The sequence below is a fragment of the Schistocerca piceifrons genome, chromosome 6, assembly GCF_021461385.2.
Source record: "Schistocerca piceifrons isolate TAMUIC-IGC-003096 chromosome 6, iqSchPice1.1, whole genome shotgun sequence".
NCBI lineage: Eukaryota > Metazoa > Arthropoda > Insecta > Orthoptera > Acrididae > Schistocerca > Schistocerca piceifrons.
In genome coordinates this window covers 379,876,698-380,165,055 of record NC_060143.1, presented here as the reverse complement: position 1 = coordinate 380,165,055, position 288,358 = coordinate 379,876,698, and the positions used below count along the sequence as shown (strand labels likewise).

The 288,358-nt window shown below is 42.6% G+C and overlaps 1 protein-coding gene across 1 annotated transcript; it reads left to right on the top strand.

Annotated features, from left to right (window-relative positions):
- The first annotated feature begins 81,425 nt into the window (after positions 1-81,425).
- Positions 81,426-286,504, top strand: LOC124802447 (ATP-binding cassette subfamily G member 4). The gene is made up of 11 exons (XM_047263231.1): positions 81,426-81,674; positions 179,665-179,782; positions 215,266-215,455; positions 228,117-228,290; positions 239,151-239,361; positions 253,581-253,712; positions 263,981-264,096; positions 268,731-268,899; positions 271,394-271,494; positions 273,782-273,937; positions 284,463-286,504. Exons 1-11 carry the CDS (start codon positions 81,470-81,472, stop codon positions 284,805-284,807), a joined length of 1,917 nt encoding a protein of 638 aa, XP_047119187.1. The 5' UTR covers positions 81,426-81,469; the 3' UTR covers positions 284,808-286,504.
- Positions 286,505-288,358: the final 1,854 nt, after the last annotated feature.

The window sequence follows — 288,358 nt, the reverse complement described above, 5'->3', positions numbered from 1 at the left end:
AGCGTCAGTACAAATGCAAGCTTTCGCTTGTTCATCACGTTGTAGTGGTTATAAGGGTTAAGGCGTATCTTGCAGCTTTGTAGTAGGCCCGCGTCCTGTCTTGTCTGAAGATTTTACTTTTCACCTACACGCTTCTAAAACTTCCTAGGACTATCTTATTAGACGTATGCTATGTAATATTCTTAATATTCTATTTTATGTAAATATAAAAGTTCTCTCTCTCTCTCTCTCTCTCTCTCTCTCTCTCTCTCTTTAGCCGGCCGAAGTGGCCGTGCGGTTAAAGGCGCTGCAGTCTGGAACCGCAAGACCGCTACGGTCGCAGTTTCGAATCCTGCCTCGGGCATGGATGTTAGTGATGTCCTTAGGTTAGTTAGGTTTAACTAGTTCTAAGTTCTAGGGGACTAATGACCTCAGCAGTTGAGTCCCATAGTGCTCAGAGCCATTTGAACCATTTTTTTCTCTCTCTCTTTCTCTCTCCCAGGAATGAACTGCCATTGTCAATAACTTAAAAATTAAACAAGAAACACGCAAGTGCGAATAAACATTCAAAACATGTTGATTATCCGGTAAAACTAACTACCACTCAGATTAAAAAACATAAAAAATGACTCATTTGTAAAACAATTAAAACGTAACTTGGTGTCAGCCATCTATAACGCAAAAAATTTACGAGCTAGTTTATTTAGGACATTTCTTTGCCAAACAAAAAAGTTTCCAATAAAAATTCATCTTTAACCACCAATATGATATAGCATTTAGCTACACTGGGTTCTAAAAACTGTGTTTATTTCTATACATAGCTTAACAATGTACGTTATAAGAAACAATCAGATATGGATACCACAGGGCAGTGCACTGTAAGTACCTAAAACATGAAAAACTTTCGGGTTCGTAAATGTTTCGTCACCGATTACTAAATTTCCGATACTTGCGCCAGCAGCACAAGCACTGCATCTAGTTAAACTTGGTCCAAAACATAATGTTCTTGTAACACCTCCAGTTGATGATACGCCTGTAGTGATTTGAAAACATGTTCATGATCGAATAAATCGTAAAAAAGATACTGGTTGCATATTTATTACCAGATAAACGCCAATTGAAATGACAGTCGAAGTTCGTCGTCCACAATGGATATACTGAAAATAGTACATCATTTTCAGTAAGTTTCGAGGTTAATACTTGCCAACAGTTTAATTTTTCCCTTGTCCACAGCCCAGTGCACATGAATCCAGGTCTTTACATATTTCTATACGTCGTAAGTTCGAGGTTCACGTATCCTGCAGCAAAGAAAAGCACACCCTCCAGTTCTCCCTACTTGTGGTTATTGTTTTGAACGTCTTCTTTGTCACTCGTGTTATGAACTGAACGATCTTCGACAGAGCGCCTGACGTCAAAATGACGTCACGTTTGCGCGAAGTGCTATCAAAATAGGTTACCCAAACAAGTGCAGTGATGACTGAAGAAATTGCATGGCACTGTCGATGCTTTCAGGTCAGTCGAGCATGTACTATCAACCTTGACAACGCACTGACTCAAGATAAGCCAACTGAAGCTTCCTCACTCTCAGGTGCAGTACACGGTCGATTCATAGCAGTCTTCCCACAAACACATCAAATAACTGTCCGTCCCCGGTAGCTGAGTGGTCAGTTCGGCGCTAGCGGCCGTGCGGCGCGGAGGTCCGTTACTTCCGCCTGTGCGGCGTGTGCGAGTATTTGTTTACTTGTGGACTTAGTCTACGCGCGGGCTACTAACAACGATCATGGCGATCAGGTACAGGAAAACTACATTAAGATTCAATTTCTGCAAAGACTACGAACGACCAAAGGCTTTAGCAGTGGAACGATTCATTCGAGAGGAAATAAAGATACCGCCAAACGATATTGTCGGAATTCACCTGTCCATCATTAGTCCCACGGTGTATGTTAAGATGGTAAATGACGCGGCGTGTGATAGAATTCTACAGACGACAAAAGCAGGTCTCCGATTTTGCCATAGTGACGGGAATGTCGGCACGCTAACTGTAGAACATGCTGGTCTGAGTGTACGGACAATACGTGTTTTTGAGCTGCCATTTGAGCTCCCGGCTGATGAAGTTATGGAGGCTTTTAAGCCATACGGCACGGTACATGGTCACACGGCAGAACGCTGGACACAATTCGCCACGTACCCCGTTCTTAACGGAGTGCGACAGATCACTATTGATATTCCGAAGCATGTACCGTCCTATCTGACAATTGGTGGTTGTCGGGCGGTGGTGATTTACGATGGTCAACCACGTACATGTTCTGGCTGTGGCCAGGAGGGACACCTCGGGTCGAACTGTATGCAACGGCAGATTACGCAACTGCCTTCAGATGTGCGGGAGCCGTCGCCGGCGATGACAGTACTACCGATCACCTATGCCAAAGCCCTCACTGCGTCCACTGATGACCTAGGACCCGGTGGAAGATCAAGATGGCACTCTCCGAAACCTTGTAGCAGACGTCGGGATGACAGAGGATGCTGCTCCATCGAGCATACAATCTATGGCGACAACATCAGATGAGACCGAACTCCCACCAAGCACACCGATAGTACACGAAGCAGTTCCAGGCACTACGGATGCTGTTCCGTCTGGAACGCACTCTGTGACGACAACATCAGTTTCGACCGAACTCCCGCCAAGTACAACGATGGGAGTCGAAACACTTCCAGTTCCTACGGATACTTTTCTGTCGGACAGCCGTGATTCCCTACAATCTGAGGACACGGAAGGAAGATCATGCGAACAACGTTCCCCAAAAAGGAGGAAACGGAGGCGTCGCACGACATCTCCTCGGGATGACTCCCATTGCCCCGACGACGATGTGCCTGTGGACCAAGATGACACAACAGCCTCTACGAAACAGGATGAGGCAATGGGAACTGTTCGATCAGACCCGCAGCGGTCTGTCAAATTGACGGTACCGGGACGTGGTGATGCTGAAGAGGAATCACAGCCAGTTGGCTCTCCAGACGCAGATGCTGTGGCTATGGACACGAATGTATCACTGCCTGCAAAGATGTGGTATGACGATATTGAGGAGGCCCCGGACGTCAAACAGAGGCAGCCGGCACTCACGAAGACGCCCTAATAATTGCTGAAAGTGAAGAGAGAGGGGCGAGAGAACGTCTTCTAACTCAGCCCCCAGCGCCGATGCAGGGAGATGTTGTTGCACCTCGACAGAGTGGGATTCAACGCCATGCGAACCGTACTGCGACATTAAATATAAATGACGTGCGTTCACCGGCCAAAATACACCTACTGAAGGAAACGATTTGGGCATCTGATATGGATTTTGCTTTGCTGCAGGAAGTCCACATAGCTGCACTCCCATACATCGCAGGCTACCAATCCTATTCGTCACATGGGGATCACAACGGGAGTGGGGTGGCAGTATACGTGCGAGATTACTTCCCGGTGGAGAACGTGTGTTATCTTCCGTCGGCCAGGGGAATGGCTTTCACGACGTTTGGGACACGCATCATCAATCTTTATGCACCCTCGGGAAATAATCGGCGGTGGGAAATGGCGTGATTTTATGCAGAAGACATTGCCCCACTATTCCATGGACGTTATGAATGTGTAATAATTGGTGGAGATTTCAACTGTGTTCCCAGCCAGAAAGATCAGTGGCCGCAAGCAAACATCAGCCAGGAGTTGCGAATCGTTGTCAACGACCTTGTACTTAGTGACACGTGAGAATTACGACATGGAGATGCACCGGGATACACCTATATGACAAGTCATTCGGCGAGCAGATTAGACCGCATTTATATCTCACGGGCTCATTCAAATGATGTCCAGGACGCGGAACGCTGGCCATTGGCATTTTCCGATCACAGCGCTTACATCTGTACGGTGCTTCTTCCCCGTAGAGAGGTGTGGAACAGTAAGGCCCCGTGGAAACTAAACATTCAATATCTACATGATCCTGAATGCCGTCTACGGATCCTTGAGACATGGACGATGTGCGAACGAAGGATTGGAAGGTATGCGATGATGCTTGATTGGTGGCTGACTTGTGCTAAACCGGCGCTTCGCCGTACGTTCATCTCATATAGCAGGGAGATGGCAGAATGGCGCCGTCGTACGACCGACTTTTATTTTGCACTGCGCGACCTGGATGATAGTCCGCCGGGACAGGACATATGGATCGAACGCAAAAGGATAAAAGCTTAACTAGTGGCTTTAGCTCAGAAACATCTTAAGGGAACCATGGTGCGCGCCAGATGTCACGATACGATAAGGCACGAGATTCCTTCCATGCACCACGTCGTGAATGAACGAAAGCACCGACGACGCGTTTTGGTACGGGAATTAATTACCTGCGAACACCGAAGACTGACGCGTCAAGCGGACATTATCTCTGCATTCGTCGACCCTTACCAACACATCTATCGGGAAGGAGCAGCCCCTGTCGATGACCACGACCGTATAGCCAAGTACGTCTCCCGTACACTGACGGTGAAAGCCGCGGAAACCGTACTGGAAGCCATTAGCTGTGAGGAGGTACATGATGCAATCACACAAGGTGCGTTGAATCGGTCCCCAGGCATTGATGGGCTTCCTGCTGAATTTTATCGAGAATTTCACAACGAAATGGCATCGCGATGGACGGAAATGTACAACGAGATGTTAAATTCCGATGTGCCTATTCCACCGGCTTTTATGGAAGGCCTCTTGGTGCCAGTACATAAACCGAAGTCAGGAATTACGGTCACACATTATCGCCCCATCACCCTGCTTAATGCCGACTATAACATCTTTGCACGGGTGCTAGCGTCCCGATGTCGTATGTTAATTCGTAGCGTTCTCTCTCCAGAACAGACGACATCGGGTGAATCGCTGAATGTGCAAACAGCTACTGGCGAATGCCCTGATGTGATAGCGCTGGCGGAGGAGTGCCGGCTTAAAGCGGCGATGGTAGCGGTTGATTCTGACAGTGTTTTTGATAAGGTGCGCCACAACTATCTGTACGCTGTACTGGAACAAATGGGATTTCCAGACCGTTTTACTGGTCTCATTAGAATGATTTATGGGGGCGCACAATCCTTGGTACAGGTTAATGGACGTATAACGGGGCACATCCAAATTCGACGATCCATTCACCAGGGCTACCCTCTTTCGATGCTGCTGTTCGCGATAGCGTTGGAGCCATTAATTGGGAGGCTAACAAATTCTCTTTCTGGAATGGAACTACGGCGCTACACCTTCAAGTGTCGTGCCTATGCGGACGACCTCCTGCTGCTCGTTCGTTCTGAGGAAGAGGTGAAGACGATCCTTGAACAGTTGTTGGACCAAAGCGTGACGGCGGGTAGTACAGTGAACATGAACAAATCGGCAGCAATTCCGGTTGGAAGGGGCCTTACGCCGGAAGAAATCAGTCGGTTTCCTTATGTGCAACGATTCCGCTATCTCGGCATAGACTTTATCTCATCTGTAAAACATACTGCGGCATTTAACTACCGACGTATTTTACAGACAACAAGTACCATGGTCCGACAACATCTCCTACGGCGCCTTGATCCTTTGCAGCGAGTCGAGTATCTGAACACTTATGTGGTTTCTCGAATGGTGCACATTTCGCAGATCCTACCCCTACCACTCACGCTCGGGCGTCGACTTGTGATGATTGGGTCGCCCCTCAAGGTGCGATACGCAACGCTCATGCTCCCTACGGACAAGGGGGGACTCGGACTTACAAATGTTCACTGCCGAGCGACGGCGCTCCTTCTAGCCACGATGTACAAGCAATGGCGTAGCGGGCGTGATTCCCTTACATCCCGCCTACTGGATCTCCTGGTTCCAGAGTCCCTCACACCTCCGGTGGCGTTGGGCAACATTACGCCACATTTTGCGCATTGTATTAACATTTATCGTGGAACTTAGTTATATCAGAGACGAGCTTCCGCTCACGAGACCGCCATGCGCGAAGTATTTTTATCTTTGGCTGCTACGAGGGATAAGTCGTAATGTCATCGAACTCAAACACCACAGGTTGCATTGGCCGAAGATTCGGAGACATGTGCACCAAAAATTCCTTGCTACCTTCGTTCGGGCACTGTGGTTCTCTTTCGCCTGTGGCAAGTTCAACACCAACCAACGGCTCCATCCAATTGGACTAGTGGACACTCCACTATGCCCGAAATGTCGCAAAGTGGATGACGACCATCACCGCTTAACTTGTATCGCGGTGGAGGACGTATGGCTCCTAGGAAGACAGATGGTGGCTTGCTACCTCCGTGTGACCCCGCAACGTATTACACCTGCTTCTTTCTTACATCCGGAGAGTGGCAACTTTCCGGCGACTAAATCACAGTCGATCATCTGGGTCAAAGGTTGGACGAGCGCGTACCTCTATGGGGATGCTGCCAAGTCGCGACTTGACTTTTGGTATTTCTTGCAGCAAGCCCACAATGAGGTTCATAGATGGTCACATTATCGGAAAACCTTTGCCAACTATCTTCAGGCAGTCTTCCTCAACCCCCCACGCAGTTGGGATGTGCCAGGTGCAGTCGGTGTGCACATTTGACAGCTGATAATGAACCTCACGCTCCTCTGACCACTTAATATGTAATGCACATACTATACCATGAAATGGTCTACATGTTCCTTTTAACTGAGTGATCTTTATTGAAAATAAATAAATAAATAAAAAAGTGGTCAGCGCGACAGAATGTCAATCTTATGGGCTCGGGTTCGATTCCCGGCTGGGTCGGAAATTTTCTCCGCACAGGGACTTGGTGTTGTGTTGTCCTAATCATCATCATTTCATCCTCACGACGCGTAAGTCGCCGAAGTGGCGTCAACTCGAAAGACGAATGGTCTACCCGACGGGAGGCCCTAGTCACACGACATTTACATTTTATTCATCAAATAACTTACTAAGTGATGTTTTCTGCATGGTCCTAACTGTACAGCAAATTAGACCACACCCATCAGTATAGACTAATCGTCTGACGTCCATCAATCACATTTCAACACCTGACCTAATGCCCTGAGGAAAAGAAACAGTGCTTGTGCCACGTATACTTGGAGGTACTAACCAACCTAAAAATAGACTACTCGTAATAGCTACAATTTTAGTCTACAAATATAAAAACTGATGTAATGTTGTTCAGTAACTTCCTTCAATCATCAGTAGAAATATGTACACTTATAACCCGAACAACCTGTATTTCACTAGCAAACGTACGACTAAGTTTCCTTTCATTTACGTCTATGGTCACAAACTTTTTGTTAACAAAATGGTTCAAATGGCTCTGAGCACTATGGGACTTAACTTCTAAGGTCATCAGTCGCCTAGAACTTAGAACTAATTAAACCTAACTAACCTAAAGACATCACACACATCCATGCCCGAGGCAGGTTTCGAACCTGCGACCGTAGCAGTCGCTCGGCTCCAGACTGTAGCGCCTAGAACCGCACGGCCACTCCGGCCGGCTTTTTGTTAACAGATTACCGGTTTCGCTCTATAGTGACAATCATACCTGTTTTATAAAAACAAAGTCCTAATGTACTGCAGCCATAGTGGCTTCGCCAAATGTTAAATGCAAAATCAGCACCAGCATCGTCAAATATATATAAATAAAATCATGTGCACGAGTCATGTTGTCAGTAGCACTACTGTTCAAAACAAGCTGACGTACAGTAGCCACAAGATGTTTGTGTTGTAAGTTCATCATATGTCGCTAATGTTGGCATACACTAGTTTTAAATGATTAATTGAACAGTGTAAAATAAAGGGGGATACAGTAGTTGAAGTCTGTAATGAGCTTATAACGTATAAAAGGCAATACAGTAATAAAAAGCGATGAAATAGAACACGACAATAGTCAGATTGTTGAGAAGAGGAAGAGCTAAGAGGCAGTAGTTGGCATATGCTCAAGTGCCAATATTTTAGATAACGACATAAGTAATAAACACCTTTGATTGTGCACGGGATAATATTAAAAAAAACTATAAAACAGATCTCTGAAGAAGCCACAATGAAAGAAAACATAGTCGGCGCCCTCTGTTAGCGCTTAACGATGCCACTATGGCAGCAGTACATTAGGACTTTGTTTTTATAAAACAGGTATGCCTCTTCATACTTAAAGTGCACAGACGCATACATATGTCAGTAGTACTTTTCATTATGGTCTATTTATTGTTTTTAAGCTGTAGATATTCTGCGAGTGTATTTACGTTTTTTTCCCATTTTTTGCTGCAGATGTGATGATGGTCATTATAGATCGAAACCGGTAATCTGTTAACAAAACGTTTGTGACCATAGTCGTAAATTAAAGGAAACTTATTCTATATACGGGTCACTGTTTTATTCGCAACAATGTCGCAGCTTGTGAAACATACGACTTGTAATAGCTGTAGTTACTAGTCAGCAAATAGTGATGTAATGTTGTTCGGTACACCGTACTCAGTCACCTATTGAAATATCTCCACTTATACCCGCTGCACCCTGTACGCAACTCATACCTTACACTGATTAAAGCCGGCCGAAGTGGCCGTGCGGTTAAAGGCGCTGCAGTCTGGAACCGCAAGACCGCTACGGTCGCAGGTTCGAATCCTGCCTCGGGCATGGATGTTTGTGATGTACTTAGGTTAGTTAGGTTTAACTAGTTCTAAGTTCTAGGGGACTAATGACCTCAGCAGTTGAGTCCCATAGTGCTCAGAGCCATTTGAACCATTTGAACACTGATTAAAGTCATGTGTACTCCGATCAACTCACTATTGTTTATTCAAATGACGATAATTACGACAGTGATCGTGTACATCAAGCCATCTTTATTCATCTCCTTTCTATGTGTAAATGGAAATTGATGCATGTATGGAGATTATTCGCTTATAATCTGAAGCCATGAACAGTACTAACAGACAGTGAGGGTCAGTGACTGGCACACCCTTCGAAGCTTGGCACACTGACTGAAGGCGGAGACGCTCCTGGCCGCTCATAAATCAGCAACGCTGGAAATGTATTGACCTGCAAGTGCCGAGTTGAGAGAAACAGTGATCGACTGCTGAGACATTTGAAAAACGAAGAACGGCATGTGGTCCCGGGGAATACACTAAACGAGATAACCTGTGGAGACACGTCTTCCACGTAATGTATGTCTTACAGTACGTCCCTTCTGGCAGAGTGCTTTCCATACAGGCAGAGAAAAATTTTCCATTCCAAGGTTACAGCTTGGGTGTTCTGAAAGAGACAGCTAAGAAATGGAAGTACTGACCACTTAACAAAATTTTTTGAGGAGACTGCAGACTGATAGTTAAAGACACAACGCTCTCACATAGGCTCCCCTCCTTGTGATTCTCTTAGAACGAAAAACTGCAAGACAATTTTAGGCATTCACAGTGAGAGAAAGGAAAAGCCACCAGAGAGACAATTCGGACGTTGTGATTCATAATGGAAGCGTCCGCCCGCTGTAGCTGAGTAGTCAGCGCGACAGAATATGAATCCTAAGGGCCCGGGTTCGATTCCCGGCTGGGTCGGAGATTTTCTCCGCTCAGGAAGTGGTTGTTGTGTTGTCCTAGCCATCATCATTTCATCCCCATCGACGCACAAGTCGCCGAAGTGGCGTCAAATCGAAAGACTTGCACCCGGCGAACGGTCCACCCGACGGGGGGCCCTAGCCAAAAAAAAAAAAAAAAAAAAATAACAAGGGAGCCAGACTAAAGAAAAATATAGACACTTCCATATAATTTGTCGACTTGGAAAAGCTTTCGACACAAGTGGTGCAAGATGTTCGAAATTCTGAGAAAAATAAGGATAAGCTACAGAAAGAGACGGGTAATATACCTTATGTACTGGAGCGCAGAGTGAATAATAAGAGTAGAAGAGCAAGAGGCCAGCCGGAGTGGCCGAGCGCTTCTAGGCGCTACAGTCTGGAACCGCGCGACCACTACGGTCGCAGGTTGGAATCCAGCCTCGGGCATGGATGTGTGTGGTGTCCTTAGGTTAGTTAGGTTTAAGTAGTTCTAGGGGACTGATGACCACAGCAGTTAAGTCCCATAGTGCTTGGAGCCATTTGAACCATTTTTTTGAAGAGCAAGAGCGAAGTGCTCGGATTAAAAAGGGTATAACACTGGGATGCAGTCTTCCGCCCATACTGTTCGGTCTGTACATCGAAGAAGCAATGATGGAAATAAAACAAAGATACCAGAGTGGAATTAAAATTCAAGGTCATTCGCTGATGACGTTGCTATCCTCAGTGAAAGTGAAGAACAGTTACATGATCTGCTGAATGAAACGAACAGTCTGATGAGTACAGAACATGTATTTCGAGTAAATCGAAGAAAGGCGAAAGTAATGAGTAGTAGCAGAAATAGGAAAAGCGAGAAACTTATCAGGATTGATAGTCACGAAGTAGATGAGGTTAAAGCATTCTACTATCTAGGTATCAAAATAACCAATGACGGGTGGAGCAAAGAGGACATCAAAAGCAGAATAGCACTGGCAACAAGGGCATTAATGGCTAAGAGAATTCTACTAGTTTCAAACACAGGCCTTAATTTGAGGAAGAAATTTCGGAGAAATACGTCTGGAGCAGATTATTGTATGGTAATGAAACATGAACTGTGAGAAAAACGGAACAGAAGAGAATTGAAGCATTTGAGATGTGGTACTAGGTGATACAGACAAATGTTAAAAATTGGGGAGACTGATACGGTAAGGAATGAGTAGGTTCTGTGCAGAATCGGAGAGAAACGGAATATGTGTAAAACACTGACAAGAAGAAGGGACAGGATGATAGGACACCTGTCAAGACGTCAGGGAATAACTTTGATCGTACTAGAGGGAGCTGTAAAGGATAAAAGCTGTAGAGGAAGACCGAGATTGGAATACATCCAGAAAATAGTTGAGGATTTAGGCTTCAAGTGCTGCTCTGAGATGAAGATGCTGGGAAAGGAGAAGGATTTATGGCGGGCCGCATCAAACCAGTCTCTGGGAGAATTTGACTGATCTGTGCGAATGCAATATTCGATGGGCATAGTGCTCGCCTATCTTTGCTTAGTGAATGTGTGGCCTGCCGAGAGAGGGCATTGGCAGTGGAAGCGGTTTAAGCAGCTCTGCCGGTATGCAAAATGAAGTCTGGGCTTGCAGCGAGCATAACCAGTTTTCCCTGTGCCTGCTGCTTAGTCACAACACCGGAACACTACTTGGGCGTTGACCGTGTACGAGGTCACGTGTCGGCCTTGGAGTCACGTTTGTGTTGATATTCAAGCTGAGCTCGTTACGTGGAATGGTTTCTGAGCAGGAAGACGGCCCAGTTTTGTTAGAGTTGGTCTGCGTCTGTTATAAATGTGGTACGGGCTCCTCTGAGGAAAACTGCTTGCTGAACAATTTGTGAACTTTACATTTTCTGTGTTGTAAGAGTTGGTTAGTGCTGCAGATTTAAAATGGTTCGCTACAAGGGACATCCATAGCCGCTGTCAACGGAATAATAGTCAAGCAAGCTTGTATATCGAAATGATAAGTTCGCGAAGGAAGAAACTGCAATTGGGCTATTCTGATAGTGCCAATATTTTCAGTACCAAGTTAAAAGTGTTGCCAGATATTCTCCGGGTGCTTGATTGACTCAGGAGTTTCGTGTACTAGCTAGATGTATATGCTTGCCTGGATATTTTTCGATTTCAAAGTGTTTAAGATGTGCTGAACTGGTCACTGTTGCCTGACTTTATAACTACTCTTGTTTTGAGGGTCTCGCTGGCTGTTCATGGAACTCGCAGTAAATTTGATGTTACCAGAGCGAATAATCACGTGAAAGGCTATTGGATGGGAACGATGTATCTGACGCAAGGTTTTGGATTGTGTGTAACTAGGGAAAAGCGATTTATGGCCACTGGCTTCTGCACGTTCTTGGAGTTGAAAAAAGGAAATAACTGCTATTCATCCTTACTTACCTGTGGCATTTTACGTGCACCTTCTTGCACCTTAGAGCTTTGCCAAGGTATCTGGTATCTCTGGTACGTTTCTTTTTAAAAATCACGGGTAACTGAGTTTACTGTATTTATTTCTTGTACAACATAACATACACACTAATTCACCTTCTCTGATAACGTTGGTAATTGTGTATTTAGCTGAAGTTGTCTTTTAAAGTATTTTTTTCTTAAATGTCATTCCTTGCATAATTGTTATCGGAATTCCAGTGCCTTATTTTTCAGCCGATAGCCATCAGCTTAATAGTCCTTTTTTTTTAAATTTTCATGAGCATTTTTATTTTTTTTAACTACTGATCTTTCTTTGATAAAAAATATTTGTGCGTTAAAGAAATTATCAGTGAAAATTGATGGCAAATAAAATTATCCCTGGCGGTTTACACTCCAACTCTCCCTTCTCCCGCTTCATTAAGAACATAATAAATTAAATCATTGGCCTAACGGAGTTAGTGCTCATTGGTGGGAGTTCTTTTCCTGTAGGAAACTCTGAGCAAAGCGAGCTCAGGATAGGTGCGTTCTAATGACTTGAGTGGCATTATGGCATTCATTCCCGTAGCATTCCTTCTCGGAGCAGTCTCCTGACAGATTTTTTCCGATAGCAGTTTTTCCCTCACGCGGCGGGCTTCAACTCTGGTAGCACATGGCTCCCGGATGGCTGACTTAGAACCAGAGAGAAGGAGCTTCTCTGTAGAGCAGACTGCGGCAAGACATCCATCCGCATTACCCAATCTGCACGTCCTCATGCCCATGATAGTGAGAATATCTAGCAGCATCTGCTGGTTAGGGGGAACGGAGTTAAATAATTGCTGACGTCAGGTTACCTTCCATTCGGACAGTGAATGCATTCAGCGGCTGTATGTGACTTACAAATTACTTAGTGCAGCAATCAGTCGTCCTTTTTAGATTTTATTATGCAAATCGAGATTTCGGCTAGTAGCTCTAGCCATTCTCAATGCGCTATTTTCAATGCATGTAAGTCCCTGTTGTTCGGGCGTGTCACAGTTCTTTGGTGTGTAGATTGTATGCGTCTGGCAATATACCATCTAACTTTCGGGAAAGTACCATCCACACAATTCCGAAGAGCGAAAGAGCTGACAACGTGAGATTTATGACACAATCAGCTTAACAATTTATGCATCCAAGTTGCTGACAAGAATAATGTACAAAAGAATGGAAAAGAAAATTGAGGATGTACTCGATGACGATCAGTTTGGCTTTAGGAAAGGTAAAGGCATCAAAGAGGCAATTCTGACGTTGCAGTTGATAATGGAAGCAAGACAAGAAAAATCAAGACACGTTTATAGGATTTGTCGACCTGGAAAATGCGTCCGACGACGTAAAATGATGTAATATATTTGAACTTCTGAGAAAAATGTGGGTAAGCTACAGGAAGAGAAGGGTAATATCCAATGTGTACAAGACCCAAGAGGGATAATAAGACTGGACGACCAAGAACGAAGTGTTCGGATTAAAAAGGGTGTAAGACAGGGATGTAGTCTTTCCCCCCTACTTTGCAATCTGTACATGGAAGAAGCAATGATGTAAATAAAGGAAAGGTTGAAGAGTGGAATTAAAATTCCAGGTGAAAGGATACGACTCGCTGATGAAATTGCTATCCTGAGTGAAAGTGAAAAAGAATTACGTGATCTTCTGAATGGAATAAACAGGTCAATGACTACAGAATATTGACTGAGAGTAAATCGAAAAAACGGAAGTAATGAGAAGTAACAGAAATGAGAACAGCGAGAAACTTAACGTCAGGATTGATGGTCACGAAATAGATGAAGTTAAGGAATTCTACTACCTGGATAGCAAAATAACCGATTATTAACGGAGCAAGGGGCACATCAAAGCAGACTAGCATTGGCGAAAAGAGCTTCTCGACCAACAGAAGTCTACTAGTATCAAACATAGGCTTAATTTGAGGAAGAAATTAGTGATAGCGTTTGCAGCACAGCATTGTGCTGTAGTGGAACATGGACTGTGGAGAAAGCGTAACAGAAGATACTAAAAACGTTTGAAATGCGGTGTTGCAGTCGAATGTTGAAAATTACGTGGACTGATAAGGTATGAAATGACGAGACTCTCTGCAGAATCGGAGAGGAAAGGGAAATGTGGCAAATACTGACAAGAAAATGGGGCTGGATTATAGGACATCTGTTAAGACATAAGGGAATGGCTTCCATTGTACTAGAGGGAGCTGTAGGTGGCAAAAACTGTAGAGGAAGACCGAGAGGGACACACATCCATGAATTAATTGAGTACGACAGCTGCAAGTGCTACTTCAAGATGAAGATGTTGGCACAGGTGACGAATTCGTGGCGGGCCGCATCAAACCAGTCAGAAGACTAGTGAATAACAAAAAAAGAAGCCTGTAATATTGATTATAAAATTTGTCACTAATTACGTTTTCTGGTTAGAAGCATTAATGCGGTGAAGGTTACACGTTCCTCACATAATCCACCCACTAACTTTCGTTGTGCTTTGTGCCGAACACCATTAATGATAAAAGTGAGTCCATAAAATGCTTCATCAATCGCTTCGAAACAGATAAGGAATTAATTGACAGCACGACACAGCAGTAACTACATAAGTGATACTACAGTGCTGTACATAGTATTACTACTTTTACTATTATTATTATTTCTGTAACTATTACGATTAGTGGCTGTAGATAGACACAAAGCATTAACAGCCTGAATTCTTTCAATTTCTGCCAGTTCAGAAGTAGCGCAGCAATAAAGTGATTTACGAACAGTAGCTATAGTGCACACATTTTAACTTGGTTGATTTTAAATGGGGTTGCAGTGCGCGCTCAAGCAAGTGTAGAAATGGAGAAGAGTAATGCAGGGGAAGGTGTTTGGTAACAAGTGTCTACCCTCACTGTGGATAGTTAGCTTTCTTATTCCGAGAAAAGTTGTGGGTAGCACCGCGTTGCACCACGTGTTCCTTCATCATTTATTATAGCATCACCTCCACCACCACCACCACCCACCCTCACCCACCGCACACGCACACACACACACACACACACACACACACACACACACACACACACACACACACCTAAATTAAATATTATTCATCTTTCATTATTTTAAAAGTAAAAAGTGTTCTAAGGAAAGTCTTTCATTCTACAGTTTAGTTACGTGCTAAAATTGGTAATTTTGTGGGGGAGGGTGCAGAGGCGGTAACAGACAGCAGGATGGAGAGAGAGGAAGACGGAGAAGTATTAGATATCTGATTCCACTCAGGGATAATGGTCTAAGAAAGGTTGGGGACCACGGCTCTAGGACTCTTCCGTCCGGCAACACTCAGTATCATCTGCCTACGTTCGTTGAGGAATTCAAAATGTACCTGTGCAGAGAAAGCCCATGACGAGAGTCGAGTGCGCCTACAGGTAGGCAACCACTTGTCACCTTTGATTTCTGGTATGTGTATTAACAGACAGCCAGTCCCCTCTCATGGTCTTTGATTCTGCAGGTACATTTTTTATGCGCTCAACAATCGTGGGCTGGTGGCACTGACAGTATTTCAGAACTGGGGAGGTCTTACAGAGACCTCTTGCTGTTTTATTGACGTGTATGACAATGTCGCACCCCCTCCATAATCTAGCCACTGGAGGGCGCAAAAGGCACAAGCACCCACTGCTGTTTCAGATCGAGTTTCAATTTCGAATGGTTTACAAAGGTCTCTTTAAGTTCAACACTATACACCAGAGCAAAAATTGCGGTCAAGCTGGTTTCCGAAGGTGTGCGATCACCTTCAGTGGGGTTTCGGCCCCACGATCCTTTTAGAGAGAACTTGGGGCGTCAGCAGCCTCAAAGATTGTCAGGAACGTCATCCTCTGTCTCATCACAATGTGAAGTGTCGTTTTCGCCCGCAAAATGTTTGGGAATCAAAGCCTCAAGGGACACATTTCACCCCACCTCATGAGGCCTTCTCGTGTCGGTTCTGAGCAGCGGTGTGAGTAAAATGGTTTCCTTGGCCAAACATAAGAAAACCGTGTGACTTCAATTCTGGGCGTGGCGGTCCTAACATCCATCGCGGGGGCGTCAAAAGAGGTGGTGAAATGTGGGTGTGCGATGACCTTCCCATCGTGACACACGTCCACAGTGGCGTTGCAATCTGTACATGGAAGAAGCAATGATGTAAATAAAGGAAAGGTTGAAGAGTGGAATTGGGGTGATTGGGGTGAAATCTGGAGCCAATGCGACATTATTAGCCCACCTCACAGGAATTTCTTAGTTCCGGCTTTTTTTTTTCCATGTGTCGACAACTTGGTGTCTGAAGCATCGCCCACGCAGAGGATGACGTCACAGAGCGCCGCGCTTCTGCACCATTAGAGACGAAGGTCATAGTCACCTTTGAGCTGAATTTCCAATTTGATACGTCGCAATGGGAAACAGTAACGAGGTTTCAAAAAAAAATGATTCTTTAATTACGTTTCGCTGTGTAGTTTGATTCATGGGGCTAGATATTGCATACCAGAGGGTATTGGATTTAATTCAGTGCATATTCGGACTTACTTTCATATGTGATCCGTGTTATAAACCTAGCACGAACCCTACAATCTGCGCTACCATCCTACTGCCCAGCTTACATTCCTGTCCATAAACAGAAGGTAACTAATAATTCCGGCAGAAGGCGCGGACCGTGACGTCAAGGGGTACCCCCACCTGTCGCTCATATTGTTATGTGGAACAGGCCGTGCGACCTGCCAGTCGAGAAGAGAGAAGGTAAGCCAGCGGCGGGGCAGCGCGCATAGCGCTGACATGACGTGCGACCGGGCACCGCCACTGGGACCTTCCCGAAGGTCACCCCAGTGGTTTAGCGCTCGTAACGCGAGCGCGGAAAACTCCGACTACAGATCGATCATGGATAAACACAACTTGTAAGGAACACCACTATCGTATTCTTTACGCATTGGTGGTTCTCTGGAACGTTCGGAGAGTGAGCGAGCCTTTTCCAGCAGAAGGCATTTCTTGCTGTATCGTTCAGAAATTCCCGAGTTCTAGTACTCACACGTCTTTATACGAGGCGAAGAAATCGTTGTTCAGATTTCGCGTAGACGGATCTAACGCAGCTGAGCCGCAGCAAAAATTATTTTTTGTCAATATAAATATAAATGTAAACGTTCGTTTGTACAAAATTATATGTCTTCGAAATTCTTTACAGGTTGGTCTAAAATTTTAACACAACGTTATATCAAAAATTTTTTGCATCACCTCGGTTCTGAGAGTTCCGGAATCTGTACAGAAATCTGGAATAGAGATAAACATAAACATCATTTCCGTTCTTTTTCTTGCTCATGGAAATCACACAATGTGTGCTGTACCATCATACAGCGAAATTTTCAGAGGAGGTGCTCCAGATTGCTGTACACACAGGTAGGGGAGCGAGGGGCTTGTTGTAACGGGGGTAAATAGTAACAGGCTCTTTTCACTAGGATCTTAAACTTAATTAGCGTATTTCTTTGTCTCGATTTGACCTATAAACCGTGCCGCTTCATGTTGCCATAGCCAGTGTCCCGCCGGCGGGCGCAGTGAGCGGAAGTGTGCACGCGCTTCACTTTTGCCAGGTAATATAAAATTGTACTGTCGTAACATTTTGGTTTGCATTATTATTGTGGTGTCACTGCCAGACACCACACTTGCTAGGTGGTAGCCTTTAAATCGGCCGCGGTCCGTTAGTATACGTCGGACCCGCGTGTCGCCACTATCAGAGACTGCAGACCGAGCGCCGCCACACGGCAGGTCTAGAGAGACTTCCTAGCACTCGCCGCAGTTGTACAACTGACTTTGCTAGCGATGGTTCACTGACAAATTACGCTCTCATTTGCCGAGACGATAGTTAGCATAGCCTTCAGCTACGTTATTTGCTACGACCTAGCAAGGCGCCATTATCAGTTACTATTGATACTGTAAAACATGTACCGTCAAGAGCGATGTTCACCAATTATGGATTAAAGTTAAGCATTCCAGAAGATACGTACGTTTTTTACTAGTCTCATTTCCGTGTCCTGTTCCAGACCTAACGCCAGCCTGCGTGAGCTTAAACGCTTGCCTTTCGGCTTCTTCATAGTGGCTTGGCTGTCTTGCCAAGCCACAACAATTGTTATCGACTTTCTATATCTTATTTACATTCAAATTTATCTATCTCTGATAACGTGTAACAGTTTTTCAGATTGCTAAATTGTTTAAATAGTTATCTTGACAAATGTTAAAAATCATACCATGGGGTTAGTTGTAACAAAATCCCGGGGCTTCTTGTAACGTGTTACAACATTCCCCACGTTGTGATGTAGATACCTACTTTTTTTTTCCTTTCTTCTAGAATGAGGGTCTGTAAAAGAAAGTCAAAGCGGGCAATGCAAAGCCAAGAAGTGTACGAGTTAGCGGCAGCTGAAGTTGTAGAAAAAAAAATGCCGTATTCGGAAAGGTAGTCAGACTTTCGGATTATGTCACGTCTCCCTTTATAGATGCATAAAGAAAAAGAAGAATAATGAATGTTTAAGAGTTGGTTATGTTAAGCCTAGACAAGTATTTACTGCAGAACACCCGGCCGCGGTGGTCTAGCGGTTCTAGGCGCGCAGTCCGGAACCGCGCGACTGCTACGGTCGCAGGTTCGAATCCTGCCTCGGGCATGGATGTGTGTGATGTCCTTAGGTTAGTTAGGTTTAAGTAGTTCTAAGTTCTAGGGGACTGATGACCACAGTAGTTAAGTCCCATAGTGCTCAGAGCCATTTGAAACATTTTGAACTGCAGAAGAAGAGGGTAAGATGGCTTCCTACCAACTCAAGTGCCCCGAAATATATTTTGGACTACTTCCTATAGAAGTAAGGAAACCAGTTTACCAATACGGTGTGCAGCTTAATCCTAAAAACATTCCTCCTTCTTGGCAGCAAAGCAACATGGCTGGTTCCAAAATTTTATGCGCAGAAAACCACAGTTATCTTTAAGGACATCAGAAGCGACGTCTTTAAGTAGAGCGACGTCGTTCAATAAGACTAACGTTAATTCATTCTTTGCAATATATCAACGACTTCTCCAAAAGTATCAAATGGCTCTGAGCACTATGGGACTTAACTTCTGAAGTCATCAGTACCCTAGAACTTAGAACTAATTAAACCTAACTAACCTAAGGACATCACACACATCCATGCCCGAGGCAGGATTCGAACCTGCGACCGTAGCGGTCGAGCGGCTCCAGACCGTAGCGCCTAGAACCGTTCGGCCACTCCGGCACGCCCAAAAATATCAGTTTAATGCTTCTCGAAAATGGAACATTGATGAAACAGGGGTCACAACGGTTCAAAAATCTAAGAAAATAGTAGCTGCTCGTGGCCAAAAGCAAATTGGAGCTATCACATCGGCTGAGAGGGGAACTCTTGTAACACTAGCTTGTGCCTCTAACGCTGCGGGTAATTTTATACCACCGATGTTCGTTTTTCCCAGGGTCAAATATTCTGAAATGTTTATTCGTGGTGGACCTTCACATTGCATTGGAGCTGGTAATAATAATGAGCGTATGACATTGGTGGCCGGGAGACCCCTCGCAGTGCAGTTCGGCCGCCGCTCCACAAGTTCTTTAACGCCACTATGGCGACTTGCGACTGAATGAGGATGAAATGAAATGTGGCTGCACGTAAAGCATTATTCAACATGGTGGCGTTGCTATCAAGGTTCCTCGGACACATAATCCTTAGATAGAGGTTATCAACTGCAGTAGTAGCCCTTGGGCGGCCTAAACGAGGCATGTCATCGACAGTTCCTGTCTCTCTGTATCTACTCCGTGTCCGAACAACATCGCTTTGGTTCACTCCGAGACACCAGGACACTTCCCTTGTTGAGAACCGTTCCTGCCACAAAGTAACAATGTGGACGCGATGGAACCGCGGTATTGACCGTCTAGGCATGGTTCAACTACAGACGACACGAGCCTTGTACCTCCTTCCTGGTGAAATGACTGTAACTGATCGGCTGTCGGACCCCCTCCGTGATTACACGGAGGGGGTCCGACAGCCGATCAGTTACAGTATACGTCTTTGATCGGATTTTGTGACATCTCTGAACAGTTAAAGGGACTGTGTCTGTTACACAGTATCCACAGTCAAAGTCTATTTTCAGGAGTTCTAGGATGCAGGGTGATGGAAAACAAGGAAGTTATATTTATGGCTTACCAGCTTATGTTTAAAATACTGTTACACAACCTGACTATGCAACAACAATAGATAGGGATCAGATTCAGAGAAAGGGGGAAAGAGGTGACGGACAGAGCACGTGGTAGTAAATGGAGATGGAAAGCGAAAAGGAGCAAATGGACAGAGAGAGGTGGAGGAAAATGGACACAAAAAAGGGGGAGAAGATGATGGGTAGAGGGGGGAAAGAGGGGCCAAGGGTAGATGGAGAGAGAAATATGGGAGGAGATGATCGACAGAGAGAGGAAGAGGCAGAGGGCAGGAGAGAGGGGTCAGGAGGAGATGGAGAGAGATGGAGGAAGAGGAGATGAACAGGTAAAGAGGGGTAGGAGGTGATGGACAGGGAGAGGGAGAAGAAGAGCAAGTGGACAAAGAGAAATGGAGAAGGAGAGAGACAGAGACAGGGGCGGGTAGAGGTTAGGATGTATATCCAATACCTACATATTTGAAATGTGTCATTTGTGTTTTCTTTCCTTTCCATTTATCCACAATGAGTCACAGTTACGTGTGCAGGGTAACAGCTAGTATGATGAATAAAAATATGAGTTTAGAAGTTCTCCATCGAATGATGGAACAAGGTAAGGGTTTGGACGGATTATCCGGAAAGGGTACACGCAATTACAAAAACAACTCAGTGTCGTCATGCTTAGCCGGTAGCATTGGTTAAAGAGCTATGTTGATACATGAACAAGGGCGATCTATGAGCATCGTTGGGTCTACACATTGTTAGCAAGCGTGCTGCTTAGAAAGTCAGTAAAGGAAGTAAATGGTATGAATTTTTTATTCTTTCAAAGCCAGGTTTTCATTTAAATTAAAGCACTAATGGTTTTAATATTCGTAAGGAACATAGATACGCTTTTGCTTGAACAATAAGGTCGTAATTTGAATTTAACGAGTTCTGTCTGTTTAACAGTCCTTTCCTATGTCTCATCAATCCAAAGATAACTATTTTAGGTGAGAACAAGCAGAAATATAGGAAGAGGGAGATTACAAACTTGCTACTTTTCCTCCATCTGAACATTAACTTTTCACTGTTAATCTTACTTTCTTTAATGAGTCTTTCAACTGATCTGATGCTTTGTAATGTTTCCACGCGGTGTGGTTCAACAGCCATAAAGTATTTTATAAAATGCATTTGAACCATCAGCTGTTTATTGTCCCATTATTCATTTGCCTGTTTCAGTTATTAACCAACATCTAGGTTGTCTATCAACATCAGCATAAAAAAGTTTATGAAAGTACAAAGCGTACAAAAATAAAACTCAAACAATATATGGGTGCAAAATACCAATTGTATACTTACTGGGTACAACAGGTTGGCTAAAAACATTTCCTATTCTTTTGAAGCTGACCCATATCGAAATTATCCACAGCTGTGTAATCAATTTGTCTTATAATACTGACAGTCATAGCCTGCCGGGGTGACCGAGTGGTTCTAGGCGCTACAGTCTGGAACCGCGTGACCGCTACGGTCGCAGGTTCGAATCCTGCCTCGGACATGGATGTGTGTGATGTCCTTAGGTTAGTTAGGTTTAAGTAGTTCTAAGTTCTAGGGTACTGATGACCTCAGAAGTTAAGTCCCATAGTGCTCAGAGCCGTTTGAACCATTTGACTTTCATATTTTATGTCAAACATACAGACATCACAGGAGAAACAAGACGAACAGTTACTATAAAAATCCCTCAGCAGTCAAATTATGTCAAAGATAGTGCATTTCTATAACACAAGGCAACATAACATCCTCTAGCGTCAATGGCAATGTGAAAGAACAGAACATCTTTACCGACATCTTTGACAGAAATCAAACAAAAACAGAGAAACGTTAATACTGGAAGTTACTGTACAAACAGTAGCAAGATAAAAGTGGAACCATATATCAGTGTTGTTCACAACAACAAATGTGTACAACTGATTCACAGTTCACAATAAATTACATAATAAGATCAATAATACCAATATAAAGTGCAACATCGAATTTCAGTGGTACTTCACTTGCAGCAACGCCCTTTATGTAATAATACACATCAGACAGGGTGTAAATTCACACATCTAGTCTCTTTTTTTTAACTAAAGGTCATTTTCCAAAAGAAGCTGTATCTAGTGCCTTAAATTAAAACAAACAATGGTATAAAATTGTGAATGTCCTCACAAGGTGATCAGTTATATAGTCCCAGGTAGCATAATACTAAAGTTGATGTGTAATTATCTACTGACAATCCTAAAATCATCTATATCTCAAATTGTAGGTGCTACGCTTAAAAGTCCAAGGACAATCATTAGATGATTAAATAGAGATTACCATGGAGGCATGGAAAGCCAAAGACTTGAAGAGTTCTTAGGAGGTTAGTATTCGATATACAATAAATAATTATTATATTAACAATATGTTATGGTCAAAAACAATGTGTTGCTCGATGTGGTACGAAAACAGTGCTAAAAATCGCATAGGCATCAGGTTACACATCATCATTATTAACTGTGATGGATATGCAGAACACTAAAGACTATGTACATACTACTGTCATCCATTTCTAAGGTGCCAGTGTAGAAACAGCATAACTCATAAAACACATTACTGAAAAATTGTGGACATTAAAACAATCCATGTCTAAAAATGATCTAATCATGATCTTTAAAAATAAGTGGACACCAAATAGTGAGAAATATGTATGAGTAGTAATGGGAACGGCATACACAGTAAAAACCTTCTTATGTTTAAGTATCTGATAACAGTCTATGTATAACTTCTGTGCACAGTTATGATAGTGACCTATATTCTTAACTATAATGGCATAATGTTTGATACAGTCGTTAGATTTCTTAATCTGCAGTGATTTTTATAATTATCTGAGAAACAGACTATACACACATAAACATTAACAGATCTAGAAATTCCCTAATTCTGTAGTACAAGGCATAAAATATAATAAAAGATAAATATAACAAATATTTTAAATAAAACAATTAACATAAAAGTGTTCTTTTTTTACATAGTCATGTTAGTTGCAGGTATGTAATACTACACTGAGACTATAACAAAGAAAACATAGTATAAAATGTATACATTCATAAATGCAGCTTTCCAGAATGCTTCAAGTAGCACAAATCAAACAGTTCTGTGGTAGAAGAGGATCTAGGACTGGAAGTGTAACTAAACTGGTGACACATTATATAAAAACTCTAGTATTGGTGGGAGGGAGGGGGAGGAGGGCTAAAGGGTTAGAAAGTTCAGAACCAAGTAAGGATTTTCAGAATCTCACTGAAATTTTCTAGGAAGGCTGTGTTTTTCAAATATTTTGGTTCATTTGAAACTCGATCTGTAAACTGTTGCAAACTGCAAAAAATCTCAATTTCTTTTGGCATATTCTTATTTAAATCTTTATTAGTTTCATGTAATGACTTCAAATTATCGTCAATGCTACTTAAGGTATGTTTCAAAGACTTGAGGTGTTTACCTAATGCTGAAGCATTAGATCGTTGGGTGTGTTCTTGAAAGCTCTGTCTTAATTTCCCACCAGTTTGGCCTATATACAATTTATCACACTATTGTATACACCAGTTTGATCATGTATTGACTTATTCACAAAACTCTTTTGAAGCATTGTCTTCATTTCATTTTCAGTTTGGAACGCTATTTCTACATTACTATTTTTAAATATCTTACTTCTTTTTCAGCGATCACACCTACATATGGAAACTTCATATATTTAGTCTTCTTACTATTTTTGCTTTTAGTAAGAGTTATTATTTGGTTGTTCTCATTTTTCATTTTTACCCTTTCCTTTTTCTGTACAATCCTATCATCTATCTCCTCTTGATACCGATTACTCTGGCTATATATTTGAGTCTACTTACTTCATTATTAAACTTCATTATTAATATTATCAGGCGACAGTGGCATTTTTAGTAGTCTATCAATCATGCAGCGAAAAAAATGCATACTTATACCTTGTGGAATGGCATGAAGATTTATGGATAATAACATTAATGGTTGTTGGTTTTCTATAAACGCTGAAGCTAAGGTTGTTGTTCATTCTAGAGATTTCTACATAAAGAAATGTAAATCTGTATGAGCGCTGTTGAATAGGTTATAAATTTCTTGTACATCATTATCGTTACCATTTACTAGCAATATGGTCTCGTCTACATACCTCCTATACTAAATTATTTTTCCTGCTAATTCTGATCTGCTATTTAATACTGTACTTTCAGTGTGATCCACGACAATATTGGCCAGAATTCTGGCTAGGCAACATCCCATGGAAAGGCACTATGGTTGTTTGAAAAAATCATTATTGAATGTGAAATAACTGTGTGAGAATCTAAAATTTAAACGATCATTATGTCAATAATTTCAGGTATACTCAATCATCTACTTAAGTTCAGATTCTTTGTAGTTATTTCAACAGTTTCTTCTACAGGGATGTTCATATAAAGTTTCGTTAACTCGAATGAGACTAGTCTCTCTCCATCAGGAACATTGAATTCTCTGACTGAAGCCAAAAAGTCGGCTGTATTTTTTAACATGTATTTGCTCAAGAAGAAATAATTTTATAACATAGCGTGCTTCAGTTTCTGATTTAGGACATACCCTGGACTGTCAGTATAATTAACGGCTGGCTGAATCGGAATATTCTCTTTATGAATCTTGGGTTGTGCTCTTATTCTGGAGTTCATTACTGTAATAGTTTCTTTCCCAGTTAGAGAATAAGAAACCGCAATTTTTTACGAAAGCCCTTACTTGGTCCTGAAATCTAGTTGTCGATTTGATGCTGTCCACCACCTTCTCCTGTCTTGCATCCGGTAGGGAGTAACGAGTCCTTTTAGCGTACTTATTTGCAAAGCGTTTACTTTTAGGAATGGATGTGGCAGATATAGATGTTTTGCGTCAAGATTGGGGAGAAAATTTTTCTGGGCTTCTTAAGAGGTCCGGAATTATTTTAGAACTGGCTATGTTCAAGAAAGACTGCTTCCTGAATGTGATTTTTAACTCAGTGCTTCATAACATTTTAAGAAACCATCGCAGTCTTATTAAAATATATACAAGCGATTCACGACAACGAGATACCATTGATTGCGAAGAAGTCTTCAGATATCGATTCTCCAATTTGGTGTAGTTAGTCACTTACTTACATGTTCCATAGACCCATTGAATGAATTTTTTCATTGAAATGATGTGGAACGACTCGTTTATAGGTTATCCACAGAAGATTAGTTGCAGTGCGTATCCAACTACAAATTTGTAATTGGATTACTTCCCTAAAATTAAGAGTAGCGGGGCTACTATTTTTCAGTCCTAATAATGCAGCTGAACTCAAGGCTAAATCTATTTTTCTTCCTTTTTCAAGCTATCAGTTTTAAATAAATATTTTTCTGTGGACTAGAACGATTTGTTCATAAGAAATGATTTTTGATTATATTTAAATTTGCTTTTCGGACGATTATGTTTTATGGGAAATGGCCATAAATTTTTGTTGACTCATATTTAACTTTTTTCCGATCCATTTACATATTTAAAATGACTGATAAAGGTAATTTTTTTCTAGTGTAGTAGGTATGGAGATCGTTGTTCTTCAAGTTGTGGTGAATTGTTCATGACGAATTTCATTGGGATTTGTTTATAGTGTGTAACGGGTATAAACGCAGATATTTTTATGTGTGGTGCCTTAATATGTACACTCATTAGTGTGTTGGTTGTGTTATCTCCGTGTTGTACAGTCTTTCTGCAAACACGTCACAAATTTTACGACCTGATGTTTTCCGCACAGCCATAACTGCACCGCTAAGTGGACTACTCCTGTCAGAAAAGACCAACTGTTTTGTGTCCATGGGTCCTCAGATCAACTACTAACCTACTGCCCAGGGGAAAATAAACAATAAAGGCTTGCTCTTGCCATATATACTTCGAGGTACTAACCAACCTAAAAGCATATAACTTATAATAGCTATAACTGTTAGTTTACAATTAAGGTGAATACTGCTGTTACACCCTGTATATTTTGAAGGCGTAATTAAAACACTTAACTTGTTGAAGAGGTATCTACACTATAATTGCAGGTGAAACCACATATAGCTGCTCGTTTTTCTGCAGTCAGTATTTTCCTCTTAACTGATGAGTTACCCCAGAGAATTATTGCGTGCGACAGTACTGACTGGAAGTACCCAAAATGTTTTACAAGGTTTTAGTGCTGAACTATTAGTGACGCTGATGGCATTGGAGCAGGCAAGTTGTCATCAAATAAAAACGTTTCTCTCCTGCTCCGATACCATTACTGCCATATTTGGTTTGCAGCAAATGTATCCAGCAGAGAAAATTATTCAATGAATGCAGGATAAAGTGCTTTACCTTCAGCTTAAAGAGAAGCAGGTATTATTCAAGCAGGTATCATTCTGTTGGGTACCAGACAAGTAGTAATTCGGGAAAGTGAGCTAGCAAATGTAGTACCCAAGGAGGCCAGTAGGGAACTTTAAGTGACTGCATCAGCCTCCTCCAGGTTGTTATCTACTTGATGAGCTAAAAATGATATGCAACTGTGGGAGAAAGAGTGGTATGAAGGACATATCACATATCGGCAGTCCGACGTGATGAAGTCACCCTCACCCTCCTCTCAATAAGCCACTGTCCTTTAATGCATTACATCCTATTCCAGCGATAAGACCCCACAGTATCCTTTGCCTAATGCGAACGACTCAGCATAGGACACGTTTTAATAGTGCCTTCTATATTCGGATGAGAGGTTAGCAGCTACAGTAAATGGCGACCTGCACTCTGTTTCATCTGTGAGATGAATGTCACAAAAGTTTTAAAATTTTGTGCATTGTCTGGGCTCCATCCGAAGGTGTTAGGTTGGAGATATCAGTACGTTGCAGAGTGGCTACGTCATCTGGTTTTATCTAGAATGACGTAGTCTGTTACTCACCACTTAATTGCATCAGTCTCGGTTTCGAGCTAAACTTTTAAGACCTGCCACAGTAACTATTTGCACTCTATTTAATTTCTTTATCTTAAGATCATTTTTAAAATTTAACCCCTTTTAACTACACTCTGAAAGCAAACCACTGTCTTGTAGCTTTACTTAAATTCCTGATAGAAAATTTGGAGTAAGTCTTAAGCTGATTCAGGGTCCTTTTTCAGTATATATCGGATACAAACAAAGACATAGACGAATAAATCTATTTATAAGCATGCTGCTATTGTTTTTTCGTGTAACTGTGGAGTACTTATGGCCTGACGCGATTAATAGTAATTGGACACTTTGACCTCCAATAACTCATGTACTATTCAAGTTACATGCCTGCAATTCATTCCATTTTAGGTTTACACTAATAGCTTTCTAGAAACACATAGATCGACAAAATCGGATGAACCATTTAGATTTGGAAAATTCGTTACTGTATGTTACTTGTATAATTTACAGTCAGATGCTCAACTTAAAACTAATAAAGATATTGAAAATCTCATTACAACATCAGAATCATAATGCAAATAATGGTAATGTTTCTTTTTAAGGTATCATGATTCCTCTGGCTATTATTAATTTCTACATGAGCTGTGAAATGTCTGCTATCATGGTTTCACATAGTCCACCATCTTTGGCCCTCGAGGCATGCACATCTCCATCATCAACACAAAGCACAGTCCTCGACACTGCAACAACATGGAATTCCCAGTCATGCGGTCGGCCTAGACCACGTGCTGGTGCTACCCCTCTTGCTACGGCCAATGACCAGCACCACGCAATCAGCCTGCCAAGGGGCCCGCGTAGCCATGCCAACTCTGAACTTAGAATATTTTCAGGGTGGCATAACTCGCCTGTTACCTCACAGATGCACAACTGTATATACTTACCCATGCAAGCCCACGTTTTTGAACGTAGCGTAAAGGAATAGTGTGTTCCTTTACAATTTAAATAAACAAGCTATTTGAGAATTTAGTCCATGAGAAACATAAATCAAAAAATAATTTTTACTGCAAGAAACATATGTGGAGCATTTGTGGAAACATGGTTTAAGCCAACAGCATGTAGCGATCTCACCCAAGCAATCTGCTAGAGCATAATGAAACGACAGATCTGTGTCCACATGGTTCCAAAACTTAGTCCTCTTGTCCTTTCCAACAGACCATGCCCTCCTTGCCTAAATGTCAAGTTAAGCCTGTTATTGGCCCTTGCAAGGCATCTACATCTACATAGAAGGCAAGCCACCACATGGCGTGTGGCGAAGGGTACCCTGTACCACTACTTGTCATTTTCTTTCCTGTTCCACTTACAAATAGAGCGAGGGAAAAACGACTTTCTGTATGCCTCCATATGGGCCCCAATTTCTCGTATCTTGTCTCCATGGTCCTTATGCACAATGTATGTGGGCAGCAGTAGAATCGTTTGGCAGTCAGCTTCAAATGCCGGTTCTCTAAATTTTCTCAGTAGTAAATCCCAAAAAGGACGTAGCCTTCCATCCAGGGATTCCCATTTGGGTTCCCAAAGTATCTCAGTAACACTTACAAGTTGTTCGAACCTACCGATAACAAACCTAGCAGTGCGCCTTTGAATTGCTTTGATGTCTTCCTTGCCATATGTCTGACCTTTGTATCTCCAAAGTGAGTGTACTAATGTGTGCAATCTCAGCTTATCACTTATAAGTTGTTCGAACCTACCGGTAACAAACCTAGCAGTGAGCCTTTGAATTGCTTTGATGTCTTCCTTGCCATATGTCTGACCTTTGTATCAGCAAAGTGAGTGTACTAACGTGTGCAAACTCAGCTTATCACTTAGCGCACAAATGGACAAAACATCTGAACTGTCTTCTCAAGTCCAGGGTGTCAAACAGACATTCTAAATAAATACGACACTGGCCCTGTAAGGCAGCTAATAGCAGGTGCAGATCATAACAAAAATCAATAGAAATGCTGCTGTCACGTAACTAGAATGCGTGAATTAATAGAAGTCAAATAGAAATGAAAGTTTGGGGTATATTCTAGAAAGAAAACACAGCTATTCTCTTTTTTATTCTACATATAATTTGTCAACTGTTGTTTTCAGGAGTGAAGTGATAAACAATCTTCATGTTCAATTACTTTTGGCGCTCAATAACAAAATATTTAATTCTTGGGCATATTGAAATGACGATTATTAAAATCTTATCTCTAGATATTAAAATGTTTTATCACGGGAAAGAATGATTATTAAAGATCATCAGCTCATTTAAATCTACATTGTCATAGCTTGTCAATGCACTGAGTTGGTGGAGAATAAATTTACTTTTTGAATCAATGAAAAAAACTCTCATGTACTGAGTGTGAGAGTAGGTTAGTATACAAACTTTTGATACTCAATGGTCAAAGCGTACGAAAGTTGGAGTGAGCAAAATATAGACTCAACATTAACTGTGGCCTAATGAACGATGGTACTTTACCAAGTGGCATCTGAAACGACGTTGTCTCCGTGCTGGATCTGAAACGGCAGTTCACTACTTTGGCCTTCACTAAATTCACTCAGTCACAACTTTCTTTTCATACGTTCCATAGTAGGTTAATCTTTCCCTAGTCAAAATAATGACTATTGCCCACTCACCATGGGTTGGAGCGACGTACGCGGTTTCTTTGCCCACAAAAATTCCTGCAGGAATAATTAACTACCGCTTTGCTATCTGTCGCCACAATACGTGAAGCATATTGTCCTCACTTCGCAGAAAGCAAAGCTCTTAACGCCTTTGCTTATTTCCACACACTTGTGCGGTCCGCCATGTGACGTGAGAGAGAGAGAGAGAGAGAGAGAGAGAGAGAGAGACAGAGCCTTAAGGTCTCAAAATGCTTTTATATAATGGGGATCTCCCCACTGTGTCGCATCTGCATCACCAAGTATGGCTTCAGCCGATCACCGAGTCACTAGATGTGAATACACTTTTATTTTTCTTGCTGGGTCGCAGCCGAGCCCTGTTAATAGCGTGGAGCCACTTACCCTCGGTCTCGGCCTTATTTACGTTAAAAGGAATAACGTATTGTTCTGACCTTATTCCTTTCTGCACTGAAGCTCGCCATCCTCTTGCTAAATGGGAATTTTACGATGTCATTAACTACCTGCTCAGTTCGTCTCCAAAACGTGTTTCACTTTAAGTTGTTTGTTCATGCCAGCCCATATATGGGTAGATATTGTTTTGTTAGTTTTCGGTACATGAGCGGAACTGCAACTGCCTTTTGTTGATATAATATAATTATTACTTTTTGAGGATCTCAAACTGTATCGTACTGTAGTTATGGATCAAGCTCATTTAAGATCAGTAAAATCCGGACGCCTTACATCCTTCAATTCAACCTGGTGGGGATCTCAAACACTCGAGCAGTTCTCATGAATAGGTCGCACCAGCGTCATATACGCGGTCGCCTTTACAAGCGAACAACCCTTTCCTAAAATTCTCCCAATAAACGGAAGTCGACCATTTGCCTTCACTACGACAGTGCTCATATGTTTGTTCCACCTCAAATCACTTTCCAACGATATGCCCAGGTATTTAAACGACTTGATTGTGTCAAGCAAGACACTAGTAATACTGTACCCTAACATTACAGGTTTTATCTTTCCACTCATCATCAATAACTTACATTTTTCTACATCTAGGACTAGCTGCCATTCATCACACCAACTGGAAATTTTATCTAAGTCGTCTATGTGTCTCCCTACGGTGACACTACTTTGACACCTTACTATACGGACGGCATCATCAGCAAACAACCACAGACTGCTGCCCATCATATACACCAAATCATTTATGTATATATAGAACAACAGCGGTCGTATCACACTACCCTGGGGCACTCCTGACGATACCCTTGTCTCTGATGATCTCTCGCTGTCACGAACAACATACTGTGTTCTATTATTCAAGAAGTCTTCGAGTCAGTCACATATCTGTGAACTTATTCCATATGATCATACCTTCGTTAAAAGGCCGCGGTGGGGCACCGTGTCAAATGCTCTCCGAAAAACTAGAAATATGGAATCTGCATGCTGCCCTTCATCCAACGTTTGCAGTATATCGTGTGAGAAAAGGACAAGCAGAGCTTCGCACGAGCGATGCTTTCTAAAAACATACTGATTCGTGGATATAAGCTTCTCAGTCTCAAGAAAGTTTATTAAATTCTATCTGGGAATATGTTCAAGGATTCTGCAGCAAACAGAAGTTAGGGATATTCGTCTGTAATCTTGAGAGTCGGTTCTTTTACCCTCCATATATACAGGAGTCCTCTGCACTTTATTCCAATTGCTTGGGACGTTGTGCTGGGCGAGAGATTCACGTAAAATGAAAGCTAGGTAAAGAGCCAATGCCATAGAGTACTCTTCATAAAATCGAACTCGGATTCCATTCCAAGACGGTGATTTATTTGCTTTCAAATCCCTCAGTTGTTTTTCTATGTCAGGTATGCTTATTACTTTACCGTTCACATGAAAGTCTGTAGGATGGTCAAATGATGGTACGTTTGTACGCTCCTCCGGTGTGAACGATTTCTTGATGTTGAAATATAAAACCTCAGCTTTCGTTTTGCAGTCTTCAACTGCCACACCACAACAAGGGACTGAACGTAAGCCTTATAACAGCTTAGCGATTTTACGTAAGACCAGACTTTTCTGTGCGAGATCTTTTGCTAAGGTGTAACGGTGGTAGTTTTAGGCTTCGCCACATACGCACGAATCTCTACTAACCTTTGTTTGCCGTCATATATGCATTCCATTTAGAATCGAGAGTGCAACAGCGTCTGCTTCCTCAGCATCCACCGAATTTCGTTATAATACCATGATGGGTCTTTTCCATCTCTTATCCATTTACTAGGCGCATAACTCTACAGACCACGACTTACAATCTGCTTAAACTGTGCCCATAATTCGTCTACCTCGATCTTACTGGAACTAAGTGATGTCAATTCACTATCTAAGTGAGATTCTAATAGCTGCTTGTTTGATCTGTCTAGTTGAAACACTCTCCTAGCCTTATTGACTGATTTATTAACTTTTGTAGTCACAGTTTGTATAATGACATCGTGATCGCTAATCCACCTTTCTATACTGACATTGTCAATAAGGTCCGACCTACTTGTAGTTGCAACGTCTAAGATACTGTATTGAATGTGGGTTCTCGAGCTAGCTCCTCAAGACAATTTTCAGAAAACGCGTTCAAAAGTCTTTCGCTTGGCTGTCTGTCTGTAACCTCCGCAATGAATCCATAGACGTCCCAGTCTACACACGGCTGGTTGAAGTCGCCTCCAACTAGTACTGCATGATTTGGGTATTTATACGCTATTGACCATGAAAAATTGCAAGTAGTCTTCTAATTTGAGTAATTGATGAAAAGGAACTCTATGCTTGCGTTAAGTCTTGGTTATGAAAATTTCGTTCATTATCTGGATTAGAACTGGGTCCCTTCAACAGAGTGCCACCAAAGAACTAAAATGCATTATCGCCTTTGGCTATGGAGTTAGGTGGGAGGAGGTGAAAATACAAATAATTACACTTTTATAGTTGTAATAAAATCGTAGGTTAGTTGTAGTTGAGACGAATTTCACCTTTCTGCAAGCTTAAGGACGCTACATCTCGGGGAGGCGACGCCAATGCGGCAGCGTGGAGCTGGTGGAAATGTTAGACCACAGACGAAACCTTTCGCTGTTTAGGACGTATTAGTGGATTCGATTCATTGGTTGACGCATTTTTTATTAAGATTACCGGTGCTCTCGATTACAAGGATAGCCCATGAACTTAATACATAACACATCTTCCGAAAGTTGTCGGTGAGAAAGGCTTGTTTTGTCCCTAAGAAATTCCTTTCCTAACACTGAAAACGTCTTCCCTATTCGGGCCCCTATGTAAGAGTGTGAGATTGCTTTTCAAATTACGACCAACAGTGATGGCAGCGTAGACCTTGGATCAAATGCAAATGGCATTGCCTGCCCTGCTCCTGGATAGCTTCCGACAAAAAATGATACAGGCAGAGACGAAGAACTAAGAAGTCATTTGTAGCAGCTTCCTCCTCCCCTCCCCTCCGCACCGCTCCCCTCCCCGCCCCACCATTCCCCTTTCCCTCCCATCCCTACTCCCTCTCTCTCTCTCTCTCTCTCTCTCTCTCTCTCTCTCTCTCTCTCTCTCTCTGTCAGATGATTATGTGTTATGTAAGAACGTTAGTTCCCTTAGACTATCCGAATTCACTCTGACGAACAGTGGCGAGTCTTTAAACCCGACCGCAAATGCAGGACATTTCCTAAAACGCAATCACACTACGTCAACCTCAAAAGACCCATTGTCTAAAAAGTTCAGTGTCTGCAGTGATCAAGTTCTGTTTACATAGTAGCAGGGAGGGATGTCCTCTGCGGCATCAGGCCAAGTTCTCTCAGCAGTAGCCACTTTCTCGTTCCCTCACACTCCGCTGAAAGGGCTGAGATAATTAGGAGTCATGCTGCATAGGCAATGAAGTTAATTGAAATTCTTCTTGGATTCTGTGGCGACCATGGAAAACGATTGAAGGTCGACGAAACCATGAGTTGGTGACGATGCGTTGGACGCACACATCGTGCCTGAGATCGAGGAGGTCGGAAGGGGTGCAGGATAAAGCAGGATGGGCTGCGAATTGTGACAGATCCGACGGCAGAGCACAGTGCTGGTACAGACACAAGAATTTCGAAGCAGGCCTTTCCGTAGACAATCCTGAACATCGGGCTCCACCGCAGACGATTACTACGTCATCCCATGCCGATTCAATCGCACCATCAATTAAAATCGCGGTTGTCACGCGATCATCAAGAGTGGGCCGTGGCTCAATGGAAACGTATCACCACATCACCACCCAAGGTTGACGGTAGTGTCCATGTACGCCATCAACACAGGCCAACGATACCTCCAAATACGCACAGCGTCACGGACACAGGCTGGTGGGGTCACATTTTTTCTGTGGGGGACACTGGCCTGGGCTCCCTTACCACTTTCTCCATCACATGACTTTTTCTGTGTTCTCACTTATCCCCTCAGCGTAGCAACGGCAACCCTGCGTCTACAATTATTTCCTGGATGTATTCCAAATCTGTTACCTCTTCAAATGTGTGTGAATGTGTGTGAAATCTTATGGGATTTAACTGCTAAGGTCATCAGTCCCTAAGCTTACACACTACCTTACCTAAATTGTCCTAAGGACGAACACACACACCCATGCCCGAGGGAGGTCTCGAACCGCCGCCGGGACCAGCCGCACAGTCTATGACTGCAGTGCCTAAGACCGCTCGGCTAATCCCACGCGGCGTTTCCTCTTCAGTTTTTACCATCCACTGCTCCCTCTAGTACCATGGAAGTTATTCCCGTCGGCCGAGGTGGCCGAGCGGTTCTTGGCGCTACAGTCTGGAACCGCGCGACCACTACGGTCGCAGGTTCGAATCTTGCCTCGGGCATGGATGTGTGTGATGTCCTTAGGTTAGTTAGGTTTAAGTAGTTCTAAGTTCTAGGGGACTGATGACCTCAGAAGCTGAGCCCCATAGTGCTCAGAGCTATTTGAACCATTTGAAGTTATTCCCTGCGGTTGTAACAGATGTTCTGTCGCCCCGTCCCTTCTCCTTGTCAGTCTTTTCCATATATTCATTTCCTCACCCATTCTGCAGTGAAACTCCACAATCCGTATCTTATCAGGACATCTGATTTTCAACATTCTTCTGTAGCATTACATTTCAAATGCTTCCGTTCCATTCTGTTCCGGTTTTCCCACAGTTTTTCTTTACCATACATTCTTGGGCCGCAATCGCACATTCTCGGAAACCGCTTCCTCAAATTAAATTCAATGTTTAATACTAGTAGACCTCTCTTGGCCATGAATGCCGTTTCTTCTTTTTATGTCCTCCTTGCTCCGTCCATCACTGGTTATTTTGCTACGTAGGTAACAGAAATCCTTAACTTCGTCTACTTTGCAATCCCCTAACCTGACAAGTTTCTCGCTGTTCTCGAGTCTGATACCACTCATTACTTTCGTCTTTCTTCGATTAGCTCTCAGTCCACATTCTGTACTCATTAGCATGTCTATTGCATTCAACAGATCCGGCAATTCTTTTTACTTCCCACAGTGGACAGCAAAGTCATCAACGAAACGTATCATTGTTATCCTTCTACCCTGAATTTTAATCCCGTTCCTGAAACTTCCCTTTATTTATTTCATTGATCGATGTAGAGATTGAATAGTAGGGACGAAAGATTATATCCCTATCTTTTTTTATTTTATTTTTTTTTTTTTTTTTTTTTGGTCATCAGTTTACTGACTGGTTTGCTGCGGCCCGCCACAAATTCCTTTCCTGTGCTAACCTCGTCATCTCAGAGTAGCACTTGCAACCTACGTCCTCAATTATTTGCTTGACGTATTCTAATCTCTGTCTTCCTCTACAGTTTTTGCCCTCTACGGCTCCCTCTAGTACCATGGAAGTCATTCCGTCATGTCTTAGCAGATGTCCTATCATCCTGTGTTTTCTCCTTATCAGTGTTTTCCACATATTCCTTTCCTCTCCGATTCTGCGTAGAACCTCCTCATTCCTTACCTTATCAGTCCACCTAATTTTCAACATTCGTCTATAGCACCACATCTCAAATGCTTCGATTCTCTTCTGTTCCGGTTTTCCCACAGTCCATGTTTCACTACCATACAATGCTGTACTCCAGACGTACAACCTCAGAAATTTCTTCCTCAAATTAAGGCCGGTATTTGATATTAGTAGACTTCTCTTGGCCAGAAATGCCCTTTTTGCCATAGCGAATCTGCTTTTGATGTCCTCCTTGCTCCGTCCGTCATTGGTTATTTTACTGCCTAGGTAGCAGAATTCCTTAACTTCATTGACTTCGTGACCATCAATCCTGATGTTAAGTTTCTCGCTGTTCTCATTTCTACTACTTCTCATTACCATCGTCTTTCTCCGATTTACTCTCAAACCATACTGTCTACTCATTAGACTGTTCATTCCGTTTAGCAGATCATTTAATTCTTCTTCACTTTCACTCAGGATAGCAATGTCATCAGCGAATCGTATCATTGATATCCTTTCACCTTGTATTTTAATTCCACTCCTGAACCTTTCTTTTATTTCCATCATTGCTTCCTCGATGTACAGATTGAAGAGTAGGGGCGAAAGGCTACTGCCTTGTCTTACACCCTTCTTAATACGAGCACTTCGTTCTTGATCTTCCACTCTTATTATTCCCTCTTGGTTTTTGTACATCTTGTATATGACCCGTCTCTCCCTATAGCTTAGCCCTACTTTTTTCAGAATCTCGAACAGCTTACACCATTTTATATTGTCGAACGCTTTTTCCAGGTCGATAAATCCTATGAAAGTGTCTTGATTTTTCTTTAGCCTTGCTTCCATTATTAGCCGTAACGTCAGAATTGCCTCTCTCATCCCTTTACTTTTCCTAAAGCCAAACTGATCGTCAGCTAGCGCATTCTCAATTTTCTTTTCCATTCTTCTGTATATTATTCTTGCAAGCAGCTTCGATGCATGAGCTGTTAAGCTTATTGTGCGATAATTCTCGCACTTGTCAGCTCTTTCCGTCTTCGGAATTGTGTGGATGATGCTTTTCCGAAAGTCAGATGTCATATCGCCAGACTCATATATTCTACACACCAACGTGAATAGTCGTTTTGTTGCCACTTCACCAAATGATTTTAGAAATTCTGATGGAATGTTATCTATCCCTTCTGCCTTATTTGACCGTAAGTCCTCCAAAGCTCTTTTAAATTCCGATTCTAATACTGGATCCCCTATCTCTTCTAAATCGACTCCTGTTTCTTCTTCTATCACATCAGACAAATCTTCACCCTCATAGAGGCTTTCAATGTATTCTTTCCACCTACCTGCTCTCTCCTCTGCATTTAACAGTGGAATTCCCGTTGCACTCTTAATGTTGCCACCGTTGCTTTTAATGTCACCAAAGGTTGTTTTGACTTTCCTGTATGCTGAGACTGTCCTTCCGACAATCATGTCTTTTTCGATGTCTTCACATTTTTCCTGCAGCCATTTCGTCTTAGCTTCCCTGCACTTCCTATTTATTTCATTCCTCAGCGACTTGTATTTCTGTATTCCTGATTTTCCCGGAACATGTTTGTACTTCCTCCTTTCATCAATCAACTGAAGTATTTCTTCTGTTATCCATGGTTTCTTCGCAGCTACCTTCTTTGTACCTATGTTTTCCTTCCCAACTTCTGTGATGGCCCTTTCTAGAGATGTCCATTCCTCTTCAACTGTACTGCCTACTGCGCTATTTCTTATTGCTTCATCTATAGCGTTAGAGAACTTCAAACGTATCTCGTCATTCCTTAGTACTTCCGTATCCCACTTCTTTGCGTATTGATTCTTCCTGACTAATGTCTTGAACTTCAGCCTACTCTTCATCACTACTATATTGTGATCTGAGTCTATATCTGCTCCTGGGTACGCCTTACAATCCAGTATCTGATTTCGGAATCTTTGTCTGACCATGATGTAATCTAATTGAAATCTTCCCGTATCTCCCGGCGTTTTCCAAGTATACCTCCTCCTCTTGTGATTCTTGAACAGGGTATTCGCTATTACCAGCTGAAACTTGTTACAGAACTCAATTAGTCTTTCTCCTCTTTCATTCCTTGTCCCAAGCCCATATTCTCCTGTAACCTTTTCTTGTACTCCTTCCCCTACAACTGCATTCCAGTCGCCCTGACTATTAGATTTTCGTCCCCCTTTACATACTGCATTACCCTTTCAATATCCTCATACACTTTCTCTATCTTTTCATCTTTAGCTTGGACGTCGGCATGTATACCTGAACTATCGTTGTCGGTGTTGGTCTGCTATCGATTCTGATTAGAACAACCCGGTCACTGAACTGTTCACAGTAACACACCCTCTGCCCTACCTTCCTATTCGTAACGAATCCTACACCTGTTATACCATTTTCTGCTGCTGTTGATATTACCCGATACTCATCTGACCAGAAATCCTTGTCTTCCTTCCACTTCACTTCACTGACCCCTACTATATCTAGATTGAGCCTTTGCATTTCCCTTTTCAGATTTTCTAGTTTCCCTACCACGTTCAAGCTTCTGGCATTCCACGCCCCGACTCGTAGAACGTTATCCTTTCGTTGATTACTCAATCTTTTTCTCATGGTAACCTCCCCCTTGGCAGTCCCCTCCCGGAGATCCGAATGGGGGACTATTCCGGAATCTTTTGCCAATGGAGAGATCATCATGACACTTCTTCAATTACAGGCCACATGTCCTGTGGATACACGTTACGTGTCCTTAATGCAGTGGTTTCCATTGCCTTCTGCATCCTCATGTTGTTGATCATTGCTGATTCTTCCGCCTTTAGGGGCAATTTCCCACCCCTATGACAAGAGAGTGCTCTGAACCTCTATCCGCTCCTCCGCCCTCTTTGACAAGGCCGTTGGCAGAATGAGGCTGACTTCTTATGCCGGAAGTCTTCGGCCGCCAATGCTGATTACTTATCAAAATTTAGGCAGTGGCGGGGATCGAACCCGGGACCGAAGACGTTTTGATTATGAATCAAAGACGCTACCCCTATACCACGGATACCTACTTACACCCTTTTTAATCGGAGCACGTTGTTCTTGTTATTCAAGTCTTATTGTTTCCTCTTGGTTCTTGTACATAATACACGTCTTTGCTTATAGCTGACCTCTATTTGTCTCAGAATTTTGAACGTCATGCACCATTTGTCTGACGGTTTATCCATATCGACGAATTCTATGAATGTGTCTTGATTTTTCTTGAGTCTTGCTTCCATTATCAAACTGATAGTCATCTAACAGATCTTCAATTTTCTTTTCTATTCTTCTCTATATTATTCTTATCAGCAACTTGGATACATAATCTGTTAAGCAGACTACTCGATAGTTCTCGCAGTTTTCGGTTCTTGTAATTTTCGGAACTGCATGTACGGCTTTTTTCGAAACTCTGATAGTATGTCGCACGACTCATACATTCTACATAATCAACGTGAATAGTGGTTTTGTAGCCACTTCCGCCAATTGGTTTTAGAAATTCCGATAGAATGCTATCCATCCCTTCTGCCTCATTTGATGTTACGTCGTCCAAAGCTCATTTAAATTCTGATTCTAATGCTGCACCCCTCATCTCTTCCCGTCAACACGATAACGTGAACGTCATTGTCGATCAATAGCATCGCTCCATGCCAAATGTCTTCGCCGATGGCGATGGGATTTTCCAGCAGGCTGTCACTAGGCCAGAATTACGCTACAGTTTTTTGAAGAAGATGACAGTGGGCTCAGGTTCATGTCTCACCCACCAAATTTGCTCGATCTGAACGCGACTGAACGTATCGTGGAACTCCGCGCTCACAAATCATCGGTCGGCAAATCGTGAAAATGGCACGACCTGTATAGACATCTGGTGAGCAACTTACCTCCGAAAACCTACTAACCTCCGGAAACCTACAAAAGTGTTGTTGCATCCATGAAACGCAAAATCGCTGCTGTGTTGCGTTCCATATATGATGCACACTCTATTAAACAGGTGGTCATGATGTTTTGGCTGATGAGCGTATCTGCCACCAGTTCAAAAAATGGCGCGTTTATCAGCGTTGTGGAGCAAGTGAGTACTCAAAACATCTGGATTGACTGTAATTCCAGATAATGGACCTCTCTATGTAGAACTTTAAAAAACAGTTTAACTAATCTCCCAGAAAATGAGCTGAACACGTATTGTTGGATTTCACAAAAAGCTTTCAATGGAACTGCTTTATATTTACCATTTAAACGAGCATTAATTTTAATTAATGCTGTACACGTCTACTTTAGACTTTAATTACAGTCCTCATTAATAAGTGGAACGAGTTAAATATCCACTTGTCGGTGGATAGTATTATACTGATGTGCAGAATGAAATTTACAACCAAAAAAAAACATCTTCACATCAGTCTCTTACGACTTTTCAGTTTATCTATGTGCTTTGCTTCAGATGGTCGAAACGTCGATAAGTGATTGTTGGGACACAGTCGAAGTATTAGGTCTACAACTTCGCTTGGGCGGTTTTTCCAGAATTTCGAGCCGTTATTATGGGAAACTGACAAAAGATTTACGATTCAAATTACTTGCAATCACTGGGTACTACGAACCCCGCGGCGGAAGAAGTGAGCGTCTTTTGAGGAGATCCTAGAGTCGATTGAAGTTTGCACTTATTCAAATGACCGAAGGTGCTTATCAGTGGGGCCGCGTGCCATTGATCGAAAAATGTAGCAGTCAGAGGGAACAATGTCTGGAGAATACGCCTGTTTGGTAGGGTTTCCTATTTCAATGTTATCAAGTATGTTTTGATGGGTTTCGCTACAGAAGGTCGACTATTCTTATGCTGTAAAATCACCTTTTCATGTCTATCGCTGCACTGCTCTCTTTTGTTTTTTAGTGCCTGGCTCAACGCATCAACTGCTTTCGATAACGATCTTCGGTAATTTTATCTGTCGGATCCCGTAGCTTCGAAGCCATTCTCTCTTCCACCACTATGCCGGTCTCCAACGCAAAAATAACCGTTCATGAAGCGTTCAGACCATTCTCTGTACGTTCTTCCACTATTAGGTGCTTCATCATAGATCTTAACCAGCATTTTATGAGCCTCAAAGCTCAAAATTTCTTCACTTTAAAACAGAAAGTTAAAACTTCACGCAAATGACGAGTCGCCATATTTTCTTTCGAAAATAATGATGCAGTCGCAAATCCACAAATATTTTGATAGCTTGTTTTTTCTTTTATAAATGCCTAAGCTCTGAGACGTCTGTCATTTATTGCAAAACGGGGAGCAAAGTTTTAGACCTAATAACTACGTGTCATCTATTGCCTCTTCAGGTTTCAACTACTTTCCGGAATTTATTTGTTAACAAGTGCTTTAATTTTGATTGAGTCTGTAGTTACTCTGGGAAGATACGTGTACATGAATCGTAGGAAATGCCATTAATTCAGTTGACACACAATAAAAATTCACTGGCGATTTTCATGTAGCGCATTAGTCCTGATATCCTTAAGAATATGAAAAAGAAGTATATTCATATAGGAAGGAGCAATAACAGTTCTTGTTTGTAACTACTTAAATTTCGTCCTTGGAAATATTAAGATTTTTCTATGTCTTTCCTTTTTGGCCAGTTAGGAATCACGGACTAGTTTCATTTCCTTCTCATCTGCCATATTCTTTCATATTTTCAATATGACCCCCTTTGTTTCTCCATAACACTTCACACCTGTTTCCTTACAGCTTCTAACAAACAACTCTAATAATTTCGCCACTTTGTTTCCGGAAAAATGTCTTTCTAATTCTTTGTGGTCTTTTATGCGGAGTCTTTTATGACGTGGAGTCGCCATGCATGGTGCTCGGGATATACCCGATGGGCATAACTATTAAGTATCATGCGGCAATAAATTGGTTTAAATCAAGAAGACTAAACACATTCAGAGACCCTGTGAGCTCCCTTTGGTTGGTACATTCAGAAAACATAAGAGAATGTCTACAGAAAGTCATCCTGTTTGAAATGCCTGCTATTACACGAACTCTATCAATTTAGATTAAATGAGCATTTAAATGAACTCTAATGATCAAATTTCCTGTCTGCAACTCTGCCTTGTAAATAAATGTATGTGCAATGAGCATACATCGCTTAGTCTGCTGTCTTAACCTGAAACTATTTCGTACGACGAAGATCAGCTACGAAGATGTCAACGCAACTTTTTTTCAGAAACCTAAAAGACTATGCAAAGAAGCTACATCTAAATGTGGTTTTGAATAAATAAATGTAGAATGTTAAAGCAACTCCTATAGATACGCGCGTCTGCAAAGACAAATGGTCGTAGCAGAACATCTTCTATAGCTTAATTGCAAAGTGCACGAACGAGTGGCATATTACGAAGAAATTTTAATAAATTCGGAAAGACTCCGTTCACGTTAACGATTATTTTAATTCGAGACAACGCATAGTGAAAGGTAGAATGAAACCATTCATACATGAACCACGTGTCATTATCTGGTATCACCTTTTTTTTCTTTCTTGGGGGTAAGGGGCATGAGGATGGGGATATGGGAATCATTTGTCTTCTGACTAATCTCATGCGGCCCTCTACGAATTCCTCTTCTGTGCCAACCTCTTCATTTCAGAGTACCACTTGCAACCTATGTCCTCAATTATCTGCTGGATGTGTTCCAGATTCTCTCCTCCTCTACAGCTTTTATCCCCTACAGCTCCCTGCAGTACCATGGGAATTATTGTCTGATGTCTTAACAGATGTCTTACCATCCTGTCCCTTCTCCTTGTCAATGTTTTCCACATGCTCCTTTCCTCTCCGATTCTGGGCAGAACCACCTCTTTCCATACCTTATCACTACACCTAATTTACAAGATTCTTCTGTAGCACCACACCTAAAATGCTTCGATTCTCTTCTATTACGGATTTCCCACATTCCACGTTTCACAACCAAACAATGCTGTGCTCCAAACGTACATTCTCACAAATTTCATCCTTAAATTAAAGCCCGCGTTTGATACAAGCAGGCTTCTTTTGGCCAGGAAAGCCCATCTTCCCAGTGCTAGTCTGTTTTTTATACCCTCCTCGTTAAGTTTCTCGCTGTTCTCATTTCTGCTACTTCTATTACTTTCGTCTTTCTTCGATTTACTCTCAGTCCATATTCTGTACTCATTAGACTGTTGAATCCATTCAGTAGATCATGTAATTCTTCTTCACTTTCACTAAGGATAGCAATGTCATCTGCTAATCGTATCACTGATATCTTTCACCTTGAATTTTAATTCCGCTCCTGATCCTTTCTTTTATTTCCATTATTGCTTCTTCGATGAACAGACAGAACAGTAGCGACGAAAGACTACATCCTTGTCTTACACCCGTTTTAATCCGAGCACTTCGTTCTTAGTCGTCTACTCCTATTATTCCCTCTTGGCCTTTGTATATATCGTATATTATCCGTACCTCCCTATAGCTTACCCATATTTTTCACAGAATTCCGAACATATTGCATCATTTTACATTGTGGACCTGCACTATGTGTTCAAAAGTATCCGGACACACACAAAAAATACGTTTTTCACATTAAGTGCATTGTGCTGCCACCTAATGACAGGTACTCCACATCAGCTACCTCAGTAGTCATCAGAAATCGTGAGAGGGCAGAATAGGGCGCTCCGCGGAACTCACGGACTTCGAACGTGCTCAGGCGATTGACTGTCACTTGTGTCAAACGTCTGTATGCTTGATTTCCACAGTTATAAACATCCCTACGTCCACTGTTTCCGTTGTGATAGTGAAGTGGAAACGTGAAAGGACGCGTACACCACAAAAGTGTACACGCCGACCTCGTCTGTTGACTGACAGAGACCGCCGGCCGGAGTGGCCGAGCGGTTAAAGGCGCTACAGTCTGGAACCGCACAACCGCTACGGTCGCAGGTTCGAATCCTGCCTCGGGCATGGATATGTGTGATGTCCTTAGGTTAGTTACGTTTAAGTAGTTCTAAGTTCTAGGGGACTGATGACCACAGCAGTTAAGTCCCATAGTGCTCAGAGCCATTTGAACCATTTTGAACTGACAGAGACCGCCGACAGTTGAAGAGGGTCGTAATGTGTAATAGGCAGACATCTAACCAGACCATCACACAGAATTCGAAACTGCATCAGGATAAACTACATGTACTATGACAATTAGGCGGGAGGGGAGAAAACTTGGATTTCATGGTCGAGCAGCTGCTCATAAGCCACACATCACGCCGGTAAATGACCAACGACGCCTCGCTTGGTGTAAGCAGCGTAAACATTTGGGATGTTTTGGAACACCGAATTCGTGCCAGGCCTCAAAAACCGATACCCCTCCTCAGAGCAGCACTCCTTGAAGAATGGGCTGCCATTCCCAAGAAACCTTCCAGCACCTGATTGAACGTATGCCTGGGAGAGTGGAAGCTGTCATCAAGGCTAAGGGTGGGTCAACACCGTACAGAATTCGAGCATTACCGATGGAGGGCGCCACGACCTTGTAAGTCGTATTTTTCCCGGTGTCCGGATACTTTTGATCACAGAGTATATTCTTCTAGGTCGACAAATCCTATGAACTTGTCTTGATTTTTCTTCACAACGCCATAATTGCCTCTCTGGTGCCTTTACTTTTCCTTTTCGTCACCTGACATACTCTGTTTTCTTTTCCATTCTTCTACATATTACTCCTGCCAGCAACTTGGATGGATGAACTGGTAAGCTGATTGTGGGAAAAAGCTAGCACTTGTAAACTCTTCCAGTGTCTGGAATTATGTGGATAATATTTTTCCGAAGTCAGACGGTATTTCGCCAGAGTCATACATTCTACACATCAATGCAAGTAGTTGTTTTGTTGCCATTTCCATCAATGATTTTAGATATTCTGATGGAATGTTATCTATCCATTCTGACTTATTTGATTTTAAATCCTCTAAAGTGCTCTTAAATTCTGATCCTAATACTGGATCCTCAATTTTTCTAAATCTACTGCTTTCCCTTCTTCTATCACTTCAGATGAATTTTACCCCACATAAAAGCCTTCAGTGTACTTTTTCCACCTATCCGCTCTCTCCTCTGCGTTTAACAGTGGAAATTCTCGTTGCAATCTTATTGTTACCACCCTTGCTTTTAATTTTGACTTTTCTGTATGCTGAATCAGTTCTTCCGATAATCATTCCCTTTTCGATTCCTTTTTTTCATGTTGCCATTTCGTCTTGGCTTCACTGCACATCCTATTTGTTTCATTCATCAGCGACTTATATTTCTGTATTCCTGGCCGACAGCTGTGGCAGAGCCACGGTCGCAGGTTTGAATTCTGCCTCGGGCATGAATGTTTGTGATGTCCTTAGGTTAGTTAGGTTCAAGTAGTTCTAAGTCTAGGGGACTGATGACCTTAGATGTTAAGTCCCATAGTGCTTAGAGCCATTTGAACCATTTTTTTGTATTCCTGAATTTCCCCGAACATTTTGGCACTCCCTTCTTTCATCCATCAACTGAAGTATTTCTTCTGTCACCCATGGTTTCTTCGCAGTTACCTTCTTTGTACCTATCATTTTCTTTCCAACTTCTGTTATCACCCTTTTTAGAGATATCGATTTCTCTTCAAATATACTACTTACTGAGCTACTCCTAATGGCAGTATCTGTAGCCTTAGAACTTCATACTTATCTCATCATTCCTTAGTACTTTCGTATCCCACTACTATGCGCATTGATTCATCTTGATTAGTCTCTTATACTTCAGCCTACTCTTCATCACCACTACATTGTAATCTCAGTCTATATCTGCTCCTGGGTACGCCTTTCAATCCAGTATCTGATTTCGGAATCTCTGCCGTACCATGATTTAATAGTCTTGTATCTCACGGCCTTCCCCAAGTATACCATGGACAGATTATTCACTATTACTAGATGAAATTTATTACAGAACTCCATTAGTTTTTCTTCTCTCATTTCTAGCACGAAGCTCATATTCTCCCGTAACCGTTTCTTCTACTCCTTCCCCTACAACCGCATTCCACTCCCCCACAATTAGTTTTCCATCTCGCTCAACTTACTGAATTACTCCTTCATTATCATATACTTTCTGTACCTCTTCATCTTCAGTTTGCTACATCGACATGTATCCCTGAACTATTGTTGTCGGTGTTGGTTTGGGGTCGAATCTGATGAAGACAATACTATCACTGAACTGTTCACGGTAACATAATCTCCGCCCTACCTTCCTATATGTAACGTATCCTACTCCCGTTTTACCGTTTTCTGCTGCTGTTGATGTTATCCTATACTCATCTGGCCATTTCATTTCACTGATCCCTACTATACCTAGACTGAGCATTCGCATTTCCTTTCTCAGTTTTTCTAACTTCTCTACCAAGTTCAAGCTTCAGACATTCCAATCTCCGACTCGTAGAATGTAATCTTTTCGTTGGTTATTCGATCTTTTTCTCATGGTCACCTCCTGCTTGACAGTCCCTTCCAGGAGATCCGAATGGAAGCTATTTTGGAATATTTTGCCAATGGAGAGATCATCATGACACTTTTTCAGTTACAGGCCACATGTCCCGGGGATACACATTATGTGTCTTTCATGCAGAGGTCTGCATTGTACTGTGCATTGTCATGTCATCATTGCTGATTCTTTCGTCTTTAGGGACAGTTTCCCATCCCTCTTTGAAAAGGTCATTGGCAAAATGAGGGTGACTTCTTATGCCGGAAGTCTTCGGCTGCCGATGCTGATTTTTATTCAGAATTTAAGAGGTGACGGAGGACGAACCGGGGATTGAGGACATTTGATAACTGATCAAAGACCCTACCTTCCCTTTATTCCCCTCTCTGCTCATTTTGTTCGTTATTGGTGGTTGCACTTGGTCTCTGTGAACGGCATAAGGCAGCCCTTCAAGTTTGTTTTTTTTTTTTAACTGAGGGCAGCCAGTCCTCTGACCGAACACGCTGAGCTACCGTGCTGTCTTCCCTAGATCATAGGTGCACCTTGCTACCACACCATAAAGAATTTGCACAAGAATTGCTGAAGATACTACAAAAAGGTCAGGAAAAGTTATTTAGTGGCCTACGATGCTACTCGGAAACTGATTTATGACCCACGTGCATCAAGAGTTTGTCACACAACGACGCATGTTAAATCCTTTCATTCGTAATGGCTCGTTACAAACCTGAAATCTTTGCTCTAAATTAACGTCCTAAATTGCAGGGTGCTGGGTTTTACTTCAGCGTGACTAATAACTCATAACAAGAGTAAGCAGAAAGCAATATCAAGGCGAATTTGCACATCAATCTCTTTCCACTAAGAAAGCGTCAGCACAGAGCTGCACACACAGAGGACCGAACAGTAACAACAAGCAAGTCTCTCTCTTTGGTCTTCCGCTGTCCTGTTTGAAGATGCAGAGCTCTCATTGGCCAAGAACCTTCTTGTCTAAGAACATGACCCAGTCTTCTCCTCATGACTGTCCAAAGACTGACCTCACTTCGGACATAGATTACTTCGCATAGAATACGTTATGCAATTGCAAGTTAGCAGACTCGGAAAAAAGTAAAAGCTGAAAGTTATAATTTCTGATGAGCAACTTTCACCCTCTTAGGGGAGGAAATACAGACCTTGAGAAAGCTTAGAACTGAAGAGTAAATACATGGCAAATATAGTGGACAACTGAAAAAAGGCCCGCAGAGTATACTCCTTACTTCCCAACATGAGGACACGATTGAGAATAAAATATGTCAATCCCAGCCGGAGCATGGTTCATTTCCTAACCAGACACTGGCCGTACACCAAGTATTTTCTGCGTGTAAACGTCGTTCAGTAGGCTGATTCTGCCTGGGGGTGAGAGGGAGTCCAGAACATACACTTCTATACTGTCACCGTTGGTCACAGGAAAGACAACCAGCACTCATACGACGACGTAACACAATCAGTTAGATACCACATCGATCTCAACGACCGTGCAGACAAGATATCCAGAGCGCTGCATAAAGATGTTTGCAGCGACAAGGGTAGAACCAGCTAGGAGTATATGCGACGAATGACTCCACAGACAATACCAGCGAGACCGACAACAGTAGTAGTGGTAGCGGATCAGACGATAGTGGCTATACGTAGGATCACGTCACCTGAGAGCGAGGGGCTCAGTGTGTTGCTAATACCCACGCCTTCGGATGGTGAGTAGTAATGGATCGGGAAGTGGCTGCCCAGTAGCGAGAGACTCAATGTCTCTCTGAGGTACTCTCTCCTGGAGAGATTTAGTGGCGGAATTTCATAAATGTAAGCGCATTGCTATTTTTCTGTTTTCCTATTTTCTTAATGCATTAACTATTAATTTCCAGCACTTCCATCTCCTAATTACCTTTAATTTTACCAGTATTTAAAGCCGCAATATTGTTAAAACTTCGTTGAAATAACAAGAAACCAAAAAAGCTCCATATTATGTACCCTTAAAATTTAATATTGTGAAACCACGACCTGTCTTACTAATTAGGTGCCAGGTCACTTGTAAATGGCAGCAACTTTCTTTTTAAATCTTAATTTTTTTTGTAACTTATCGAATCCGGCTTGTAAGCCTGCAGTCGTTTTTGTTTATAAATTTACAACAAATACGTTTCTTCTTGTTACTGCTAATTTTTCTATGTTTTAATATATTCTCTTACTATTTCTTAATTTCCAGATATCTTTGTATCTTACTGAGGAAAAATATTTGTCATAATTCTTATCTCCAGTACTTTTAAAAGGATTCTGATTTTACATACTTATTTTTACATGTGCCGAAATGCACTTTTTGCTGCGCATATTCTTCCTGATTTCATATGCTGTTTCTGTTTTGTATATTATCTCAGTTCTGAACTCATTTTTGTTTATTTATCTTTCCTCTACCTTCCACACCACCGTTGGCTGGTACCAAAAGTATTTGTGAATTTCTTGTGTTAGTAGAAAAGTATTTTTCTTCGCCCTCACTCTTAAACACGCTGCACTGGCTATTTAATTACACTTACATTAATGGCCTTAAATGGCAATTCATTATAACCTGTGAAATTATCAGTACAACAAGTTATCGCGTAACCGGATTTTCCAGAACCTAAAACGAGGGACTTTGTTCCAGATGAAGACAAGTAAAAAGTATTGAGCTGACCAGACTAGATGTTCATCACCATCATCTCCTTCCAAGAATAAGATGTAATCACCTGTTCTGGTCTCTATCATCCATTCTTCCATCTCTTATGAGGCCTACCTAGTTATCTCTTTCCATTCGGCTGATAATTCATTACCTATCCTTCTATCAACACTTCCTTCTGTCTCATTCTGTTCTCTTTTATCTTGTCGTTAACTGAAAACATTTTTATCTAATCGTATTGTTTCATTCCTTAGTTTATCCATTTTATTACAGCCTCTTACATATCTCATGAACTTCATCTCTGCTGCTTGCATACATAATTTTTCTTTTTTTGTCACTGTTCCTAATTCGGAACCATATACAAGAATAGGCGTAGCCATAATGTTCCAGAATTCCATTTTCTTCCCGAAGTTCTTCCAATTGTTCTGCATTTAGCTTGATATTTATTAACTTTCTTCTCAATGTCTATGTCATATTTAAAACTAGTACCGCATCCTAGGTAAGTGAAGGGGGAAACTTGTCCTAAAATTTTCTCATTTATTATTATTTTCGATCTGACTGGATTCTTACCTTTTAAAGCCATTATCTTTGTCCTATTTGCAGATATGGTTAAGTTATCATGTACTGCGTTTTGGCTCAATCTATATACTGCTCTTTCTAACTTATCTAAACTGTCTTCTGCTTCCTGTGCAGTTATCTGGTCATCACCGTATACCAGAGTATTTATTGGCACACTAGATCCTACTCTAATTCCTAAATGTGTTTCATCTTTCCACATCATAACTGGATCATCATTACATAAATTAAATAAATTGTGTATTGGACTGCCCCTTTGTCAAACACCTTAATGTATTAAAATTTCATCTGACTTTGCGAACATGAACTTATAACTGTTTTGTGTTTACATCTAGGCTCTTTCTGCCATTTATATTACTTACTTTTTACTTAACATGTGGTAAGGGCCTCATCGACCATACGCCTGCTCTATGAGCCTCTTCCACGACTGCCTTTCCAGTGCGCTGTTTGCCCAGTTGCTGCTGCTGTTCATCCTCATTGTGTCCTCCCGAATGTTATCCCGCCATCTGATTCTGGGTCTCCCTCTTCTTCTCGTTCCTTCTATTGTTCTGCTGAACACCATTCTAGGTAGTCTATTCTCTGTCATTCTTGCTATATGGCCTGCCCAATTCAACCTTCTCCTCTTGAGCACTTCGACGATGTTACAATGTTTGTACAGCCCTCTTAATTCTTCATTTCTTCTTATTCTCCATTCCATGTTATTTTCGTTGTATACAGGTCCAAAAATTTTCCTTACTACTTTCCTTTCGAATTTTAACAGTTTTCTTCATCTTTTTTTCTAAATATCAGTGTTTCACATCCATATAACATCACAGGTATAATGGTCGATTGATATAAGCGGATTTTGAAGTTACTGCTAAGTGATCTTTTTCTTAGAATTTTGATGAAACTAAAAAGTGTCTCGTTTGCTGTTGATAAACGGGCATCTATTTCTATATCTGTTCTGCTGTTAATACTAAAAATACTTCCTAGGTACTTGAAGTGGTCAACAGTCTTGACATTGAATCCATCTACAGTCAGAGGTGCATCTTTTCTGATTTTCTTACTTATGGGCAGGTATTCTGTCTTTTCTTCATTAACATGCAATCCTGTTTTCTCAGCAATTTTGTAGTAATTTTGCATCATTCTGATTAATTCTCTTTTGGAACTACTTATTAGTGCTACATCATCTGCATAGGCAAGTCTTGTAATGTTCACATCCTGTAGCTGGATCCCTTGTGGACTGGATTTAGAAAATTCTCTATCAATTTTCTATAGGACAAGGTTAAATAAAACGGGCGAATGGCATCCCCTTGTCTCAGTCCAGTGTACACCTTAAAATCTTCAGTTTCTCCTACCGGTGCCTTTATGCGAAATAAAGTTTCATCGATACACAGTTTAACTAATCTGATTAATTTTGGTGGTATTTTAAATTCTTTCATTATATTTAGGAGTGTCTGTGGGTGTATGCTATCATAGGCCTTTTTAAAATCTACGAATAATATGTGGATATCTACATTGAATTCCCACGCCTTCTCAGTTACTTTTCTTAGGGTGAATAAGTGATCTAATGTGGATCTGTTTCTGCGAAAACCGCATTGGTAGTCCCCAATCAGTTCTTCTGTTATTGGTATCAGCCTGTTTAATAGGCATCTTGATAAGATTTTGTACGTGACATCCACTAAGGCAATTCCTCTGTGGTTATCACAAACTAGTGGATCATTCTTCTTAAATATGGGACACACAATTGCAGTTTTCCAATCTGCAGGAATGGTTTCCGTCTCCCAAATTGTTTCTGTTAACGCCTGTATTTCTAATTCCAGTTGTGGGCCTCCATTCTTTAATAACTCAGCGAATATCTTGTCCTCACCACAAGCCTTGTTATTCTTAAATTTCTTTATTGCTTGCTGTATTTCATTTACTGATGGGGTAGTAACTGTATCAGCTGTATCAATTGTACCAGGTTCTTCCAATTTAAAGTAAGAGTGTGGGTCATTGCAGTTGAGAAGTTGTGAAAAGTATGTCTTCCATCTGTTTTGTATGTCACTTTTCTTGCTCAATATTTTCCCATACTGATCTTTTACAAACTGTTCCCTTTTATTGAATTTACCAAAGAATTTTTTTATATTTTGATACATCTGCCTTGTCCTGTGATGTTGGAAATCATCCTTTGCTTCTCTGATCATATTGTTATAGTATTCCCTTTTTTCTTGGCTTAGGGTTCTTTGCGTTTCTTGTAGTTTATAGTATCTTTCCTTCAATCTCATATTGTCCCTTTCTTTAATCCATGCAGTCCTCACATTTCTTCTTTCCAGCACTTTTTCTTGACACTTTGTGTTAAACCAAATTTTATTAGGTCGTTTTCTTTCACCTATGATTTTGGAAGCTGCTTCTTGAATACAACCCTTCAGGTGTCTCCATCTGCTTTCGACATCCTGTATTTCTGCGTTGGTCAGTCTCGGTTTTGTTAGGTTGCTTTTAATTTCTTTTGTAAAATTTTGTTTTATATCTACTTTCGCCAGGTTTCCTATGTTATATCTTGTAATTTCTTCTGTCTTTCTATTTACTTTCCTTTTGGGTTTCACTTTCAGTTTTGATATTATTAACATGTGGTCTGTGTCACAATCCGCTCCCCTAAAGGTTCTGACATCTTTAATGCTGTTTTGGAATCGTTTCTGGATAGCTACATGATCTATTTGATTGACTACCTTTCCATCCGGTGATGTCCATATTCCTAAATGAATGCGTGTATGTTGAAATTTTGTGCTGCTTATCGTGAGACCATTTGTCATTGCAAAGTTTATAAGTCGAACCCCATTCTCTGAACTTTCCTTGTGTAAGCTAAAAGTTCCGATGGTTGGCTTGTAGATTTCTTCCTTTCCTACTTTGGCGTTAAAATCTCCTAACACTATTTTCATATTGTGCCAACTTAATAAGTTGTAGGTTTGTTCCAGTTGACTGTAGAATTCTTCTTTCGTGTTGTCATCTTTATCTTCTGTGGGTGCGTGTGCATTTAGAAATGTCATGTCTAACCACTGCGTCTGAATAGTGATGTATGATATACGGTTATTAATATGTTTGAACTACCTTACTGAGTCATCTATTGATTTATGAATGTAGAAACTGGTTCCAAATTGATGGCGCTGTCCGCAGTCTCCATACATTATTGTCCCGTCTGCTATTTTCAGTGAACCTGTTCCCTGCCATCTTACTTCTTGTAGAGCTACCAGTTGCACTCTATATTTTCTTAATTCGTTTGCTAGTATTTGGGCAGTTCCAGGACGATACAGGCTTCTAATATTCCATGATCCAAACGAGAAATCCTTGTAGCTTTGCCAGTTTTTGTTCCAGGAAATCCTGCCCTGTTTCCGAGGCTGGTATTGAGTATCCTGACCGTTTCTTCTTTTTTTTTTTACATGAGTAGGTTGGTAGCCCTCTGCACAACCCCCAACCTGGAAGACCAGGAGTCTTGCTTTTGGGGTACTCTGTCCCTAGGAGGGTTGCCTTCACCGCAGCTGAGCGAGCCTCTCCTGCCCATGCTACTTCTGGTCCACCCCGGGTATTTTATTTCCCCGGTACCCTCTATATCTAAAGAGCATTCCTCTATCCTCCACCTGGGGAGGGGCCCGATGGGGGACTAGCAAACCCCACATTTATATTATATTTTGGAAAACTTTTTATTTTCAATATTTTCCGCAGAAGGGTCTTTTTATCTTATCAAAGGCTTTCTCAAACTTAATAAATGCTAAATGCGTTCCTAAGCCAAATTACCAACTATTTTCACTAATTTGTCCTATTATAAACATGTTGTCATTACACAAATACTCCTTTCTGATGTCTGATTGTTCTTCTGAGATTGGCGTATCAGTTGTAGTTTGCTGCCTTTGATTAAGAATTTTCGCACACTTATTGTTAATTTTCCCATGACTTTTGTATCCTGCGTTATTCCTCTATAATATCCTGTGTCTTTCCTACTGGCTTTCTTTTAATTATAGAAATAACTTTAATTGTGTTCCATTCTTCATGTATATAATAGTTCTGCTAACACATATTTAAAAAATGTAGGGTGCAAAATTCTAAAATGGTTCTATCACATTCGATTAATTCAGCAGTATTGACATCTAGACCAGTAGCTTTTCTATTGTTTGTCACATTTAAGGCTGCTTTTAATTGTCCACTTGATCTACAGAGTTATTACTAGTTTTTAACTTTCTTTGCTATCTTCATCATACCAGAAATCTTTGTAACTGCGTATCCATTGATTTTCTGATATTATATTAACATTTGCAGTGTCTTATTCCATTTTAAATCACACGCTTCTTAAGTTTGAACGCTATATTCTGCCTTCTGTGAATGTCATAGTCGACATTAATAATGAACGTTTCCCAGGATTCACTATGATATTTTTTGTTATCTTTTTCGTTTTATTTATTTTTTTTTTATATGTTTCCCAGGCTTTCTTTATTCAAGTTTGTAGGTAGGTGTTATGAGCATTTTGTTTTCCTTTAACATTGTTAGGTATGTCTGCACTCCATATTTTCAGGCCCTTTTATGTTTTGTTACTTTACTTTCCCTAGCACCTCATTAGCTATTTTCTAAATTGTTTTTATTCTTCCTCATTCATCTTCAGTATTGTATTTAGTTTTACCCTTATGCAGTTCCTTTGTGAGTCTTTGTTTTGAATATAAGTTTCTTATGCTGTCTTCCTATAGAAGATGCACTTTATATTCCAAGTTTACTTTAGGTTTTCTCTGCATTTGTTTTTTCCTCCATCTTGCTCATTTTTTAATCTTCGATGTAAATAAGAAGTGATGAGAGCTTAGATCATTACCTCTAAACAGATGAGTATCTCGAATTTGAGAGCTTATTTTTCTATTAGCCATAACATAGTCCATTCTTGAGTGTGAACCTCTCGCGTTTCAGGTGTATTTATTTACGTCTTTCTTTCTGAAGAATGTATTTGTAATTTTTTGCTGGTTAAATTTAGAAATGTCTTCCAACGTCTTGCCATTTTCATTTAAAGCTATTTCAGAAAATATGCCTACCATATCTACTAATGGTGCCGTTCCAGTTGTTTGCATGTAAGTCTCCTAATTTTAACAAATAATCAGTTTCATTATATTTATTTACTTGTTTTTGCAGCTCTCCATAAAATATTTCAGAACCTCCGTGTTTTCCTCTTCAAGTGCAATGCTCTTATGACACACAAATATCCTCTATCAATTCTGAATCCAGCAAATACTATCCTTTCACTCTGTATTGATAAAAATCTGTCTTTCTTTTGCACTTTTCATGTATAAGAATGCCTATTCCACTCACTGCTCGTTTCGTTTGTTAGGCTCTATCGTAAATTAATGTGTAATTATTTTAATCTGCTGTTCCTCTCAGTATCTTCTTTCTTTCTGCTATTACATCGAAGTTTATACTTCTTTGTTTCAAGTTTTCTATAAGCTCTAATTCCATTTTATCAAAACCTTCTCTTACATTCCAGGTACCCACACACAATACATATTTAACACCAACTCGTTTTTCTTTACCATATTTTGTCGTCCCCTCTGAAAACTAACCGGCTTATTCCTTCGAGTCTTATGAGCTATGGTTTCTTTTATGTGAGTGGGTAATCAGCTCATCGCACAACTGCTACCACTGGGCTCTGGGTTGAAATCGGTATACCTCCTCCTAGGTAGAATGCCGACCAGAGCTTAAGAGATCTACCTCCCTTTTTCTTCTCTGTTAATTAAATCCCAGCAGAGGGGTTTTCTGCTTCTGCCCTTTGAATCATTGTAGTGAGCACTTGGTACCACGTTGCCTCGTCGATCATTGAAGTCTTCGTCTTAACTCTGACAAGGAACCCTCACTGGATGTTAAAAACGTTTATTCGTCCCATTTGAAACAGAATTATTATTAATACATTTATGAAATAATATATACAGTAACAGACACTTACATTTGATTAGCACGACGCACTTTGGCAGTATGCTCCCAATATCAGGTACATTTTCAATTACTTTTACATTGCAATTAACGCGAAATAACTGTAACCTGATTATCGCATCATGCTAATAAATATTAGTAACAAGTGATTGTAGCAGTATGCTGTGTATTATTTCATAAAAATCTCACAATAGAGTCGTAGCCCTCAAATAATGTCCATATAATGTGGATAAGTTTATGTATTAACATATCTTTACTGGGCATACATACTGTCAACTACAAAGTTTCAGTCAAATGCGCATGTAACTTTCTCAGCGGATGAACCAGTTTAGATTGACTAGTGATTACCAGTAGTAAGTGTTTCTGAGTCAATGACTATAACAGAACTTGCTAGGACTAATGTTTCCCATGAGACTCCTACTAAAGGACTAGCTGGGGCTAGTCATTGTAAGTAGGGTACCTGTGGCCGCATGTAACAAAACTGACAATGGCAACTAATATGAGAGTCCTATCTTCCGGGCAAGATAATATACACTTTGCTAATATCTTGTTCAGAATAAGAAATGGCGAATTTCAAGCACAAACTGTAAAATAAATGTTTATAACGTCTTAGTTTAGGTACCAAACGTCATGGAACTAACTGTAAAAGTATATCCAGATATTCGCAACTAACGGCTATGGTGTCATCTTCAACTGAAAAGTCAGTAAAGTAAATATCTTAATTTAGCCAAGCTGAGTTCCCATCACAAATTTTTTACTCTGTTGACACGGTCTTTCACGAAGGGAATCCAGCACTTTGCCCTACTGAAATTCTAAATTCATTGATGTCGCTTGGAACTCCACTGTATAAATTGATACTAAAGTAGGTGAACAAATTAGTTCATTATGAAATTTAACCACAAACTGACTTTGCAAGAGAACAAAACACCGAATAACACATCTCAAAAACATTTTGATCAAATGCACAATACTAACTGACTATGGGACTGACAAACTCTTTTGATACCGAGAATACCAATGATACTCACAGAATTACTAGTTCACGCAGTTCTCATTCCCCACTAAACTCGCCTTTGAAGTGACGATTAACAAAGCACAGGGCCAGAAAATGAACTTTGCTGAAACTGAACTAAGCGTGCAGTGTTTTTCATGTAGTTCTGGTCATACGTGACATCAATAAATAATATGTTCATTTCTGCACCTAATCCTGTAGAGGTTCTCAGTTTAGAACGCAAAGAAAAATTTCAAATACTTAGAAAAATGTACTGTCCCACTGTTCAGACAAAAATAAGTGTTAAAACGCTTTTTCTGGAGGCTAAATACCATAACATTTGTTCGTTTATCTATAAAAAAATGATCACTACTATAATTTGGTGTTAATATTCAGTTGTCTAACGTTTTTCTTCGATTTTTTTGATAATTCTGTACCGTGGCTCAAAAACAAAATGAGACAAGTCACTCAGCTGTAAATACTCAGTCCTAGATGTGCGAAGCCGGGGCTACGCGTAAAAGTCTTATTCTGGATACTGTCTGTATTAGTGTTAATTTTTGTTATGACTGTGTTCATCGTATAATCCAAAAACATGTACTCTATCTTTAATGTAGACACATGGATGCATTAGGGGATATGGCGCTAAATTATTACGTTGTATGGTGCTTTGAAGCTGGCGTCGTCATGTTAGACTCCCCAAAACATTTGCAGACCACTGTTTACAGTTGCTTCTTGTTCTTAATTTCTATTGTGTTCGTGAAACAGTTGTCTTCAACTGTACATGTTACAGCGCTTCGTGAATAACAAAGTGCCAGGAAGCTATTTTCAGACGTTTCTCTGGTTTGAGGTGTATATTTGATCCGTTTTTCCATGTTAACGTACCTTGATTATTGTTATTCATTTCGAGCGTGTGATGTTCGGGCTATATCCTAGCACCGAAAATGCTGAGAATATATCTCGCTATGGCGGGTCGATCTGCAGTCGTTCCTTCCTCACAGCGTTCACGCAGATAGCTTTCGGAGTTGGACTGATAGGAACTCTAAAGTCAAATGACAGAAATAAAATCCTACAATAAAAGTAAACAGCGTAAATAGAATTCACTTACAAAAAAGAAATTGACGCTTGAACGAGTTCTGTAACGAATGAAATGTGATTCCTTTACACTTTATACCATAATCAGAACGATTAGTACACCCCGTAAATGATGCACGCTGTCATTTTTGATCAAAATACTTCGACCAGAAGCTAATATTTGGGACGCCATACATGGCGGGGTCAGCTTGACGTTTGTGACGTCATGCCAACTGCCCTTATTTTACATCCATGCCAGTGAAGCACATTAATTACGTCTGTAGGATTTTGTTAAATCGAGGGATCACTTTGTTAAAACAAGAGACCGTGGGTAGCTGTGGTTGTGTGTAACATCTGGAGTGAAACGGTGCGCGCTAATTTCGCAAATTTCACTCCGCTTGCGCGGGAATTTGAAGTCAGGACCTAATGAGAGACTGAGACTATCTTCAAAGACATGCAAGAGGAGACTTATAAGTGTTTTCCGGAAAGCAGTCAATTTAGAGCCTGCTGAAACGCGATTCAGTGTGATGCATCATTAAGTTAATCGCGGTCTGTTCTGTTATTAAAGGAGAGCAACAGTGGTAACTTGGATTGCGGATCTGGCACTTCTGGGAGAAGAAAAAAATTAGTATAAGAACTATGAGAAAAATAACTAGGTGGTATAACTAAATTTAAATGTATCCGACTATTGGTTTTATTTAAGGTTTATGATTTTTCTAATAATTTATAGTTTCCTCTATTGGTTGATTTTGGTTATTATTATTTTATATTTTATGTATTTATAATTCTTGCTTTTTACCTTCAGAACTTTGTTATAGAAGAAAGGAAGACATATTTGATGAACGATTACGAGTACGGTAGGAGCAGACAAAATTTACATGCAAAATTATAACGACCATTCGCTAGTTTTGTTTGTGACGAAGACTGAATAAACGAAAACGGACCTCAGCACATTGTGTACAGATGCACAGTCTTTCACCTGCATTTCAGACTTCTATCACAATACTTCCTGCTGCCTGAGAAACGTGAGGCGTCATCAAAAGAACTAAACTATTGTCCTTACAGAGTATAAAGCCAAAACCTAAATTTCAGTGCCTATTAATCACAATGCAGCAAGAAGAAATTCGTTATTGTTGTCAACCGCTATTTTTTATAGTTCAGCATAAGCTGAAGAGATGATTGCAGCATCAGAGAGCTGACTGCAAAGCCAAAGATTACTGCAGCGTCTCAGAGGTGGCTACGAACAGCAGATGTGAAAATAAGGGGAGATGGTGCTACAGGCCACAGACATATCATTATTCTGTACACTGTTTTGAATCCGGCGCTGCCATGTTTGATGCCCCGAGACAATCGTATACATGGAGGTTGTTTACGATTCCTTTTTATTCGTAATTTCTATCATGCCCACAAGGCAGTAATTTTAAATGGTAAATATTGCAGTGCTTACTCTAATAAAATAGTGTCGGAAAGGCATTTTCAAACGCTTTTCTGGTTTTAAGTGCGTATTTGATACGGTAATGCGACGCATTTGCCCTCGTGAATGTAGCTTTCCTTTTGTTTATGTGTTTCTGATAACCAAGAAGAGAAGTATGTGACGTGAAAATAATTCTTTCGTAATCCAGTTAAATTCTCTTTTACTGTATTTGTGTCGACAGCTAATTAAGCTGGAACTCCGAAAACAATGCTTCTTTGCTTGCTAGTACTTATTCTTACTCATTACATTTTCAACTTTCAAATCATATGCGCGTGTATCATGACCACATCCATATTAGCACAAAAAGAAAAAAAAAAAGAAAAAAAAATACGAATGTTATCTCTGTTGGCACATCAATGCATGCAATTAGGAAAAATTAAGCAAGGGATGCTATCACGACTTGTCGATGCCAACAAAGTGAAACATTCTTGATATATCGAAAGAACAGAAGTGCTTGGAGGTATATCAAAATACAGAACTGAGACCTTGTTTTATTACACTATCAGTGCATCGACGTCACTGTAGTTTTCACATCTTCTCACTCTGGAATCTTGCCTACGAAATGACATTCAGTGTGTGGTCAATAATAGCAAAAAACGATAAATTCATTTTTGAAATCTTGTTTCAGCAATTTGCAATTCAATAAATATTACCACCAGGCAATTCTGATGATGTTAATGAACATTTAAACTAGTACCTCCTATATTAGTTAGTTCAAAAGATTGCATTATGAACAAAGAATTGTCTCAGTAGTTTAGGCCTTGTAATATGGATGGTTTGCTTCATTAAGTATGTAACTTGTACATTCTTCTTAAACAGGTGTTTCACATATACTTTAATAATGATTTTATTACTAGCATGTAGTTTCATACTTGTTTTTCATACTAAATTTTTGTATCTTTTTAACAGTGCCTGTTTTCTTCATTTTGCAGTATATTTTTTTGTGAGGACCTGCCTGTGTCAGTTTTACAGGAATAACCTGCTTCATTTTATTTTTGAATTTCATTTTGAGGTTTTCAGACTGCATAAGCCAGCACCAAGCTTTGTGATAAACCAATAATGTGTGTTCAAATGTGTGTGAAATCTTATGGGACTTAACTGCTAAGGTCATCAGTCCCTAAGCTTACACACTACTTAACCTAAATTATCCTAAGGACAATCACACACACCCATGCCCGAGGGAGGACTCGAACCTCCGCCGGGATCAGCCGCACAGTCCATGACTGCAGCGCCTTAGACCGCTCGGCTATTCCCGCTCGGCAAACCAATAATAATATTAATAATAGGATACCGTAAAACTACTATTTCTATTTACTCATTCATCCATCATACAGGAGGTCAGATTTGATACAACGTACTTGTGAGATACAGTCATGAACATAAGTGTGTGTAAAAAGAAAATTTATGTTTGTGTGGGGTGTGCACGAGAATACCTATGAAGGTACATCAGAATTTAAAATTGAGTTCAAAGTGACATCTTGTAGAGGAATGGAATTACCTATTATATGGCAGGTTTTTTTTTTAACGATCAAGGCGCTCTAAAATCTGTGCTAAAGTTTAATACTTGAGAACAATTATCAAGATCCTCTCGGTGCTGAGGTCCATTTTCTGCTAATAACTTCTTCTTTTGTGTTCCACGTCATAATGTTGGAGATTCAACAACACTTGCCAATCATTTACACTACAAACGAATTTCGAACTGTTACATTGTTCAATAAAACAGCAAAAACGGTTATAAAAATGCACCACGTTGTGCATCCAAAGTAGACTGGAAAACGAATTTTTCTCGTTAAGTTGAGCAGAAACACTCATGTTTTATTGTTACCGAGATTATGCGCTAAGTGAAATGAAAGCGTCAGAAATGTCGGAGAATGAAGATGAACATTACCGTCATGGGCAGGATTAAAATACAAGAAAAAGAAGTGTTGGGGCGCATTTACGATTTTTCAAGAAGATTTCGGTCCATGAGTCACGTTACAGGTGACGATTCTAAGTGCTTAAGTTTGAGATGTTTTCAGAATGTTTCTTCTATAGTAAAGAGTAGATTACTGACGGCATTCCATCAAATGGCTTTCTATGATACACAAAACTCATCTGACTGGACTTATGTGTAATTTCGGTGATGTGAAGAACGTTAAAGAAGAGCCCAGATGAAGCTGCGTGCCATGATTTTTTCCTATGCCTGTAAGGTGCATACTAACACAGGTGGATACATACAGATGTTCCGTTATATCAACCAGCATTCTTGGCACTGCATGGAATCACCAATAGATATCTTATTACTTTTAAATAGGCACTGGCTACTACAGGGAAACCACATGTGGAGACCAGAGGAAAGCATAACACTACAAGAAGCAAATTTCAAATTTCAATAAGCCGTAACTAACGTGCACCAACATATACACAGTCACATAGAGGCCGTAGATCACGTTATAACATTCATGATAGCAAATGGTTACAATGACCACAAAAATTTAAGCTCCAAAAGTAAATGTCGTGTGACTAGGGCCTCCCGTCGGGTACACCGTTTGACGGCTGCCAGTCTTTCGATTTGACGCCACTTCGGCGAGTTGCTCGTCGATGGGGATGAAATGATGATGATTAGGACAACACAACACCCAGTCCCTGAGCGGAGGAAATCTCCGACCCAGCCGCCAATTGAACCCGGGCCCTTAGGATTGACACCCTGTCGTGCTGACCACGCAGCTACCGGGGGCGAACAGCTTCATTAGTTACACAGGTTATATTCAGAGAAAAACCTCCAAATCTAATTAGCCTGCAGTATGTCCTTTGGGTACCTCAGAACAGACACAAGTTCAGTATGAGAAACTTTAAAGCCGACTGTTCTAAGCTTGATTTATAGACAAACAACGAGAAATACGCAATTCACTTACAAGCTTTGAATAAGCATAAACATCTTATGACGCAAAATGGACTACATAAGAAGAAAACCGACAAGTTTTACGAGATTAAACATTCCCAAAGTAAGAGGGCAATAAAATGTGTGATTAAGAAAGCACTCTGTACAGATTACCAGAAGACTCTTCCGATTCCTAATATTTCAACCAATGAAGCACATTACCGCAAGCAACTAACATATTATACATCCAATATTCATTTGCTTTCTTCTGAAAAATATATATTTTATACGTGTGAAACAAATGTAATGTCTTCACACTTTACACACTAAAGGACGCAAGCTGGCAATTTTGACCAAACGACTTCCACGTTTGCAAACAGTCAAAATACCAGAAGGTAATGTTCTGAGGCATTTAAGATGGCGGATGTCAGCTTCAAGTTTTTGACTTCATGACAACTTCCTTATTTTTACCTCGATGCAGAAGCAGTATGAAGGTATATCTAAGGAGTAACGCTACATCTCTGGAACAACGTTGTGAACTAAAACACAACTACTGAGAACGAATTCGGCTCATATTTATCAGGTCGCCTGTGTACAACTTTAAATGAAAGAGTTTAACAGTAAGACACTTTAGCTCAACATTCTCGTTCTTGAGAAAACTGCCCCTGAGTTCTTGGCATGCAATCGACAGAATTGACGGGACCAATAGGTAATTCAAAATTAGCAACACGACAAGAAGAGTGATGCAAGTCAAAAATGGAATACCTGAGGAAACTTGACTTAAAGAATTCATTCTATAAAACTATACTGCAATATTATAACCTTAATTTAAATTTAAAATAAGTACAGTTAGGTGTGAACTCCATTACATTTTGAGTGCACTTTGGGACACTCCCACGTATAAATTAATGATGCCGATTTTCGGCTTGTGTCACTGTTCTTTGCGGGCTGCGACTTGCACATATTTCGTCTACATATATAGAGTCCGCAACTGCATATGTTTCTAGAAATCAAGGAAAGAAACTTTTTCGACTGCCATTCATGTACCAATAAGGCAGACACGCTAAATGAAAGCGCCTTTGACACAGCGACTAAGGCATCTGACAGAACTAAAGAATCTGTCTTCGATTCCCAATTGCATTCTGTACTTTTTTCATCTGTATTTTTTCCGCATCGAAACTGGTAGGAATAGGAGGACTGATAAAGTAAGAAAATCAATAGGGAATAATAATAAAGTGGAAAAATAAATTTCTATAACGAGTTGGTTTAATAAAGAATTAATATTTTAAGCCTTGTTGTATTGAATCAACTCCGAGTATGATCGTTGCAAAGAGAAGCATTCGACGGGCACGCTATGGCATATGGGAGTAAAACTACCTCTTTCACAGGGTAGTGTACACAAACTAATGCATTCCAACATGGCGCAGTATTATATCACAGCGTCTGGAAAACCGAGTCCTGAGGTTTTCATGTGCTTATACTGGTTGTCCAGTGAAAGAGTCTCTCGTTTTAAAACTAAATATCTCGAAAACTAATACCGATAGAACAGTATAACAAACGGTATGTTTACAGTGAAAGCTGTAAGATTTTTATACAGAAGTTTAGAAATAGTTCGAAACGGTGCTAACAGATGGCACTTCAATCGCGACACGTAGTGCCTGTAAATAGTCTACCGCAGCTCAGAGCTATCAGATCCACGGTTGAAACATGAAAGGAGGTTAGCGTACCGAAGGAGGAGGTTGAAATCAGGTATTCCATTGAATAAAGTGTTTTTCTAGTACTGGAATACCATAGGTTACGACACAGTCCTACTGCAAACAAGGCGCAGTTTCAAACACCATTTAATGTTCAAAATGACACGATCCGAAACCATCCTCAAGCTCATCGCCAAATTGCAACGGATCGACAGCTTGACTGACGATCTAGCGCGGAATGTTGGCCACAGTCAAACTATAGGTAACCCTGAAAATGTTGGCTGGGTTTCTGGATTCATTCAGCAAAATCCAAGTAAATCCGCCCGAAAAACTGCAGCGGAGACTGCCAGCACGAAGAAAATACTGAGAAAGAGCCTACACATGTTTTAGAAAGATAAAACCACCAGGCCACCAGTACGAACTGTGCGAGAGAAGGCTGACTTTGCGAACGAGATTCTCACAATGATTTAAGGAAGTATATGGTGCTTGCTGCGTCCGTTTCACAGACGAACCATAGTCCCACCTAAATAGAGTCGTGAATAAACAAAAATGGTGATTTTGGGGTCCCAAAATTCTCCATTTGTGTGAAGAAATCACTGTTTTCTCCCTAAGTTATTGTTTAGGCTGCATTACGCAGCAGAGGCATTATTGATCCTTTTTTCATGCGAGAAACAACCACTAGTTACCTTTACGTCACATTTTTTAAACAAGTGGTCGTCACACAGCTAGCTTTGGAGGATCGTCCAGGCACCAAGTGGTTCGTGCGTGTGATGGATCCATTTCCAGTGAATCACTGCAGGACGTGACGGCAAATTTCGTTGTTCGTTTGTGCCACCTCCGTACTGCGTATGGAGGAGATTTCGAAAAGATTGTATTGTGACTGCAAACACTGCTTGCAGAAGACGAGTTTAATTTCGCACGTTGATACTGTACGAACTGCACAGCGCACACACCATCTGTTAGCAACTTTTCGAAACATTCCTAAACTTCTGTATAAGTTTCTTACAGCTTTCACAATAAAGATACCTCTTGTTGCACTCGTCTATCGATCTTAATTTTCGAGATATTTGATTTTGAAAACTGGAACTATTTCACTGGACACCCTGTAAGAAACTAATAATCAATTCGGTCGTTGCAGCACAAAAGAGATCAATCGTTTAACCATTTCTTTGAAGAATGTTTACTTCACTTACTCCATACGCGGGAAATAGATGAATTCAGTCAACAAAACATATCTTGAGAATATTTTAAAACCAAAAGTTGCTGTTAATAAGTTTTGTCTTGCATTGGATTCCTGTGGTGGAAAAACTAACACGGTCATGCATAGTAGCATGTTTATAGATGAAGAGAATCAACCGAATTCCACGGTAGAAGTAACACCTGTGTGCCAGTCAAGGGTTGTTTACTTTTAGCGCCCATTTGAAAGCTATTTTACGAACTTCAGAATTGCTCTGCTTCTGGAACAGACCTTCAGTACCTTAAGATATCTCGGATAACTTCAATTCACCATTATTAAAGCATTAATTAAAAAAAAAATCTGTACGAGCTGCACAGCGCACAGCACCATCTGTTAGCAACTTTTCGAAATACGCAACTCAAATGTTCCGAATCCGGCAGTGGACATAAATAAATACAGCGTAAGCGGACTATTGCACTTTTTATTAAGTTTTATATTTTAATTGTTTTAACACATGTTTATAAACACCTGTTGTACTGTATGAATTGTCAATCAATTATGTATAACTGCTTCTGGAAACCCAACGGGAACTGCACAATCGAGCGATGCAATGATTCATGACGAACTTTCTGCACAGAGTTTCCAGACAATGTTATCGTATGCGTAGGGTGCACTACAGTTAACTGCCAAAAAAGAAATATTTTTGAATGTAAATCAAGTTTGCTTCCCTTCGAATCTTCGAAATGATGTAAGAGGACGTGCTGATAAGCAATAACACTAAATTTTTATTCTATTCTCAGTGACGGTTGACGTAAAACATGTCATGGGTATTATTTGGTCGACTTTCCCACTTCGCTGACGCAAATTATAACCCTCTGCCCCTAGAACGCTCCAAACCGTAGCGTGTAACATGGCGGTGTGTATTGTAACTATGTCGGTTAGATACAGCTCAGAAAATTGAAAGCACGAATTCGAAGAGATTTTCATCACTTTGACTACTCTCTCTTTCAGTATGACAATGCTAGACCACACAAGATCACAGTGACATCTGCATCAATCCGACACCTTTGGTACACTGCCCCATTCGATATTCATCTGTTTCCAAAACTTAAGGGGAGCTGGGACGTCCTATCCCGACAATGTTAAATTTAGAGACTTAGCTTCCCTGTATTTCAGGAACAATTGTAGCCATGGACATGAAAATTCTGCAGGGCATTAAACTCTATGTTCTCAGTCTACTGAACTACAATAATTGCATTTCAGCCACTACTTTCGGAAATACAAATTTTTAATTACACGGTTAAGATTTTGTGTACTTCTTTTGTACGTTATCCTAGATAATTTTAATTATACATAACATTATGTTCTTCTTTTAGTTCAGTACACTCAGGATATGTATGTTATTACTCCTTGAAAATATGAATACTCTTCCTGAAGTGATTTCTGAGATTTACAGAAAATGCAACAGAAAATGTAAGTTTTCATGAAAGGCTTCTAAAGTTTCAAAAGCCTGTAACTCACTTGATAAATGCTAAATTTTTTTTAATCACTCAGAAGCACCCTGTACCGTATTGAATATCATCCTCTTGATCTTTTCCTAAGTTTTTTCTTCTTTTCTTCTTTCTGCACTCCTTAGTGGCTAACTGTGCTGCATACTCTTGCTTTATCAATGCGAACCTTGTCCATCTGTTCAAGTTCTCTGATGCAGTTTGCTCCAAGATTAATTCTCATATGCTGTAGCACTTTCACCCTACCAATGTTGTCTTCATTCAAAGCAATAACAGCATCACCGACCCCCACTTTAGTGCCTTAATTCCATAAAAAGAACATTTTTTGGTGAGCAAGTCCCTATAAGATTATTGAATAACTCATTGGGATTTTGAGTCTGACCACACAGACACTTCTTAAGTAATTCAGGATTTCCCAGGTCCCTGTAAATAGGTTTTATGATATCCATGACTGCTGCTGGCATGGATGTTTGTGGCTGTATGAACTGTTTGAGTGCTGGGCATTGAAGTAGTTGCACCATGAATCAGGTCCATGAGGGCAAAGGTGGTGTACTGGTTTTTCATCTGTTGACAGACTGTGGAAGAAGGTAGCCCATATTGCCTGCTTCATTTTCAACAAATCCTCAGTATTATTTCTAATGACCAACCCCTAATACTGCTGTAACTCATCAATCATTTTGTCTGTCAGCCTGTCTCTTACGGCTTTACCATCAGAAAGTTTCTTGTCTCTAAAACTGTGTTTCAACTTCCTCAATATGGTGCCCATCTTCTTCTGGACATGACCAACACATTACAGTTTTGTGATAAACTTCTCACCATAAGGCTGTGCGGCTACTACACTGTTACATGCTTTTGAGTCTCCATCACCATCCACTTAGTGCAACACACTCTCCTTTCGTTCGCAGATCGACTACAAATTTCACTAGCTGCAGAGGCCTCCACACTACCACTTGTTCCTTCATAATTTGTCACAGATATGCCTATCTTCATCCCTTATTTACACTTATAACAATGTTTGGTTAAAATCTGGAAATCTATTACTTTTCCAGTATCCACACTGGTCACCATAGCAACAGAATTCTTAGAAGTGTAGTAGAGCTTCTGCCAAGTGCCATCCACAACTACTGGTATGTCAGTCATACCATCATTTATTTCAACATCTTCGTATGCAGCACCGTTCATCGACTCATATGCAACAGATTCCACAGCAGCTACAATAAATCCTGCATACTTGTCGATTTTACAAGGTGGGCGTGGCATATTCATGACGGCACACATTATTTCATAATTTTCCAATAGCTCTCAATCCACAAAACCACCTAAAATTTACTTAGAAATAATTATCTTTACACTTATCAGAATTCCAAAATGAGTGAGTATATTTACAACTCGCACAATTAATGATAACGTTCCTGGCTAGTCCATTTGATACCTCACGGGCCCTCCACATACTTTACAACATACGCATCACCTAACACCACTGTTATGATGTGTAAATCTATCAGAATACAACCTAACCTACCATTTACATCACTTTCGTTTTGAAAAATCTGTGTATCACAATTTTTTATTTTAATCTTGGAAGCGCTAATGGGTGTTTCTCTAGATACTGACGTGTTTTCACTGTCTGTAACTTCACACGCCGCATGTTGAACACAATGTTTCCCTTTATTCGAAAATCTATTACCATGATACCCACGTTTCTTAAAAACACTTCGTTTTGGCGTCATACTTTACTTTTTGAGAGATTTACCAATCTGTTCATCACTTTTCCTTGGAAAAATGTTAGCACTTCGACATACAACGTGAGTTTATATTATAAAACGATACGATACTGTTTTTGACAGTGCTACCAATACAAACAGGTAATCTAACATTTATGACACAGCAATCCACAGCCTTCTACATAAAAAAATCATCGATTTTATTAGATCTTGAAGTAATGCACGTCGAAATTTTAACATTTTCAACCGGTGTAGATTATATTTAAAAAATAAAATAAAATACTTCCCATGTGAGTTCATAAGTGATATATATATCATTTTATTCGGAAAATTGCAAACTTTGTAATGAGATAAAAGTCCGAAAATATGAAAAAAATTCCGTTCTAACTCCCCTTAAAGAACACCTTCGAGTACTTCAATTTGGTAGTGATGAAGCGCTTGAAGCAGAGGTTAGGTTGTGGCTTCGTCCACCAAATCAAAACATTCCACTGGACGGTATCCACAACTGGTACTCCTTTGGGATAAATGCGTTCCTCTTCAGGGTGATTGTGTTGAGAAATAAATCTGTAGACATGAAGAATAAAGATATAGAGTGTGGGTAATTTTGGTTTATTTAAAAAGCTTTGTTTTCACATTAAAAACATTCGGAGGAAATACTTTTCAGCACCCCCTGGTAGCTGTGCGAAGATTGCTTTCATTAGATGTTCTTGGTGCTTCGATTATATCTGACAAGCACCATCTGTCTACTTGTTCGAAGGAAACTGAGGTCTTGTAACAGAATGAGTGAAAAAGACGTTGTAAATCGACCAAGATAAAATATTTAATTCTTTACCACAAGTCGTATGAGAAATTTATTTTCTTACTTTGTTATTATTCTTTATTGATTTGCTTGCCTTTTTAACCCTCCTATGCCTACCAAATTCGAAAGGCAAAAATACAGATGAAAAAAATACAGAATACCATTGTGAATCGTAGGCAGATTCTTTACTTCCCAGCCAGATGCCTTAGTCGCTGCGTCAGCGGCGCTTTCGTGGAACACCCCTTGCTTAATGGATGCATAAGCGGCTGTCGAAAAAGTTTTTTCCTCGATTTCTAGAAAAATATGCGTTTGCAGACTCCATATATGTTAAAGAGGAATGCTCAGTTTTCAGTTATCTATCGGTCCCGTCAATTCCGGATCGACTGCACGCCATGGAGTTTAGGGATGGTTTTCTCTAAAATGGGGACGTGTCGAGCCGAAATGTCTTAATCTTTCCTTTTCGGTTGTGCACAAGCGATCTGCCAAATACGAGTCGAATCGGATGACCACGTCTGAGGTGTTTTTCATCTGAGTTTTACGAAGTTTGTCAGATTTAAGACCGAATCTTCAATACCTTTTTCTCATTCATTTAAAAGATCGTGGAGGAATTAGTTTAACTACTACACTTTATAGCAAGGAACTGCAACTTATAAATACAGCTTATTGTCGTAGTAAACCTCTATTTTTAGTTGTTCTAGAAACGAGTGTGTTGGCCAGTCTAGTGGTTGTGAGTATAACACTCACTGAGCAAGACGTCAGCTTATCGAAGTCTATAGATAATCGCTGACTCCATGTCTGCAGAACATTCTGTATGCTAGTCTTTGTACTCTTATCTCGCTTCGTGGTTCTGAGCGTATTTTTCCAGAGAATTAAGTGTGACGGTATTTGATGTCAATGTTGATATCGCAAAAGTTAACAAGGGAAGGAAATCTATTTATAATATCACGGATTAATACCGATATTGCTGTTCTTCGAATTCTTGGAGGAACAAACACATTCTGTACTTTGCTCTCCTATTTAGTTCACAATCTAATCAAACATGCCACGGAGTAACCATGTACCACGTTGTGCGCTATCCTATGTACTACTGTCTACTCACTGAAACTGATGACTGACAGCGATATACCACCGACCGCAGTCTCGTTAACGACAGCTAGCTCATACATAAAAGATAAGAGAAAGTCAAGCGCGACTTTTTTTCAGGTTGGTGAACGCGACGTTTGAATGTATTCATTAAGGAAAAATGATTAACCACCAGTCATGCATTCAAATCCGATTATTGAGACAGGGGATCATGGTAGAACTATATTTCAGGAGATATTGGCTCAGTTACATACTGAAATCAAATAAAGGACGAGAAAAGTATCAAAAACAGAAAGCGTCCTGGCCAATCTGCACAGTGTTTCGGTAATTTCACGTTGCAAAGTGTGGAACTGATGAGGCGTGAAGATGGTCGCATGACAATCTATGATTTGAGACGTGCCCTATGTTATTCTCACGTAACGGCGTACAGCATCATTCACAAGTGCTAGAGTTTTTATGAAACTCTGAAACTCGTTCACGTTGGGTCCCCCGCCGGTTGAAACCAGAGCACAAAACCTCTCGCGACCAGCCCTTAAAAGACATTGACTTCCAACGCATGTCGCTGATTGGCTGTTTTTTTATGATTGTAATTCCACATAGGTATGATTTCGACCTGCGATTAGCTGGAAAATTTTTCTTGATTCTGCGTCCCCTGCCCTGATCCGACACTATTATGAAACCTTTTTTTTATTTTAGACGCGAAAAAATGAATACACTAGAGAGATTCCAGGTCAAAGTCGTCCTTCCAGCGGAGCATTCGCGAGTAGAAGAGGAAATGGGGGAGCGGCAACAACATAAGATGGCTTACTGAGGGTAGATGCCGGTGTAAAAGGTGACTGCTTGGAACCTTCGATACCATTTCGCCAACGCAAAACAAAGCAATGACCTTTCAAGCTAACCTAGACCTCGGGCTCAAAACAGCTAAGCATTTGCATTCATAACCGTTGTCTTTGGCAACTCTCAACCAGACTGTCATTTTTCTGTCTAACCAAGACCTCAGGCTACGGACAGATTAGCCCGTCACCACAAACCACATTTCAAAGAGGAAAATAGAGGCAAAGCAAATACTGTTTTGTTCTCTCGGTCTCCGCATGTGTCATACACAACATCATTTTGTGACGAGTCGAATCCGACGTTCGGTATCGGCTGCTGTAACAAACCCACTCGTTTGTCCTTCTCTTTGTCAGCTTATTTAAAGCGTATAGTATTTTATTCAAGACTAGTATTCGCGTAAGAAATGCATGACTTACGTTGTAGCATAGAAATCCTGCGTTTTGGAGAAGCTCAATGCCTAAATTTTTTTCAAGTAGTAAAAATTCACAAAAGTGCAGGATTCATCGAGATGCGGACCTAGTTTATTGTTTTCATCCCAGTTCATACACATCATGTAACTTAAACAGTTACAGTCACTGTGCTTCAGTTATAATGTATGTGGTGTAGCCAATGTCTGTGTTAGATTTTACATTGAAAGATTAATGTTTGGCTGTGCGTTGACAAAGTGGTATCGAAGGCTTCTGTTAATCCGCAAGCTTAACGGTTTTAAATCATTGACACTCTGAGGAATTTGATAACTGAGGAATTTACTAATAATCACCATTGTGTAGCTAATTTTCATATGACAAAGAGCTATCATAATACAAAGCTAGTGCAATCTGACGTAAAATGTCACACACAAAGTACAGAATTTAGTAAATTACAGCGTTCATGGACCTCAAACAGCTTCTTGAAAGAATAATGCTTTTAATTTATGTTCCATTTCAACTTCTAAGCAGTTTATTAAAAAGATTATGGGCGGCAACAATTAGGAACAGTCACTGGCCAAGAGGGATATTAATTTACGTCAACAGAAGTTAGTTTCACACAGAAGTCATTTACAATGTACTTTTTACTCATACGATTTCGCACAGTTGTTGGAGCAGCTCGCAAATAACTTTGCAGAATCTGTAATCCTCTTCCATTTCTGGTTTCAGATTGGTTCCGGAAACATCTGCTGATCTAATGCCCAGTCCTCGTTGAAACCACCATCATTTACAATGGGATTTTTGCGCAACCGATATCTCTCGTGTAATTTTCCATCGTGAGAACCAATTCGCAATCTCTTTTCACGTTGAAAGCCCTCCAGTGTGTCTCAAGCGCGACTTCGAGTATAATTTTTAGTCTATGAAGTTATTGTGGCCATTTTAGTTTAATCATATACAAGGTGAAAAAAACTTAGATAAATTTGTAATTTTGTTTTAGGAGATTGAAAGAAACACGTTTCTTATGTAACACGAATGTCACACGCGCAGAGCTTCCTGGCTAGGAAGTTTTTTACGCTGTTTCCTTCAGGCCAACGTTCAGTGCTTCTTTCTTTTATTTCCGCTGCCACGTATGATGCAAGACGTGGATTTCCAACGCAATTACACTGGTGTGTGAAACTTAAGGCCGAAAGTAATTTTCGCATGATGTGTCACTGTCCACTGACATAGCTCGAAGACACTTGGATCACACATAAAAATAAATGCTACAGTATAGTACAGAAGGTATCTGAAATAGGTACGCAATAAGACGAACAGAAATGGCACTTTTATTCAAAGAAAAAAAAATGGTTCAAATGGCTCTGAGCACTGTGGGACTTAACATCTGTGGTAATCAGTCCCCTAGACTTAGAACTACTTAAACCTAACTAACCTAAGGACATCACACACATCCATGCCCGAGGCAGGATTCGAACCTGCGACCGTAGCGGTCACGCGGTTCCAGACTGAAGCGCCTAGAACCGCACGGCCTATTCAAAGAAAATAATTACATTGAAGTCACCACAATTTATGACTGTCCTCTGCACATTACAAAAGATGAGACATGACTCTTAATATGATGCGTGATCGCCATGGACAGCAGTGCATGCTCTGCAATGTGCTCCCGTGCTGGCCAAAAGGATGGTAAGGAGTTCTTGTGGTGGGCATTCCAGTCTTCTACCAGCGAAGTTTACTAGTGGTGGATGGTTGTTGATACATGTGGACATGCGGCAATACTTCTCCTCAGTGTTTCCCACATGTCCCTGATGGGATGTCGGGAGAACGAGCAAGCCAGTCCATTCAGCAAAAATCCTCTCGTTCCAAGAGCTCCTTCACCTGCGTTGTTCGGTGGGATCGTGCACTGTGATCAATGAAACTGAAGTCGGGACTGGATGTACCCTTGAAAGACGTACATGGGTAAGAAACACAGTTCCCCAATAACATAGACTGGTGACTGTACCGTATTCAAAGATTTGTAGGTCAGTACGCCGATTCAAATTGATGCTTCCACACACCATAACAGCTGGACCATCAAAACAATCACCGTGCGGGGTAGCGGTGCGGTGTAAGGCGTCTTGGCACGGTCCTGGCGGCTCCCCCCGTCGGAGTTTCGAGTCCTCCCTCGGGGATGGGTGTGTGTGTTGTCCTTAGCGTAAGTTAGTCTAAGTTAGATTAAGTAGTGCGCAAGCTTAGGGACCGATGACTTTAGCAGTTTCGTCCCATAAGACATTACCACAAATTTCCATCAAAACCATCATGTTCGAAAATGCTGCACGTACCGCACAAGGCGGGAGGTGGGAACACAGAATTCAACTTGGAACAGTGTCGAACATGATAGTCTTGATGGTCCAGGTTAGCCGTAGCAGCTTTCTGGATATCGATTCTTGCTCTTTGTTTCGATCTTTGATCAAAGGTTGCAACTTGAGAGCGAGGTGGCGCTGGAGACAGGTGACGGCAACACGATCCTAGCAAGTGTCTCGGGAAGTCGCCGTCGATTTGGCCGGCGACGACAGTACTTGCAGTGTCTTGTGGACTATTTGTGGGCCTAGGCGCTTTGGATCCGTTGACGGATGTTGCTATCTTGACCTCGTTCACTTATATGCGAATGGGAGAATTTATGCCGTCAAACGTGGACTCTGTTTTACGCTACTTCCTTCAGGCCATCGTTCAATGCTTTTTCCTCTTTTTTCCGCTGCTACGTTTGATGCAACACGTGGATTTCCAACGCAATTACACCCGTGTGTGGAACTTAAGGCCGAAAGTAGCTTTCAAATGGTTCAAATGGCTCTGAGCACTATGACACTTAACATCTGAGGTCATCAGTCCCTTAGAACTTAGAACTACTGAAACCTAACTGACCTAAGGACATCACACACATCCATGCCCGAGGTAGGATTCGAACCTGCGACCGTAGCAGCAGCGCGATTCCAGACTGAAGCGCCTAGAACCGCTCGGCAACAGCGGCCGGCAAAGTAGCTTTCGATGTGTCACTGTCAACTAACATAGCTCGAAGAAACTTGGACCACACGTAAAGATAAATGCTAAAATGTAGTTCAGAAGTTTTTAAGGTAATTTTTCTGTGATCACGTCGTTTTATTTGAACATGTTTTCTGACCTCTATACCAGCAGGTGTAACTACCCTGAAGTTGTTTTAAGTGCAGTTTGATGTTTTCTCTTGAACACTGTACCCATATTCACAATTTATTGCGCAACTCAGTGTTATGATCCATTGAGTACTAATAGTAATTCTAATTATCCGTGCCAGGGCTTGAATTGTTTCACTGACATTGTTACCTTGACAATCTGTGATCATTGTGGGTATTTTTGTTTTACCCAATCTCGGCACTAACATTTGTGTATTGTGTATTAAACTGGAGACCTAGAAACGACGGAGAGGCTTCGTCCTGCCGTAGCCCTCAGTGGTACACAACCCCACAACAGGCCACAGCATTCCATCCACCTCACCGCCGCCCCACACCGAACCGAACCCAGGGTTATTGTGCGGTTTGGCCACAGTGGACCCCGCCCGCAGCCCCCCTCCCCCCTCCCCCCCCCCCCCCCAAGGAGAACGTCTCATACCAGGTGAGTGTAACCCCAAATGTTTGCGTGGTTGAGTAATCATGATGTACGCGTTCGTGGGGTCAGTGTTAGCGCAGCAATCGCCGAAATAGTGTACCTGAGGCGGAATAAGGGGAATCATCCAGTATTGTCCGAGGTATATGGAAAACTGCCTTGAAAACCATCAACGGACTGGCCTGCACACCGGACCTCGACACTATTCCGCCGGGCGGATTCGTGGCGGAGACCAGCACGCCTTCCCGTTCGGGTGGCAGCGCGTTAGACCGCGTGGCTAGCTGCGTGGGCTGGCGCTGACATTTAGTCTGTTCCAGGCACCGCTGTGAGATGCCGAGCAGAAGTCCCATTCGACAGCTTTTTACCCCACCAGATTTTTTCTGGGGAGATTTGAGTGTTGCCTCTGCACCCTATAAGCAATAACTGTAAGGCAGATTAATAACTGGATATTTGGTAAACTAGTTTCAGGCAATGTAGATGTATTTTCGACCCGAGCTGTCTAAGATTTAAATTTCTTGTTTACTTGATTTGGATGTAGCCCCGTATGCATTCGCTATTTATAATTTGTGCACTCAGTTGAGATTGTGTGAGCACATAGGGATTCAGTGGTGTGTTCTGAGATTAGCTGAATTAATTTGGTGTGCACGCTGCTGGAAAGTCCGTAATTTAATTTTTACTAATACATGCTGTCTACTCCAGGCATTTATTCTCAACTTCACTGCTTGTGGGCCTTGTACTGCTATGTGCGGGCGTGAGCGTTCTATCCTGGTTGGGGCTTCTGGTCCCTGCTTCGCACGCCTGTACTCTATCGGTACACAGTTTGACCCTGCGGCGGCTGTCGATCTGTCGCTTTAGCGAGACGTTAACTGTGTCTACCGTTGTGTGCGACGGTGTCATCGGAGCCCACGCCGTGCACGGAGTTCGTATGCAAAATAAGTTGTATATCTTCCATACAATTCCGAATCCAGAAAGTGCCCACAAGGGCGAGAATTATCGCACAGTTAGCTTAAGAGCTCATGCTTCCGCATGCAAGTTGCTAACGAGAATGATAAGCAAAGGAATCGAAAAGAAATTTGAGGATCTATAAGATGACGATTAGTTTGTCTGTAGGAAAGATAAAGGCACCAAAGAGGCAGTTCTAACATTGCTGCTGATAATAGCACCAAGACTGAAAAAAAAATCATTACACCTTCTTAGGATTTGTCGACCTGCAAAAAGCATTTTACAATGTAAAATGTGAAAGATGTTTGAAATTCAGAGAAAAATAGTAAACTATAGAGAAAAACGGGTAATATATGATATGTACAAAAATCAAGAGGGACCAGTAAGAGTGGAAGACTAAGATCAAAGTGCTAGGATTATGAACGGTTTATTACGTGAATGTAGTCTTTCACCCCTACTGTTCAATCTACACATCGAAGAAGCAGTGACTGAAATAAAAGAAAGACTCAAGAATGGGATCAAAATTCCAGCAAGGAGATATCATGTCTACTAAATGTATGCACGACCGGTTTCGCAGCTTTTAAGTTGTGTCTTCTAGTGCATGTAAATGCCATGTCATGTGGTACAGAGAGCTATTACAGAATGCCACAGCGTAACAGTTGGCGTGTCAAGGCAAAGTTCTTAGACTTCCTCAATCGATAAAAACCGTCTTTATTGATAAATGTCCTGTCTGTGTTAAAATCACGGTCATCACTTCACTGATTAAAATATGTTCACGTGGGCCTATGTCAAGCAACAGGCGATGCTCCTCATGAATGGTATGTAGAAAATTAATTGGTCGGGAAACTGACACGTTTATGTGCGTTTGTCACCAACCTATTATATTGATGACAACACATATAAGCGTCTCAGTTTCTAGACCCAATCCATTAATGTATAACATTTATAATAAGCGTCGTCTGTTGTTTGGCTTAAGCCCACCGGAACATATTTTAATCGGTAAAGTGATGACAGTTCTTGATTTTAACACAGACTGGAGATTCGTCTTTAATGATGATTTTTACCAATTAAGGAAGGCGGCTGAGAACTTTGCCCAGCCACGCCAGCTGTTACTCTGCGGCGTTCTGTAACAACTTTCTGTACCATACGGCGCAGTGTTTTTATACACCAGAAGCTGCAACTTAAAAGCTGCGAAATCGGTTGTGTGGGTCTTTAATCGGCCTGAATAATTACAGCTGCAGCGGACTACTGGACCTTTCATTCCATTTTATATTTTAATATTTTTAACATCCGCATTTATTTTAAATACCAGTTGTGCTCTATGAATTAGTCAGTCAATCATGTATAACTATTTTACTGTGTGCAGAATGCTTTCCGCGGAGGAAACTAACAACTCATGTCACACTTCAAATACTTGATGTGTGTCTTCGTAAAATAGTACCCGTTAGACCAGACACTAATAGGAACCTAGTAGACCTCTCAGTGTGTGAATTTTTTCAGTCTGAGGAAGCTGTGTTATAGTGAATTGAGAACTATCCCTACTCCTGCACGCTTTCCACAGACAAGGAACTAAATATCTCCATCACCAATGTGTGGAACGTCTTGCATCAGACGGGCATGCATCCGTTCAAGTATCTGATGGTACAAGACCCATCAGATGATGACTTTCCCCAGCGCATAGTATCCGTAATAGTGTCTGCAACACATTGTAAATGGAAGGAATATTCAACAGCCAAATAACAATCAAAACTTCTAAGAAAATTCATGTGGTGTGGTATCAACAGAAATTTACCGTAAAAGTGTGGACTGCAATTGTCCACGCTCATCCGATTGTTTCGTATCTTGTACTTATCACGCTCGGTGGAAGAAGTTACCATACCTCTCTCCGTAAAATACTACTGGGAATGATAGAGAATGACCCGCTAAGTCAGACAACTATTGTGGTTCTAGCATGTCGTGGCCCCAGCATACTTTACCGTTTATGTGGAAGAACATTTGTACAGGTTTCTCCTCAGTATCGGATTGGGAAGGGATGATCCAGTATCGTGACCACCCGCTCTCCCACTCTCACTGCTGAGTATTTCTTTTTGCGGGGAGATCTGAAGCGACAGGTAACCGAGAAAAGCTGGTTGCCCGTTCGACTAAATTGCAGCTATTATTCGCGAAACACCTGCTTGTTTTGAATATGTTAGACATCCAGCTACATCTCTGACACAATATTCATCACTATGTGGTCTAACCGTCGCAGGACATCACTTCAGTCTAAATCTTCATGCACCACAAGCGGGGAAGCGGTGCACTTGTGACCTTTTGTCACATAAAAACAGTGTTTCTTTTCATCTCCTCTAATCACGCCAAAATTTTGTATACGTAGCTTTACGCACCTTGTTTAACTTTGCCCTCTTTCTAATTAGGTTTCAGTTTCACAAAAAATGATTAGAAAACATGATCAAAAAGTAAAAATAAATCAAAACATTCACTATCAAATCACGAATATCAGGAGACCTATTAGTGGAAATGTGAGATGTATCCATCCTTAGCCTCTACGAAAGCTTGAAACCTGCTGGGGACACTTTCAATGAGGCGTACAAATTTCGTGGAGGAATGTCAGCCTCTTTTTCTTCAAGAGCCGAAACCAAACGTAGTAGTGATGTTGGGAGTTGCGATCTGCAGCGAAGTCGATGTCTTTGGTTCAAATGGTTAAAATGGCTCTGAGCACTATGGGACTTAACATCTGAGGTCATCAGTCCCCTAGAACTTAGAACTACTTAAACCTAACTAACCTAAGGACATCACACACATCCATGCCCGAGGTAGGATTCGAACCTGCGACCGTAGCGGTCCCACGGTTCCAGACTGAAGCGCTAGAACCACTCGGCCACAACGGCCGGCGTCGATGTCTTTCATTGGGTTAAGCTCGGGACTCTGGGCAGGGCAAACCATCTCACGAATGTTAGTGTTCTCAAACCGTGCTTCATTGGAGCCGCTTTGTGACAGGGTGCATTGTCATCCTGATTCAACCACCGTCTCTGAACTGTTCTCCAGCCGTACACAGTAATCGTCATGCGATTCAAAGCAGACAGCTCGCTACTTCATACAGTTACATCAGTAGTTCTACAACTTCGGTACATAGCATATTAATTCAAGGTGCAGACGTAATAAACTCATCGGTATTGCCGATATCCGGCCTCTGTGGCCGTGCGGTTCTAGGCGCTTCAGTCCGGAACCGCGCAGGTTCGAATCCTGCCTCGGGCATGGATGTGTGTGATGTCCTTAGGTTAATTAGGTTTCAGTAGTTCTAAGTTCTGGGGACTGATGACCTCAGGTGTTAAGTCCCATAGTGCTCAGAACCACTTGTACCATTTTTTATAGGGGACTGATGACCTCAGATGTTAAGTCCCATAGTGCTTAGAGCCATTTGAACCATTTTTGGTATTGCCGATAGGGCAGATATCTATAGACAGTAAAGAGTCTACCAATAATTATATTAAAAAGATTCCAGAAAATTTCGCAAGAAAATGTTCCAGAGTCAAAACACTGAGAGCCATTATTTTACTTTTGCTGTTAGCATCAGTTCAGTTTATTTCTAGTTTGGCTGCATTTCCTCGAAAAAACTCAAAGTTGCTGCTCCCAGAAGCCGTCTTGCACCACATATAACAGTATTTATAGAAAACTCCAGCGGTCTCAATGTTGAATCAACCGTATGTGAACTGGAGTAACAGTCGGATGACTATGCATAAACTTTTAACTTTTAGCTATTGCACTGGATGGTTGTAATTAAAGTGCAGCTACTCACTGAGGTCTAGTGCGTGCTATAATTACTGTATGGCTGCAGAACTTGATAGATTTGCTAATGCGTTAATGCCGAACCGATTTAAGCTGAAAAAAAAATTAGTACCAGAGGCATATCTGGCGCTGTACAACATCTTGTCGGCGTTTCCGGAGTAAGAAGTGGTTAATAATAAAATCTGTATCATGCCTTTCTCACTTGTTTGAAGTATTCTGTCCGCATCCCGTTCCTGATCCATTAGATACAGAAACATCTCTACTCGTCTTTCATAGTTCACTGATCCATATTTGCATCTGGTGGCCAAAATTGGAACTAATTTTTTTGCAGATTAAGCCGGTTTAACGTTAACGCTTTAGAATATTTACCAAGTTTCGCTGCCATACGATAATTACAGCCCACACTGGACTTCTGTGAGTAGCTGCACTTTAATTGTAATCTCTCAGTACCTACCTCGTGTTATGCAGCACAATATGTGGATTTATCATGTACTACACTACTGGCCATTACAATTGCTACACCAAGAAGAAATGCAGATGATAAACGGGTATTCATTGGACAAATATATTATACTAGAACTGACATGTATTTACATTTTCACGCAGTTTGGTTGCATAGATCCTGAGAAATCAGTAACCAGAACAACCACCTCTGGCCGTAATAACGGCCTTGATACACCTGGGCATTGAGTCAAACGGAGCTTGGATGGCGTGTACAGGTACAGCTGCCCATGCAGCTTCAACACGATACCACAGTTCATCAAGAGTAGTGACTGGCGTATTGTGACGAGCCAGTTGCTCGGCCACCATTGACCAGACGTTTTAAGTTGGTGAGAGATATGGAGAATGTGCTGGCCAGGGCAGCAGTCGAACATTTTCTGTATCCAGAAAGGATCGTACAGGACCTACAACATGCGGTCTGTATTATCCTGCTGAAATGTAGGGTTTCGCAGGGATCGAATGAAGGGTAGAGCCACAGGTCTTATCACATCTGAAATGTAACGTCCACTGTTAAAAGTGCCGTCAATCCGAACAAGAAGTGACCGAGACTTGTGTCCAATGGCACCCCATACCATCACGCCGGGTGATACGCCACCTTGGCGACAACGAATACACGCTTCCAATGTGCGTTCACCGCGATGTCACCAAACACGGATGCGACCATCGTGATGCTGTAAACAGAACCGGGATTCATCCGAAAAAAAATGACGTTTTGCCATTCATGCACTCAGGTTCGACGTTGAGTACACCATCGCAGGCGCTCCTGTCTGTAATGCAGCGTCAAGGGTAACCGCAGCCATGGTCTCCGAGCTGATAGTCCATGCTGCTGCAAACGTCGTCGAACTGTTCGTGCAGATGATTGTTGTCTTGCAAACGTCCCCATCTGTTGACTCAGGGATCGAGACGTGGCTGCACGATCCTTTGCAGCCATGCGGATAAGATATCTGTCATCTCGACTGCTAGTTGGGATCCAGCACGGCGTTCCGTATTACCCTCCTGAACCCACCAACCCCATATTCTGCTAAGTCATTTGATCTCGACCAACGCGAGCAGCAACGTCGCGATACGATAAACCGCAATCGCGATAGGCTACAATCCGACAATTATCAAAGTCAGAAACGTCATGGTACGCATTTCTCCTCCTTACACGAGGCATCACAACAACGTTTCACCAGGCAACGCCGGCCAACTGCTGTTTGTGTATGAGAAATCGGTTGGAAACTGTCCTCGTGGCAGCACGCTGTAGGTGTCGCCGCCGGCGCCAACCTTGTGTGAATGCTCTGAGAAGCTAATCATTTGCATATCACAGCATCTTCTTCCTGTCGGTTAAATTTCGCGTCTGTGGCACGTCATCTTCGTGGTGTAGCAATTTTAGTGGTTAGTAGTGTAATTACATTAAATAGGTTCAAATGAGAGCGGCCATTTTGACTTCGTATCCGTAACCAGCGACCCTGGAAACCCCCGAGTGCTGCATTTTGGCCCAGTTCATAGCGTTTTTGTCTCTTGGCCGGCTTTGCGGCACCTGACGGCACTGTGCGACGTGCTGCTACCGGTGCCCGGCTGGTACCTTGCTACGCGGCCACCGCCGCCCCCCACCACTCGGCGCCGGCGGAGACCGGTCGCGCAAAGTCCGCAGGCCAGGCTCGGCAGTGCGGGCCGGACGGCCGCCGCGGTCCCCACACACAGTCGCCGCGCCGCCGCCGCCATGGAGCTGTCCGTCATCAGCAGCGAGCCGCAGCCCCAGCCGCAGTCGCAGGAGGCAACGCAGGTGGTGCCGGCGCGCAAGAGGGAGCTCAAGAGGGACACCAGCCGCCTGCCCAACGAGGTCTTCACGCGCCTGCCCACCAAGCCGCCCGTCGACATACGCTTCGACAACGTCGGCTACACCGCGTCGCTCGGCTTTCGCAAAGGTCAGTGTTGGCGCTCCTCGTCCGGCGACTGGTGAAAGTTTGGCACTGAGGCCGCGACGAGAATGAGACAGTGGATTCTGGACGAGCGGGATTCCAGTACCTTTCAGTGCGCATAGATTCGATTTCTTTTACTGTGGTTCCTCTAAATTTGGTGAATGCATGATTCTCCAAGAGGTTTTGGCAGCTTTCACATCACGTCCCTGAGCAAGTGCTCCATCACTGACAGCGAGCGAGGTGGTGTATCAGACACTGGAAGGTTCAAATTCCCATCCCACCATCCTGATTTAGGTTTTTCTGTGGCTATTCTAAACGCCGCGCGGGATTAGCCGAGCGGTCTATGGCGCTGCAGTCATGGACTGTGCGGCTGGTCCCGGCGGAGGTTCGAATCCTCCCTCGGGCATGGGTGTGTGTGTTTGTCCTTAGTACAATTTAGGTTAAGTAGTGGGTAAGCTTAGGGACTGATGACCTTAGCAGTTAAGTCCCATAAGATTTCACAGACTTTTTTTTCTATTCTAAACAGTCCGAAGTTAAGGTCGACGTGGGTCCTTAGTCAAGGACACGGCTATTTCTTTTCGTCGGCCAGAGTTATTATTCCCTCACTAAATATCCGGTCGTTGACGAGACGAAAACCCCAATCTCCCATCCTTCCTCGTTACATGACAGACGGCAAAAGATGTCAAACTTTTACCTTCTTTCAAACCGCTTACTTGAAAATTGCATACACTCAGTTATGCATTTCAAAGTGTTACTTCAGCAAAAGGAAACAACTGGCCAGGTGCGAGTAAGGACTCACGCTCTGATTTTTCGACACAAACTTAATTATGTATATAGACAATTTATCCATCCCGGAAATCGACAGTCTCGACGATTTCTGCCTATTATCGACATTGATTGTGGCAAGATATCTATCTCAGGAATTCCAAGACCCTCGAGAACGGTTTTAAGTTTGAAGTCAGATAACAAATGACAAATTAATTTTTTTCGTGTGATATAATTACAAATTAACAATTTTCTGATTTTTTTTCGTTCACTTATACTGAGACCTTGCATCTTTCCAAATTTCATGATTCTAGACCAGCAGGGAGTATCCTATAGGTTTTGATGGGAAGATTGCGAGTATCGAAGGACGTGACAGAAATGACCGCATCTTCTGATTTCCAAATTATTCTGTAGGATTCCGTACCTCAGCCATTAAAAAGGGAGCCTTATACGATCACTTCGTTGTCCGCCTCTCTGTCCGTCTGTTAAGACCCCTTTTTCCCAGCAGTGGGTAGAGGTATAGAGTTGAAATTTACGTCAACTACTAAAGTCTACAGCCGGCCGAAGTGGCCGTGCGGTTAAAGGCGCTGCAGTCTGGAACCGCAAGACCGCTACGGTCGCAGGTTCGAATCCTGCCTCGGGCATGGATGTTTGTGATGTCCTTAGGTTAGTTAGGTTTCACTGGTTCTAAGTTCTAGGGGACTAATGACCTCAGCAGTTGAGTCCCATAGTGCTCAGAGCCATTTGAACCATTTGAACTAAAGTCTACAATCAGCTGGTTCAAATGGCTCTGAGCACTATGGGACTTAACATCTGAGGTCATCAGTCCCCTAGACTTAGAACTGCTTAAACCAAACAAACCTAAGGACATCACACACATCCATGCCCGAGGCATGAATCGAACCTGCGACCGTAGCGGTCGCGCGGGTCCAGACCTAGAACCGCTCGGCCACACCGCCCGGCAAAATCTACGATCCCTTGGCGTTTTAAGAAGTATAAGTTCATAAGTAAATGTAATCAAACGCTACGGTCATTTTGTCAGATATTTCCACACTCGCAAACTCACTCATCAAAACGTATATACATCGACTATCTACACAAGCAATTAAGCTTGTGGAAAACCCTCAGAGGGCGAGCCCTACCCACACTTCTCCGATTTTTATTTCTTAATGTGACAATCATATTCTCACGTCGTGACCACACTATAGTCCAAATCCGAAATAAGGGTGGTCAGTAAAACAGCACTGAAAGCACGTTTACTGTGAACAACAAAGTACAGTCAAAACTGAACTGACATCCTGGACGGAGAGGGCAGCCATTTATACAAACATCGAATATTACAGAATGGTAGTACTTCTGCAAACACCGAATATTCCACAGTATATACACGCCTTACAAACATATTTCCAGAACATTCCAGAAATGATGCTAAATAACGGGTAACTAATTCGTCGTGGTCGGGTGTGAACTGGAGCCACGCTCTACCCAAATGGCTCTGAGCACTATGGGACTCAACTTCTGAGGTCATTAGTCCCCTAGAACTTAGAACTACGTAAACCTAACTAACCTAAGGACATCACACACATCCATGCCCGAGGCAGGATTCGAACCTGCGACCGTAGCAGTCGCGCGGTTCCGGACTGAGCGCCTAGAACCGCTAGACCACCGCGGCCGGCACGCTCTACCCAGCCAAAGACGCTAACTACTAAGCCACGGTTCATGCACCACGATTCGTCACAAAATTACGTCTGTTGTTTCCCAACACGTCAGTCAGCAAACACATTTGCAGAGAAAGGATATTTTCTTTAAAAACTACGCCTCTTTAACACTCTAGGGCTAATAACATCACCGTTGAGCGCACTAGACTGATCAGCCAATCAATCGGTCTTCAATATTCACGAAAGTGTACTACTTGCACTAAGAGTACCTTCTCTTAAGAAATTCTTTAGTCACCTTAAACCATGTCTATAGATCCACTACACTACTCAACGTTATCAGCAAAATTTTGCTAAAAACAGTGTTGATCCCATAAATTTTTTATTTAATCCGGTGACCATTTTACATCTGTTGTACGTAGATTACATTCAGACCTTGTGCTCCAAGATGGTAACAGGAGCTGGGCTGGCTAAGCGGGCTTTTCTAGTGAGATGTAATCTCAGATTTCGCTAAATTTTATTGATATACATGAGATCGCTGTTTCCCTTGGACAATGCTCCAGAAAATGTTAAACATTATCTAGTTTAAACACTTAGTAGCTAATGGCCTGCTGGTGAAAATTACAAAAAGAGTGCCACTAACATACCCCACTAGTAGTGGTTGTTGTTGTAGGACCAACAACACTGGCAGCATCGGTACATTTATGGGAAATCACGTACGTATTGTAATTTAATACCGAATTTTAGTCCATCCCGAATTATCACGTTTATTGATCGCTGGTTTCAACTCTAATAGAGATTCATCTTCAGATCAACAAGGTCAATGCACAATGCAATTCGTTCCAAACATTAGTAGGCCTACTGCATGACATAACTACGCTCTAGAACGAAATACATTTCCGAATTATCTTCTCGATCATAAAAGTTGTGTGAGGGTGGAAACTGGTAATAATGAAATTATTGTGTAATGAAAACCGCTATATGGTACTTAGGAATTGTCATTCGATACCATGAAAACTAGTAAAATGACTTTCGACGGCCACCACCATCATCAAGTGTTTACATGAACACTATTCGCTTCATGCAAGATCACTATGCGAGGCCTGCTACTAATTAGTAATCTACAAAAACAGAAATCTTCTCCCCTGGTGGAACTTGCATTTTGAATATCTCCTAGTTTTCTTTCTACTGAAAATGTAGAATGTAGAATATTTTCTTAATCTACGGTCCAAATGTCTCTGAAAACAGGTTGAATGTAGCGATTTTCCGCTAATGACTCTATTTAAAAAAACTGCACTATCGGCCAATTTCGACCTTTATATCAAACTGGAAAGGGCAATCGCCACATGAAAATGTTCCTTTTCCGTAACGTGTCTTGGTTAGCGTACATTGTGCACTAACACGAAGCGATTGTGAGCTTCAAAACAAGATAGCCATCGAAATTGTTTTAAAGTGAATTATTTTCCAATAAAGTGACGGCCATTAACGGGAATGATAATGACAGGTTTGAAAGGCATTGCGGGTGGGATTAAGCTGTGATCAATACGCAACACTCTCTACTTGAGAATTTGCCACTGTTGCAAATGATGTCTCTTTATTGTCGAAAAAACAGTCACTGATTGGTAATCGTTGATTTAATTATATTCTCTAGATACTGGTAAGCTGTTATCTGTTTTCCAGCATATCATAAAGCCGAAAGAAATTACGCTCAACATCAACACTGTAGCGTTGTCTTCAGTTACTGTGCAGCAAAGCATTGTCGGGTAGTCACTGGTTGTGTACGCCACCGCCTTCTGATGCACCAAGGAAACCTGTTACATCCTGTCAATATCTTGTAATATGGACTGTATTTTTCAGTGAAATTCTATTTTATACTGTATCAGTTGAAATCATTTCCACGTCAGATACGATCTAAGGTATCCGAAGATAAAAGTGACCAGAGTGCCCAGTTACTCCATTTTCTAGTATCTAATGTACAAAGTGTTGCACTCATTTATTGGAATACTTACATGCACCTACAGATTCGAGAGGTTCCACGTGTAACATGAAAAAAGGTAAATACAGTTCCTTCAGGATCTATATTAAAGGAAGATAACATTTTAGAGAACACAGGAAATCTCACTGTAAATTATGCTTAGTACTTATGTAAAAACACTTTTTTTTCTTTACAGAATAACGTTTTATCGCTACGAATGACATTAAAAATATAAGACCAGCTCAGTTACAGTCTCAGAAGGTAAAGTATTGAGCATGACTCCTCTGAAATTACGAACCTTGTTTAGGACAGCCATACATGCCTTAACTGGAGATATGAACAGTTTTCTGTTCATTCCTGATAGGAACTCAGTGATTCATTATCGCACAATAAGTGATTACTGCTTCAATTGTAAGATTGTTTATTTCACAAGAACTTCTGTTTCTCAGACACATGCAGCAGATAGCGTGTTGATATCTTTGTGTCCGATCTTATAAAACTTTCCACAACAGGATCATGGAAATTTTTATGTCACTGTCGTCGTATTTCCTATGACAGTGGTCATGTGTAGGCGCCTTCCTATTTTGGACTACCTGACGGAGCTCAACTGTGCGCTAGTGTACCCCTCACACTGTAGATAAACGTCTTTATCAAATGCCACTCATGCGTCACAGTTAGTCATCTAATTCTGCAAAACACTTCGTCTCGAGCCTTCTTTGTAAAAATGTTTTCAACGTCTATTTGCTTTTCCGTTAAAAGCTATGAGAGAAAATGCCTTGCCACTTACCATTAAAACTTCAATCGAACGCTACTTAGTGAGTTTCGTTTGGCTATGAAATTTCGTGAGACTACATACGACAAAGAGAGAAGTGCGAAATACGCGATTCTTGCATTTTTCATAAACTGAAATAGTACAGAATCAAAGCTAAGAACGAACAAAAGTTTTCTGTTCCGAAGATAAGGCAAGCAGTTGTCAGATAAGCGTTAGCGCAAGGCCCCCGCTAGCCATCGTTACGCAAATGTTGTCACAGAGCGATTGGGATGCGGTCTCTGGTTTCTCCGCGTGCCGCTCGCTGTATTTCAGAACGAAGGACGAGCTCCGCCCTCATAGTTATCGATAAACGTTGAAAGAAGTACGCAGTACATGCAAACGATTGTTTATACCCTGTGTGGCGGTCATTGTACAGTGCAAGCAATAGTGAAAAGCTACGTATTCGCACGCTTTTACCCGTTGTTTACGAAAATTAATACCGTACTATCACATACACCATATTTTCTTACAGTGTGGAGAAGATGTAAACTAACTTACAGCACTGTATGGTCATGTAATTATAGTCCATCCCACAATGTCCCACATGAAATGTCAGTAAAGATTTTCGAAGGCTGCGTCTGAAATGAAGAATGTCTCTCATTCTCCATGATAAGAAAAGCAATGTTTGGCGTAAGAAGACAAGAAGACAAGCTGTCACATGAAATGGAGCCAGCGGCCCTGTAGCATTGGTAATACCGGTTCCCGTCAAATCACAAAGTTAATCTCTGTTGGGCTTGGCTAGGTGACCGTCCGGTTTGCAGAGCTCTTTCGACAAGCGGGGTGCACTCAGACCTTGTGAGGCCAATTGACAAGCTGCTTGATGGGGAAGCAGCGGCTCCGGTCACGAAAACTGACAACGGCCGGAAGAGCGGTGTACTGAAAATGGTTCAAATGGCTCTGAGCACTATGGGATTTAACTTCTAAGGTCATCAGTCCCCTAGAACTTAGAACTACTCAAACCTAACTAACCTAAGGACATCACACACATTCATGCCCGAGGCAGGATTCGAACCTGCGACCGTAGCGGTCGTGCGGTTCCAGACTGTAGCGCCTAGAACCGCTCGGCCACCCCGGCCGGCAGCGGTGTACTGACCTCATGCCCCTCCACATCCGCATCCATTGATGCCTGTGGGCTGAGGCCTTCATGACCTCTTCGGATGGAGTTTACCTTAGCTTTTCACACATAAAATAGCGTGACTATAGAGCCATGGATGACATAATGTTTGACCTTGGAATAGTGAACACTGTCAGCAATTTTTTGTTTTTTAGTCTGCAAAACACAATTTGAAAAGACAATGATGTTTTATTGAAGTGGAAATAATGCTGCTATTACGAGCATATGACTCGTTTGCTATATGGACCTAAAGCGTAATAACGCTGACTTATTATCTCCGCGAACAAGAAAGAAGAATCTCTGTTGGCGGCTTGACTGCGATTTGTGTTAGCTGCCATTGAGAGCATCTTATTCAGATAATGACAACTTATGTTTGTCCCATAGAACCTGCATAGTTCCTTTTTTTTAATTTTTTTTATTACGAGGCCCGCTGTAGTACTGCGAACAGAAATTGACACATTTATAATTTTAAATTTCGCGGACATATAGGTTATTTTTTTTTAGCCAACATATTGATTCAAAAGAAGATGTTTCATGTCAATTGATTAAGAGTGCGAGAGAAAGTTATTTTATTCTAAGGGAACTTCAAGGCCATCCTCTCTCTCAGCAACGTGACGCGAATCTTATACGATCTGAAAGCATGATTCGTTAAATAATGAGTCCAGCTTCGTACATTATTTGATCAGAAAGATGTTTAGTAATTTTTTCTCTGCTCAGATCACGTACGATGGGAGTTACAAATTACGTACTCTTTATAGGTATTGTGTTATATTGTATTGTATGTTAACCGGGGGCCTAGAAACAACGGGGGGTTCCGTCCCCGCCGCAGCAGCATGGGCCGCACCCCCGAGACGACTACCTCAGTCCACTTCACCCCTCCGTCCCCCAACACCGAACCACTCTTTCAGGGTTATTCTGCAGTTCGACCCCTGGTGAACCCCCCAGGTAACGTCTCAAACCAAAGGAGTGTAAACCCTATGTTTGCGTGGAAGATTAATGGTGGTGTACGCATACACGGAGAGCTTGTTTGCGCAGCAATCGCCGTCATAATGTAGCCGAGGCGAAATAAGGGGAACCAGCCCGCATTCGCCGAGGCAGATGGAAAACCGCCTAAAAACCATCCACAGACTGGCCGGCTCATCGGATCTCGACACAAGTCCGCTGGGCGGATTCGTGCCGGGGACCAGGCGCTCCTACGCAATCCGGAAAGTCGTGCGCTAGACCGCACGTCTAACAGGGCGGGCTCTCTTTATAGGTACAAAACAAAATGTCAATAGTCAAGAACCGTCACTCGTTTGTTTGACTCACGGAAGAGTGTCACGGAAACGTTGAAGAATCTGAATATCAAGCAGAGGTTTGAAGATACACATCAGTTATCGGAAATTTTCAGCTACCAAAATTCTACAGGTATTTTTTTGGATATAAGACCCGCCTGCTATGCAAAACACCGTTTGGGTATATACACTCCTGGAAATTGAAATAAGAACACCGTGAATTCATTGTCCCAGGAAGGGGAAACTTTATTGACACATTCCTGGGGTCAGATACATCACATGATCACACTGACAGAACCACAGGCACATAGACACAGGCAACAGAGCATGCACAAGTCGGCACTAGTACAGTGTATATCCACCTTTCGCAGCAATGCAGGCTGCTATTCTCCCATGGAGACGATCGTAGAGATGCTGGATGTAGTCCTGTGGAACGGCTTGCCATGCCATTTCCACCTGGCGCCGCAGTTGAACCAGCGTTCGTGCTGGACGTGCAGACCGCGTGAGACGACGCTTCATCCAGTCCCAAACATGCTCAATGGGGGACAGATCCGGAGATCTTGCTGGCCAGGGTAGTTGACGTACACCTTCTAGAGCACGTTGGGTGGCACGGGATACATGCGGACGTGCATTGTCCTGTTGGAACAGCAAGTTCCCTTGCCGGTCTAGGAATGGTAGAACGATGGGTTCGATGACGGTTTGGATGTACCGTGCACTATTCAGTGTCCCCTCGACGATCACCAGTGGTGTACGGCCAGTGTAGGAGATCGCTCCCCACACCATGATGCCGGGTGTTGGCCCTGTGTGCCTCGGTCGTATGCAGTCCTGATTGTGGCGCTCACCTGCACGGCGCCAAACACGCATACGACCATCATTGGCACCAAGGCAGAAGCGACTCTCATCGCTGAAGACGAAACGTCTCCATTCGTCCCTCCATTCACGCCTGTCGCGACACCACTGGAGGCGGGCTGCACGATGTTGGGGCGTGAGCGGAAGACGGCCTAACGGTGTGCGGGACCGTAGCCCAGCTTCATGGAGACGGTTTCGAATGGTCCTCGCCGACTCCCCAGGAGCAACAGTGTCCCTAATTTGCTGGGAAGTGGCGGTGCGGTCCCCTACGGCACTGCGTAGGATCCTACGGTCTTGGCGTGCATCCGTGCGTCGCTGCGGTCCGGTCCCAGGTCGACGGGCACGTGCACCTTCCGCCGACCACTGGCGACAACATCGATGTACTGTGGAGACCTCACGCCCCACGTGTTGAGCAATTCGGCGGTACGTCCACCCGGCCTCCCGCATGCCCACTATACGCCCTCGCTCAAAGTCCGTCAACTGCACATACGGTTCACGTCCACGCTGTCGCGCCATGCTACCAGTGCGACCAGACTGCGATGGAGCTCCGTATGCCACGGAAAACTGGCTGACACTGACGGCGGCGGTGCACAAATGCTGCGCAGCTAGCGCCATTCGACGGCCAACACCGCGGTTCCTGGTGTGTCCGCTGTGCCGTGCGTGTGATCATTGCTTGTACAGCCCTCTCGCAGTGTCCGGAGCAAGTATGGTGGGTCTGACACACCGGTGTCAATGTGTTCTTTTTTCTATTTCCAGGAGTGTATTTGCAGATGATGAGCTACCACTATTTGATAATGTTCAGAGGATCCTGCAGTACCGTATTGTGTTAAATTAAGTTCTGAATAAAGCAAACCCATTGACGACGGCACATAGGTGCTGAAACATGTTTAGGCAAACACACACACTCACACACACACACGCACACACACATACACACACACACACACACACACACACACACACATACACACACACACACACACCTTTTTCAGCACTTTTGTGCCATCGTCAGTGGTTTTTTTGTACAAATCTTAATTTAACATTATACGGTACTGCAGGATACTCTGAACATTATCACGCGCTGGTAGCTCGTCATCTCCAATTTCGCTCTGCTAGTCCTTCATTTGTCTTCTCGTGAGTTATTGAGAAAAACATACAAGTATTACAAATATTTTGCAAGATCACGTTTGTTAATAACATTTTTCGGCAATCTATGCAGGAACCCATATAAAACGAAACTCGATGTTAAGTGCGACGTTTATGAAACGCAGAAAATGATATTAAGAGAGCTACGACAAGCCAAAGTCGTCTGAAAGGCCGCGTGGTCTAGGGCGTCTTGCCACAGTTCGAGCAGCTGTCCCCGTCGGAGGTTCGAGTCCTGCCTCGGACATGGGTGTGTGTGTGTTGTCCTTAGCGTAAGTTAGTTTGAATAAGATGAAGCAGTGTGTAAGCCTAGGGACCGATGACCTCATCAGTTTGGTCCCATAGGAACTTACCAGTTTCCGTCTGAAAGCATCAAGTTTAACGACGTGTCGCACAGTTGATTAGTTGGACGGAATAGACATTGAATCAGATGCTAAGTATTCGTCATGCCTGCACGTAGCAGCTGACATTGTAGTTGTCAGTTACGTGTACTATCTCTGAGCATGTAAGGGTCCGCAGACGCGCTCGCAGAAAAGGGATGCTTTCCCGAGAAACGACGTCCCTTTAATACTTCAGCGCCAGTAACATCGGTGTTGTGCGCCTTTGATCGAATACCCAGCCAATGGCTCAATCTTCAGCATCCATGAAACTGCGTGAATTCTTTATATATGCGGTGTCTATTCTGCCGCACATGCTCTAAACAACAGACTCCATGTTGATCCTGCGGCCACGATGAATGAAGATACAAAGTAGCTGCCAGTGGGCATTTTAAACTAAGGTTACAGGTCCCCTTCTCAAACTACCTGATTGAAGTACCGAGATGAGAATCTTGGTTGACGATGCGCATGATATTGAAGCTTCCAAAATGGAAATAGTATTTGTTTATTCCATGGGAATAATTGTGCCCCACACCGTGATGTAATCCAGGACGGAAAGAAGGTCAGCATCGGTCGTAATATCATCTGTATTTTATTGCAGATCTATATTTCAGCTAACAGCGCAGGTATAATGAGTGTGTTATAGGTAGTCATGTACTGAGTGTAATTATAACGACACGAATTACAATACAGCATTGGCATATACGTGTAACGCACTGGTGATAGCTACGCTGTTGCTCAAATCTATATCTGTAATAAATTACAGATGATATTACTACAGACTCTGAGCACCTTTCTGCCGTGGACATTACTAGCAGTTGTTCTAGGATGAGCAGCGCTGCCAACAGCAGTGCAACTATTTGCGACTTTGTCCCTCGGTTGTGGCTTAAGTCCTGCTGATAAGGAGGTCGCCAGAGATGGCACGCTATCGCAGTCGGACAAAAACTGGAGAAAGAGTCGGCCGTGACCTGACATTCTCGTGGACGATTTAAACAAAAAAACGCGGATAACTTGTTGGCTTATAAGTGTGCAGTTTTAAGAAGTTGAGGAGGGGGGAGGGGGGGTGGCGGACGAGGAGAGAGGAGAGACGAGTGTTGCAAGGGGAGGAGTCAGACAGGAAGTGGGAGCCCGTGAATTTAACGTAGCACCATTGGACATAAACGGATTTCAAGTGGTAATTGTAGGAATAGTGAGGAACAAAGATTGTAGTACATCCAGACCTGAAGAGGGGACTCTTCGCCTGAGTATGTTCGACGATCATTATAGGCAGTTTCTGCAACAATAGTTAGGGAAAAAGGGGAGGGAAACTACATTAAAACATACAAATTTTAATACATTTTCAAGTTATCGAGACTACTACAAGTTTTGCCAAGGCACAATAGAAACAATAGTGCTCGCCTATCTGAGAGAATATATGTAGTGGGGTAAAGTGCACACTGATTTCCAGTCTTGAATTTTATACTTAAAATGTGGCAATCCCCATGAAAAACACAATTTTTCAGTAGTCGAGCAGTTTATTTGCTAAGAAACTGTGCTTCGTATCCACCACTTCTCCCCCTTCCAAGAAAATAACACGATTCTTCTTCCCCCCCCCCCCCCCCCCCACACACACATACACACGAAACTCAGATCTCGAGAGTATGCACTTGTATTGGTGTACTAGTGGAGAAAAATTACTAGACTGGCGTACACAAAAAAGGACGGGTAGATTAAGTGTTAACAGATGAAGCAACAGAAATGAACGAACAGATGACGGCATAAAACCGGACTAAATTTAGAAGTTTGAAAAGAACACAGAACGTAACGAAGGGGGCGGAGAGGGGACGTGGAATTTTACATTGAGATTCATGACTTTTTATCATTCGGTTCTCCTTCTACTGCCAAACAAATTGGGGCAGGCAGAATGAAATCCACAAGAATCAACGTCTAGCCTTACCCTGACTTATTCATTGTTGATACGGAAAACACTAAGAGACTAACGCGACATAAAGTCGAGATTTCATATGGGCTCCTTTTGAGTCTCTGGCGAGCACAGTTCTTTTGAAACTTGTGACGTTCTCGCCTCACTATAAGCATATTATGCCTGCCATATCGGCACTTTGACATTCTTCAGTTTCCCACAGATCAGGGCAAAAGTTGGTGTCCGTCGCAACGGCAGTTGCTTCGATTAATATTTTCTTGTGTTTTTCGCTATCAATCTGAGCTTATCCAATCCATGGGTCATCAAAGAATGGGCCTACTAAAATTTTGTAACATATAGTGTGCACACAAGTTAATTGTATGTAGTTATTCCTCGTATGTTCAGCGAGACCGGCCTACAATATAAGAGGATAACTACTGATAAAGTGCATCATGTTTTGTTTGGCAGATGCTAAGTAACTATACATCCATTTGTACATCGCAATGTCATTCGCTTCCAGAGCATCCTTGTTCTAGCTCGTCCAGATTTCACGAAAGAATGCAATAAGCAGCTGTTCTTTGGATTCGGAAATGGCGGCCGCCGTTTTGGCTGATATCTTACTCGGTATAATACACACACATCAGCTAAAAGCCATGAAGATGCCGTATGAACTGTGCATGGTTAAAACTGAGAGGGTAAATTGTGACCAGAAAGTTCCTACGAAACTTTCCGGTGACATTTCACGAACTTATCGGAATGTCCGGTACTATGTTTGCATAACAGGCAGACGTTGTGCTCATAACAAAGGTGTAAACACAATTATGTAGTGTAGCTTAAGCTAACTACTTAGCGAGAACGTCAACCTTATCCTTAATGCTGCACACCGTAACAATACTTGCAACGCGGTAGTGCAATTAAAATACCTGTTTTTGTGTTTCTAATTAACCAGTTAAATCTTTAGTTTGCCTCGTCTATTTTTAAAGCCTGCGCTGAATGAGTGTTAATATTAAAATTGTATCCGTTTCTTGGCTGCAGAACGGTTGTGAGTTAGAAAAGGCTAAATCTGAATCTTTCGTCTTGTTGTTACCTACCCATTCCATCAGCAGTTCGCTGCTCATCCAACCAGAAAGTCCTGTAGCCGGCCTTTCTTAAATTATATTCACCAACAGTACACATTTGCTCCGGAAGAATATATCGTATTTGCTTGAATGTGCGAGTCCATTCTTGACTTCATGGAGGCATTTGATATGGTTCGGCACACTCGTTTAGTGGAAAAAAATCAAGCTCATCGAGTATTAGACCAGATTTGTGACTGGATTGAGGACTTCCTTTACAGTTAGAAACTAACACGTAACTCTTAACGGAACGAAATCAACAGATGTAGAGATAATTTCAAGTATGTACCATGGAAGTGTGATAGGACCGCTATTGTTCACAATACACGTAAGTTATCGACTGAATAATTTCGGGAGCTCCAAAGGGCCGTTCGCAAATGGTACAGTTGTCTATAGGAAGTTAACAACGCCAGAAGATTTTGGCAAGCAGCAGGAAGACCTGCAGTGGTTTCATGACCGGCGCAGGGACTGGCAATTCGCCCTCAACTAAAATAAATGTATGATACTACGCATAAATGGGTGAAGAAATCTAGTACTGTACCATTACACTTTTGGTGACAAATCTCTGGAGTCCCAAACTACCGCAACATAATTTGGTGTAATCATCTGGAGCAATCTAAAGTGGAATGAACACTTAGCAACGCAGGAAAAGCAGATACCAAACTGATATTTATTGGAAGAATCTTAACGAAAGGCACTTCATCAACGAAAGAAGTGGCTTACAAAACACTTGTCATAACAACTCTTGATTATTGCTCATTAATTTGGGATCCTTACAAGGATGAATTAATAGTAGATAAGATCCAACGAAGAACGGCGCGTTTCGTCAGGGGATCGTTTGAAGTTGCTCAGCAAAATCTACAAAAGAGGTTTGCCAGTGCAATTCCGACAGAGTACATGCTGGGAAGAGGCGGACAACATGCTACGATGGCCGAGCGGTTCTAGGCGCTACAGCCTGGAACCGCGCGATCGCTACGGTCGCAGGTTCGAATCCTGCCTCGGGCATGGATGTGCGTGATGTCCTTAGGTTAGTTAGGTTTAAGTAGTTCTAAGTTCTAGGGGGCTGATGACATCAGAAGTTAAGTCCCATAGTGCTCAGAGCCATTTGACCCATTTGACATACTACGAGGACCATAAGGAAAGGAAGGGCCGGTCGGTTGCGAAATGGAAACCACAGTGAAAATCAAAAATGTTTTATTTCCAGCAGTTTTCTATACCTTACAGCTACGTCTCTACGTAGTCGACCCTCCGACTTAGACATTTGTCTTAGCGTTGTGCCAACTTTGCTGTATCCTCGGTATAGAAGTTAGCCGCCTGTGCTTTCCGCCACTTTTGCAAACTGATCTGCAGGTCGTTGTCTGTACTTAACTGTTGTCTTCACAGCCAGCAGTTCATGTGAGCAGCACGCAGGTTTGTCATGAAGAAGGACATGTATGACGGTTACGTTATGTAGGGTTACATGAAATCAGGCGAACCTTCGCAGGGTGGCCCTGTACTTGGCGGGAGATGTTACTGTTATAGACATCTTTGCTTGTTCACTGTGTACTCAGAACTTTTGAGTGACGCGACGCGACCGTCAGGTATACTAGAGACACTGGCCAACACACTTGTGCCAAGCTTTATCAGATTTTCACTGTGGTTTCCATTTCGCGACCTGTCGGACTTTACTTTCCGAATAGCCCTCGCGCTCCCACCCCTACACATCTCGCGCAATGACGAGTACGAGAAGTCCGCAGCTCGTGGTCGTGCGGTAGCGTTCTCGCTTCACGCGCCGGGGTTCCCGGGTTCGATTCCCGGCGGGGTCAGGGATTTTCTCTGCCTCGTGATGACTGGGTGTTGTGTGCTGTCCTTGGGTTAGTTAGGTTTATGTAGTTCTAAGTTCTATGGGACTGACGACCATAGGTGTTCAGTCCCATGGTGCTCAGAGACTTTTGAACCAGTACGAGAAACTGGAGCTAATACGTTGGCTTACCGACAATCATTCTTTTCTTATGTCATTCGCAAATGAAACAGGGAACACCGATCAGATAGTGGTACCAGAAAACCCTCCACCACACCTATAAGGTGGCTTTCGGAGTATTGATGTAGAAATAGACATCTGCGTATGGCTGCACGTTGTAACGGGAGACTAACGATGCGAGCACGTTGGGGTACGGTGACATCGTAAAACGTTATAAAATGGTTACTTGAAAAATCAGTGCCTGCATACAAAATACTGCAGAAGACGGGTGCCTTACCTGAGTTTCGCTGTTTTTAGAGGGAGGCTGTTTACTGGTGGTATGTTGTCATCGAGCGTCTAGTGAATTCTTGTTAGCCTTGTGCGCGTTATACGGCCAGTGAGACCTCCTCGCCATAACACCGATAGTAGTGTCGCAACCGGATTCACGGTCAGAGCAAGAGACCAATTCGCCTCTACACCTGTACTCTGGTAGACATCTGCAGCGTTTGGAGGAGAATATTTTGTGGTGCCGCTATTCACTCCCCACTTCCCTGTTCCATTCACGACTGGTGCGCAGGAGAGACGACTGACAGTAACTCCAACTAAACTGATCCAAGAACTGATCCTAACCATCTCTTCATCCTTTTCATGTTAAAATTCTTCCTCAGCTATGGAAACAACTGCAACAGTAGTAACAATAACAACTATAATAATACCAACTACAATAGTAATAACACCTACTGTCGAAAAATATACACTAAGAAAGAGTGTACAATACTTGCAAAATTTCTCAAAAATTTCATTCCTTCTCCTGGCAAATTTTCACCATCATTCTATCTCTGGACTCCATTACGCTCTTATTTACTCGATAACCCATTCACAATTGAATCAATTTCTATTTTCCTTTCCAGAAAGTCGCATTTCCTCGTTGTAACTGAGCGGCGACGACAGTGCTGCAAAAAAAAAAACGTAGCGGGAAAAGTAACTTCTAACATTTCTGTCAGGATCAGATAAACGTAAGAACTGTTTAGTTTAAGAAATTAACACTACATCTTGCAACCTGAAAATGGATCAACTCTCCTCTCTGGCTGATCCATTTTTTTTTTTCTTTTTTGTAAAATGTAGATCTGTTGGCAGCTAAAACAGAAACCAATTAAGACAGAGCTACGCTTGTTCGAGAGTAAAATAGAGCTCGACTCGGTGTATCTTACGGCAGTACAACTCAAAAATGTCAAAAATGTAGCTAGACATAAGCTACACACAGCTTCTCCTCCCTCTCCTAGCGTTACGTGCACACATCCTGTATCTATAACTTCAAAACCTGTAAACAACTTTCTTTATAATAATAATTCTGTGTATCTTCCACGCCGTTGCCACTTGAGAGATATACGAGCGTTATAAATTTGTACAAGTAAAACGCATCTTAAAAGATCTCAGTACGCATCATAAAATAATTTACGTAATAACAAACAAACTTTTAAGGTGACAATCTGTAACATAATTTTCCATATTATTTACAGAATGTATATACAGCCCCATCGGTTGCACCAATTTTTTGTCATTTGACCATGGGTTCGATTACACTAGGGCAATCTTAATCAAATCCCGAACGTCCTTCTGAACGTAGCCACTAAGTCAAAACGATCCTCCTTAAAACGAAAACATTTTCTTGGCTTGCTTTGTCCAACGGCATTGTTCCCATACACAGTGCATATGTTTCTGGCTGCCTCTGCTGATGACAACACTCTATGGACCAAACAGAAGAATGTGTCGAAAATGTTCCGATTTTTCCACTTGGCACTCTATTTTCTAGCGTCCACAACTCCACTCAGTATCTCGAAACGACAAAATGACAATAAGTAAACTCAAATAGCAACAGTGAAGTACGAATAAAAAAGCCAATTGATACATAAAGTCGTGGCAACCGGAAAAGTAACATCCAAAAGAAAAACGCTTCGAACTTGTGCACCGACAAATAATAACGTATGTTGTCGTATCCATGCACGTGGTGTGGCTGTAAAATACAGGGGCTTATGTCACAGAGTATATACGCATGACGCCAAAGATGAAGCACCAACTGTGAATCGTGAAGTCTCTTCAGTCAAATGCAGCACCTCTGTTGTCTTTAGACAAATCAGTTTGGCTCCAGCCTCTGATGTTTTGTTTTGTCGGAAAAATGATTTTTGCAATAACAAATGGTTGAAATGGCTCTGAGCACTATGGGACTTAACTTCTGAGGTCATCAGTCCCCTAAAACTTAGAACTACTTAAACCTAACTAACCTAAGGGCATCACACACATCCATGCCCGAGTCAGAATTCGAACCTGCGACCGTAGCGGTCGCGCGGTTCCAGACAGTAGCGCCTAGAACCGCTCGGCTACCTCGGCACGGATGTGCACAAAACCAAACGTTTAGACAGTGCATTCACTTTCCTTGAGCGGTACCACAGCGACGGTGATGATTTCTTTAGCCCAATTTTTACGGGAGATGAAACATGGGTGGCCTACGTCACACCAGGATCAAAGCAACAGTCCATGGAAGTTGAGCAAGAGCATCGTTTTGCTACAAGACAATGCCCGAGAACGAGCGAGGTGGCGCAGTGGTTAGCACACTGGACTCGCATTCTCGAGGACGACTGTTCAATCCCGCGTCCGGCCATCCTGATTTAGGTTTTCCGTGATTTCCCTAAATCGCTCCAGGCAAATGCCGGGATCGTTCCTTTGAAAGGGCACGGCCGGCTTCCTTCCCCGTCCTTCCCTAATCCGATGAGACCGATGACCTCGCTGTCTGTCTTCTCCACCAAAAACAACAACAACAATGCCCGTCCGCATGTGGCGAATCAGACCCAAAATCTCATCATATCTTTTCGATGGGAAACTCTAGATCATCCGGCGTACAGCCCCGATCTTGCGCAGAGGTAGAATTCCATCACCGTTTCCATCAATGGAAAATTAGCATGGAGCTTTGTAGTGATAGAGGTTGGGAGTATATTGAGAGTGACTAAATATGTATGCTTTTGAAACGAAACGTTCTACGGCAACAGTCCCGTTATTTTATAGTCAGCCCTCGTATGTTGGTGTCTGCTAGGTGGCACTAATCGACAACTGACCTTCCACAACCAGTAGCTGCGACTGGCTGCTACCCCAGAAGCGAGTCGTCGTCCGGAAGGGCAGTGGCCGCAAAGCACCGCAACAGCTGGTAAACCCGTCACGTCCCGTTGAGCGGCAGTGGTTTACCTTCAGACTTTTCCATTGCGAGAACCTTTGCGTTCTTCGTAGAGCAGTCACAGCGCGTCTAGCGATCCACCGGCCGCAGGTAGAAGGTCATCAAAGTGGACTTTCGACCGTAACATTCAGTGGAACCGTGAAGACGTCACAAGTTGCGAATTCGCAGAAGACAGCTAAGCAACCAGGCATATCAGAAACACGAGAGCGAAATTTTCCTAAAGTAGCCTTGAGTCGTACGTGAATAGCTCAAAAGCAGTGGTTCGAGTTCGAGTCTCGCTCCCACACACAACTCTGATCTGTTAGAAAATTTCTTTATGATGCCATGTCTTCCAGTGGAATCAGTCTGGCAACGCATCCAGGAGAGCTCTTCAGATATTTTGGGAAATAGGAGAGCAGTATTGGTAGAACTGAAACTGCGAAGGTGTGTTGTAAATTGTGCCTGGAGAGCCAGTCAATGACAACTACGCCGGCAAAAGGCAAGGGTCCCGGTTTGAAACCCGATCTGGCACAGAGCTTGCAAGTTCCTCAGCTCCTAGACTCCGTATCGTGTGGTCAGCAGTCTCGCATCAGTCAACATCTATATCCACACTCTGCGAGCCACTGTGAGGTGTATGGCACATTGTACCAGTTGCTAAGGCTTCTTCCTGTTCCATCCATGTGTAGATCCCGGGAAAAATTACTTTTTAAATGCCTCTGTGCACTCTATAATTAATCTAATCTAAACCTCACGATTCCCATGGGACCAATAAGTAGGAAATTGTAACATATTCCTGAAGTCATCATTTAGTTGCAGTTCTTGAAATTTTTATACAGGCTTTCTCGGGGTAGTTTGCGTCTATCATATACTGTATGCCAATTCAGTTTCTCCAGCATCTCTGTGATATTCTCCCATGGGTCAAACAAACTTGTCACCATCAGCGCTGACCTTCCCTGTTTACGTTCATGTCCTATCTGGTGAGACTCCCATACGGTCGAGTAATATTCTAGAACGGGTCGGACAGGTGACTTTTGAGCAATCTTATTTCTTGAGTGATTGCATTTCGCCAGTATTCTACCAATACACCGAAATTTCCCATCTGCTTTACCCTCGGCTGAGCCTATGTGATTATTCCATTTTATATCCCTATATAGTGTTACAATCAGGTATCTGTAGGGCTATGGACGAGATATATAGCATCAATCTCTTCTGAGGGCAATTCTATTCACTTTTTCTCTTGATCTATTTACTGAACGAAAAAGCATGAAACATATTTTCGTAAGATACGATGAACATTGACGTATATGCAAGAGTCAAATAATAATTAAACATAGTAAGTTCGTAGGGGTCTAGGGCTGGTCCAAAACATTTACAATAAAAAATGTCTATCTATAAATACAAAAATTAAACATTATAAGTCGGTAATTAAACCAATAATGCTATATGCCAGCGAAACCTTGACACTTAAAAGGAAAACAGATATGGAAAACCTGATGAAAGAGGAAAGGAAAATCATTAGGAAAATTCTGGGACCAAGATGGACCAAAGAGGGGTATAGATTACAGAAAAATTCTAAAATTGAAGAATATTCTAACATAGAGATAGACATGAGGAAGAGGCGTCTAAAATTCTATGGCCACATAATGAGACTGCCCGATCACAGACTTACAAAAAAAATAGTAAGATACGTAGCATCCCTTGTTAATGGAGGAGAATGGATCAAAAATGTAAAGAAAGATCTGGAATTAGCCAACATTACCACTGAAGACATGAACAAAGGAAACAATTTCAAACTTAAAGTTGACAAATGGGAGGTCAAACCAGAGACAAAAGCGCCGAGAACTGGAACAAAATGGAGCGAAGAAAGAAAAGCTGAATTCTCGCAAAGAATGAAGACCTGGTGGGCAAACAAGAAGAATAAGAAGCCCCAGAAGTGAACCATCTTTACTTAGCGTCTTCCATGTTGGGAGCTTTACGACTAAGAATAATAATGTGGCTCTGAGCACCATGGGACTCAACTGCTGAGGTCATTAGTCCCCTAGAACTTAGAACTAGTTAAACCTAACTAACCTAAGGACATCACAAACATCCATGCCCGAGGCAAGATTCGAACCTGCGACCGTAGTGGTCTTGCGGTTCCAGACTGCAGCGCCTTTAACCGCACGGCCACTTCGGCCGGCAATAATAATAATAATTAATAATTAAACATAGTTTGTGTAATGTACAATTATCAGTAGCCCCATCATCTCCCATGCACCTGTTTACTTCCATTTGTTAGTCACATGTGCAGGATTTTTAAAAGATAATATTTAGTGATGATACTATGGAAGGACGAATGTCATATAAATATACGTTGTCTTCTGAATAGTTGCCGAGATACAGCTAATTTCAAATCACGTCGTTTTCCATTTTAGACACTTGAAAACGGACATCTGCATCTGCTGGGTGTCCCAAGAGGAATGTTAATATTCAGGGATGTGACAAGAACGACCATCCGAAGGAAAAATGTCTGGTAAACATGGGCTCTAAAATGCATATCTTAAGAGCTATGAACACTTGTTCAGTAGAGGAGCTCTGTTCAACCGTGACAGAGACGAACAAGTGCTAATATCTCTTAAAGTATGCATTTCAGGGTACATACTTACTGAACATTTTTTCTTGTTTTGATCCATTCTGACACCTATCAAATATGGAAAACAAAAGCCTTGCAGTAGAGAAAATTTGTTTCACAATATCGAAGATGAAGAAGTGCTCATAGCTATGAAGGGATCCATTTCAGACCTAACGTTTACTAGACTTTTTGCTTGGAATGCTAGTGCTTGTCATATGCCTGAATATGGACTATTTCTCCTGGGACACCCTGCATGTTAGCCACTCTGAAGTGCACGGTAGAGTGTAATTCACGTTCTGCACAAGGTATGTACTCGCTCCATTCGTCTACGGAGTGCGGGTAGAACGACTGCTTCAATGCATCTGCCCGCGGCGTAATAATCTGATCCTGTTTTCTCTCTCCCTACGGGAACGATACGTGTGGGGTTGTAGTATATTGCTAGATTCTTGGCTTCTTAATGTTTCTTGAATCCTTAAGCTTTGCACGGAGGTTTTCACGAGAGAATCGGCATCTATATTGACGTGTCGCCAAATGCAGGATATTCAGTACCTCCGTGACACTCATCTGTGGGTCAAACAAGCCTGTGACAAATCGTGCTGCCTTTCTTTGTTAGTAATGATTAACCCCTGTCAACCGTATCATGGTATGAGTCACATAGACACTTGATCAATATTCTATCACGAGTGATTTGTAGGCAACCTCTTTCGTTGACTGATCCTACCGATAGACTTAAGTCTTTCAGTTGCTTTCACTACGGTTGAACCTATGTGACCATTCCATTTCGTATCCCTACAAATAGCTGCGCACGCGTATTTGTATGACCTACCCAAATGTTTATTGAGTCAATAAAAGTTTGATGTCTATTTGCAAACGTGTAACAAGTTTTTACGTGATTTCACTTTGTACCACAGAAAGGTGCAGAACACTCTTCGTAACGACTTCCATGGTCACGTGTCCTAATCTTGATAGTGTTATCGGTGGCTAACAAGAGATAAGTGTAATCATTTCTTACCTTGTCATCTTGTATCTGAAAGAATGCAGATATATCGTCGAGATTGCTGAGTATCGGGAGAACAGCAGTGGAATAATGATTTTAATACAGATACCTACGACCAGCAGTGTTAGTTCTCCTTCGTTCCTCCAGCCGGAGGTTCGAGTCTTCCCTCGGGCATGGGTGTGTGTGTTGTTCTTAGAATAAGTTTAAGTAGTGTGTAAGTCTAGGGACCGATGACCTTAGCAGTTAGGTCCCTTAGGAACTTACACACCTTTGAATATCTCCTTCGTTGAGGAACACTCCACTGACGCGAGCTTTCTCGTATACCGACTTCAGTCCTATTATGTACATTAGTTTCTGAGATCTGGATAACTCCGTAAGGATTTCTATGTACCATAGCTTCCATACAACGGTGAATTACTCTCGACATAATAGCGAAACTGGTGCGATTGAGTTGCGCAAGAGCGTATACCGTTAGCGTTTGACGTTCTTAGAAAAACGCAAATGAATACAAGGGCACCAAAAAATGACAATATAGCGAAACTGCGTTGTGTTGTAGACTGGACAATAAGAAGTAACACATTTTCTGCTTTATTTTTCGAGAAATTTCGTCGTAAACATTAACGTGTATATTCGTTGCACTCTTCATTTCAAGGGCTCTCGGCTAACGCTCATAAAATTAAATCGTCTTTCTAGAGAAACATTTGTGTTTCTATAACTAAGCAATCAAAAGCTGCAATTGCACTGCAAAATTTTATCCTGTTACGTCCTAACGTTTGTTTACCTTGTCTAGTTTTATGGAATAGTTCACAGCGTAATGAAGATACTAACTTTGTTAAATAACAACAATAGATAAGCTGTTGAAACATAACGTACGACACTCAAAAAATGCCATTCTTCTTGCAGTCAATGTATCTTTAGTATGATTTGTAAGAAAGAGGCTGTCTTTTGGGAAGATACGACACTGACTGCTCGAGAGAGACGTTGACAACCATATCGTTTACAGCGTCTGCTCGCAGCTTGCAATATTTCCACAGTCACAATGTTTCCCACAGCTTTCAAGCGGAAGACGTCTTCCTAGAATAATTCGTTCAAACTAATCACCCAGCCGTGTACACAACGCGGAAAAGTACTTTAGACACGCACCAAAGACGGAAGTCACTTTCCTACTTCTTTACAGCTGATAGGTTACGAACTAGAGGAAATTGCTCTTCCGGAATGCTGATAACACATGCTGAAACTCACATCGAACAAGTTACATACAGGTATACTTACACACGGAATTAATGACCATTTCCGATTGTAAGAACGAATAGGAAAATTAGAGTTGAAAGTTACAAATAATGGGGAATAACGTTTGAATTGTATCAACAAAAAATTTGGGAATTTTTATGAATGGAATTCTGTGGGATAAGGACAGAAGATACATTGGTAATTACGTCTCACAATTACGTCTCACTTCCATTACACATCGGCGAGTACTGAAGCTCCTTAAATTGCTGTTTATGACTATGTCTGTATTTTAGCGAATTTGAGACACATCGTTGGCCCTTTTTCACGTTATTGTATACTGTCCAATGTATTTTCTTTCATATTTATGTGGTAACGTATTTCTGATAGCTCATTTGACAGTTGCAACAACGATGCTATATTGATACAATGTTCCTTCATATAGTCTATGAAGTTTGTTGATTAACAGTTTGATCTTTGCTGCTAATTTTATCTTCAACTATGTTTTTCTTACGTCTATGTTTATCCGCTATCATAATTTAAGTTTTGATTAAAATTTTCTACACCGTTTTTACGGTTAAAATCTGTTTATTCGTTTAGTATGTTCTGTGGTTGCTTAAATCTGTGCATATACCTTCCATTTCTTCAAGAATGTTCGTTTCCTGTCCCTCTGGCATTGTATGCAGGAGTTTCATTGCTTGTGCTATATGTGCTGCTTTGTGGTTCTCGGATTTCAAGGGTTTGAAAAAAGAAGAAATATTACTCTTGTTATCTCTTGTGTGCGTCCTGTTTCACCTACGGAAAAATTTTCAGTGTCTCAGTGTATTCATATTTATATTACAAGATTTATATCATGCTGTGTGCCCTGAAGTTCGTAAATTGAAGCTTGATAATTTAAAACAATAGTTAAGAGCATCATTGCTGATGGTTCAGATTTTGGACAAGGAAGCCACAAATAAATTCAAAATTACTAGATGCAAAGTTGTATTTTACGAGAGGTTCAGTAATGATATCAAGGAAAAAGAATAAGAAACTAAGCTCTCAGTGGTAGAATGAATATTGAAAATTCAGTTATTGATTTTATTTAACAGAAAGAACTACGGTGGTATGAGCATGTTAAAAGAATGCAGAAAGAAAGACTTCAAAAATGTATTGTGGACTGGGCACTTTATGGAAGAAAAAATAAGGGAAGACAATCTAATACTTGGATTCACAGGATTCAGTCAGTAATGAGGGAGAAAAATAGGGTAACAGAAAAGGGTGGAGAAGAAGAATTACAGACACTATGTAATCACCGCTGCTGGTATAGTGTGTTGAACCAGGATACGTAAAAAAATGGAAATATTTCATTCTATCAACGAAGGTTTTGGCAGATTCCCCTTGTCGTAAGAAACTAGTTGTCGGGACTGGCAACACCTCCTCAAATGTTCCGAATTGGGAACCCTTTCCTTCATGATAACCACACTAGGATTCGTCTCTAAAGAACCAAGGCTATACAATGGGCCAGGTCGGAAACAGCCAACTACCCTTAGTGGTAGGGAATGTATTAATAATGTATAAAACGTGGGTGGCCTAGGCATAAGTGTCATTAGCATAGTAGTTTCCAGTCGCGCTACCATGAACGTGCTCTATCGTGATGTGTAGCAGAATCGTGGCATTAGTCAGTGAAAATACTGCTGGAGGAACGTGTAAACGGCCGGCCGCTGTGGACGAGGTGACAGTGAAGGTGCTAAATTGTGCTACTGCTAAAGATTGAATATGATTCCTCATTTTTTGAATGCTGTAATTTATGACTGCAATTATCTGTCACCTTATTTATGTCATTTCATTGTAGCCATTTTTGTTACTGTTTTTGTGGAATAAGAAAAAAGTGGTACAAAAGAGCTGTTCTAGGCGCTTCAGTCTGGAACAGCACGACCGACCGCTACGGTCGCAGGTTCGAATCCTGCCTCGGGCATGGATGTGTGTGATGTCCTTAGGTTATTTAGGTTTAAGTAGTTCTAATTTCTAGGGGACTGATGACATCAGATGTTAAGTCGCATAGTGCTCAGAGCCATTTGAACCATTTTTTTGAACGTGTAAACAATAGGGTGTCTTCAACAAAATCGTGCCATGAAAGAAAGTAATTTCTTTCAGCTATTTTTCTTCATACCAGCCTCCGTAAAAGCGTTAGTTACTTAGAAAAGAAATGTACTATTCACGGACATGTGTCATCTTTCTGAGTGTCTTGTAGTTTTCGGACACACAATTTCTGAAACCCCTGTGTTTACTTCTACAGATTTTTCAGTATTAGAGGCCGCCCTTATTATAAAAGTAGCTGGTTACAAATGGTTCAAATGTCTCTGAGCACTATGCGACTTAACTTCTGAGGTCATCAGTCGCCTAGAACTTAGAACTAATTAAACCTCACTAACCTAAGGACATCACACACATCCATGCCTGAGGCAGGATTCGAACCTGCGACCGTAGCGGTCACGTGGTTCCAGACTGAAGCGCCTAGAACCGCACGGCCACACCGGCCGGCGGCTGGTTACAGAATAACGCAGAGGGATTAACATAAGTTATAGTCATTCCTCTGCCCTTGAGGCACTACATGGTCGCGTTCGTGTACAAGTTGACAGTGACTGTACTAGTACGGCAAAAACGGAAAAACTTTTACTATGCCGAAGAATACCAACAGAAATAAAAAAAATTATCGCTTTAGTCGATGGAATCTTTAGATGCAGAACGATAAATCAGCGGGAGCTGTAGCTGAAATGCATCAAGAGTACTTAACGTGACATTGCATAAAGGAGTTGCAAACGGAGGAGGGAAAAACTGGATGATGTAGAAAATATTAACGTGTGTGTTTCGTCCAACAGGTACACAACAATGAAGTGATTTTCACAGGAAGAAAAGGAAGACGCTCTCAAAACTGGTTGAAACATCACCGTACACAATTATTAGCAGAACCGTTAGTAAGCTTTGAGAAAAACATTTTGCTTTTATGCTCCAAGCTAAGTCGTCTACGCTGGAAGGTAAATGTTTACATTTTCTAGTCCCATAACTAGTGACAGTATTTGGATGATTCAGCTGTAGCTAACGGGCTTCCTCTGATGTCATACAGAAGTATCGTTCTGTAACTGACTAGTTCTTGTGCAGTCATCTCAACTGCTAATGATACGAGGCCGTTGGGATCCAGCACGGCGTTCCGTATTAACCTCCTGAACCCACCGATTCAGTATTCTGCTAACAGTCATTGGATCTCGTCCAACGCGAGCAGCAATGTCGCGATACGATAAACCGCAATCGCGATAGGCTACAATCCGACCTTTATCAAAGTCGAAAACGTGATGGTACGCATTTCTCCTCCTTACACGAGGCATCACAACAACGTTTCACCAGGCAACGCCGGTCAACTGCTGTTTGTGTATGAGAAATCGGCTGGAAGCTTTCCTCATGTCAGCACGCTGTAGGTGTCGCCACCGGCGCCAACCTTGTGTGAATGCTCTGAAAAGCTAACCATTTGCATATCACAGCATCTTCTTCCTGTCGGTTAAATTTTGCGTCTGTAGCACGTCATCTTCGTGGTGTAGCTATTTTAATGGCCAGTAGTGTAAATAACAGTGGTCCTATCACAGTTCCCTGGAGCAATCCCGACGATACTGTCCTCTCTGATTTCACTTGCCGTCGAGGAAAAAATACTGGATCGTATTGCTTAAGAACTCCTCGAGCGACTCACATACTTTGGAACCTATCCTGTATGCTCGTACCTTCGTTAACAGCATGCACTGGAGCACGGCGTCAGAAGGTTTTCACTATTGCGTGACGCAGACACTGAGAGCAAAGCCGTACTCCGCTGCCTGCTGAGGACAGCTGATGAGCGTAGTGCTCCACCGGCTGCGCACGACAGCTTCCGGGCCGCGAGGCCTAATTGAGGTCATCGCCTGCCGCCTGGTGGCCGGCGGCATGCCTCCTAGCAGACACGACCACAGAGTGTGTCGCGTGTAGCAGCCGGGTCATTAACGAGCCAGGACGCCTGGCGGAGGCAGCGCCGCGAAACGCGGACCCGTTCGCCCGCGCTCGGCACGTGGGATCCTAAGTGGCTGCCGCCAGCATCGCACAAAAACCTCCCGGACCGGTCCGCATTTTCCCTTTCCTGGTCTCGAGGAACGTATAATCAGTGTGTTACGTGAGCAGGTTGTACAGAAAGGTACCTCGGGTATCTACAGGTTGAACATTTTCTTCGTTTTGGTGCAGATGAGTCTGTGATTATATGTCTTCTGTGACTAGAAAAATCTGCATACGGACAAGAGCTGAAAATTTATTCTACTGTAGTTGTGTATTCCAAGGAAAACAGTGAATTGGCTTCAAATGGCTCTGAGCACTATGGGACTTAACTTCTGAGGTCCTCAGTCCCCTACAACTTAGAACTACTTAAACCTAACTAACCTAAGGACATCACACACATCCATGCCCGAGGCAGGATTCGGACCTGCGACCGTAGCGGTCGCGCAACTCCAGACTGTAGCGCCTAGAACCGCTCGGCCACCCCGGCAGGCTAAACAGTGAATTCTTCGGCCAGTGGCACGTACTGTATCTCACACCTCGCTCCATCCTTCTACTTGCGATAATGAACTAAAACATTATTACTACCTGTAATTCATTATAAGACAAGAAAAACGAAGCATCACGAAAGAATTATTCGAATGGGGCTGAAATCGGTAGATGTGATGTACATGTACGGACAAAGAAACGATTACAATTTCAGATCAAGTGTATCATCTATTCAGGAGAAAGAGCAAGTCAATAACGCGTTGATCCTCCTCTGGCTCTTATATAAGCAGTTATTCGGCTATTCGGCCATCTTAATCGATAGAGGTGTTGGATGTCTTCCTGATAAATATCGTGCCAAATTCTGTCCAATTGGCGCGTTAGATCGTTACGCTCCTGAAACTTTAGCCTGTAAGTAGGCTGTTTAGGATTTTATGTTGGTAACGCCACGTAGCGTCCTCTATGAAAATCACTGACTGTGCTGTGTGCCGTCTGCGGCTGGTTTGCACTGTTGGAACTTTTGCTATTGTTGTGTTGGGCAGTTGGATGTGAACAGCGCGTAGCGTTGCGCAATTGAAGATGAGCCGTCAGCAGTGGTGGTTGTGGGGAGAGAGATGCCAGAATTTTGAGAGCGGAGGATCTGGACGTGTGTCCATCAGAAAGAGTAAATTTGTAATATTGGATATTATGAACTGATATATATATATATATATATATGATAACTTTTGAACATTATTACGGTAAATACTAAATACATTATTTGTTCACTAACAAAATATTTCATTTGCTATCTATGCCTATCAGTAGTTAGTGCCTTCAGTAGTTAGAATCTTTTATTTAGCTGGCAGTATTGGCGCACGCTGTATTGCAGTAGTTTGAGTAACGAAGATTTTTGTGGGATAAGTCATTCGTGAAAGGTATAGGTTATTGTTAGTCAGGGCCATTCTTTTGTAGGGATTATTGAAAGTCAGACTGCGTTGTGCTAAAAAAAATATTGTGTATCAGTTTACTGAATGTCTAAGTACGTTCAGTTTTGCTCAGCTGTTTGAAAATCAAATAACGGAGAGGTTTTCCAGCGCTGTCATTTATAAAATTTTTCTAAGGGGATGTTTCAAGCCTTCCGGAATCCACAACACGATTCACGTGTCGGCGGTCAAAGCGAATGTATTGGGTTCCTCTCATTTCAGATATTATCGGAGTACATAAACCACACTGCTTTCTTCATACCTCCTAAATCATTTCTGTTATTCCTGATGGCCAGTCCACAATACCATTAAAGTTCGTTTACTGGTTTGCCGAGCAATCGACTCTTCCTGGGTTTGACTTCTGAAAGTCTGGCGGTGGCAGAGTTTGCTTCAGTTCTCGTACGAAACAAAGCCAAACGGAAGACATGGGAGCAAATATTGGGCGCTGCGTATCTTCTATCGATAGGTGAAAACCACAGTCGTCTGTGAGCAGTACTTTCAGAGTTATCTACGTATGAAGGGCTGCATATCTAAAATTACAGATACGCTAGTAATGTGATGAAATTAAAAGTAATATTCGGTTAAGGATCATGACCCTCCAGGACAGCCGAGAGCACTAACGCGCTGCTTCCTGAACTCGGATAGGTGCGCCGGCCCCGGATCGAATCCGCCCGGCGGATTAACGACGACGGCCGGTGTGCCGGCCAGCCTGGATGCGGTTTTTAGGCGGTGTTCCACATCCTACTAGGTGAATACCGGGCTCGTCCCCACGTCCCGCCTCAGTTGCACGACTCGCAGACATTTGCAACACATTCACCCTATTTCACGATTTACACTAGACGTGGACAGCTGGGGTACACTACTTCCGTCCAGGGGATATGGGGTGGCGGCAGGAAGGGCATCTGGCCACCCCTTAAACGTATCCATTCCAAATCCGCACTTAACCCTGCCGACCCTGCGCACATTGCGGGATCAAGGCAGTAGCGCCGGCTGGTGTGGCCGAGCGGTTCTAGGCGCTTCAATCGGGAACCGCGCGACCGCTGCGGTCGCAAGTTCGAATCCTGCCTCGGGCATGGATGTGTGTGATGTCATTAGGTTAGTTCGGTTTAAGTAGTTCTAAGTTCTAGATGACTGATGACCTCAGATGTTACGTCCCATAGTGCTCAGAGCCATTTGAACCAGTAGCAAAAGAAGAAGAAGAAGACGATTCGGTTAAGGATCATAGAGAGATAAATTACCCATAATTACTCGAGACCTTTCCCTTTCGCATGCAAGTCCTCCACCGACTGAGTTAATGTTAGGAGAAGGGGTAGTCACGGAAGTAAAAGCTGTGAGAGGGAGGGGGGAGGGTCGTCGTAACGTGTGCTTGGGCAGCTCAATCGATGGAGCACTTGCCCGCCAAAGGCAAATGTCTCTAGTTCGAATCTCTGTCTGGCACATAGCTTTAATCTGCCAGTAAGATTCACATAAGTGCACACTCCGCTGCAGGGAGAAAAGTCATTCTGGGTTATAATTTTTTGAAAAATGCCGAGACTGTCAGATCTTTGCTTGCAAAGTCCCCTGGAGGCACAAGAAAAATCTACTTCTGTTATCGGGGCATTAATGTTCATAAAACTTGCCGCTGGTTGCCTCGTACTGCAGCTAAAGAGCGGCAAGTTTTTGCTGCCTGTGGCCGGCGCCTGTTACTGTGCTGTCCTTGTCCTGGGAGACGCTAGCGGTCCGGCGGAACTGCTGACGAGGGTCGGCCACAGCTCCCCCCCCCCCCCCCCCCCCTGCATTCCCCACGCACACGTTTATCACGAAGCTGCCGCGCAGCTTCGCAATGCAGACCAAGTCTCAGTGCCCTTTAGAAGGTTGCTACCTCTGAACACCATAATAGGTTTCTAGGTTTCGCACCGATAAACGTGGTCGCTGGAATTGCACTCTGAGCATTAGAATGCGTAGTGTGCTCGTCGTACGAGGAATTTGTGTTGAAAGTGCACTCTGAGCATTAGAATGTATAGTGTGCTCCTAGTACGAGGTATTTGTGTCTTTTGTATTGATGCTCTCACTCCACAGGAAGCCTGAATCTATTTTCAGAGCCCATTTTATATTCACAAAAATTGCTTCTCAGATGACGTTTCGCTTAATTTACTCACCAATGAAGCCTCTAGTTTTTACCTTTACACAGTGTGAGGATCCCCTTAGTCATATCGTCACCAAATTTTATAGTGACCTTTACATTCGTATCTGAACGATGTAATATACTACCAAACAAGACAAATCCCAGAATCAGAAAAATATTTCCTTTCAGGAGAGGCGATCGGAAAGACTGCATTCATTATACAGATCTCCTAAATATAATATATAAATTATGTGCAAAAATCATAAAACGCTTGAACCAATTTCGGGACCAGGAAATACACTCAGGGAAAGAAGATCAAATGCAGACAAATACATTTATTTTAGATCAGACGTTAGATAAAGACGTGAGATAGGTATAGAAACGCACATAGCACTTGCTGACTCCGGTAAATCATTCGAAAATCGTACAAGGCAGATGTGTTCAATAACGAGATATGATTCATATGCTGACATCAATGAAAACAGTAAAACCCTGTGTAGAAAATCGTATTATTATAAACACAAGAAGGATAAAGAATGATTGTTATAAATGTTCCAAATGGTATCAGTACGCAGAGGGGTACGAAATTTTGTTGCGTGTTTGATCCACTTAACTATGCGAGAAATGAGCTAAAACTAGAAGCAAAGACGGTCAGAACCGGCCGTTGTAACGTAAGCGCCAGCAACTGGTGGTCCCGTGCCATATTCTGTCGTTGTACATAGGAAGAAGATAAACCTTTCTCCTTCGTGTTGCTGTACACCACAAAAATACTACGTCAGCTACGATTGTTGACGTGGTACTATATGCTAAATTAGAAGGGGGTTAGGAAAATATTTCAAATGTGTCTACGTACTCATGAAGGGTCAACAATTCCTGTCGAACAGTGCAGCAGGCAGGTACGAAGTTCTTCACGCTACGGAACACGGTGTTTTACCAAACGGGTAGCTTCAACCTGGTGCACAGGTAGGATGGTTGCCCCAATGCTCACAGTGATGTTCCCTGATAAGCAGACCTACTATGAGCCGTATTGCCTTCAAATCTAAACTTTTAATTTCCCCTTATACTTTATTGTTTTGCAACAAGGGGACGAGGGCCGGCTTGTAGTGCGGCATTTCGGGACCACCTATCGGCACAGTTCGAAATCGAACAGAGAAAGGAGTATATGGATGGCCTATACACGGGACATGTACTTGCGGGCAACGTTATGGAAATGGAAAAGGACGTAGAGGAAGATGAGAAGGGAGATATGATATTGCGTGAAGAATTTCATAAAGCACTGAAAGACTAAGTCGAAACAAGGCCCCGGGAGTAGACAACATTCCGTTAGAGCTACTGATAGCCTTGGGAGAGCCAGCCATGACAAAACTCTTCCATCTGGTGAGCAAGATGTATGAGACAGGCGAAATACTCTCAGACTTCAGGAAGAATATAATGATCCCAATTCCAAAGTAAGCAGAAATCAGATTAATAAGTCACGGCTGCAAAATACTAACACGAATCCATTTCGGAAGAGTGAAGAACTGGTAGAAGCCGACCTTCGAGAAGATCAGTTTGGATTCCGGAGAAAGCTAGAAACACGCGAGGCAACATTGACCCTACGACTTCTCCTAGAAGATAGATTAAGGAAAGGCAAACCTAGTTTAAAGAATTTGCAGACATAGAGGAAGCTTTTGACAACGTTGACTGGAATACTTTCCTTCAAATTCTGAAGCTGGTGAGTGTAGAAATACAGGGAGAGAAAGGCTATTTACAATTTGTACAGAAACCAGATGGCATTGTAAGAGTCGAAGGGCACGAAAGGGATGCAGTGGTTGAGAAGGGAGTGAGACAGGGTTGTAGCCTATCCCCGATGTGATTCAAGGAAACAGATGAAAAATTTGGAATGGAATTAAAGTTCACGGAGAAGAAGTAAAAACTTTGAGGTTTGCAGATGACATTGTAATTCTGTCAGAGACAGCAAAGGGCTTGCAAGAGCAGTTGAACGGAATGGACAGTATCTTGAAACGAGGATATAAGATGAACATCAACAAAAGCAAAACGAGGACAATGGATTGTAGTCGAATTAAATAAAGTGTTGCTGAGGGGATTAAATTAGGAAATCAGGCACTTAAAGTAGCAAATGAGTTTTGCTATCTGGGAAACTAAGTAACAGATATTGCTCGAAGTAGGAGGATATAAAATTTAGACTTGAAATGGCAAGAAAAGTGTTTCTCAAGAAGATAAATCTGTTAACATCGAGTATAAATTTAACTGTCAGGAAGTCCTTTCTGAAAGTATTTGTGTGGAGTGTAGCCATGTGTGGAAGTGAAACATGGGCGATAAACAGTTTAGACAAGAAGAGAATAGAAGATTTTGAAATGTGGTGCTACAGAAGAATGCTGAAGATTAGATGGGTAGAGCACATATCTAATGAGGAAGTACTGAACAGAATTGGGGAGAAGGGAAATTTATGGTAAAGGAAGATTCCGGTTGGTAGCACAGATTGTGAGGCATCAAGGGATTGCCAGTTTATTACTGGAGGGAAGCGTGAGGAGGGGGAGGGTGGGAAGGGGGTGGAAATTTGTAGAGGGAGACCAAGAGATGAAAACAGTAAGCAGATTCAGAGGGATGTGGGTTGACCTAGCAACTCGGAGATGAAGAGGCTTGATCAGGATAGAGTAGCATGGAGAGCTGCATCAAACCAGTCTTTGGACTGAAGACCACAACAACAAGAACGGGTGCAATACAGACCCCAGCCGGCTAAGAACCGTTGGACTGGAACTCACTCTAAGCTGCATCCTGATAAATAACACAATTCTCCTAGGAGATGCATAATATTTCTATAAAAGTGTGGTGGCACTGATGGAATAGTAACTAGGCCTAACTATATACGTGGTGTTTCAAAGTCTTTGCACAAAACGTCAGTGGATAGTAAATAACGTCATGGGGAACCACTTATGTCAGTGTCGGGCGACCTCAGACGATCTTTTGTGTTGATCACGCCCCTGTGAGTCGGCAGGGTGTAGGCTATGTATGGCATGCCGGTGTAATGTGTGTTGCCTTAATCAGTCATCTACTCTGTGTGAAATGGGGTGAACCGAGCCAATTAAAGTTCTTGAGTCATTTTTATATCAGAAACAATCAGCAGAAAAAAACAAAACAGAATGCCTTTACTTCAAAGGATATTGTATCTCAAGGATGGGAGAAAATAGAAGAAAGTATTGAAGGAGCAGCTCACGAATCATTGAGCACATGGATTATAAAGCATGAGAGGAAAACAAACAAAACATTAGAGTTTCACATAGAGATAAAAGAAAGGTGCAAAAGAAAGACGCGTGACTACTTGAAATATAAAATAGCCAAACTACAAGAAAATAACTCTAAATGAGACAAAATCATTAGTTAATCATTTTAAGAAGGAATACTTGGAAATATTTTCTAAAAATATGAACCATATTCTATGGGCTGCAGAAAGAAAGCTGGAGGACGACACGGCAGCAGAGAAAAGAATTAAATGAAATTTTGAAAGTGTACGACATAGATGAGGAATCATCGTTTTAGTATCTAACTGTTGTGTAAATATTAAAAAATCATCAGAAAACGGAAAGATATCCGAGGACAGCATACGCGTAAATCAAGGTGTAATTGTTTCACATGCAGAGGCAGAAGAATGTGTAAGTCTGCTATATATATGATCTCTCCATGGAAAGATGGAATTCCCAACGAATTATTAAAGTATGCAGAATATCCATTAACTGAACCAATAGCCAAGTTAGTTAACTTTGTTATAACTCGTAATAGAATTCCGAATGAATGGAGAACTAGTATCAGTATTCTCATGTACAAGGAAGTAGATAAGAAAGACACATGCAAGTACGGAGGGATCAATGATATTGGCCCCTTATTTTTCTAATATAGTAGTAGACGAAGTGATAAATAAGGTATCAGATGGTAGTGCTTATAGAATAAGGGACGTAGAAATAAAAATCATTTGTTTCGCGGACGATGCATTTCTGTTATCGAATACCAAGAATACGCTTCACAGCTACAAAAGTTTTAGTATATATATTTAACGTGGCAGCCAAAAGCTAAATATGGTCATATTCACTAAAAAAAAAAAAACTAATACATGCATGTCCATTTCAATGCAACAAATTAGTACAAATTGTAAGTAGACGGAAAAATTGTTTAACAGGTAATGACATTTATGTATCTTGGTATTGATTTGCCCAGCAGTGAAAAATGTCGAAAAGGAGGACAGAGAACATGTGGCAAAAGAAAATAAAATGGCAGGTGCGTTAATCATACTGTGGTGTCGTCCGAAGGGCGCGGTGCCTAAGGAAGGTCGGTGCCTCACAACGCTACCACAAGAGAAGCTAGTCGCTGCAAGCCGCATACACGAATGAGGGACAGCGGCGCGGCTACGCCCAGAAACGTTCCGTTGCGCCAACACAACGGAGCTTCTACTTACGGCAGAGCACAGTACCGTTCAGCCCAGTGCACGAGCATAGCATAAGACTACGGCATCGTCTTCTAGTAGCCCAGCAGTGTGATCAGTGTATTAGGCAGAACTAAAAGTGAAAGTTATTGTTAAACGCACTCTGAGTAAGAGATTTGTACTTTATCTGTAAGAAATAATAGGTTAATCTTCAGAGACGGTTGTAAATTCTTATGACATTACTGTGGAAATGGATTGATAAATTTAAGTAATTCTTCTTTTCCAATAATAAAGAGAACTAATATTTTATGTGTTATGGTGTCCAATTGGTCTCCTCCAGCAGCAAACCGAAGAACCTACCGTCTGACTGACGGGAGTATTTTCGTCCAGTATAACAGATACAATGTGAAATATGCATCTAGGAAAAGATGCAAAGCAAGGATATACAAAAAACAGTGAGACCAGTTATTATATACACAGCTGTGACAACACTGGAAGCGTCAAATACTAGAAGACTTTTGGAAAAAATGAAAATGAAATCTACGCGAAGGACTACAGGGAAGACACTAGGAGATACAGAGAGAAGTGGAAGAATTAGGAAAGGCTATAACAAAGACTCCAGTAAGGGGTGAGTGCACAAAAGAAAGCATATATGGAACGAACTTTTAGAACGGACGAATGGGAGATTGTGAAACACGTAAGAAATAAATCACTAACTGGTAAATGAAATAAAGACCGTCCAAGGAAAAGACTGAACTGAAGGAAACAGGCTTTAGCCTTGGAAGAAAGGAGAAGAAAGAAGAAGTTTCATTTCTAAAATATCTTTCTCTTCTTAGACACACTCATTTCTTCGTAACAGTCACTCTGTTATTTTACTAGGGCATTGAATATGCATCACACCTCATTAGTTGACCCTGCTAATTCGGTGGACTCACGTCATCTCAGATCCAGAGAATACTGATGGACACATAGCGTCGCCGTGAAGTGACAGCGAGCGTTTAAATGGTTCAAATGGCTCTGAGCACTATGGGACTCAACTGCTGAGGTCATTAGTCCCCTAGAACTTAGAACTAGTTAAACCTAACTAACCTAAGGACATCACAAACATCCATGCCCGAGGCAGGATTCGAACCTGCGACCGTAGCGGTCTTGCGGTTCCAGACTGCAGCGCCTTTAACCGCACGGCCACTTCGGCCGGCAGCGAGCGTTTAGTTTGTAACAATCTCCCCTAGATATCTGCTACAAAATTCGGGAAACACTGTAGCAGTTGGGCAAATGATACTGTTATGTCGTCCGAAAGGCGAGGTGCCAAAGCATATGAATTATTTAAAGGATGTTTTGACAATATAGATATCCAGTTAGAGGAGTAGCACGTGAGTAAATGTGAATGTATTAGGATAGTATTACTCGGAAACTTACGCTAATGTCATATGCTGTTAAAGCAATAAAAATGCATTTTGTTCACTGACAACAAATGTTTTACTGTGTCTCACGGTACATCGATCACAATAACACTTGAAGAGACATGCAGATTCACTGTTCAGATTTGGACATTAAAGTCATCCGAATTTCTTTCATTCTTTTCTAACCGTCAAAGCCTAGTGTCGAACCTTTTTTTCAGTAGTTAATCTGTTAGTGTTATATCAAAGAATCACTAGTTGCCTTGTAATAATGCCATAAGTAATTCCTGTCCCGGAAAACAGTGTACGAGAGAAATAAAGGAGCTCAAATTGAGGAGGACACCACCAGTTACAACCACCTAGAAAAAGTAACCCGACAGATGCCGCAAATTACGGTCAGTTAGGAGGTTTTAGTTTCCAGGCACGGAACCCATTCATTTCCACACGTCTATATTTGATGCTGAAAACCTTGCTGCATGTGATTTGGCTGCGCATACTTTCCATAATTTCCTTGACTTGTGACGGAACGAAATAACATGTCTGTACAAAACTGCTCGTACAAGGCCACTGATCTGATCGCCGTGACACTTGCCGAGAAGCTTGTGACAGCGTGAGGGCACAGTTCAAGACCTAAATACAGTCGCGCGCGACTAGGCTATCATAAACACTTCCTAACTAATGCGAGCGGTCTCGTCTGCTTTTTGTCTTACGTTGCATGTACGAGTGCATGCTGAAAAGTAACGCCTCCAATTTTTTTTTTATGAGAATATACCTAACACTTTCAAATAAAACAGTCGTTATTAACGTTCGACATCTTTATTCTTCATGTCTAAACAACAACAACAATAACAAATGCAGAGTAATGAAACTTCGGAAGTACATTTGTCTAGGTAACACATTTAAGTAATTAACATTGCAAGATCACAGATTAATGTAAGTGCGAGATAAGTCATTGCAAATGTGAAATGCTAGTACATTATTAACCAGAGTATATTGAAGGCAAGCACGACAAAAGCAGGCTAAGGGAAGATCGTATATTGAAGGCAAGCACGACAGAAGCGGGCTAAGGGCAAGTTCAGTTTTTCAGGAATCGAGGAACCGCGAACCATTATTGACCATATGACCAATCTCAGAAGATGGATTAAAGAAAGGTACACCAGCGTTTAGAGTATTTGAAGATGTAGAGAAAACTTTGGACAATGTTGATTGGAACACAATCTTTGGAATTCTGAACTTAGCAGTGAAACAATACAGAGAGCTATGTTTTTACAACTTGGACAGACATCATACTGCACCTACAAGAGTCGAAGTACATGAAAGGGAAGCAGTGGTTGACAAGGGACTGAGACATGATTTTAGCATATCCCCAATGTTGATCAATATTTACATTGACCAAGCTGTAAACGATACCAAGGAGAAATTTTGAGTGGGAATTAAAGTTCCGGGAGAAAATAAAAACTTTTAGGTTTGCCGATGAAAATGACTGATGCTACGCTGATATTTATTGATACAATCGTAAGAAAAATGTAATCCATGCACGAAAGAACTAGCTCACAAAACATGTGAATACTGCGGTTCTGGGCGCTACAGTCTGGAACCGAGCGACCGCTACGGTCGCAGGTTCGAATCCTGCCTCGGGCATGGATGTGTGTGACGTCCTTAGGTTAGTTAGGCTTAATTAGTTCTAAGTTCTAGGCGACTGATGACCTCAGAAGATGAGTCGCATAGTGCTCAGAGCCATTTGAACGAACTGCTCATCAGACTACGAGCCTTACCAGGTTCGCGTAATACTCGCAGAAGAAATCGAGAAAATCCATCGAAGAGAGGCACGTTTCATCATGGGATCGTTTCATCAGCACACGTGAGTTACGAAGACATACAAGAACTGTTCGCAGCATGCCGTCTCTGCTCGCCATACGAGGTACATTCAAGTTCTAAGGCCTCCGATTTTTTTCTCCGGACTGGAAAGAGATAGAAACATGCACATTGTTTTAAAATGAGGCTGCGTTCATTGTCAATACGTCCCAGAGATGGCAGCATCGTACGGCAGATGGAAGTTTTGGAATTTTACCACCAGCGGCGAGAATGAGAACTGTTTTAAATACTTAAAATGGCGACGTTTTCCTTACTTGAACACCGTGCAATCATTCGTTTTCTGAATTTGCGTGGTGTGAAACCAATTGAAATTCATCGACAGTTGAAGGAGACATGTGGTGATGCAGTTATGGATGTGTCGAAAGTGCGTTCGTGGGTGCGACAATTTAATGAAGGCAGAACATCGTGTGACAACAAACCGAAACAACCTTGGGCTCGCACAAGCCGGTCTGACGACATGATCGAGAAGGTGGAGAGAATTCTTTTGGGGGATCGCCGAATGACTGTTGAACAGATCGCCTCCAGAGTTGGCATTTCTGTGGGTTGTGTGCACACAATCCTGCATGACGACCTGAAAATGCGAAAAGTGTCATCCAGGTGGGTGCCACGAATGCTGACGGACGACCACATGGCTGCCCGTGTGGCATGTTGCCAAGCAATGTTGACGCCCAACGACAGCATGAATGGGACTTTCTTTTCGTCGGTTGTGACAGTGGATGAGACGTGGATGCCATTTTTCAATCCAGAAACAAAGCGCCAGTCAGCTCAATCGAAGCACACAGATTCACCGCCACCAAAAAAATTTCGGGTAACCGCCAGTGCTGAAAAAATGATGGTGTCCATGTTCTGGGACAGCGAGGGCGTAATCCTTACCCATTGCGTTCCAAAGGGCACTACGGTAACAGGTGCATCCTACGAAAATGTTTTGAAGAACAAATTCCTTCCTGCACTGCAACAAAAACGTCCGGGAAGGGCTGCGCGTGTGCTGTTTCACCAAGACAACGCACCCGCACATCGAGCTACTGTTACGCAACAGTTTCTTCGTGGTGATAACTTTGAAGTGATTCCTCATGCTCCCTACTCACGTGACCTGGCTCCTAGTGACTTTTGGCTTTTTCCAACAATGAAAGACACTCTCCGCACATTCACCAGCCGTGCTGCTATTGCCTCAGCGATTTTCCAGTTGTCAAAACAGACTCCTAAAGAAGCCTTCGCCGCTGCCATGGAATCATGGCGTCAGCGTTGTGAAAAATGTGTACGTCTGCAGAGCGATTACGTCGAGAAGTAAGGCCAGTTTCATAGATTTCGGGTGAGTAGTTAATTAGGAAAAAAATCGGAGGCCTTAGAACTTGAATGCACCTCGTAATTCTGCTAGGCGGTCGCCTATAATGTTTATCAACAGAGTTCTGGATTTGTTCTTTAACATTGCCTACCGTAACTAAGCCGTTTACATCATTACGTTAGTATATCCCGGCAACCTGAAGATGTTCGAAGAACGAAACCGGCCGTAACACAAATAAACGTGTAATAGCACAGCTGAGGTGGTTTTTATTAATGATTAACGAAAGCCTCCAGTGGTATACGCTGTAGAGGAGGCGTTATTCCCAATGGAGGTGTTTACTGTTGAAATTCGGAGAGCGTACTTTCACGAAGAGTCGGGCATAATGTTACTTCTTCCCACAAAGTCTTGCGGAATGATCCGACCTCGAAAACGAAATTTCGCGAGAATTATTCATCCCACGTTCCATGCGCGAACGGGACACGATGGGGGGGGGGGGGGGGGGGGGGAGGGCAAAAATATGGTGGTACGCTCGACCACCTTAAGCTGGCCTGTCAAATACGTACGATGACGTGCTGAAAAAAAAATGCCACTGATTTTTTATGTGAAAATTCATACATTTTTAAAAATAAAACTGACTTTATGAACTTTCTACGAGGGCGAGGCAAATGAAAAGCTTAAATTTAAAATAACAAATCGAAATTTCGCGCCGTTATCCTGTAAGTTGGTAAGCGAGCTACAAACAGCATGCAGAATGGCCTGTAGGTGGCAGCATAGTGCAGATGCACACAAACCGTCGCAGTATCAGTATAAAGATGGCCGCCCCACTTGCGACTTGCACCAAGGAAGAACAGCGTTCTGTTATTCGGTTTTTGCGTAGTAAAGGTGTGAAATTCATCGATGAATGAAGGTTCAGTACGGTGATGCATGTTTGTCACAGTAGCAAGTCTACGAATGGAGTAGGAAGTTCGCAAATGGTGTGACTTCAGTGGAAGTAGCTCCTCGTCCAGGTCAGGCACAACGAGTTGTGACTCCACAGAACATTGCAGCAGTTGAAGCCATAGTGAAGGATAACCGCCGAGTGACATTGAATGACATTGCAGCATGTTTGCAGATTAGTTATGGGTCAGCACACCACATTGTGCATGATGTGCTCCAGTTTCACAAAGTGTCTGCAAGATGGGTGCCACGGCAGCTGACTCCTGAAATAAGAGAACGACGTGTTGATGCTTGTGAAGAACTTCTTTGGCGCTTTGAACGAGAAGGTGATGGCTTCCTTGCAAGATTCGTTACTGGGGACGAATCCTGGGTTCACTTCCAGCAACCGGAAACGAAAAGAGCGAGCAAGGAATCGCGCCAAAACCAAAGAAGTTTCGAACAAAACCATCAGCATGGAAGGTTATGCTGACTCTCTTTTGGGACGAAAAAGTCGTCATTTTGGAGCATTACATGCCTAGAGGGACCACTGTCATCAGAGAATCGTACACAGATCTCCTAAAAAATCATCTGCGGCCTAAAATCAAATCAAAGTGACCCTGGATTGCTTGAGTGTCTCCCCCATCCACCATACCCACCAGACCAGTGATTTCCATATCTTTGGACCACTCAAAGACGCCATGGGAGGAAAGAAGTTCCGTTCTGATGAAGAGGTACGCCACGCGGTGCATGAGTGGTTGCGCGGACTGCCAAAAGAAATTTTTTCAAATGAATTTATGCACTTTGTAAGCGCTGGAGTACTTGCATTGAGCGTGGGGGAGATTATGTTGAAAAGTGATACAGATATGTACCACTTCTGCACAATAAATAATATTTAAAAAATATTTAAGATTTTCATTTGACTCACCCTCGTACATCTTCATTCTTTACGTCTGCATATTTATATTTCAATGTATTCACCCTGGCGACGAACACATTTTTCCCAATGGTAGACCAGTCTGTTGATACCGCCACTATAGAGTGCCTGACTTTGTTCACGGAGCCACAACCTCACCTCTGCTTGCACCACTTCACGGATCAAATTACTCTAAGATATTCTTTCATCATTCGAAGTAAAGTCGTCGTGGGTATACCTTAAGTTTTGGAAACACATGAAAATCTGACGGGGACAAATCGGGACTGTACGGAGGATGACCAACAGTGAACATTGCATGATTCTGATCGTTGCAGATGTCGCAACGTCATACACGGTCTGGCATTGTGATGCTGAAAAATGGTTCAAATGGCTCTGAGCACTATGGGACTTAACATCTGAGGTCATCAGTCCCCTAGAACTTGTTGTTGTTGTTGTTGTGGTCTTCAGTCCTGAGACTGGTTTGACGCAGCTCTCCATGCTACTCTATACTGTGCAAGCTTCTTCATCTCCCAGTACCTATTGCAACCTACATCCTTCTGAGTTTGCTTAGTGTATTCATCTCTTGGTCTCCCTCTACGATTTTTACCCTCCACACTGCCCTCCAATACTAAATTGGTGATCCCTTGATGCCTCAACACATGTCCTACCAACCGATCCCTTCTTCTAGTCAAGTTGTGCCACAAACTTCTCTTGTCCCCAATCCTATTCAATACTTCCTCATTAGTTATGAGATCTACCCATCTAATCTTCAGCATTCTTCTGTAGCACCACATTTCAAAAGCTTTTATTCTCTTCTTGTCTAAACTATTTATCGTCCATGATTCACTTCCATACATGGCTACACTCCATACAAATATTTTCAGAAACGACTTCCTGACACTTAAATCTATACTCGATGTTAACAAATTTCTCTTGTTCAGAAAAGCTTTCCTTGCCATTGCCAGTCTACATTTTATATACTCTCTACTTCGACCATCATCAGTTATTTTGCTCCCCAAATAGCAAAATTCCTTTACTACTTTAAGTGTCTCATTTCCTAATCTAATTCCCTCAGACTCACCCGACTTAATTCGACTACATTCCAGTATCCTTGTTTTGCTTTTGTTGATGTTCATCTTATACCCTCCTTTCAAGACACTATCCATTCCATTCAACTGCTCTTCCAAGTCCTTTGCTGTCTCTGACAGAATTACAATGTCATCGGCGAACCTCAAAGTTTTTATTTCTTCTCCATGAATTTTAATACCTACTCCGAATTTTTCTTTTGTTTCCTTCACTGCTTGCTCAATATACAGATTGAATAACATCGGGGAGAGACTACAACCCTGTCTCATTCCCTTCCCAACCACTGCTTCCCTTTCATGTCCCTCGACTCTTATAATTGCCATCTGGTTTCTGTACAAATTGTAAATAACCTTTCGCTCCCTGTATTTTACCCCTGCCACCTTCAGAATTTGAAAGAGAGTATTCCAGTCAACATTGTCAAAAGCTTTCTCCAAGTCTACAAATGCTAGAAACGTAGGTTTGCCTTTTCTTAATCTAGCTTCTAAGGTAAGTCGTAGTGTCAGTATTGCCTCACGTGTTCCAACGTTTCTACGGAATCCAAACTGATCTTCCCCGAGGTCGGCTTCTACTAGTTTTTCCATTCGTCTGTAAAGAATCCGCGTTGGTAGTTTGCAGCCGTGACTTATTAAACTGATAGTTCGGTAATTTTCACATTTGTCAACACCTGCTTTCTTTTGGATTGGAATTATTATATTCTTCTTGAAGTCTGAGGGTATATCGCCTGTCTCATACATCTTGCTCACCAGATGGTAGAGTTTCGTCAGGACTGGCTCTCCCAAGGCTGTCAGTAGTTCTAACGGAATGTTGTCTACTCCCGGGGCCTTGTTTCGACTCAGGTCTTTCAGTGCTCTGTCAAACTCTTCACGCAGTATTATATCTCCCATTTTATCTTCATCTACATCCTCTTCCATTTCCATAATATTGTCCTTAAGTACATCGCCCTTCTATAGACTCTCTATATACTCCTTCCACCTTTCTGCTATCCCTTCTTTGCTTAGAACTGGGTTTCCATCTGAGGTTTTGATATTCATACAAGTGGCTCTCTTTTCTCCAAAGGTCTCTTTAATTTTCCTGTAGGCCGTATCTATCTTACCCTTAGTGAGATAAGCCTCTACATCCTTACATTTGTGCTCTAGCCATGCCTGCTTAGCCATTTTGCACTTCCTGTCGATCTTATTTTTGAGACGTTTGTATTCCTTTTTTCCTGCTGCATTTACTGCATTTTTATATTTTCTCCTTTCATCAATTAAATTCAGTATTTCTTCTGTCACCCAAGGATTTCTACTAGCCCTCGTCCTTTTACCTACTTGATCCTCTGCTGCCTTCACTACTTCATCCCGCAAAGCTACCCATTCTTCTGCTACTGTATTTCTTTCCCCCATTCCTGTCAGTTGTTCCCTTATGTTCTCCCTGAAACTCTGTACAACCTCTGGTTCTTTCAGTTTATCCAGGTCCCATCTCCTTAAATTCCCACCTTTTTGAAGTTTCTTCAGTTTTAATCTACAGGTCATAACCAATAGATTGTGGTCAGAATCCACATCTGCCCCTGGAAATGTCTTACAATTTAAAACCTGGTTCCTAAATCTCTGTCGTACCATTATATAATCTATCTGAAACCTGTCAGTATCTCCAGGCTTCTTCCATGTGTACAACCTTCTTTCATGATTCTTGAACCAAGTGTTAGCTATGATTAAGTTGTGCTCTGTGCAAAATTCTACCAGGCGCCTTCCTCTTTCATTTCTTACCCCCAATCCATATTCACCTACTACGTTTCCTTCTCTCCCTTTTCCTACTGCCGAATTCCAGTCACCCATGACTATTAAATCTTCGTCTCCCTTCACAATCTGAATAATTTCTTTTATTTCATCGTACATTTCTTCAATTTCTTTGTCATCTGCAGAGCTAGTTGGCATATAAACTAGTACTACTGTAGTAGGCGTGGGTTTCGTATCTACCTTGGCCACAATAATGCGTTCATTATGCTGTTTGTAGTAGCTTACCCGCATTCCTATTTTCCTATGCATTATTAAACCCACTCCTGCATTACCTCTATTTGATTTTGTGTTTATAACCCTGTAGTCACCTGACCAGAAGTCTTATTCCTCCTTCCACCGAACTTCACTAATTTCCACTATATCTAACTTTCACCTATCCATTTCCCTTTTTAAATTTTCTAACCTACCTGCCCGATTAAGGGATCTGACATTCCACGCTCCGATCCGTAGAACGCCAGTTTTCTTTCTCCTGATGACGACATCCTCTTGAGTAGTCCCCGCCCGGAGATCCGAAAGGGGGACTATTTTACCTCCGGAATATTTTACCCAAGAGGACGCCATCATCATTTAACCATACAGTAAAGCTGCATGCCCTCGGGAAAAATCACGGCCGCAGTTTCCCCTTGCTTTCAGCCGTTCGCAATACCAGCACAGCAAGGCCGTTTTGGTTAGTGTTAAAAGGCCAGATCAGTCAATCATCCACACTGTTGCCCTTGCAACTACTGAAAAGGTTGCTGCCCCTCTTCAGGAACCACACGTTTGTCTGGCCTCTCAACAGATATCCCTCCGTTGTGGTTGCACCTACGGTACGGCTATTTGTATCGCTGAGGTACGCAAGCCTCCCCACCAACGGCAAGGTCCATGGTTCATGGGGGGAGGCCCTAGAACTTAGAACTACTTAAACCTAACTAACCTTAGGACATCCCACACATTCATGCCCGAGGCAGGATTCGAACCTGCGACCGTAGTGGTCAGGCGGTTCCAGACTGAAGCGCCTAGAACCGCTCGGCCACCACGGCCGGCTGTCATGCTGAAGGAGAGTGTGTTCCAAGCGTAGGAGAACTCTTCGAGTTCGAAACTCGATTACAGCAATCTGTTCCTCAGGCACCGACATAGTTACGTCACACACCGCCACGTTACGTTCGAAGCCCTCTAACGGCAGGAGTTTGCAGCTTGCGGCAGCGAAGCGGAAAGTCGACGGAGTGTCGACTGAGTAATATGCATGACTTGTAATACCTCAATCGATATTGAAAACAAAATAAAAGATTAGGAGGCACTACTTTTCAGCTCTCCATCGCTAGTTGTAGAAAACAGGATAGCTGCTTCATTACGTTTTTTTTTTTTTTTTTTTTTTTTTGGGTACCAAAAAATCTCTAAGGTCTTGTACTAATTAATCTATCGCTGATGGTTTGAAGTGTGATGCAATGTTGCATTTATCTTTGTCACGTCTGTGTTGCCCTTGGTATTTTTTTTCCTGCTTAGGTAGCCTTCTATCTGTTGTTTCTTATTGTTCTGCCTGTTATTTCTTATTGTAAATGACTTGTTGTTCCTTACATTTTCCCGGCGAGGTCCTGGAACACCGTCCACAGATGTATCAAGCAGCACCACTCGGAATTATCGACTGAGCAAAATCTCTAGAGAATTTTCAGCTCTGTTGCACCGTGCACAAAGATTAGTACGAGTCTTGCGGTACTCTGCACACTTCACTCAGTGGCTAGTGCCATGAAGTAAACTACGAGGACATTCACCTCTGGTGACCTGTACAGACTGTCTCACACGCACTGCTGGGAACGACCGCCGGCACCATCCCGAGTGGACGCTGAACGTAGACGCCCACGACCCCGTGTGTTGTTACGCGCTGATACCGGTACCACCGGAAACAATAGCTGGCGCCAGACGTCTGAGTCAATGTTTCTTCTGCGCGATTACAGCTTTCCCACGAGATCGGCTCCCGTCCGACAAGCCTAGGCACCGGCTTCCGGAAACACCGGACTCAGCCGTGCTACCCACACAGCTCCACTTGACACACGGCGTGCTGATAAAAAGCTCTGAGCGTTTTGATACAGAAAGAAAAGAAACGCTAAGCTCGCATTAATTTTCAAACAAATAATAGGCGTCATACCAGAAATGGCTTGAAGATTATTTTCAGGATACCCCAGGGTTATTTTATGATGTTGCAAGCACATACAAGAGTTAGCATTGCTACCCTCTTTCTTTTGATAGAGTGTGCTATAGTGTTCCAATAAATTTTCATAGAAATGCTTTGTTATAAGTTATATCTGGCGCTAGAATTCCAGAAGATGGAGATTTCCATTTTTCGGGAACTCGATGTGCGCTCATAGTGTCGTCGTTGAGCGTCCCTAATCCTCACACACACACTCACACACACACACACACACACACACACACACACAACACCGTACACTTCGCAGCAGGATGGCTCTAAGCACTATGGGACTTAACATCTGAGGTGATCAGTCCCCTAGACTTAGAACTACTTAAACATAACTAACCTAAAGACATCACACACATCCATGCCAGAGTCAGGATTCGAACCTGCGACTGTAGCAGCCGCGTGGTTCCGGACTGAAGCGCCTAGAACCGCTCGGCCACAGCGTCCGGCCTGTAGCAGGATATAAGACAGGTTTTTCAGTAATTCCTCTTAACTTTTTTCCTAGTGCTGCGAAATTAGAAACAAGGTGTCTACAACGCACATGCCAGGGAACTTCGCCATTGTAACATGTCTGAAAAGAGGAAAATTGTGAGAAAGCCATTGTTTTCTAATTTTATTTTAAAAAAATTGCAGACGTGTATGTCGTCTCCCCCCCCCCCTCCTCTCTCTCCCTCTCTCTCTCTCTCTCTCTGTCTCACCCCCCCCCCCCCCCCCCGCCCTTACACACAGACACACGCACACACAAACATGTCAATGCAGTTTGATTCCAATGGGAACAGGTGTGCCCAGCAGATGTGTTTATTGCGTTGGTGCAGAAGTTCGTAGCGTCTTTCTATTAGTTCAATAAACACACCAGATACACACAACAGAGGCTTTAGTCATCAATAATATAATCTCCATCACTATTTACAACAGTCTGACAACGCTGGGGTAACTTTCCGATTCCATGGCTGGAGAAATCAGGGGTTTGAGGCGAAGAACTCGTCGGAGCATGTTTGGAGCTCATTTTTATCCGCAAAGGAAGTTCCTTGAAGGTTGTTCGACAGAGAACGGAAAAGGTGAAAATCTAAGGGCTCAAGATCAGGTGAATAAGATCACTGCGGAATGGCTTCCCAACCCAGCTCCTGTATAGCGTTCTCCGTCGGTCTAACAGAACGCGTGCAGGCCTTGTTGTAGAGTGGCGTCACTTCACGTAGTCTTCCTGATCGTAGTTCTCGGATTGCGTCTGCAAGATGTGTCAGTTGACAATAAATATCAGCAGTGATGTTTACATCTCGGTGAAGCAATTCGTAGCACATCACACCTGGTCCACCAGATGCATAAAATCATCTTTCTAAGGGAAGCTGCTGCTCTGTTTGAACTATTCGTTTCTTCTCCTTATGTTAGCGTAAAGACACCATTCCTCGTCACCAGTAGCGATACAGTATAGGAATGATCAGTGTTGTTCGCGAGCCAGTTGATGACGAACGAGCAGAGATGCACATATGACCACCTTCGGATTTTTGTGATTTTGTCTTAGAGCATGCGGTACCCATACACCCGATTTTTGAACCCTCCCCATTGCATGCAAATGTCGCCTGATTGTGGAATGCAAACAGTTCATCAAATTTGGCAATTCTCAAGTACACTGATGTGGATCATTGTGGATTAATACTTTTAAAAGATCTTCGTCAAACCCCGAAGATCTTTCTGAACGTGAAATCATTAATGTTAAAATGATCCCCCTTGAAAGGAAAACATTTTCTTGCGGCATTTTCCCGAACACAGTGCAAATGTTTCTGCTGTCAACACTGTACTGAACTCAAACAGAAGAATATGTCGGAAATATTCCGATTGTTACACTTGGCACTCAATTTTCTAGAGCCCACGGCTACACTTGCTATCTCCAAATGACAAAACGACTACATGTAAACTCAAATAATTACAGTGAACTACAAATAAAAAATGATAATCGATAAAAAAAAACCAAAGCAATCGTAATACCAACATGCAAAACACACACGCTACGAACTTTTACACCAAAGTAGGATTTCAAATAGTAGAGCCTACATAAATCAGTTGTAAATAATGGTTATTGTACATCGAGATTTCTTCCACTGTGTGAGCACCTTCAACCAGTTTAACTAACGTTTACGGCACTGAAGATGGTCACACAATGATCGAAATTTGAATATCCAATAAACGTTATTTGCGACCGATTGCTGTCACCTTCTCTACTTGATAACTAGTACGCTCACCCATTTTACAGGCTCTACAGGGTAAATGTCTCTTTCCATGCAATATCCTGAGGAGATCAAAAAAATGTTGGACAACATCAGATTCTTCGCATCCAAAAACTCAAGCCATCATATTCAGTCCTTCTTGTTCTGTATAACCTCTCCAATCAATTGCCAAATTTTCTCCTAACTGACAGTTATTTTCACTATTTATGGACACTGGCTGTACTGAAAAATAAATTTCTGACCTATTAACAGTGTTTTTTTAAGATCGTTTTGCTTTCTCGAATTACGGGGAGAGAAATTGGCAAATAATTATTGATAGCGCCGCTTCTCCTTAACTTCAGAACAGGGAGCAAACATTTGGACACTTTTACTGTTATTGACAGTAGCAGCATCATCAATCCTGTCAAACACATGAGGGATCTCATCTGGAAGATCATCCATATTATTCACTGAAGCAGCTGCGAATAAACACCTGGTACATATTACAAGAGATCATGTTGATTATAGTTGTCTGTTAAGAGCAGATTCCACAAATTTTGTCCCTCAGTCATAGTAACTTTTTCTCCATACATTGTATACTACTATCCTCAGCAATAATAGTCAAATTGGCTGCATAGACATCACACTGCAGTTGCTAGACAATGTTCCCCTGTATGCTTAATGGATTTGGCGTCATACGTGATGAGGTAACAGGTCAGTGTGTAAATACACATAAATGGGATCAGAATGTGGTGAGCCTGCAACAAATTATTCCATAGCAAACCTCTGGCGTAGTGTCTGTAAGCACGCTTCTTCATAAAATTCTCTTTTGCAATCTGTCCAATGACACAGTCGTGGAGGAGAAGGAGGTCAAATTCAGAAAGGAAATTAAAGTTCAGGGAGAAGAAATGAAATGAAGTTTGGCGACGACAACTACGACTTTGGTGATCAGATGAACGGAATGTTTAGTTGTCTATCAAAAACGTTATAAAAACAACAACAAAATTAAAACAAAGGTAATGGGATGTAGTCTAAGTGCATCAGGGAGTGGTAAGGGATTGATAAGGCGTGATCAGAAAGGTTACGTTAGAAGACCGTTCAGTCAAGAATCGGTACGCCAGTCAGGCAAAATCGCAGTGAGCACTGAGTTAGTCGTCCCACCGACGCACCTGGTTTGAAGGTATGCGTTTGGTAAAACACCGCAACCTGCTGAAACGTCCTGGCAGATTAAAACTGTGTGCGGGACCGAGCCGAACTCGGGACCTTTGTCTTCCGCCAGCAAGTGCTTTACCAACTGAGCGGGCCAAGCACGACTGATGACCACTCACTACAGCTGTACACCCGTGAGTACCTCATCTCCTACCTTCCAAACTTCACAGAAGCCCTCCTGGGAAACTTACGAGACTAGCACTCCTCGAAGAAAGGATATTGCGGAAAGATGGCTCAGCCACAGCCTGGGAGATTGTTTCCAGAATAAATTTTCACTCTGCAGCGGAGTTTCATATCAGCGCACACTTCACTGTAGAGGAAAAATTCATTCTGGGGACAATTCCCCAGGCTGTGGCTAAGCCACATCTCCGCATTATCCCTTCTTCCAGAGTGCTAGTCTTGCAAGGTTTGCAAGAGAGCTTCTGTGAAGTTTGGAAGGTAGGAGATGAGGTTCTGGAGGATGTAGAGTTCTGGGGAGGTGTCTTGACTCGTGCTTGGCTAGTTCACTAGGTAGAGCACTTTCCTGTGAAAGGCAAAGGTCCTGAGTTCGAGTCTCGCTCCGGCGCACTGTTTAAATCTGCCAGGAAGTTTCGTATCAGCCAACAATCCGCTGCAGAGTGAAAATTTGTTCTGAAAACAGCATGCTGCTGTCTGAAGCAGTTCGTAACTGCCTGCCGCGCGTCGTCATACGACAGGAATTCTCGATCCTTCAACGCCTTTTTTAAGAGTCGAAGGCGTGATAGTCACCTACGGAGAGAGAAGGGCTACAGAGCAGATGCCCGAGTGTCTTGCACTTTTCTCTCGTGTCTAGTGTCGAACCAAGACTAGCACGGAACTTGGCGTATCATTCCATGACGGTGGTTTTCGACGCACCTACTGCACGTACATATGCGGCAACCTCCATTGGGTGTCTATTGGTGTTTGCCATTCGGCAGCCAAGAAAAGAATAACAGCATGTTGGTTCTGTTTGGACGCATTTGGAAATAACGTCGCCATAATTCACAGCCGTCGGAAAGACGCGAATGCCACACTAACGCCTTGCCTACATGTCGGTGGTTATATACCCCCATCGGAGGCGTGCTACGTCCATGTACGCTGCAGCAACACCTTCAAACGGAAACTTTTTGATCGCCCCTTGTATTTTAGGAAATATTTTTGACTTCCAATGCGTTGCATTCGGTCTCGGAAACTGACATACGGCCGGGAGGGCGGTGTGCTGACCACATGCCCCTCCATATCCACATCCAGTGGCTCCTATGAGCTGAGGATGACACGGCAGCCAGTCAGTACCGTTAGGCCTTCATGGCCTGATCTACGATTCAAATGGCTCTGAGCGCTATGGGACTTAACATCTGAGGTCATCACTCCCCTAGGACTTAGAACTACTTAAACCTAACTAACCTAAGGGCATCTCACACATACATGCCCGAGGCAGGATTCGAACCTGCGACCGTAGCAGTCGCGCAGTTCCGCCCTGAAGGGCTTAGAACTGCTCGGCCACAGTGGTAGCTTGATCGGGAGGAGTTTAGTTTTTAGTGCGTTACATTCATAATATCTTGATCATCGGCCGTTCGAATAAAGACAGATAACATCAGTCATATTAAATACATTAACGGACAGAATTTGATATCTGCAGACTAAATAGCACATAACAACGGACAAAAACTTTTTTGTTGAAAATAATAGTAGAATAATACATGTCAGACAAACTTAAAATAATAGTTCATACCAGTCTAATTACAATTACTACAACTACAATTAAAGGAAGCCATAGAAATTACGGTTCCAAAACAATAAAAGCCGAGACATAAAATTTAAAGATATGTGGAAAGAAGATAACAAGAACATGCATTACAGGTAAAATGAACCAACAGAAAATTATGGGGTCCAATTTTGTTAATAGTGCCAAAGGGATGTCGCATCTCGTCTCAAAGGAACGAAAACAAAGTGACCTCTGTGACATGACGACTGCGGGTAACAGCGCATACGACAGAGGGTAATAAAATGTATGCTCAAACAGTATTGAAAGAAACTACATAGAAACATTTAACAATGAACCAATACAAAATGGCTTTTCAAGTTTTTTAGCGAAATGAAAAGGATGTTGCACCTTATCTCAGTGGATCAAACGAAGATAACAACAGAAAGCGCTTAACACTGACAAAACTTGTAATGTGCAAACAATGATAGATATAGTTGTCAGATTTACTACGCTGTTGAAATATGGCTCTTTTAATTTCATTCGTTGTCTTATATTGTATGCAAATACCATACATGTGACGGTGGTGAAATCCCGAAACAGTTAATGGTGAGGCGTTAACAAACCATTATATTGGTTACCAAGACTAGCGCATTTCCATTTAGTGCTGAAGATGGTCGCAGGTCTCCTAAGAGACATCTTGTCAAACGTGATAAATCTAAATGTTAGGAAGCTTTTTCCCGAGGTATTTGTCTGGAGTGCAGACTGATACCAAAGTGAAATGTGACAATAAACAGCTCAGATCAGAAGAGAATAGAAGCTTTTGAAATCTGGAGGATTTTAAAGATTATATAAGCGTGGACTGCGATAACTCCTGATGAGGTACTGACTCGAACTGGGGAACGCAAATTTTTGGCTGTACGTGACTAAATGAAGGGATCTGGTGAGGGGAGACATACCATAGCCCATGGTATGAAGGAAGGGCCTATTTGATAATAGAGGGAGGTGTTTGTTGGCGGGGGGGGGGGGGGGGGGGGGGAGCGGGGGGAGGGAGAGAAAGTGTTAGAGACTAAGGACTGATTACAATAAGCAGGCTATAGCAGGCATCTTACAGTAGTTAATGAGATGGAGAGGCTCGTAGAGGGTAGCCTAGCGAGCAGAGGTGCATCAAACAGTCTACGGACTGAAGACCACAACAGCAACAATCTGTCGGTCTCTTTCATAGACAGGCTTTCCGTCCTGTCACCGCATAATCACTACAGAAAGAAATTTTTTAAGCAGATTAATCAATAGTTGAGCACTTTCTTCCGCTGCAAAGCGAAACTCGTAGACAGCGAAGCAGTCTTTGTTTATTTTCCAAACCACAGTCCCACTGATGATGGTCAAAGTAGAGAGGATATAAAATGTAGACTGGCAATGGCAAGGAAAGCGTTTCTGAAGAAGAGAAACTTTTTAACATCTAGTATAGATTTAAGTGTCAGGAAGTCGTTTCTGAAAGTAGTGTAGCCATGTATGGAAGTGAAACATGGACGATATATAGTTTGGACAGGAAGAGAATAGAAGCTTTCGAAATGTGGTGCTACAGAAGAATGCTGAAGATTAGATGGGTAGATCACATAACTAATGTGGAGGTATTGAATAAAATTGGTGAGAAGAGGAGTTTGTGGCACAACTTGACTAGAAGAAGCGATCTGTTGGTAGGACATGTTCTGAGGCATCAAGGTTCAAAATGGTTCAAATGGCTCAGAGCACTATGGGACTTAACTTCTGAGGTCATCAGTCCCCTAGAACTTAGAACTACTTAAACCTAACTAACCTGAGGACATCACACACATCCATGTCCGAGGCAGGATTCGAACCTGCGACCGTAGCGGTCGCGCGGTTCCAGACTGTAGCGCCTAGTACCGCTAGGCCACCCCGGCCGGCAGGCACCAAGGGATCACCAGTTTAGTATTGGAGGGCAGCGTGGAGGGTAAAAATCGTTGAGGGAGACCAAGAGATGAATACACTAAGCAGATTCAGAAGGATGTAGGTTGCAGTAGGTACTGGGAGATGATGAAGCTTGCACAGGATAGAGTAGCATGGAGAGCTGCATCAAACCAGTCTCAGAACTGAAGACCACAACAACATCAACAATCCCACGTCCTTCAAGTACATTTCCCACAAGCCATTAAAAGGTTCTCTAGTGGCACCTTCAACCGTGAAGATGCGTCAGAATGGATAGTCATCTGAGATATTCTGTGTAGATCCGCATATGTGATAAATTAACAATTGGAGAGGCCTCAAGGTGAGGAAGTCAAGTTACGGAGAAGCAGTCTAAATGCACTCTCGTTGACCGGGAAATTCTCACTGTAAACTTGTTGCCAACTCGAAGAACAAGCCTGTTTGCTGACCTCCTTTTCTTCCATTGCACCTGTTTTGTCTGCTGACTCTAAAAGCAAATCCTGTCAAATTTTGTTAGGAAACTATTGTCTTAAAATACAATATCAGAAGATAAGACAATAATTATTGTACATTTTTGTTCGTAAACTAATCTTCCGGTAGGACATAACTCTGTTAACAAATTTTTGCTAGTCTCTCTGCCTAAAGAAATTGTCTCAACGTAGGAAGGGGAATAACTAGTCCAGGGGTGGAACGGAGGAGGGGAAGGTATGCAACTTTCTGAGGTGTCCACCTTTTTATCCTATAGCATACTATGCCCTAGGATTCAAATTTCTCAGTTCTTCCACATCAGTACTTAATACGAGTAGAGCTCTTTTATTGAAGAATTTTGTTCAGCTGTCAACCTACTTCTGATGCCTTTCTCGTTTCTGCGTCATTTTGCTTCCTAGAAAGGAGAATTATTTTGCTTCTACTTCGTCGTGTCCAAATTTTCTATTAATCTACATCACCTTCGTCTTTGAGCTGTCTATCCCTAAGCCCGTTCCGTGCTAGAGAGAATATGTGGTGCCCTTCTTTCCACCTGGCCTTCCATAACTCAAACCACAAGGAGTTTTTCGTCTCCGAACCTTACCATTGGCATCTGCTTCCTCTGAACTTTAACTGCTGTTCAGAAATTTTCTCTCACTTCTTTCATTGCTTCTTTGACGCACATGTTGAACAACAGCAGCGACAACCAGTAACTCTGCCTTGCACCCTTCTTAGCACCAATTTTCTTTCTTAACCTTCAGTTTTTATTAAGCTAATATCAGTTTTGTACAAGTAATTCATTCTTTTGTCTGTGTTCTAGTCCCAGTCTTCTTATTCCATACCGATTTGTGAAAACAAGTAATTTATACGAACAAAAGATATACGATAATTGTATAGTAGTAGAACAAGTCAAACAGTTTGAAAGCCCACCATGTCCCGTAAAACTTCAATTACAAGTTGAATTAATTTTTGAACATGTTTCAACCAGAATTTTATACCGTATTTTCTGATGTGGAACAATGGATAACGTGACTTGAGAAATTTACGTAATAAAGTCATAGAACCGTTCGCAAGCACAACTAGGTTGTTTTCTGTAAAGCATTTTTAACTAGCACAAACTGAACATTACGTGTACTCGCCGCCCAAACAAAGACCAAATGTGCAATGTGTCTTGCCTTATAGGCTACTTTCGTGCAAGAACTACTATAAACATCATTTCAAAAATTACTATACTCACATTCGGGAGGACGACAGTTCAAATCCGCGTCCCGCCATCCTGATTTAGATTTTCCGTGATTTCGTTAAATCGCTTCAGACAAATACTGCGATGGTTCCTTCTAAAGGACACGACCGATTTCCTTGCCCATCCTTCTCTAATCCGATGGGACCGATGACCTCTCTGTTCGGTCCCCTCTCTTCCCAGCCCAACCAACCAACCAACAAAAATTTCCATAGAGTGAACTGTAGGGGTCTAGAAAATTATCAGAATTCTTCAGTCCGCATCGCAGCATATACGTCACGGCCTCCTTACCCGATTGCTGAAATATTACGAAAAATAACAATCGCATGCAGTGCAAACTTTCATAGTACCTAAGTCATATAGGAAAATGAGGTTAGGTCGCTTGAGTCCACTTCGAATAAACAATCCTTTCACGTGATTGTGACCACTTCCTATGTTCAACGTCAACGTGCAATAACCACTCACACACAGGAGGTGGCAGCACTAGCAGTGGAGCGTATATAAAGCGTGTAAAACTGCCATTGTAAACCAACATGCTCCACAGAATGTTGATATGTTGCCTTGGCCTGCTCGATCACCAGATCTGTCTCCAATGGAGCAGATGTGGGACATCATTGGATGACAACTCCAGTACCATTCATAAACAGCATTAACTGTCCCTCTATTGATCAACCAAGTGCAACATACATGGAACTCCATCCCAAAAACCTACATCCGGCATCTTTACAACATAATGCAGGCACATTTGTGTGCTACATTTGTATGCTTGCATTCAACACCCTGGTAGTTACAGCGGTCATTAATGTACAAGCATTTCACATTTGCTGTAACTTACCTCGTGCTTACATTAACCTGTGATCTTTCAACGTTAATTACTTAAATATGTTACCGTGACATATGTCTTTTTCCCATATGTGTACATTTAGCCTCCACATTCCGGCATGCGTAAAGGACTAGAAGCCGGCACGTGCGCATGCTTCAAGTGTTTCCCTAATTATTAAAACCCACCATGTCCTTCGTTAGTGTTGTCCGTGCTGCATATCGGGTTCCCTCTCGGGCAGATTACATGGTAGTTATGTACATCAGGTATATTTTCTCTTGGTCAAGCTTAAGAAGATCAGCTGTTAAGTAATAGCTAGCCATCTCTCCCTCCCTCCATCCATCCCTCTCACTGTCAGTCTCTCTCTCTCTCTCTCTCTCTCTCTCTCTCTCTTTCTCCCCCCCCCCCCCCCGTGTGTGTGTGTGTGTGTGTGTGTGTGTGTGTGTGTGTGTGTGTGTGTGTGTGTGTGTGTGTGTGTGCATGCACGTGCGATTAAGTGAACAAAATGAAAAAAATAAAAAGAAGCTGCATCTATGCTTCGCCAAGAACTTGGCCTTCATACCTCCGCAAATGCCTTGCTGTGTAGCGTGACTTCAGCTCATTATTATTGTAGACTTTCAAAGCAGGAAAAAACGGGCCGGAACCAGTTATTAAATTTTACATTAAGTACTAGTCCCTGAGCGTTTCGATACTTTAATTAAATCTTCAGGTAACAGTCTGAAACTTTCGTTCGCCAGATCTCCGATTGCCAAAAATATTGAGTGTCTTTGTTCCTCTAGCACACACGTTGACACATACCGCTACATGCAAATATATCCAAGTTCGTCCCTATGCATAACTGTTGTTGGACGGTAACGATAAAGATAGCTTTCATTCGGATAGTGCTTATCGGCGCTTGCACTAAAATATTAAGAAACTAATGGATTTAAAACGTTTAAACATTTTTTTGAAATTTTTACTCAGCCGTTCGCACTTCTTAAACAGCACTATGTTTAAAATTTTGATACAGATTTTGTTAGGAATCTCTGCTTAGAACAAGATAATAGCAAACCACTGAGTGGTAAGACCACAAGAAGGAAGGATAACGACTAACGATTCTGAAAACATACCGAAATCCCTCACCTAGAAATGGACAATGGGATCAGGTGCCACACAAAATGTCAAGAGGCATACCGCCTTTTTCCCATCGCCCACTAAAGTAGACCGACTATTAAATGTTATTACGAGTGCTACTGACAACAGCAATAAATGTGAGATATTTTCTAGCAAAAAGCGATATTACCCCAAAAACACAATATCACTACCTGCAGCATGATTAAGGGCACATTCTCAAGTGACTTGCTACCGTTAAGTCCACAAAGAAAAAGTACTACTACTTCTTCCTAGTAGACGTTGAACATCGTAATTGAGGCCAGCACAATAACTCTTACACTTCAAGGATATAAGTCGTGGCCGAGCGGTTCTAGGCGCTTCAGTATGGAACCGCGCGACCACTACGGTCGCACGTTCTAATCCTGCCTGGGGCATGGATGTGTGTGATGTCCTTAGGTTAGTTAGATTTAAGTAGTTCTAAGTTCTAGGAGACTGATGACCTCAGATGTTAAGTCCCATAGTGCTCAGAGCTATTTGAACCATTGAAGATATAAGTCACTCTGGCATTTACGAAAGCGTGCTAAGTTTGGGGAACTGAGATTACCTAGAAATTGATAACAAATTCGCTATGTCAGAGGCAGTACTCGGAAAAGCCACACCCACGCGTGCGGCAAGAAAGATAAAAAGTGTTTGCAAAATGTTCCGTTCCGGCTGAAGGAAGACACGCGAAGTTACAGGCATCCATGCAAGGTCCACATAGTAAGTCAAACAGTAAAGGTAAGCTATTCTCAGGCTATTACAGAATGAAGAACAAACATGGACAAAGGCAGAGGGATTAGAGAGGCGAAGGGTAGTAGGAGAGGGGGAGGATGAAAGTGATGCTGAGCAGCATTGTCGACACAAAGAGTGATAGTACATTTTATAAATATTAACGCGGTTGTTAAAATACAGTTCCTTAATACTTCTCTGCTGAAATAGTGGTCTTATTACTATCTCCTCACACTCTTTTCTTACGTGGTTTATAGGGAACAAGAAATATAACCAGTATAATTCATGGTTTACTAATGGCCGAAGCGAATTACACCCTCAATAATTTTAAGCTCTCTAGTCCCCTCTGTCTCAATCAAAATGGCTCTTCGGCCAACAGTACTGTGTTGTAAGATGGCATGTGCTCACCATGCTACAACTACATAGTCTGCCTTATTTCCTAAATGCTTTCATTTAACTATATGTTGGTCTCTTTCGCAACACCTGCCACGCTCTCCTACGGCCCTTGCTTTTCTCCTGAAACATCCTTCAACATTCACATTTCAGCATCAGAATTCAAGCTGCGAGTCCGTCCAAAAATAATGACGTCTCGCCCCATTCGATGCGACCAATTATTCATATTTTTAATCAAAATCGTTTCACCGATTAGGCCTCGTCATTCTAAATAATAACTACGAAATAAATGTCGGAGTTTTGGTCGAATGTCGGTTGTGCTCTTCGGATGAACCAAACGGTTTCGTAGTTATAAATTATTGTTTATTTTCGACGTAACCACTTTTTATAACACAATTATAAATTGTTTCGGCACGTAATGACAATGTTAAAGTGAAAAAAAAGGAAATAAACCTATACTACGACAAAGTAAGTAAAATATTTTTATCAGATATACTTCTGAAGTAAAATATTTTTGGCGAAATTTGGTGAACAGACGTTCATTCGTTGTCAAATTGAATACAGTCCTCAAAATCAGGAAATTACGTAAATCCAGTTACATGTACCTACTCTGCGCATTAGATGCGCCTGTCCTGTGCATGGCAAATCTTTGTTTGTGAAAAACCAGAAAATATGTCAGATTTACAATAAAAGATAAGTTATTCGTAATTTATAAAAATAGAGTACCAGTCGTTAAAGTAGTGACGAGTAACTAACTGGACTTTTATTGCAAATCTGATGTATTTCATGGTTTTTCACAATAAAATACACTCCTGGAAATTGAAATAAGAACACCGTGAATTCATTGTCCCAGGAAGGGGAAACTTTATTGACACATTCCTGGGGTCAGATACATCACATGATCACACTGACAGAACCACAGGCACATAGACACAGGCAACAGAGCATGCACAATGTCGGCACTAGTACAGTGTATATCCACCTTTCGCAGCAATGCAGGCTGCTATTCTCCCATGGAGACGATCGTAGAGATGCTGGATGTAGTCCTGTGGAACGGCTTGCCATGCCATTTCCACCTGGCGCCTCAGTTGGACCAGCGTTCGTGCTGGACGTGCAGACCGCGTGAGACGACGCTTCATCCAGTCCCAAACATGCTCAATGGGGGACAGATCCGGAGATCTTGCTGGCCAGGGTAGTTGACTTACACCTTCTAGAGCACGTTGGGTGGCACGGGATACATGCGGACGTGCATTGTCCTGTTGGAACAGCAAGTTCCCTTGCCGGTCTAGGAATGGTAGAACGATGGGTTCGATGACGGTTTGGATGTACCGTGCACTATTCAGTGTCCCCTCGACGATCACCAGTGGTGTACGGCCAGTGTAGGAGATCGCTCCCCACACCATGATGCCGGGTGTTGGCCCTGTGTGCCTCGGTCGTATGCAGTCCTGATTGTGGCGCTCACCTGCACGGCGCCAAACACGCATACGACCATCATTGGCACCAAGGCAGAAGCGACTCTCATCGCTGAAGACGACACGTCTCCATTCGTCCCTCCATTCACGCCTGTCGCGACACCACTGGAGGCGGGCTGCACGATGTTGGGGCGTGAGCGGAAGACGGCCTAACGGTTTGCGGGACCGTAGCCCAGCTTCATGGAGACGGTTGCGAATGGTCCTCGCCGATACCCCAGGAGCAACAGTGTCCCTAATTTGCTGGGAAGTGGCGGTGCGGTCCCCTACGGCACTGCGTAGGATCCTACGGTCTTGGCGTGCATCCGTGCGTCGCTGCGGTCCGGTCCCAGGTCGACGGGCACGTGCACCTTCCGCCGACCACTGGCGACAACATCGATGTACTGTGGAGACCTCACGCCCCACGTGTTGAGCAATTCGGCGGTACGTCCACCCGGCCTCCCGCATGCCCACTATACGCCCTCGCTCGAAGTCCGTCAATTGCACATACGGTTGACGTCCACGCTGTCGCGGCATGCTACCAGTGTTAAAGACTGCGATGGAGCTCCGTATGCCACGGCAAACTGGCTGCCACTGACGGCGGCGATGCACAAATGCTGCGCAGCTAGCGCCATTCGACGGCCAACACCGCGGTTCCTGGTGTGTCCGCTGTCCTCTCGCAGTGTCCGGAGCAAGTATGGTGGGTCTGACACACCGGTGTCAATGTCTTCTTTTTTCCATTTCCAGGAGTGTATTTATATTACAGAGGATGTGCACATCTAGAGCAAGGAAAGAAAAGTACTGTTTATTTCACCTACGACAACGTCATGAAAAGCAGTGCTTCAGAATGTTTTATTCTGTTCTCAATATATTTGTTTTATTCCGTTCTCAATATGTGTTGAGATATTACATGTCACGCCTATTACTCGGTCGACCTTGCCGCTTCGCTGATGCAAGCTACAATACTCAGCCTCCAGAAGGCACCGTATCGTAGTTTGTAAGATAGTAGTGTCTAACGTAACCGTGCCGGTGCATGTGAAACAGCGTGTCATAATCGAGTTTCTAACTTTCCACATACAGAGCACCCTCTTCAATGTCACACGAGCGCTGTGACATGTGCAACAATCCAACGCCTTGGGTTTACTGTCGTCCATCATCCTCCAACCAATCCCGATTTGGTCCGATAGGATTTTCACCTGTGTCCAAAAATTAAAGAACACCTTCTAGTACTTCACTTTGATACTTAAGAAGCGATGCAAGCAGAGGAGAGGTTATGACTGCGTCAACAAAGTCACACATTCTACAGCGACGGTATCAACAAACTGGTTTCTTGTTGGCAGAAATGTTTTTGTCACCACGGTGACTATGTTGGATTGTTAATAAGTTTATTATATTTAAAAAGCTTTAATAGTTTTGACATTAAAAAATCGGGAGTGTTACTTTTCAATACGTCCACAGGAATGATCAATATGTATTTTAATTAAACATTGCTTAATTCACAAGTAGACCCACTAAAAATATTTTCACTTCTTCTAAGGGCTTAATACAGGGTTTTTATTTTTTACTGTTGTAGCACCTGAAGATGGCCATTGCGGGCCGAAACCGGTTATGACTGTGTAACAAAAAGTGATTGTGTCAAGTGGAAACAAAGCGGCCAGAGATAGCCATCATGTGTGCGTAACAAGTGCGTGCTTGGGTGGATGTGGTGATAAGTGTTGGTCGAAAACTAAATATCAAACAGTCTTTTCGTTTTGCCTGTCTGAAAATCAACGTTCCATCTTTACGGTGAGCAGCGATCTATCCTTTTCGTAATATTGTTGATACTCCAACCTGCACCTCCGATTGTTTGATACACCGTTTATAGTGCGATACGGGCGTGAGAGTCACTTGCCGCTTAGGATGCCTATCACTGAAATAGATTTTGGATTCATGTGCTAGAGAATAAGCGCTAAGTCGGACAATGGCCCACATTTAGCATAGGACATTACAAATTCGATAATCCGAGAAGAATGAGCTCATTTGAAAACAGACTAAAATGCAGTTCGCATGGCAATATCCGTCTTCCCATGTTACATCCGAATTTACTGCTGAAAGCCTTCCATCTTGTGCTTTAGACTTAAGGTCGAAATAACTATTTCAATATGGCCTGCTCCAAGTCAGCGCCCCTGTCCCACCGACCGAACGACCAGTCAAAATTCGAGGACTAGATTAGATTGCATTGTGCTGTGAGCCGTGAGACCTGAATCAGCCAGAACTACAGTCTCGCATCCGACTGACTAGAGTTCAAATACCGTAGCGTCTCAGTACAGACCACCGCATACACGAAAAAAGATGCGTATCAGACGCGCTTTTGTTTCGACACGCTGACCATCTGAACAAACCAGTGACAAGCACACTGTTTGTCGGAGACTTGGGAGGAATGAAAAGGTGCATATCATTAAGCAGCTGCCTTTCAAACTTTTAGAGTCTGAGGGCAACTACCAGCTAATTTCTTTGGAATAGCAGAATGATGATGGAATTAAACGCACTCCTGATGTTTTTACTTCCTAATAAGAACCTGAATAGGATGTCGAACAACAAGTAACTGCTGTGATATGCACCTGGATGATGTAATTTAAATGTAACGTTAGATTTCGCTCATTTCTGTCAGTTGATTTCTATTCTTTCCTTTTTTTCCTTACTTATCAGTCTTTCGAGTGGTTTGATGGTGTTCTGCATCTTCTCCTGTCTTACCATAATTTCTTCATCTCTACTAACTACACCACCCAAATTCTTATGCAACCTGTTTGGCTTGTTCTAACCTGCTCTTCCTCACTACTGCTACTTCCAGCGCTTCTTTTACTACTCCTGTAGGCCGTAGATAAAGCCTCACTAACCAGTCCCGTCATAAACTTGTCTCCTGAACTACTTTTCTCATGCACTTTTTCCAGTATTTCTTAATTTGAAACTTCCTGGCAGATTAAAACTGTGTGCCAGACCAAGACCCGAACTCAGGACTTTTGTCTTTCGTGGGAAAAGGTCCTGGGTTCGAGTCTCGGTCTGGCACACAGTTTAAATCTGCCAGGAAGTTTCATATCAGCGCACACTCCACTGCAGAGTGAAAATCTCATTCTGGATTTCTTAATTTCGTACTTTATATGCTCACGTAATTTTTAACATTATTATATTTCACATACACTACCTGGCAGAAAAAGAAACACAAAGGAGACTTGGCCGCAGTTCAATGTAACATCGTACGTATTCACATTGACAGCGCGTATTTAAATCATTGTAGTTGCAGTTCTCTGTGGCAGGCAGAATTGTCACCAGAGTACATTACTGACCGTCGCGTTTAGCGTTGACACCAGACCTGGTACGGTACACAAAGGGAATGCTTAGTGTCAGACGTTGAGTGACCGCTGTGAAGGACACGAAGATGCCACTTGTTCGTATGAGACAGCATCAGCAACACCTGCCACACTCCATTTGACCGGCTGGTCGAGCCGCGCAATGTTTAGTTTCGTGGGGCATTCGGAGGTGACTGTGGCCAACTGTTGGACTGTATGGGAACGTGACGGCAAGCATATACGTCATCACTATTCCAATAGACCGCGTTTGGCCACCGGAATTGGGCATCAGAGTATTGTCTAGCAAACAAATCATAAACCTTCGCTTCAAATCTACGCCTGCCATCCAAGAACAGTGAACTAGCAGCAACCGGACTAGAGAATTACCATCGCATGCAAAGGCTATCGTTGACACAGCAACACAAACGGACTGTGTCTGGAGTGGCGCCGTGAGCAGGAAGCATGGTCTGTTGATGAGTGGCGTCCTACCGTGTTCAGCGGTGAATGGAAGTTCTGCACAATCACGGGTGACCATTGTTGGCGAGAGTTTGACGATCTGGGAAGAGGGCCCTCTCTTCCAATATTTTATGGGGACACAATGGTGTTACTCCTGGCCTTTTGCTGTTGGGAGCCATCAGGTATGATTTCATATCACTGTTGGTAGCGATTGAAGGTGCTCTGACAGCACAACGGCCTTGCCATGGGTGTCCTGCGTTCTCAGTTGCTCAGTTGTAACACCTCATGCGACAGTATCGTGATGCCATTTTTAACACGACAATGCTCATCCAGAAATAGCACGTGTTTCTATGAACCGTCTGCATTTTGTAGCGGTACTCCCGTGGCAGCAAGATACCCAGATTCGTCCCTGACGGAACTTCAGTGAGACCAGGTTCGACATCAACCCCGTTCCAGTGCAAGTATCCACGGTATCAAGGATCACTTACAGCAGTAGTAGGCCATCTAACCTCAGGAGGGAATACCATGGCCTTATGGCATCCTTCCAACCGAATCAGTGAGGTCATCCAGAGCATATGCTGTGTAACGTCTTAATGATGAGTGGGTTCGTTCTGTAAAGATCTTTGTAAATCTGACTCGTTATGTAATCATTGTAATTTTTTGTCAGGCAGTGTATAATAGCAAAAGTGGAGCGATAATATACGAATAAATTCGATTTCATAAAGAAAACTCTCTTGACTTCACCTCCTCTAAAAATAGTACGTATTGATATTGAATGAGCAGACATACCGAGGGCAGGCTGCAGGGTGACGCTGACTATAGTGCTCATCCACAAATCATAGAGCACAATGTTTCCCTTACGTGTTCACGGCAAAAAACGTGTTTGTTACGGACATTTTTAGGACTGTGTATAGAGTTTATTGAAAGGGCCTCCACAGCCAAATTTTTGCTCGGTGAATAAAAACTGCAGCTGGTTCCAAAGATTGCTTTACCGTCGGCGTTGCTAGTATGTGCGAGAACAGGGATTCGAACGTGCTACAACGCAGACGTGAGGCAGCGGCCAAGGCAACCGTGGAAAGGACGTGCTACACCGTATGTTGCTGTCAAGACGGTTGCGAAGAATACGAAGACCTACGCAGTAGGAATACAAAAACCTACGCATCAGTCAAGATTGAATAAATACACATTAGAGTCCTTAAGGTGTCTGTAGAAACGTGTACACTGTCCTCTGTGCTCGGAGGTGCGTCTCTCTAATCCAGTTGCCTTACCATAGGCTGATGTGATAACAAAAAACTGATCACAAGCTTGTATGATCTGAGTTACCATCTGCCAATTATTTAAAAAAAATCTTAACTGAATTACAAAAATTCAGTGAAAAGTACGATTCATAAACTGAATACCTTTGTATATGTTCAGGCTTCGTGGCCTAAGCCAGGTACATTAAAAGGGACCTTTCGTTGTTGGTCCAGAGTAAATTTCTTTAGCCCTGTACCACGAAACAGAGAGAAATAAACAAAGTAACGAAAAGTACCCAATTACATAATGATGATAGGATAACAACGAATTTCGAAACGTGTAAAAAACTTGGCAATAACAGGCTAGACGAGAAGCCGTCGCAGTGATTGAGCTCCTAACAGGATGAGAAAAGAGGTGAAAAAGGAAGAAGTTGCAAGTTGCACAGCCGAGTGCACAAAAAAGGAACGCTCTCTCTCCTATTTCTTTCCGTTTTATTTTCTTTTATATATTCTTCTTCTTCGTCACTTTATTTGTTTTTACTCACTTTGTACATTCATTTGGAACCGCAGAAGACGAACCGTGAATCTGTAAAACAGATGTTCAGTTTCACACTGGAACTAACGACGGCACAAACAGAATATCGAGCGAAACTTGGAAGTAACGTTCCAGTATTATCCAAACGACTGTGAAAAAGCGGAAAATAATATTTACTCTGATTCTAGTCACTCTGGTGAGTGGGACCGGTAACATGAACGTTGCTGGAGCAGTCTTACAGTGTGTAAAAATGACTGTTACTTGTTATTTATTTATTTATTCATTGTTGTTTCCAAAGCTCATGAACAGTTAGCGATTGTTACGCCAGATTGCCTGAGACAACCAGAATTGTAATGAATGCTCGAGACACTTCCAGTTTGCACTAGCTAGCCTCTGAAAATCATGCATTGAAATCTCCCTCTCCTGTGCACTCCGTGTATAAACGTCAAATCTACTTCCAGGTACGTGTACCAGGATTTAATGTTATGTAGACCCGTTCTTATTTCGAAAACAGAGATATTAGAAAAGGCATAATTCAGATACCAACTGAATGAAGATCTGAGGTTTGATCAGCGCTGTGCCCTTTGAATGCATATTCTGAAATTATTTTCACGTGCGTAGCAATGACCACTGTTGGACCGACGTGTCGTCCCAGATGTTTAGCGAATCGCGCGTGCATTGACTGTCGCAGTGCTGAAAACTGCTAAAGCTGACAAATAAATCAGCCGTCTGCATACTGCTTATACCTACTCATACCCTCTTTATACAAAATTAAAATTTACACGTATTCCATTCTGTGCCCCTTGGGTTGTGATATCACAGTTTTTTCTTGGGAACATTGTTGACATTATCAGTCAATCAAGAAAGAAGTGTTTTTGCTATCTTCCCAAGTATTTTGCTGTGTCTGTTCACTCCTCAGGTTAGAATAACATTTTGTTCAATATCTTCCGGTAAAAGTCCGCAAACCAGCTTACAGTTAATGATGGTAGGAACACTCCCTACGGATCGATCCCACATCGACGCGCACGAACATTAATTCTTTTTTCTAGACCCCATTAGTGTAATACCTCTCACTTCTGAACTAGTTGGACTGAATGTAACTTGAATTAAAATATTTGATATAGTGTGCTTTTCCATAATCACAGCAAAAAGCGTGTCTGACACTAGAGTGTTGCGTAAAACGTGCTTGTTGTACGGAAAGCCGCAAATAACGTAAGCCGTCGACAATTCGGGTCGTATCAATTATTGTATCAGACTTGGCAATACTGTTATCTGAAAAATATTAATGATTATATATTCCATATTTTTCATAATTATGTAGATCAGACTCCTTCGGCAATACATGAAGTGATAAAAAAGGAAGGACTTGAATATAACTTCCTCTAATCATCGCAATCGCAACTGTTTATCGCCGTTATCCATTCAACAACCGTAATGTTTGAGAGGACGCTCTGTCAGATGTTTAGAACTATCAGTGAAGCGTTAATATTTCCTTACTCTCTGTTTTAATAATTTCACAAGAAATAATATTTCCTTATCAAATATTCAGTCAGGGTGGTTTCATTCTATCTTTTTATCAGTTTAGAATGGCTATTTTCGCCTGATAAATCCACTCTACGCTTCAGTTAACACTTTTGTACCCGAGATGCATGTTGCATTTTCGGTAACTTTCAATTAAACTGACTTCTGATCAGAATATTCAAGCTAGTATTAATCTTCCATTAATAACATAAAAAATATGAAATGACATTCATAAACCAGTTGATCAGTTTTCAATAAAACACGTGATCATTGTTATTCACTGTACTTTGTACATGTACTTGGCTTCAGAGAAAAAGTATTGAACTGTGAACTATTAAATGGCCAGGAGTAGAGTTCGCAGTATAAATGTCTGTATAGTACAAAACTCAAAGCAGGAATGAATATAATTTTACAGTTATACATTATATCCAACAACACTTCAATTGTCTTATTGTCTGTATCGCTTAGATTCGGTTTTCTTTTCTTTTTTTTTTCTAGTTTATTTCTGCCGACCAAATGCTATTTATATCGTGTGACTTTTGTAGCTCAAGCCGGACGATGTGCAAAGTTTAACTGTCCGCCTCCCCACAGATGTCCTTCGGCTTGTACAAAACAAGTACTTCTCTTGATGGGACACCCACGACTATTGATAGTCATCATCAATAATAAGTTCCGCTATGGTTTTAACTTTTTTAATTTATTTCATTTCATTTTTTTCACAAAAGAGAATCACAACCAGGTTTCGGGACATGTGTCCCATCTTCGAATGCATCTCCAATGCTATTCGCTGGTTTATAATGGATTTACGGCTCACGCTGTACTTTGTAATATTAGTGCCTGTTTGGTACAGGAATGAGGTAAACTTTCATTGCAGCTGATGCTAGTCTTTGGGTTCTAATACCTAACGATAAAGTTTATAATATCTCAGATTTTGATCATCAATTGGCGCAAGCAGAGCTCTCGTTTACGTTACATCTACACAGCGCCTCCCGCCGGCATTTCAACTTTGATGTGTGCTTGGCACCGGCCTCATGGCTGCGTAAGCAGCACTGGTAAGTCGCAAGGGTCATACTGTGTGTTCACGCATGCCTGCAGGTGCATAGACTTAATACGCCCTTTTTTGTTCGTTTCAATGTTTGAAAGATCGTCTATCTACGCGAATCTATGTTTGGCACGCCCTTAAGTTCGGACCTTTGTAAGTTCTGGAAAGTGAATTATGGTAATTTGTAATTAGATTTTGTTTACAATGGTTCGACTCTTTTAATTTGGGAACCTGCATCTTGCAGGTGCTGCTCTGCGAGAGGCTTTCTGTCAGGTCTAGTAACTGAGAGGAGCTTCTGTTTTATGTCATGTCCCAGGGATGCGCTTCTTTAACCTAATTTAATCTCTGTTATTCGACTTTTATGGACTAACATTTTATCTACTTACAAGGGTTTTTTAATGCTAACAGTCTGGAGACGTGTCATTATTTGCGAGGGTAATCCCAAAGTTGTTGTTGTTGTTGTGGTCTTCAGTCCTGAGACTGGTTTGATGCAGCTCTCCATGCTACTCTATCCTGTGCAAACTTTTTCATCTCCCAGTACCTACTGCAACCTACATCCTTCTGAATCTGCTTAGTGTATTCATCTCTTGGTCTCCCCCTACGATTTTTACCCTTCACGCTGCCCTCCAATACTAAATTGGTGATCCCTTGATGCCTCAGAACATGTCCTACCAACCGATCCCTTCTTCTGGTCAAGTTGTGCCACAAACTTCTCTTCTCCCCAATCCTATTCAATACTTCCTCATTAGTTATGTGATCTACCCATCTAATCTTCAGCATTCTTCTGTAGCACCACATTTCGAAAGCTTCTATTCTCTTCTTGTCCAAACTATTTATCGTCCATGTTTCACTTCCATACATGGCTACACTCCATACGAATACTTTCAGAAATGACTTCCTGACACTTAAATCAATACTGGATGTTAACAAATTTCTCTTCTTCAGAAACGCTTTCCTCGCCATTGCCAGCCTACATTTTATATCCTCTCTACTTCGACCATCATCAGTTATTTTGCTCCCCAAATAGCAAAACTCCTTTACTACTTTAAGTGCCTCATTTCCTAATCTAATTCCCTCAGCATCACCCGACTTAATTAGACTACATTCCATTATCCTTGTTTTGCTTTTGTTGATGTTTATCTTATATCCTCATTTCAAGACACTGTCCATTCCGTTCAACTGCTCTTCCAAGTCCTTTGCTGTCTCTGACAGAATTACAATGTCATCGGCGAACCTCAAAGTTTTTATTTCTTCTCCATGAATTTTAATACCTACTCCGAATTTTTCTTTTGTTTCCTTTACTGCTTGCTCAATATTCAGATTGAACAACATCGGGGACAGGCTACAACCCTGTCTTACTCCCTTCCCAACCACTGCTTCCCTTTCATGTCCCTCGACTCTTATAACTGCCATCTGGTTTCTGTACAAATTGTAAATAGCCTTTCGCTCCCTGTATTTTACCCCTGCCACCTTTAGAATTTGAAAGAGAGTATTCCAGTCAACATTGTCAAAAGCTTTCTCTAAGTCTACAAATGCTAGAAACGTAGGTTTGCCTTTCCTTAATCTTTCTTCTAAGATAAGTCGTAAGGTCAGTATTGCCTCATGTGTTCCAGTGTTTCTACGGAATCCAAACTGATCTTCCCCGAGGTTGGCTTCTACTAGTTTTTCCATTCGTCTGTAAAGAATTCGTGTTAGTATTTTGCAGCTGTGACTTATTAAGCTGATAGTTCGGTAATTTTCACTCCTGTCAACACCTGCTTTCTTTGGGATTGGAATTATTATATTCTTCTTGAAGTCTGAGGGTATTTCGCCTGTTTCATACATCTTGCTCACCAGATGGTAGAGTTTTGTCAGGACTGGCTCTCCCACGGCCGTCAGTAGTTCCAACGGAATATTGTCTACTCCGGGGGCCTTGTTTCGACTCAGGTCTTTCAGTGCTCTGTCAAACTCTTCACGCAGTATCGTATCTCCCATTTCATCTTCATCTACATCCTATTCCATTTCCATAATATTGTCCTCAAGTACATCGCCCTTGTATAAACCCTCTATATACTCCTTCCACCTTTCTGCTTTCCCTTCTTTGCTTAGAACTTGGTTTCCATCTGAGCTCTTGATATTCATACAAGTCGTTCTCTTATCTCCAAAGGTCTCTTTAATTTTCCTGTAGGCGGTATCTATCTTACCCCTAGTGAAATAGGCAATCCCAAAGTAAGGTCTCCTATTTTTATATAAGTGCATAGACCTGTTTATTTTTACAATGGTTTGCATCAGTTTACTGCTTCAACGTTTAGCTATTTTTCGACAGAATCACCATTTCTGTCGATGCATTTTTGTAGACGCTGCGGCAGTTTTTGTATGCCCATGTCATACCAGCTCGCCGCCATGCTGTTCGGAAACTTATGAACCTCTTCCTTCACCCTGTCGTCGGAGCTGAATCGCTGGGACCACAATTAACGCTGACACGTGCTGTGAGACACTGAAAAAACTCAAACGGGCAAGTCAGAACCGGAAAAGGGAAATGTTGAGCAAGGACGTACACATTCTCCATGACAACGTTCGCCCACTCATCTCTCGGCAAACCGTTGCTCTCCTGCAACAGTTTCAGTGGAACATAATACCCACACAACCTATAGTCCTGACTTGGCGCCCAGTGACTATCACCTGTTCCCTAGGTTAAAAGAACATTTGGCGGGAAAGCGATTCAGCTCCGAAGATGAGATGAAAGAAGAGGTTCATAACTTTCTGAACAGCATGGCGACGAGCTGGTATGATATGGGCATACAAAAACTGCCACAGCATCTACAAAAATGCATCGACAGAAATGGTGATTAAGTCCAAAATTAGCTAAATGTTCAAGCTGTAAACTGGTGTAATCCATTGTAGAAATAAACAGGTCTATGTACTTATAAAAAATTGGAGACCTTACTTTTGGGATTACCCTCGTATTTACATCTTTGTAGATGCACCTAAAGACGGAACAAAGGCCCGAAATCGAGTTGTGCTTTCCTTTTAGGGAACAAAAGAAAAAATATCAGCTGTAGACGATACTGTCACTGATGATCAAAAAAATGACCCAAATAGAAGAAATAACCCAAATGCTTTGTAATACGTGTAGAAAATAACGATATTACATCATAAACCAATGACGTTGACGTTGGTAACATACTGCAGAATATATCGCGAAGGCGGGTAAATTCCAGGCATGGGGATCTGCTGAGCTGTTCGTCCCCCCCCCCCCTCCTCCCCCCACCCCAGCGCCATTCCCAGCATAATCATGTGTCACACTATCAGTAACACCCTCTGCTATGCACCGTAAGATGTTTTGTGGAATTCAAACGCACTTGTCAGAGTGGAAATTTCTAGTTCTTTTTTAATAGGTCGGGGTATTATTCTTGCTGTGATTCACAAAGACAACGTAAGAAAAAGTAGCTGCTCTAGACGAAGAACAATAGGGTGCGAGCAGATTGACTCAGAGAAGGCGCCCGACACAGATCGCTGGCCTTTGTCAGCGCCGTGACACACGAGCGGCCAGAGATAAACTCACCTGGAGGGACAGCAGTCCGCGGGCGAGGGTCGCCTCCTTTCCCACGCGACGCACGTGGCCACAGTCACACCTTTGTCGCTCAGCTGCGAACAACACTTTTATCTCGTGCGGCGTCACAGCCGCTTATCAAGGTCATCAACATCTTCACAATTCCTCACATTCCTCTGTCCACCTAGATCCCGAACTGAAGTCGCCCTTTCGACTAATAAATTCAGTGTTCTCTAAATGTACATCTTCATTTACACTCCTCGAACCACATAACGGAGTTTGGCTACATGTAGTTGCTGTAACAGGGTCACCACTTTCCCACTCCAGACCCCAATGGTGCGCGGGAACACGACTGTTGCTAAGCCCGTGAAAGCTCTTAATTTCTCTAATTTTACCATCATGGTCGTTTGCTTTTATATCTATACGGGGAAGTAATATCTAGTTAGATTCTTTTACTAACGTACACTCTCTAAATCTTCACAGTAATCCGCACTGAATGTACGATGCCTCTCTTGTAGCGTCTATGCATGTACGCAACGCAACGCAGTTAAACGATCGCATTTTCGAAATCCGGTAATTCCCATCCATTGTGACGCATAAATTTTAAATTTGGCTCAGAGATGTGCACAACCTACCTCTCTAACGGTGTAAAACCATGGAACCGTGCCACATCAACCTCGGGCTCCGGACAATACAACAGCAAAGTGTCGACACATGCAAAAAAAAAAAAAAAAAGCCATAGCTCCGAAGTTTATGTGACGTGTAATGTGGATTAATGATGTCACACCCAACTGCATCACAATTCTGCCCAGGGCCAAATTGGACGTGTCATACGATGGCAACGTCGTCACAGCATCTCTTACCCACATTTTGCCTCTTTTGATGCCTCTGCAATGGAAGTTAGAACCGCGACTCACAGAGTTGAAATCACGCGGTCTTCTTATGAGTGGCCGAGGAAAAGATTTCAGACATACTGCTGTTCAGAGTCACACGGCCGCGCGGAATGACCGAGCGGATCGAGGCGCTATGTCATGGATTGCGTGACCCCTCCCGGGTTCGAATCCTCCCTCTGGCATGGGTGTGGTATGTGCGTGTGTGTTTTGTTCTTAGCATAAGTTAGTTTAAGTAGTATGTAAGTCTACGGACCGATGACCTCAGCAGTTTGGCCCCTTGGGAATTCACACACTTTTGAACGTTTTTAGAGTCGCACGAAATGGCCTTATGGGTTCATATAAAAGGTGTCAATGAAACTACCCATTTCCCTGGGGCGTTGATTTCCAAACATTTCGCGGTCGAAAACGACAGTTGCAAATACGGCGAGCATCAGTGAGACTTTCTTGGCAACCTGCGACACTGCTTACACGTTTCAAGCCTTCTCTAAGGACACTGTGGGGCTCCATCCCCACTAAACGTTATCTGACTTCTTTAGAGGACAGTGTGACCGCAACTTTTGCTCTTATGTACATGTTGGAACCACAAGGCACCGTTCAGAACCACCTTGTAATTCCCCCCCCCCCCCCCTCCTTTTTAATCCCAGCTATTGTCCACAATAAGCAAAGTCTTTTATGAAAAATGTGAGAGAAACGAAGATTACGATAAACTTTCAAGTGTGCTTGGTTTTTCGTGTACAGTTGGCTGTAGTTCTTTTTGTCAAGGAGTCTGATTCTTCAAGCTGAAATTCTCACATTTTACGTCCTCATGGTTGGATTGCTCTAAATAAATTTGAAAATTGTTGTTGCAGAATTTTTGTTTTTACGTTAATATATTTTGTCACATTTTAGTACATCATAGAGTCTTTTGAATTTTCACATTGACAAAGCCCAAAATACAAAAATACGTTTGATCACATCTGAGGCATACTTACACTACCTCGCTCTGCGGTAATAAACATATTCCAAAGAGTTAAAATTTTTGTTGACAAATGAAATTGTATTAATTTCGATTACTACTTCGTAAATAAATCCAGAAATAAACATAGTAAACAGTACTACCTTGCGTTATTAATAATAGAAATTTTAAGTGTGCCAAATAATTCGTAATTTCAAATGTTTCTAAATAAAATTTTAACAGTACGTCTATGGTAACATCGAAAATAAAGTAATTCCTTTCCATAAATTTTAGCTTGAAATATTGAAATATTGTGTTTCAAATTCTATGAAAGATTTCAGGAAAGCAGCTCAGATAAAATTGACCAAAATTCGAAAAATAATACTGATATCGACAACTACTGTTGAGGAAAAGTAATGTTAGAGAAGTATGTCCCGTTACAACCTGAATAAAACGGCAAAGAGTCCTTCTGAGACCCCTCCCCCCCCCCCCCCCACAGCGGGTACTTCGATACGTATTAAGCCCCATGGCTGCTCTAGCGCCGGAGGGTGAGGCAACTCCGACGACACCCGTGATTGGATTAGATTAAATCAGACTAATACTTGTTCCATAGATCATGAATACGACACTTAGTAATGATGTCAAACATCTCACTTTAACAAAATGGTTCTTTAAATGTCGTAAGCGAAGTTTCTTATTTTTCCTTTCTTCTAGTTGCATGATTGCTAATTTATATCTAATAATTTATATATTGATTAGAAGGAGTTGTCATTCACAAATTCCTTTAATTTGTGTTTAAATGTTGGCTGGGTATTTGTCAGACTTTTGATGCTGTTTTGTAAGTGACCCAAAGATTTTTGTGACAGCATAATTCACACCTTTCTGTGCCAAAGTTAGATTTAACCCACAGTATTGAAGATCAGCCTTTCTCCCAGTTTTGAATTTATGTACATTGCTACTGCTTTTGAACTGGGGTGGATAGTCAATAATAAATGTTTTGCAAAGCTACTGTGAATACCACTAGTTCCTTAAATACGAGTAAATGTCTGCAAGATAATCTTGGCTGGGTTCCAGTTATTGTTCTGATTACACACTTTTGTGCAATGAATACTTTTTTTCCTTATTGTTGAATTACCCCAGAACATGATGCCATAAGAAAGCGGTGAATGAAAACAGGCATTGTAAGCTAATATACTTGGACGTTTATCTCAAAAATTTGCAATAACCCCTATAGCATAAGTAGTTCAACTCAAAAAATTCAGCATATCATCAACGTGTTCTCTCATCAATGCACGCACCCAAAAATTTGAAATATTCTGCCTTAGCTACAAAATTACGTTCAAACCATGTATTTGTTAACGGTGTTGTGCCATTTACTGTACAGAAGTGTATATACTGTGCTTTATCAAAATTTTATGAGAGCCCTTTCGCAGAGAACCACTTAATAATTTTCTTAAAAGCATCGTTAATAATTTTCTCATCTAATTCTTGTTTGTTATGTGTGATTACTACACTTTTATCATTAGTGAGGCAATGTTTGCCTTGCCTGCCTGCCTGGAACAAGTGTTATATATTAAACCACGTGTATGTGAGCGAGGCTGCAATTAAAAAGCAATAATGTATTTCATGGCAAGAAATCTTCCTTAAACTTGATGTAATGTCAAGCTGTGACTGGAAGCTGAACGCTTGACAAGAAGTAGCTGTCTGGGAATAAATATACATCGCAACAGCTTTTGATCTCATTCATCACACATGACATCTAATCAAAAATATCCGGACACCAATTAGTGGATATTATCACGGATTGCGCCTACCCTCCACCTTTATGACGACTCTTTCAGTAAGGTGTCTTAATGTCTGTGGGGGAATGGTAGCGCGTGCTTCTTCAAAAGCCGAAACCAGACAAGACAGTCATGTTGGACACTGAAGTCTGGAGCGAAACTGTCTTTATAACTCATCCCACAAATGTTCCATTTGGTTTAGGTTGGGACTCTGGGTTAGCTAATCCATTTCAGGAATGTTATTGTCCACAAAACCATTGTCTCACAAATGCTACCTTATGACACTTTGCATTGATAGAAGCAATCATCATCTCTGGACTGTTCCTCTACTGTGTGTAGTACACCACCCCCTCAAATGTGTTCACACCATTCTTAAGAGCAATAAGGGGACTACACTACAACCACGAGAAACACCCAGATGTCGCAACACCACCGCTTCTGTACTCCCCACTGTTGACACTATACATGATGGCAAATAACGTTCTCCAGGCATTAATCAAACCCAAACTCTTCCGTCCGATTGCCCGCAGAGTATATAGCACGATTCATCGCTCGTTTCCATTCGCCATTTACACCACCTGAAGCGTGGTTTAGGATTGACAATAGATATGTGTGGGTTACGAGGAGCCGCTCGACATTGTACCCCATTCTTTTTAACTTCCTACGCACAGTCATTGTGTTAGCTGTAGTGCTAGTAGCACTTTGAAACTCACGAGTGATTCCATTCCATTCCCTTTCGTACGTCTATTCCTTCGCGTTTCCATTCCACACGCACATCACCAGAAATCTAGTTTACGAACCTTTAGACGGATTTTTTCCTCGACATCGTGTCACCTACCAGCAGGACAAAACAACGAGTCACACAATCGCAGCGCACGTGCAGAGAACCATGATGAGTTTACTGTACTCCCTTGACCACCAAGATCCCCAGATATGAACGCAATCGAGAACCTGTGAGACCCTCTCAATCGGACTGCTGCGCCATGGATTCTGATCCGATTAGCCTAGCGCAGCTGGCCACGGCATTGGAGTCAGCGGGGTTCCATATCCCTGTCAGTACCTTCAGGAACCTCACTGACCCTTTTCCTGCACGTCTCGCAGCGATCCGCGATGCAGAATGCGGTTATTCAGGATTTTCACAGGTCGTCATGTTAACGTGACCGGATAGTATAGCCGGACGGGGTGGCCGAGCGGTTCTAGGCGCTACAGTCTGGAACCGCGCGACCGCTACGGTCGGATGTTCGAATCCTGCCTCGGGCATGCATGTGTGTGATGTCCTTAAGTTAGTTAGGTTTAAGTAGTTCTAAGTTCTAGGGGACTGATGACCTCAGAAGTTAAATCCCATAGTGCTTAGAGCCATTTTTGAACCGGATAGTATAAGGCCAATGGCGACAATTGGAAATCGGGACTCGAACCGGGCTTTCCCACTTATCAGGACCAATCCGCTCCTACCGAAGCACACTTTCCATACAACCTAAATTCACGTATGTCACATACTACGTACGGAGTTCCCGCTGACCACTATCCTCATTGCTCACAGCCTCACCTGATTCCCGCAAGAGGTCGAACGAAGTGTGCGTCAGCAGAACGAAACGCAGATATTTATATGAGTGGTGTCATTCGAACGACTGCTGTTTCGCGCACAGCTAAACTGGTCGCTATGCAATAACGTAATGAGCAGTTGTGTACTGTAGGGTGGGCCGCGCTGCTCGCTATCTGTCCCGTATAGTGTTTCTCGCTGGTCGCCATCTAGCTGTGGCCGGAAGAGGCGCGTGAGTGTGTGGCCGGCAGGCCAGATTGCACAAGGCGATATGAGACAGCTGCCGCCTGCTGCCTTCTGAGCCCGGCGATAAGGGCCGCAGACTTAGCCCTTTGGCCGGCCACGCCGTGCCGCGTCCCTTGAGGAAGGACGAATACTCGGAAGGGCTCCCAGCCGGCGCGTCGCCACGCGCTGTCTGCAGCACACACTCTATCCCAACTGCGCTGCCAGGACAGAGTCATTTCAACTTCAGAGCCTCACTCAGCTCCAAGTTGTAAAACGTTTCAAGAAACACGTACACTGGGTATCGAAAGTCTGTGAACATCTACTTCTACATGCATCTACATTGATGAGCCAAAACATTAGACTACCTGCTTAATAGCTTGTTTGTGCGTCTTTGGAATGAAATACATAATCGATTCTGCATACCAGAGATCCGACAGTTTGCAGGTAGGTTTGTGGAGGTATGTGGCATTAGACGTCTACACACATGTCATGTAATTCACGTAAATAACTGGCCGTTGATTTCTGCACGCGTTGATAGCGCACGATAGCAACACAGGTAGGTTTCATAGGATTTACAACAGGAGAATTTGGTCGTCGAGACATCAACGTGAGTTTAATATAGTGCTGCTCAAACTACTGTAGCACGGTTCTGTCTCCGAGACATGGGCAACTGTACTGAGGAAAGATGACATCGCCGTCGGGGAAGACATCACGCATGAAGGGATGCAGGTGGTTCGCAGCTGTCAGCCTGTCTTCGATTACCTCCACAGTTCCCATGCAAGCGTAGGAGAATGTTTTCCAAAGCATAATACCGCTACCATCAGCCTCCGTCAGTGGCGCGCAGCATGTTTCGAGCCGCTGTTCACCTCTATGTGTATGTGGAGATCTCATTTTAGAAAAATGAGATTTTTCAGTGGATCTTATCTCGGGTTCTATCGATCAAAGAGATAAATAGGTCATGTATTTTCTATAGCACTTTACCTAGATTCAAAATGGTTCAAATGGCTCTGAGCACTATGGGACTCAACTGCTGAGGTCATTAGTCACCTAGAACTTAGAACTAGTTAACCCTAACTAACCTAAGGACATCACAAACATCCATGCCCGAGGCAGGATTCGAACCTGCGACCGTAGCGGTCTTGCGGTTCCAGACTGCAGCGCCTTTAACCGCACGGCCTCTTCGGCCGGCACTTTACCTAGAGACCAGTTGTATGCCTACTGGAAGAACGGGCGTACTGTAGCTATCCTACAGTACAGGGTCAAAATTTATGCATTACACACTTTCTCTAGCGCAGAAAAATTGAGCTCATCGGTTGGTTCTTTTGTATCAGGCGTGAGGCGTGGTCCATAGTGGAGCTTAGGCAGCTTATAAAAGCAGCATTTGTTCATGGGTGGTTTTTGTGAAAACCCCAAATAATCATGATTTTTGAGTACGAAAAGTACCAATTGTGAGGATAACTACTTCTTTAATTTCCATTCATGGCAGATTGTCGACTTATTTAGCATATGTTCTTGAGATAATGCTCTCCAAAACCCCTATTATTTTAATACCTAATATCTAATACCTAATACCTTTACCAGATTGTAAAATTCATGCCTGTGAAAATAATTTAAGATTTACAGTGACAGGATCGGCCCAAATCAGTAGGCAATCACACCACTAACTATTACACGAGCTGGAAAGAATGACAAGAAAAATAAATGACAAGATTCTAGCTCAGCACATAACATCCAAAAGTAAAGCAATTGGAGCCGATACACCAAGCCTCAAAACTAGTACAAATACAACTAACATACAAGAGAAAATATAAATAGATAATTAAGGAACATTGAAACAGTCTACAGAATGCTGGTCACAGGACAAAATAAATCAGACCAGTTATTCAGCCAAGGCCAACAGTGTCAAAGTCAGGAAGGTAGAACAGTTAATCTCAATTGACAATTAAATAATATACGCCCTTGAGATTTGATTCGCACAGAATCTCTTTCTACTGAAATTTATTCTAAATAACAACACTAGGGCATGCTACAGTCTCATCGTTTTGACCATGAAACAACTAGCATAGCCTAAGCTGAAACATAGCCACACACTGTCGTGCACTCATTGGTGTTTCCTGTTCCACTGCATATAGTCAGAGCGTTATCCTTCTTACGTACTGCCATCCAAGAGCACACACGACATTTAACCTCTGCTTGCTTCTTCTCAGTAAAATCTGGAGCCAACAAGCCGTCTGCTCACCTGGAACAGGACCTGATGCCTCGTGTTGACAAGTCACTGTAGCTCAGCTGCAGACTCCATCCGGCTGTTGTCACTACTGCTCACACGGACTTGGCACTCCTCCAGTGCAGCTGACACCAGTATTGGATGCCCTCTTATTGTACTTCCTCCTTGTCGGCGCTGTGCTGACTGCCCTTGTCTCCTTTAGCTTCCAGTTCCCGTGACGGCAGCGGACGCTATGTCCTCCATACACAAGGGGCCACTATCACCAGTTGCCAGCAGCAAGCTGCCACTGCCACCTGTCCTCACTGGTGCCTCTGCTCAATCGCCAGTTTCCTAAACCAGCCTATTCTGGACCTAATGAAGACTGGCTGGCGCGTCATCCGCGGCCCGGTACAGTACACAGTTTTGTCCTGCCCTGCTGCCCACGGCCTCCTCCACTGGCTCAAAGTTGTTGCTTCTTCCTTACCCCACAGCAGATTACTCTCCACTGTCACTCAGCTCATCGTCTCGCTATGGCGATGTGCTTGGCAGGATTCCAGATTACCGAGCGAGGTGGCGCACTGGTTAACACATTGGACTTGCATTTGGGAGGATGGCGGTTCAAACCCGCGTCCGGCCATCCTGATTTGGGTTTTCCGTGATTTCCCTAAATCACTTCAGGTAAATGCCGACTTTCTTCCCCACCCTTCCCTAATCCAATGGGACCGATAACCTCGCTGTTTCCTCCCCTCCTCCGAATCAACCGACCAACCAGGAATCCAGATTCACGTGCACTCTGCCTCAGTGATAATGGAGCATAAGTGCTAGTGTCGACCGCCAACTGGAGTGGAACTTCAACTTTACTATGAATCCCTAATTTATGGCTTAGTTCTATCCAGCCTATCAACTATAATTTAACTTACCTCTTTCCTTTCAAATCCACACTTTCTCTTTGTAATTGTACTCCTACCCACCTCCTACCTAATACAAACCATCTCTTGATTCTCCCCAATACCCATATTACATCCTTTTTCATAAAACTTCCACTCAGTTCCCGCTTACATCCATAACCTTCACCTAGTAAATGATCCCAGGAATTGATAGCTCTATCATACTCATAAGACTCAAGACTACATACTGTTCATCACAACATCATATCAAGCTTCATATCTGTCTTTTTATTTGTACTGTTGTTTTACTCGAAGGCTGAACATCGGCAGCATGGTCTGTGCCGTAACCTGAGCATTTCTGACGAAACATCCACGAAATGCCGCTGTCATAGCTCAATATTCCCTTACAGCTTTAAGTTTCTGTTGTTTTCGTAACACCTGGTGTCATGATAATAATTTTTTATGTTAATTAACGTATTTAAATATTTTATTGTATGATATCCTCAGACCAAAGACGCTCTGCCACTAAAATTGTGTGACGTAGACGAGCACACTGCCTATAACCCAAACTCTCTAAGTTCTCTTTTTACTCTGTCGGTTAAGCAACGAATGGTTGCTTTATGATTCCTATTTTCATTATGTTATATCTGATCTGTATTCTAGCCATTCGAAAATGGCTAGACGGGCGAAACCACGTAGTAGTGAAAATGTAAAATAAAATGATGATTTAACTCTAACAGTGACAGCCAGTGTGGGAAACTAATATCAGCTAAATGTAATTATTCTTCCTCTCTTACTAGATTTCTCTTAGTTTCTACTTATTTAAATGTTCCTTAAACGACACAACGCTAAGATACTAATACATCTGAAATTTTATGCACACATATTATGTGTTATGGTTGTATGAAAAAAATTTATGTGCAACATTTGGTCTGTTTTAGTGTCTGTATAACAAAGAAAACAGCAAATAAGCAAATAATATTAATATGAACCTATTCGTATTATTTTAGTCCGATTCTTCTTTTCCTTCTACTCCTTCACTTCAAGCCTTATGTAATATGGCTGTTTGGCTTCACATTTGCATTTCTTTCTCGATCCTCCAACGACTCTTTTTCCTGAGGGCTTGTTCAAAATGACTGGAATCTTTGTTTTCCCATGCGATTAAAAATATTGCCTTCTTTCCTCTCCACATCCTTCAACTTAGTCGTTTGGATTAAATATTTCAAATTCTTCTTGTAAGATTCGTCGTTGAGCAACCTCTGACAGACCTTCAAAATCTCATTTCAGCCGACTGTATGCTGGTTTTCTTCTTTTCATCAATCCAAGATTCATTATGGTAGAGCAAGACAGGCGCTGCCATTGTTTTATAGAACTTTATTTTTTGTCTTTCCTTGCCTTGTTTTTAAGTTTTTGTCCATAATTCCACACTTGTGCTGAAATTTATTGATTTTATTTTTTGCATCATTATTGTTATTTGAGTTGATATCATACCCCGAAAGTGTAATACTGGGTACTTGTTTCAGAGCTTTGTCTTCAATAACAATTTCTTGATAGGACTGAGTGTTTTCGTGTCCTATAGTTGGATATTTTCAAATTGTAGCCTTGATTTACCAATTCATGTAATCTGCACGATGAATGTTGTACTTACGCTTACTTATTCTGTATTAAGACAGTGTCTGTATACAGCATAGCGTTCAGATGATAGCTTTTTCTCAGTTGTATACCTTCATATATTTCATTTCTCCGTTTTCTTAAGAGATTCCTGATACAGATGTTAAATAAAGCGTGGTGGGGACAAGCTACAGCCCTGCCTATCGACTTGATTTATTATTATCCCTTATAATCCTCATACTCTGTTTTGCTCGTGTGCCGAGCCATTCAGATGACAACAGAGAGCCAGACTCAGGCTGCATTGATGAGGCAACAGGCTAAGAGGCGCAGTTGTGTTGACATCTGGCCCGCCCTGTGAGTTGCTAGTCCAATGTCGAGCTCCCCTTGCTCCGTTCCGCAGACTTAAAAAGTCAGCTGATACAACTGCGAGGTCAAGCGGGCAGATATCGCCTCTGCTTTCTCCAGTCCGCACGTCCGCAAGCCAAGTGGGATGGCGATAGCCTCTTCTCGACACAGTCTTCCTCGCGCGGCCTGCGGGAGAAAAAGAACAGGCGGAGTTGGGAAAGAGGGCAGCTTACTCGGCCCTCCGGAGCGAAACTGAAGAATGGAGCACCAGACGGCCACGTGAAGGCTCGCCTGAACGTCTCGCTTATCGCCGAGTCGCGACATCAGTGCGCCACACTGGTTTTTATGCCGTCGCGTGAAGGGTTTCGCAAACGGAAGGGAGAGCAAAAGGGCAGTGTTTGACGCTGCTCAAGTCAGTAAACAAGACCTCGTCACGTGTACCCTGGCTGACTTTTTGCAAGTTATCACTCTTCTGTTGGTTCTTCTGAGCCAACCTGACCTACCCCAGTCTTTACAAGCAGGAACCGCAAAAAATATTATGGCTTTTTTCTACTGTCTGTTCTATTCACGTGGGGTAGTGTGAGACAATGCTTGAGAGTTTAGCATACCCTTGAGACTCTAGCAAAATTTGAACCCGGTGTCCTATACAATAAACAGACCGTTTCTCATAAGGTCATGTGGAGTAAGAGATGTTTATAAATGAACGGTAAAGTTTTAAAAGTTAATAATAAACCGATTTAATATTTTATATGGACAAATCTTGCGGCATAAGCAGCGGCAACTGTCCAAGTTTTTTATTCGTTAATCACAGTCTTTCAATACGTCCAGCCTTGATCACACGACTACACATCAAGACGATAATCAAATTCTTGACATATTCGGTGTAGCGTGTCTTCCGTGATGGTCTGCATGCATGATTTATCCTTCCACACATTTCCTCAAGTCACACTGGTATTGGCAGCACATAAACTCGCTCTTTCACAAACCCCATCAGAAAAACATCGCAGAGTGTTAAATTCATGGATCGGTATGGCTACAGCTCTTCATAAAAGTCACACGTTTTAACTTTTTGTGCTGGCGTAAGGGCTTGCACTAACCCCCTTTGTAATGTTTAAAACATAGTCTCCTACGCAACACCTTCCAAACTGTAAGCTCCGGCATGAACAATAATCTGCTTGCTTTGTTGACTGCTATTGCACCACTCACTACCCAGCTTTGGTGAAGAACACGATTGTGGTGAAATTTGGGTGGAGCACCTACCAGTTCATCTACTTCCGCCAATCCACTTTTAGGCCTTGTGGCCCGTTCCGGCCTCGCCGTCTCCACCTCGGCCTACCCACACACCTTCTTCCAACAGGATTTTATTCCACCGCTTACAGAATGTTTCTCTTAGGCGACACACGCAATACATGCTCTTGTTTTCAGTCCCTTTTTTTAATTGTATTACTTTCTCAGTTAATGGCTGCACCCCTAGTTCTTTCCTTATTTCTTCTTCTTTCTTCTCTTTTGCAGCCTCTCGCTCATCTAGGGGACTCCATTTGTGATGTTTCAAGCTGTCTTAGGTCTTTTGATCTTAATGTGCACCGAGCGAGGTGGCGCAGTGGTTAGCACACTGGACTCGCATTCGGGAGGACGACGGTTCAATCCCGTCTCCGGCCATCGTGATTTAGGTTTTCCGTGATTTCCCTAAATCGCTTCAGGCAAATGCCGGTATGGTTCCTTTGAAAGGGCACGGCCGATTTCCTTCCCCATCCTTCCCTCACCCGAGCTTGCGCTCCGTCTCTAATGACCTCGTTGTCGACGGGACGTTAAACACTAATCTCCTCCTCCTCCTCTTAATGTACAACAGTCTGCTCCATATAGAAGGCCTACTGTGGGTACTGCAACAACTTCATAAAATTTCATTTGGGCTTCTCTTCTGGTTTTGCCATTCAATGTTCTTCTTATTATGTGCTGATGGACGTTGATTTCATTAGTGATGTCTTTCTCATCTTCAAAAGTTGTGTCACATTCTAGATACTGGGAATGGGACACCTGTTCACTTGTCATGTTACTGATCAGTATCTTAGCCCTCATAGAGTTCTTTCCTAAGAACGCCATTATTTTTGTTGTTGATATCTTTTGACTGTAATTTAGGCTCGTCTTCTTCAATCTATGTACCACAATTTGTAAGTTATCTTCACTGTCCTGTATGATTGTCTGGTCGTCGGCAAAAAGCATGGCATGTAGAAACTTGCCTCGCCAAATTCTTATGCCTTGAGGTATTCTGGCCGTCAGCCATTCCCTGACCAGGCCGCCGACATAGATGTTGAACAGTGTTGGTGAAATATTACAGCCTTGCCTTAGTCCCTGGTTTATCCCCATTCCTGCTGTCAGCTTTTTATCAGTATCTATCCTTATTTTGGTGTTTTTACAAAAACCTTGACATACTTTTATCGGGAATCTGGGGAGACCTTTTTCCAGATGCAAAATGTAATCATCATAACTGGTGTTGAGGTAACAACCAGGTTTCCACCATGTCTCGTTTTTTTTTTTTTTTTTAGTCATCAGTCTACTGACTGGCTTGATGCGGCCCGCCACGAATTCCTTTCCTGTGCTAACCTCTTCATCTAAGAGTAGCACTTGCAACCTACGTCATCAATTATTTGCCTGACGTATTCCAATCTCTGTCTTCCTCTACAGTTTTTGCCCTCTACAGCTCCCTCTAGTACCATGGAAGTCATTCCCTCATGTCTTAGCAGATGTCCTATCATCTTGTCCCTTCTCCTTATCAGTGTTTTCCACATATTCCTTTCCTCTCCGATTCTGCGTAGAACCTCCTCATTCCTAACCTTATCAGTCCACCTAATTTTCAACATTCGTCTATAGCACCACATCTCAAATGCTTCGATACTCTTCTGTTCCGGTTTTCCCACAGTCCATGTTTCACTACCATACAATGCTGTACTCCAGACGTACATCCTCAGAAATTTCTTCCTCACATTAAGGCCGGTATTTGATATTAGTAGACTTCTCTTGGCCAGAAATGCCTTTTTTGCCATAGCGAGTCTGCTTTTGATGTCCTCCTTGCTCCGTCCGTCATTGGTTATTTTACTGCCTAGGTAGCAGAATTCTTTAACTTCATTGACTTCGTGACCATCAATCCTGATGTTTAAGTTTCTCGCTGTTCTCATTTCTACTACTTCTCATTACCTTCGTCTTTCTCCGATTTACTCTCAAGCCATACTGTGTACTCATTAGACTGTTCATTCCGTTCAGCAGATCATTTAATTCTTCTTCACTTTCACTCAGGATAGTAATGTCGTCAGCGAATCGTATCATTGATATCCTTTCACCTTGTATTTTAATTCCACTCCTGAACCTTTCTTTTATTTCCACCATTGCTTCTTCGATGTACAGATTGAAGAGTAGGGACGAAAGGCTACAGCCTTGTCTTACACCCTTCTTAATACGAGCACTTCGTTCTTGATCGTCCACTCTTATTATTCCCTCTTGGTTGTTGTACATATTGTATATGACCCGTCTCTCCCTATAGCTTACCCGTACTTTTTTCAGAATCTCGAACAGCTTGCACCATTTTATATTGTCGAACGCTTTTTCCAGGTCGACAAATCCTATGAAAGTGTCTTGATTTTTCTTTAGCCTTGTTTCCATTATTAGCCGTAACGTCAGAATTGCCTCTCTCGTCCCTTTACTTTTCCTAAAGCCAAACTGATCGTCACCTAGCGCATTCTCAATTTTCTTTTCCATTCTTCTATATATTATTCTTGTAAGCAGCTTCGATGCATGAGCTGTTAAGCTGATTGTGCGATAATTCTCGCACTTGTCAGCTCTTGCCGTCTTCGGAATTGTGTGGATGATGCTTTTCCGAAAGTCAGATGGCATATCGCCAGACTCATATATTCTACACACCAACGTGAATAGTCGTTTTGTTGCCACTTCCTCCAATGATTTTAGAAATTCTGATGGAATGTTATCTATCCCTTCTGCCTTATTTGACCGTAAGTCCTCCAAAGCTCTTTTAAATTCCGATTCTAATACTGGATCCCCTATCTCTTCTAAATCGACTCCTGTTTCTTCTTCTATCACATCAGACAAATCTTCACCCTCAAAGAGGCTTTCAGTGTATTCTTTCCACCTATCTGCTCTGTCCTCTGCATTTAACAGTGGAATTCCCGTTGCACTCTTAATGTTACCACCGTTGCTTTTAATGTCACCAAAGGTTGTTTTGACTTTCCTGTATGCTGAGTCTGTCCTTCTGACAATCATATCTTTTTCGATGTCTTCACATTTTTCCTGCAGCCATTTCGTCTTAGCTTCCCTGCACTTTCTATTTATTTCATTCCTCAGCGACTTGTATTTCTGTATTCCTGATTTTCCCGGAACATGTTTGTACTTCCTCCTTTCATCAATCAGCTGAAGTATTTCTTCTGATACCCATGGTTTCTTATCAGCTCCCTTCTTTGTACCTATGTTTTCCTTCCCAACTTCTGTGATGGCCCTTTTTAGAGATGTCCATTCCTCTTCAACTGTACTGCCTACTGCGCTATTCCTTATTGCTGTATCTATAGCGTTAGAGAACTTCAAACGTATCTCGTCATTCCTTAGTACTTCCGTATCCCACTTCTTTGCGTATTGTTATTCGATGAAAAATGGGTCGTGCACTTTCTCGCACGACCCTACGCAGGAGCCGTTCAATTTTTGAGAGTCACGCTGATCCTCTATTAGCCTACGTAGTTTCTCGCTTCCCCACATACAACATTGTGCTTGTCCACCTTAATATCCAGAAGGAAAGTGGCTTCATCGAGGAAGATGAGTCTTTCTTCAAAACTAGCAGCCCCCATTTTTAACTAAAGCTCTTCTTAAAGGTCACACATTTTAACTTGTTGTGCTGACCCCATTTGTACGGTGTAAAACATAGCCTCTTACGCAACACCTTCCACACTGTAATCTCCGCCATGAACAGTACCCTGCTTGCTTTACTAAGTTACTTGCGAAGACTTCGGTGAAACGCCTCGCACAATCTTTCGGCGATTGCATCAGGTACGCGAGGTCGACCAGGACTCTTTCTCCTTACAAAGGCATCTGATTTCCACGAACTGTCGGTACCACTTACCTGTGTTATTCTTGTGTGGTGGTCCTTTCCCAAACAGTGAACGTAACTGAAACTGCACTGTAACCACAGATCTGCACACCTCAGAGAAGGCCTTTTTCCTGTTGCGATGCGATTTTGGAAACAGACGTTACACCAACGCAGTACGCATGACAAGCAAACAACGGGTAGCGCATCAAAAGCTTTGACAGCTACAATTGCTTCTCCTGTAAGGTTTGCCTATATAAAGTAATAAATCGAGTTACCAATATTTAAAACCGCACCATTCATTTATAAACACCCTGTATTAAGAAAAAGTCGCGCGACGGATACTAATGAATATCTGAATTTAACCAGTTGTGGTCCAATAAAATATGAACTATGGGTTCCATAGCAGACACGTATAAAATGAGAAACAGGTTTCTTTAACTATAGAATGAATCCTCTTCGTTACTAATATGCATTGACTTGATTCGAATCGTACCATAGGCAAATCAAATAAGTATGCCTTCACAAATGTTCAAATGAGTTATAAAAGATAAACAATAGTCCCCTGGCATTGGTGAGTGTGACAGGAAATGAAATGATACGCATAGCTATTCCTATGTAAACCTCCAACTGATAGCTGTATTACACAACAGGTTACAGAAAAAGACACAGAAAAATACATATAAGCATCTCCACCAATGCCTATGCACATGCTGAGTTCAACTACGTGAATTAATTTAGAAAAGCAAGATTGTAACTCAGAACAAACAACTTTGCAGACCTCTTCACAACACACACAGATGTGGCTCCTGTTTTCCATCGTTCTAAAACGCAGGTGCAAGCCGTGGTTGCTGTGACAGCTGAGAGTCATAAGCTAAGCCTCGGCTTCTATGATTAGCTCCAGGAAGATGTTCTACTTCTCCCTCTGATGATCCAAGACAAAGACGTTCCCCCTGCAGATCTTCTAAAGAATCTGCTGTGATTAACCAATAATACACATTTCTCTCTTAGAATGCGACAGAAAACAGAAATTCTCTCCCACTATGAGATTTGTTTCACATCTCGGCTGCACAATCGCGCTCGCGAGTCTTCAGCTTTGCTACGAAAATAATTTCGGCGAACCAATACGAAACTCACTCACAAAATTTAAAAATCAATTACTGCTGGCGTCCTTTAAGTCCAACAGATTCTTCTCGCTCGGAGTGCCTCGTGTTTTCTCATCCTCTTGCAGATCTCTATCTTTTTTCTAAAGCGTTCTTTACGCTTTATGAGGTCACTATCGCTTTTTGTTTCATTAGAGAATCACTGCAAATATAGTTACGAAGCGTCCAGACAAAATGAATACGAAACTAATTTAAAATTTCTGTGTGACACATATTGTCTCTGTAGATCTGGACTGCTTCCACAATAACCATCCATGCTATGTGTTCATTTGCATCTTTATTATAAATACCCATCTGAATTTTATAACGTTTAGTATATCTAGCTTGTTTACTTTGTTGACCACGCTTTTCTACGTATGACATATCACACTAACTTTGGAATAGAGATAATTGCCGTAGATCATATGCAACACAAACTAGCACCATGTTGTTTGAACATATTGCCAACGAATGACGTAGCTCAGCTTCGATATAACTAATAGTACTAAGTTAGTGAAACATCTGTGATTACTGAAATTTACTTTAAGTATTTTGTTTTGCTTATTTTCGTTCAAAACATATAAATAACAGTCCCTGTACAGAAACCAAACACACATGTGTGTTAATCATTGTTTACATTCACTCACGTAATACCTATCACTGCGAGAGTATGAATCATCAACTGCAAAAGTATTAGAAACAGGTATTTGTTTAAAAGCCACCCTAAAGTTAATTTGACTCTTTAGTAAAATCCTAAATCAACAGTGTCTAATTAGCGAGCCTGTCCATTTTATAACAATTGCACGTTAAAGTTATTTAATTTCTAGCTCATTTATTTCCACCTGACTACTGCAAATTTTACTGGAAAATATTATCGGTACACGTGTTCTATTCAACGAATAGTTCAAAAGTAGGATAGTCCACTCCAGAGTTCTAAATGTACCAGCATCTATATTTGCTTCTATCTTCAGCATCCGCCAATTAACTGTGTCTTCCTGCGTGCTAGCCACATTACGTTCATGCGTTCACTGTCGCCCAAAAACAGGAATGTTTCCAGTCTTTAGTCTTACCTGTTGCTAACAGTTTTAGTCTTAGAAACCGATTACGTTGATGATGTTTTACATTTTTTAATTTTCTTTTTTTGTTACTTGTCACTCCTTGCAAATAACCTATTCTATAGCAAATTAGAAAAAATTGCCTTTATTATTATTTCAGATTTTACGTGTGGAATACTCCACAGCAAGATTTTCTTAACTTTAATACAAACAGTCCAACAGAGGAAAAGTTATAAATCAAGATTTTAAAGAAATGAATATGAGTAACAATTTCGAAATTGTATAAATTGATAACTTAAATGAAACACTAATAGCGTTGCTAAAATGTATATATCCGTAATATAACTGAAGAAATAGCGCTATACAAAAAAGTTTAGCGTTGCTAAAATGTATACATCCGTAATATAACTGAAGAAATAGCGCTTTAGAGAAAAGTTCCTTGTTAACGTATTACGTCTACTGTTCCTTTAACATCTCATCTGCCTCCGTGTAAAGCACAGAAGTTAACACAATCTTTCGTCGATTCTTGGTACAACAACATTATAATAAATGAAAAGCACCAGTTCGCTTTTTGTAGATCAAAAGGAAACAGGTGCTTTTCGTTTATTAAGCACAGTAGTAGTATTACTAGTTACTTTAAGTTAACAAATCATTCAATTTCATTTTTATTGATAATTCTGAATTTTTTCGGTTTTTTGTCATAATTCAAATATCTAAATTAAACTTTTGTAATAATTTCCTATTCTATAAGGAGCTTTTGTGTTAGCTTTTCGTACTAAATGTTTAGTTTTTGATACTGATCTTACGTACTATCTGTTTCACGTGGGTTATCTTGTCACAACTTAAACTCACGATACGACATGTGTCATTTGTTACTGAAATTTTTGCAGCAGTGTTTACGTTCCAGTTTGTTTTAATGGAACTGTTGTCGATATCGACCCTGAAAGATGATAATACTTTTTACATTTCGATGTTGAACTTGAGTTGTAGATTCGCACTGGGTTGTCCTACAATATGAAATGTATCAGATTTCTATCACGCCTAATAGTCGACTATAACAGTTCACTACATTTTTTGGGAAGAAATGTACTGTTGTTAGTGATTACTATTTCGGTAATAAATCATCGTTCTAACGCTTCCAAAATGATTCGCCTCTTCCTGCTATTTCCATTGCTAATTATCTGTTCCAGTAAGTCCAGTGTGTCTAATAGCTTGTTCTATAGAGCGGTTGCCGTACAATTATTTTATCGCTACCTTCGCTTCGTTCTCTATTTTGAACGAGTACTGTAGCAGTAAAATTGAAATACTTCAAATTTCTTCTTCAGTTTTCCAGCGGCTTCTGATATCCCCCGCGCTTCAGTTATTTTCTCTATCTTGCTTCTTCTACTACAGTATCTAACCCGGATTTGTTTTTAAAGAAGGCGGTGTCACCTTAATTTCTACAGTTATTATACCACTAATGAAGCTGTTTTTCACAATCGTGAAGTAAATGATATGTAATGGTTTCATTTGATTTTTTGAAACATACTTTCATAATTCCTTCATAGAGCATTTCTCTTTATGTGTATCTGGGGGAGGGGAGGGGCGAAGGGGATTCCTTGCCCAAACTATGCGCTCCGTCTCTAATGACCCCATCGTCGACGGGATGTTCAACCTTGAACTTCTTTCCTTCTTAGAACGTGCTGTCTATGGTCTTGAATTCGACAAGGACATAGAATTTTGAAATATATCAGAGAAAAGGTGATGATCAGCTAGCCATAGCTTTTATCAGTTCTTCACGTGAATACTGATAATGTGTCAAGGACGGGACGTCTCTTTATCTCATCGTAGCGCGTTTGATATTACTTATCTGAGAATTTTTTTGACGTAGAAGCAGTGCACGTTGATAATATGTGTATCTCTGTTGCTTTTTAAGGAGCCGCCATCGGCAATTGCAGATAAAATATTACTGTTGAAACAAGAAACGGCAGCTGTATTTGGGCTGCTCATTGTAAGTGCATCCTCGATTCGTGACTATTGTGGGGGGGGGGGGGGGCAAAGTATGTCTGAGAAAAACGGCGTGGCTCTCCGACAAGGAAACAACGGCAGGAAGTGTGGCAGTGTCCGTGAAGGATCTCAGCTGGCCTGCGTCCGTTCACCTGGGTTGACCTCTGTGTGACTAGAAAACCATTTAAGGAGTTAAAATCAAGATGAGCAGCGACGATAGTGTGGTTTATAATGTCACAGTGATGAAAATGAAGTAGTAGGTGGTCGGCAAAATAATTGAGGATGGGCGCGGTAGGATACCAAATGTCGTCTAGCAATCGCAGCTTCCGAAAAAAAAATGTTTGTTAACATCAAATGTAAATTTAAATGTTTGGGAGACTTTTCTGAATATATTGAAACGTAGTGCTACAGACTAATTCTGAGAATTTGAGTGTTGGCATTGCTTGAATTAACCGCAAGTGTTCAAACAAGAATATGAGCAATTTTCATGCCATGATATGTACCCCCAAACTGAAAATGTAATTTATGAATAATGCGATTTGACTTTTGACTAGTAATAAGAAGACGGCACACTTTCGCAAAGCGAAACAGCGGGGGTAAGTCACTCGGTCGTAATACCTTTTGAATATTAAATATGTAGTTGAGACTGAAAGTTCCTCGCTACACGAACTCGAAGGGTGATAAAGTGCACCATATACGTCGAACTAGCTCCTTTACTGTAGCTTATTAGCAGTTGCCTATAACCACCTGGTAAGATGAGAGCATAATTCCCAATGAAGACAATTGAAAATTTGTCGTTTCTACCATGGGAGTTCTGCATCGACATCGAACGAAGCTTACCACTTACAAAAGATAAATTCTAAAGGAACAGCAGCGTATATTCAATGCATATGTTGTCCGATGGGAGAAAGTTTCAGAATTCCACCATGAGTGCAATTACACTTATCACAATAGATAAACCAGGAAAAGTGGTGTAAAATAATTCTTCGTAACTGACAAAGACATTATTTTTCCAATTCATCGACGGTGACTGTGGATATGCATTTGAAACAAACTCTTTAAATTTGATCATTGTACTACCTTAGAACCACGGCACGAAATTAACAGTCCCCAGTGCACAAAACACTATTTAATGTTGAGAAAGAATCACGCCACAAAATTAACACTTCCCAGTACATAAAACATCATTTAACGTTGAAAGATCTGTTTAAAAGTCGCTTGAAGCTACAGACCCCTAACACTGAAATAGATACAGATCAACATGTGTTAGAAAGGAAATACCAGGATGAACAGAGACACATATTAGCAAGCAAAATTTCGATGTAAATATCAAAGCGGAAGAGCTACCCTTGTGACAAAGTGGAAATAAGCAGTCACACTCTGTCCTGACCTACCTTAAGGCATAGATTTCACTTCCTAATACAGGCTTGATTCAACAGTGACTACACGATCAAAGGGAAATAGATCTGACACGATAATAGATTAAGATCAGAAGGGAGCAGCTTAATCCTCCTGCAGTAATGGTCGACTAAAGGCTATTTTATACGGGTAAAATTTGAAAATACCAGGGTTACATGACTAATGTAACTTATACAAATTGAAAAGGCCACTGGAATCGGTGGCAAAAGTGCCTAGATACAAGCCAGCGATCTCAGGACGAGGAGACAACGCTCTGTTAGCCGGTAAAATATGCATATATAAGTTATTAGAGTGCCCTTACAAGAAAAAAAGGAATAAAACAAGCGAGAACGAGCGAGAGAGATCTGGCCTAATGATGCCATACGGCAGTAAAACGAGACAAGTTACATTAGCGGCAGTATAAAGAGTCGGTAGTCCGGCTGTGATTGTAATTACCAGTTGCCACCGTAATTTAAGATGCTCTGACTGTCGCACCTAGCAGGCAACAAGGCCATATATGGATTCTCCTACTAACTGGTAGTATTAGATCGACCTCCTTGCGCTTGTAGCACTCCAACTCCACACGCCACCTAAACAGCAGGACCAGGCAGTCTTGAAGCTAACTGTACCAGCCACTGGAAAGCGTCTAGACTGCAGAAGAAACGAATCCGAATGACGCAGAACTCTTACTGTGGGAGTTATCTAACACGTCAGATTTCATAGGAAACTGTTCATAGCGAAGATTGCTCTACTTTCCGTAGCCAACCTAACAGTTCTCATTGGTACAGTTTCGGAAAGGTTAAAAATCTAGACTAGCTAGCATTGCCTTCTCCTAACGGTAATGGTCGCTTCTCTGGTGCCTCTCTCTTGTGTCCCTCCACAAAGGACCTGTCAAACGGAAACCGTCATCTTTCCGCAAATTATCTCCCGTTTCATCATCACTATCTCTTTAGTATCTCTCATCTACTCTCCTAATACACATAAAATCCTAAGAAAATTATGCTCTGTTTTATATAAACAAAGCAGATCGTATGTGTGTATGTTCTGGATCTTCTCCAAAGCCCCTGCATCGATTTCAATCAAATTTGGCACAGAAACAGCAGTAACACGACTCCAATAGAAGCGGAAATATGGATAAAAACATGTTTTACCCGTCCCTGGTCTATAGGCTGCCTGCATGGCAGAAATGTTATTTGGCAACTGTATCAGCCTGCCAAATCAAAACTACTTTACAGTGCAGTCTACATGTCAGGGGCAAAAAAACAGTTTCCTGGGCCCCAACATGTAGCCTGTCTTGCATGGCAGGCATGTTGTGAAAGTAGTAAAATTTTGGAAATTTGTTGTAAGGTCTTATGGGACCCAACTGCTTAGGTAACCGGTCCCTAAGCCTACACGCTACTTACGCTAACTTAAACTAACTTACGTTATGGACAACACACAAAATGGTTCAAATGGCTCTGAGCACTATGCGACTTAACTTCTGAGGTCATCAGTCCCCTAGAACCTTGAACTAATTAAACCTAACTAACCTAAGGACATCACACACATCCATGCCCGAGGCAGGATTCGAACCTGCGACCGTAGCGGTCGCTCGGCTCCAGACTGTAGCGCCTAGAACCGCACGGCCACTCCGGCCGGCGACAACACACACACCCATGCCCGAGGGAGGACTCGAACCACTGAGGGGCAGGGGGGGGGGGGGAGCCGCACGGACCGTGACAGGCGCCTCAGTCCATGCGGCTACTCCACGTGGCTGTGAGAATAGTAACCGCCTACTTTATTGTGCTGTATTGCAGGAGCTACATGTCCCAATGAGCATGGCTGGAGATGAGATGAATAAAAGATGGGATATGGTCAAAGAGAGTGGGTGGAGGAAATGGACAAAGAGAGAAGGAGGAGGAGATAAAGAAACAGAGAGATTAGGAAGGAGGACATAGACAGAGGTGGGAGGATGAGGTGGACACACAAAGAGAGGAAGAGGTGGAAACAGAGAGGAAGAGTAGGAGGTGTGTTCAATATATGTACGAAGCTGTGGCGAAGTTAATATTGATAACTCTGCATAGAAATAACAACCTTCATAGCCAAATGGGTCATTGCCTCTGTTGCAGAAGAACGCATCTTTAGTTCCTCATACCTCTTCAGGTTTTTCTGGCATAGGGAGGTGTGATATTGTGTCCAATTTGCCCATGTCGGGGCCACCTGAGGAGCTACTTAAGTAAAGAAGCAGCTGCATCATCAGGATCCGTCTGCTGACAATAACGGCTAGAGGGATTGGCGACACACTGATCGCATGTCTTACGATGACAGGTCACTCCTCATGCTGCCTTGTAGGAAGCAGGTGGCTGGTCGAAACAGGTCTAAGGCCTAATCCACGTGTGGTGTTTACTTTACTTTAGAAATAACTTTGATAGCTTCAAAGGTTTGTTAGGCTGTAATCATCGTCATCCACAGGTGATGATAATATATTTTTAATTTCACTTCATCTGGAACCTGGAAGTACTCAGAGACTGTACTCATTTCAGTTGGTTGAAGGGGGTACAGTAATCAGTCGAAACTTGGGTTTATTGCCCCACATCTAGATATCAGTTACTGAGTGACCATCTTCAATGAAGTAGATAATGTCAACACATTGCAGCCTTTATTTGGCTTAGTCGCTCTTACTTTGCATTGCAATTTGAGCTCTTGACTTATACAGTCCAAGAGGGGCTATGCCAAATAACGGCTGAAATGTATCAACTTTATCTGCTGCACTAAAGATGATCACCCAGTGACCGAAGTCTGCTACAATAAACACAAGTTCTGACTGATTGCTAAACCTCCATTCACCAACTGTGGCAGTAGTAGTTTGCTACCCTCCTGCAGAGTGTGGCATTACATCCGGATTCCAGCGAAGGATACCGAAAGGTTTCCCTTGGTTGTCTCGCAGCTAATGGAACTGGGAGTCCCTCATAAATACTCCAAACTGGGGTCCTCTCTACCCCACTCTCAGCTCGCCTACTATTTTGGCTCTACAATGGGACACTTTACTAGCATTTGGATGGACGGCGGTTCAAGTACTAGCGTGGCAATCCTGGTCTAAATCCTGGTTTTAATCGCTTGAATCAAATTCCTGAACGGATCCCTTCATAGGGCACGATCTAGATAGCTTTATTAGCAAAAGTAAGTGTAACAGGTTGTCTGTTTTTTCTCCTGTGGCCAAAGTAAATGACTGTCAACAATCTGCTATCATTGGCAGTCTATGAGAACGATATATGAATACAATCATTAGACACTGGCGACGCTGAATGCTTCCAGAGGTGTTGTACGTTGTAGACATATCGAACTCGAAATACTACATCAGTAGACTGTATATGAATAATAAAATAATTTCCGGATTAAGGTCTGAATGTTCATCTGTTTCTGCCATGTACGAACCTGCATTTTTTTCACCAGCAACGTGTCGTATTGGGGAATCAATGAAAATAGCCCCAAAATAAATTTCAAGCGGTTTAAAGAGCTTTGCAGTTGCTGCACTCGATAATCTGGAACAGTTTCTACCTGACTGTAATGCAGATCAATCCATTAAACAAGATTTCGTTTGTAGACACGCCACTGCGGGTACATCATATCAAAGTTTGAGTTACTTCAGCCCACCTCGAATCTAAGTGTTCTATTTCCAATGCATCCCAGCTGCCTAACATCCGTCATCGCATATGTGTCTCGTCTGATTGTTGTTGCTTCACTCTGTGTTTTGTGTTGCACCTTTTGACGATCGCATATTACATTTTCTTTCACAGTTGTGAAGATATTTTCCCAGAAACAAAGATAATAGGGGTGACAAAACTAATTAACCACAACTGCTTTGTTAGACAAAGATGGCCTACCGAAAAACACGGATGTCTGAACGTAAAATACACAAATAATGCTTCTGGACAACCACAGAATTCTTTCTGATAGAGTTAGGGTACATTTTAGGTTAAACGTAATGCACTGTATAAAACCACGTGTCTTTAATTTCTTTACTTTGTCTACGAGATGTCAAGAAAAAACTTTGACATTCGACATGTTTGAAGAATAGCCCGAGTTGTTCCCTGTTCTGAGAACTATTTATCTTATTTATTTAACCGGATCCGATTAGGGCAATGAAGCAAACTTTTACACCATACCAGAGTTTCAAACATACAGTACTTTCCTTACATAATAGTTGCCTAAAAAAGATTTTGGTGTGATAAATATTATTAAAATGATTTGAGAGTCTACAGAGACAGTGTGAGGAAACAATACTAACTGTCAAAGTTAATACTGACACCTACTACTGCTGCTGCTGCCACTAATAATAATAATTATGATAGAATAACAATATTAATGGAAGAAACAAAAAGAATTTATAGGTTTACAAAATAGATGTTTTCTGATATAGAGAGTTCTGGGAAAAGAAATTTAAGGAGACTGCACCATTTAAGGATACTGGGAAAAGAGGAAGATGGAAAGAAGGGATTACAGAGGTAACGAGTGCGTACAGGGACAATGGTAGTTATTTTTGTTGTTGTAATAAATAACTTATTCAGTTGTCTAATATAATGCGGGAGATTACACCAGCGTCGAGTTTCTGCTTCTGGGAAGGACTTCTTGAAAGTGGCTGAACGATGGGGTGCAACAGAAAGATTTTTGCACTGATGGGGTGTTTCTGGCATGTTGTTCGGATAGGAGTGCTAAGATGGAGGAGACATGTGAGGGACAGTACTCAATGATTAGACAGAGAGCATGGAAATCTCTGCGCTTGTGTGTACATAAACAGGATAGCTGTATGTATTACGGTAAAATATGATTATAGAGTCGAACATCACAGATATAACGAACAAATGCGTTCATAACAATTTCCAGGCTCCGTGAGCGTTACAGAGACAGACCTTGCAGGATATCATCGCTGTAATCAATTACTGAAATTATAAGTGTTTCTACAAGTTTCATTTTTCAGGTTAACACGAAGAAGCTTTTTATATTTTTGTAGGCCATGGACACTGATGCCATCTTGCATAATGTAGTTATGTGTTCAGTCGAATTTGGATTTTTGTCTAGAATTACTCCTAGACTCTTGATGACGGAGAGAAGCTGATACTTGTCCAATATACGATTGAAGTGGTAGGTTCAAAATGGCTCTGAGCACTATGGGACTTAACAGCTGTGGTCATCAGTCCCCTAGAACTTAGACCTACTTAAACCTAACTAACCTAAGAACATCACACACATCCATGCCCGAGGCAGGATTCGAACCTGCGACCGTAGCAGTCGCACGGTTCCGGACTGCGCGCCTAGAACCGCGAGACCACCGCGGCCGGCTGAAGTGGTAGGGATTCCCGATATTTCGGGCTAACGAGCCTAGAATGATCAATCAGTAACGCTTGGGTTTTGGATTGGCTGAGCTTTGTCCCCATATTTTGTGCTCATTTTAATGGCGCACACATAACGGTATCGAGATTCTCGATAACTATCCTCAGGTTTATTTGTTTTGTACTAAGGTACAACTGGAGGTCATCATTTGAAATTTGCTGTAGGAATATGGTTTCTGTTGCAGTTTGATACAGTTCTGCCTGACCGTTTATTTTTCTATTTCAGGCAAGAAAAAGATCCTACACGAAGTATGCGGCCGCTTCGTTCCAAAGCAGCTGATTGCCATCATGGGGCCGTCCGGTGCTGGCAAATCCACGCTCCTCGACATCCTCTCTGGCTACAGGTGAGATCTGACGATGCTTAACGGAAACTGTCCATTCTTCTGACTGAAGATTTAAGTGACTTCGGTCGTTCACTTGCGTAATAAAATGCTGCCGTCCTTTCGATGTAATTTATTGTATACTGCCAGTTTCGGTGATACGGTTCACCATCTTGGCCTTAACTGAGGCTGAGGGGATGAACTTCAGTCATATACACGATCCCATTAGTGGTCAACATCTTAGAACTGGTTTCCGCAGACTGCTGTAACAAAGATGTAGTGTCTGCAGACACAAATATCATTTGCCATCTCTACTGTTGCTTTCCTTCTAATGGAATTCATTATAACACTATATCGTCAGTAGAAAGTACCAACTGTGCTTGTTGAATGTTAAGTGGAACGTAACTGAACCATACAAGAAATAGGAGTGGGGCTAAATTTGAACCCTGTGGGACTCTCATTGTGACTTCTTTCCCCAGTCAATAAAACTTTCTACCCTTACCGTTGTTTCAATTATTTAGTACAACCTTTTGTAATCTGTCCGTTAAGTATAATTCAAACCAGTTGTGTGTAAAACTATCACTTTTATAAAAACTTGCCATTTTTCAGAGAGTAATATGATCTATCAATCAAACGCCTTGGAAAGATCACAAAAAATACCGGCTGGCGATATTTTATTAATTAAGGCCTGTACTATTTGGTGAATGAATGTATAAATAGCGCTGTCAGTCGAACAACCCTTTTAGAATCCAAACTGTAATACGCTAAGTAAATTGTTTCAACGTAAGTGTCAGATTACTCTTGAGTACTTTATTTCCAACATTTTTCGAAAACGCATCAGTAAGGGAACAGGATGACAACTGCTTATGTCTACCTCGTCACCTTTCTCATGAAAACGGTTAACAATTATATATTTTAACCTCTCTCAAACAGTTCCCTGACTCATGACAAATTGCGTGACTCACTAAGTAGATTACTTATTAAGTTGGAACAACTTTTCAGAATTGTGTTTGAAATTTCATCAACACCACATGAGCTTTTGTTTCTTAGAATTTTTATAGTTTTATTCATTTTAATGTAGAATATTGGTGTTACTTCTAGTTGCTTAAAGTTTCGTGGAATGTCATTTTAGTATATTCTCTTGCTTCATCAACTGAGCAATGTAATCCTGCGTTTGCTGCAACATTTACAAAGTATTTGTTTCAATTATTTGCAGCTTATGGATTAATCAGTCACAACACTGTCATTTAGTTTGACTGATGTGGTATCTTGAATTCAACTATCTTAAATTCAGTTGCGCAAGTGGGTAATAAAAATTTGTGTATAGCTGTTAACAGTAAAAATTAATCAGGAAAAAAATGTAAAATAATATTTTAGAGTTAGAATGAGGCAGAGAATTTACAGTGGAAGAAATTATCGTTTGGAGTCGGATTCACACTTTTCAAGGCAGATACCAGTAATTGCTAAATTCCTATCAGGTTACGTGAAGTGGAACGGAACAACTGATAACGAAATGACGAAGGCATTCAGAGCTTTCTATTAAAACATCGGTGACCGATAGCATTTCTCAGCAATATTATGAGTAGGGAAATCGCATTTCTGTCTCCCGTACAGGAGGGTTGCACCTCTAATGACGAACGTCTTTCACTGGTTGCCGAGACTCGTGCCGCAGAAGGAAATTACAGCCACTCACTCACCTTGACGTCAGCGCGCAGCGTCAGCGACCTTAACCTAACTAAGGAACTGCTTAGACATACGTTACGCGACCTCTCGCGCCTGCAAAGCATCAGAGCCAGTACCGGGAACTGGTTTTGCGTGCATCTTATTGTCGCCGTGTAGCCTTTATTTGCTGAAACTTACATAAGTCTCAGCTTTGACACTGACCTGTAATGAGAGAGACGAAAGTACGGCTTTTGACATATACCACGAACTTGAAAGAGACGAAAGTAGAGCTTTTGGCATGTACCAAGAACTTTCTTTTATACAGTAGTGGATCCAAAAGTGAGACGACAAATCTGTTCGGCACAGATTGCCTCTCTAGAAGATGGCCCGGCCGGTGTTACAATAAGACATCCGCACCAATGAGAAATTGAAGATTCTTAAATCCTCCTTTGCTAACAGCCAGAAAACTGAGGTGTTGAGACCACAAAACGAGACTCGTCATCATTTTTGGGGTGTGTGAGTTCGTTCTAAATGGGGCTTGTTGAGTGATATATTTCCCTATCGAGCCCAGTGTTGAAATTTCGTTTTGTGCAGAAAGAGGACTTGTCACAGAGACAAGTCCCTGTAATACACGAAAGAATTAGAGGCGTGATGGAAGCGCTATACAGGGTGAAGCGAAATTCGCGCACTCTGGCTTGGCAGCACGGCTTCTCACATGCCAGCGATAAAAAAATGTCTCTCACACAATTTCGTCCGGTGAATACATCCGGCAGAAAAAGGACGTTAAAGAGAGGCAATCTGGCAACACTGTAACCACATGTAAGGCAACTACCTCGGCCAACACATTTTAGTTGTGCTGTGCAGTTGGCGCAATGGATAGTGTTTTGGGTTAGCAGGTAGGATGTCGAGGGTTCGATCCTGGGTTGGGGCGCATGTTTTTTATTTGCTAATTTCATTCTGACGTTTCATACTGTAATGTACACCGTTTCTCACGTCACATGCATCCTAACATAATAACACTTAGTAACACTGAAGCCGGCCTGTGTGGCCGAGCGGTTCTAGGCGCTACAGTCTGGAACCGCGCGACCGTTACGGTCGCAGGTTCGAATCCTGCCTCGGGCATGGATGTGTGTGATGTCCTTAGGTTAGTTAGGTTTAAGTAGTTCTAAGTTCTAGGGGAATGATGACCTCAGTACTTAAGTCCCATAGTGCTCAGAGCCATTTGAACCATTTTTTGTAACACTGAACATAACAAATACGTGGTTAGACAAATAAGAAATAGACAGTCGAAACAAATGACCTGTCTTAGGACAGAATAACTACAAAAACAATTTCGAGATGCTAAATATGATAGCACTGTACAATAACACAACATCTACTTGTGATTTATAATACATGTAATATGAGCGCTCGGATGTCGCACATTAGCAACCAGTGACAATAATAACGTCAATATTAATGACCGCATAACCTTCACAACAGAATACGTTTTCCTCAGAACAACAGATGCCAAAGCGACACCCCTGCACGTCCAAACATTGCTCAACGCACCGGATCTTACAACTCTGGGGTCTTCGCGGCAAAGCTGGGTCCTCAGTGACAAGAGCAGCATGAACAAGCGCTACCGGTTCTTCCACAATCGTCGGCGGAGTAGAGTACACGTGCTCCTTCAGGTGTCTCCACAGGAAAAAATCCAGGGGATTTGCGTCAGGTGGCCATACATCTGGACCTTCACGTCCGACCCATTTGTCTGGAAATGTTCTGTCCAAATACTGTCTTAGATTAATTCCAGAGTGTGGAGGTGCACCATCATTTTGGAACCATATCCTCTGCCGAACATGTAGTGGAACATCTTCCAGCATATCAGGCAGATAGGTTGAAAGAAATGCATGATACTATAATGCAGTCAACCTGTCAGGCAACATTTAGGGGCCCGAACACCTGTCGCCCAATATTCCGGCCCAGACGTTGATACCAAAGCGAACTTGATATCCACGGTCGCGGGTGACGTGCGGCTTAACCTCAGACCACTGGTGGGCATAGTGCATATTGAACACAGCCTCACGAGTGAATGCTGCTTCATCCGACCTTATTACGGCGTCATCGTTGGCTTCCTGTTGTTGGAACCACTCGCAGAATTGCATCTGCTTGTGGTGATCTGCAGGATGCAGGTATTGCGTGAAAGCATTATGATAGGGTGCAGCCATGCTCGTGCAGCACGTTAACGAACGTGCGTAGCGAGACACGCAGCTGCCTTGCTAGCACTACATGCACTTCGCTGAGGTTCTTGGTGTATGACCTCCACAATAGCTTCCTCAGTAGCTGGAGTACGGCGAGTCCGTGTCGCGCGATGGTGGAAGGAAAGAACCTCACTCCCGAAGGCGCAGTTCCAGACGACGAAACACGTCTGTATCTGGATGGCGTAGACGAGGGTATCTACCGGCATATTCACGAGCACCAACACCAGCCGGGTTATCAAAGGCACCAAAGACCAGTAGCATATCCGCATATTCATTGTTTATGTATGCCATATGTCTGCCACACTGCTTTAGAGGTTTACAGGGAGCAAATTCGACACATGTACGCATGGTCATGGGAATATGTCACGGGCGCGTTACTCTGCTCGCAACTAGTCCCTGTCTGGTGGACAGCGCATACAGTATAAACACGCCGTCAGTCCTGTGCGCTGTTCCAGCTAACACGCATTACCCCTCTGACAGATATTGTTCTGCATAACTCATCCCTACAACGCCAATTGTGAAATGTTCAGTTTCAAATTACACTGTTTCCGTAACGGTAATAGACGTGATGTTTCCACAATCCCATCGATGGAACAGTGATAATAATAATAATAATAATAATAATAATAATAATAATAATAATAATGCGTTGAGTTACGTACTAAATAGCATGCGGTTACCAGACTCAGTGTTGGAAGACATAATTAATGGGACCATAGTGATAACACATACAAACAGTAACCGAGTTTGGACATTATTCGCAAAGCACGTTGCTAGTCCTGCTGGAACATAAGGCAAGAATAAAAGTTGGTACTAATCCATTGCAGGAGGGTACAAATAAAACAGATTTCGCACCTAGTGGAATAAGTGGTGCGAATAATTTCACGCCCACTACGTGGAAAGGGCTTCTTTCAAAGCTGACTAATCTCCCATTTCTACGATTGTAGTAGGTAAGTGGAAATGTTTTCTCGAGGACCCGCTGCAATCGCTGTTGACGATTAAGTGGCAGAAACCGTACCACATGGACTACATTTACCAAATAAAAAACATATGCCTCAACCCATGATCGAACCATCGACATCCTGCTTGCTAACCCAAAACTCTATTCACTGCCCCAAGTGTATAGCACAAACAACCGTGCTGACAGAGGAAGTTACCATACATGTTGTTACAGTGTTACCATATTGCCACTCTTTAACGTCCTTTTTCTGCCGAATGTACTGGCTGGGCAAAATTTTGTGACAGACATTTTTTATCGCTGGCCTGCGAGGAGTCGCGCTGCGAAGCCCGAGCGCGTGAATTTTGCTTCGCTCTGTACAGGGATGCAATAAGCAGCTGTGAGTTTTCAAATTAGCTTCGGTGATGGAACCGTCAAAGGTGTCCGGAGACGATTTACATGAATTTAGAAGGGAGAAATGACGAGCCCTGAATTGTCCTAGAGAAATGTGATAAAATAAGGTCATGGGTCGGGAGATAACCTACTGGAAAGGAAATATTGTTCCTAAACGAAAACAGGTGCATACTGCAGGTAAATAGTCATACAGTGTTCATTGTTTATGTTCTCTGTACATAATAAATGGACGGAAAAATAAATCGCAGCACCAAAAAGTAATAGATGTAATGCAACCAAATTTCTGTGTAGGAAACATATTTAAGTGATTAACATTGCAAGATCACAGGTTTATGTAAGCGACATAAGTCACTGCAAATGTGAAATGTTGACACATTACTAACTGATGTAGCCCCCAGAATGTTGACCGCTGAGTCTGCAAGTGATGATGGAAGGGATCACTGTGTTAAAAGGAAGCCTGCGGATATCAGTGACTGAATTCTGGCCCCTATTTCGATTATACAGGAGATGGGACCCTTCCTACAAAGAGGTCAGGGGGCCTCAAGGTGGCGTTTTGTAATGCTGAAACTGGTAGCAATAAAAAAAATACAACGGGAAATTTAGACACCTGCAAGTTTTGTGATTTGAGATTTTAACACTCCCATGTTACAAGTCACGGCACTAAACACGATAATGACTTACATTATGTCGTCTATATCGATATGTACTGTTTAATTATGAATTATTATTATTCTCTTGTCAGAAACGTACTAGTACATGTACATACATTTAACACAGTTATGATTAAATTACTTTTGACCAAAACTTGGCCACTTCCAGTGTATTTTCTGTTGCTTGTTGAAGATCATCTTCTGTACAGGAGACTGGGCACAATCGACACCGAACCACGTGCCGAACTGTCTGTTTTTCTCCATAGTCCCACCAAATATCATTTGGATCAGTGTATCCCCATCTTGCCAATTTCACTTTTGATCTCCCAACTCCAGTTCTCAATCTATTTAGGGACTTCCAAGTTGTCCATTCCACGTCATGGCCTGGAGGTAAAGCTTCAACATCTCTTTTCCAATCAGGGGAAGGTAGGTCGTAGCCCTCCATAGTTGCAACCTAGCTTTTACAGCAATGGGTCTAAGTTCCTTTGATGTCCTGAGGAAATTCCTCCTTGACTTCAGTCGTTGCGGTTGCGGTTCATGCCCATACAGAGGATGGGTAATTTCCTGTTCCACTGCGTTTCTTTCCTTGTTCGTAGCTCTCTTCGAACAGGTGGTGGTGCTATTCCTGCGATGTGATAAAGCCATTCCACTGGAGTGGATTTTAAGCAGCCTGTTATAATTCTGCAGGTTTCGTTGAGAGCTACATCCACCTGGTTGGCATGAGTTGAACTATACCAAACAGGACAGGCATACTCTGCCGCAGAATAAGATAGTGTCATTGCAGATGTTCGCGTTGTTTCAGGTTGACTACCCCACTGTGATCCGGCCAGTTTCAGTAGGAGACTGGTCCTGGTGGAAACTTTCGACTTGCATTTCATGCAGTACTTTTTGAAAGTGAGAGATCTCTCAAGTGTCACTCTTAGGTATTTTGGATTCTCGTAGTGTTCCAGTTGGACTCCTGACCATACTATTTTCAACTTGAAAGTGGTTTCCTTGTTTCTAAAATGAAAAGCATACACTTGGGTCTTTGAATGATTTGGTTTAAACTGATTTGTGCTGTAGCATCTGGATAGATCTTCAAGGGAATTATGAATGATTATACAAGTAATAGGAATGTGTACGAACATGTTGAAATGATTAAAGAGAATGCTTTACTTGAAAACATACTATTTTTTGTTTCTTGATATTTGTGACAAAATGAGTGCTGTTTAAATGAAAAGAGGATATGTCAGTCATTTTCTATTGCCAGTTTTTATTATTTGCCTTTATTCTACGATTACAGATTTCGGTATGCATTCTTCCTGGTGAGCATATGCGTTTAACTATAAGGTCTGGAAATAATACTATTCATATTACACAGTTTTTTCAGTATATCTCAAGCCTACTGTTGTGTGACATGTCCCCCTGTTGATCTCAACACTTCAGTTATTGTACGTAACCTTCTTGAAGCATCCCTCTTCACAGATACGTCAAGACATGTTTCCCATAAAGTCTGCCTCTAGCTGGCGAAGATATTTTCCATTCTTCCATACTTACATCTACATCTACGAGGGTAATCGCAAAAGTAAGGTCTATTTTTTTTATAAATACATAGATCTGTTTATTTCTGCAATGGTTTACATCAGTTTAAAGCTTGAACATATGGCTATATTTCGACATTTTCAGCATTCCTGTCTATGCATTTTTGTAGACGCTGTGGCAGTTGTTGTATGCCCATCACATGCCAGCCCGCCGCCATGCTGTTCAGAAAGTTATGAACCTCTTCTTTCACCTCGTCGTCGGAGCTGAATCACTTTCCGGCCAAATGTTCTTTTAACTTAATGTACAGGTGATAGTCACTGGGCGCCAAATCAGGACTATAGGGTGGGTGGGTGATTATGTTCCACTGAAACTGTTGCAGGAGAGCAACGGTTTGCCGAGCGATGTGTGGGCGAGCGTTGTCGTGGAGAATGTGCACGCCCTTGTTCAACATTCCTCTTCTCCGGCTCTGAATTGCCCGTTTGAGTTTTTTCAGAGTCTCACAGTACCTGTCAGCCCAGTGGGCATAAAGTCGACCAACAATACCCCTTCCCGATCCCAAAAAAGGTTGGCATGACTTTACCGGTAGACAGTGTTTGTTTGAATTTCCGCGGTTTTGGCGAATAAGAATGCCGCCAAAAAAGAATGCCGCCACTGGCGTGATTGTTGCTTGGTCTCAGGTGTAAAGTGGTATGCCCAGGTTTCGTCACCCATGACAATTGAGTCCAGAAAGTTGTTCTGTTCGGCTGCAAGGCGGTGAAGAAATGTGTGGGAAGCATCAACTCGTTGCCGCATGTGGTCATCAGTCACCATGCGTGGCACCCATCTTGCGCACACCTTCCGGTAGTTAAATGTTTCCATTAAAATTCTGTGTGCGGTGCTTCGGGAAACCTCAGGAACCAACACGCAGAAATCATCCAGGGTGATCCGCCGATCTTCATGCATGCTTTTCTTAACCTTCAATACTGTCTCCTCAGAAATTGACGGTCTTGTAGTAACCACAACCAACAGCGGGAACGCCTTGGGCTGCGGGTCGGAGCCGCCAGGCGGGGAAGCCGCCGGCGGTGGAGCACGCACCACCGGGTAAACACAGGACGAGTCGGACGACAGACCAACAACTGACAACAACCGACCACGACCGACTATGAGCTACACAACAAGGAAGAGATAAACAACGGAGGCTTGTGGAAACCACAACACCAAACACCAAACGTAAATCCACTTGGAACCACAGCCAGGCAAATGTCAACAACGAGCAAGACCAGAACGCAGTACCGCCGAGATAGAAACGAAATCCAGAGCGAGTACCAGACTGGCTGGACTACGGTTTTTTTTTTTCTTTATTGTGATTTTAAACCTGTACAACAGGCAGGCTGTCAGCAGCATTCTACGCCGCTCTCCAGCCAGAGGATACACAAAGAGAAGAAACACTGAGAAGACATATAAGTTACAGAACGGTGGGCAATAAAACAGTAGACACATAAAGACAAACACGGAGCCGTTCACACTTGACGATAATTCACACTGCAAACTGTTGATACGACGCACAAACACTGAAGAAGACGATGGGACTGGTGAACATTTGGACTACGGCAGAGCGGGTCCCTATATACGAAACCGGAGGGAGCGGCTATTGGCCGCTGTCTGCACGTGGCTTAGCGGTGGCGCCCTCGCTGCGCGAGAGCCGCTGCACGGAATAGCCGCCGTGGAGGCGGAGCCCTCTATGGGCTGACCACGTCCATTTGTTCTGCCGCGTGTTCGACTTCCGCGGCGGAAGGTACTAGAGGTCTCCCGCTCCTTTGTTCGTCGTGAATTTCGGTCCGACCAGCTGCAAACTCTCTACACCACTTCGCGGAGGCGGAGCCCTCTATGGGCTGACCACGTCCATTTGTTCTGGCGCGTGTTCGACTTCCGCGGCGGAAGGTACTAGAGGTCTCCCGCTCCTTTGTTCGTCGTGAATTTCGGTCCGACCAGCTGCAAACTCTCTACACCACTTCGCGCAGGCGGAGCCCTCTATGGGCTGACCACGTCCATTTGTTCTGGTGCGTGTTCGACTTCCGCGGCGGAAGGTACTAGAGGTCTCCCGCTCCTTTGTTCATCGTGAATTTCGGTCCGACCAGCTGCAAACTCTCTACACCACTTACGAACATTTTTGACATCCATGCACGACTCACCATACACTTCCATCAATTGGCGATGGATTTCAATCGGAGCAGTGCCCTTTGCGTTCAAAAACCGAATAACTGCGACAATTCGCACTTGGGGGTAACATCCAACGGGAGCTCCATACTCAACGGCTGCCAAACCAAAATTGAGAGCCTCAACGCAGCGTGAGCATGTTTACACACAGCCCGTGTAGCACTCTTCATAACAGTGTGACCAACTGCCACACAAACAGAGTTCCGTACTTATAAAAAAAAAATAGGAGACCTTACTTTTGGAATTACCCTCGTATACTCCGCAAGCCATCTTACGCTGTGCAGTGGAGGGTACTTTGTGTACGAGTGTCACTTTCTCCAGTTTCTTGTTGCAGTCGCATGCAGTTCGCACGAAGAACTCTCTTTTCCAGCTTCACATAGAAGGAGACACTATAGCCATTGCTGCGTGTTTTTACCACACTTACTGGCATGTCTTTCAGATATTCTTCGCAGTGAATCACGCATCCTTTCAAATACACCTGGCTCCGTCCGGACTGCGTCAACTTTTCCTGTAACGCCTGCACGTTTTCGATGGGTTGGTCCTGCACCAATGTCTTTTAATGTCGCCACAGCCAGAAGTCCAAAGGATTCGTGTCTGGTGAACGGGGAGGCCATGATACCGGACCTCCTCGAGCAATCCAATCGTCCATGAAATGTTGCAGTGAGGTACGGTCGCACGATAAGTAAAAAATGTGGGGGCACCTCGTCGTGTATAAACAACGTTCGTTATAATCATCTTGAATGTTGCACTTCTTCTTATTTCAATGCTTGCTAAGGAAAATTGGAAAGAAATTCCGTCTGATGCAAGACACCGTTTTTGTGCTGTGTTTATACTGGAAGCTCTAGATCAACTACACAGCTCACACACAGCTTGTCATAATTCTCGATGTTTCCGTGGTTTTTTCCTCTGTTTGCGTCGTGGTAACATGCTTATTTCTTTCGCTGTTATCGTTACACGTGCATTTTTGCAATTTGTTTGCCAAGACAAAAATAAAGGAAAACCACACGACAATAAAAACTACGATAAGCTGTAAATTTTGTAGTAAATCTAAAGCTAGCTGCATAGACAACTAATAGCTTCATTTCAGAAAGAAAATAAACGAATAATCCCACTAAAGGTAGCGCAAAAAGTAGTGAAACATGTTTGGGTGAAAAGAAAACTACAAAAACGGTGTCTTGCGTAGGGTGGAATTCCTCTTCAGTTTCACATTTGTTGTCTTTTTGTTAGAGTAACGATCTCGAATACCGCTCGTATTTTATTGCTTAGAAATCAGTGCTTCATAGCACGTGTTAATGTGTGTGGTCAAGTTTATGGCCCTATGAGTCTGTCACCGATAATTCCTGCCCATATACTCACCGCCATGATTGCCCAAGGATTAGCATCAGACCAACGAGCGTACTGTAGTAAGTTCATGTACCATCTCCTGCGAATACGACTCATGTCTAAACAAAATGGAAGCTGTGAACAGCGGATCTTCAACAGTCCATACCTGAAAGGGTACTGGCTTCTGGAAATATAACTGTAGGAACGTTTCTTCTAGTTTTGTCCAATACTACCTCTTGTAGGAGCATCCTCTAATGAATTTACCTTTTACATTTACGTCTAGTACCATGTAGATGATATGAAACTTTCTGGTAGATTAAAACTTTGTGCCGGACCGAGACTCGAACTCGAGACCATTGCCTTTCGCGGGCAAGTGCTCTGCCAACTGCCATAAAGTTTCATTTCAGCGCACACTCCGCATCAGAGTGAAAATCTCATTCTGAAAAAAAACAGGCTGTGGCTAAGCCATGTCCTCGCAATAACCTTTCTTTCAGGAGCGCTAGTTCTGCAAGGTCCGCAGAAGAGCTTCTGTAAAGTTTGGAAGGTAGGGGACGAGGTACTGGCAGAGCTGAAGGTCTGAGGACGGGTCGTGAGTCGTGGTTGGGTTGCTCAGATGGTAGGCCATTCTCCCGCGAAAGGCAAAGATCCCGAGTTCGAGTCTCATTCCGGCACACAGTTTTAATCTGCTAGAAAGTTTCACCATGTAGATAAATTCCTGATGCCTTAATATGTGTCGTATCATCCTATCCCTTCTCCTTGTCATTGTTTCCCATATATTTCTCTCTTCACCGATTCTGCGGAGAGCTTCCTCATTCCTTACCTTATCAGCCCACCTAATTTTCAACATTCTTCTGTAACTTCACATCTCAAACGCTACGATTCTCTTCTGTTAACGACTTTCCCGCTGTCCAACGCTAACCAACATACAACGCTGTGCTCTAAACATACATTCTCAGAAATTTCTTCCTCAAATTGAGGCCTATGTTTGATACCAGTAAGCTACTCTTGCCCAGGAATGCCCTCTTTGCCTGTGTTCGTCTGCTTTTTATGTCCTCCTTGCTTAGTCCGTCATGGGTTATTTTGATTCAAAGGTACCAGGATTCCTTAAGTTCTCCTACATCGTGACCAAAGTATATACCCCTAGCAAATTCATAAAAGTCGACTGGAAACGCAGGACCAAATAACGTACAGCTGAGACGCGTGTGCGGTCGGACGTTACCGTGGAACAACAGGATATCTTTCGAAAGTTATACCTCTCGTTTCCTACGGATCACCTTCTGCAACTATTTTAGCGTCGCCGATAATCGGCAGCATTCACGGTGTCTACAGTGGTAAAGGAAAGTACTGTGGTCAGTACTTCTTCGTGGATACTGTTGTTTGGATCTTTTTATGGGGTGGGGGAAGACATATCCATTATATTGATGCTTTCCTCTTCTCTGGTGTCGCATGTTGCACTTACGTTTCGTCCCCTCCAGCCATAATGGAATACGCTGCGCCTGGTGGCACCAATTATTTTTCTGTAGCGGCCCCTCGAATCTCTAACCATGTGCAAACACGGTGCAGGAGCAACCGGGCGTGCAACGCATCCATAGGCCAGGTTAGATGTTATGAGGGTCCCTCCGCAAGGAAGTTTGGAAGTGAGCTGGACCATTATCATGTAGTATATCCTTCGTACCATCAAAGACACGTCTTCCAGCAGGGAAGACAGCGTTACCCTCAGAAGGCCATGAAGTGCAGACATGACTCACCTGTGAGGCATTGTTTAAGCCCAGGCTCCAAATATTTCCAGAAAACCTTCTTAATAGAAAAGCTTCGTTGTAATTATGTTTCCAACGTTGCAGTTCGTGTTACTTCAGTGCTTGCTAAGAAACATTGGACAGCAATTCCGCCTTATGCAAGACACTGTTTTTATATCCACATTACTTCAGTCATCGTCAATTTCTCTGCTAATAAAAAAACCTATTTACTACTTTTAGTGTCTCGTTTTCTAAACTAATATTGCCCCAAAAATGCACAGCTTACTACAGAAAGGCAACATGTGCACATTCCCGACTTTTACAGTAGAGAAAAATAAATGAATGAAACCGTTGATACAGTTTACCTCTGGTTTCTCGGTAGCCGCACTTGCTTGTTATGTAAATATAAGTTTAGTATGGCGTGAGGAAAAAGAGGGAGAAGTTGGACATGTTCCCTTTCTGTAGTACACTGGATTTTCAAAATTATAATAAATATTCTTTGTTACATATTTATGAATAACATTTAACGTTTTTCATGATTTCATTACTCAGTTACCTTCATCTACATCACGAGATGCCATTGTTATATAAATATAAGTCAAGTATGACGTGAGGAAAAAGAGGGAGAACACTTCACCGCTTTTCAGCTGAAATGTCATCTCATTTTAAATAGTGTGAACCCTTTTTAGATCTCTAGGAACGACTTTACTGCATGAATCATCGCTCTGGTAGATTTCTTTTATAGACCGTAGGCCACCAGGAACTGTAGTCGATAAAAGAGTCCACCATCATGTGAACAATGGAAAGCTAGACATCGTTTTCTTGAGGGATGTTTATTACTTCAACAACGTCGTCCACTATATAGTATCTCCTCCTTCAGCTTCCACCGCATTATGCCACGCCATCACCTACATACTGTGGACTAGTTCGCTGTTTGCAGTAAACGGGAAATTGACGGTGTTGAATTATCAAGCATACAGGTTACTTTTTGCGGAAAACAATGTACTGATCCTCTCAGAGCCATTATCGTCGAAAAAACGAAAAATTATAAATTTCGTACTTGGTACTGTTCTGCAGTAGAAATTGAAACATACCGTAGGCTACTGTAGACTATCGTAAATAAGCGTAGACTACGGCAGTTTTTCCAGTAGCTTTAGTCATCTAAATTCGTAATCGCTTTACCTGTAAGTTACGTATCTTGCCTACCTACTTGGGCGTTACCACTTGCCATTGTTTTGTTTGCTTGTGCGATCAGCGTCTTACTAGATACCCCTAGAAATCGGCAACGGTGAACTGTCTGCTGAATGATTGAGGACGAATAAAGGGCAGCGTAACGTACATAATATTTTTTCTACATAATTATACTTCTGTTTGTTACTAAAAAATAAACAGTATTTATAGCAAAATTGAATCTCTTAAAACGCAATTTCCTCAGCAAAAGGTAAAATTAAGAGAAACCATGGCAAAAACAAACTATGAGGTTTGACCATGATGAAGAGCGTTCCATTGAGTGCAAAATAACAATAGTCACATAGATTTTTTATCTCATTACATGTAAACTGTACTGGCATCAAACTAACTGCTTTGGTTACATAAGAGCGCAGAAGTTACGCAAGCAGCTAATTTTTATTACTTACATAATGTAATTTATATCTTGTGAGGATATGAAAGACAGAATGGACTAACACCTAAGGAAGCGATGTTCTAATTATGTGAAAAATAAACCAATAAAAAAAAAAAAAAAAGTCGTCGGCTCCCAGTTACTTTCTCATACATTCATTTCTCTTCCTTTCCCAACCAAAGCTACTAGTACTGCCGACAGTCCTACCATTTGCTACGCCATTACAATGTAAAATCGTGCTGGTATTGAGCGGAAGGATACTGGGCCACAAATTTATTACGTTCAAATGTGTGTGAAATCTTATGGGACCTTACTGCTAGGATCATCAGTCCCTAAGCTTACACACTACTTAACCTAAAGTATCCTATGGACAAACGCACACATCCATGCCCAAGGGAGGACTCGAACCTCCGCCGGGACCAGCCACACAGTCCATGATTGCAGCGCCTTAAACCGCTCGGCTAATCCCACGTGGCCAAATTTATTAAAATATGTATTAAAAACACGAACCAATTTAGTAAAACACGGAAAATTATGCGAGACAATCTGAGCAGCTACCCCCCCCCCTCCCCCCCGGAATTATGAAATTAATTTCCAACAACACAACTGTTGCTACATGTTACATAACTTTCAGAAATGGGTGAATGAAGTTAAACAAAAAATTATTTTTTGAGAACAACATTAAGTTAAAAAAATTATAGATGCTTAGTACGGATGTATATTCAGATCACAAGTCTATTAAATTAATCTGCATATTTCACATTAGGATTTTCGAAATCATATCGAAAATAGCTAACAGGTCATTAACTTCAGCCATCCACTGTCACATGACTGCAGATAGTTCCAAGCAAGCAGAATCTCCAGACTGCATTAAATTCAAAGTATGATACAAGTGGGAGTTGCAGAGCCAAGCAATTTCTCATTTCTAGCTTGTTGATTTGGGGGAAGGGACCAAACAGCGAGGCCATGGGTCTCATCGGTTTAGGGAAGGGTGGGGAAGGAAGTCGGCCGTGCCCCGTCAAAGGAACCATCGCTGCATATGTCTGAAGCGATTTAGGGAAATCGCGTAAAACCTAAATCGGGATGGCCGGACGCGGGATTGAACCGTTGTCGCCCCGCGGGATTAGCCGAGCGGTCTGGGGCGCTGCAGTCATGGACTGTGCGGCTGATCCCGGCGGAGGTTCGAGTGCTCCCTCGGGCATGTGTGTGTGTGTTTGTCCTTAGGATAATTTAGGTTAAGTAGTGTGTAAGCTTTGGGACTGATGACCTTAGCAGTTAATTCCCATAAGATTTCACACACATTTTGAACCGTTGTCCTCCCGAATGCGAGTCCAGTGTGCTAACCACTGTGCGTCCTCACTCGGTAGGCAGTTCTTCATTTAAGTGTGGATGACGATCGCCACTAGACAAACACACTTTCAGTAAAGTTATTGATCGTACCCAGACCTCTTCAGCTACACCCACAATGTAAACAACAGATACGTCAAGCTATACTGTAACATTCGAACCACTAATAAATAATCTGCGTTTACAGCACAAATAGACACTGTAAATACTTTTTAAAGAGACGAATGTTGGGCAAGAAGGACCTGATTTCAGAACAGACAACAAATTTTAATTATAGGTGCGACCAAACTTATTCAAACAGCTCGAGCACCATTAATTAGTCACAGAAAAAGTGAGATCTTTTGAAGTATTAGTGAATGAAGATGTTTACATTTCACGATGGTTAACGAGGATGGTGATTTAGAATTGCCACTGCGCCTCACAATATGAACATGCACACGGTAATCGGAACCTCCCCATAATTTCTTGCAGATCGAAGCGTTGAGATCCGCTCGACCAAACGCTGGCTTCAAGTAGGTGTTATGACAAGTTTTCTAAGAATCAGGAACCAACAGATGCTATTCACCAGATGCCCCGGCTTCCTGTTCTTGAAACTGTCAGACAGGATCCCAACCCGGCACCACAGTGGACAGAGGCTTCTTCCAAACGCAAATGTCGAGAACGAGTCGGGTTCCGCGCATCGCGCAGAGATAGCTTTTTCAACGAGCAGTCTTCACGGCCCCAGTCGACACATAGTCCCCACCGAATCCGCAGTGACCAAAAACGCAACTTTTAGCAGCTGGCCAAGGATACCGTCGGCCACGACGTCACGGCGTTTACTCCAGCCGCTGTCGAACACACCGCTCCACCACCGGTCACCTCGAGAGCGCCTGCGGGCCACGGCATCGCTCAAATGTTGGCCCACTGACCCGCCCTCTGCAGGTAACAAACCTCTCAGGAATATGGCGGACAGAAAGGCTAATAAAGAGTGGAAACTATGGATATCAAAATGTGCCCACACAGTACAGCCATTTATGTATTGTACCAAAACTACAGAATTGCAGTTTTGGTAGAGAGAGACTCTAGCAGCAAATAGTCTGTAGAACTATTGAACGAAGGTATTTCTGCAGCTAGATTCTTTCTTGCGTTACCAAAATGTTTTTAAAATCTGCTCAGTTTAAAATATTTCCTAATGAAGGTACAGACAGTGTATTCTTGCATCCCAGCTGCTCTCCATCTTCACACCCTCCATACCCTTGCCGAAAGGTGACTTCTGCCAAGTCCCGTCCCTGATGATGTACTTGTTCCCTCCATCTACCCCTCCTATCAGCTCTGACTCTCCCCTCCCATTCCCCCCTTTTCCCCCACGGCTCCCTCTCTCCCTCCTCACCTTCCTTTTACCCCCCTCCTCTCTACCATGTCTCCTGCTTCCAACCCCCTCCCCCGGCTTCCAACCCCTCCCCTCTCCCCTCCCCCCACTCTCCCTTCTTTCTCCCACTGGCTCCACCACCCCCTCCTTACCACCCTCCTATCTCTCCCTTCACCTGGAGGCAGACCCCCCCCCCCCTTCATCAGTGTGTTTATGAGTGCTTCGCCGATAATCGTCACCAGTGTTTCCATGCGTCAGTGTTTTGTCTTTGTCTGTTTCTGCTAGTGACAACCTTTGTGTATCGTGTCTTCTGTCGAACAAATTCTAATATATCATGTAATGTTCATCATGTATTACCATGCTTTTTATGTTTTCTGTCTTCTATATCTATCTGTTGTATCTATTGGCCTAAGAGCAGCGTCTATAGGCCGTTGCTGGCCCGCCTCATCTGAAGCATGAAATTACAATAAAAGGGGGAAAAAAAGTTAGAGACAGATTTGTTCAAACGTATAAGGCTGTTATTTTACGGAGTTCAGTACCTTGGCCTGTCCACAAGGACTGCAGGATATCGCCAAAACTCAAATGATATCGTTATTGAGCCTCGGTAAAAATCGGTGTTGAACTCCCTCAAATGAGAGACCGGACGTGTTGCGTAGTGATTAAGACACTGCAATTGCGTTAGGAAATAGAAGATTTTAAATCCCAGGACACCCTTAGAGATTTATGTTTTCTGTGGTTTCGCTCAACCATATAAAGATAATACCGTTACAGTTTGAAAAAACCATAGCTGATTTTCTGCATCAGCTTACTCTGACCTGGCGTTGTGCTACGTCTTTTGTCAGCCCCTCGCAGCTCAGTAGTCACCACACAGTTGCTATGCGGAGGACCTGGCTTCGATTCCCAGTAATGCCAGGGATTTTTCTCAGTGAGAGAACTGCAACGGGGTACACTCAGCCTTGTGATGCCGACTGAGGAGCTACTTCAGTGAGATGTAACGGCTCCTAGGTCAACAAAAGCCGACAACGGCCAGAAGAAAAGTGTCCTGACCCCACAACTCTCCATACTGCATCCAATTACGTCGTTGGAAGAGGATAATACAGCTGTCGGACGGTACACATAACTCCAAATTTTTTATTCTCTTCTCTGTATCGATTGAGCTATTACATATCATGCATATTACTTGGTCGACATGCTAGCTTCGCAAGTTGCAACCTTATGCTGCTAGGGGGTTCCGAATTATAGAGTTTAACAAGGCGGTGTCTAACGTAACTATGTCGTTAGGTGAGAAACAGCGAGATGTAATCGGGGTTTCTACCCGCAGGCGGAGTTCATTCACACATAAAACACCCTCTCCCACAGAATAGCAATTCCGGAACACATTCGAGCGCTGTGACGTCTGCAACAATCCGACGCCTTGGATTCACTGTCATATATCACCCTCCATACAGTTTCGACTTCACTCCATTCTATTTCCATCTCTTTCCAATACTTAAGGAATACCTTCAAGGACCTCACTTCGATAGTGATGACGCGGTTCAAGCAGAACTGAGGTAGTGTCTCTGTTAACAAAAGTCAAACAATCGAGAGTGACGGTATCAACAGAATGATCTCTCGTTGGGAGAAATATGTTGGTCGCCAGCGCATCTATAATGAGAAATAAATACACTACTGGCCATTATAATTCCTCCACCAAGAATAAATACAGACGATAAACGGGTATTCATTGGTCAAATACACTCCTGGAAATTGAAATAAGAACACCGTGAATTCATTGTCCCAGGAAGGGGAAACTTCATTGACACAATCCTGGGGTCAGATACATCACATGATCACACTGACAGAACCACAGGCACATAGACACAGGCAACAGAGCATGCACAATGTCGGCACTAGTACAGTGTATATCCACCTTTCGCAGCAATGCAGGCTGCTATTCTCCCATGGAGACGATCGTAGAGATGTGGTCCTGTGGAACGGCTTGCCATGCCATTTCCACCTGGCGCCTCAGTTGGACCAGCGTTCGTGCTGGATGTGCAGACCGCGTGAGACGACGCTTCATCCAGTCCCAAACATGCTCAATGGGGGACAGATCCGGAGATCTTGCTGGCCAGGGTAGTTGACTTACACCTTCTAGAGCACGTTGGGTGGCACGGGATACATGCGGACGTGCATTGTCCTGTTGGCACAGCAAGTTCCCTTGCCGGTCTAGGAATGGTAGAACGATGGGTTCGATGACGGTTTGGATGTACCGTGCACTATTCAGTGTCCCCTCGACGATCACCAGTGGTGTACGGCCAGTGTAGGAGATCGCTCCCTACACCATGATGCCGGGTGTTGGCCCTGTGTGCCTCGGTCGTATGCAGTCCTGATTGTGGCGCTCACCTGCACGGCGCCAAACACGCATACGACCATCATTGGCACCAAGGCAGAAGCGACTCTCATCGCTGAAGACGACACGTCTCCATTCGTCCCTCCATTCACGCCTGTCGCGACACCACTGGAGGCGGGCTGCACGATGTTGGGGCGTGAGCGGAAGACGGCCTAACGGTGTGCGGGACCGTAGCCCAGCTTCGTGGAGACAGTTGCGAATGGTCCTCGCCGATATACCAGGAGCAACAGTGTCCCTAATTTGCTGGGAAGTGGCGGTGCGGTCCCCTACGGCACTGCGTAGGATCCTACGGTCTTGGCGTGCATCCGTGCGTCGCTGCGGTCCGGTCCCAGGTCGACGGGCACGTGCACCTTCCGCCGACCACTGGCGACAACAGTGATGTACTGTGGAGACCTCACGCCCCACGTGTTGAGCAATTCGGCGGTACGTCCACCCGGCCTCCCGCATGCCCACTATTCGCCCTCGCTCAAAGTCCGTCAACTGCACATACGGTTCACGTCCACGCTGTAGCGGCATGCTACCAGTGTTAAAGACTGCGATGGAGCTCCGTATGCCACGGCAAACTGGCTGACACCGACGGCGGCGGTGCACAAATGCTGCGCAGCTAGCGCCATTCGACGGTCAACACCGCGGTTCCTGGTGTGTCCGCTGTGCCGTGCGTGTGATCATTGCTTGTACAGCCCTCTTGCAGTGTCCGGAGCAAGTATGGTGGGTCTGACACACCGGTGTCAATGTGTTCTTTTTTCCATTTCCAGGAGTGTATGTTAAAGAAGAATGCTCAGTTTTCAGTTATCTATCGGTCCCGTCAATTCTGGATCGACCGCACGCCATGGAGTTTAGGGATAGTTTTCTCTAAATGTAGATGATAAACGGGTATTCATTGGACAAATATATTATACTAGAACTGACATGTGATTACATTTTCACGCAATTTGGGTGCATAGATCCTGAGAAATCAGTACCCAGAACAACCACCTCTGGCCGTAAAAAAGGCCTTGATACGCCTGGGCATTGAGTCAAACACAGCTTGGATGGTGTGTACAGGTACAGCTGCCTGTGCAGCTTCAACACGATACCACAGTTCATCAAGAGTAGTGACCGACGTATTGCGACGAGCCAGTTGCTCGGCCACCATTGACCAGACGTTTTCAATTGGTGAGAGATGTGGAGAATGTGCTGGCCAGGGCAGCAGTTGAACATTTTCTGTATCCAGAAAGGCCCGTACAGGACCTGCAACATGCTGTCGTGCATTATCTTGCTGAAATGTAGGGTTTCGCAGGGATCGAATGAAGGGTAGAGCCACGGGTCGTAACACATCTGAAATCTAACGTCCACTGTTCAAAGTGCCGCCAATGCGAACAAGAGGTGACCGAGATGTATAACCAATGGCACCCCATACCATCACGCCGGGTGATACACCAGTATGGCGATGACGAATACACGCTTCCAATGTGCGTTCACAGCGATGTCGCCAAACACGGATGCGACCATCATGATGCTGTAAACAGAACCTGGATTCATCCGAAAAAATGACGTTTTGCCATTCGTGCACCCAGGTTCGTCGTTGAGTACACCATCGCAGGCGCTCCTGTCTGTGATGCAGCGTAAAGGGTAACCGCAGCCATGGTCTTCCGAGCTGATATTCCATGCTGCTGCAGACGTCGTCGAACTGTTCGTGCAGATGGTTGTTGTCTTGCAAACGTCCCCATCTGTTGACTCAGGGATCGAGACGTGGCTGCGCGATCCTCTACATCCATGCGGATAAGATGTCTGTCTTCCCGACTGCTAGTGATACGAGGCCATTGGGATCCAGCATGGCGTTCCGTATTACCCTCCTGAACCCACCGATTCCATATTCTGCTAACAGTCGTTGGATCTCGACCAACGCGAGCAGCAATGTCGCGATACGATAAATCGCAATCGCGATAGGCTACAATCGGAAACGTGATGGTACGCATTTCTCCACCTACACGAGGCATCACAACAACGTTTCACCAGGTAACGCCGGTCAACTGCTGTTTGTGTATGAGAAATGGGTTGGAAACTTTCCTCATGTCAGCACATTATAGGTGTCGCAACCGGCGCCAACCTTGTGTGAATGCTCTGAAAAGCTGATCATTTACATATCACAGCATGTTCTTTATGTTGGTTAAATTTCGCGTCTGTAGCACGTCATCTTCGTGGTGTAGCAATTTTAATGGCCAGTAGTGTATGTATGCATGAAGAATAAAGATGTAGAATGTTAATAACGTTTATTTTATTTAAAAAGTCTTAAGAGTTTTCTCATAACATATTGGAGGCATTACTTTTCAGCACTCCTTCGTACGCTATATGCACAGAGCGTCTATGCCAATACGACAGCACTGTAAAGTCAGTTGGATGATGTAGCTCATCGTGTAAGGATGCGTATGAGGTTCGTTCATATCATGTTGCTGTGCGGGAACACGTAGCACCAAACTTTGGTGTATTCCAGCCCTGGTGGTAGTATAGATGAACTCGCGGATCGCATTTTGGCTGTTTTTCAGTGCATTCGGAAAACATTGGCGAGTTTTGAACGCGAAAGGCGTCGATGAGGAGACATGCTGAAGCCTTGTTGTCCTCAAGTGCATATCCTCGGGAACTTTGTTATAACGTTTTCATGTACTTGGAGGTAATACGTCGTACTGTGGAAACCATTGGTTTACCGACTTGTATTTATTAGGATTATTTGCTTATTTCACTGTCCTCTACTCACCACATTCGTTTGCACCACTACCCATATCCTGTATAAAAGGGATTCTACGTGTATAGAAGTTACTACCAATTTCTGCAGTGTTCAGCCCATCTGATGAGCATTTTCCTTAGGTGAGGTTCACAGCCGTGTAAAACATTTTAAGCTACATCAGTGTCGGCTTTGACTGTTGAAATTACTTCACTCGTAAACTCCGCGCTTACAGTTTCAGCCGTAGCTTTAGCAGATGTCAAAATTTCGAAATAAGAAATTTTTCGTGTATACGGTGAAGGGCTGAAATTCTATTCGTGAAGTTTGTGAATAAAGTAGTTTTAACAGGTGAAACTTCTGCGTGGTTTTCTCATGCAACGTTCCGCTGCTAGAGGTGACATCGCCCACACCTTGGAAAGAGAGGCTCTAACGAGTTCGACACATAAAGGCGGTTTACAGACAAGGTACCGTTCACCCGGAATCGTGCCGCAGCAGCCTACGTAACTTCCCGTAACAAAATCTCTCGCAATACTCCTGCCCGTGATTCAGGTCGTTGTCGTCCACAGCATTCAACAGTAGCCATATATACTATGAAAACTAATGTACATATGTGAGTGTATGTATCTCCAACATCGCCTAAATCACTGCACCGACTTCAGCAAACTTCGTGCACATATCCCTTACTGTCTGCAAAAATTCGCTGTAGCTGTAAGAACCACCTACCCGTCAAAGGGGTGGGAGTGGGGTGAAAAAGCAGTGTAGCGCACGACTGTAGAATACCCATAATTTAGTCACCAGTATATGAGAATGAGAGCACTTAGTAACTTACAGCAAAAATGTTTATCGTTTATTACATTTTCGCCTTTCATGCAGTTAAACTACCGCACCAAGCATGACGTTTTAATTTTTAATTCTTTACTACTAAATTTATTTGAGACACATTTCTCAGACAGTTTTCACTTGTTGTTGTTGCGGTCTTCAGTCCTGAGACTGGTTTGATGCAGCTCTCCATGCTACTCTATCCTGTGCAAGCTTCTTCATCTCCCAGTACCTACTGCAACCTACATCCTTCTGAATCTGCTTAGTGTACTCATCCCTTGGTCTCCCTCTACGATTTTCACCCTCCACGCTGCCCTCCAATGCTAAATTTGTGATCCCTTGATGCCTCAAAACATGTCCTACCAACCGATTCCTTCTTCTAGTCAAGGTGTGCCACAAACTTCTCTTCTCCCCAATCCTATTCAATACCTCCTCTTTAGTTATGTGATCTACCCATCTAATCTTCAGCATTCTTCTGTAGCACCACATTTCGAAAGCTTCTATTCTCTTCTTGTCCAAACTAGTTATCGTCCATGTTTCACTTCCATACATGGCTACACTCCATACAAATACTTTCAGAAACGACTTCCTGACACTTAAATCTATACTCGATGTTAACAAATTTCTCTTCTTGAGAAACGCTTTCCTTGCCATTGCCAGTCTACATTTTATATCCTCTCTACTTCGACCATCATCAGTTATTTTACTCCCTAAATAGCAAAACTCCTTTACTACTTTAAGTGTCTCATTTCCTAATCTAATTCCCTCAGCATCACCCGACTTAATTCGACTACATTGCATTATCCTCGTTTTGCTTTTGTTGATGTTCATCTTATATCCTCCTTTCAAGACACTATCCATTCCGTTCAACTGCTCTTCCAAGTCCTTTGCTGTCTCTGACAGAATTACAATGTCATCGGCGAACCTCAAAGTTTTTATTTCTTCTCCATGAATTTTAATACCTACTCCGAATTTTTCTTTTGTTTCCTTTACTGCTTGCTCAATATACAGATTGAATAACATCGGGGAGAGGCTACAACCCTGTCTCACTCCTTTCCCAACCACTGCTTCCCTTTCATGCCCCTCGACTCTTATAACTGCCATATGCTTTTTGTACAAATTGTAAATAGCCTTTCGCTCCCTGTATTTTACCCCTGCCACCTTCAGAATTTGAAAGAGAGTATTCCAGTTAACATTGTCAAAAGCTTTCTCTAAGTCTACAAATGCTAGAAACGTAGGTTTGCCTTTTCTTAATCTTTCTTCTAAGATAAGTCGTAAGGTTCGTATTGCCTCACGTGTTCCATCATTTCTACGGAATCCAAACTGATCTTCCCCGAGGTCCGCTTCTACCAGTTTTTCCATTCGTCTGTAAAGAATTCGCGTTAGTATTTTGCAGCTGTGACTTATTAAACTGATAGTTCGGTGATTTTCACATCTGTCAACACCTGCTTTCTTTGGGATTGGAATTATTATATTCTTCTTGAAGTCTGAGGGTATTTCGCCTGTCTCATACATCTTGCTCACCAGATGGTAGAGTTTTGTCAGGACTGGCTCTCCCAAGGCTGTCAGTAGTTCTAATGGAATGTTGTCTACTCCCGGGGCCTTGTTGCGACTCAGGTCTTTCAGTGCTCTGTCAAACTCTTCACGCAGTATCTTATCTCCCATTTCGTCTTCATCTACATCCTCTTCCATTTCCATAATATTGTCCTCAAGTACATCGCCTTTGTATAAACCCTCTATATACTCCTTCCACCTTTCTGCTTACCCTTCTTTGCTTAGAACTGGGTTGCCATCTGAACTCTTGATATTCATACAAGTGGTTCTCTTTTCTCCAAAGGTCACTTTAATTTTCCTGTAGGCAGTATCTATCTTACCCCTAGTGAGACGAGCCTCTACATCCTTGCATTTGTCCTCTAGCCATCCTTGCTTAGCCATTTTGCACTTCCTGTCGATATCATTTTTGAGACGTTTGTATTCCTTTTTGCCTGCTTCATTTACTGCATTTTTATATTTTCTCCTTTCATCAATTAAAATCAATATTTCTTCTGTTACCCAAGGATTTCTACTAGCCCTCGTCTTTTTACCTACTTGATCGTCTGCTGCTTTCACTACTTCATCCCTCAGAGCTACCCATTCTTCTTCTACTGTATTTCTTTCCCCCATTCCTGTCAATTGTTTCCTTATGCTCTCCCTGAAACTCTCTACAACTTCTGGTTCTTTCAGTTTATCCAGGTCCCATCTCCTTAAATTCCCACCCTTTTGTAGTTTCTTCAGTTTTAATCTGCAGTTCATAACCAATAGATTGTGGTCAGAATCCACATCTGCCCCTGGATATGTCTTACAATTTAAAACCTGGTTCCTAAATCTCTGCCTTACCATTATACAATCTATCTGATACCTTTTAGTATCTCCAGGATTCTTCCAGGTATACAACCTTCTTTCATGATTCTTGAACCAAGTGTTAGCTATCATTAAGTTATGCTCTGTGCAAAATTCTACCAGGCGGCTTCCTCTTTCATTTCTTCCCCCCCAATCCATATTCACCTACTATGTTTCCTTCTCTCCCTTTTCCTACTGACGAATTCCAGTCACCCATGACTATTAAATTTTCGTCTCCCTTCACTACCTGAATAATTTCTTTTATCTCGTCATACATTTCATCAATTTCTTCATCATCTGCAGAGCTAGTTGGCACATAAACTTGTACTACTGTAGTAGGCATGGGCTTTGTGCCTATCTTGGCCACAATAAGGGCGTTCACTATGCTGTTTGTAGTAGCTTACCCGCACTCCTATTTTTTTATTCATTATTAAACCTACTCCTGCATTACCCCTATTTGATTTTGTATTTATAACCCTGTAATCACCTGACCAAAAGTCTTGTTCCTCCTGCCACCGAACTTCACTAATTCCCACTATATCTAACTTTAACCTATCCATTTCCCTTTTTAAATTTTCTAACCTACCTGCCCGATTAAGGGATCTGACATTCCACGCTCCGATCCGTAGAACGCCAGTTTTCTTTCTCCTGATAACGACGTCCTCTTGAGTAGTCCCCGCCCGGAGATCCGAATGGGGGACTATTTTACCTCCGGAATATTTTACCCAAGAGGACGCCATCATCATACAGTAAAGCTGCACGTCCTCGGGAAAAATTACAGCTGTAGTTTCCCCTTGCTTTCAGCCGTTCGCAGTACCAGCACAGCATAGCCGTTTTGGTTAATGTTACAAGGGCAGATCAGTCAATCACCCAGACTGTTGCCCCTGCAACTACTGAAAAGGCTGCTGCCCCTCTTCAGGAACCACACGTTTGTCTGGCCTCTCAACAGATACCCCTCCGTTGTGGTTGCACCTACGGTACGGCCATCTGTATCGCTGAGGCACGCAAGCCTCCCCACCAACGGCAAGGTCCATGGTTCATGGTTTTCACTTATACCACTGAATTTGCCAGAACAATTATATCATTGTGACACATAGTTCAGAAGATATGACGACATAAATACTGAGGAACGTGAAAAACTGCCGCATGTTGCCTGACGTTTTGAATTATTACTTCTTTTCTACTAACTTGATTCACATATCGCTGAAATTAGCAACATATACCACTGGATGTACCTGCGAAATTATCTCAATATACTGATTATAGTACAGGAATCACGACGTTCGTGAAAATGAAACTGCAAGGTGAAATTTGCTAGAGATAAAAATGGCATATCTGTACAAATACGTATAAAATATGTATATATCGATTTATGTTAAATAGGCTATATTCGATATGTGGGTACGATGGCAAAGCCACGATTTCGACCAATTTTGGTACAAGTATTAGTTACGCTCTGGAAATAGATACAGCCTCATATTGGAGTGAGCTTGATAACGTGGAGAGAGGAGTGTAAGGGGGAAATGGACAGAAAGAGGGGAGAGGAGAAGAGAGACAGAGAAAGAGGGGAGAGGAGATGGACAGAAAGAGGAGGAAGAGGAGATGAACAGAGAGAGGGAGGCAGAAGAAATGAAAGTACAGAGGGGAAGAGGAGATGAACTATAAGAAGACTGGAATAAATACATAGCCGGGCAATGTCCGGTATTCATCTATTTGTAATATAAGCTGTTTATTTCAGACCCTTCAGAATTCACCTATATTTGACCTACGTGCACTTGGCTCAAAGCTACTTTCTTTGATAGTCTTAATTACATCAACACCGCAATACTGGCATCTAATCTAGTTAGGTCTCGCGGCCATTCATATCGCTGCTTATGGACGTCATAAACATAAGTTACTCTGACGACTCACAACACTATGACCAACTGTTTAATATAGTAGCTTTAGTCCACATTTGGAGAGCTAAAAAGGAGCTATTCAGTGTGGGGTGAATTCCCCAAGTCCTTGGTAGGCTTCTGGAGCCATTTGGCACCAGCGTTTTACGCACAATTCACGCAATTCGTATTTGTTATTAGCCAGTAGTTCGTGGAAGCGATACTGGCGCCCGATAGCGTCCCATAACTAATCCATTGGGTTCAGATCAGGCTAATTTTGTGGTCCAGATTGATATCTAGCTCACCAAATTACATCAAAACTGGACTTCATTATCATCTCCCTCAGAACACTATAGCACGACTCTGACCTTGAAACAATAACAGTTATCCTGCTGGAATATGCCATCGCTGTCACCTGAACAACGACAACGACAACGACATATAAACGTGTCAGCTCATTTTAAGTTGACATGGCTTAGAGCCACAAGAATCTGCACTTTATAATGGCCTAAGGCCGAAATTGCAATCGTGAAATAAAGAAACTGTTACAGTCACTTGCGTAAATATGATGTCTTTTATAAAACATTGCTGTCTGTTTGTCTGTCCACAAACTGACATAAAAACATGTAGGGTACGTCCCGTTGACACTGAATCGTGAAATTTGGCAAGCAGCAAGGTTTCACTGTACGAGTAAGGGAAAAAACCGAAAATTGTTAATTTGCGATTATATCACATAAAAAATATCTTTCTTCCATTAGAATTTACATTACATTCATCATTCGTAAAAGCGTAATAGAAGAATCTTAGAGGATGCAAGTATAAAATGTAATTCGTAGTCAGGTTTCAAGTAAGCAAATAAAAAATATTTTATTTAATCTTCTCTTTCTACTTACAATGAGATCTCTACATGCACGTATACGGGTGGTGGTATTACCGCTTACACAAAGTGTAATGGGGCAGTGCATTGGCGAAGCTGTCATTTGTCAAGTGTATCATGTGAATAGGTCTACGACGTGGTTAAGGCTTCACGACGGGAATTCGCAGACTTTCAACGCGAAATGAAAGTTGGAGCTAGATGTATGGGATATTCCATTTCGGAAATCACACGCAGCATCGCCTGCAGCGCTTCTCCCGAGCTCGTGACCATATCGGTTGGACCCTAGACGACTGGAAAACCGTGGCCTCGTCAGATGAGTCCCAATTTCAGTTGGTAAGGGTTGATGGTAGTAAACGAGTGTTGAGTAGACCCAGTAAAACCATGGACCCAAGTTGTGAACAAATCACTGTTCACGCGGGCTGTGTTTACATGGTATGGACTGGATCGTCTGGTCTAACTGAATCGGTCATTGACTGGAAATGGTTCGAATGCATGGAGGCCAATTGCAGCCATTCTTCGACTTCAGTTTTATGGATGACAGGGTGCCACGTCACCGGGCCAAAAACTGTTCGCAACTGGTTTGAAGAACATCGTGAACAATTCGGGCGAATGATTTGGCCATCCAGACCGCCCGACAAGGATAGCATCAAACATTTATGGGACGCAATCGAGACGTCAGTTTTTACAAAAACACTGTCCGCAGCTCGTGGTCTTGCGGTAGCGCTCTCGCTTCCCGCGCACCAGGTCCCGGGTTCGATTCCCGGCGGGGTCAAGGATTTTCTCTACCTCGAGATGACTGGGTGTTGTGTGTCTTTCATCATCATTTCATCATCATTGACTCGCAAGTCGCCGAAGTGGCGTCAGCTTTAGGACTTGCAATTTCGGCGGCCGAACACCCCGCATGGGGTCTCCCGGCCAACAATGCCGTACGATCATTTCATTTCACACAAAACACTTTTGCAATTACGGACGGCTATAAAGTCAGCATGGCTCAATATATCTGCAAGATCTTGTTGAGCCCATATTACGTCGAGCTACAGCACTACGCCAGGAAAAAAGGTCTTCCACGATATATTACGAGGTATCACATGAGTATTGTCTCCTTAGTGTATATAAACTGACGTCCCATGATACGGACTCGAAACTTCCGGAACCAATAATTTGCCAATATCGATATCAATAACAGGCAAAAATCGAAGAGATTCTCCATTTCCGGGTTGGATGATACACTCCTGAAAATTGAAATAAGAACACCGTGAATTCATTGTCCCAGGAAGGGGAAACTTTATTGACACATTCCTGGGGTCAGATACATCACATGATCACACTGACAGAACCACAGGCACATAGACACAGGCAACAGAGCATGCACAATGTCGGCACTAGTACAGTGTATACCCACCTTTCGCAGCAATGCAGGCTGCTATTCTCCCATGGAGACGATCGTAGAGATGCTGGATGTAGTCCTGTGGAACGGCTTGCCATGCCATTTCCACCTGGCGCCTCAGTTGGACCAGCGTTCGTGCTGGACGTGCAGACCGCGTGAGACGACGCTTCATCCAGTCCCAAACATGCTCAATGGGGGACAGATCCGGAGATCTTGCTGGCCAGGGTAGTTAACTTACACCTTCTAGAGCACGTTGGGTGGCACGGGATACATGCGGACGTGCATTGTCCTGTTGGAACAGCAAGTTCCCTTGCCGGTCTAGGAATGGTAGAACGATGGGTTCGATGACGGTTTGGATGTACCGTGCACTATTCAGTGTCCCCTCGACGATCACCAGTGGTGTACGGCCAGTGTAGGAGATCGCTCCCCACACCATGATGCCGGGTGTTGGCCCTGTGTGCCTCGGTCGTATGCAGTCCTGATTGTGGCGCTCACCTGCACGGCGCCAAACACGCATACGACCATCATTGGCACCAAGGCAGAAGCGACTCTCATCGCTGAAGACGACACGTCTCCATTCGTCCCTCCATTCACGCCTGTCGCGACACCACTGGAGGCGGGCTGCACGATGTTGGGGCGTGAGCGGAAGACGGCCTAACGGTGTGCGGGACCGTAGCCCAGCTTCATGGAGACGGTTGCGAATGGTCCTCGCCGATACCCCAGGAGCAACAGTGTCCCTAATTTGCTGGGAAGTGGCGGTGCGGTTCCCTACGGCACTGCGTAGGATCCTACGGTCTTGGAGTGCATCCGTGCGTCGCTGCGGTCCGGTCCCAGGTCGACGGGCACGTGCACCTTCCGCCGACCACTGGCGACAACATCGATGTACTGTGGAGACCTCACGCCCCACGTCTTGAGCAATTCGGCGGTACGTCCACCCGGCCTCCCGCATGCCCACTATACGCCCTCGCTCAAAGTCCGTCAACTGCACATACGGTTCACGTCCACGCTGTCGCGGCATGCTACCAGTGTTAAAGACTGCGATGGAGCTCCGTATGCCACGGCAAACTGGCTGACACCAACGGCGGCGGTGCACAAATGCTGCGCAGCTAGCGCCATTCGACGGCCAACACCGCGGTTCCTGGTGTGTCCGCTGTGCCGTGCGTGTGATCATTGCTTGTACTGCCTCTCTCAGTGTCCGGAGCAAGTATGGTGGGTCTGACACACCGGTGTCAATGTGTTCTTTTTTCCATTTCCAGGAGTATATATATATATATATATATATATATATATATATATATATATATATATATATACCGATGAGCCAAAACATCATCACCACCTGCTTAATAGCTCGTTTCTCCGTCTTTGGAACGAAATACATTACTCATTCTGCGCATCAGAGATCCGACAGGTTGTTCGTAGGTATATGGAGGTATGCGACATTACATGTCTACCCACAGGTCATGTAATTTGCGTAAATAACGGGCCACTAGTTTGCGTACACAGCGATGACGCACGATAGCGACCCAGATGGATTCAATAGGATTTACGTCAGGCGAATTTGGTCGTCGAGACATCGACTTGAGTTTACTAAATGCTCCTCAAACCACTGTATCACGGTTCCCGCTCCAAGACTTCTTAAAGATGACATCGCAAACGGGGAAGACATCAAGCATGAAGGGAAGCAGGTGATTCGCAGCTGTCAGCAGGTCCTTTGTAAGCGCAGGAGAAAGTCTCCCGTAACACAATACTGCTCCCTCCAGCCTGCGTCCAAGGCACGCTGCACGTTTCGAGCCACAGTTCACATCGATAACGGCTTATGTGGAGACGACAAATCGATCTAATTTAGTAAGCCTACACGCCTCCATTGACCGAAGGTCTTATCCCTATTGTCCCTTGCCCACTGCAATCGTAACTGACGATGTCGTTGTGTCGACATTTGAACAAGTATCGTGCTGTGCTGTAGAGCTCCATGTTCAACGATGTGGTCCGAAACACTTGCACGTGCACCAGCATTGTGTTCTTTCGGCGGAGATGAAACAGATCACCATCTATCCTACTTTACAGAGCACACAAGCCTCCAACGTTCTGCGAAGAGCGGTGCAACCATTTAGCGCCTAGTGGTAGTTTCACTGTCATTCTACCACTTTTCGTATGTGCTCACCACAGTAACATGTGAACATTCGACCAGCTTCACGTTTTCGAAGTACTCGTTCACAGGCTCTGCTCCTCCTCAAAGTCGGTTATATAATTAGATTTTTCCATTTGCAGCTCACATCTTCGCTAGGGGGATCCCCTCTCCGTGTCTGCTTCACTTACATACACTAAAGGCCATTAAAATTGCTACACCACGAAGATGACGTGCTACAGGCGCGAAATTTAACCGACAGGAAGAGGATGCTGTGATATGCAAATGACACGCTCTGCAGAGCATTCACACAAGGTTAGCGCCGGTCGCGACACCTACAACGTGCTGACATGAGGAAAGTTTCCAACCGATTTCTCATACACAAACAGCAGTTGACCGGCGTTGCCTGGTGAAACGTTGTTGTGATGCCTCGTGTAAGGAGGAGAAATGCGTACCATCACGTTTCCGACTTTGATAAAGGTCGGATTGTAGCCTATCGCGATTGCGGTTTATCGTATGACGACATTGCTGCTCGATGGTCGATATCCAATGACTGCTAGGAGAATATGGAATCGGTGGGTTCTGGAGGGTAATACGGAACGCCGTGCTGGATCCCAACGACCTCGTATCACTAGCAGTCGATATGAAAGGCATCTTATCCGCAAGACTGTAACGGATCATGCAGACACGTCTCGATCCGTGAGTCAACAGATGGGGACGTTTGCAAGACAACAAACATCTGCACGAACAGTTCGACGACGTTCGCAGCAGCATGGACTATCAGCTCGGAGACCATGGCAGCGGTTACCCTTAACGCTACATCACAGACAGGAGCGCCTGCGATGGTGTACTCAACGACGAACCTGGGTGCACGAATGGCAAAACGTCATTTTTTCGGATGAATCCAGGTTCTGTTTACAGCATCATGATGGTCGCATCCGTGTTTGGCGACATCGCGGTGAATGCACATTGGATGCGTGTAATCGTCATCGCCATACTGGCATATCACCCGGCTTGATGGTATGAGGTGCCACTGGTTACACGTCTCGGTCACCTCTTGTTCGCATTGGCGGCACTTTGAACAATGGACGTTAGATTTCAGATGTGTTACGACCCGTGGCTCTACCTGTCATTCGATTCCTACGAAATCCTACATTTCAGCAGGATAATGCACGACCGCATGTTGCAGGTCCTGTACGGGCCTTTCTGGATACAGAAAATGTTCGACTGCTGCCCTGGCCAGCACATTCTCCAGATCTCTCACCAACTGAAAACATCTTGTCAATGGTGGCCGAGCAACTGGCTCGTCACAATACGCCAGTCACTACTCTTGATGAACTGTGGTATCGTGTTGAAGCTGCATGGGCAGCTGTACTTGTACACGCCAACCGAGCTCTGTTTGACTCAATTCAATTATTCAAATGTGTGTAAAATCTTATGGGACTTAACTGCTAAGGTCATCAGTCCCTAAGCTCACACACTACTTAACCTAAATTATCCTAAGGACAAACACACACACCCATGCCCGAGGGAGGACTCGAACCTTCGCTTTTACCAGCCGCCCAGTCTATGACTGCAGCCCCCTAGACCGCTCGGCTAATCCCGCGCTGACTCAATTCCCAGGCGTATCAAGGCCGTTATTACGGCCAGTGATGGTTGTTCTGGGTACTGATTTCTCAGGATCTATGCACCCAAATTGCGTGAAAATGTAATCAAATGTCAGTTCTAGTATAATATATCTGTCCAATAAAACCCGTTTATCATCTGCATCTCTTCTTGGTGTAGCAATTTTAATGGCCAGAAGTGTACTTCTGTTGTCGCGTCACGTGCCCGTAACGCTACCAGGCGGTATCCAACGTCGCGATGGGCAGTGGTCGTAATGTTTTAGCTTATCAGAATTGTGGTGTCACCGCCAGACACCACACTTGCTAGGTGGTAGCCTTTAAATCGGCCGCGGTCCATTAGTATACGCCGGACCCGCGTGTCGCCACTGTCAGTGATAGCAGACCGAGCGCCACCACACGACAGGTCTAGAGGGACGTCCTGGCACTCGCCCCAGTTGCACAGCCGACTTTGCTAGCGAAGCTACACTGAACGATACGCTCTCATTTGCCGAGACGATAGTTAGCATAGCCTTCAGCTAAGTCATTGCCTACGACCTAGCAAGGCGCCATAGCTTTCATAATTAATATTGTGAAGCATGTATCATCAAGAGCGATGTTCTACAAATGTGGATTAAAGTTAAGTATTACAGCAACTGCGTCCATTTTCTAAGTTCTGATTTCCTTTTAACTTTTCCACACCCCACGCCAATCTGCGTGAGCTTAACGCGTGCCTTTCGGCTTCCTCTCGTTGTGACTTGGCTGTCGTGCTAAGTCACGACAAGAATATACACTCCTGGAAATTGAAATAAGAACACCATGTATTCATTGTCCCAGGAAGGGGAAACTTTATTGACACATTCCTGGGGTCAGATACATCACATGATCACACTGACAGAACCACAGGCACATAGACACAGGCAACAGAGCATGCACAATGTCGGAACTAGTACAGTGTATATCCACCTTTCGCAGCAATGCAGGCAGCTATTCTCCCATGGAGACGATCGTAGAGATGCTGGATGTAGTCCTATGGAACGGCTTGCCATGCCATTTCCACCTGGCGCCTCAGATGGACCAGCGTTTGTGCTGGACGTGCAGACCGCGTGAGACGACGCTTCATCCAGTCCCAAACATGCTCAATGGGGGACAGATCCGGAGATCTTGCTGGCCAGGGTAGTTGACTTACACCTTCTAGAGCACGTTGGGTGGCACGGGATACATGCGGACGTGCATTGTCCTGTTGGAACAACAAGTTCCCTTGCCGGTCTAGGAATGGTAGAACGATGGGTTCGATGACGGTTTGGATGTACCGTGCACTATTCAGTGTCCCCTCGACGATCACCAGTGGTGTACGGCCAGTGTAGGAGATCGCTCCCCATACCATGATGCCGGGTGTTGGCCCTGTGTGCCTCGGTCGTATGCAGTCCTGATTGTGGCGCTCACCTGCACGGCGCCAAACACGCATACGACCATCATTGGCACCAAGGCAGAAGCGACTCTCATCGCTGAAGACGACACGTCTCCATTCGTCCCTCCATTCACGCCTGTCGCGACACCACTGGAGGCGGGCTGCACGATGTTGGGGCGTGAGCGGAAGACGGCCTAACGGTGTGCGGGACCGTAGCCCAGCTTCATGGAGACGGTTGCGAATGGTCCTCGCCGATACCCCAGGAGCAACAGTGTCCCTAATTTGCTGGGAAGTGGCGGTGCGGTCCCCTACGGCACTGCGTAGGATCCTACGGTCTTGGCGTGCATCCGTGCGTCGCTGCGGTCCGGTCCCAGGTCGACGGGCACGTGCACCTTCCGCCGACCACTGGCGACAACATCGATGTACTGTGGAGACCTCACGCCCAACGTGTTGAGCAATTCGGCGGTACGTCCACCCGGCCTCCCGCATGCCCACTATACGCCGTCGCTCAAAGTCCGTCAACTGCACATACGGTTCACGTCCACGCTGTCGCGGCATACTACCAGTGTTAAAGACTGCGATGGAGCTCCGTATGCCACGGCAAACGGGATGTCATTGACGGCGGCGGTGCACAAATGCTGCGCAGCTAGCGCCTTTCGACGGCCAACACCGCGGTTCCTGGTGTGTCCGCTGTGCCGTGCGTGTGATCATTGCTTGTACAGCCCTCTCGCAGTGTCCGGAGCAAGTATGGTGTGTCTGACACACCGGTGTCAATGTGTTCTTTTTTCCATTTCCAGGAGTGTATAAATAATTGATTTTGTACGGAACTCTCGGTGCGTGAGTTTGACTCATGCTGGCCAGTTTTATCCCATCTTTTTCTCTTTGGCCCTCGTGACATGCTCGCATGATGGGGACCCGGTTTCGACTGCCGCTCGTCGTGTTGCAGACTGACTGGCGTGACGGGCTCGGTGCTGGTGAACGGCGTGGAGCGACAGCTGGACGAGTTCCGCAGGCTGTCCTGCTACATCACGCAGGACGACCGGCTGCAGGAGCTGCTCACCGTGCACGAGAACATGCTCGTCGCCGCGGACCTCAAGCTGGGCGAGGACACCGACCTCAGCGAGAAGGCGCAGATCGTGAGTACCGCGCCCCAGTACCAGCAGTCAGACATTGCGGAATGAACACTACAAGACACCGAAAATCCTTTATCCGACAGTGATTGGTATTCGCCGCCGGGCAGCAGTATCGGGTCTGAGATACTGTGCTTAGCAACAGATAATAGGCGAACGGCTGTAAGTGCGTGTATGTACGCGCTGCACTCCGACGAAGGGGGCACACATTGTACCTTAGACCAGCGTTTCTTAACTGCCGAGTCCGCGACATATTGTTGTGTAGCGAATACATGGACGGTGTATCATTAGACTTTTCATGTCTTCTAACGTTCCGCAGATAAAATATTAAGAACATAAAAAATTTATCGACAAATCGTTTGTTGGAGTAATAAATTGTAAAACGTGTCTCATAGTCGTACCATAATTTAAAAAATTTAAATAAGATGCTTTTTAATATAACACATTTTCAAAATGAACTAAAAACCATAAAATACTTTGTCCTATCCCCATACAGATTCCTAACCACATATATATAGTCCTGAAAATTTGTGACTTCTTAAATTATGAAAATACTTGTAGATTTTAAAACGAGAAAGGTAGGCCGCATGCATACATGATAGTAAGGAGATGAACTATTAATGCACAATTTACGTTTTAGTATTAGTAATGGTAGTAGTAGTAGTAGCTTTATTCATCCGTAGATCTCTTACTATAAGGATATAGGACATGTCAAAGTATTTATAAGTTAAGACAAATTTGAAATAAGCTAATTCGTATACACATACATTTACAGACTTCCAGTTAGAGACAATCATTAGATTTACTACTGTTATACAATACTTTAAAAAAAAAACTTATTAAATAATGTAATGTCACACTGTTCACTCATATCTAACTATCAGTCACTTCACACACTATGCACTCAAACACACACACACACTGTTGATCTCTGTGGCATTTTCAGTACAGCAACTTTCCATTTGCAATCCTGAGAAACTGAGTCAGCATACCTCTATAATGTGTGAGATGTTGTGCTCAGGAAGAGGAAGAGTTGTTAGTATTGTGCTATGCATAGCTTGCGGGTAAATATTTATAGAAAAGGAAAAAAGAAGGAAAAAACATAGTGTGAAGGTGTTATGTGGAATGTTGTATGTTTCATTATTGTATGTGCCAACGTTTTTCGTATTAAATTCTACAACTATTTTCAAAGCAACTACAAATTCACAAGCACAGATTTTCTGGATTATCTGTCTGGAGTTAGGATTCTGTATTGGGCTAGGAGAAATTATTTCACAGCTTTTAGTCCATTTTAAAAATGTGTTACACTTTAAAAAATTACTTTAATAATTACTTTCTACTTTTCAGTTCCATGTGTGTCAAATTTTTCAATCGATCTGAAACATTTTGCTTAGATTACAACAGGACATATGGTGAATTTCAGGCTTGTTTCAGGTTCTCGTTATCTGAGTCAGTCAGTACGTTGCTTCCTTCTGCGATTAACTCACGCAAAGATCTTGAAGAAAGAAAGAAGAGAGAATCGATACCACACAGGAACTTATTAGCAATCGTTGTTATCAAGGAACATTCGCAAGTGGTACAGGAAAAGGGGAAATTGCAGTAGTACACGAAGTAGCCTCCGCCACACACCAGACAAGAAAGTTTGCTAGTATTGCATTATCATCCAGTTCTGAGTATTGTTGAAAGTTGTGAGGCTCTAGCTCACCGAGAAGTTTAAATTCGATTGCAAAATTTGTACGGAACAAACAGGCAAGAAAGCGATCAGGTAAAAAGAGTTTAAAATGTACTGTATGTACTTTGAGTTTTCTTAGTTGCATCTAAGAAAAAAATTCATATTTAGGGGCGTCGCGAAAGTTTGAAACATACTTTGCTCTGTTCCAAAGAAAAAAAGGTTTGATAACTGCGGCCTTAGCGCACTGGTACATACAAGCAAAGCATTGCCTCTATCGCTCCCGCGCTAAGTTTCGAAACCAACATCTAAGTCACCTGTCGAAGTGAAAAAAGTGGAGTGTCTCTCATTAATTCATATGTAAAGAGGAGCTGACAGTTACAATTTCAGGACAGAAAGAAGCTCAGCATCGGTCGTAATGTCATCTGTGTTTTATTGCAGACCTAGGTGTCAGCTAGCACTGCTCCTGTCGTCAGTGCTATAAATACAAAAATAACACAGGAACTACACACGGAAAATGCAAACTAACCAAGAACCATAAGACATTTGTACAAAATACCTGTTGCACAATTAGATGCCGTTATAGGTAGTCATGTAGACTCAGAATAGGTATGACAACACATATTGCTACATAAATTAGCATCAATCAAACAGTAGCTGCTCTTTACAAACCCGTACAGCTAACCTAGGTTTATGCCATATTTGACGTCCAACGTCCTCTATTTCCATTATCCAGATATTCAAAATTGGGTTAAGATTTTTTAATTTTTTGTACACCCTAAGAATAACAAGAATTCAAAATAATTATAGCAAAATATAATAAATAGACATAAAGAGACATAAAAGCTGTGAGACATAAAAACTAAAATAAGCATTGCGACAAATATAGCATTCATTATAGTGAAGTACATTACGCTGCATTAAAAGTTTTATATAAAATATTAAAACGGGAGTAGCAAGCTGGTGTAAGAATTGTAATTGTCCGTTCTTTATTTTATTTTATAATCTAAATCAAATATAATCACGAGTACAAATGTACGTAGACAGTACGTAAAGAAATTTTGAAATCAGTTTCGTGGCTACCAAGTGAAATTGAAAAACAGTAAAATGTTTATAACATGCTCTGCAATAAAATATAGATCATATTACGATCGATGCTGACCTTCTTTCTGTCCTAGATTACGTTGCTGTAGTTACGTTATTCCTACGGCATCAAAGCTGATGAGTTATAACTTCTGTCATTTACAGCTGGAATCCAGCAACGATTTTAACAGGTACACTATTTGTTTTGGTATTAAACATGTTGTAGTACAGTTAACACAATTTTTCCGAAATTTCACATAGTTCACTGCTTCCACTTAACTAAAAATAAAATACATTAGTTTGGCAGATAGCATTTACTTTTTCTGAAGATTTCTGAATAATATAAGTGGAATGTTTTATCGTGCTTTCACAAGAAATAGCATCAGTTGTACCCATAGTGTCCGGTTTTTACACAATATAGTGATTAATGTTCTGTGTCTTTTTCTTAATGCATTACACACACAGAAAAAATATCAAGATAAGAAGCATAACGTATCAAAAATTGGTAATTACAGAGAAAACGCTTCTGTGAGTTGGATAGTATCCTGCTATCTTCTCAAAATCTTCATCATTTATTGAGTTTTAGATCTGAGGGTCAATATACATGTATAATGACATTTATCATTCAAATACTAATATTTAGACACAGTAAACACTCTCAAGTAGAAGACTGTTTGTATCTGGTTGGTAACGACATCTCATCTTAACCGAGCCTCTAAATTCACTAACTTACTTTCGAAAAGTGTGTAATGCTTTTAAACAACTTTACCTGTAGAACGAAATATTACTTCTTTTAAGACATATTCCGTTGCAACCAATCGCTGAACAACATTTCACCACCGGAATAAAGAAATGAATTGTACAGTATTCCATAAGTCGTCTGCAAATCGATCGAGATGTTGGTTTTAATATAGTGACGTCGTGTTTGGCTTATATCACCTCCGGCCTAACCTCGTACTCCCTCCATGCTCCGTCTGCGGAACCACGAGGAACTGTTATTACTTCAGACTCCATATGGATACTGCTGCTTGGCACGAAATCTGATTCACTGACAGATGCAGGAGAAATTTTTGGGGAACCACGACAACATGACAAATATTCATCTACATACATACTCCGCATGCCACTACACAATGCATAATGGAAGTACGTTTACAGTTACTTGACATTTCGTTTCCTGTTCCACTTGCAAATGAAGCGAAGGAAAAACGACTATCTATACGCTTCTGTAGAACACTTAGTTTCCCTTATTTTCTCTTCGCTGTCCTTACGCGATATATACGTTGACAGCAGCAGAATCGTTCTGCCGCCATCTGTAAATGCCGGTTCTCTAAATTTTCTCTTCTCCATAGTGTTTCGTGAAAACAACGTCGTCTGTTCTATAGGGATTCATATTTGAGCCTACGAAACATCTGTCATACTCGAATGTTGATCGAACACACTGGTAACAAATTTAGCAGCATGTCTCTGATCTACTTCGACGTTTTTCTTTAATGCGACCTTTTGGGGATCCGAAAAACTCGATCAGTACTCAAGAATATGTCGCACTCGTGCTCTGTACGCGGCTCCCCTTTTAGGGATGAGCTACAACCTCATAAAATTCTCCCAATGAAACGAAGTCGTCTAGTCGCTTTCCCTACGACCTTTCTTACGAACTCGTTTTGTTTCATAACGCTTTACAACGCTATGCCCAGATATTTGATTTTACAGAATTACATTTCCTGCTGATGTGCATTAATTACATTTTTCTACAGATAGAGCAAGGTGCCATTCATCACACCAAACAGAAATTTTCTCGAATAAGGCAACACACTTACTAGACCTCTTACTTTAGGAAGGAAAAAGGAGTAAGATATCAGCGCATAAATTTGGGCCATAATTCTGATAACAGACAGACAGCTGCCTGCCCGAAAGTGCGTAGAGATCGAAGAGACGGCCGGCCGATGTGGCCGAGCGGTTCTAGGCGCTTCAGTCTGGAACCGCGCGACCGCTACGGTAATAGGTTCACATCCTGCCTCGTGCATGGATGTGTGTGATGTCCTTAGGTTAATTAGGTATACGTAGTTCTAAGTTCTAGGGAACTGATTACCTCAGAGACATTTTTTGAGATAGAAGAGACATAATCTCTTCACAGGTACAGGCTCAACAAAGGTGCGAGAGTGACACCGAGGGTGTTGCCGAACTGAGAGGTTTTAGAAAGACCATTTGCCGTTTTATTCAAGCACGTGTCAATGTTTGACTACCCACGACGTGGTCATGTCACATAAGAGCGCGAAAGAGGAGAGCTGCCGGCCGAAGTGGCCGTGCGGTTAAAGGCGCTGCAGTCTGGAACCGCAAGACCGCTACGGTCGCAGGTTCGAATCCTGCCTCGGGCATGGATGTTTGTGATGTCCTTAGGTTAGTTAGGTTTAACTAGTTCTAAGTTCTAGGGGACTAATGACCTCAGCAGTTGAGTCTCATAGTGCTCAGAGCCATTTGAACCATTTGAGGAGAGCTAAAGGAACATAAACACCCTTCGCTGCTTCGGATCACGTTTAGATTTCGTGTAATGGGTTTGAACGGTCTCTAGTGGTTCCACCTTGCACGCTAGAACAAAAATTGTGTCCGCGATACACTCCAAAATGGTCAGATTACTCGATGGTGTTGCAACACCACGATGTTCTCAGAGAAGGGTTGAATCGTGCCAGCAGTCTCAAAGATTGTTAATAACGTCGCTCCGTTGCACATCGCATTGCAGAGGGTCGTATTCGACCGCAAAATGTGTGTAAATGAAATACTCTCAAGAAGCGGAGGTTCCATTGACGGCCTTTATGCCACCTCCTGCGGCCTTTTCTTTTCGATTCGGTGGTGTATCTGAAATGTTTCCCTCGGCCACCCATAAGAAAAACATGCGATTTCAACGCTGGGCTTCACCGTTCTAACCTCCATGACAGGAGCGTCAAAAGCAGAGGTGAAATGCGGGTAAGTGGGTGTGTGGCGAGCTTCACATTGAGTGACACGCCCATCGTGACGTTGGGCAGAATGGTGGGGAAAATTTGGTGCGTAAGTAACATCATTACCTCACCTAATACCCTACTTCAACTTCTGAGATCTGGCCTTTTTTCTCGCATGTGTCGACGCCTTGCTGTTCGAAGCGTCGATGAGCCCGAGAGCGACATCGCAAGGTTTCACACTTTTTCACCATTACAGCAGAGGTTTCTTCGCACCTTCGAGCCAAATTTCAAACTTATGGGTCGCACTGGGAAACAATTACTAGGTTTCAAAAAAGTAATCCTTCAGCTGATTTGCACATTGTATGTATTTTGAGGCTCGTAACTCACGGCGCGAAAATTACACTGACTATATTCATCGATTGTTTGAGAATGACCAACATACTTTACTGATAATTTCAAATCTTTTAGAAGCATTATCTTGCTAACACCTCCCACGAAACAATGAAAGGAAAAAAAAATTATCACTTACATTTTCGCTGTTTATGCAATAAAAATTCAGCACCAGGGACGCTGTTTTAATTTCGTACTTCTTTTCTATTTCCATTTATATTCGCAACATACATACCACTAAACGTATCTGCAACATTATATCGTCATATGACACATTGCTCAGGACGTGGCATAAACATTATCATGCGTGATACGGGTGTTTTATATATGGAAGTACGATTCATTAAACAATCGGGAACTTGGTGGGGATGGGGGGGGAGGGGGGGGGGATATTACTGGTGATGGCACATTTCGATATTCGAACTGAGAAACTGCCCGCCTGCGGTTACCATCATAAACTTTAATGATGTGATACAGTGTTTGTAAACTCATCCGTCAATGCACATGATGCAAGTCACTTGTATACCTTAGTCCATGCTTCGACCATTCAGCGTCGGTTTCTGAAACTGCCTTAAACTCCGTACCCTATTACTTCACATGTGGCACAGTGCAATTTTATAATTTTGCTGATTTATTTTAACTTCGTTGCTTAAGGACCTTCCTGTCATCATATCGTCATTTATCCTAACAGGGAAAACTCGATGGCGCCCTCTTTCCGTGAATCGTCTAAACTTTTTTTCTTTTTCGTTGGTGTATCGTATAGTGATACTTTTGTGCAGCATTGAACCGCTGCGATTGGTCTCGTACATGAGCAGTTATAATCCCAGTCAGCTGAGGGCTGCGTTGTTGACCCTGGAGGAGTTGTATACCTCTAATGGACGCAATCACTGCTGACCCATGACACTGTAGGCCGTGAGAAAACCGGTGCGTGAACGCATGGAGATGTGGACTCTAATACGTATCATTGGGATGGAATGACTACGATCAAATGATATTGAATGTTATGGTCGTGCCTTCTCCATACCGTAAGATACTGCCACTCGATCACATCGCTAAACGACACCAAGGCCAAGTGCAACGACATTCAGTTCGAATCAATAATGCAGTAGGATTGCTATCGTTCTGGAATTGGAAGCTATGTTTTATTCAGTTAAGGTGCGAGATTCGCATTCGGAAGGATTGCGTTTCAAATCTTTATCTTGGCAAACAGATTTAGGTTGCTTTTTCTGAATCAATTCTGCTAAATGCTTATGTGTTTCCTCTGAATAGTCCACCGCCAATTCCATGTCTCAGTTCAGTGCAACAATCTGTAATGTTCACGTTCTCCACACACTACGAATCTACCTCGTTTTCTTTCGCGATTTTTTTTCTTTTGCAACTGCTCATCATCGTACATCCATATTACAAACAGTTGCAAAACATGATCACACTATATATTTCCATTTAGCGCTATTCCGAGTATTGTGTAGTGACGAAGCCTCCTTTAGATTCATTTGGTTTATAGAAAGTTCTGGAAAATGCTGCTCAGCAGTGAACATTTTATTTATGCATCTACCGTCGTATCAAATGTTCAAATGTGTGTGAAATCTTATGGGACTTTGCTGCTAAGGTCATCAGTCCCTAAGCTTACACACTACTTAACCTAAATTATCCTAAGGACAAACACACACACGCATGCCCGAGGGAGGACTCGAACCTCCGTCGTATCACTTTAGTACCAAATGCTGTCTCTAGACTTTTATGACAATGAGCAGCCGAAGCTGTGGCGGTAAGCATTTCTCTTTTTTTATTTTTTGACATCCATCCACCCCTACAGTCCGTTCTCACGCTCGCTAGACAACGCCTCCGTCTATCACCTTCCTTCACCTGTACACGTACCTTCCTTAACTAAATTCTTCTTAAAATTAATTAAAATTCCTATTTCTTAAAACTGAAACCTTCTTCGTAAGAGGCTGTTATTATTTGATTTACCGTAATACTCGGTCTTCGGACAGTGACCATTTATTGCATTGAAGACACGTAAGAAAATGTGCGTGGCAAATGAAATGTTTTAAGCACCTAGTCCAATTGGTAGGTGCAGGTTTACATGGCACATTATAAAACAGACAATGCAATAAAAAGTAGCGAAGTCCTATTACTGAAAAGGCAGATTACAAAATGTTCGAAAACATTAGCAGACCGTTCAAGGCAAGTGAATTACCGTTAAATTTTGCAACCATTCACTGCTTACAATTCAGTATTTCTGATAATACTCGACAGGCTATAAAAACAATATGTTCAAACAACAAACTACAAGAATTAGAAATTATTAAGTGTTTTACACTGCAGATACATCACATCCTGAACTGGATAATTCACACCCTAGAATAAATGAAGCGCTGTATCATAGGTACGTTCCCAGTATGCTCGAATATTACAATGTACAAATGAGAAACTAATGTAGTCAGCATATTTCCAGTCATTAATGAGTTACTGAATCATATTTATTTAAACTCAGCTAACAGGAATAGTATTTTTCTGAATAGAAAAGTGTAGACATCGTCAAAGAACTTAATATTATGAGAACTGTTCCTGAATACGTGTATTCATTAACGTACTTTTGGTTAACGATACCTTACTTTTTCCAAAAATTGTGCAAAGATTGAATATAATATTAGAACCAAAAACTATCTCCACAAAGTCTTCAAGGTTTTAATATAGCATGTTCTGTCCTTAGAAACATATGTTGTTGCGCTGATACAAAAACAAAAATGTTGCTTAATTTGCGTAGTTTCAGTCTATGTTGTGTTTTATGCGATAGTACAGCCAAGCAACGTGTTTATTCAGTGAACAGAACAGATGAGAATATTGTATAAGGTAAATAAACATGTTTATTACACGAATATTTTTAAGGATCTTAGAATTTTTACACACATTTACCTATACATTTACTACTTGGTGGTTTGTGTTGCTGATTGTACAATGACAAGACATAAAAGGTAATTCTCTTGTAGATCTTGTCCCCTTGTGTAGAGGTCTGAATGGAGTTTTGTACTCTCGTAGAAAGATAGTCAACAATCTCCTAACATAAAGCATGAAATTCAAAAGTAATTCATGAACATACTGTGTTTAAATATATCAGGTTGTGGTTGTGGTACACAGTCATGTAGAACTTTTTAAAAGACATCATATTCGTCATAGACTACAGAAATTATTTATTTTCACTGTTCCAACTTTGGCATTAAGGCCATTATCAAATGGCTTACAGCAAAATATGGTACTTGAGCACATGTCGAACTATAAAAATCCTATGAAATGTGCAAATGTCATCTTCGTATCTGGTCCTTTTAACTGTACTCGTGAAGTATGTAGTCTCGCACTCGTTTAATGTTGCTGTATTTTTACAGTTAAGAGGCTCAGATACGATGATGTTACGTGTACACGTCAAAGCATTTTTAAAGTTTGACCTGTGCTCAAGCGCAATCTTTTGCAGTATGTCACTTGATAATGGGCTTCAGGCCGAAACTGCTACAGTGGAAATAAATATTCGATACAGTCGCTACTGGGTTTTAGTTGTGTATGTGAATCAAAGTTATGATACTTGTGTTATTTCGTATCCTTCGTGGTGTTGCAATTTTAATGGAAAGTGTTGTAACTGTATATAGGGTGTCCCAGAAGAAATGGTCAATATCCAGGGATGTGACATGAACGATCATTCGAAGCAAGAAAGTGTAGCAAACGTGTGTCTAAAATATATACCTCACTTCTTCATTTTCGATACTATGAAAGAAATCTGTACTATGGCAGCAAAGTGTTTGATTTCCATTTTTTGAGAGGTGGTAGTAAGGACCATAGCAAGAAAAAAATGCCCAGTAAACATCGCATCTAAATTGCATACCTTAACAGCTGTGTGCCCTCGTTCAACTTCGCTAATGTGAAATACATCACTTCTAGTAAACAAGTGCTCATAGCCCTTAAGGTACGCGTTACAGAGCCCACGTTTACTGGACTTTTTTGTTGTTGTTTTGGCCCAGACTCAATAGAAATGAGAACTCCGTCCTAACAGGCTTCGGAAGGCCCTACCGTTAACGGGCGACCACGGTGTCATCCTCACTACACTGAGGTGTGCAAAGTCTTGAGGTACCTCGCAATATCGTGTTGGGCCTATTTTTTTCCCGGTGCAGTGCAGCAGTTCGACGTACCATGGACTCAACAAGTGGTTGGAAGTGGCCTGCGGAAATTTTGAGCCATGGTGCCTCTATAGCCTCCCATAATTGCGACAGTGCTACCAGTGCAGAATTTTGTGCAAGAACTTACTTCTTGACTGTGTCCCATTGATGTTCTACGGGATTCGTGTCAGGTGATATGGGTGGTCAGTTTAGTCGCTAGAATCGTCTAGAATATTCTTCAAACCATTTGCGAACAGCTGTGACCTGGTGACATGGTACATTGTCATCCATAATGGTTTAGGAACATGAAGTCCATGAATGGCTGCAAATGGTCTCCAAGTAGCCGAACCATTTCCAGTCAAAGATCGGTTCAGTTGGACCAGAGAACCCAGTCCATTCCATGTGATGCCCACATCATTATGGTCCCACCACCAGCGTAAACAGTGCTCTGTTGACAATTTGGGTCCATGGCTTCATGGGATCCGTGCCACGCTCGAACCCTACCGTCAACACTTACCGTCTGAAACCGGGATTCATCTGACGAGGCCACGGTTTTCCAACCGTCTAGGGTCCAACCGATGTGGTCACAATGCCAGAAGAGGATCTGCTGGCGATGTCGTGCTGTTCGCAAAAGCTACTCGCGTCGGTCGTCTGCTGACACAGCCCATTAAGCTAAATTTCGCCGCACTATCCTAATGAATACGTTTGTCATACGTCCCACATTCGTTTTTGCGGTTATTTCATGTAGTGTTACTTGTTTATCTGCACTGACAACTCTACGCAGACGCCGCTGCTCTCGGTCGTTAAGTGAAGGCCGTCGGCCACTGCGTTGTCGGTGGTGAGAGGTAATGCGTGAAATGTGGTAGTCTCGGCACAGTCTCGACACTGTAAATCTCGGAATACTGCACTCGCAAAAATTTTTCCGAAACAGAATATCCCCTGCACCCAGTTCCATCGACCAATCCGCGTTCAAAGTCTGTTACTTCCCGTCGTGCGGCCATAACCACGTCGGAAACCTTTACACATGAATCACCTGAGAGCAAATGACAGTTCCGCCAATGCACTGTCCTTTTATAGCTTGTGCACACGATACTACCGTCATCTGGATATGTGCATACCGCTATCTCATGACTTTTGTCAGCTAAGTATATACGCGGATATGTAGAAGGACGTTAGCACATTGCTCTCCCATGCGTTGCCAGCTTTCGTGGCTAGAGCCGCTACTTCTCAGTCAAGGAGCTCCTCAAATGGCCTCACAAGGGCTGAGTGAACCCCACTTCCTAACAACGCTCGGAAAACGCGGACGGACACGCATGCGAATGATAGTAAAGCCCGACAGCGCTTGACGTCGGTGATCTGACGGGGACTGGTGTTGCCACTGCGGCAAGACCGTTGGCTCTGGTCCATGCTACCACCTTTCCAAATATAGAAAGCAAAGAGCTTACAGTAGAATACATTTGTTTCACAGTGTCGAAGATAAAGTGTTCATAGCTCTAATGGAATGCATTTTACAGCCCATGTTGTTGTTGTGGTCTTCAGTCCTGAGACTGGTTTGATGCAGCTCTCCATGCTACTCTATCGTGTGTAAGCTCCTTCATCTCCCAGTACCTACTGCAACCTACATCCTTCTGAATCTGCGTAGTGTATTCATCTCTTGGTCTCCCTCTACGATTTTTACCCTCCACGCTGCCCTCCAATGCTAAATTTGTGATCCCTTGATGCCTCAGAACATGTCCTACCAACCGATCCCTTCTTCTAATCAAGTAGTGCCACAAACTTCTCTTATCCCCAATCCTATTCAATACCTCCTCATTAGTTATGTGATCTACCCACCTAATCTTCAACATTCTTCTGTAGCACCACATTTCGAAAGTTTCTATTCTCTTCTTGTCCAAACTAGTTATCGTCCATGTTTCACTTCCATACATGGTTACACTCCATACAAATACTTTCAGAAACGACTTCCTGACACTTAAATCTATACTCTATGTGAACAAATTTCTCTTCTTCAGAATGCTTTCCTTGCCATTGCCAGTCTACATTTTATATCCTCTCTGCTTCGACCATAATCAGTTATTTTGCTCCCCAAATAGCAAAACTCCTTTACTACTTCAAGTGTCTCATTTCCTAATCTAATTCCCTCAGCCTCACCCGACTTAATTCGACTACATTCCATTATCCTCGTTTTGCTTTTGTTGGTGCTCATCTTATATCCTCCTTTCAAGACACTGTCCATTCCGTTCAACTTCTCTTCCAAGTCCTTTGCTGCACAAATTTAGTCGAATTTGTCGCTTAGAATTATCAACGTTCCTGTCATATCCCTGAAATGGCCATTCGTCCTGGGACTCCCTATATTCATGAGTACCCGGGACATTTATGTTACCTGGTGTGTGAGTATATACATAAGCTGTGCGTAAGTGTTTGTACGGCTGGGTGTTGTGCAGGTGGAGGAGACGCTGCGCACACTGGGCCTATGGGAGGCGCGCAAGACGCTGGCGGGGCGGCTGTCGGGCGGCCAGAAGAAGCGGATGTCCATCGCGCTGGAGCTCATCTGCAACCCGCTCGTCATGTTCCTCGATGAGCCAACCACCGGCCTCGACAGCTCCACGTGCGCCCAGGTCGGTACCCCGCTCTTGCTTAACGCACCTAAAGGCAGGACTCGCGCGTGGCCCACAAAAAGAGAGAGACAGAGCGAGAGAGAGACAGAGAGAGAGAGAGACAGAGAGAAAGACGCTTGATTACCAAGGCACTAATTCAAGGTCCCGACCTTCTGTTCGTGGCCGACTGCGATGCCGCACGCTATTCCTGACGTACTACTAATCTATCTTCAAAATAGTGTTGAGCAATCAGTGAATATGTAAAATCGGTAAGCGGATCTAAATCCCCTATTCAGTCACTCGTTGACCACGATGGCACCGAAACAGAGGACGACCGAAGAAAGGCAGAAATACTGAATTCAGTGTTCCGAAACTGTTTCACTGCGGAAAATCGTAACACGGTCCCTGACTTCAGCCGTCGCACGGACGCCAAAATGGAAAATATTGAAATAAACGATATCGGAATTGAAAAACAACTGCTATCACTTAGTAGCGGAAAAGCATCCGGACCAGACGAGATACCCTTAAGATTCTACAGTGATTATGCTAAAGAACTTGCCCCCTTTCTATCAGCAATTTATCGTAGATCGCTGGAAGAACGTTAAGTACCTAGCGACTGGAAGAAAGCGCAGGTCGTTCCCATTTTCAAGAAGGGTCATAAATCAGATGCGAATAATTATAGGCCTATTTCGCTTACGTCAATCTGTTGTAGAATAATGGAACATGTTTTGTGTTCTCGTATTATGACGTTCTTAGATAATACAAATCTCCTTCATCATAACCAACATGGATTCCGCAAACAGAGATCATGTGAAACTCAGCTCCCCCTATTTGCCCAAGAAATTCACAGTGCCGTAGACACTGGCGAGCAGATTGATGCCGTATTCCTGGACTTCAGGAAGGCATTTGATACGGTTCCGCACTTACGTTTAGTGAAAAAAATACGAGCTTACGGAATATCGGACCAGGTTTGTGATTGGATTGAGGATTTCCTAGAAGAAAGAACACAACATGTCATTCTTAACGGTTCAAAATCTGCAGATGTAGAGGTAATTTCGGGAGTACCGCAGGGAAGCGTGATAGGACCTTTATTGTTTACAATATACATAAATGACTTAGTTGACAACATCGGTAGCTCCGTGAGGCTATTTGCAAATGACACGGTTGTCTACAAGAAAGTAGCAACATCAGAAGACTCGTACGTACTCCGGGAGGACCTGCAGAGGATTAATGCATGGTGCGACAGCTGGCAGCTTTCCCTAAACGTAGATAAATGTAATATAATGCGCATACATAGGGGCAGAAATCCATTCCAGTACGATTATGCCATAGGTGGTAAATCATTGGAAGCGGTAACGACCGTAAAATACTTAGGAGTTCCTATCCGGAGCCATCTGAAGTGGAATGATCACATAAAACGAATAGTGGGAAAAACAGGCGCCAGGTTGAGATTCATAGGAAGAATTCTAAGAAAATGTGACTCATCGACGAAAGAAGTAGCTTACAAAACGCTTGTTCGTCCGATTCTTGAGTATTGCTCATCAGTATGGGACCCTTACCAGGTTGGATTAATAGAAGAGATAGACATGATCCAGCGAAAAGCAGCGCGATTCGTCATGGGGACATTTAGTCAGCGCGAGAGCGTTACGGAGATGCTGAACAAGCTCCAGTGGCGGACACTTCAAGAAAGGCGTTACGCAATACGGAGAGGTTTATTATCGAAATTACGAGAGAGCACATTCCGGGAAGAGATGGGCAACATATTACTACCGCCCACATATATCTCGCGTAATGATCACAACGAAAAGATCCGAGAAATTAGAGCAAATACGGAGACTTACAAGCAGTCGTTCTTCCCACGCACAATTCGTGAATGGAACAGGGAAGGGGGGATCAGATAGTGGTACAATAAGTACCCTCCGCCACACACCGTAAGGTGGCTCGCGGAGTATAGATGTAGACAAGTTTCTGACCTTTTCTTTTATATATTACCATGAAAATTATAAAATTTAATGATGTTCAGCAAACCTCACAGACAATTTAATGTGGTTCCCTTCAGCAATTCTCACTACCTTGAGAGACAAAAGATAAGTAATTAGAAATCCCTATCTACACATATTATAAAAAATGATGTCCATATACAGGGTGAGTCGCGTAAGACGTAACACCCCCTTTATTCCGGGAGTGATTGCACGTACCGGCATGCGGTTTTTGGCGAATCATAGCGGACTATGGGGCACATACGTTGGTACATGCAGAAAAATCACAACGTTTATATTGTCCGAAATAGTGAGGCAAGTACATGCTTTTAAATGGGACGGTATACTTTTTTTTACCATCATTCGAACGCTCTGGAAAAGACACGTATAGTGATGCAACGCATTTTGCTATTGTGATTCAAACTCTGCTTAAAAGAGAGCGGATGAGGATTTACCTACGTAGAGTAGGCCGTGAATGCCGCATAGAGTACGGCATCTCGGCCCGCGGGTCGCGCGAGCCGTCTTTACAGTCTACAGCCGCTTTCGACCGCCTCGACCTTCAATCGTACAATATTTCCCAGCGTCTTTTAAGCGAAGTTTGAATCACAATAGCAACATGCGTTACATCACTATACGCGTCTTTTAAAGAGCGTTCGAATTATGGAAAAAAAAGTATAGCGTCCCATTTAAAAAAAATGTACTTGCTTCATTATCTCGGTGATTATTGTTCATGTACCAAAGTATGTGCCCCATAGTCGGCTATGATTCGCCGAACACCGCTTGTCGATGCGTGCAATCGCCCCATACACTGAAGCACCAAAGAAACTGGGATAGGCATGCATACTCAAATACAGATATATGTAAACAGGCAGCATACAGCGCTGCGGTCGGCAACGCCTATATAAGACAAGTGTCTCACGCAGCTGTTAGATCGATTACTGCTGCTACAATGGCAGGTTACCAAGATTTAAGTGAGTTTGAACGTGGCGATGGGACACAGTATTCTCGAGGTAGCGATGAAGTGGGGATTTTCCCATACGACCATTTCACGAGTGTATCGTGAATATCAGAAATGCGGTAAAACATCAAATCTCCGACATCTGTGCGGCAGGAAAAAGATCCTGCGAGAACCGGACCAACGACGACTGAAGAAAATCGTTCAACGTGACAGAAGGGCAAACCTTCCGCAAATTGCTGCATATTTCAATGCTGGGCCATCAACAAGTGTCAGCATACGAAACATTCAATGAAACATCATCGATATGGGCTTTCGGAACGGAAGGTCAACTGGTGTACCCTTGATGACGGCACGACAAAGCTTTTTGCCTCGCCTGGACTCGTCAACACCGACATTGGCTCTTGATGACTGGAAACATGTTACCTGGTCGGACGAGTCTCGTTTCAAATTGCATCGAGCGGATGGACGTGCACGGGTATGGAGACAACCTCATGAGTCCATGGACCCTGCAACTGGCGGAAACTGTGTGTGTGTATTGGGGGGGGGGGGGGGGGGAGTTGGAGTGATATGGACCCATGATACGTCCAAATACGACTCCGACAGGTGACACGCACGTAAGCGTCCTGCCTGATCACCTGCATCCATTCATGACCATTGTGCATTCGGATGGACTTGGGCAGTTCCAGCAGCACAATGCGGCATCCCACACGTCCAGAATTGCTACAGAGTGGTTCGAGGAACACTCTTCCGAGTTTAAACATTTCCACTGGCCACCAAACTCCCCAGACATGAGCATTATTGAGCATATCTGGGATGCCTTGAAACGTGCTGCTCAGAAGATATCTCCACCCCTCGTGCTCTTACGGATTTATGGACAGCCCTGCAGGATTCATGATGTCAATTCCCTCCAGACATTAGTGGATTCCATGCCACATCGCGTTGAGGTACTTCTGCGTGCTCGCGGGGTCGTACACATATTAGGCAAGTGTGGTGTCACCGCCAGACACCACACTTGCTAGGTGGTAGCCTTTAAATCGGCCGCGGTCCATTAGTATACGTCGGACCCGCGTGTCGCCACTGTCAGTGATAGCAGACCGAGCGCCACCACACGGCAGGTCTAGAGAGACTGACTAGCACTCGCCCAGTTGTACAGCCGACTTTGCTAGCGAAGCTACACTGACCGATACGCTCTCATTTGCCGAGACGATAGTTAGCATAGCCTTCAGCTACGTCATTTGCTACGACCTAGCAAGGCGCCATAGCAGTTGATAATTAATATTATGAAGCATGTACCGTAACGAGAGATGTTCTACAATTGCGGATTAAAGTTAAGTATTACATCATCTACGTACTTTATTTGCAATTCTAAAGACATTGTCCTGTTCCAGACCTCACGCCAGTCAGCGTGTAATTAAACGCGTGCATTTCGGCCTCCTCTAGAAAAACAGTGTTGGCTCTTCTGCCAACACGACAGCAAGTGTACCAGTTTCTTTGGCTCTTCAGTGTATTTATGTATGTACTGTATGTATGTTCCACACCTCCTTCTAAATCACGGGACCAACCGTACTTGGTACACACATCACTTACCGTCTGCAAAGTATCGCTGTGGGCTAAGAACCACCTACCTATTAAAGCGGTGGGGATAGGGGTGAAAAAGCAGCGTAGTCCAAGACGCGCGATACTTGTACTTTGGTCATCCAGTACATGAGAATAAGAGCACTTAGATACTTACAACAGACTGTACACATAATTTCAAACCCTTTCTCGATGACGACCTCCACAAAATGATGAAAAGAAAAAAGTTTATCTTTTACCAGATTTAATTGTTCATTCGGCAAAACTGCCACATAAAACATTATGCTTTAATTTATGGCTTCTTCAGTAATAATTATATTTGTGACACATTGTTAGACAGTATTCACATATACGACTGAATGTACCTGCAAAATTATGTGATTGTACGACACAAAGTTCAGGACATATGCCGTCATGAACACTGAGATGCGTGAAAAACTGCCTCATCATCGATGACATTTTAATTTATTACTTCTTTGCTATTTGCAACACATTTCGTTGACAGTTCCTACCTTATTTTACTCATATTTGAATCCATATAATTACTTTATGTATAGCGATCGTAGAATATACAAAATGGAGAAAAAACAGAAATCGATTTCGATCTCTCTCTCTCCACTGTCAGTATACACCTACGTTGCTGAATATACCTCCAAAAAATATCATTGTAAGAGACATAGTTCAGGATAAATGTCATAAACATTGAGACGCGTGAACAATGCTTGATCGTGTGTGACGTTTTAATTTATTACTGCTTTACCACCTACTCCATTCAAACACATTTCGCAGACAGTATCCACGTATACCACTAGCTGTACCTGCAGAACTACAGCTCATAGTTCAGGAGACACTATGCCTTTGATATTCAGCTGCATGAAAGTGAAACTACAGGGCGAAATTCGCTAGAGATACAGCTGAAATACTGTAGCGGTATAACTGGACCGTTAGGATAATGGGTGGAGCGAACTGACTGAGCTCTAGGTTACACCTTAAACAAAGCGAAATTCGCTAGAGATACAGCTGAAATACTGTAGCGGTATAACTGGACCGTTAGGATAATGGGTGGAGCGAACTGACTGAGCTCTAGGTTACACCTTAAACAAAGCATTTATTACAATAATTACCAAATTTAACATCGACGTAAATTTCTGTATCACAATCGGTTTCATTGTATCAGTCCAGCTAAGAAAAAATGTGGCTTCCAGCTTAAAAGCTCTGAATTGTATTAAGAGAAATTATTAAAAAGATGCACAATAAATCATTGGCTAAGCCATAAATAAATAAATGTCTTTAAATACGATATCCCACACACATATCTCAACCAGGAATACCTTAGTGAGACAAGCAGTTTTATAGACTCGATGTCAGAGTACAGTCACCATTGAGAATTATATTTCTCTATGATTCCGTACGTAACATGTCATCATACATGTGTAACTAATCTTCTGAAACAGATAAGGTTGTGTGAGAATCTGAGCTCAAGATTGTAATCACTAACCACAATGACACCGATCTGGAAATGACTTTCCTTAAAGCGGCTTCTCCAAAACGTTCATTCACTTACACCAACGAAATTGGTACCAACAGAGAACACAATTACCCTTATATTCGAAACAGAAAATTGCCCAGTAATCTGCAATGGCATCTTACTAAGGAACTTATAATTATACATCTTTACATCATTACTTAAAATGCAGAGGTTAAAAATCAGATTAATCAAAGTTTAGGGCCTTTTCTGAGCAACAGATGAATTTCCAACATCGAAAGGTAACATGATCTTATGAGCTTTAAGATGCATAGTAGCTTCTGAAACAAACAGGTCTATACCAAACTATCAAATAGTGATGCGTATACCAGGTATTGCTTCCCTGGTTAACTGCGAACTGTGTCACGCTAGTTGCCTTCGACATGGTGTAGATTTTTAGTACATGGAAACTTGAAATTCAAATGTTTAATTGACAGTAAACTGGAACAGACCATTACTAATATTGGTCCCATAGGAATTTACCACCACTGTTACTAATAAGCAGAAATGACAACTGTTATTATCAAAGGTCAGTTTTCTTCTAATTATGATCATAACAGCGTACAGCTTCATATGCACTACAGAGGATTACTTGACTTCCAAAACCAGTTAGCAAGTAATGCCTCCAACAAGCAACGATAACAGAACTTCACACAGCCGAAACGCTCACCAGTGAACTCGCTATAGCTCACTACCGCTCCTCGCAGAATGTCACAAATATCAGTACCTTTAACACCGAACGTAGGAAGAGCACGGCTAGTTCCACATCGTCTACATTACACTCGTCCTTCTTATGACCCGCTGGACCAGTGACCCGTCCGACCAGTTCCAACGTCAGGGCATCAACAGCCAGCACTTCCCGGTCACCGCTCCGTAACTGATCCCGCCTTCCTCCTTGCCACTCTCTCATACAACATCCTACCTCACCAGCGATATCACGAGCCCATAAGGTGGAAGTACTATCAGCTTCTGTGTGCAGTACTAACCTTGGCACAATATACCCTGTAGAAATACCGGGTGATCAAAAAGTCAGTATAAATTTGAAAACTTAATAAACCACGGAATAATGTAGATAGAAAGGTAAAAATTGACACACGTGCTTGGAATGACATGGAGTTTTATTAGGATGGCGCTCCACCCCATATTGCTAGACGCGTGAAAGATATCTTGCGCGCGTCGTTTGGTGATGATCGTGTGCTCAGACGCCACTTTCGTCATGCTTGGCCTCCCAGGTCCCTAGACCTCAGTCCGTGCGATTATTGGCTTTGGGGTTACCTGAAGTCGCAAGTGTATCGTGATCGACCGACATCTCTAGGGATGCTGAAAGACAACATCCGACGCCAATGCCTCACCACAACTCCGGACATGCTTTACAGTGCTGTTCACAACATTATTCCTCGACTACGGCTATTTTGAACTTTTGTATTTTTTCGGTTCTAATAAAACCCCATGTCATTCCAAGCATGTGTGTAAATTTATACTTCTCTATCTACATTATCCCATGATTTATCCAGTTTTCAAATTTATACTGACTTTTTGATCACCCTGTACATGTGAAACATCCTTCCTCACCAGTTATATCACGAGTCCATGAGACGGAAGTACTGTTAGCGTCTGCACACAGTGCCAACCTTGGCACAATATATGTAGAAATTTATGTGAAATATGTAAGATACATGCGATATATATTTAACATGTGCGTATGGGTAAAAACTGATTTCAAACAAATTTGGTACACATGGAAAGAGGAATTCCGCCTTATGCAAGACACCTTTTGTCTGTTTTGTTTCACCCAGACATGTTTCAGCAGATTTTGTGCTATCTTCAGGGGGTTCTTGTTTTATTTTTTAACTGTAAAATTGTTGTTACAAATTGCCGGCCGAAGTGGCCGAGCGGTTCTAGACGCTACAGTCTGGAACCGCGCGATCGCTACGGTCGCAGGTTCGAATCCTGCCTCGGCCATGGATGTGTGTGGTGTCCTTAGGTTAGTTAGGTTTAAGTAGTTCTAAGTTCTAGGGGACTGATGACCACAGCAGTTAAGTCCCATAGTGCTCAGAGCCATTTGAACCATTTTTGTTGTTGTTACAAAATAACATTTAGCAAAATTTTTGGTAGATAATATTTACAATTGTGAATGAATAATTGTTGTAAATTATTATACATCATTTGTTCATAGTTCACAGTTGAGATATTTATTAACGACCTGATACACTATGTGTTGTTTATAACATCATATCAAAGTTCTGTTTGTAACCAATTTGCAAAAATAGTGGATGTATGCATTAGTTTACATAGCTTACAGATACTATTGGACATTTATTTCGGTAGCTATTCTGCTACACAAGCTGCAACTTCTCATCTGCAAAACAGCAAAACGTAATTTTTATTTTTCTGTTTATTATGCATTTACAATCTGAAAGGAATATATATCACGTCTTTCGTGTGTAACTTACGGTTCTGATATTGTAGTACTCTCTCATATGTTGTTGGCGAAGTGAATAGGCAGATTTCGTGGCCTGTGGTCGCTTGACACTGCACTTTCTCCGATTTTTCAAAATATAGGCCGAGTTTTCGCCGCCATTATGTCTTATTGTGGCTGTGTGGTGTTCATTTGTTTCGTAGCGCCTTTGGCTGGGTGAGGCGCGCGAGTTTGAGGTATATTTCGCATCTGTGTTGTTTGGTTTGTTTGAGTGTGTGTGTGGGGGGGGGGGGGGGGGTTCAGGACTGGGGCAGAAAGAGAGAGATAGAAAAAGAGGGAGGGAGGGAGAAGGAAGTTTTTTTCCCTGGGTGGTTTTCGTGTGGGTATTATTTTTATAGTTCTTCTGTCGTGTGCGAAGAGGGTTTTATTGCACAGTGATGTGTATTCATTGAGTACTTTCTTTCCTTGGGCTATTGATTTTTGTATGTAATAGTTTTCTTCTATAGTTAATTTTTGGTATAAGCTGTTACTAGTTTTAAGGATGTGTAAGTCCTTTTCAGTGTTTATTAGGTGGTGATTGTGTGCTGTCAGGTGGCCTGCAAATATCTCAACTGTGAACTATGAACAAATGATGTATAATATTTTACAACCATTATTCATTCACAATTGTAAATATTACATATCAAAAGTTTCTCTAAATGTTAATTAGTAACATCAATTTTACAGTTAAAAAAACAAAAAAGAACCCACTGAAGGTAGCACATAAGTGCTGAAACACGTCTGGGTGAAACAAAACAGAAAAAAGGTGTCTTGCATAAGGCGAAGCTCGTCTTTCCATTTTGTTCAAATTGTTCTGAGCACTATGGGACTTAACTTCTATGGTCATCAGTCCCCTAGAACTTAGAACTACTTAAATCTATCTAACCTAGGGACACCACACACATCCATGCCCGAGGCAGGATTCGAACCTGCCACCGTAGTAGTCGCGGGGTTCCAGACTGTAGCACCTAGAACCGCTCGGCCACCCCGGCCGGCTCCCATTTCGTAGCAAGCACAGACATAACAAGAAGAGTTGCAATACCACAAGATGATTATTTGGTACACATATTAGTTACGCTCTGGACAGAAATACTGTGGGGGTAAAAGCCATCAGCCTCCTGTTGGGTTGAGGGTGATAACATAAGGAAAGGGGGGAGCAGGAGATGGACAGACAGCCAGGGGAAGAAGGAGATGGACACAGAGGAGATGGACAGAGAGGGGACGGAATGGACACAGAGAGGAGAAGAAGGAGATGGACAAGAAAGGAAAGAAGAGGAGTCGAACAGATACAGAGGGAGAGAGAGAAAGGCAGAGGGCGGGGAGGAGGAATTGGACAGAGAAACGAAAGAGGAGGAGCCATTAAGAGAGACGAGAGAAGAGGAAATGGACAGAGAGAGGGAAGAGGTAGAATGAACGGAAAGAGAGGTGATGCACAGAGAGAGGGGGATGAGGAGATGGATGGAGAGAGGGTGCTGGAGGAGATGGACAAACAGAGGGGACAGACAGAGAGAAAATTAGACAGGGAGAAAAGGAGAAGAAGTCGGACAGAGAGAGGGCGAGGAAGAGATGGACAGTAAGGGGGATAGGAGGAGACAGACAGAGAGACAAGCTGTAGGGGGTGGAGAGAGAGGGGGGGAATGGAGGAGATTGGTTGAGAAAGAGGAAAGGAGGGTGTGCACTTATAGAAGATTGAAATAAATACATACCCTAGCAACACCGGGTACCTAGCTAGTTTCTTGATAAAAAGAACCTCAAAATATGTTACAGTTTTTTCTTATTTATCTCATTCTCTTCTTCGTCGTTTACTCGATGCTTCTCCTTGTCATAGTACGCCTCGAGGTATACTTCCTGTTTTAAGACTAAAAATCCATGTTTGTGTTTGTAGATATTCCTTAATATTACAAAACAAATGTTACAAACCGCTTTTCGGTGAGTTTCTAAATTTTCAATAACTTCTTTTGAACAACAGTATGCAATACACATTGACCTGAAGTAACCTAAATCTTTCCTACACTGCGCCCGCCTCAAAACTATAACAGACAAAGCAAAGCGAAACAAAGGTATACCTATTATTGAGCCTTTGTGGTCTACTTTGCAGAAAAGGGTGCGCGATCGCTATCCACCTCCATCAACATTACCTGCACACGCCACTGTTTGGCAGGAAGTATCATGAAAGATTCCCCTGAAAACTGTACAAGGCCATTGTTTACCCATTCAGAGATGACTCGCAGCTGTTTTGATTGCCAACGGGTTCCCTGAACCGTGTAAGGCATGGCCATGTGTTTTTGCTGTTTCCATATTTTTATCCACCACCTGTAGTTATCGCATGTGCAGCTGTTGGCAGGCGCCGTCAGCTATGTCTACAGAGTCGCGCCCCTGTTGGCAGGTGGTGTACCTCCTGAAGCTGCTGGCGCGGCAGGGGCGGACGATCGTGTGCACGATCCACCAGCCGAGCGCGTCGCTCTTCCAACTGTTCGACCACGTGTACGTGCTGGCGCGCGGCGAGTGCCTCTACCAGGGTTCCGCAGACAACCTGGTGCCATACCTCTCGGCCGTGCAGCTGCCCTGCCCCATGTACCACAACCCCGCCGACTACGGTGAGTCTCCTCTGCATTCCTAAAGTAACATTGTCCTGCACTTCCATTTCCGACTGTCAAATCAGGACATACCCTACATCTTCTTGGAGAACCAGTTGTATCTGATTACAAGATTGTATTGCATTGTATTGTATGTTAACCGGGGACTTAGAAACGACGGAGAGGCTCCGTCCCCGCCGCAGCCGCAGTGGTCCACAACCCCACGACGACTACCGCGGTCCACTTCACCCCTCCACCGCCCCACACCGAACTCAAGGTTATTGCGCGGTTCGGCCCCCGGTGGACCCCCCAGGGAACGTCTCACACCAGACGAGTGTAACCACTATGATTGCGTGGTAGAGTAATAGTGGTGTACGCGTACGTGGAGAACTTGTTTGCGCAGCAATCGCCGACATAGTGTAACTGAGGCGGAATGAGAGGAACCAGCCCGCATTCGCCGAGGCAGATGGAAACCACCTAAAAACCATCCACAGACTGGTCGGTTCACCGGACCTTGACACAAATCCGCCGGGCGGAACCGTGCCGGGGACAAGGCGGTCCTTCCCGCCCGGAAAACCATGCATTAGACCGCACGGCCAATCGGACGGGCGATTACAAGATTACTGACGATCAGCTTGAGCGCACCACATCGTATAAGTGTTTGAGACGTCCGCTCGAAGTCAGTATTACGAAACGCGAAAGGAAGACTTAGGTCTGATGGAAGGTTTCATCGAAAAATATCTGTAAAGAAGATCGCATACGAGAAACTATAGCAAAAAATACCGGCTGAGCATGAAGTGTTTCTGTAATTCCAAAATGTATTTGTAAAGAAATATGCCAGCTACAGCTATGTGATTTGCTGTAAGTGGTACCTTAATTCATGAATACTGTTTTCTGGTTAGTCACTTCCACATGTCTACGCGTCGTTTTCCAAATTGTTAAGTTTTTGTGGATACGCTTCTACATGTGGCCTGACTTCTGATTTCTTTCCTCTGTTGTTTCAACAAAATGGTCGACTGCTATACTCAGGGTTATTTGTTAGCCAGTTCTTCGGTGGAACCTTTCTGGACAGATGGATCAGTAGAGATGGTACTGCATCATGGCTACCACGTTCAGTGTACATAAGTCCTCTCGACCTTTTTGCGGGGTTATGTCAAGGAATAAAGCGTTCACTTCACCAGCTCCAGGCGTAAAAGTCTTATGACAGCACCATAAGATGCTACAGTACAAGCGACGGTGACGGAAGAGATACTGTTTAAGACATCGAGAGAGACTGCTTATTGCCTAGAGCAGTGGCTGTCAAACTGCTGCTCGAATGAAGTATTCACACGACCCGCTGTTCTTTGCCTTATTTTGTAATACCGCTGTATCCAGCAGCTAACGTAAAGAGTTTCTTAAGAGTGCAGTTTTTTTTGTTCAGTAACAAACAAAAATACTTGTAGAGGAAGTAATATTTCAAGATTTACTTTATTTTAGTTGATGTTCGTGAATTCGGTAGTGAGCTAATTAAGGTTGACCGCTTACCTCAGGAGCAGAGGAGTAAATAGTATAGCCACTGCGTCGTTAGACAATACGACAGGAGAGAATGTATTATTGTTTGCGTTCCAGTACTGACAACTCACAGGTGTGGCCTACTCATAATGATCAGTTGCTGCGGTATAATTTCAGACAAGGAAGTAACATCGGTTCGTGAATGTGTATTACGGAGACGGTCATCTTCAAATACGTTACTTACTGCAGCAAGGAATATTAACCTGAATTAACGTTGTTGTAATACAACACAATGGGTAGAAGAAACTTGGCACTCAAAACATTTAGAAACACATTTGTCATCATGTCTCAGCTCCATAAGGTATACATATCATAAAAGTGGATATATCCATGTATCTACACTGACCAGCCAGAAAAAGTGACCACCGACTACTGTCGATATAAACGCGTCCAAGCGATGGTGGCGACACAGTCACACACACACACACACACACACACACACACACACACACACCGTACATGATGTGTCAGTGAGTGTGTAGAATGGGGAAGGCGCGCGATCTATCTGACAGAGGGTAGACTGTGATGGCCCGGAGGTTCGGCGCAAGTATTACGGAAACTGCAGGACTTGTCAGTTGTTCGAGTTGTGCTCTGGCAAATGTCATCAACACGTGGTGGAACCTAGGAGAAACCATGTCCAGACGTCGTAGGGTTGGGTGGCCACCCCTCATTACAGATTTCGGATATCGTAGGCTGATCAGACTGGCACAGCAGGACAGGCGACGAACTGTGGCGGAAGTAACATCACACTTTAATGCTGGGCAGAGTACAACGGCCGGCCGGTGTGGCCGAGCGGTTTTAGGCGCTTCAGTCTGGAACCACGCGACCGTTCCGGTCGCAGGTTCGAATCCTGCCTCGGGCATGGATGTGTGTGATGTCCTTAGGTTAGTTAGGTTTAAGTAGTTCTAAGTTCTACGGGAGTCACATTTAAGTCCCATAGTGCTCAGAGCCATTTGAACCATTTGAAGAGTACAACGATAGGCCTCCGCAGCCGATGACCCATGCATGTGGCATTGTTAAGACTGAAATGTGCACGTGCTCCTCGGCGCTGAACGTTGCATGATCTGATGAATCCGGATATCTTCTTCCTCATGCCAATGGGAGGCACGAACCCGTCGTCTTCCAGGGGAACATCTCCTTGACACCTGTACTGTGGGGTGGAGGCAAGCTGGCGGCGACTCCATTACGCTCTGAGAAATATTCATGTATACATTTGTCCATTGAAGCTCGTACAAGGCACAATGATTGCGAAGACGTATCGTACACCGGTTGCAGTCGATATACACCCCTTCATGGTGGTCATGTTGCCCGACAGCAATGGCGTTTTTCCAACAAGATAATGCGCCGTGTCACGCGGACAGGAGTGTGTTGGAGTAGTTCGAGAAACACAGTGGCGATTTCGATTTCATGTGCTGGTCCCCCCAACTCACCATATCTGAACCCGATCGAACACATCTAGAATGTGATTGAATGTGGCATCAGCGCTCATCGTCCATCTCCCTTGTAATTATGGGAATTAGGTGACCGGTGTGTGCAGATATGGTGCCAACTCCCTCCAGTGACCTACCAGGGCCTTATGGCTCCCAAGCCACGACGCGTCACCGCTGTTATCCATACCAAAGGTTGACATACCGGTTATTACGTAGGCGGTCATAATGATCTTGCTGATCAGTGCATGTTCCTCATGCCTCTACTGTATCTATTTCAGTGAAACTTGGCATACCTATTATATAGTGCTTTGAAATATATAATATGTTGGCAATAACCTGCAAACTCCTATTGAAATGAGGGTTGTAACGTCGAGAAAAGGGTGAAAGAGGGGATGGACATAGAAAGGAAAGAGAAGGAGCAGCACAGGTGGAGGTGGGGGTGGAGAAGATGGCCAGAGAGAGAGGAGGAGGGAGCAGATAATGAGGAGGGAGGAGTATATGGATTAGAGGGAATGAGGTGAATTTGGAGGAGGAGGAAGAGAGAGAGGGGTGACGCTCAGATGTGCGAGAGAAGATGGACGGAGAAAGGAAAGAGGATGAGCTAGACAGCTGGAGGACTAGATGGACAGAGGGGGATGTGGGAGACGGACAGAAAGAGAGGAGGAGGAATTGGACAGAAAAAGAGGTGAGGAGGAGATAGAGGGGAGAGAAGGAGATGGACAGAGAAAGGGAAGAGGGACAGAGAGAGGAAGGAGGAGGAGATGGGCAAAGTGAGGGGAGAAGATTTAGAGGGATGAGAAGGAGATAGAGGGAAGAGGAGATGGTCTTACAGGAGATGAGAAGGAGAGAGAGGACGGAGAAGGAAATGGACTGCTTCTTTATTCATAAATGATGCGCATTTCGTCTACTTCAAGGCTTCTTCAGAAGTCCGATAAAAGTTGATATGCCAGTTACAGATATGGATGATAAAACATCGGCAAAAATAAATTGGCCTCGTTATGTGCAAGAAAGAAAGTTGAGACAAGTATATGCTTCCGTCATGTTTTAGAAGCATAACATAGGATAACCTTGCCGGTATGCCTGATATGGTTCAGTGAATACAAGACATGTTCAGGTCCGTACAGACTGTCAAATGTTTACCATCGGCCTACTGCGGTGCATGTTTCAAGCAGCCATTAGCCTGGATGGACAGCGTATTCGAGCAATCCATCGACCTATTGTGACAAATATTATTCGACTAGGCAGCATGCTTTCACTGATCCGAGGTCCTAACCTGTTGGAATAGCAACTGACGGTGTCGGTCGGACTACATCGGAACACGCAGGCGCCGTCTGAGGCGGAGGCCCATTGTTCATTGTCGTCACATCTGCTATGATGGCTGCTTGTTCTGCTTTACAGGGTGGGTAAGCCTCTGACCCTGACGTTCTGTGATGAGGCGCGAACGTCGTACACTTTGTCGCCTTCACGTGTGTCATCACCTTTCAACCATTTTCTACATATACTTACGAAAGCAGCAGGAGAACAGTCGATTAGCTTCGCCTTTACAGAGATGCTCGTTCCTAAGCGCCATGTCACAACAATCTGGCCTTCATCGAAGTCGCTCATGTCAGTCGATTTCCCTATTTGCAGCCCGTATCGGCGCTGGAACGATTCCCCGAACGTCACTGAGCCGCTCGCGAACTTTCGATACCACATCATTGTTCGCAACGCCACCAGGAGAGAGTCTACGTCGTGGTTGGCAGTGGTCATTACTTTTCGGTTCATCGATGAGTTTGTTCCCTGGGTATCAGATACTGGTTGTAAGGTGTAAGCAGGGCAAATACAAACTCCAGCCACGATTTAGTAATGATCAAGAATAAACTGAATTTCAAGAGAACTCTCCGGAAAAACCATTGCAGAAACAAGTGGAATACTGGAGTAATGAGGAATGATAAGATTCATATAAAGTTACCTGAGGCTATACACACTGTGATATAGAATACCACGATAGGCAGCTCAGTTGAAGATCAACGGACGCCTCATAAAAGGGCAGTCACAGAAGTTTGACAGAGAAAGATAGGTTCAAGGAAAGCAACTGCGAAGAAACCTTGATCAATGAAAGAAAGAGGTACAAAAATATTAAGAGAAAGACTGGAATACAGATAAACAGTCACTGAATGTGAAATAAATAGGAAGTCCAAGGAAGCCATGGAGAAATACTGTGGCTACCGGAAAGCGTGAAGACATCGAGAAAGAAATGTTCGTTGAAGCAGCTGATTCAGCGTGTAGAATCAAAACAACTTTCGGTGAAATTAAAATCGAGGATGAGAACACTAAGACCGCACCCGTAATTCCACTGTTAAACGCATAGCAGATAGTGGGAAAGTTGGAAGAATACACTGAAGTCCTCTACTACGGATAGAAATTTCCTGAAGAAGAAATGGAATTCGGGATGGATAATATAGGAGATGCAATATTGGAGGTCAGAGTTTAATAGAGCTTTGGAAGACTTGCGACCAAATAAGACAGAAGGAACATATATTCCTTCGGAATTTCGAAATTTATTGAGAAAAGTGGCAAATAAACAACTGTTTAAGGTGGTGTATAGAATCTATGAGACAGGGAGACGTAGATTAGACTTTCGGAAAAATATCCTCCACATTATCCTGCAGATGGTAATGGTAGGTAAGCGCTAGAATTAACACACAATCGCCTAAACATGTTATGCTGGCAAGAATAAATCTACAGAGGAATGGAAAAGAAAATTGAAGCTCTGTTAGAAGACGATCAGGTTTTGCTTTACAAAAGGTAAAAAATCAGAGGCAGGTCGGACTCTGCGATTGATAATGGAAGCAACACTGAAGAAAAATAAATTTGTCAACCTGGAAAAAGCGTTCGACAATGTGAATTGGTGAGACAAGTAAGGGTAAGCTATAGCGAAACACGGATAATATATAATATGTGCAAGAACCTATAGGGGATAATAAGAGTGGGAGACCAGGAACGAACAGCTCGGATTAAAAAAGTGTAAGACAGGGATGCAGTGTTCCGCCCCTACTGCTCAATCTATACACCAAATAAGTAATGACGGAAACAACAGAATGGTTCAAGAGTGGGATTAAAATTCAAGGAGAGGATCTGATGTATCAGATTCGGTGATGACATTGCTATTCTCAGTGAAAATGAAGAAGAATTACAGGATCTCCTGATTGAAATGAACAGTCTAATGGGTCCAAAAATGGACTGAGGGTAAATCGAAGAAATACGAAAGTAATGAAAAGTAGCAGAAATGAAATTGAGAGTAAAATTAACTTCAAAATTGCTGATATGAAACTTCCTGGCTAACTAAAACTGTGTGCCGGACCGAGACTCGAACTCTAGACCTTTGCCTTTCGGGGGCTAATGCTCTGTGAGGAGGGGGCGTGAGTCGTGCTTGGGTAGCTCAGTTGGTAGAGCACTTGCCGGCGAAAGGCAAAGGTCCCGAGTTCGAGTCTCGGTCGGGCACACAGTTTTAATCTGCCAGGAAGTTTCATATCAGCGCACACTCCGTTGTAGAGAGAAAATCTCATTATGGATCAAAATTTCTGACCACGAAGTAGTTAAGTGATAGAATTCCATTACCTTGAAAGGAAAGAAACACATGACAGTCGAGGCAAAGAGAGCATAAAAGGAGACTAGCATATGCGAACAAGATATTCCTGGCCAAAACACATAGGCCCTAACTTCACGGAAAAGTTTCTGAGATTGTACCAGTCGAGCACAGCATTGTATGGTAGTGAAGCATGGATTGTAGGAAATCCGGAACAGAGGGGAATCCAAGCATTTGAGATGGGTTGCTACAGAAGAAAGTTGAAAATTAGGTGGACTGATAAGGTAAGGAATAAGGAGGTTCTCCGCAGAATCGGAGAAGTAAGGAAAATATGGAAAATACTGACAAGAAGAAGGGACAGGATGATAGGACATGTGTTAAGTAAGACGTCGAGAATAATTTCCATGGTACGCGCTGGAGCTGTAAAGCATAAAAACTATAGTGGAAGGAAGAGATTTAAAAATACCCAACAATAATTGAGGACGCAGGGTGGAAGTCGCTACTCTGAGGTTAGGGCAGGGAAGACATCCGCGGCGGTTCACACCAAACCAATCAGAATATTCAATACTCAAAAAAATAAAATTAAAAAAATGTATATAGAAATTTATCTGTTTAGCTATGAAGCGTGATGCAGTATTCAATAAAAGTTACTTGGCCTGCCGTAGTAATGTATAACTTACTTTCTGGAGGCCCCTCGCTGAGGAGGCGGTGGAAGGCTGAGTCATCGAGCGAAAACGAGCACCTCATGCATCGTACCTTGAAAATGAAGCAGTGTTCCGAAAGAGTGACGCTGCGACCATGTGTACGTATGTGCCGCGAATGACCCAAAACTTCCGTATACGGTTGGCCGTTGAGATAACCTATGCGGATGAAACGCGTATTAATAGCGAGACAAACAGATTAATTAGGAATCTGGGAGAATATTCGAGGTCGCTATTTGCTTGGTGTGACGCACGTCCGTGTCCGAACTTTCGTAACGCGTGCTATTTTTCCGGCGTCTCGTGACGTCAGTGATAAGGAGACAGACGGTCTCCTCGACCTGGTGGCAGTTCTGCTGGACTGACCTCAGGATCTGGCAACGACGAGCGAAACGCCGGCCGACGGATCCCACTGAAAAGAGAAGGGTCCCAGGTGTAGGTAAACGATCGTGACTCAGTTTGGCAATCAGGGAGAGGGGTCAAAATAATGCAACACGCATATTTGTCGTTTTTGGCCAATTTCACGTTTCAGAGGTAAAACACAACTCAAAAGATAAATTGGAATATTAGGTTTAGAAGGAATATCTTCGAAACCATCATACATAAAAAATGTGTTTCACATAGAAGTTTAAAATAAAATAAATAACGCTCTTGAAAACTGTAAAATAAACTTTTGCAATAATTTGAAATTTTACTATATAGCCCCACGTTTAATTAAGCTAGTAAAATAAAAACCTTTGTTACAACACAAATTAAAGAAGCTTTCAAGCCGGGCTCTGTGGCCGAGTGGTTCTAGGCGGTTCATTCCGGAACCGTGTAGCTGCTACGGTCGCAGATTCGAATCCCTCCTCGGGCATGGATGTGTGTGATGTCCTCAGGGTGGTTAGGTTTAAGTAGTTCTAAGTTCTAGGGGACTCATGACCTCAGATGTTAAGTCCCATAGTGCTTAGGCCACTTGAACCATTTTTTGAAGCTTTCACGCCACATCCATCATGTGAAATACCATTCTTGGAAAATAAGCTGTAAACAACGTGGTTTCGAGTATTTTCAACATACCTAATTAAAATATCTAAACGTTCATTATTATTTTAATTATTTATTTTACTTTTTGTTGTTTCATGTTTTAAAAGTGTTATTTTACGTTTTACATTAGTTTGTTTCTATTTTTTAGGTCACAGGTTCACATACCTGTATTTTATTACACTACTGCCCATTAAAATTGCTAAACCAAGAAGAAATGCAGATGATAAACGGGTATTCATTGGACAAATATATTATACTAGAACTGACATGTGATTACATTTTCACGCAATTTGGGTGCATACATCCTGAGACATCAGTACCCAGAACAACCACCTCTGGCCGTAATAACGGCCTTGATACGCCTGGGCATTGAGTCAAACAGAGCTTGGTCGGCATGTACAGGTACAGCTGCCCATGCAGCTTCAACACGATACCACAATTCATCAAGAATAGTGACTGGCGTATTGTGACGAGCCAGTTGCTCGGCCACCATTGACCAGACGTTTCAGTCGGTGAGAGATCTGGAGAATGCGCTGGCCAGGTCAGCAGTCGAACATTTTCTGTATCCAGAAAGGCCTGTACAAGACCTGCAACATGTGGCCGTGCATTATCTTGCTGAAATGTAGGGTTTCGCACGGATCGACTGAAGGGTAGAGCCACGGGTCGTAACACATCTGAAATGCAACGTCCACTGTTCAGAGTGCCGTCAATGCGAACAAGAGGTGACCGTAACGAGTAACCAATGGCACCCCACACCATCACGCCGGGTGATACGCCAGTATGGCGATGACGAATACACGCTTCCAATGTGCGTGCACCGCGATGTCGCCAAACATGGATGCAAGCATCATGATGCTGTAAACAGAATCTGGATTCATACGAAAAAATGCCTTTTGGGCATTCGTGCACCCAGGTTCGTCGTTGAGTACACCATCATCGTAGGCGCTCCTGTCTGTGATGCAGCGTCAAGGGTAACCGCAGCCATGGTCTCCGAGCTGGTAGTCCATGCTGCTGCAAACGTCGTCGAACTGTTCGTGCAGATGGTTGTTGTCTTGCAAACGTCCCCATCTGTTGACTCAGGGATCGACACGTGGCTGCACGATCCGTTACAGCCATGCGGATAAGATGCCTGTCATCTCGACTGCTAGTGATACGAGGCCGTTGGCATCCAGCACGGCGTTCCGTATTACCCTCGTGGACCCACCGATTCCATATTCTGCTAACAGTCATTGGATCTCGACCAACGTCGGCAGCAATGTCGCGATACTATAAACCGCAAACGCGATAGGCTACAATCCGACCTTTATCAAAGTCGGAAACGTTATGGTACGCATTTCTCCTCCTTACAATACAACCACGTTTCACTAGGCAACGTCGGTCACCTGCTGCTTGTGTATGAGAAATCGGTTGTCAACTTTCCTCATGTCAGCACGTTGTATGTGTCGCCACCGGCGCCAACCTTGTGTGAATGGTCTGAAATGCTAATCATTTGCATTTCACAGCATCTTCTTCCTGTCGGTTAAATTTCGCGTCTGCAGCACGTCATCTTCGTGGTGTAGCAATTTTGATGCCAGTAGTGTAGTTGATAATAATAAGTAACCCATTATTACGGTATAAAATCATTACAGTAATGATGATCTGTATAAAGATATGCTTATACATAACGTTTTTTACACCATGCACACAATATGAAGGAAATTACTTCGCATACTGCACACGAGGGACAACAGACCATAAAACAATATTCAGCAGTATTTTATAAATGGTGGGTGATCCTCTAAATATACTGATTTTTACCAGGCAAATTTCAGTACACTGAAAATCTTGGCGAAGATAATTTATTGTGTACTAGTGACTGCAACTTGGTTATATTGTTTCTCAAGTGCAGATCTATATTATAATGATTCAGAACTAAATCTGAAATCTTCTCACAAAGTGCTTACCACTTGTAAAATCGTATACGTCCAATTGCTGAACCTGTGTCGTCGAGTTTTGTGAATTCACGAGGTGAGCAAGTCACTTGACCTCAGGTACGATACTCGAAACGGTTTTCTCGGATTGACCACCCACCTTCAGAAACTAATGGAGAGTTTGGATCGAGAATTGGAGAATCTCTTTTTGAATCCCCATCTGTCCTGATACGGCCTCAGTCTGGTACAGTAACGTTGACAACGTCAAAAGATGGTTAACAGAAGATTTCCTTGCCCAGTGCGGTAGAAAAATCTATTACTTTTAGATTCTTGGTGTGGTAAATGTGAAACAACCGTTTCGAGCATTGTACCTGAGAACATGAAACTTGTTCGTCTGTTGATCCCAAAACGCTCAACAGGATAGGTACAGTCGTTGGACGTATATGTTATTTGATGTTGGAAGAGCTCTGTGAGAAGATTTTCAGATCTAGTTCTACTGAATGATTATGATGTTGATCTCCACATGTGAAACAACATAATCAAACAGCAGGCACCAGTACGTAATTCTCTTCGCCAAGGTTTCCCGTCGTACTGACATATGCCTGATAGTGTTCAGGATATTCAGACGGTCACCCGCCATAATTTCAAATTCTGCTGAATTTTGTTTTATATTGTGTTGTCCGTTGTGCGTACTATATGATGAAATTTTGTTCATTTTATGTGCACAGTGTAGAAAAGTTATGTGTTAAGCATTTCTTTATAGATTATCATTATTGTAGTGATTTTGTATCATAACAATGATTTAGTTAAACAATATAACATATAACAAAATACATATATTTGAAAATGTAACCTAAAAACCAAAAAAGAAACCCGAATGTAGAACGTAAAATAACATTGTAAAACATAAAACAAAAAAATTCGGGGAACAAATAATCAGAATAACAATTAACCTTTATATATTTTAATTAGATATGTTGAAAATACTTCGACAGCACGTGGTGTACAGCTTATTTTGAAAAATAGTATTTCATAAATCAGATTTATTACGTATAGATGGGTGTGGCGTGAAAGCTTCTTAAATTTATAACAAATATTTTCCTTTTTGAGAATTAATTAATGGTAGTGCAGGGCTTTGTAAAAGGGTTGTAGTCTATCCCTGAAGTTTGTAGACCAACATGTGAAGGAAACTAAGGAGAAAGCTAGAAACGGAATTAAAGTTTAGGGATAAGTAATAAAAACTTTATTGTTTGTCGAGATGACATTTTCCATCTGTCAGAAACAGCGAAAGATTTGCAAGAGCAGGCGAACGGAATGGACAGTGTCTTGGAAAGAGGTTGTAAGATGAATATCAATGAAACTAAAACGAGGGGAAGTGAATTCAGTCGAATTAAATCAGACGATGCTGAGAGCATTTGATTAGGAAATGAAAAAATAAAAATAGTAGATAAGTATTGCTGTTTACGCAGCAAAATAATTGATGATGGCCGAAGCAGACAGTGGCAATACTCATGGGATTGGCGGGCCTATCATTTCTGCTCACATGATTCATGTGGAAATGTTTCCAATGTGATAATGGCCTCACGACGGGAATAAGATTTTGAGAGCGGCATGGTAGCTGGAGCTAGACGCATAGGATATTCGATTTCGGAACTCGTTACAGAATTCAATACTAGGAGACCCACAGTGTCAAGAGTGTGCCGAGAGAACCAGACATCAGGCATTATCTCTCGCCACGGACAATCCAGTGACCGACGGGCTTCACTTAATGACAGAGAGGAGTGGTGTTTGGGTGGAGCTGTCAGTGCCACTAGACAAACAGCAGTGCATGAAATAACTGCAGAAATCAATGTGGGACGTACGACGAACGTATTCATCAGGACAGTGCGGCGAAATTTTGCGTTCATCGGCTATGGCAGCAGACGACCTACGCGCGTTCCTTTGCTAACAGCACGACATCGCCTGTAGTGCCTCTCCTGGGCTCGTGACCGTATCGGTTGGACCCTAGATGGCTGTAAGACCGTGACCTGGTCAGTTGGTAAGAGCTGATGGTAGGATTCGAGTGTGGGGCAAATCCCACGGAATCATGGCTCCAAGTTGTCTACAAGGCACCGTGCGAGCTACAGGTTGCTCCACAAAGATGTGGGCTGTGTTTACATGGAATGGACTGGATCCTCTGGTCAAACCGAACCTGTCATTGATTGGAAATGGTCACATTCAACAACCTGAAGACCATTCGTAACCCTTCATGGACTTCACGCTCCCAAACAACGATGGAATTTTTATGAATGACAACTCACCATGTCACCGTACCACACTTTTTCGCGACTGAATTGAAGAATATTCTGAACGATTCGAGCGAATGATTTGGCTACCCAGGTCGCCAGACATGAATCCCAACGATCATTTATGGGATGTAATCGAAAAGTCATTTCGAGCAAAAGATCCTGCACCGGCAACACTTTCGCAATTCGGGACGGCAATGAAATTAGCATGGCTGAATATTTCTGCAAGAGACTTCCAACGACTTGTTGAGTCCATCCTGCTGCACAACCTCGTACAAAAGGAGGTCCGACAGCATATTAGCAGGTATGCCATGACCTACATCACTTCAGTATAAAATGGGGCCTGGCAATAGCAAGATAAACGTTTCCGAAAAATAAATATTCGTTAACATCAAATATAAATTTAAGTGCTAGGTAGTCTTCTCTGACGGTATTGGTATATATTGTAGGCATGTACGAAAGTTAAACGTGGACGATAAGTAGTTAAGAAAGAATCTTTCGAAATGTGGTTTTACAGAAGAATGTTGAAGATTTTATGGGTAGATCAGATAACTAACGAAGAGATACTGAATCGACCCGAGGAAAAAGATATTTGCGGATTAACTTAATTAAAAGAAAGGATCGGTTGGTAGGGTCATTGTGAATCATAAAGGAATCGCCAGTTTGGAAATGGAAGAAAGTTTGGAGGTAAAAATTATAGAGAGAGGCCAGGGCTTGAATACAGAGAGCATGTTCAAATAGATGTAGATAGTAGTAGCTATGCAGAGATGAAGACGCTTCCATCAGGATAGACTAACATGGAGAGCTGCGTCAAACCAGTCTTCGGACTGAAGACTACAAGAATAACATCAACAACGTGCCACCATAAAATTTTTAATCTTAAATTTGGTAACGTAAAAAAGTGATGGTATGGAATATGCCAATATCTAACTCACAACCTGTTATAAAGGTTGCGTTCCCATACTCAAGGGAGGATTTCTTGAGAAGCGTCAATACTGAGGTATAGAAACAAGACTTTTCTGTTGCAGTCACCCGTACTTAGAGTGAAGAAGAAACGCTTCTGGAGTATTGTAAACAGAAACAAATTTTCATTCTTGAAAAGAGCAGCGTGTAACATAACGTCTTTTTCTGATTCACGTGTCAGACGTATCAAACATGCTGCTGAACGTATTGATGCTGGCTGGTGATACTTCACAATCCCCTAATTACGAAGCAATGACCAGTGAAATGCAGTGTCAAAAATCTCACTGACTTTTGAGATTTGAGTTTCTTATAATGGATTTTTGTACCATCTTAGCTACAGTACGTAGTATGAAACAATTACTTACTCTACATAAGAATGTTTTGATACTAAAATTATGGTTAAGTATTAAATATTTTACTTAATTTGTTTGATCTGCTGTAAACAGACTGTTATTAAATACATTTAGAAATGCTGGTCTGACCGGATACAATTAAAGATCGTATACAAAAATATAGTAATTATAGTGAGAACTTGATGAAAATATTTTTCTTATATACAGAAAAAATAAATGTGCTCTTCGTAGTTGACCCTGAGGAACACTAAATGTCACATGAGTCCTATGACGCATTTACATTGCATTCAGTTTATTCTGTTGCACACCTTTACATAGTTTTTCTTAATTTTCGCAAGTAAAACCAAGAACGATCAATACAGTAGCTAAACGATGACTCATAATAAGTCTTACAGTAACGTGAATGGCTGAATCACCCGTGCAGGTGTGACTGTAGGGTTGCTGTTGTGTGTGTTGCAGTGATCGAACTGGCGTGCGGTGACTACGGCGAGGACAAAATCGACAGGCTGGTGGAAGGCACCGAGAACGGTCGCACTTTGCAGTGGTTTGCGGAACCTGAGGCCTTGGCCTATCAGAAACCACCGCGCAGGTGTAAGTATGCGTACGGAGATACAGCCTCGTTCGTCCATGGCTCTGTTACGCTTCACCGACTAAATTACTGAAATCTTAATAATTTTACCTATTCTTTAATGATGACAACACTTTTCTGAAGAACTGCAGTATAAAGCCAGAATGTCTCTTACTGTAGATTGTTGGTACTGAAACAAATTTATTAAATGAACCTTTATGAATAACAGGTAAAACAGTTCGCTCTGTCTCTTGGAGCAGCGAATGTTGTTGTTGTTGTGGTCTTCAGTCCGGTGACTGGTTTGATGCAGCTCTCCATACTACTCTATCCTGTGCAAGCTTCTTCGACTCCAGGTACCTACTGCAAACTACATCTTTCTGAATCTGCTTAGTGTATTCATCTCTTGGTCTCCCTCTACGATTTTTCCCCTCCACGCTGCCCTCCAACACTAAATTGGTGATCCCTTGATGCCTCAAAACATGTTCTACAAACCGATCCCTTCTTCTAGTCAAGTTGTGCCACAAACTCCTGTTCTCCCCAATTCTATTGAATACTTCATCATTAGTTATGCGATCTACCCATGTAATCTTCAGCATTCTTCTGCAGCACCACATTTCGAAAGCTTCTATTCTCTTCTTGTCCAAACTATTTATCGTCCATGTTTTACTTCCATACATGGCTACACTCCATACAAATACTTTCAGAAACGACTTCCTTACACTTAAATCTGTACTCGATGCTAACAAATTTCTCTTCTTCATAAACGCTTTCCTCGCCATTGCCAGTCTACATTTTATATCCTCTCTACTTCGACCATCATCAGTTATTTTGCTCCCCAAATAGAAAAACTCCTTTAGTACGTTATGTGTCTCATTTCCTAATCTAATTCCCTCATCATCACCAGACTTAATTCGATTACATTCCATTATCCTCGTTTTGCCTTTGTTGATTTTCATCTTATATCCTCCTTTCAAGACACTGTCCATTCCGTTCAACCGCTCTTCCAAGTCCTTTGCTGTCTCTGACAGAATTACAATGTCATCGGCAAACCTCAAAGATTTTATTTCGTCTCCATGGATTTTAATATCTACTCCGAATTTTTCTTTTGTTTCCTTTACTGCTTGCTCAATATACAGATTGAATAACATCGTGGAGAGGCTACAACCCTGTCTCACTCCCTCCCCAACCACTGCTTCCCTTTCATGCCTCTCGACTATTATAACTGCCATCTGGTTTCTGTACAAATTGTAAATAGCCTTTCGCTCCATGTATTTTACCCCTGCCACCTTCAGAATTTGAAGGAGAGTATTCCAGTCAACATTGTCAAAAGCTGTATTCCAGTCAACATGGAAAGATCAAAAATAAAAAAGTGACAAATATAAGATTGCACACACACACACACACACACACACACACACACACACACAGACACACACACACTCACCACACACAAACACACGTATATACACATACATGCACGTAACTTAAATTTTGTCTAGCAAATGAAACCCGTTGACTGTCCCAGAAATCAATTAAAATAGTCCCAATCCCCCAGTCAGACTACGGCTTTCTTGGAGGGTTTCTTAGTCTTCAAGCGAATACCGGACTGGAAGTCCCCTCCCAAAGATTCTCAAATGAGATTTTCGCTTCTGGTACACCCCGCCCCCTTTCGCTGCATCATTCGCGAACTCGGAAGAAAAACTGTCTATAAACGTTATTGGATGTGTTTGGAAGTAATATGTTGCTTGACTCTCATTGTAAAGGGGTTTTTTTTCTGAGTCGTCTGTCTTCTGAGTTGTCTGATGCGGCCCGCCACGAATTCCTCTCCTGTGCCAATCTCTTCATCTCGGAGAAGCACTTGCAACCTATGTCCTGGATTATTTACTGGGTGTATTCCAGTCTCTGTCTTCCTCTCCAGCTTTTATCCTCTAAATCTCTCTCTAGTACATGGAAGTTATTCCCTGATGGCCGGCCGCGATGACCGAGCGGTTCCAGGCGCTTCAGCCCGGAACCGCGCGACTGCTACGGTCGCAGGTTCGAATCCTACCTCGTGCATGGATGTGTGTGATGCCCTTAGGTCAGTTAGGTTTAAGTAGTTCTAAGTTCTAGGGGACTGATGACCTCAGATGTTAAGCCCCATAGTGCTCAGAGCCATTTGAACCATTCCCTGATGTCGTAACAGATGTCGTACCATTCTGTCCTTTCTTGTCAACGTTTTCCAAATATTCCTTTCCTTGTCGATTCTTTAGAGAACCTCCTCATTCCATACCATACCAGTCCATCTAATTTAAAACATTCATCTACACCATCACATCTTAAATGCTTCGATTCTCATCAGTTCAGGTTTTCCCACTGTCCCCATTTCACTATCATATACAATGCTTTGCTCCAAACGTACATTCTCAGAATAGTCTTCCTCAAATTAAGGCCTAAGCTTGGTACTAGTAGACTCCTCTTGGCCAGGACCGCCATTTTCACCAGTGCTAGCCTGTTTTTTTATGTCCTTATTCCGCCCGTCATGGATTATTTTGCTGCCTAAGTAGCAGAATCCCTTAACTTCATTCTACTTTAGTCTTGCTTCCATTATCAAACACGTCAGAACTTCCCGTCTGGTGCCTTTACCTTTTCTAAAGCCAAGCTGATCGTCATCTAGCAAAGCCTCAATTTTCTTTTCCGTCCTCTCGTATATTATTCTTGTCAGAAAACTGGATGCGTCAGCTGTTAAACTGTTGGTGAGATAATTCTCGCACTTGTCCGCTGTTCCGTGAATGACGTTTCTCCGGAAGTCAGATGGTGTCTCATACATTCTATACACCAACGTGAATAATCGTTTTGTTGCCACCTTCCCCCAGTGATTTTAGAAATTCTGCTGGAATGTTACCCATCCCTTCTGCTTGATTTGATCTCAAGTCTTCCAAAGCTCTTGGAATGTACATTCTCTAAATTTTAGCAGTAAACACCACCCTGATGCACAGCGCCTCTCGTTTAATGTCTGCCGCTGGATAAGCGTCTCCTTTGCACTACTGCACTTATTAAACATGTGACGAAACGTGATACTCTTCTTTGGATCGTTTCATTTTTCTCCATCAGTCCTACGTGGTGTGAGTCAAAGACTGACGAGCAGTACTCAAAGACCGGTTGAACGAGGTTTTGGTAAGCTGTCTCTACGATTGGTGAATTACCTCTCTTTATTGCAATGAGTCAGTCCCTCACATGCTTCAACTACATCTAGTCTTACGTGTCCGTTGCACTTTCAGTCCGTTTCAGACGCATACTATTGGTTGTTTAACTATTGTAACAGTTTCTGGCCTTTGATTATTAATCCTTTAATCGAAAAATAACTGGTCTTTCCGCTTATTCAGGTATAGTAAATTTCATTTATTTATCTTGAGTATCAGCTATTTATACCTGCAGCAATTGTCGATCCTCTGAATGTCATCCTCCATTTCACTGCAGTTTCTTCTGTCTCAACCTCTCTATAAGCAACAACACTGTTCGCAAAAAGCCTCACAGAGCGTCCGACGTTATCCACCAGACCATTGATTGCTATCTTGAACTATAAGGACACCGTAACTCTCCCTCGCTAGTCGCCAGAAGTTATTTTTACATCCGATGACTTTGCCCCGTTAAGAACGACATGCTCTCTCCTATCACGTCCGGAATGCAGCCAAAGAGCTGGTCAGATATATCGCAAGCTCATATATAGTTCTCAGTGCGAGAGTGCTGATCTGTACAAAAAAAATGGTTCAAATGGCTCTGAGCACTATGGGACTTAACATCTGAGGTCATCAGTCCCCTAGACTTAGAGTTGTTTTTTTTGTCATCAGTCTACTGACTGGTTTGATGCGGCCCGCCACGAATTCCTTTCCTGTGCTAACCTCTTCATCTCAGAGTAGCACTTGCAACCTACGTCCTCAATTATTTGCTTCACGTATTCCAATCTCTGTCTTCCTCTGCAGCTTTTGCCCTCTACAGCTCCCTCTAGTACCCTGGAAGTCATTCCCTCATGTCTTAGGGCAGGTGTCCTATCATCCTGTCGCTTCTCCTTATCAGTGTTTTCCACATATTCCTTTCCTCTCCGATTCTGCATAGAACCTCCTCATTCCTTACCTTATCAGTCCTCCTAATTTTCAACATTCGTCTATAGCACCGCATCTCAAATGCTTCGATTCTCTTCTGTTCCGGTTTTCCCACAGTCCATGTTTCACTACCATACAATGCTGTACTCCAGACGTACATCCTCAGAAATTTCTTCCTCAAATTAAGGCGGGTGTTTGATATTAGTAGACTTATCTTGACCAGAAATGCCTTTTTTGCCATATCGAGTCTGCTTTTGATGTCCTCCTTGCTCCGTCCGTCATTGGTTATTTTACTGCCTAGGTAGCAGAATTCCTTAACTTCATTGACTTCGTGACCATCAATCCTGATGTTAAGTTTCTCGCTGTTCTCATTTCTACTACTTCTCATTACCTTCGTCTTTCTCCGATTTACTCTCAAACCATACTGTGTACTCATTAGACTGTTCAATCCGTTCAGCAGATCATTTAATTCTTCTTCACTTTCACTCAGGATAGCAATGTCATCAGCGAATCGTATCATTGATATCCTTTCACCGTGTATTTTAATTCCACTCCTGCACCTTTATTTTATTTCCATCATTGCTTCCTCGACGTACAGATTGAAGAGTAGGGGCGAAAGGCTACAGCCTTGTCTTACACCCTTCTTAATACGAGCACTTCGTTCTTGATCGTCCGCTCTTATTATTCCCTCTTGGTTGTTGTACATATTGTATATGACCCGTCTCTCCCTATATCTTACCCCTACTTTTTTCAGAATCTCGAACAGCTTGCACCATTTTATATTGTCGAACGCTTTTTCCAGGTCGACAAATCCTATGAAAGTGTCTTGATTTTTCTTTAGCCTTGCTTCAATTATTAGCCGTAACGTCAGAATTGCCTCTCTCGTCCCTTTACTTTTCCTAAAGCCAAACTGATCGTCACCTAGCGCATTCTCAATTTTATTTTCCATTCTTCTGTATATTATTTTTGTAAGCAGCTTCGATGCATGACCTGTTAAGCTGATTGTGCGATAATTCTCGCACTTGTCGGCTCTTGCCGTCTTCGGAATTGTGTGGATGATGCTTTTCCGAAAGTCAGATGGTATATCGCCAGACTCATATATTCTAACACCAACGTGAATAGTCGTTTTGTTGCCACTTCCCCCAATGATTTTAGAAATTCTGATGGAATGTTATCTATCCCTTCTGCCTTATTTGACCGTAAGTCCTCCAAAGCTCTTTTAAATTCCGATTTTAATACTGGATCCCCTATCTCTTCTAAATCGACTCCTGTTTCTTCTTCTATCACATCAGACAAATCTTCACCCTCATAGAGGCTTTCAATGTATTCTTTCCACCTATCTACTCTCTCCTCTGCATTTAACAGTGGAATTCCCGTTGCACTCTTAATGTTACCACCGTTGCTTTTAATGTCACCGAAGGTTGTTTTGACTTTCCTGTATGCTGAGTCTTTCTTTCCGACAATCATACCTTTTCCGATGTCTTCACATTTTTCCTGCAGCCATTTCGTCTTAGCTTCCCTGCACTTCCTATTTATTTCATTCCTCAGCGACTTGTATTTCTGTATTCCTGATTTTCCCGGAACATGTTTGTACTTCCTCCTTTCATCAATCAACTGAAGTATTTCTTCTGTTACCCATGGTTTCTTCGCAGCTACCTTCTTTGTACCTACGTTTTCCTTCCCAACTTCTGTGATGGCCCTTTTTAGATATGTCCATTCCTCTTCAACTGTACTGCCTACTGCGCTATTCCTTATTGCTGTATCTATAGCGTTAGAGAACTTCAAACGTATCTCGTCATTCCTTAGTACTTCCGTATCCCACTTCTTTGCGTATTGATTCTTCCTGACTAATATCTTGAACTTCAGCCTACTCTTCATCACTACTATATTGTGATCTGAGTCTATATCTGCTCCTGGGTACGCCTTAGAATCCAGTATCCGATTTTGGAATCTCTGTCTGACCATGATGTAATCTAATTGAAATCTTCCCGTATCTCCCGGCCTTTTCCAAGTATACCTCCTCCTCTTGTGATTCTTGAACAGGGTATTCGCTATTACTAGCTGAAACTTGTTACAGAACTCAATTAGTCTTTCTCCTCTTTCATTCCTTGTCCCAAGCCCATATTCTCCTGTAACCTTTTCTTCTACTCCTTCCCCTACAACTGCATTCCAGTCGCCCATGACTATTAGATTTTCGTCCGCCTTTGCATACTGCATTACCCTTTCAATATCCTCATACACTTTCTCTATCTATTCATCTTCAGCTTGCGACGTCGGCATCTATACCTGAACTATCGTTGTCGGTGTTGGTCTGCTGTCGATTCTGATTAGAACAACCCGGTCACTGAACTGTTCACAGTAACACACCCTCTGCCCTACCTTCCTGTTCATAACGAATCCTACACCTGTTATACCATTTTCTGCTGCTGTTGATTAGAGCTACTAATCAAGCTACTAATCAAGATTAGAGCTAACTTAGAGCTACTTAAACCTAACTAACCTAAGGACATCACACACATCCATGCCCGAGGCAGGTCTCCAACCTGCGATCGTAGCAGTCGCGCGGTTCCAGACTGAAGCGCCTAGAACCGCCCGCCAACACCAGGTGGCTGATCTGTACCGAAAGCCTTCCGAAAGAGAAATATTACATTACCAACCTGACGGCTGCAGCCTACAACTCTCTGGATGTCATTGGTGTTACACGTCACAAGCAGACTGAAAGCTTTGATTTGCTACAAGTTCCTCGTCGTATAGTCCAAACTCGACTTAAGCTTCTCCATCGCATTAGCAAGAAGACTGTACAAGAGAATTTGACTTAACCATTGCTTCCTGTCGATTATTTCAAATTTATTGCTCACTAACGACCCACCCCGGTGTCGCCCGGCTATCACTAAGTACCTAAAGCTGGATGACTAATTTGGAATAGAGGCAATAAATTTATACACACAAACCCTCCTAGTGAACCAGTCCGTCTGTGAGGTAAAACCGTATCAAAATCCCTACAGTAGTTCCTGATATTAGAGTTCACATATACAGAGAAAAACTTGGCGGGGCACTTTAAATTATATATCTTCTGATTTGTAGAATATGTACTGTTATTTGATACAAATTCGATCTGTGTGGGTGTGTGACCAAAGCTTCAAATTGAACGCTTGCCTTTTAAAGAAAATTCTATGATGGATTGGTTATCTTGGCACATCTCACATAGCAACCCAGAAGTTCAAATTCCAGTTACGTTTTCCATATACGGAACACTTACTGTCCGTTAAACGAAGGTCTCTAGATTGGAACTCCAAACAGACTTCAGTGCTTGCACTTTTACTAAGTGAAAGCCAGAGAGTTCTATCCTAGAGTTTAAAAAGTTAACTTGATATTAATGGATCCATTCGTCATTGCTTTGTAGAACATGCTTATATTTAAGAATGGAAAAAAAATTGTGAAAGTTGCACTCTCCTGATATTTCTTATGAAGTCAGCATCTAATACCAAGGGCGTCAAAGACGATAGCATGCTTGTAAACAACTTGAGAGAACAGATTATGTAATAGGTACGAAAACACTTCTAAAATTGTTTACTTCGTTACATTGGTCATCCAGTTTTTAGCTGCATCCTGCCGTCTTTGACAATGTGACATCGCAAACCATTTTACTGGTATCCAAGATTTCGCAGGTTAAGTTTGCAGCATCTATTTCTTCCAAGTGATGCACCTGATTGATATCGTGTCTGTCCTCCAAAACGATAGTACGCAGGTAAGTATCTGAAGCTGATAGCAAACACGTAAACAAATTTTTAAGTTTTCAGGCGCAGTAGCGCGCGATTTTAATAAGACGTTATCGGTTTTGGCAGATATCGGCCGCTTGCAGATTTTAGGACGTATGCAGCACTTCACTCCATAGTGTTGTTTTTTGAGTGACCTGAAGCCGGTGACGGTGAAACGAGTAATTTCTTATTGAAAGCGTTTATGACTGACGTCTACAGCACAGCCTAAATTGCAGCCTTTCCTCTTTCTTTCTATTTTTAGGGTTCCATACCTCAATCGGATTTCTTATTGGATATCTTTCCTGGGTTAAAACAATAGTCTGGAAGGCAATAGTATCTTATCAATGATCGATTTCGATTTCATGTAGAAGTCATCTTCAGAAAATGAGCACCATCTGGCTGCTGCTGGTGGCTCGTCGGATGCTCACGAGGCAACACAATTATTTTAACCCAGTTGTATCATCAGATCGCTGTTATTCCTATGGCCCATATTGTCCAAATTTATGAACTTTGTTGTCCGTCTGTCTGTCTGTACAATTGTTAAGACCTCTTTTTCTCAGGAACGTGTAAACGTAGCGAGTTGAAATCTATGTCACGTAGTAAGATCTACCGTCCTTTGGCGGTGTAAGAAATGTTAGCTTCTAAGTCAATTTAATCAAAAGATACCATTTGTATCACTTATTTTGACACTCATAAAACTCACTCATCAAAACCTATATGGTACTTCCCGCTCACCTATAATCATTAAATTTGGCAAAAAGGAATATTTCACAGTAAAATTAAAATAAAAAATAGCACCCTATATACGGTTTCCTTCACAGATGAACCAGTCTTTTATATAATTCTCCCAATACAGCGAAGTCAACCATTCCTCTCCACTAAGACTATTCTCACATACTAGTTCCACTTCATATCGCTTTTCCGCACTACGCCCAGATATCTCAACGACGAGAACTGATCTCTAGCCAATAAAATTGCTAGATTTCTTCAGTATTTACTATTTTGTGTGCGCTAATCCGCAGCCATATAATATTTCAGAAACAGCAAATGTTTCATTTGGTCTTTTACTGTATTTATTTATTTCATGCTCACTATTTGGGCGTATATCCCATTTTCATGTGACAACTCTCTATGAAATGTCTCTGTGTATATTCTTTGCTGTTAAGAGGGCCAGCTTGGTGGTCTTGTGGTAAAGTGGAGTCGAACCCCGGTCGGACGATGATATATCTGAGTATGTCTTTAACCTAGCTTTCGCTTCTCAGTTATGCGAATTTTCACCAGAAACAACACATTATTCGGATCCCACGTTAAATTATGGGTCCCTTTCCTCGGTAGCACTACCGGGGTAGGTTACACTCACAAAAATAAGAAAATATCCTTCTGTGTGTAGTAAATGTTTTTAATTTGCTTAATTTCTTTACAAGCTGCGACAGGGTATATCTTTCTTGTTGAGATTGTAAAATGAATGAGGTGCCAACTGCCTTCGTTCAGTTCATTTGAAAACCTCATTGGATGATATTTTAAAACACTTTTTGAGAAAACCTTAAAATCTTCTAAAAACTTTTGGTAGCTGCGTTAGCTGTTAGCAATTCCTTTATTACAGTATCATACACAACCGGTTTCGCAATGATTTCATCGCACACCCTGGTGTACAACCAATTTAACAATGATTCGCTAAACATACACGGTCTCCCAACGTTCGGATGGCGTTCGAATTGCCAGAACCGCCTAAATTGTATGGTTGTAAAATGAAACATCAAAAATGTTTCATTAACACTACGTCACCTGGGCTATTTGATGGCCTGGCCTTCTTACTTCAGGCATAGTCACGTTCCACCATGTGCCTTTCACGAGCAGTTGTTGGTTCTTCATATCTGGTCCATACCCACGGCTCCCAGTGCACATGTGCATTGCCTGCACCTGCTACCCACTGCAATTTTTTATGTTTCATCCTGTAACCACCCAATTTAGGCGGCTCTGGTAATTTGAATGCCATCCAAAGGTTACTAGACCGTGTATTTTTAACGAACCGTTGTTAAATTAGTTATATGTATACACCTGATGTTGCGATAAAATCATCGTGAAATCGGCTGTGTATGATCCAGCAATAAGGCAACTACTAACAGCTAATGCAGCTACCAAAACATTTTTAGAAGATTTTTATAGTTCTCTTAATTAAATATTGCTATCGTGTACATGAGCTACGGATGCTCAAACCGTAAAATCATATGCCTTGCGCAACTAAACAGGCTTTTTATAACTCATTGTCTGACTTTCAAGAAAGAAGTAAACACAATTTTCCGTTTTCTTCTGCATTATTTTCGGATAACATTCTGGTAATTAAACTCTACTCACCAGGCGTTTATCTTTATTTTTAAATATCTTTAAGTAAAAAGATAGAAAGCAAAACAGTGATACGCTGATTCTTAAAATGTTGTTCTTTTATTCCCACAGCGAGATCGAAATCTCTCGGCTTCCAGAAGGTCTCCCGAAATCTCCAGGAGACTTCGCAGTTGAATCAACTGAAGGTGCTGCTTCGACGAGGCTTCATCAAAGTGAAACGAGATCAGGTAAGTGTTCTAAGCTTCGGTAAAACGCACAGTACTACAATTTTAATGTAGTGCTCTGGTTAGGTGTTCATTTCATAGCTCTTCAACACATTTTGCCCATTCACACTATTTACGTTTGTGATCGTAACATTTTCCCTAAGACTCATTGATGTAGGGAGACTTGTAGCTCATTTGCAGCAAAAATTAATGCGAGGTGGTTGGATCCTCTAGCACATATCTGGATTGTTGTTTAACTGTATTATAACAAACAGCACTAAGTGACTGAAATAAACTTAACAGCTGAGAGTTACTTTAAACATTATTTTTTTATTACTGTCTTTACAGTGAAAGCAATCGCAAGTGCCATTTAGTCATGGTTTACCTTTACTCACGTAAGACCATTGTGAGAATACAAAACGTCACACCAGTAATGTTAGCCGGGGACGTATGATATTATCGCTCTAAAGCGAGTGAAACTTCTGTAACAACAGTTTAAATATTATTGATTTAAGCATTTTAACTTGCAACTCAGATATTTCCCTTCACTTACTGCAGTTTGGCAGAAACTACTACTCTTGGCACAACCAACTATTCGACGAACAGTTGAAATGTAGGATTTTCAGTAAAAATTTCCGAATTCTGAAATTACAAGTACGCATTTTGCCTCCTTCTGTGTCCACCAACCAAGTGTCCCACTCTATGTGCACGTACTCGCCTTCGTCCAAAGTCAACAGTATTTCCCGTTTCACCACACTCTTGCTCAAAGATCTTATATTTCCTCCTAGCACATAAAATGCACTCAAAATTTTTAAAGGAGTATCAACGTGGAAGTCACGTTACCATTTCAGTACGTGGTGCTCTTCAACAATTGTCTTGTGTCACTCAATGAGAGGGTAGTCTCTCTAACTACAGCCACAGAAACATATATTCCCTGAGATAATTTATTGTTAATAACTTATAAAATTTCAGAAGGATTTATGTATGTCCGTGGCAGACCTGCGAGGGCTAGGTCAAAAGCTTTTGGCCAGGAAACGAAGTATTGCGTTTTCTGGGTCAATAGTGCACTCATTTTTTGAACTGGTCATATTTTGGGCCAATAATCTGTGTCCTTTTTTCGATGGGTAGATTCCATCCCTGGGGTGCCATTCAGAAAGTTTTGCAAAATATAAATAATGTGGCTAGCAGTAGTTCTCTATTGGACTCAAAACGTTTTGCAGCCACAAATTTCCTTATATTTGAAAATAGATGGTAATGAAATCATGCAAAATCTAGGAAAGAGATTGCGTGGTCCAAAATTCCTTTAGATCCCTGAATTGTTCCATTACTAAAGCTTATTTGTGGTCAGATGCGCTGGCCCAAACTTTTTTTATTATTGTTATTATTTGCCTTCCAGTTAAAAGCGTTAGAAGCCCGTAACTTTCCCACGTGCACGAAGAGGTGGATGTTACTTGGCACCAAGAATGGAATTGAGGGTGGATGTTGACAAGCGTCTCATTTCATTGATCCAATGATTACTGTATTTTTTTAGCAGATTTTGGATTTCCTGTCACCACAGTTTTGGAACCCCATGAGCGGACAACTTGTATCATCCAGACTGTTTCTTTACAATGTCACGCAAAATTGTACGACATTTGTTATATCGTGAAAAGTCAGTTTTCACGAAGTTTTTCGTCAGTTTTCTGTACCTGTTCCTTTGCTGACTACAGAGGAATAGCCACTTCACTCATCATCATGTGTATTCATATTCCCACTCTTATACCCACGACTCCATTACGAAGAACATCTTCACTCGACATATTCTGTCCTTACACAGCGTAAATTTCAGTATGAATGTCCTATGCCTTTGACATTTTTTGCCCAACAAAGCCGTATTATTGAACAGAGTCCAGATTTGGACGGATTTTCTATCTGAGGTGCTACTATAGGCGAACGAGTTGCTATTTTAGCTCTAAGGTTTCCCACTGCGAAAGTCAGTGTGGTAATTTTTCTCTTCCCTCTGCTGCATGAAAACGAAAGTTACTTGCGGGTAGTCTTCGTATTGTGCCCGACTCTTGTATATCCAGTATAATCGGCGTGATTGTATCGTTTAACGATAAAGTTCACTTCAGTCTAATTCTGACGTTAACTGTTTAATGACTAAATGTGTTCCGAGTGATTACTCGTTTTGAGTAGTTCATAAACAACAGAAGCCTGCATTTTTAAAATTTTGTCAGGTGATTCCTCTAAAATAATAAATTTGTGATGCTGATCCTGAAAATTACTTTCATTTTGTTCTATCAAGTCGAGATTTTTCACAAAATAAGATCTCATATTAAAGCACAATTATTAAAATAAAATTTTATTGAAGATCATATTTTATAATTACTGTTTAATTTTTTTGCATATGTTAAATATACTATAAACTTCTATGCGAGGTTATGAGTACTCTTTTGCATTTAATTTTCAGACTTCCTCCTCTCTTGATTTCCTCGCAGGACCTTCACCTGTAATGTCCCTCTTTTACATTCAACAATAACCGGCCACCACGGTTTAATTCAGTCTGCGGTGATAACTGTTTTACAGATCCTTAATGTCCCAATGGAAAAAAATCTGCTCGCCCTATAACGTCCCAGATTTCCAGATAATTAATATTTGAGTGTAGGAAGCACACTTTTACACTCACGTTACAACAAAATATCTTGAAATCTTCTTACTCGATTTGAATCACGTTGTTGTAACTTGGATCGTTTTTATTCCGTAGAGGGTTTCCAGTAGGTGTCCCAAAGATCGTCAATGCATTTTGTTCTCAAGATTAATTGTATTCTCGAATTAGTGAACACTCAACAATTTCTTAGTCTGGGGACCAAACAAACTCCAGCTTTCACGATTTCCTGGATGATGTCGTAGAAAGGTACTTGTAGCGCATCCATCTTGTAAAACATCATCAACCTCAGTTATATATGTGATAATGGAAGCAAAATCTTTTTTCGAGGCTTTAAATGAGTCCAGTGGGGCTAAACCTTTACATTCCAGTGCCGTACCTGTCCCCGGTTGCCCCACTCACATAAAAAGCAGGGCATTTCTTGAGTCATCGCTCTCCTTGTCTCCTCACTGGTTTGATGAGGCCCGCCACAAATCCTTTTCTATGCAAAACTATTCATCTCACTGTCAGAGTAGCACTTGCAACCTCGATCCTGAGTTGTTTACTGTATGTATTCCAATCTTTATTTTCCTCTGCAGCTTTTATCCTCTACAGCTCCCTATAGTATAGTGGAAGTCATTCCCTAATTTTTAACAGATGTCGTACCATCCTGTCCCTTCTTCTTGCCAGTGTTTTCCATTTGTTCCTTTCTTCGACGATTCTGCTAAGAACGTCTTCATTCCTTATCTTATTAGTCCACCTAATTTTCAACATCGTAATACTGTATCTCAAATGCTTAGATTTTCTTCTGTTGGGTTTTCCCGCAGTTCACATGTCAGTACCACAGAATGCTGAGCTCCAAACGTGAGGCTATGTTTGTTGCTAGTAGTCTTTTGGCCAGGAATGCCTTTTTTGCCAGTGCTAGTCTCCTTTTTAAGTCCTCCATGGTCCTTGCGCCATGGCTTATTTTGCTGCCTACGTAGCACAATTCGTTAACTTCATCTACTTCCCGGGCCGGCTGGGGTGGCCGAGCGGTTCTAGGCGCTTCAGTCTGGAACCGCGCGACCGCTACGGTAGCAGGTTTGAATCCTGCCTCGGGCATGGATGTGTGTGATGCCCTTAGCTTAGTTAGGTTTAAGTAGTTCTAAGTTCTAGGGGACTGATGACCACAGATGTTAAGTCCCATAGTGCTCAGAACTGCCTCTCCGGTTCCTTCACTTTTCCTAAACCCAAACTCATCGATATGTAACAGATCCCCAGTTTTCTCTATCATTCTTCTATACATCACTCTTTTCTGCAGCTTGGATTTATGAGCTGTTAAGCTGATTGTGCGATAATACTCGCACTTGGCGGCTCTTGCAGGCTTCAGAACTGTGAGGATGATGTTTTTCCGAAAGTCAGATAGCATACCGGATACTCATACATTCAGCACGCAAACGTGGATAGTCGTTTTGTTGCCACTGCCACTGCCACTGCCACTGCCACTGATTTTAGAAATCCTGATGAAAAGTTGCCTGTCACTTCTGCCTTATTTGATCCTAAGTCTTCAAAAACTCTTTTCAATTATTTGCGGGCTATTAAAAGTTACTGATAAATCGATAACGGTCTAGCTCTTAAAGAATCTACGCAAGCATTTAAATGAATGAGACATTACTGTTCAAGTGCAATATGTTCGCCGATGCTCCCTGCCAGTAACTGGCTGATATGAACATTACTGCGTCGTTGAGGTCGCTTTGTAGGGGGAAAACAACTCTCGATTCTCCATCTCCTTAGCTGAATGGTCAGCAAGTCTTACTGCAACGCAGTGGGCCCAGGTTCGATTCCCGGGCGGGTTAGAGATTTTCTCCGGTCGGGGCTGGGTGTTGTGTTGCCCCAATCATTATTTCATCATCGACACGCAAGTCGCCCAATGTGGCGTCAACCGAACAGACCTACAACTTATTCAGGTGGGGACTCCCGGCCATCAATCCCATCCGATCATTTCGTTCAGCTCTGGGAATGCTGGGACTGTAGCAGTGCTGGTTGTTCGTTTCAGACGCTGACGCACATGCGGCTGCTGGTGAACATCCTGACCGGCATCATGCTGGGCGTGCTCTTCATCGAGGCCGGCGACGACGGCGCGCGCGTCCTGGACAACTACAACCTGCTGTTCGGCATCCTCATGCACCACATGATGACCACCATGATGCTCACCATCCTCACCTGTGAGTAACGCCTTCTGTATTCAAGTATTTAAACTACTTATAGGATTGTAGCAAAGTGACATCTTCGATAAACGCCGACATTTCGACATGTGGCACACACCGTCACTTTCAAGGCACTAATGAAATAAGAGGGCACTGCTCAGGGAATCTGAAAACGTCGGCATGCGGGCTACCCACAATACGAAATAATCAGAAAGACAACAGAAACGCCGGCCGGTGTGGCCAAGCGGTTCTAGGCGCTACAGTCTGGCACCGCGCGACCGCTACGGTCGCAGGTTCGAATCTTGCCTCGGGCATGGGAGTGTGTGATGTCCTTAGGTTAGTTAGGTTTAAGTAGTTCTAGGTTCTAGGGGACTGTTGACCTCAAGTGTTAAGTCCCATAGTACTCAGAGCCATTTGAACAACAGAAACACCGTAAATGACCAGTGCCACCACACAATCAAAAATGACCGATGTTAGATGTTATCCATAAAGAAAATTAACGACCAACGGGGGAGCTAGTGGCACTAGCTCTCTCCGCCTCGTGTTTGCCCAGGGAGTGAGCAGGATTGCAGCAGAAGTTAAGCGCAACACTCCAACTATATTTATAGTGTCACTTGCTAATCTGATCTCAAATGCTTCCTTTATAGCCCTTGGAAACGAGGAGGAACGAAATAACACACACTGAGGCGACAAAAAGTAATGAGATACCACCTAACATCGTGTCACACAGACATTTTCCCAGTGGAGTGCAGCAACTCGACTTGGCATGAACCCAACAAGTCGTTGGAAGTCCCCTGCGAGATATTAAGCCATTCTGCCTCTATAGGTGTCCACAATTCCAAAAGTGTTGCTGGTACCGAATTTTGTGCAAGAACTAACGTCTCGATTATGTCGGGCGATATGGGTGCCAAATCTTTCACTCAAATCGTCCAGGATGGTCTTCAAATCAATCGCGAACAATTGTGGCCCAGTGGCTTTGCGTTCGTCGTTTGAGAACATGAAATCCATGAATGGCTGCAAAAGGTCTTTCGTCGTACGTCCCACATTGATTTCTTGGGTTATTTCACGCAATGTTGTTTTGCTGTTAGCACTGACAACTTTACGAAAACGGCGCTGCTCTCAATCACCAAATGAAAGCCGTCGGCCACTTCGTAGTCTATGGTGAGAGGCAATACCTGAAATTTGGTATTCCCGGCACATTCTTGACACTATTTATCTTGGAATATTGAATTCCCTAACGATTTCCGAAATTGAATGTACCGTACACCTAGAACCTAGTACCATTCCGCGTTCAAAGTCTGTTAATTCCCGTCTTGCGCCCATTATCTCTTCGGAAGCCTTTTAACGTGAGTCACCCGAGTACAAATGACAACTCTGCGAATGCACTGCCCTTTTATATCTTGTGTATGCGATACTACCGCCATCTGTATACGTGCATATCGCTATTCCATGACTTTTCACCCCACTCTAAATGAAATGACAATTAAATCAATACCATTAGCTGCTGACAGGCGTTGATATACAACGAGGACATTTTTGGAACACAACTTAGGACCAGCTTAGAGACAGAAGTGATGACACTTTCTGCAGGACCTGACCATAATTTTGCAGGACAAGCCTCATGCACGTACAGTGCAAGCTGTTACTGACTTGTGTGACAGATGGGGCTGCTAAGTGCTATACCACCTTAAGCTCTCGTGAGTTCAACTCGATTCCTAAACTGAAGGAAACACTTCACGCCATTCGCTTCAGAACTGCTACAAATTCGTCGGGCAATAGACCGCGCCGCTCGAACTGTCAACACAACTGGCACTGCTAAGAGTATCCTATGACTTCCACATCGCTGGCAATGGGTTATACACAATGCTGGTGATTACTTTGAAGGTCAGTAAAACTTTGAAACTCGTGTCCATTTTGTACGATTTGTAAATAAATAGTTGCCACTATTAAAGTTCCAACCCTCGTATACGTGTAAAATATCTTAGATATCTGTGACGCATGCGTACGCGGGAAAATGCTCCTCCTAATCCCCGGATCGATATCAGCCAAGCTTGATACACATATTAGGCGGACAGAGGAAGAAAAGAGGAGGTGTTGGACAGAGAGGACAGAGAGGAGGAGATGACTTAATAGAAGATTGGAATATGAAAACGTGGGCAACGTTCAGGTACTCAGCTAGTTAATGAAAAATCTCTTTTGATGGTGGAACACGTGAATTAATTCAGGATTTTCAAACTGCCAGACATTGTTATTGTGGCTAGGGTAAAGGAACCATCTGTAACGTTTGTGTCACGTAACAAAAGGCTTCCTTTTCTTTTCCTCTAATAACCCTACAACCTGTATACTTCCATAATAAGCAACTCTTTATATAGACACTATAAAAATAAGTCTGAAGAGAGTGTATAGCTACATAGTAGTAGCGAAGAAATGCCTTTCGATCGTATCGTATCTACTACATTTGTAAACATGACGACACCCTAAGCTGTATCTAACTTTGATGTTTCTCTTTCAGTTCCAATGGAAATGAATATTCTGAAGAAAGAACATTTTAATCGGTGGTACTCACTCAAGTCGTATTACGTGTCCACAACCATCGTCGATATTCCTGTCGCAGTAAGTACATAAGCAGTCAAAGCAATGATTGTTAATACCCTTGTCAAAGCGCTATTCATTCCATTACTGTTCATCCAGGGGTATTTTTGGATAAAATTCGTACATTGTGTTCCCCTCGTGCTGATTATTTACATGTCTTGTGAGATTTCTACCATACTTTTCGAAAATAAAATCTGTTGTGAATGATTTGTCCTGCATCGGTTAGTATAAACAGTTGTCAGCACTGTTACAGCAGCTATATTTACATCATAATCCGTAAAATTAAGTTGATTGATAATACACTAACGTCTCTAACATTAAGCACAACTTTCATTTGCTGTAGGGGATCTCACATCCCTGTCTTAATCATTACAGTCTATTTTTTGAGTGATAAAACCATTTTAAATATCCACTTAAGATGTACACGTGTTTATACAATATGACCTCTATTTCGTCATGTATTTCACTTGTAGTCTGTGAAGAGCATATTAGTTAAATGACTTATCACAAAATCTGTTCCTGTAATCAGTACGTGATGATGAGTAAGACTATATACGCGGATTTTCGTTGTGTGTGTTTGTGTGTATGTTCATTCACGCGTAGGTCTTAATAGTTTTTAATGTGATGCACGTATCACTGACGCAATTGTAAGTAATACAAAAGTGACTGGTATTGCTATAACAGGCACTGGAAAATGGCCACAGGCAGAAACTGGGCAATAACTTAATGCAATACATGATGAGATAAAGTACATCTTGTATAAAGAATATGATAGTCCATCGTGGACATTTAAAATGTTTATTATTCACAAATTATATATATTCTGTGGACACATATGAAGTGACATTACAGACTAGATTTTCGATAAGTTGGAGGGTCCTTCAGTTATCCTTGACCCCCGTGCTTTTGTCTTGCCTCTGCCTACCGTGTCCTCTCCAACGACTATTGTTTCCATCTTTACTTATCTTACCTTCTTCTTCCCGGAAGTACTCGAAGTATCCTTACATAAGCAGTCTAGTAGCTTCTGCGTCAGTGAATTTCCACTTTATCTTTTCAACTTAATTTGCCGTGTAGCACGTCTTGTTGCGGTTGTCTTTTCCTTTAGTGTTTTTAGCGTATGTTTTGGGGGTGTTCCGGTTGCAAGTCGGTATATGGGTCCTAATCCTTCGTACAAGCATGATGTAGCCTAGTTGACAGCTCCTCGTGTCTCTTGGGCTTCTCTTGTTATGTTGTAAACTGTTAACATCTATAGCTAAGCACACACATCAAAAAAAGTTTTGCATCACCTCGGTTCCGGGAGTTCCGGAACCTGTACAGAAAATTGGAATAGAGATCAACATAAACATCATTTACGCCCTTTTTATTGCTCATTAAAGCCACACATTGGTTGTTGTACCACCATACAGCGAGACCTTCAGAAGTGGTGGTCAAGATTGCTGTACACACCGGTACCTCTAATACCCAATAGCATGTCCTCTTGCATTGATGCATGCCTGTATTCGTCGTGGCATACTATCCACAAGTTCATCAAGGCACTGTTGGTCCTGATTGTCCCACTCCTCAACGGCGATTCGGCGTAGATCCCTCAGAGTGGTTGGTGGGTCACGTCGTCCATAAACAGCCATTTCCAATCCATCCTAGGCATTTTCGACAGGGTTCATGTCTGGAGAACATGCTGACCACTCTAGTCGAGCGATATCGCTATCCTGAAGGAAGTCATTCATAAGATGTGCACGATGGGGGAGCGAATTCGTCCATGAAGACGAATGTCTCGCCAATATGCCGCCGATATGGTTGCACTATCGATCAGAGAATGATATTCACGTATCGTATAGCTCTTACGGCTCGACAGTTCCTGACTGTCGGTAGCTGATGTCTGTCGGGTCGTGTTTTAGCTTTGGATGTTCCTTCACGTTTCAACTTCGCAATCACATCATCAACAGTCGATTTAGGCAGCTTTAGAAGGGATGAAATGTCCCTTATGGATTTGCCACTCACGTGACATCCAATGACTCGTCCAAGTGACCTATCTACCGTTACTGCTACTCCAGTACGCCCACCTACTTTTCTACTGGTGAGTCTGCATTTCGTGACATCTAGGGCTCGATTCCGCATTACGTATTAGTGTCCGCATACTTTTGATGATAGAGTATATTTATATGCATGTTGCTCTTAGTTTGATAAATATGAGTACAGAACTATCGTTTGCATTCCTCTTCCACAGACACGAAACATTTAATTTACGGAGTGCTTTCATAGATATAAGAAGTAATAGAATGTCTGAATCCTGACTGGAGTCTTTCCACAGGTGCTGTGCTGTGCCATCTTCTCGGTGCTGGTATACCTCATGAGCGCGCAGCCGCTAGTGTGGGAGCGATTCGGAATGTTCTTCGCCATCAGCATGCTCGTCGTCTTCGTCGCGCAAAGCTTTGGTCTCATGATCGGCGCCGTCTTCAGCGTTGTGGTGAGTGTCAGCAGCTGGATGTCAGTGAGATACGTGACTTGTATGTGGCTGGATACATCACGCAAATGAAAAAGTTCTGAAGAAACAGAGATTACTGCGCCAAAGGCGTATAACAAAAAAGGAAGGTCTACAGGTAGAGAGAGATGCCGAATGAACAACATTTGGATGTTTAGAGAGGAATGCGTGCGAACGTCAACGGCTACCTTAGCAGAATGTTATCGAATGATCTCTCATAAACTCCAGAAAAATTCTGGTCATAGTACACTTAATACGCTGTCCAGCAACTTTAATGTGACCATCTGTCAAAATCCTCAATAACCATCTTCTGCAGAGCGAGAATTGCAGGTAGGGAGCCAATTCTGGAAGATACCAACAGGGATGTGGAGCCATGTCGACTCCAGTGCTATGATTAGCCGGGCTAGGTTTCACGTCTGAGGCCCCATAGCACGAAGAGCCTGACTGGGGGGGGGGGGGGGGGGGGGTCCCACAGATTCTTGATTGGGTTTACATATGGGGAGTCTGGTAGCCAGGGTAGTACGGTAAACGTATTCTGGTGCTCTTCGAGCACTGCACATACACTGCGCGCTGCAGATAGCTCCGATCGTGCTGAGGAGAAAGAAACTGCATGTAGGTGTGCACATGACTTCCATAGATAATGCATACTGGTGTCGGCCCATTGTGGCTTCCAGAATGACGAGATCACCTACGGAATGCCCTCTAGGAAGGATCCTTCCGACGACTGTTGTAGGATGTTTGCTTTTAGACTTTTCAATCCCTATAGACCAACGACCATCTGTCTGATGGAGCGTAATACGTGATTCACCTGAAAAGGCCACCCTTCCCCATTCAATCGATGTTGAGTTGCGGTACTGACGAATAAAATTCCAGCCTTCATTGCCGATGAGCAGTAGTCATCATCGGTACATCAACCAGACGCCTGCTGTGAAGGCCCACAAGCAGTAAAGTTCGCTATGCCTTTCGGTCGACAGATAAATCGTTCCGTTTCCGCATTACACCGAACGCATTGTTTCCAGCTTCCCCCGACACGCTTCGTATAACCTCCACTGCTAGCGCTGCCACCTGTCGTCTGTGAGTGCTTACTGCATCACGACGCCGAACATAGGGACCGATTACGTTAATGTGATTGGACCTTGTATAAAGACTGTTAATGGCACCCAAGTTAGTGTCCAGACATTCATTGATGGAAGAGGAACTGGAACTGAGTGTAGCCAAGCACTAGCAGTAATGCTTATCTCTGTTCTCAAATGTCCCTTTACAAAGGAAAATCCATGGGTATTGCCTCAATTTAATTGTCACGCTACTTCAATTATGTATCAGGGTTAGTGACGTTGAGAAACGGCTCAAATCCTTAAAACTGAACAATGCTCCAGGGCCTTGTCGACTCCCAGTTTGATTCTACATCGGATCGAATATTCCTGCAATGCGTCGAACAAAAAACTTTGCCAACTGATTGGAAAACAGCGAAGGTTACACCCACCTACAAGGTCTGTAGAAGGAATCCACAACACTACCATCTTTCACATCTGTAGTTGTTGAGTGTTAAAACATATTCTGGTTTCAAATGTAATGAGGTATCAGTTTTATCTTCATCATGCCAGCCAGTATGTATTTCCGAAAACACCGAACTGGTGGAACTCAACCGACTACTGTTACGTGGCATCCTGAAAGCTACGGACCAAGACAGTCAGATTGATGCAGTATTTCTTGACTTCCAAAAAAAAGCGTATTTATGCTTATCATCGAAAGTTCGATCGTAAAGGATATCAAGCGAAATTTGTGACTAGATTAAGGATTTCTTGGTAGGAAGGACACAGCGTATTGTCTTGGATCGAGAGTCATCTGCCAATGTAGATGTAAACTTCAGGTGCGCCCCAGGGAAGTGTGTTGGGGCCCTTGCCGTTCAAAGATCAAAATCTTTCCGTTCGAAGGTCATACAGTTCCGAATCGGTATGCCAATAAGGAAAAACCACAGTGAGCATTCAGGCAGTATCCATTGACGCAACAGGTTGAAGATAAGCGTGTGGTAAAACATCGTTTCCTGTTGTCTGCTACACATCTTCCTCTGACAGAAATCTTCGACCCTAAGCGGTCAGTGGGCACCGAAGCGGTGATAATCACATGCGGAGGGATCAGGGCTTATAGGATGGGTGCTCGAGTGTTCCCACTGCAGTTGGGCAAATTCTGCGTTACGATATCTGCGATGCACGGACGTGTTTTGTTATCGTGAAGCTGCAGCATCCAGAAGTTGAAGCACCATTCCACAATTGTGGTTTTCGACAGACATGCTGCTACACACTCATTCTTCATTCTCCGATGGATATCTACGGGTTGGTCCTGCTTGGAGGCATTTGGCAATAATGTCGCCCTAGTTCACATTTCCGTGCCGTAGTTCAGGTTCCCGTCTTTACAACATGAACGTCGAAAATATAAGAATGATACATTAATCCTTTGCCTACATGTCGATGATGATATACCTTCATCGGTGGTGGTAGTGATGGTGGTATGTATAGCCACCCAACAGCGACGTCATCAGCGCCCGCAATCAGCTTAAAGAATACAAGTGTTGTTACAGATTGTGAGAAGCATGCTACAAAATGTAAATTAAAAAATATAACCCACAGCCATCCTAGCACTCTCTCAATCACACTGCAACACAAAACAGCAAAATACGTATGCCTCAAGGCAGTGCGTGAGTAAAATACACAGAATATAGCCGCACAACGTGTAAAATAGCGGAGAAAGGAAATGAGCCTATTTGATCAATTGGAAAGTAAAATATGCAATAACCACACTAGAAACGTATTAAAACCTTCTATCTAAGACACTACTGACAAAATCATACATCACAAAGAATCTTAAAAGACCTAAAATAGAGGGCGGGTCAACTAGTAAATGGGTTGCAGCCCTCGCGGCTTGGAATAAAATGCATCCACGTAAAATGTAGCATGTAGAAACCTGTACACCACAAGTACCGCATACCGGTGGATCTTCTAGCCGAAGGAGGAATCCGTGGGTCAGAGGACAGTGCTCCCGGGGCAGAGGACGGAAGGAGGAACGCCACGGCCGTACCATTGCTTTCACGGGCCTCAGTTTCTGTTCTCCAACCTGTCCTCTCACGGACGCAGAATGTTTTGTTTCAGTAGCGAGGTAACTGCATGGGCAGGGGCAGCAAATTCAGAAATCATACACTGGTGTCCCAAATTAAAGCAACAAACGGAAATTTTGCAAGGGTGTATTCATTTTCCCACAAAAAAGTATAAACAACTGAAATTTGCATAATGTTAGGCGAAAATGTTCTTCGTTTTTTTCCAGCTTAACGTATTTGCACAAACATTCCGACAGCTGGTTAAAGTATGACCATTTCTGGCCTGACAGTAACGGAGCATGCTGTGAATGATATCATCAATCTCGTGTTCATACAATAGCGCCCATTCTTCCTGGAGAGCTACTCGCAAATCTTGGAGAGTGGTTGGTGGATGCTGAAGTGATGCAACCTGTCTTCCTAGTGCACACCAGACAAGCTCTACGGGATTCAAAACGGGAGAGGGAGCAGGCCACTCCATGAGTGCAATATCTTCCGTTTCAAAAATGGCTCTAAGCACTATGGGACTTAACATCTGAGGTCATCAGTCCCCTAGACTAAGAACGACTTAAACCCAACTAACCTAAGGACATCACACACATTCATGCCCGAGGCAGGATTCGAACCTGCGACCGGAGCAGCGGCGCTGTTCCGGACTGAAGTCTTCCAAGTAAACATTAACAGCTCTTGCTCTATGAAGTCGATCATTTTCGTCCAAGTCTAGACCCGCACCACCTCGCAACAACCACACATGAGGTCCTAAGATTTCCTCACGGTACCTGACAGCAGTTAAACCTTGCCGAATCACCCATACAATTTCATGAATAGGTGTTCATGTGGTCAACCTAATTCCTGTCCACAGTATTAGGGATCCTCGTCGATATCGGTCTCTTTCCATAATGTTTGGCTTCCTCCAGACGCGAATGCGTCGAGTCTCTCTCTCCAGGCCAAATCAGGACTCATCTCTGAAAAGAATTTTGGCTCTATGTTCGACCGCCCATATGGCACGTTCACGAGTCCACTCTAGACGTTCCCTTCTGCGAAGACGCATCAGTGGTACACATACAGCAAGTCCCTAACAATAAAGGGCATTCTGCCGAAGCATTCTGGACAACATTTATCTCGATACAACAAATCCAGTGGCTGGTGCGAGGTCAGATTCCAGTTGCCGTCCAGTACTAATGAGGTATTCTCGTTCCCTTACATCCAAATAGCGCTCCTCTCTTTCTGATATCACATGTGGTCGGCCTCGCCCTGGTCTTTGGGATACTGTTTCGGTCTCTCTAAATTCTTGCCACATCAGAGAAACAACAGAACGATTCACATTAAGCCATCAGGCCTCATCGGTTTGCGACTGTCCTGTTTCCATTCTTTTTGGGCCAACCACACATAGGGTCTGGTAGGCGCCTTCTTTGTGCCATGCTGTACCGTCGATGGTTGTATACACAGCGATTGAGGATGTGGGACTACCCGGCAAACACTACCCTGTTTGATAGGGGCCCTGACGTCATCGTTGACGTTTTTGTCCATTAATCGGGATGCCATTTTCCGTGTATGTAACGATTGTACGGACATCTTTTGACAACTTGTATGATTCTACGGTGAATTAGAGACAAGACGGGGAAATAGTGGTTCGTCACTTTAATTTTGGACACCAGTATAGCTACTTCAATTCCCTGAGTGACCTCGTGCCGCGGTCCCAGAGTACAATGACACTTCTTTTCCCCGCCGCTGTAGTTGGAAAAGGGTGTTGTAAATCAGATGAAGATACTTTTGAACTGGATACTGGTGATCGATAGCCTGAAGAAAGTTAGGGAGTCGCTGCAAATGAGGAATTTGGTAGCAGGAAGCCACTGCATTCTCCCGTGGCCTCAAGATCGCAAATAATTCAGCTTCATACACTCATACACTGTGAATGTATCATAAGCGAAGAGTGATGACACAGTCAGCAAATAACACAGCACAGCCTATGGAATTATCCAACTTCAGACCCATTAGTGTAAACGATCGAACAGTCATAGTGATCGGCTTAAATTCAGTAACACATCGATTTAAAATCCTTCTTCCACGCTGATCTAATATAATCCTGGGTCTGTTTATTAACCAGGGAAGCGAACGACTGCAACCTCGATGAAGCACAGAAATGTCATCAGCACCAAGAGCCACTAAGTCCTGCCGCAAGCGAATCATGAATGGTCCCGTTGCTCGTGTCCTATTTCTAAATAGTCGGTCCAGTGGAGAGCGTGCAACGGTATGGAATGCCAGTGGCTGTGGAGAGGAGAGTAGGCTGCACGTACGGTGCATCATGACGATCCATCCACGGATGACAGGTGGTGGCTCACCGCCCTCAGCTCATCGGAGTCATGCTACGTTGCTTGTATGCTGCAACAACACCCTCAAAGGGAAACTTTTTGATCGCACCTTATACACTGAAGGAGTTTTGCGACATAAACGAGAGTTGATAGACGTGCTTCTACATCTGAAAAAAGACGACTATTCAAATTTCGCTCCAGCTTCATAAGAGTGGCAATAGTAATGCCACTATGAGAATGCAAATCGGGTTTGCATTAAATACAAGCTGTAACGATCATGAGCGTTAGTTACCTTTGAGATTGGACGTGGTGAATTTATGGTAGACAATAATACCTTTAAGGCGACGAAGACGCCATTATCAACACGATGTCGTGTAATAGGGCTATGAGAAGCTGGTTGTTCGTTCTGCGACATTGTAGAAAGACTTGACAGGAATGTAACAACTGTACACGATTGCTGGCAGCGGTGGTCACGAAAATATGCAGTCGCAAGATGACCGGGCTGTGGGCGGCCAAGTGGTTCTACCGAGAGGGAAGACATGGTGTTCGGCGCTCGGCTCTGTCGTATCGTACTGCATCTGCAGCAACTATATGAGCAGCAGCTAGCATCACAGTGAGACAACAAACTGCTGCAAACAGTTTACTTCAAGGACAGCATCTGTCACAACATACTGCATCTGCAGCAACTGGTGTCACAGTGAGACAACGAAGTGCTGCAAATAGTTTACTTCAAGGACAGCATCTGTCGCATCATACTGCATCTGCAGCAACTATAAGAGCAGCAGCTAGCATCACAGTGAGACAACAAACTGCTGCAAATAGTTTACTTCAAGGACAGCATCTGTCACATCGCACTGCATCTGCAGCAACTATATGAGCAGCAGCTAGCATCACAGTAAGACAACAAACTGCTGCAAATAGTTTACTTCAAGGACAGCATCTGTCACATCATACTGCATCTGCAGCAACTATAAGAGCAGCAACTGGTGTCACAATGAGACAACGAACTGCTGCAAATAGTTTACTTCAAGGACAGCATCTGTCGCATCGTACTGCATCTGCAGCAACTATAAGAGCAGCAGCTAGCATCACAGTGAGACAACAAACTGCTGCAAACAGTTTACTTCAAGGACAGCATCTGTCACATCGCACTGCATCTGCAGCAACTATATGAGCAGCAGCTAGCATCACAGTAAGACAACAAACTGCTGCAAATAGTTTACTTCAAGGACAGCATCTGTCACATCATACTGCATCTGCAGCAACTATAAGAGCAGCAACTGGTGTCACAATGAGACAACGAACTGCTGCAAATAGTTTACTTCAAGGACAGCATCTGTCGCATCGTACTGCATCTGCAGCAACTATAAGAGCAGCAGCTAGCATCACAGTGAGACAACAAACTGCTGCAAATAGTTTACTTCAAGGACAGCATCTGTCACATCGCACTGCATCTGCAGCAACTATATGAGCAGCAGCTAGCATCACAGTAAGACAACAAACTGCTGCAAATAGTTTACTTCAAGGACAGCATCTGTCACATCATACTGCATCTGCAGCAACTATAAGAGCAGCAACTGGTGTCACAATGAGACAACGAACTGCTGCAAATAGTTTACTTCAAGGACAGCATCTGTCACATCGTACTGCATCTGCAGCAACTATAAGAGCAGCAGCTAGCATCACAGTGAGACAACAAACTGCTGCAAACAGTTTACTTCAAGGACAGCATCTGTCACATCATACTGCATCTGCAGCAACTGGTGTCACAGTGAGACAACGAACTGCTGCAAATAGTTTACTTCAAGGACAGCATCTGTCGCATCATACTGCATCTGCAGCAACTATAAGAGCAGCAGCTAGCATCACAGTGAGACAACAAACTGCTGCAAATAGTTTACTTCAAGGACAGCATCTGTCGCATCGCACTGCATCTGCAGCAACTATATGAGCAGCAGCTAGCATCACAGTAAGACAACAAACTGCTGCAAATAGTTTACTTCAAGGACAGCATCTGTCACATCATACTGCATCTGCAGCAACTATATGAGCAGCAGCTGGCGTCACAGTGACGCAACGAACTGCTGCATATAGTTTACTTCAAGGAGAGCTCCGAGCTAGATGCCCTGTGCATTTCACTGATCCCAAACCACCGCCGTTTGCGACTTCAGTAGTGTCCAGCGAGAGCTCATTCGAGGGCAGTTGTGTTTTCTGATGAAAGCTGGTTCTGCCTCGGTGCCATTGATAGTCGTGTATTGGTTAGGAGGATGCCAGATGAGACCCCGCACGCAACCTGTCTGAGTGCTAGACGAACTAGATCTGGACCTGGTGTTAAGGTTTGCCATGCGATTTCGGTTGACAGCAGGCGCACTGTCATGGTTATCACACGCACCCGGACTGCAAAACTGTACTTCAGTCTGGAAATTCGATTTGTACTGCCTTTCATGAACAGCCTTCCAGAAGGTGTTTTCCAACATGACGTTCGTCTACATACCGCTGTTGTAACCCAACATGTTCTACAGCTTGTCGACATGTTACCCTGATCTTCAACTAAATAGCTAGGTATTACAATTACGAACAGCTTAAATTAGGAGGAACACACAGAAAATGTTGTGGGGAAGGCTAACCAAAGGCTGCGGTTTATTGGCAGGACACTTAGAAAATGTAGTAGAGCTACTAAGGAGACTGCCTACACTACGCTTTTAGAATACTGCTGCACGGTGTGGGATCCTTACCAGGTGGGACTGGCGGAGTACATCGAAAAAATTCAAAGAATGGCAGCACGTTTTGTATTATCTCGAACTATGGGAGAGAGTGTCACAGAAATGATACAGGATTTGGGCTGGAAATCATTAAAAGAAAGGCGTTTTTCGTTGCGACGGAATCTTCTCACGTAATTCCAATCACCAACTTTCTCCCCCGAATGCGAAAATATTTTGTTGACACCGATCTACATAGGGCGGAACGATCACCACGATAAAATAAGGGAACTCAGAGTTCGTACGGAAAGATATAGGTGTTCATTCAATCCGCGCGCTATACGAGATGAGAATAATAGACAACTGTGAAGGTGGTTCGATGAACCATCTGCCAGGGACATAAATGTGATTTACAGAGTATCCATGTAGATGTAGATGTAGATGTAGATCTCGATCACCGCATCTGTCTCCAATCGATCTCTCATCGGATGACAACTCCAGCACCTTCCACGAACAGCGTTAACGGTCCCTAAAATGGCCGACCAAGTGCAATAGACATGGAACTCTATCCCACAAACTGACATCCGATATCTGTACAACACAATACATGCACGTTTACATGCTTGTATTCAACATCCTGGTGGTTACAACGGTTATTAATGTACCAGCATCTCACATTTGCAATGAGTTATCTCGCACTTACATTAATTAACCTGTAATCTTTCAATGTTAGTCACTTAAATATGTTACCTAGGTAAAAGCAATCTCAAAATTTCGTTACTCTACATTAATCAATTTTTGGTACTGCGATATTTTTCATCGGTATATATTAACGACCTTGTCGACGATATTAATACACTACTGCCCATTAAAATTGCTACAACAAGAAGAAATCAGATGATAAACGGGTATTCATTGGACAAATATATTATACAAGAGCTGACATGTGATTACATTTTCACGCAATTTGGGTGGATAGATCCTGAGAAATCAGAACCCAGAACTACCACCTCTGGCCGTAATAACGGCTTTGATAAGCCTGGGCATTGACTCAAACAGAGCTTGGATATCATGTACAGGTACAGCTGTCCATGCAGCTTCAACACGATACCACAGTTCATCAAGAGTAGTGACTGGCGTATTGTGACGAGCCAGTTGCTCGGCCACCATTGACCACACGTTTTCAATTGGTGAGAGATCTGGAGAATGTGCTGACCACGGCAGCAATCGAACATTTTCTGTATCCAGAGATGCCCGTACAGGACCTGCAACATGCGTTCGTGCATTATCCTGCTGAAATGTAGGGTTTCGCAGGGATAGAATGAAGGGTAGAGCCACGGGTCGTATAACACATCTGAAATGTAACGTCCACTGTTCAAAGTGCCGTCAATCCGAACAAAAGGTGACCGAGACGTGTAACCAATGGCACCCCATACCATCAAGCCGGGTGATACGCCAGTATGGCGATGACGAATACACGCTTCTAATGTGCGTTCACCGCGATGTCGCCGAACACGCATGCGACCATCATGATGGTGTAAACAGAACCTGAATTCATCTGGAAAAAAAATGACGTTTTGCCATTCGTGCACCCAGGTTCGTCGTTGAGTACACCATCGCAGGCGCTCCTGTGATGCAGCGTCAAGGGTAATCGCTGCCATGGTCTCCGAGCTGATAGTCCATGCTGCTGCAAACGTCGTCGAACTGTTCGCGCGGATGGTTGTTGTCTTGCAAACGTCCCCATCTGTTGACTCAGGGATCGAGACGTGGCTGCACGATCCGTTACAGCCATGCGGATAAGATACCTGTCATCTCGACTGCTAGTGATTCGAGGCCATTGGGATCCAGCACGGCGTTCCGTATTACCCTCCTGAACCCACCGATTCCATATTCTGCTGACAGTCATTGGATCTCTACCAACGCGAGCAGCAATGTCGCGATACGAGAAACCGCAATCGCGATAGGTTACAATCTGACCTTTCTCAAAGTCGGAAACGTGATGGTACGCATTTCTCCTCCTTAAACGAGGCATCACAACAACGTTTCACCAGGCAACGCCGGTCAGCTGCTGTTTGTGTATGAGAAATCCGGTTGGAAACTTTCCTCATGTCAGCACGTTGTAGGTGTTGCCACCGGCGCCAACCTTGTAAGAATGCTCTGAAAAGCTAATCATTTGCATATCACAGCATCTTCTTCCTATCGGTTAAATTTCGAGTCTGTAGCACGTCATCTTCGTGGTGTAGCAATTTTAATTGTACTAACTCCAGACTTGCCACAGTTGACGCTGTTATCTGTAATAAAGTACTGTCAGAAATAAGGTTTTGGAGTTATTTCTCCTAGGTGTGCTTATCAGCGTTTTCTGTTGCCAAAAAATTACCCGCACTATGTAACGTTCCTCTTTACTATTGCAGAACGGCACGTTCCTGGGACCGACGCTGTCGGTGCCGATGATGATGTTCGCTGGCTTCGGTGTGACGTTGCGAGATCTGCCCCCATACCTGTACTGGGGCTCATATATCAGCTACCTGCGCTACGGGCTCGAGGGCTACGTGACTGCCATCTACGGCATGGACCGGCCCAAGCTGGACTGCTCCGTTTTCTACTGCCACTACCGCATCCCCAGCGTCTTCCTCGATACCATCGCCATGGGCCACACGCCGTTCTGGGTCGACGTCGTCGCACTCTGCGGGATCCTGTTGGCCCTCAGGGTGGCCGCGTACTTCCTGCTGCGCTGGAAGCTCTACGCCGTCCGGTGAAGAGAACTGCGCATGCGCCTCACGCCGCCAGCGACGCCGCGACACATTCGAAAACCAATCTCAGCCGCCTACGAAGCAACGCTGTTAATGGTCTTCGGCACTATCAAAGATGACACATGTTGCCTTAAAGCCAACAATGATTAACTACTGTTCAAGCGCGTTCGTGTTGCGACCCATCTGAGTCAAATTTAAACCCTTAAATTTCTTTAGCTGCTATACGTGAAACAATACCAAAAATGAAATCTTGCGCTTCGGACAATCTCACATAAGAAAGCCTGTTTTCAAAAATGTGGCATAAGACTGTTATCACTTCGTCACCTCTTCAACAATGCGCATCTCTACAACACTATTTTAAACCATTTTATTTTGGTCTTCTACTATTTATTACATCCTTTTGTTCACATAAGATGCTCTTAGGAACTGAGGACTTCTCTAAATGAAAATGCAAAAATACTACAATTTTTTTTTTACTGAGATCAGTGATGCATAGTCAATTAACTTTCTCTCATAATCCATAAAATTAACTTTCTCTTGTAATTCATAAGTGTATGCTAGCGGAAGAATGTACAACTCGATATATTTTGTATATGTCGAACAGCTACATCACTATCTACTCCGGTCAGATTTTAAATGTACCTGAGAATTCATCTGTATATTTGTGATGGAGCATCCATCAGAATAGACTGATAGAAAAGTTTAAATCAGGATACTTCTCTGGTAAATAGCGTCAGTGAGTACTGAAGACAATAAAACGACGAGGTATGCGAGAACGTCCCTTTTCCTCTCTTGAAAGTAGTAAGAAACGTCAAGCAATGCGTTTCGAGATTAAAACTGATTAATGAGCGTATGTAGTTCGACATAATTGTCAAAATAAAATGATGTTAATCATTTACACACCCAAAATCAATGCAACTATGTTTAAGAGCATTACAAAAAATTCACTGTGTTTTGTTATTGCCGTTAGAAAAGCAAGAACACGAGAAACTCTTGCAACCACGATTTTCAGTTGTGTTCTAGGAATTACAGGAATAAACTACAATCACCAGCAAACATAACTCTATGAACACTTATTAACGGTTTTCATAGCAAACAGTTGGTGTAATTTGTTAAATGTGGAAACTTTACTGAAAACAGGCATTTGAGCATTCACACAACGTCACTTTAATGTGGCTGAGTTGTGCACAAAGTTGAATTCAAAAAGAGCCTGCCAAGACTACTTAAAGTTCAGTGAATCATGACAAATAATTTTGCTGCTCAGTTTGTGTAGTATGTCCTGTTAAGTTCTGTATTTTCAGTTTCCTCGACATTTATATGAAGATATTGTGAGACTGACTGCGGTACAAATCATTCCTGACGTTCTAAAATAAACAAGCTGTAAAATAGTGCGCAAACGCTCTTAAACAAAGAAGCCGGTTTACATGACATTATTTCATTAAAACTCTCATAGCATAGAAAATCTGATTTGAAATAATTTCCAAATTATTTAGGATTTTTCAATAAAAACATAAGATGGCTAGATGTCTTGTAAAGAATCAGATTTTACAATCTTGAAATCTTGTCGTTTGTAGTTTCCTCTTTACTTCGTTTTTGTTAAAATGAATTGTGTGATAATATTTTAAGTAATTTTTTATGTATTTAACACTGTGTAAATAGGATCCGGGCAGTTCTTTTATATCAAATAATAACATGAAAAAGTACTCTGTATAGTTATTTTTGCATAAAATAGTATCAAGCTACTAAGTAATTCCCTATTGCACATCCCCCATTCCCAACTCCTGACAATGTTACATTGTTCTGTACGTGATAGGTCTGGCAGACTCGGAATCTGAGGAGTTTCCTTCCTCCATTGCTGCCATAATAATGAATATCATTCCTATATGTGTTTTTTTAGACTGATTCACTTTTATTTAACTGAAACCTATGCTGTTATGAACAGTACAAATAGTAATAGTTATTCATGTCTGTAATAAGTGTTTGTAGCTAACAGACATGACATGAATATGATAAGAACTATGGAATATTACTACTTCTGACTGAGATAAAGATGGCATACATCTTTTGTTGTTTTAAATTCAAGAGGTATGTAACTGAAATAAAATTTTATATCACTATGTGGCTGCAAGAAATGTTTCTAAAAACATGTTTTCACAAGAAATTCAACTCATTCTTTAGGTATTGGTGATGAGTATATTTTAACATACCGAACATATCCCATTATTCAGAAGAATTTCTTAAATATTTTCAGTATTGCATCACTATGATTAAGACTCGTACATTATTCCAAACATGAAACAGAAATACAAAGAAAAATCATCCAATCATTGGTACTGATAACAATAGCTGATATTATTAATTAAAAGGAAGATCATGTCAATGTTTCCTTTACTCACTCTTTGTACTCAATTGTCAACTTAGAAAAAGTTATGATTAAGGTTTCCACGAAATGAAGAACTGTGGCAGGCCTATGAGTAATAATATGTAACGTTTATATCAGGTAATTTTACATGAGATTTTAATAAATATTCAGACACCCATAGGCTATATATATAGCTACATATTTTTCAAATATATATGCTACATAAATATATAGATAAGATCTACTTATGTACCCATATAAGTCTTTGTTTAGCATTTTTACCAAAAATGTCGGGTACTTCTTGACAGATTTACTTACAATTTTTAGGTGACACTCTAATAAACAATCGGACTGTACAGGCTACATTTTATACAAAAAATGGTTCAAATGGGTCTAAGCACTATGGGACTTAACATCTGAGGTCATTAGTCACCTAGACTTAGAACTACTTAAACATAACTAACCTAAGGACATCACACACATCCATGCCCGAGGAAGGATTCGAACCTGCTACCGTAGCGGTCGTGCGCTTCCAGACTGAAGCGCCTAGAACCACTCGGTCACATCGAACAGCCTGAAACTTTGGCTGGCTGGGAAGATGTGTTCGCCAAGTGAGAAAGTGATAGTAGAAATAAAGGAGCATTTTCAGAGTGTGACGGAACTTATTTCTCCAATTTGATGAAAAAGCTGGAGGGTCGCAAGACCAAATATAATTTCCTCGAAGGAGACTGTGTCGAGAAGTAAGGTGTGTTATTTATGAAACGAACATTTTTCTTAATTTTTTACCAGCCTTATCAAACCACCCTCATAAATTAAAAAATCCTTTTTCATCAAATTGGAGAAATAAGTTCCGTCAAACTCTGAAAATGCTCCTTTATTTCTACTATCACTTTCTCACTTGGCGAACATATCTTCCCAGCCAGCCAAAGTTTCAGGTTAGGGAATTGGAAGAATTCACTTTAGGCTAAATAAGATGAAAGAGGAACCCATTCAAAGCCCAGTTCATGCACTTCCTCCATTGTTATGGCTGATGTATCGGCTGGTATAACATTCTGGCGAAAGAGAACTTTTTTCCTGTAAATCTTCGTATATTTTAAGCCAACGCCAACGCCAACTGCCTTTTTCCAAGTAATCTATGAGGATTATTCCCTGGGAATGTCACAAAACAGTAGCCATCACATTGCTAGATGATAAA

What these genes read in the sequence shown, in the direction of transcription:
- LOC124802447 (XM_047263231.1), top strand. Translation starts at nt 81,470, where the DNA reads ATGGAGCTGTCCGTCATCAGCAGCGAGCCGCAGCCCCAGCCGCAGTCG. An exon ending in GACATCCTCTCTGGCTACAG is followed by an intron (nt 179,783 to 215,265) that starts GTGAGATCTGAC and finishes GTCGTGTTGCAG; the next exon opens with ACTGACTGGCGTGACGGGCT. An exon ending in CCACAACCCCGCCGACTACG is followed by an intron (nt 239,362 to 253,580) that starts GTGAGTCTCCTC and finishes TGTGTGTTGCAG; the next exon opens with TGATCGAACTGGCGTGCGGT.